This window comes from Panthera tigris, chromosome E2 (assembly GCF_018350195.1).
Source record: "Panthera tigris isolate Pti1 chromosome E2, P.tigris_Pti1_mat1.1, whole genome shotgun sequence".
NCBI lineage: Eukaryota > Metazoa > Chordata > Mammalia > Carnivora > Felidae > Panthera > Panthera tigris.
In genome coordinates, this window is record NC_056674.1 from 60,075,176 (window position 1) to 60,317,169 (window position 241,994).

General features: G+C 62.1%; 7 protein-coding genes and 4 long non-coding RNA genes across 20 annotated transcripts; 7 read left to right on the forward strand and 4 right to left on the reverse strand.

The window, feature by feature from the left end:
- Window positions 1-574: 574 nt before the first annotated feature.
- On the forward strand, window positions 575-11,988 carry ZNF469 (zinc finger protein 469). The gene is given in 2 exon segments (XM_042969324.1): window positions 575-8,776; window positions 8,778-11,988. Coding segments are annotated over 2 exon segments (11,346 nt in total). The 3' UTR covers window positions 11,922-11,988.
- A 9,602-nt stretch (window positions 11,989-21,590) lies between these two features.
- On the forward strand, window positions 21,591-88,112 carry ZFPM1 (zinc finger protein, FOG family member 1). Of its 2 annotated transcripts, none has more exons than XM_042969148.1 (10): window positions 21,591-21,651; window positions 49,235-49,351; window positions 51,676-51,789; window positions 73,432-73,565; window positions 80,383-80,485; window positions 82,095-82,307; window positions 85,152-85,382; window positions 85,676-85,771; window positions 85,846-85,992; window positions 86,189-88,112. In XM_042969148.1, exons 1-10 carry the CDS (start codon window positions 21,612-21,614, stop codon window positions 87,982-87,984), a joined length of 2,991 nt encoding a protein of 996 aa, XP_042825082.1. In that variant the 5' UTR covers window positions 21,591-21,611; the 3' UTR covers window positions 87,985-88,112. The 2 variants fall into 2 exon arrangements, with proteins under 2 accessions (XP_042825082.1, XP_042825083.1); XM_042969149.1 differs by lacking the exon at window positions 21,591-21,651 and adding an exon at window positions 44,693-44,806.
- Window positions 88,113-91,243: 3,131 nt separating this feature from the next.
- LOC122234087 lies at window positions 91,244-99,436 on the forward strand. The gene is made up of 2 exons (XR_006211812.1): window positions 91,244-91,708; window positions 99,068-99,436. It is a non-coding gene; the product is annotated as an uncharacterized LOC122234087 (long non-coding RNA).
- A 16,975-nt stretch (window positions 99,437-116,411) lies between these two features.
- LOC122234019 lies at window positions 116,412-126,359 on the reverse strand. 2 transcript variants are annotated; one of them, XR_006211707.1, is made up of 3 exons: window positions 126,071-126,359; window positions 121,549-121,648; window positions 116,412-116,783 (listed from the first exon to the last, which is right to left on the reverse strand). It is a non-coding gene; the product is annotated as an uncharacterized LOC122234019 (long non-coding RNA). The 2 variants fall into 2 exon arrangements; XR_006211706.1 differs by lacking the exons at window positions 116,412-116,783; window positions 121,549-121,648 and adding an exon at window positions 124,678-125,283.
- LOC122234018 lies at window positions 123,422-124,928 on the forward strand. The gene is made up of 3 exons (XR_006211705.1): window positions 123,422-124,067; window positions 124,233-124,366; window positions 124,842-124,928. It is a non-coding gene; the product is annotated as an uncharacterized LOC122234018 (long non-coding RNA).
- Window positions 126,360-126,479: 120 nt separating the features above from the next.
- On the forward strand, window positions 126,480-186,054 carry ZC3H18 (zinc finger CCCH-type containing 18). 4 transcript variants are annotated; one of them, XM_042968180.1, is made up of 20 exons: window positions 126,480-126,703; window positions 127,743-127,759; window positions 133,721-134,280; window positions 144,639-144,723; window positions 145,410-145,481; window positions 156,062-156,210; window positions 156,533-156,625; window positions 157,352-157,509; window positions 162,380-162,497; window positions 163,402-163,670; window positions 176,253-176,444; window positions 177,059-177,184; window positions 179,635-179,739; window positions 180,739-180,882; window positions 181,235-181,294; window positions 182,270-182,430; window positions 182,662-182,858; window positions 183,420-183,516; window positions 184,462-184,558; window positions 185,115-186,054. In XM_042968180.1, exons 3-20 carry the CDS (start codon window positions 133,735-133,737, stop codon window positions 185,326-185,328), a joined length of 2,883 nt encoding a protein of 960 aa, XP_042824114.1. In that variant the 5' UTR covers window positions 126,480-126,703; window positions 127,743-127,759; window positions 133,721-133,734; the 3' UTR covers window positions 185,329-186,054. The 4 variants fall into 4 exon arrangements, with proteins under 4 accessions (XP_042824114.1, XP_042824113.1, XP_042824112.1 ...); XM_042968179.1 differs by lacking the exon at window positions 127,743-127,759; XM_042968178.1 differs by lacking the exons at window positions 126,480-126,703; window positions 127,743-127,759 and adding an exon at window positions 126,845-127,688.
- Window positions 186,055-190,822: 4,768 nt separating this feature from the next.
- IL17C (interleukin 17C) lies at window positions 190,823-191,777 on the forward strand. Its single transcript, XM_042968094.1, has 2 exons — window positions 190,823-191,166; window positions 191,503-191,777. The coding sequence occupies exons 1-2, from the start codon at window positions 190,823-190,825 to the stop codon at window positions 191,762-191,764; spliced, it is 606 nt and encodes a 201-aa protein (XP_042824028.1). The 3' UTR covers window positions 191,765-191,777.
- Window positions 191,778-193,301: 1,524 nt separating this feature from the next.
- On the reverse strand, window positions 193,302-202,341 carry LOC122234138 (cytochrome b-245 light chain). Of its 4 annotated transcripts, none has more exons than XM_042969446.1 (7): window positions 197,261-197,600; window positions 196,927-196,996; window positions 196,294-196,368; window positions 196,013-196,096; window positions 195,690-195,868; window positions 195,457-195,538; window positions 193,302-193,676 (listed from the first exon to the last, which is right to left on the reverse strand). In XM_042969446.1, the coding sequence occupies exons 1-7, from the start codon at window positions 197,482-197,484 to the stop codon at window positions 193,455-193,457; spliced, it is 936 nt and encodes a 311-aa protein (XP_042825380.1). In that variant the 5' UTR covers window positions 197,485-197,600; the 3' UTR covers window positions 193,302-193,454. The 4 variants fall into 4 exon arrangements, with proteins under 4 accessions (XP_042825380.1, XP_042825381.1, XP_042825382.1 ...); XM_042969447.1 differs by lacking the exon at window positions 197,261-197,600 and adding an exon at window positions 197,098-197,254; XM_042969448.1 differs by lacking the exons at window positions 195,690-195,868; window positions 197,261-197,600 and adding an exon at window positions 202,248-202,341.
- Window positions 202,342-203,351: 1,010 nt separating this feature from the next.
- On the reverse strand, window positions 203,352-211,143 carry MVD (mevalonate diphosphate decarboxylase). Its single transcript, XM_042969379.1, has 10 exons — window positions 210,926-211,143; window positions 208,480-208,550; window positions 208,002-208,116; window positions 207,530-207,676; window positions 206,616-206,815; window positions 206,287-206,361; window positions 205,963-206,181; window positions 205,551-205,666; window positions 204,553-204,661; window positions 203,352-203,985 (listed from the first exon to the last, which is right to left on the reverse strand). Exons 1-10 carry the CDS (start codon window positions 210,996-210,998, stop codon window positions 203,905-203,907), a joined length of 1,206 nt encoding a protein of 401 aa, XP_042825313.1. The 5' UTR covers window positions 210,999-211,143; the 3' UTR covers window positions 203,352-203,904.
- Window positions 211,144-211,248: 105 nt separating this feature from the next.
- On the forward strand, window positions 211,249-222,267 carry LOC122234131. Of its 2 annotated transcripts, XR_006211884.1 has the most exons (4): window positions 211,249-211,371; window positions 219,339-219,424; window positions 219,606-219,737; window positions 221,748-222,267. It is a non-coding gene; the product is annotated as an uncharacterized LOC122234131 (long non-coding RNA). The 2 variants fall into 2 exon arrangements; XR_006211883.1 differs by having other exon boundaries at window positions 219,606-222,267.
- A 9,578-nt stretch (window positions 222,268-231,845) lies between these two features.
- SNAI3 (snail family transcriptional repressor 3) lies at window positions 231,846-237,914 on the reverse strand. Its single transcript, XM_042969697.1, has 3 exons — window positions 237,825-237,914; window positions 234,106-234,663; window positions 231,846-232,092 (listed from the first exon to the last, which is right to left on the reverse strand). The coding sequence occupies exons 1-3, from the start codon at window positions 237,898-237,900 to the stop codon at window positions 231,911-231,913; spliced, it is 816 nt and encodes a 271-aa protein (XP_042825631.1). The 5' UTR covers window positions 237,901-237,914; the 3' UTR covers window positions 231,846-231,910.
- Window positions 237,915-241,994: the final 4,080 nt, after the last annotated feature.

The window sequence follows — 241,994 nt, forward strand, 5'->3', positions numbered from 1 at the left end:
AGACCAGGCAGGCACAACACCCCCTCCTTGGTGGGGTAGTCCCGGGGAGGAGCCTGGACGCGGGCCCCTCCCTCGGGACACAGACCAGCGAGTCCCCAGAGCACGAGGCTTGAGGCTGTCCTGGGCCAGCAGGGCCTCACCTCCTGTCTCCTGCCGCTCTGCTCCTGCTGCGAGGCCCCTCCCCGGGCAGGCGAGGGTGACCCCCCGCTCCTCCCTGGGCTCTCCCCTGGCCCCAGCTGGGTTCATCTCAGGCCTCTGGGTGCTCATCACCCCCGCTGCTGCCAGGGTCTTCACAGACCCTCTCCCCCACAAAGGGGGCCCTCTCTCAGTCTGGCGGGGACCCGTTCCCTCACCTGTGAAGGGGCCGTTGGAGTGGAGCCCCCCCCACCGAGGGCAAGGGTTTCTGTGCAGCTGCCGGGGTCCCCCCACCCAGCTGCCACAGCCTCCACGGAGCCCCCAAGCCCCCCCCTCACCCTGCGCTGTCTTTGCAGGGCCCGTTCAGGACCATGAGAGCAGTCTTCTCCAGGGCCCCCCTCGGACCGCCACGTCCTCCCAGTGCCCAGACGGAGGGGCCATGCCGGGGGAGCAGCCCCGCAGAGCACCGCCCGCAGCCATGACCCGAGACCTGCAGCCCTGCCCGGTGGCCGGTGGCACGGAGGGCCCCTCCCGGCCCCCCGGTGAGGACGGTGTCCCAGCCAGCAGGACCGCCAAGGCCACAGGCTGCGGGGCCCAGGCTGGGGAGCCTCCAGAGACCCAGAAGTGGCAGGCCAGGGAGGTGGAGCCCAAGGCCCCACTCCCGAGAGCCCCGTCCCTGGGCAGCCTCCCGGGGGAGGGCGGCGGCCCCCGGGCCCCTCCAGGGAGGAGCCGCGCACAGGCCAGCAGGGCGGACGGCAGCCCCCAGCAGCTCTACACGGGGACCATCTCCGGCTCACGGGCCAGACCCACCCCGGACCAGACTCCCGAGGGCCCGCTGGGCAAGGACCCCGGGGCCCCAGAGGCGGAGGCCCCAGCTGCTACAAAAGAGCTGAGTTCCCAAAGGTGCTTCCAGGAGACCCCCTCCAGCTTTACCTCCACCAACTATACCTCACCGAACGCCACCTCCGGGCCCCCTCCCCTCAGGGCCCCCCCGGGCAGCGGCACCAGCCCCCACAGGCCAGCCTCCTACTCGGAGCTCCCGGCCGGCGGGGCGGACGCCTGGCCTCCCACTGTCGACAACAGCTTCCCAGGTGCTAGATTCGGGGTCCCTTCTGCCAAGCCAGAGCCTTTTCCTGAAGGGGACGGCCCCGGGGTGGCCTCCTTCCAGTACCCCTTCCCGGCTCTGCGTGGGGCCGGCCCAAAACCCTTCCCCGAGGGCACGTCCGGGCCCGAGTTCGCAGAGAGCGCTCTAGCGTTCGTCTTCCGTCAGCCCCGGGGGGCGTGGCCGGAGGAGGCAGTGGGCACGGGCAAGGCCTACCCCCTGCCCACCCAGCCCGCTCCCCAACCCCCTCCCTGCTACCCGGGCCAGCCCGGCCTCGACGCCCCCGGTGACCTCGGCTGTGCTCCCTCACAACCTGGTGCTGCTCACCCGGCCCCCGGCCCCTTCTCGGAGAGCACAGCCACCTTTCCGGACAGTTTGCACAAGAGCCTGACCAAAGCGCTCCCTGAGAGACCGCCTTCGGCCCACGAGGGGCTGGGGAGCCCCAGGGGGCCACCAAACTCTTTGCCACAGAGGCACTTTCCCGGGCAGGCCTACGGGAGCCCCGGAGCCGGCGGAGTGAGCTCCAGCCCAGGGTCTCTGGACGCGGAGCTGGCCGCCCCGGGGCCACTGCCCACCAGACTGCCCCAGCTGTGGGACCCTGCTGCAGCCCCTTACCCCGCACCTCCCCTGGGTCCCCCGGCCTCGGCCAGGAATGCATTCTTTGAAGGCCAGCCCAGCCTAGGCCAGCGCCTCGGCCTCCCCCAGAGTCCCCCTCTGCCCTGGCCCCAGGTGCTCCCAACCGCCGGGCCCAGCCCCCACCGAGTGGAGGTGCTGAGCCGGCTGCCTTTCCCCCCAGGGGCCCCGGAGTGGCAGGGGGGCGGCCAGGGAGCCCTGGGCGCCGCTGCGGGCAAGACGCCCGGGCCGGGGGAGAACTTGGCAGTCCTGAGAAACAGCCCGAGCCGGCACGGTGGCGGCTCCCCCGGACTGTTCGCCTACAATGGGCTGAAGGAGCCCGGAGCCCAGCCCCTGTTCTTCGGGGTGGCCCAGGCCCAGGCCTCAGCCCGCACGACGCCCGGCCTGCCCCCTCCCAGGGCGGTGGGCGCCTCTCCCTGCCAGTCCCCGCTGCCCTCGCCTGCCACCAACACGGCCAGCAGCAGTTCCTGTTCGTCGCTGTCCCCACTGCCCAGCAGCCCGGCCAACCCCAGCCCGGAGGAGAGCCAGCTCCCGGGCCCGCTCGGGCCCCCCACCTTCTTCCACCCGCCCCCTCGTGCCCAGGAGACCAGCAGCCCCCACACCGTCCCCATTCACTACCAGCCGGAGCCCCTCCGAGCCTTCCCCTTCCCCACAGAGGGGCTGGGGGCCGAGGGCTCCTTCAAATGCCTGGAGGAGGCTCCGTTCCCCGGCGCAGGCCCCGAGGGGGGCGGCGGGGGGCTGGAGGGCTTCCCCCGGGAGCCACCCCCCTACCCCGCCCACCACTTCCCCCTCAGCAGCGCCAGCCTGGACCAGCTGGACGTCCTGCTCACCTGCAGGCAGTGTGACCAGAACTACGGCAGCCTGGCCGCCTTCCTGGGGCACCGGCAGTTCTGCAGCGTGCTGCTGGCCAGGGCCAAGGACGGCCACCAGCAGCCCCCAGGGCCCCCCGCCACCCCCAGAGCCCCAGCCAGCGGGAGCCCCGGCCTGCTCGGCCACACCAAGACGGCCCCCTTCCTAGCCAGCGGGGACGTCCGGGCCGACAGCAAAGATGACCCCCTGAGGACCAGTTTCCTGCCCGGCCTGGCCGCCGCCCCCTTCCCGCTCCCTGCGGTGGGCCTGGACCCAGAGGACGATGCCAAGCTGGACAGCCTCATCACCGAGGCACTCAACGGCCTGGGATACCAGTCGGACAACCCCGAGATCGACAGCAGCTTCATCGACGTCTTTGCTGACGAGGAGCCTTCTGGCCCCAGAGGTCCCGGGGCTGGGCACCCCCCCAGGACCAGGGTGGGGACGACGCCAGAGAGTAAAGCCCAGACCCCGCTCCCAGCCGGGGCCGCCCCACCGGAGCCCCCGGGCCCCCGGCCAGGCAACGGGAGCCACCCGGCCCGCAGCAGGCCCCAAACCCGCTCCCTGGGCCCAGCGCCTTCGGACACAGATGGAGCTGGCCCGGCCGGCCGGCACCGGAGAGGGAAGCGGTTTAAGTTGTTCCAGAAAGAGCTGGACACATCAGGCACCACCAAGAGCCGCAAGGGCCCCAGAGCCACCCGCCCGAGGCCGAGGAGGAGAGGCCACGGGGCCGAACCGTCCCTGCCCCGCCTCCGGGACCTCAGAACCCAGGCCGCGGAGAGCCAGGGCCATCCTGCCAGACAGGCCCTGCCCGTGGAGACCAGGAGCTCCCAGCGCCTCCGGCGCTCCCCGGGGAAGGACTGCAGGAGGAGGCGGCTGCGGGGCGGTACCTGGAGCAAGGAGCTCATCCACAAGATCGTCCTGCAGAAGAACAAGCACCCCAGGGGGCAGGGGCAGGGCGGGCACTGTCCCCCGGCGTCCTCGGGGCCGGCACCCAGCAGCGCCCACGTCGGGCCCCAAGAGCTCGCGTGCGCCTCGGAGTCCGAGGAGGAGGACGGCTCGCGGCCGTCGGGCTCCCGCTTCAGAGGCCGGCCCCGCCACGGCTGTCGGCGGTGGCGCCGAGGCGCCAGGCACAGGGAGGTGGCTGGGACCCCGGGCCCCAAGGAGGATCCAGGGCGGCAGAAACCCAGGAAGGTGGCGAGGCAGGAAGCCGCAAAGGACAGGGGCTGCCGGAGCCCAGGCCCCGAGCAGGGAGGCCCTGGGCACCTACTGCAGTCTCCTGCCGGCACCAAGGCCCCAGAGGAGACCCGTCCAGCGCCGGACATCCCCCAAGACGCCAAGAGCCCTGAAACCGCCGAGAGGCTGCCCCCGGACGCCACGAAAGGTCCCGGGGAGGTTGCAAGCTCGTCTCCAGCCCCCTGTGCGGGAGGAAGCCCCCGCCCCCCAGCCCCAGAGCGGCCGGAACCCGGCAGAGAGGACGCCCGGGCGTGCCGTGGGAGCTCGCCAGCAGCAGGTGCGGGCGGTCTGCCGGGCACTGCCCGGTGCACGGAGCCGCCCGTCTCCCGGGACAGAGAGGACCCCCCTGCCTACCCCCCGGGACCACTGCTGGTGCCTGTCGCTAACACCACCGACCCCACCTACCTTGAACCTGGAGTCCTGTTTTTGAAGACCCCCGATCTTGGCTGCGACTCCGCTCCTTTTAACGGAGACTCCGTGGGGGTTCCATTTGCCAAAAAGAGACCCCAGCCCTACGGCAGCCCCCCCGGCAAATTGTTCCTTGGGCCCAAAGACCTGCCTGGCTGTTTCCAAGAAGACCTGTACTCCAAGCCCTTAGCTTCAGGCGCTCTGCCTGCCGGCGACATGCACCTTCCTCAGGAGGCTGTGGACACCGGTTCCCTCGAGCCAGAACCACCCAGGAATCCAACCTACACGATCCGAGTGGGCCCTGGCAGGGCCGATTCGCCGCCGTTGACCTTGGAGTCCACACCCCTCTTCTCGGGGCTGCCTGTGGACAGATTTGAGCCGCCAATCTACAGCAGCCTGTCCGGAAGCGGACACACACGCCCCTCCCTGGTGTGTGCCACCCCTCCACCAAGGAAACCCCAGTTAGAGCCGCCATACTCCCCGTTTCTGCCCGACAAGGGCTGGTCCCTGCTGGAGGAGACCCCCGTGCTGGCCAGCCATATGGGTCACCTTCCTGACCTCTTGGGGGAGAAGGCATTCAGCAGGAAGTGCCCCGGTGAAGGGACAGAGGCTGCCAGCCCCCCGCCTCTGCCCGGCAAGATCAGCGAATGTGGCGTCACTTTTATGGGCAACCTGTCTGAAGACGAACTTGAAATCAAAAGACTGGTCGCCGAGCTGGAAAGTCAGCTGCAGAGTAAAGGCGCACACGAGACCCCCGAGCTGCTGTGTGCGGCTGGGCACTCGGGCAGGACGCACGCGGGCACCGGGGCCCCTCTGCCCTCCCACCGGGCCGCCTCGCCCTCCAGGGACACCTTCTCCAAGCCCGAGGCCGAGCTCACCGGTCTTGGGGAATCGAGTGCAGGCCCAGAAGGGGCAGGAGCAGCAGCGGCCGCCGCGGAAAGGATGCTAAGGATCGGGCGTGAGGAGTGGCCCTCGTCCCGCACGGGAGAAGCCGCCCTTTCCCCTGCTGCGCGTGCGGACGTGGCATCCGGGGCTCCTGTGAGCCTCAGTGGGGCCGACCACAGCTTCCAAGCAGTGCAGAGAGCCAGAGTCTCCGACACAGGCCCCCCAACGGCAGAAGGGGACTGTGGGCTCCACCCGGAAGTCTCTCTGTCCGGCTCTAGAGGGCCATTCAAACCTCCACTGGACGGGAGGAGCTTAGCAAAGCACAGCCCGAACTGTGAGCCTTTTCTTCCCAAAAATAACGGGGCCACCGGGATGCACCAGAGCGAAACCCTGCTGTGCCTTCCCTGCACACAGGTGCAAGGGCCCTGCCTAGAGCCCCCCAAGCTGGAAGCATTTTGGGGCGCCACCCCATCCTGTGGTGACAGTCACAGAGACGCTCCCAAGGGATACTCTGGAAGCAGAGCAGGCTGGCCAGAAGGAGCAGGCCTCCCCCTCCCTGGGGTGGGGGACCCAGGCCTTAAGGCTAACGAGGAGTTCGTACCCGTGGGGGCCTCCCCAAGTCCTGCCTGTGTGCCCAACACCAGCCCTGGCAGGAGGCCCCAGGACCCAGCCACAAGCCCCCTGCGTCAACTCCAGCTCCTGGTGGCCAGAGCAGCTGGGAAGGAGGAGGATGCCCTGGGCTCACAGGGGCCCCCACCCACTGACACCCAGAGCCCTCAGTGCAGTGACCCCTCAGATCTGGAAGGGGACAGTGTGCAGGGGGGGAACATGGCCTGCAGCCCCACCCAGGACGTCCCAGGGGAGGTACCGACGGCAGCCATCCCTGCGGTGGCCGGATGTCAGTTGGGGCCCGAGGCTGATGGACATCCGGACTCACTCGGCCAGGCTGAGAAGCCCGAGGGCCAAGGCAGAACAAGCGGACTGCAGCCAGATAACCGGGGGAGCCTGGTGGGGCCGGACAACCTCTCCACAGTCAACGCCAATCCTGTAGCTGCCCTGGCCAGGCCGGCCAGGGGCGCAGACCAGCTAGGGGGACAGCTCCAGGGAAATGGGGGGGTCTTGGGCCTTGGAAAAGAGGCATGGGCCACCCCAAGCCCCGCCTCCTCTGATGCAGAGTCTTTGGTAGCAGCCCACGCCCAAACTGGGCCGGGGGCCAGGACCTCAGAGGAGGCAGCCAGCCCAGCACCCCCCGTAGGGGACCAGTTGCCCTTGCCCACTCCCGCAGCCACCCCCATGCCCTCTGGCCCAGAACACCTGCCCCAGAAAGACCCGCCTTCAGGTAAGCAGAGGGGGCTGCTCCTGGCACGTCCATCCTGCAGGGATCCCCCCAGCCTGCGGCCCCCACCAGCCTCTTCTCCTGCCGGGGCACCTCCACGAAGGACAGCCTGCACCCCAGCCGCCACAGATGCTGGGGCCGGGCGAGCACCAGCAGTGCCCCCATCTTTGAGGACAAGCCCCTGTGGCTTCAAGGAAAGGCTGGCTCACCAGCCCCTCCTGGGGGACCAGAGTCCCCCAGAAGACCCTCCCTTGGGCCAGCCTGGCTTCATCGGTATCTTCACTCCCGCCCAGGGGGAGGACCACCCTGAAGGCAGCACGTCAGGACCTCTAGAGGATTCCAGAAAAGAGAAGCCAAGGAGATCTCCTGCCTCGGCCACCCCTCCTCCCCCAGTGAGGGCCATGTCCCCGAGAGTGACCATGAAAGTCACTGCCCTTCCCGACATTCCCGCCCCAGATGACTGGTCGGACTGCCCCTGCAGGCGGGCCACACCCCACACCAGCCCCAATGGGATGCCCACGGGACCCCCCTCCTTGGAACCCCCAGGCAACAGCGAAGGCCAGGGTGTCACCTCTCTGCCCGCTGACCATTCCACATGGGGGGCCACTGGGCCAGATTCCTGTGCCTGCCAGGAAGGCGAGGCGGGGGCCAGCTGCTCTGCTGTGACGGCATCTGGAGCTGGCAGTGGGGGGCCCCCAGCGACCCGCCCCTCCACAGAGCTCCACCAGGACAGAATCCCATCTCCCGGCTGCACAGCCAGTGACTCCAGACCCAGCTCCCCCCAGAGCCTCAAAAATGTTCACCGTACACCCCGGAGGGACCCCCTCAGCCCCCAGGGCACCAGACCGAAGCCTCGTGGCTTTAAAAAGAAGCCTGTGTCCACAGAAAATGGCCACTGGAAGGACCGAGCCCCCGGCAAGCGGCCCGTGACCTGTGAAGTGTGTGCAGCCTCCTTCCGCTCCGGGCCAGGCCTGAGCCGCCACAGAGCCAGGAAGCACGGGCCGCGCAGGGCTGCTGCCTCCCAGCCGGCCCCCCCGGCCCCACCTGCTCCCCAGCCCCAGGCATGCCAGCCCCCCGGGAAGAAAAGCCGCAGGGCACCTGGGAAGGAGAAACTGAGGCAGGCACTGAGCGGCCCCAGCCACGTTCTCGGGCCGCCTCCTGACCAGGGTGCCGAGGCTTATGCAGAGGCATCGGGTCCCCAGATGTCCCAGGGACCTGGCGGGGAGGGGTTCAGCGTTCTGGGAGCACCAGGCTGCACCCCTAGCCGGGAACCACACCCCCCAGGCCTGGACGAACCAGGAGTGCACGTGAGGCCTACAGAGCCCAGGAAACAGGACCGGCCGGTAAAGGACGAACCCTGTCCCAAGCAGACAGAGAAAGGGGGAGGCCAAAGGCGGGGCAGAGTGCCCACGGACGTCCCCAGCAAGCCAGAGAAGACATCACAGGAAAAGGCGAGGAAGCCCAGAGCAAGAAGGTTCCGGGAGGGGAGTGGTCCTTCAGTCTCTCCTGGTGTCATTACAGACAAATTCTGCTGGGACCCATCCGCTGCCGTTGCCAGTTCCCCGGGGCTTCCGGGCAGCCAAGAACCTGACACCGACGCCCCCTGGCCCCGGGTGATGGAGAGCGTGGAGGGCACAGAGGAGGAGACGCCAGCACGGAAGTCACCCCAGGATTGCATGGCCCGCCCAGGGGGGATGGAGGGGGGGCCTCCTGGGAACGGGTCGGGGGGACAGAGGACGGCCTTGGCAAGGGGGTGCTGGGGACCCAGGGAGACCAGGACGTCAGATCTCTACAAAGAGTCATCGTGGGCAGCCACGTCTGAGCCCACAGGGGACAGCAGAGCAGCTGAGGGCGGGGCGAGGCAAGGCGTTGGGGAGGGGCGTGAGCCCCCCTCGGGTCCCCCAGGCCGTCCTGAGACCTGTACCCCTGCCGATGGCACCAGCAGCAGCTGCCCCCAGGGCCCCTTGCTCAACCCGAAAGCGCAGGCCAGGCTCCAGGAACATGAGGGCGCTGCCCCTGCAGCCCCCAGCCCCGGCCTCGGGGACCCTCTGAGCGTGTTTGATGACGAGGCCTCCTTTTCTCGGCTCTTCCCTCTGGGCGGCCGCCTGACTCGGAAGAAGAACCCCCACGTCTACGGGAAGCGTTGTAGACAGCCAAAGACCCCGCCGGCACTGGAGCCCCGCGGCGAGGCGGGGGGGTGGCGTCCCGCTGGCCTCCTCCCACCCGCCCACAGACCTCAGCGACTCGGGCTCGCTCTGCCTGTCACACGAGGACCCGTGGGGTGACGAGGCCACGGGTCTGCCGGAGTCCTTCCTCCTGGAGGGCTTCCTGAGCAGCAAGGTGCCTGGCATTGACCCCTGGGCCCCCAGCCCCAGCCTGTGGGCCCTGGAGCCTGACCCCGAGGCGGACCTGGCGGAGGGCGTGCCCCGCGGCCGCGCCGAGGACCACCCATCCGAGAACATTCCCGAGCTGCACATGGTCCCAGCGGCTTGGCGAGACCTGGAGCTGCGGGGCCCCGCCGAAGAGATGGCCTCTTCTCTAGGCGGCGCGAGCCCGGAGCCCCCGGACCTGGAGCGAGAACACTATGACGGCGAGCTTCCCGGGAACGCCCTGGATCTTGAGATGCTCAGCGCCAAACTGGAGGTGCAAGATCTGTGCTTCCTGGGGCCCCGTGAAGACCCCGCGGGCGACCCCGGCACCAGCTTCTCGGGCTCCCGGGGGCCGCAGAGCAAAAGGGCGGAGGGTGCGGCTGCGGCAGGAGGGGCGCCAGGCAGGGAGCGGCACGCCAAGGCCAGGAGGGCGTCCTACAAGTGCAAGGTGTGTTTCCAGCGCTTCCGCGGCCTGGGCGGGCTGGACCTGCACAAGCTGGCCCACAGCCCCTCGCCGCCGCCCACCTGCTACATGTGCGTGGAGCGCAGGTTCCGCTCGCGGGACCTGCTGCGCCAGCACCTGCAGGAGAAGCACGTGCAGGGCAAGGCGGGGCGCTGGGCCTGCGGCATGTGCCTGAGGGAGGTCGCCGACGTCTGGATGTACAACGAGCACCTGCGGGAGCACGCCCTGCGGTTCGCCCGCAAGGGGCAGGCGCGGAGGTCTCTGGGGGACTGGGAGGGGGACGGCACCGTCACCCGCTTCCCGGGCAGCATCATGGGACAGGCGTCCGGGCCCGGCGGGGGCAAGCGCTCCGTTGGCAAGGCACGGGGCGACCCCGCGGGGGCGTCGGGGCAGCCGACCGGGGCGGGGAAAGAATTCCGGAGGGAGAGGGCGAAACCCAAGGTTCCCGCCAGCCATTCCGACCAAGATGGCACCGCGGCCCCAGCCGGGGCTTTGGCGGACCGCGGCCCTCTGAGCGGCTCCGCCGAGACGTCCCCCAGCCTGTCCCCTGCCCCCTGCCCCCACAGCGAGCCCCTCCTCCGCGCCGTGTCCGTGCACGTGCACGAGGGCTGCAAAGACCCCTCCCGAGACTGCCACCACTGCGGGAAGCGCTTCCCCAAGCCCTTCAAGCTGCAGCGCCACCTGGCGGTGCACAGCCCTCAGCGCGTCTACCTGTGCCCCCAGTGCCCGCGGGTCTACGCCGAGCCCCGCGAGCTGCGCGCGCACCTGGCCGGGGCGCACGGGGCGAGGGAGGAGCCCGAGCTGCAGCACACGCCGCTCTACGCCTGCGAGCTCTGCGCCGACGTCACGCACATCAGCAAGCGGTCCTTCGTCTGCAGCTCCTGCAACTACACCTTCGCCAAGAAGGAGCAGTTCGACCGGCACATGGACAAACACCTACGGAGGGGGCAGCAGCCCTTTACGTTCCGCGGCGTGCGGAGACCCGGCGCCCCCACGCAGAAGGCCCCGGCGCGCGAGGGCGCCCTGCCCAGCAAACGGCGCAAGGTGGCCCCGCCCAGCAGCCCTCCGGGGCCCGGCGGCGCCGACAGGCCTCTGTCCTGGGGCAGCCGCCCCACCCGGAGCGAGGGGTCGCTCCCAGCCCTGCCGCAGCCCTGCCCGGAGGCGGCTCCTGGCACCACCAGGGGGCAGCCCAGGACCCCAGAGAGGCCTGTAGACCCTGTGGGCCACCGGGTCACAGGGGGCGATCTGCCCTCTGACCTCCGGGAGCTCCTGCCCCCGGCCCTGTCCCCTTTCCCGGCCGCCTCCGCAGAGGGCAAAGATGGCCACAAGCCGGACGGAGCCGCGGAGAGCTCCGAGGATGAGGCTTCTCCAGGCGGCCCCGGGCCTCTTCTCCAGCAGGCTCTCCCTCTGGGGGGGTCTTTGCCCCGGCCAGGGGCCAGAGGCCAAGATGGAGAGGAAAAGAGGGCTGCCGGCCCATTCTCAGGGAGAGGCAGGGCCCCCGGGGCCTCCGGCAAATGTGCCCCTGAAGACGGCCCGCAAGCCCCCTCCCTGCTCCCAAAGGAGAAGCAGGTGCCCACAAGCCCCATGCTGCCTGAGGCAGGTCCAGGGAGCCCCTCCCACAAAGGCAGTGCCATCAAGGCTTTGGGCTGCCGGAGTTTGTCAAAGGACAGATCGGTTTTGCCCAACCCCAGCAAAGCTCCCAGGTTCCCGGGGCAACCAAAGAAGGCTGTGGCCAGTCCGACAGCCCGAGAGCTAGCCCATGGCACTGAGGACAGGCCGAAGCCCACCGCCGCCAAAGCCAAGCCGAGCCCCAGCTCCCAGGGAGTGGGGAGCCCACGGCACAGCACCAAGACGGCAGGGGGCAGCCGGCCCCAGCCGGCCAGCGGGCAGCTCCAGAGTGAGACAGCCACCACCCCAGCCAAGCCCAACTGCCCAGGCCAGGGCCCCGCCCCAGACAAGCATCCCCCTCGAGCCCCAGCCAAGGGCTCTCCCAAGGGGCCAAAGGAGGCCGGTGACCAGGGGCCCCGGGGGAGCCTGGGCCCCAGGGAGGATGGGACGGTCAGTGAGAAGAAGAGGAAGGGCCGGGCCCCAGGGCCAGCCAGGAGTGAAAGTGTGAGGAGCCTGGGGAGAGCCCACTTGGTCCCTGACAAGCCCCCCCGGGCCCCCCGGAAGCAGGCGACACCCAGCCGCGTGCTCCCCACCAAGGCCAGGCCCGGTAGCCAGAAGGGCACGATGCCACCCCAGCCCTCAGAGCAACAGCGGCAGGCGGGGCCCGGCCACACCCACGGGGACTGCAGGCGCCCCAAGGAGGGGCAGGGCAAGGCCTGTGCCCAGGGGAGACCCCTGCACAGGCCCCCCAAGAGGGACAGAGCTGTCCACGGTGCTGAACCTGCCAACCCCCGTGCCTGCCGGACCGCTGAGTCCCAGAATGACCTCCTCAGCCAGCTCTTTGGGCAGAGACTAACCAGCTTCAAGATCCCTCTAAAGAAAGACCCTCCAGAGTAATTTATAGACACGAGTGAGTACCTGGCAGCAGGGCTTGGAACAACCCAGCAAGTGGGGGCTCCCGTGTATGCTGACAAGCCTCAGTGCCCGAAGGGTGTTGGGTGGGTGGCCACGTGTTAATCCACCTGACTTATGCAGATGCTCAGAGGGCTGAGAATGTGATGCTCTGAGCAGGGCCTGGGGGTGGGGGGGGGGGTGGGGGGGGGAACAGCAGTCCCTTTCTAGGTAGAAGGTGAGCGTGAGGGCCGGGCCAGCTGCAGCCCCTTTGAGACCACACCGCTCTTTTCTCGGCACCAAGAACTTGAAGAGAAAGCAGTGCCCTGTCCTGTGTGTCCCACTGTCAAGGCACAGCACGCCACAGACGCTTTGTCGGAAGGTGTTCACGGGGTCCTCCCGCATGCCATCCAGCAGGGAAGTGAGCTGAGGCAGCCTCGGTCAGGTGGCTCCCCTCAGTCTCGTTGCTGCTGTTGCTGGAAATGCTTAGAAGCCACATTCCAGGGCAGGGCTCTCCCCCCTGGGAGAGCTGTTCGTGAGCCAGCAGGCTGCCGGAGCACGCCAGGTTTCTCTGACCACAGAGTGGTGCTGGCCACTGTCTCCACTGCGCCTTGACCCCTGGGGACTGGGTTCCCATCTGGAAGGTGGAGAAAGCTGCTCACCAGCCAGTTCCCGCCGGCTCTCCCTCCCCAAACGCCCTGCCTCTGCGCCTGCCCTTTCTAGAGCCTTCCTCCCACAAGGAGCTCTCCGCTGCAAGTATCAGCAATGTTACTCTGAATTTCTGGTGCTATTTCATGTCGTAATGTGAATTCAGGCTTCCTTGGTGTGTTTCACCTGGGGGAATGGGCGGGGACACCGGCTGGCGGGGGGCGGGGGGGGGGGCACAGGGCACTGCACCAAGGCCCACCAGCACCAGCGGCCCCAACAAGTATTTCACTGGCTCCCCAGGCCGCCGGCAGGCTCCAGCCCCACGGTCACGGTCGGAGAGCAGCCGGGTGGGACGCTCAGGGCCGGGGTGTGGTGTCGCTGCCCGGTCAGGGAGGCGTCTCATGCACTGACAGGACCCAGGGGTCGGCGCGCATGTCGTGTTTATGGAATCGTGTCTTCAAAGGGGGCAGGAGGGCAGGAGAGGCCTCCTTCTGTTCTTGGGCATCTCTGAGGTTCGTGGTTTGCGTTCTGTTTTTCCTTTTTTACCTGGGGTGCAATGTGTGTCAAAGTTTTTATTTTGATATTTTGAAAGAGACCAAATTGGGCCCACATTGCCTTTCTAGAAGGTGCTGTGTGCCACTCAGAATGCCTTTAGTGCTGACGAATAACACGGCAACTCTGAGGTTGTACTGTGCAGACCTCTGCACTCATGCTGTTAAATATATCCTCACTGTTTTCACGGAAAGCCTCTGGCTGTGCTGTCTGTCCTCCCGCCAGCCCCTGCCTCGGTGGCTTTAGCTGCCACTTCTGTCCTGTCACCAGGATTGTGTGGCCCTGCAGAGCCGCCCCCCCCCCCCCCCCCCACACACACACACACAGCTCAGCGATCCCACCAGCTTCTCCGGCTTGTTAACATGGCATTTAACAGCATTTCCGAAGCTTCACTGCTGGGGGCCTCGGGGATCAGAGCAGGAGAGATAAAGTGTCGGGAAGTAATTAGCACAGCTCAGTTTAGGGGACCCGGGAAGGTAGCAAAGGTAGTACAAAGGGTCAAAGCCGGAGACACCAGCCCACCGCAGACTCAGACCCCGGGGCCCACCATGTCCCGAGGACAACCGTCAAAGACCCCAGTGTCCAGGACAAGTGCCCGGAGAGCAGGCCGGGCCGTCCAGAGTCAAGCACCCGTCCTCGTCCTGCCCCCGATGGCCGTCTGGGCTGGGGCGCGAGGAGGCACTCAGAGCAGCACCCAACAGTGTGTGCAGGGAGAGGAGGGGGAGCCTCAGGGAGGGAGGCCCACACATGAGGCCGTAAGTGGGGTCTCCGCGCTTCTGCCCAAGCCCACGGGGGCCCCCACCCACCCACGTTCACCTTCCTCGGCCAGGAGCACTCTTCCCAGGGGCTCCCCCTCAGGACAAGCCCCTCCCGTCCGTGCACCCTCAGCCCTGGGCAGGCTGTCTCTAGGGTCTCAGGGAAGGGGCCCCTCACATTTACACGCCTACTGTGTGCTGGGAAATGAGCCACATGCAGCCCCTGCTTTGGGGGCCTCTAGACAGATTCTGTCATGAGTCGGGGGCTTTGGTCTCCTTGGGGATCTCTGTAGCAGGGCCTCAGGTGGGGGACACAAGGGGGCACGGGGTTGGGGTGGAGTGAGTCTGAGTTATGTTTGAGAACGGCCATCTGGTGATTGGGGGATCCAGACCCCTGGGGCCCCTGTTCAACTCCTCACACCTGGGACAGCCGGGGACCAGGAGCGGCCGGCTCGCTGGGAACCCGGAGGGAAATCGTAGGCCCCAGCACAGGCCCCAACCCCGATTCCGAGTCAGATGCGCACGCCGCCGGCTGGCCAGCAGGTGGCAGCATCGGCCCAGCTGGGCCGCTGGCGGCGGCGGGGGGGGGGGGGGGGGGGGGGGGGGAGGGGATGAGCCGCCAGCCCTCCTCCCGCAAAAAAAAGCGCCCTGCAGTCGCTGAGGGGCTCAGAGACACACATTTACTGCACAGCTCCTCCCACCTCACCCCGACCAGCTGCGTCCAGTGTGGGGGGCCTGCCCTTCAAGACGCCTCTGGGCAGGCTCCCCGAAGCGCTGTGGGAGCCCTGGGAGTGGGCCGCACAAGCACAGGAGAGGGTTGGGGCGGGAGCAGCCCCTGCACAGGCCCCGCTCAGGGGCCACAGCTCCCTGAGGCCCCGGGGAAGTGGCCACTTCAGCCCTGGGCCCCGAGGGCCTGGCTCGTCCCTTCTGGGAAACCAGCGTGCCTGCTCACCCCGTGACCTCAGGGTCCCTCCGGGAGCCGCCCCAAGGCAGGCAGGGTGGGCGGTTGGGAGAGCCCGTGTCAGCAGCAAGCTCACATAAGTGGCTGCATTGTTCAGTTGCATTCTGCCCTGGGCCCAAAGCCTGACCCCACCGACCCCTCAGCCCCACCAGCCCAGGGACAGGGCAGGACTGCTGGTTCCTGGGGCCGGGTGAGGGGTGCAGGTGTGGGACGGGGCAGGCAAACACGTGGACGGCCGGAGGGAGGGAAGCAGGAGGTAGGAGCAGGCATGCCGGCCCCGACCCCCGTAAAGGGCCAGGCTTCCCACGGCACATCCGCTCAGGGGAACCCCCAGACAATATTATTTAACGTGGGCTTTCCTAAGCTCCCGGGGCCGCAGATGCTTGAGAGAGTCCCATCCCCCGGGAAAGTATAGACGGCCACGCGCACACAGTGGAAAGACCCCGGGTTAAGAGGGACCCACGGAGACAGTCTCAGAGGAGCAAACAGCCACCAGGGAAGAGTTGAGTCCTCATACCCTGGGGTGCTCACCAGCGCTGGGGCTCCTGAGGCACCCCCATACGGGATGGGACTTGGGGGCCCCTGGGCCCTGCCTTGTCACCCGCGATTGTGCTCGTGTGGGCTGTGGAGGTCCAGCCCCGAGGCCGCATCCCTCCGGCCCCCATCTCCCCACCCAGTGCAGTGTGTAGGCAGTAGGCCCCAGGGCCTGCTGCTGTGGGATGGTAATCCCTCTGGGCTCTCTCTCCTTCCTGGCCACTCTGAGCCTGGGCACCCAAGGCCACGACCCCTTTCCCACAGGGCAGTGCCTCCCTCACTGACCACACAGTGTGGCCTGTGGGCAGCAGCTCAAGGCCACTGGCCTCCTCCCTGGAGCCCCCAGGCAGGAAGGGGGGCAGGACGGGACTTCCCGAGGCCCGGGGTTTGGCCAGGCTTGAACAAGCTGCACCCCGTTTCGGGGCCCCGGGGAAGAGGGCAGTGAGCTCTGCCACGTGGGGTGAGCACCAGGGGGCAGCAGGGCTCTGGCTGGAGCAGGAAACCTCAGGTTTGCCGCCATCCCCTCCAGACCTCGGCTCTCCTGGCCACCAAATGGGCACAATAATCACCAAAAGCTTCTCCGGCCCCAACATTCGGAGGCTCCCTCCGAGGGCTCAGGACTGTGGCCTGCTGGACGCAGCCGGGGCTCCCGGGCTCTGCCTGGACCCTCTCCCCACAGCCATCCTCCGGCTGCCCCCTCCCCTCCCTCAGCCCTTTACCCTGATAACACTTCCTCTTTGTCCACCATCCGTGGACCGTGGTAGCCGACCCTGCGTGGCCACGGTCGCCCTCCTGCCAGACTCCAACCACGCATGTGTTGTTCACACTTAGACCTGCAGTGCCTCAAGTAGGGGCTCCCTACGTGTTTGGGGTGGGAAGGAGGGAGGAAGGGTGCAGGGCAGAAGGGAGGGGAGGAAGAAGTGGAGAAGGAGAAAGGAAGGAAGGAGGCAGATGAGAACATGAGCATTTCCTAGCTGATGATATGACCACGTGACCCCAACTCTCGGAGATTGGGAAATATCCAGATAATGTCTCCTGTCGGCGCCCAGCACTGCCTGGCCGGGTCAGGGGGCCACACTTGGGCAGCCGCGTGAAAGGGGGGCCCTCAGTAGCACTCGAGGACCCTCCGCGGACCAGAGCCTTCGTGTCCCGGGACATCGGAGATGCTGGTTTCACAGACGACCACCAAGGCCGGGAGGAGAACCTCGTCTGGCGTGGACCCCGGCCAGCTCTCTCTCCCCCAGACATCCCAGGGGGTGAGCAGTGCAGATCAGACGGGGTCCCGTTTCCAAGGCCAGAGCCACCCCCCACACTGCCACGATGCGGGCAACAGAGGCAGCGGCCTGCCCCAGGGTGGCCCAGGCAGCGCCGTCCGGCCCTCCCCCGCCCCTCCCCGGGCGGCCTCCCGATTCCTAACTTAATTTATTTTGACATCCTCGAAGCCGTTTGACCTCCTTACAGAGTCACGTGGTGCTTAAAACTCATTATCCCCCCATTGCAACAGGAAGTTAATTAAACCCTTCACAGAGCTGGTGTTGATGAATGTCAACGTGGGCCCCGCCGGCTGCCGGCAGCTCCAGGACCTCTGGCGGACGGGGGGGGGGGGGGGGGGGGGGGGGAGCGAGGCCCGGCCCAGGCAGGGGCCACAAATGGAGCCTGGGTCCCCCTTCCTCCAACGCAGCCACCAGCGGCCACTCTGGAACAGCGTGTGTGGGTTCCCTAGGGAGGAAGCTGGCTCAGCCGCTTACCTGTTGCACGGCCTCGGGCAAGTGGCTTCACTTCTCTGAGCCTCAGTTTACTCTTCTGGCAAATAGGAATTCTAACGGTCCCTCCTTCAGAAAGCTGTCACGAGCAGGCTGTGCGCTGACCCGTGTGTCACTCCTGTCCCTGCTGGTGTCAGACGATGGGGCTCCAGGTGCCACAGAAGAGAGGCCGGGCCCTGCCAGCTGGAACAGAGAGGAGGGCGTCACCTTGTCGGGGAGAGGTTAGGGGCTTCCCTGAGGGAGGGTGCCCCCGGCAGCAGGAACAGCTTGTGCGAGGGCCCCGGGGCCACAGGACACCTGGACCCCTACCAAGGAGGTTCAGAAAAGAAGGTAGAACGGGGAAAGGGCAGAACCTGAGATTATCACAGATGGCTTCTGGGAAGGTCCCGCTGGCTTCAGTCTGCAGGGGGGGCAGCGGTGGCCGTGGGGACCAGCGGGGTAGCGATGGCAGTGGTGACGGGTGGTAGGGGCCCGAAGCAGGGTGGGGTGATGGCACTGTATCGGGGTGCATCTCAGAGCTGTAAGGAGGTGAAATCGCAGACACTGGGAGGCAGTAACACAGAAAGGGGGCCCCCTCTGGCCTGGCCTCCTGACGCACCCCCAGTCTGCTCCAGCCCCAAGCTTGCCGCAACCTCTACACCTGTTCTTTCCTTAGCTGAGGAAGCCCTTTTCCCGTCACTCTTTCCTGAGCATCCTCTTCCTCCTTCAAGGGCCACCTTAAGTTTCTAGAACATTCTGTGGCTCCCTTGGTCATAGCCCGAAAACCAGTGCAGGGCCTGGTACGTGGAAGCTCCTTCCCCACCCCCAGCAGCTGCCCAGCCTGGGGCAGCCCTCCTCGTGGGGAGGCGGCACGGAACATGGCCACAGACAGCCAGCCCACAGTGCGATCAAGGCCAGAGGAGCCCCGAGGGGTCACACCCCCACCCCCACCTACGTAGGAGGAAACCAAGGACCCGACTGATTAAGGACGGGGTCAGGGTCACACCCTCCAAAATGGCAGAGGTGGGACTTGGACCCAGTTCTCCCTGCTCCCAGGCCAGGGTTAAGAACTTGGGCTCTGGAGTACGGCTGCCTGGGGTTACATCATCTGAGCCGCAGGACCGCTCGGAGCCTCAGTGTCTTCCTCACCCCCACGACAGCCCACCGGGTGCTTGAAAGCAGGTCTTATGTATTCCAGGCCCAGCCCTGCCAGTTTCTGCCAGGGCGACTCTGACGTCCTAACCTCCAGAGCACAGCGCCAGTGTGTCGTGAGAGAATACAAACCAGCCAAGAGTAGGGCTCACAAAGGTGGGGCGGACGGTGGTGATGACATTGCCCTTAGAGCAGGCACCCAGGTCAAAGCCATGCCCAGGAGGCCTCCAGGGAGTCTTGGGACCCCAGCAGGCAGCTGCCAGAAAGCTCAGATCCGGTGAGCCGGGACAACCAGGCAGCCCAGCTCCACATCGGGCATCGACAGCCCTGCACTCCGGCTGAACACAGCCCTGTCTTCTCCACCAATGGCGACGTGAGCCCTGGCCATCCGTGCGGACTTGCAGGGGCAGGTGGAGACAGGTGCACAAGGGGCAGTCCGTGGGGAATGGAGGCGGCCGGGTGGGCTTAGCCTGGACACCCTCAGCAACCCCGCACTGCTCCTCCTCTCTCACCTGATCAGGGACCCCTGCAAAGCCACGCGCGTCGATGTCACCTTCTCCAGACAGCCACCCTGGATTCCCCAGGCTCCTACTGTGAACTCACACAGGCCTTCCTCTGACAGCATTTCTGGTTCCTCTTTCCTCAGCATGTGGCCATTATCGACAGACTTCCCCTGAGGGTGTGGGACCTGCGCAGGCGAGGTCCTATGGCATCGCCACTGGTCCCCGCAGGCTGCAGACTGTCTCCCCGTCTCCGTACGGTGGGGTAATGACCTCCCCCTCCCCCCCACAGGACAGCAGGAAGGAGCAAGGTATAGAAGGAAGATGCTGGGGAAACAGCTCTGGCCTGGGGCAGGACTGTCATGGCCTCATGGGCGTGTGCGCTTGGTTTAATGCTCTAATTTGGCTGCCCTGAGATTCCTAACTTTTAAACAAGAAGCTCTACGTGTTCACACATACCCCAAAATGGTAGTCGGTCCTAGTCAGCGGGCTCTGTTTCTGACCCACCTCTGCCTCTAAGTCACTGGGAAATTCGGACGTGTCCTTCCTCTCGGGGGCCTCGGGTTTTTAAACTGTATATGAGGAACAAGTAGCGAAGCACTGCCTGTCTTCCCTGCACCCCAAATCCCACTGACCGGTCCCGCCCTCTTTCTTCCGCTGACCTTCGCAATCTTCCACCGCACACACCTCCAGCCATCGCAGCAGCGCCAGCCCGGGGCTTGGGGCCTCAAGGCCAGCCCTGGTGCCAGCCCGCAGCCCCGCTTCTAGGAAGCCCCCTCCCGCCCCACCCCCAGGCCCCCACCCTGGAAAGAGGCCCTCCTTTGGGGATGATGGCAAGGCCCACGGAAAGCTCGCACCGGTGGGAGCCCTGAGCGAACGAGCCAACCGTGGGCCCCCCCCCCCACAGAGAGGGTCCAAGCACCAGGCCGCTGCAGGAAGGCTGCACCCACTGGCCCAGGGCGGGGAGCGGGAAGAGCTGGTGAGCCGTGTCTCTTGGCCTTCTGGCCTCAGTGTGCCCATCTGTCCAGTGGTGGACATGTGGTCCCGGGGGGGACCTCAGCCTCCTGACTGCGAGGCTGCCCAGCAGCCACTCTCCTGCCCAGAGGCCCCTGGAGAGCAGTGGTGGTGCCAGAGAGAGTGCCCAGGCCCCAGGGGCAGCCCTTCTCTTCCATGGGCCAGGGGCATAGATAACAGGAGTGTCTCACAGGCAGAGCACACGGCGCAAGGCCAGCCTCTGCAGGTGACCGTTGTGATAATCATCTGGACAGGCACCCAGGTGTCTTCTTTGCAAAGGTCTTCTGGTCAGCCCCTGGGCCCTGCTCTCCCCCCTATTTCTTCTGAATGAAGGGCCCAGGGAGCAGGTACCAAATGCAGGCCGAGAATATTAAAAGAACACAATTCAGCTTGGGGACACAGCTCTTAATGCTCTGGGACTTGAGCTGCACCGGAAAAGGGGGTGGGGGGTGGGGGCCTCTGGGATCCCATGAACATATCCCCAAAGACATGAGAGTCGGTCTCCATTTCCAGGGCTAGAACACACAGTACTGACTCTGTCCCAGGCCGGGAGGGGACGCAGGTGCCGGCTCAGCCCACGGAGGGGCCTCCTCCCCGGCCCCTCAGCAGGGGCGCCCTGGGGAGGAGCGGGCTGCTGCAGGGGGAGCAGGGACAGACGGCCGGCTTCCACACCCTCCCGGATTTACAATCAGACCGGAGCCCAGGGGAGGAGGGCCCGGAGGTCCCCACACTTCATCTGGACGGCGGACCCCAGGGATGCTTCTTCCACCGCAGGCTCAGACGGAAGCCCCCACCCGGCCACAGCGGACTCCACACCCCAAATCTGGCTCAAGACACAGTGGGGCGTCGAGGCCTAGGGCTTCCTGACCGGGCCCTTGCTGCCCGCACCCCTCAGGCGGGGGGCGGGGCGAGTCGTCGAGCCCAGGGGTCCTGGGCGGGGCCGGGGGGCTGGGGGCGGAGCCACGGGAAACCTGGGGCGGAGCGAGGGGGCGAGCAGAGCCGGGTCGGGCCGGGCTTGGGGGGAGGAGCTAGGCCCTAGGGGCGTGTCCAGGGAGGCCCGAAGCTCGGCCTGACGCGGAGCCGCGGGGCGGCGGGACCGAAAGGTCGCTGAATCAGAGCCAGGCCTGGGGACAAAGCTGCGGGACTGAAGGAGGAGCTAAGGAAGCCAGAGGTCCACCCGGGGGCGGGGCCAGGTGGGGCGGGGCCGGCGCGGCGGGGGCGGGGCCGGCTGGACCGCAGGGAACCAGGATCCGCCCGGGGGAGGGGCCGGCGCGGCGGGGCGGAGGCGGGGCCGTGGCGGCGGAGGCGGGGCCGTGGCGGCGGGGGCGGGGCCGGGCTGCAGGGAATTTGGATCCGCCCGGGGAAGGGGCTGGCGCGGCGGGGGGCGGAGCCGGCGCGGCGGGGGCGGGGCCGGAGGCGAGGCGCCGGGGACGCGCAGGCCCCGCCCCCGCCGCGCCGGCCCGCCCGCCCGCCGGGAGCGCCCCGGCCGAGGCCGCCCGGTTCGCCGCGCGCTGCCCGCAGGTTCCATTGAGAAAAGCCGAGCGGCGGCGGCGGCGGCGGCGGCGGCGGCGGCGGCGTCTGCGCGGGAGCCGAGGAGCTGGCAACAGTCCGCCGCCCGCCGCCCCCGGCGGTCGGCGCGCCCGCAGCGCAGGGCCTTGCCTCCGGCCTCCGCAGCGGCTCCGGGCCGGGCGCGGCGGGCTGGGGCGCGGGCCGGGACGGCCGCGGAGCCCGGGGGCCGGGGGCATGAGCCGCCCCGCGGCCCCGCCGCGCCCCCGCCGCCCGCCGCCGCCCGCCAGGGGCTAGAGGCGGCCGCCGGGAGGGCGCGCGGCGCCGGAGACATGTCCAGGAGGAAACAGAGCAACCCCCGGCAGATCAAGCGTGAGTCAAACTTTGCCCGCCGGCCCCCGACCCCCGCCGGCCCCCGCCGGCCCGCCCCCACACGCCCGGCCCGGCTCTGCCCGCGACCTTCACCCCGCGCCGCGCCCCCCGCGCTGTGCGCCCCGCGCGCGGTAATCTAACCGCCGGCGGGCCGGGCCCCAGCGTCTCGTTTCAGGGACCGGGGGTCGGGCCGGGAGGAGCGTCCGCCCGGAGGGCCGCGAGCGGGGCGGCTGGGGGCGCGGCCAGCTCGCGTCCTGCCCCTCCCCCGCATCCCTGAGATGGTGCGGCGATAAGGCGGCCCCGATCTGGGCTCAGATAAAGTTTAAAATATTCCATTCTGCAAGTCCCATCCTGATAAGATCGCTCTGTCGGGACGGGCTGAAATTGTGATCTTATCTCGCCGCGCGGTTGACTCTCCCAGGCTTTGTATCTAGAGGGAGAAACAGGGAGACCTGGGAGGGAGAGGGGGCACCCGGGCCGCGTGGAAATGCATGGCTGAGTGGTGGAGACCGGCCCGCTCCCACCACCTCTTCTGCTGGCCCTAGAGCCGCGTGGCTGGGGATGGGGGGCCGGTGCAGCCACCGCAGCCCGTGCGCTCGGTTCCAGCCGCGCAGACCCCCGCGCCCTGTCGCTGGGGTCTCGAACTCGACCCTTCCCTGCCCAGGGACAGCCTCCTGGAGGTCCGACCTTACTCTCTGTCCCGGCCAATGCCGCACGTGCAGCAAGCAGGCAACCCCCCCCCCCCCACACACACACGCACCCCGCTCATCCGAGGGGGCTCTCCTACTACCCCAAGTCAGGAAAGGGGGGCTTCCAGAGACTAGGCCCCAGGTCACCGTCGCCTCCTCTTGCGTCCCATGTTTCTCGCCCATCCTGCCCGCGGTCCGCTCCCCAGGGGCACGGCGCGGTCTAAGTCCTTACTGCCAAAGCCCCGTGGTAAAAGCAGCGCCGCGCGCTCTGGGCCACTCGCAAGGAGCCAGAGCGTGAGCACACAGGAAGCGCCGCTCCCCACCTCACGCCAAGAACTTCGCGCCTTCGCTGCCAGGGCCTGGGCACGAGATTTCCTCCGGGGGTCGCGTCTCCCAGGCCAGATGGGAAGCGAAGAGGGGGGCCCAGCCCTCTGCCCAGCCTCAGGCGCCCAGGCATGCCACTCTGTCCACATGACCACGGCCACCTGGATCCCGTGTGCGCGCGCCTGGGGAAGTGTCCACCCCTCAGGTCCTAGAAAGGGGCCACGCAAGCATAAATCTGGGTTCCCGTAACCCACTCCCCCAGTGTGCAAGCGGGACCTGTTTTCTGAAAGTCGCCTTCTATCAAGTCGACTTAAGTATTAAAACCACCCACGGGTCCCCGATCTGCGCTGATTCTCTGGTTTCTTTTTCCCCTCCTCCCCTGTGCGCCTCTGTTGGGTCTGTTCTCGTGTGTGCGTGTGTGTATGTGTTTCAGCGTGATGAGAAATACAGATAGCGCGGGCAGGAGATCTCAGGCTGGGAACCGATCGACAGCGCCGATAAGGCCTCGAGCAGGGCGAGCGCCGGGGCCCAGCTGGGTCGGCCAAGGGTGCGCCTTGGGGACTGGGACCGCATCGGGCGCGCAGGCGAGCCCCCCTCCCCTCCCCTGGCCTCACCCTCCGCGCGGCCAGGATCCGTGCAGGAGTGCGGGCACAGCAGGCGGGCTGGGCACCCTCCCTGCAGACCCCCCGCAGCCCCCACCCCGGGCGCCTCCTCCCTCTGGCAGATCTTGGCGAGTTAAGATGCGAGCGCTGATTGTCACCAAGCGGCGGCGCCCGCCCGCCCGCTCGCCCTCTGCCCGCGGCTGTGCGTGCGGCCCTCGCAGCTGTGCGCCCGCCGCGCTGGCCTCACCTGAGACCAGGCCGCGGGTGTGGAGGGGGAGGGGACCGGGCGCTGCGCGCCACCGCCCCCCGCGCCCTCACCAAGCCGGGGCGCAGCTGCCCGCGCCTCTGTGCGCCTTTTGTTCCGCGAGGAGATAGATGTGCCGCGCTGATAAGGCGCGCAACCGATGGCGGCGGTGATAGGCGCTTCCAGTTATTAACTTCAAACGTGGGAGCGGGGGGAGGGCGAGGCAGGAGCGCGGCCTTGGCCGGCCAGATGGCCGAGACGATAGGCTGGGGCCGAGCTGGCTGGAAGCGAGGGGCAGAGCCCAGCTCGGGACCCCCGGCCCGCCGAGCTGTCCTCCCGCCCGGGTCGATGTGAGCTCCGATAAGCGCAGGGCCGGCCGGCCGGATGGCGATCGCCAAGAGCGATAAGAGGCCTTATCTATGGCCACCAGGCCCGGCCGGGTTCGAGGCAACCACGGCGCGAGGGGGGGGGGGTGGGTGGGGGGGGGGGGGGTCTCGGCTGGGAGAGCGGCCCGGCCCAGAGCCGGGGCAGGGGGAGAGGGCGTCTGCTGCGGGTCGTCTGGGCGAGTTTTCTTCCCAAACATACTTAATTGCCAAGAAGTCGATCCTCCCCTGCGGGTGGTACAGTCCGTCAAAATGAAAGGAAAATGACTCTCGCTGGCCCGGAGCTCCGGGGCCCGGTGGGGGGGGGGCACCCCGCCCGATTCCTATCAGATGGTGTGAGATAGCCAGAGGTGGGGTTTATCACCTCCAGGAGGGAGCGTGTTTTCCTCTCCACCGCGTTAGGGTTGCTGTGCGTTCCTGGCAAGTTTTAGATGTAGCCTGCTTGGAGTTTTATTGAAAAACACCGAGGTGGTTTCCATGGCCCAGGCTGTTTGCGGTGGGGGCAGGCCAGTGCGCTGGCGGTCTTTCTGAGCAGGCCCCCCTTGATTCAGCAGGTTTATTGAGCACTTGCTGTATGTGTGCACTGGGTCCCAGCCCTGCCTTAGGTGTGGCTGGGGGGTGGGGGATGGGCGTAAAGTAACAGGTACAGTCAGACACGTCCCAGAAGGGGGTACCTTCATCGAGGTCAGGAATAGGCCAGCCACAGAGGTGCCTCCAAGGGACAGTGGGCTGGCCTCAGTTTCTGAGCTCTGAAAAACGGGATGATTCCTGGCTGTTGGGGGGAGGGGGGGGAGAAGGGCTCGGAGGCACAGGACCCCAGGGAAGGGATGCCTGTGTGAGGAGGTGAGAATGAGATAAGAAGGGTGGGGCCAGGCCTCGGTTTCCCCTCTCTTGAAAAATACAGACAGGAACAAGCCCCCAGGTCCGAATGGTGATGTCACTGCAGTGGGAGGGCCCTCAGGGACCACGGTCCTAGATACCAAGTGGAAACCCAGGCCAGCCAGGTGAGGGGCCTCCAGCGGAAGCTGGGGACTTGCCCCGTCTGCCCCGGCCCCAGCGGCCACTCTGCCTCCTGTGAGGGTGTTTTCACACATGCTTGGAGTTTGATTAAAGTTTTATTGGTGGCCACAGGATGACTAATTCACTCCATGCTTCAGACTCACCCTCCGTTCTCTCCAGCAGCTCGACACCCACCTGTGGGGCCGCCAGTGCCTTCTGGTGAGGGCCGGTTCCGGCGGGGCCTGGCTCGGGCCCAGTAGGGGGAGGGGGTGGTCTCCCCTGGAGTTTCCGTCGGCATGGGAGGATGGCACACACACAACATTGCACACCGTCCTCCCAGCTACGGGAGGCCCCTGGGAGCCTGCCTGGCTTGCAGGGGCCACCCTGCAAGGCCGCACCTCACTGGGAGGCACCTGGGAGGCGGGGCACCTGCTGGTCCTGGTGCACGGCCACCGTGGGCAGTTCACTTCCACGGCCTCCATGTCCCCTCTCTGAAAGACAGGTGTGACAGTGCCTGCCCTCCAGTTGTCAACAGGGACGTAAGTCCTGTCCTCCACTGGCCTCGGCCCCCTCCTCAGAGCCCTGGGGGCACGGGGACCCATCTGTGGTGAGCCGAGGGGATGAAGGGCTGAGACGGCCAGGAGGGCTTTGCTCATGGGCCCCCAGCCCCGAACCCAGACTTGAAAGGGCCTGGTGGTCCCTGGGGGCCAGCCATCACCCCTGAGGTTGGGTTCCCCCTGGCTCCAGATGGCTTAGTTTTCCTGCTGTCCTGGGCCTCAGGGAAAACGAGCAGTTCATTCCTGCATTGGACGGTGATAATCATATTGGCTAATACTTAGCTTACTCTGTGCCTGGCCACACGTTACCTTAAAAGAGGTCCTATTCTTGTCAGCTTTACATCTGAGGACACTGAGCACAGATTGCTTAAGTTTCTCGCCCAAAACAATGGCGGAGCCAGAGTTGGGGTGCAGGCAGCCTGGCCCCAAGCTCCAAACCAGCCTGCCTGTGAGCATCACGCTGCTTTCCTCTTGCTGCTGTCCCCAGGCTTGTCTGGGTTCAGTCTCCACACCTGTGAAATGGGCCTTTGGGAGGGGAGGCACGCCGGGGACCCTCGCCAGCCTAGCCCTTGCCACATCTCCCGGGGCTTCCTTCCTGAGACCCTACTGCGCAGGGGTGGCCCCTGAGGAGACTTCAGCCAGCCCTGCCTGGGGGCCTGAGCTCTGGCCGAGTCCTGCCTGCCCAGCCAGCCCCTCCCTGGAGGTCACTGGGAGCCCAGCGTGGCACCAGCCCCGCCAGGGATTTAAATGGGTCAGTTGGGGAAGAAAGGAGGAGGGAATGTGATGCCATTAATTGTACCCCTTATCTCCTGTTTCTATGCCAACCAGACGTTCCTGGGGCTTGACGGACTCGTGAATAATACTCCCAGCCGGCCTATCTGCCATCGACGGGCCTCCTCCTGGAGGCAGCTGGTGCCCACTGATTGGTATCGCCAGGCCCAGAGACCCGGGCCTGGGCTCCTGCCCCCCCCACCCCCCACCCCGGCCAGCCACCGTACCCCTGGAGCTGCCCCAGGGCCTCCGCTCCCATTTCACAGAGGGGGAAACTGAGGCCACAACCAGCTGTGCTCACTGAGCTTTGTCTACCACTCCCCACTCAACAGGAGTCGGGGGTGGGGGGCAGTGCCTGCAGAGGGAGTTGGCCTCCACATGTACCTCCTGGCCGCCTGTGGGCCTCGGTGTCCTCAGCCGTCACAGAGGGAGGCACCCGGCCCATAGGTAAGGGCTTAGCTACCGTCAGGTTGCACTTCGTGTGTTCCTATGAGAAGGAGAGTCTCTGCGTGGGGACTGGGGGTGGCAGCTCCCAAGGCAGCCCCTCACCAGGGCCTGTGTGTCAGCTGAGGGGCTGGCTTCTTTCAGTCGCTTCTGGCCCCGGTGCCTTTGCACGGGCAGCTCAGATCTCTGCTGCCCAGGAGGAGGGACTGGGTCTGTCCTGTCCCCACATAGTGGGCTTTCCAGAACTCTGTCAGATAAATGACCTAACGGAGACATGGCATGAAATGGAGTAGGACTGTAAGCAAGGCCTGCCCGAGTGAGCCTCGGTCTACCCATCTGTAAAACGGGGATGATGACATTGCCGGCCCCCGAGCACAGCCATGAGAATCCGGGGGAGACTCGTGTCGTCTGAGATGGTGCCACTCTCGCGTCACCTCCGCACAGCTCCCCCGCTGAGTGGCCTAGGCGAGTGTCTCTCTCGTTCCCAGTCCTGCGATTCTCATCTGTAGAATGGGTGTGACGCCGTCCCCGCTCTCGTGGCTGTGCCCGGGCTCAAGCAGGGCTGGGCTACCGTGGGTGCTTGATGACAGCGGCACTCGGGGGGCACCTAGGCTGTTTGTTGCTGGATGACCTGTTGCCGTCACCGGCCCCTGGCTGCTCAGGGGCCACTAGGCAGGCTGTGGAGAGGCCCTTCCCTCTGGGACCTCAGGGCTTCCGTCCCCACCGTGTCCCCACACCAGGAGCAGAGGCTTTATGCTCTAGGCCTGGGCTGGCCTCAGGGCACCGGGCAGAAGGCCAGCCCTCATCACCCGAGTGGGAGGCCACTGCTTGGCCTTGAGTCCTGGCCTCACCGTGACCCTGTGGGCAAATGACTTCTCTCAGCCTCAGTTTCCACTTTTGAAGCAAGAGCTCAAGAACGTACCTCCTTCCTCGGGCCTTTACGTGAGGTCTGTGAGGTCTCAAAAGCAAACTGTAAAGTGCTGTCCCAAGGTCATGTCCTCAGTGGATGTGGCAGGCCTGGGAGCTGCTGGTTGCATTACTGAGATTTTGCGAGAAGCCTGGGGGACTGGACGCTTCACACGGAGCCCTGTGTCCGGCCCCCCTTGCGCCTTCGGGTGTTAGTTTTTGAAGGGACTTGTGGGCAGGGGAGGTGGGGGGGGCGAGGGGCCCAGTCACACCCTGGGCTGGGCAGGGCCCGGGCCCTCCTCAGTCCTCCTCTTGCCCAAGCATCTTACCTGCTCTTAGGCTCATTGTCATTATCGATTCACCGATCTTACAGATGAGAAAACTGAGGCCCTGGGAGACTGTGACACCCTCGAGGCCACACGACAGGAGCTGGGTCTTTGGACCCCAGGGGTGGGCAGAGGCTTCTCTGGACAGTGCCTGCTCCGCTCCCCCAGGCCACCTGTTCCAGGACCCTTCCAGCCTAGCTCCCCCCTCCTCCTCCTTCCAAGGCCCCCTGTTTGGGAGAAGGCAGTGTCCCCGCTGGGTCAGGAATGTGACCTTGGGCCAGAGCTGGGTTAGGCCGATAAGCAAGCCCCTCCCCTCCACCCCCTCCTTTCTGCCTCCCCTGGACCGGAGGGTGTGGACGCCCAGAGCCTGGGTTTCTCTGGGTTTCACATGTGATTCTCCTCGATGCCTGCTAAGGTTGGGGTTCTCGACCCATCTGACACACAAAGAAATGCAGGACCAGAAAGGGCGGGTGGCTACAGCAGGGCCGTGCACGGCGCACGAGCAGGAAGGATACAGACGGGGTCGAGAGGGTGGTCTGCTGCAGGCCTGCCATGGCTCCCAGGCGGGGGCGGGGGGGGGGGCTGTGTCCTAGACCCCGGAAGTGGCAGGCACACCGCTTCCTGGAAGGAGGGGATGGCCACAGTGGGGGCTGCCACAGCCAGAATCCTGCAGGGCTAAACTCTGCAGGTGTACAGAAGTTACCCCGCCTTCGCGAGGCTCAGTCCTCACCTTTGCAAGATGGAGATGTCATGGGGATACCAGGCTGGGCTCTGAGAGCGCCCAGGCCCCCTGCAAGCTGTTGAGCCTCGGTTTCCCCCATAAAATGGAACAGTGATGCCTACGGTGCGGGCGGAGTGGGGGCAGGTGGTGTAGCGGGTGCGGCCTGGGCCAGAGCTGGGGTGTCACTGGGGTTGCGTGACAGAATTCAAGTGAAGAGGACAGAGGGTCATCTCTCCCCTCCTCGGTCGCCCTAGGCCTGCTTCCTGCCCATTCCTCTTGGTGTCTGACTCAAGCCCTGAGGCTTTCCTCATCTGCCCTGGGCGCTCGCACCTGTCACATTCTCCTGCCTCAATTTCCCTTTTTTCCATCAAGCCTCTGTGCTGCAAGTAAGACCCAGGAAAGGGGGCCCGGGGCCAGGTGGTCATGCCTCTGTCCTGCGGTGAGCCCTCCACTGGGGACAGGGCCTGGCAGGCAGTGGCAGATTCTTAGTCCCCAGGGAGGGCTCGGTGGGGGGAGTCTGGCATTGGGTGCTTGGACGCTTGAGACCAAAGACAAGGCCTCTGCTCAGAGCTCAGAGCTTTGGGCAGCCACAGGACCTTGAGTGGCCTCCCGCCATCCAAACCCACTTGTCTGCACCACTCCCCCCCCGCCCCCCCCCCCCCCCGCCCCCGCCGGCTCATCCTGCTGTCCTGAGAGCTTAGGAAGCCCCTGCCGAGGGCCCAAAACTTAAAGACACTGGCTCCTGCCTTTCCTCCAGTAACTTCTGAGGGACGCTCAGTGACTAGCCCAGTGCACAGAAGGACACTGAGGCCTAGGGGGTTTACAGGTCAGACCCAGGGCTGCAGCTCGAGCTCCCCACCCTGGGGGAGGAGGAAGAGGATGGTTACAGTGGGGGTTTCCACAAGTTGAGCTCTCTTGGCTTCCCTGCCGGCCTGGCGGCACCCGTGCTCAGGTCCAGGAAACCGAGGCCTTCCTGTGGTTCCGGGCAGTGTCCAGCTGTGGTCACCAGGCTGTTTCTCACCGGCTGTGTGACCTTGGGCGAGTCCCTTCCCCTCTCTGGGCCCAGGCGGTTGCTGCCCTGCACTCCAGCTGTGGGAGAGGGACCAGAGCCCCAACGGACCCAGTCGGTAGGGCAGTTCCCGGGACCCAGGGGGTCAGATGGGGGCCCCATGCGGTGGGCGGTCCTCAGGGAGACTTGCTCCACCCCTCGGACGCTTCTCGTGAAGTGGGATCACTAAATCCTCGCGGGGTGGGAATGAGTGGGTTTGGGGTCCCTTCCTTTGGATGAACAGGGGTGTTCCACGCAGGGGCCAGGGGTGCCCCACCCCCTGGGGTCTGTCCTGCAGGAGGCCCGAGGGCAGCGGGGAGACCCTTTACCATTTGAGGGGTGGATTGAGTATATGCCAGGCCACCGAGGGGCTGTGGAGCCAAGCCTCAGGTCAGGACCTGCAGGGACAGAGCCCAGCAGGATGTCCCCACCTGCTGATTTTGCCGCTGGGGTTAGGGCCTGGAAAAGGCCCCAGGGAGGTCGGGGGACCCTGCAGGCCACAAGGTGGGAGGGCATGGGGTTCACCTCCTACCCCCACCTGCCGTGCCTCCACACCCCCAGCCCTCTTTCACTTCATGGGCCTGGCACAGCTCAGGCGGGCCTGGGACCACTGTGACCCTGAGATGGCTTCCTGCCTCGGTTTCCCCTCCTGTACAGTATGCTCACGCCTGGCTCTTTCAAAACCAGACATTTTCCCAGAGCACAGAGGGAACCCCTACGCTCACTGTGGTGGCCCTGACGGTCAGGGGCAGGGGCACCCAGGCCCCCGGGGGCCCCAGCCAGGCCAGCTGTCCCCCTCTGCCTCTTGGCTGTGCCGGCCGAAGCCCCGTCCGCCCGGAACTGTCTCCCGTCCGGGCCTCTGGCGGGCGCGGGTTTCAGCTCCTGTGATAACTCGGAAAGTTGAACTGGCCCCATTACTGCGCTGAGATGGTTGGCGAGATACGGCCTTGATAATGGGGGAGATACGGCGTCTCCGTGGCCAATAGCCCAGCCTCCCCACCCATTAACATTCCCCACCAGCGATCCGTCCCTGCCGCCTATCTCCTCCGTTTCCACTCCTCCCGCAGATAAGAATGGAAATTCTGACTTCATAGCTCACTGATTAAAGTGTCTGGATTTCTTGATAATACACAGATAAATTATGTTTTTGAAAAAGAAGGTAGGGAGGAGGGTGGGGATGGTGGGGGCCCTGGAGGGGAGCCCTTGGCCGCCTCTCCCAGCCTCTCCCGGCCCCCGGGGCCCGCCTGCTCCTCCCAGGCCTCCCCAGGCCTCTGGACCGACAGTGTCCAGGGGCCCGGCCAGGGAGGGGAAGGCTCTGGCCTCCACTCACAAAAGCAGCAAGAGTCGTCCTGGGGGTAGGAAGGGCACCCCTGGCCTGGGGTGTGAGCCTTTTTAGGGGAGATTTAAGGCACTCCGCCAGAGCAGGGGTCCGGACCTGCTGCCTGGGCTCAACTCTGGACACGCTGGCCTTAGTTTCAGCATCTGACAAATGGGCCTGCACTCCTCGAGAGGACGCAGCACCCGAGGGCAAGAATTTTGCCCGTTTGGGTGTCTGCTGACTCCCGGCACCCAGACCAGTACCTGGTCATACAGCTGGTGCCCAATAAATGTTGAGGGACCAAGTCGAGCTTCTCTTGCAGCTGGGGAGGCAGGGGGCTCCCGGCTCTCTCCCCCCACCATCCTCAGCCACCCTGCCTTCCTCAGCCCTCCAGCCCGCCTGCCACTTGTGACGGTCGGCGCCCAGATGGGACTATGGTGCCATCTCCGCGTCTGTCTGGATAAAGCCGCCTCCTTCAGCTGATCCGAGATCCTTCGATGATGGTAGCGCGATTAGCAGCGATTAGGGCCCGCGTGTGGCTAATCCTCCCGCTGAGGGACAGGTGCGGCGGCCGCGTGGGGGCCAGGCACCCATGGAGCTGTGCGCACCCCCCACTGTGTGAGTGGGGACACCAAGGCCCTGGGGGCATGCCTGGGGCTCCCAGCAGGTGCAGGGCTGCTGGCCACTCCCCTCCCCGCCCCCATCTCTGTATTTGTTTTTTAAGCAACTCCCAAGAAATGAGATTCTCTGTGATCCCAGAGACAGCAGGCGTGAGTGGGCAGTCAGCAACATTTCTGAGTGGTTCTAGGACCCCCCACTTATAACAATCCTCATGGTGGTCTTTGTTAGGTAGCAGCCCCCTTTACTGAGTGCTTTCTGTATGCCAGGCCTGGGCTTGACCTCTGCTACCCTGTAGCATCCCAGCAGCCCTGGAAAGTTTACCTCTGATTTCGTTTCTTCTCTGAAGAGGACTCAAGTCTCAGAGAGGTTGAGCAACTCATCCAAGGTCACACAGCACAGTAGGGAGCAGTAGAGACTGACATAGCGTCCTGGCCAAGGTCTGGATCTCCATCACAGCTGAGGATCTGGGGGGTGTTTGTAGCCATAGTCCCGCCCCCCCTCCCCTAAAGGGTCTGCTCCCTCCATTTAGGGGAGAAAGGCCCAGGCACAGAGAGGGTGAGTGCGTGCTTGGAACCACACAGCCCTGCCTGAGATGAGCAGATGACAAGGTGCCTCTACTCCTGCTTATCTCTGGGGGGTCATATCATCTGCCCCCAGAAAATAGGCTCCTTTGGTGATAAAATTGGTTTGTTTGTGTCTTTTGGGTTTTGGTTTGTTTCAATATTCTAAAGGAAGTCAGCTATTTCCAGTAAAATGGGTGCATATGTGGGGGAGGAGGATGAGCGTAGTGTGCAGTGACCAGGGTTCAAATTCTGCCTCCTGGGTCGGTAGCCTGGGCAAGTGACTTCACGTCCCTGGACCTCAGTTTCCTTGCCTGTGCAATGGGCATAATCATAATTCTGGCCTCCTTAGCCTTTGAGGACAAAGGCAGGAGAGACGTGGGAGAGTGTCCCAGGCCCATGTGTAGCAGGGTCGGGGCGTGCCCTCCAGGGACATGTGCAGGGTTGAGGTCCCTGGGGCTGCCGAGCCCATACACCCTACGGGGAGCCTACCAGAATTCTCCCTGGACTGCTTTTGGTGAATAGCTCTGGGTACAGAGCACGGAGCCCCTGCCACACCGTGCTGTGTGTGGTTAGGTCTTTGGGAGTCTGGCTCCCAGAGCCAGAGGGAATACAGACGGGATGTGGGGGTCCAGGCTGCCCCCCTTTGCTGTGGCTCACAGGCACGGCTCTGTTTTGAGACTCGGTTTCTGCATCTGTAAAATGGGGCTGAAGATGTTCAGGTCCGCCCTGTAGGCCTGGTTGGGGGAGGCCTCCGGGTCCTGCCCAGCCTCGCCCACAGGGGCTCACAGGCCTTCTGGAGAGAGGGCTCGGCACCCAGTCTCCAGACCACTGGCCTCCAGGCCCCACCGCCCCCCGCCCCCCCCCCCCCCGCCCCCTTGTCTGTCCCCTCTCTGGGCCTCCCCGCCCCCATCCGAGGCCCTTCCGTGGAGCAGCAAGGGCAGAGGCACAGCTGCTGCTGGTCCCTGCTGTGACCGCAGTCCCGGGACCCCCCACCCTTCCGGTCCGGGCACAGGCCAGGGCTCCGCGTGCTGGACACAGCGGGAGGGACCTGAGCGAGGGAGGCCCCCACCCCTCAGTTCCCCGGCGTGGGGGGTGGGGGTGGGGGTGGGGTGTGTTCCACCCTGCCCCCCCCCCACCCAAGAAAGAAAGAAAAGGGAACTCTGATAAAGGCGATAGGCGTGTGTGCCGGAGGAACCCTATCACCTTATCTATCTGCCTGCTCTCTCTGAGCCTGGCTGTTGTTCCCTTATCTCACCCACCAAAATGCCAGGAACAAAAGCGCGTGCACATTCACACTCCCACCGCCAGCCCACCGCCCCGCAGTTCCTGGCGCCCCGAAAAAGGATGCCACTAGATCTGCTGGGGGGCTCGGGGCCTCTTAAAATCATCGGGGTCCTCGTCGTTAGTTTGCAGAGGAAGCCAAAACTTAGCCCTCCCTGAGAAGAAGCAGCTGAAAAGAAGAAGTTTCCCCCTATAAGCCCTCCCTGGAGGAAGGGAACCCAGCCTTGGGATGAGGGGCCAGGTCCCAGCTGTGTGGCTGCGTCCTGGCCACGTGACCCTGGGTCGGTCTCTTTCCCCCTCTGAGTCATTCATAATGGGCGGGGTAGGGGGGAGTTTGAGGATTTAACGGAGCTTTAGAGGAAAAGGAAGAGCTGGTACTATATAACCAAAGGCCTCCCCATGTGGCAAGTGGCCATTTTGTGTCCCAGACTTGGGTCTGGGGCGGGTCATCCAGAGCTTGGCACCCCCAGGACCTGCTCCCTCAGAGGCCAGAGCCCGGTCCCCGCCCCCCCAGCGCCCAGCGTCCCGCCCAACCCCCTCCAGCACCCCTAGCCCGAGCCCCCAGAGCCCAGCGTCTTCCAAGCACCCAGGCCAGCCCCCTTCCCCGAGCTCCCCCGGCCCCCTGGCTCCCAGAGCCCAGCGTCCCACCCCCGCACCCCGCTGACCCCCACCCTCCCCCAGCTCCCCCATCCCCCAGCCCAGAGCTCCCCTAGCTCCGCCCCCCCAGCCCAGGGTCCCCCCCCAGGCTCTCCTAGTCCCGCCCCCAGAGCCCAGCGTACCCCTAGGCCATAACCCCACTCAACTCCTCCCCAGGCCCCGCCCCCGCGGCCTGGGAACTAAGGATCTGTGTTCCTGCAGCCAATGGGAGCGAACATGCAAATGAGCGTTTGTGAGGCCTGGGGATTGGCTGAGCTCCACGCGTGAGGCGGGGCCACCTCAGAGGGGGCGTGGCTCCTCGAGGAGGAGCCCTTAATTTATGGAGTAGGGGATACTGTCTTGCCCGGACCTTGACCCCCTGATGGAAATCCCCCCAGCTCTGGAAGGGCCAGCCTTTCCGGGGCCTTGCTAGGGGGGCCATCCGTCTGCCCAGGCGCTTGGGGATAGACAGTTTGGCCCTTGGATGACTTCCTGCTGACCCTCAGGGCCCAGATCCCCACAGCCCCAATTAAGGGACCAGGACTTGGGCGTTCCCAAGATCACTCCGCCAACTCTGACTCCCAGATGGGAACACTGAGTTCAAAAATGGGGCAGGGCAGCTCCAGGCCGGCCAGCTCCGCCTGCCTGTGTCTGGGGCACCACCAGACTCTGTGAATGCTGTCCCCCCCATCTCTGCCTTCCCCTCCGCTATGATTCTTATCCAGGACCTCACACTGCCAGGCTCGCGGCAGCACCAGGCTGCGACGGGGCCGTGGTACCATTTTAATGAGTGACAGTCCCAACCCATTTGCCAAACCTGCTTTCCTATCAGTCGAATGGGAGGGTCTGATCTGCCTGCCTCTCAGGGCAGTCTCTGTGTCCTCTGACAAGGACCATCTGCTTCCTAGGCCTCAGTTTCCCCATCCAGACAATGAGGGCTGAGACAAGACTTTCTCAGGGGGTTCTTTAGCTTATCTGTGGTTGTAGTTTATTCTAGAAACTTGGGGTCTTTCAGATTTTCCATCTTCAGAAATTTACATGACAGGAGACGATGTCTGCAGGAAGTGCTCAAGAAACTTTGGGTGTTCTCACTGTGTTCAGAGTCACTCTGCACCCCATAGTTTGTCTTGTCGGTAAGACGGGGCCTGCATAGGCCCAGCTGGCCTAGAGCCTGGCTGGAGCCGCCTCCCCCCCCCCCCCCCCATTTCCACAGCACCTGCAGGACTCCGTGACCTGAAACCCCAGTCACAGGCGTGGGTGTTTTTCAAAAATGCATAAGTGGAAAATAGCAGAGGGGCAAGGAGGGAACAGGTTTGGGCTGAGATCTAAGGAGAGGAAACAGGGAGGGGGCTGATGGACCAAAACCAGGCTGTTGCCCTGTGACCTCAGCCAAGCCCCTTCACCCCCTTTAAGACAGGTGACACAGCCTCCCAGGGCAGGAGTCAGAGGGACTCAGCACTCAAGGGTGAAAAGGCAGTGCATAGGAACCATCGCCCCAGAGGGGCACCCCGGCACCCACCGCAGACTCTCCACAAGGGGCCCCCATTCTGTAGCAGCTCTGTCTCCCCCAGGACAGTGCAGGGCATACAGCAGGTGCTCAATCAACTCTCTCAATTGATTTCAACCTCCCCGTGCCCTACCCCCCAGCCCCGGCCCAGGAAAGCAAAGCAAAACCAACGGCAAAAGGAAAGGAAGAGGCGTCAGTGCCTCCAAGTGACCACTGTCGTGTACAGAGCCCCAAAGCCCAGGGAGTAGGGGTCATAACCAGCAGACAATGAGGACCCGTCCCTGCAGCAGGGCCGAGGCTTGCTTCGTTGGGGGCTGACTGCGGGGGAACAGGGACAGCAGGCTGACTTCTGGACATCCTTGTGCGTTCAGGCCTCCAAACTTGTCTGAGTCCCTGGTGTTTTGGGGATTTTGTCGGGGATCCCCATGACCCTCACAGGGGCTCGGTCCCTGCCCCAGACTGGTGAGCCCCAGACTGGTGGGGGACTAGAGAAGGAATACCAGGAATGAAGGCTAAGGACGGAGGGTCCCCCTGTAGCTGGGGGACTGGGGTCCTGGCAGGCAAGGTGGCCGTTCTGAAGCCGACTTTAAGGAGGGACAGATGGTGGTAAGTGTTGAAAAGAGCATTCCAGGGAGAGGAATGGCAGAGGCAAAAGTCGCGAGCAGGGAACGAGCTACCGTGGTGGGGAGAAGTGACCGCCCCCACCGTGCGTTGCACAGGGCTCAGTTCAGATGCCAGTGCCGCCCCCAGGACACGCAGCGCCTTCCTGTGTGCCCTTAGCAGCCACATCGCGGGCAGGCCCCGAATGTGGGGTAGGACACGGGAACGCACAGCCCCTCCCCTCCCTTCTCCTCCTCAGGGACCAGACTTTTCCTCTCCACTTACTCTATCCTGACCCTCAGGTCAGCAGCTAGACAGCCATCATCACCATGGTTCACCTTAGAGAGGTCAAGGCCACGGGCTTTGGAGCCACACAGCCTGGGTGCAGATCCCAGCCCCACTACTCACTGGGTCCTTCTGGGCCAGTCACATAAGACCCTCAGGCCTCGGCCCTTCTGTGAGAGACCAACAGGGCCGAGCCCTGACAGGCAGCGAAGGTTGGCCAGGACCATTCATGGGACAGGTCAGTGTGTCTGGCCTCCCTCCTAGCCTCAGCACGGCCCCCAGCACCCCCACCCTGTCCATCGATGCAGGACCAGGCCCCTGCAGGCCCCAGCCTCAGTCTCCACGGCCAGCAAGTGGAGCAGAAAGTCGCGTGTCTGTGGAGGGCTGTGCACACATGCGTCTGTATCCCCTAGGATGATGGGAACAGACACTTATGTGGTGCCTGCTGGATGCCCCACAGCACTGGACAGCAGACTTTTTATTTTTTTGTACTGTAGTGAACGATCCCAATAGAAACTGTACCCATTGAGTACTAACCCCCCATGCTGTCCCCCCATCTCCTTCCTGGGCCCCTGGCAGCCTCCGTTCTACTCTGTCTAGAAATTTGAGGCTGATTTTCAGCCTCCAGTTTTCAGTTGAGGAAAGAAGCTTAGGGTGGGTGGAGGGTTTGAGCTGCAATGTGCCTCACTCCAGCTTCCTGGACTCTTCAGCTCTCTCTGGCCCCCGTGGGGACGAGGTGCCCCCTGGGCGGGGAGGTTCGGGCTCAACCCTGCAGAGCCGCTGACTTCCTGTGGGACCGGGAAGCCCCCTCCACTCTCTTGGTGCCTCGGTTTCCCCATCTGTGCAGTGGGGACAGAGTAGATTTGCTGCTTGGGACCTGGCCACACCCAACAGGGAAAAAGCCTAGCCCAGAGGCCCTGGCTTCTTCCACCCTGCGTGGCATCCCCCAGGGGCAGGAGACACAGCCTGGGGTGCTGGGCTCACAAGTCTGGACGCTAGTCTCCCAGGCCTGGGTGTGCATTCTGCTCCTCACCCAGAAAGAGCATCAGGACAGCCTGGCCCGGAAGAGGGGCCCCGGTGCCACGATGTGAATGAAATCCTGAACCCAGGGCCCCGAGCCGGCTCTGGGGAGTCCCCACCTCTCGGGGATGCAGTGGCCATCCCGCGGGCCGGTGCAGGAGGGCGAGCCAGCCCCCTAGGTGAGGGGGGTGGTGTGGAGCCTAGCAGGCCGTCGCTCCCCCGCTCCCCCCCCCCCCATGGCAGGGCCCTGTCACACTGGAGCCCCGTCCCCTTCCAGGAAGCAATCTGCCTCCATCCATCTGACGCGTGGGCCCGGCGACGGCTCCATTAGCCCGGCCCCCGCTCCCATCCATCAGCCCTTATCGGCCCATCTGCAGAATCACTGCGGAGCCGGCCTGGGCGCCCGTTTTCTCGGGCCCTACTTCCCTGTCTCCGCCCCCGGGGCGGCCTTCCCGCCCGCCGGGGCCGCCGCCTCCCCCGGGTGCGCCGCGGTCTCTGCCCCGGCCACGTGGTGCGCGCCCCGCCCAGCAGTGTCAGTGATCGGCTCTGGCTGCGGCAATCTCGGGTAATCTATCAGCGGCTATCGGGCCCATCGGAGGGCCGGGAGCGGCCAGGCCCAGAGATGGCGCCAACCCCCAGCGTCGATAAAGTCTCCGGGTTCAGCAGTGATGAATGCTGAGTGAGCGCAGGCCGCGGATAGGATGTGGACTTGGCAGCCCGCAGCTCCGGCTGAAACCAATCTGTCCCTATCAGCCGGGCCGGGCTTTCCCAGGCCCGCTCCCCTTCTCTCTGCCTTGCCTGGCCCGGCCCCTGCCCCTGGGGACTCGGGCTGGGGCGGGGGGCCAGCCCACCGGCCCTGAGGAGAGACCGAGACGGGGGAGGGTCCCGAGTGAGGCCCAGGAGATGGCATGGAGCTGGGGGCTGCCCGGAGGCGGTGGCTGGCCCGGTCTCCCGCAGCCCCAGGTCCCCCTTGCTCCCCACGGCGTGAATCAGAGCCGTCTGCCTCTTACCCACCCGTCCTTACCCCACCAAACGCCCCCGATTCTTTACAAGCATAGCTTAAATAGCGCCTCCTCTGGGAAGTCCTCGCCGACCACCCACCCCCAGGCCCGTCGTCCTTGCCCCTCTCCGTCCCGCAGCCGCCCTTGCCCATCGTGGTACCTGAGGTGTGTGTCCCACCCTGGTGCGCCCGCTTGCTCACGGGTGCCCCGCTGGTGGAGGAAATCAGGGCGCTCCTGCGGACGAGCCCCTCCCCGCCCACCCGCAGGGTAGTGCTGCCAGGTTGGTGGATCAGTGCCCATTTGCCGGATGCGAACACCGAGTCCCAGGCAGATGCCCCGGGCCCAGAGCCACATGCCCCCGAGCCCCTGAGGCCTCCCATCTGCCTTGCTCTGAACGGCCACGCGAGCAGCGCCCAGAGGCCGTGATGGGGCTGGGCGGGGGCTGGCGTGGCTGTCCTCTGCCTCAGTTTCCTCATCTGTACAGTGGAGCCGGTTTCTCTACGGGCTGGTGCTGATGAGGGTCCCGGTAGAGCTTCGTAAGCTGCCGAGGGCTGTGAACCCGTGTCTCGCGGATCAGAGCCAGAGAGAGCCATAGCTCCTGAAGGGACAGGGCCCCATTTCACACCCCTGCTGGTGTCCCTTCCCCACGGTGGGGAGGCAGATGGCCACCCCCGGGCAGAGAGGGCCTTCTGGCCGGAGCCCCAGAGTGAAAAGCTGGCGGAGCCTGGGTCCTGGCCTTGGGGAACAGACAGGGGCCAGACAGAGGTCACACAGCAACCAAGGAGCAGACGGGGTAGGAATACAAAGGTCTTCTCTGAGCCGCAGCGCTACAGAGCCAGGAAGAGGAACAGTGGCCTGGTGAGGGGAGAGACAAGGTCTCAGGCCCCAGGGCCACATAGACCTGGCTCGGGACCCCCAAGGGGATGGTGGGTGAGGCGTCCAGGGGAAGCAGGGAACACCGTGTGTAGGGCAGGGCCCAGGAAGGGGGGCAGGTGGGCCACCTGGCCACCCTCCTAGCTGTGAGGCCTTGGGCACGTCGTCACCTCTCTGTGCCTGTTCCCCGTCTGTAATGGGGCAGCCTTGAAGTCCCCTGTGGTCAGGTCCCCACAACCACGCCTGTTTCTCGTGCCCTGAGAGGCCTCTCAGGGCATGTGTTCCAGGGTGCCAGGCTTACCCTGGGCCCCCACTGGGCGTGGCTGTGGGACCGGGGCAGTTAAGCCCCCCAAGTTCCGCCTGTCGGTTATGGGGCTGGCCACGGGAGGAAGTGGCAGTGGCTGGGGCCGGGATATACAGGACCCCTCCGGCGTCAGCACCCTGTCCCCTGCCTGGAGTCCCCACACCCACCCAGGCCCTAGGGACCTGAGGCAGGGCCGGCCCAGCCTATATTCTGCCTGTGGGGACAGGTGGCATGCCCCGGTCCCCCAACCCCAATAAGAGGACTCAGACTCCAAGGCTCCCCTCTGCCCAAGCCCTCCGCCTCCCCCGGCCCACAGTCACCAGTACTCACTGAGCACTTACTCTGTGCCAGGCACTGCCCCAGAGCAGGGGTGCTGCTGGGCACAGCCAGTGAGCCCGCTAATCAAGTGAGCACCCTGTGAGCCCGTGGGCAGGGCTGAGGTCAGCAGGGCCACCGCCAGGAGCCAGACAGGTGCTGGCATGGGTTGTAGCCCCAGTAATGGTTTGGTTTTCACAGAGAGAGAGAGAGAGAGAGAGAGAGAGCCAGCCCGGGAGGCATATGAGCAGAGGAGGGCAGGTGTTGGACGTAAGCGTGACTCGGGAGATGGGTGTGACCTTGGAGTCCACACTGACGGCCCCAAGGAAGGACCCAGGGAAGGATGAGGCCTGGAGGAGAGGGCAGTCACCGGGTAAGGGGCGCGTGAGGCCCCAGAGGTGGTCCTCCTGCCCCTGGGCCTAGGACACTGTTGGTTATGGGGACACAGGGACAGGATGGCCACATGAGCATCCTTGCTGGCCCTGACCCCCTTCTCCCACCTGCCATCTGCCAAGGGGTACCTGACAGTGAGTTCTGGCCATTGCCAGGCCGCCCGTGAGGGAGGAACGGGTGTGGGGAGAAGGGCCCGGGGAGGCTGGGAAGGGAGCACTGAGCCACACGCGGTGGGTTGGCTGGGGATGAGGGCGGAAAGGTGGCGGGTACCATAAAGAGCCCCAGACCCTGACTGCCCCTGGGAGCTTGCGGGGAGAAGCAGGCGAGGATCCCCTTGCTGGCGGCTGCTTTTCTGCACGAGATCTGGCCACGGGGGCCCTGGCTTTTACTTGGGTTACGCAGGACCGTTCCAGCCATCTTTCAGTAAACATTCCTTTGAAAGCTGAATCGCCCTTGAAAGGATGAATCTTGATGTATGTGAATTATTTCTCAGTAAAGTTTCAGGATGTTAAAAGCTCAGATCCCAGTAGCTCTGGTCCGTCAGTCTGGCCTCTGTTCCCAGAGCGTGCAGGGCCCTGCCTGGCACTCTCCTGACACGGCAAGGTTTCTCTTCATGCCGAGGGCGTCTCCTTGCCCTGAGACAGCCCAGGGTGCGTCCGGGCTCCTCCAGCCTGGCCTACCTTGGACAGCACCAGTGTCCCCACCCAGCCCCCATGCGTGACCCCGGTGCTTGCGGGCCGGGCTGGGAGGCGGCATGGGTGGGGGTATGGCTCACCCCCCGGGCAGCAAAGCAGCTGAATTGACAGTCACTTATACACAGGATGACAGGGAGGGCCTGAACCGCCCCCCACCCCCATCCCCCGCTAAGGTGTGTGGGTGGCAAGGCCCAAGAAGCAGACAGTCTAAGACCCAGATGTCTGGAAGAAGAGTAGTGAGCCTCCCGTTGCAGGGTGCATGCAAGCACCATCAGACGGACGCTTGGTGGGGAAGCGGAGTCAGGCTGCGCAGCCCCGTCTCCCCTGCTGCAGGCGGCCCACTCAGGGAGTCGGGGGGCAGAACCAGTGTCGGGGGGGCGGCCACGGGCGCAGAGGGTTCGGATGCCTGTTCTCCCCGCTGTGGGCCAGGGCACCCGCTCGAATAAGCCAAGATTATCTCGCCAACATCCTCTTGTGGTCGCCCCAGCTGTCAGCGGGCTGACCCTGGGTCGAAGAAGCCGCCGGCGGGTCACAGCGGGGGGCCTACGGCCCCTCCCAGCCTGAACCCCTCGTGGCCCCTGGGCCTGCCCGGCCTGCCCGGCCTGCGTGGGAAGAGCTGGGGCTGAGGGCTGAGGAGGCCTTGACCGGGCGGAGGGGCAGCAGGGGCGTGCAGACGTGGGCTGGCGGCGGGTGTGGACTGGGGGCGAGGTGGACCCGCGGGGAGAGCCAGGCTCCACGCAGTGTGTGCGCCGGGCCCCCCCAGAACTCCATGTCCCTCCCGGGGAGCCCCCTCCCCTTCGGGGCTGTGAGCTCCTAGGAGGCAGTGGGCCGGGAACCGCCTCTGTCCTAAACGTCAGAGAAGCTGACGGTCTCCAGTGAATGAACTGCTTCCCCCAAGCCTTGGCAGTGTTCGCTGGGGGCCTAGAGCCTGCCCCTTGACCCCCACTGTGCTCACCCATCTCCCTCTGTGGCCCCGCCACCCATCAGCCGTGCGAGCCCGGCCTCACAGGCCCTGGACTGTCCGGGGCTGCTCTGTGCCGTGGGGACACCCTTGCCCTTCGGCAGCGCCCGTGCGTGGGGCTCCCCTCTGCTCCTCCGGGGCGTGCCCCCCTCCGAGCCCTGTTCAGCACCCCCTCCTTCCAACTTGCTTCTCTCTACCCACCTGGGCCTGGGAATTGGCTCAGCTGCTTGTCAGCATTGTGTGTAAAGGCACGAGTCACTGGGCCCCGAGGGGCTGCAGGTGGGGGGGTGCAGCCAACAGGCCAGAGCAGCCACGGCCCCTGTGTCCTGGGCCTCACTGGCCTCCTCCATCAGTCACCAGCTGGATTAGACACCCTCCTTGCTGGGAGGGGACTGAGAGCATCCAGTCCTGCTTGCCAGGGCCGGGGAGGGAGTACTTCCCCGGCTTCAGACCCAACCCCGGCTGCCTGGGGGACCCGGGCCCCTGGGACCGCCGGCCACGGCCCCCAGTCGCCCAGAGCTCCCACAGCAAGGCCCCCAGAGGGGAACGGCGCTGTTCCCTCCGTGGCCTGAGCCACCCCACTGCTCCCCGGTGGGAAAGTCTGAATCTGTTGCTATTTTCTCTCTGTTATCGGGGCCTTATCTGGCCACCGTGTGCCACCCAGAGGTCAGGGTCCCTCTCCGGGCAGCACCGTGCCCCCGCCCGCCCAGCGCCCCGTGCCTCGGGCCTGCCCACCAGCTGCCCAGGGCTGGCGAGACAGGAGGCCAGGCCTTCTGCCGACCTGGGGGGAGGTCCTTCCCTCCTGCCCGCACTGTCCCCCCGCCAGGCCCCAGCTCTGTCCACCAGTCCCCCTCCCCCCAGAGGGCAGGTGTGGCGCCCCCTGGAGAGTTGAAACAAATAACAAGACTTGTAATAATAACCTGTCTGTGCTCAGCACCCACTGGCACCACCTTGCTGAACCCTGACCCCAGCCGGTGACGTGACATCCCTTCTTTCCATGCGGAAACCAGGCTCGAGGAGGTGTGGCCTGCACCAGGCCACCAGCCTCAGCCTCCTGCTGTGCCTCCTGCCAGGGATGCTTTTCCCTGGCCCAGCCGCAGGCAGTCCCGTCCCCTTCCAGAGCGCCACTCACTGGTCGCCTCCTCCAGGAAGCCTTCCCTGACTGGCACCTGCACCTCTCCTTCGGGGCAATGGCCGCTTGCATTTTTCACTTTGCTTTCTCGGGGGTGGGGTGTCTGGGTTGCCGTGGGGTCTCCAGGGGCCTGGTGTGGAGCCTGGCAGTCGGCGAACCCAGGTTTGACAGGTTAATGACCGAGTCAATGAGTAAGCGAGGCCATGGGAGGCGAGGGCCGCCAGCACTCCAGCTGTGCCTGCTGCCCTCTCTGGGAGGCTGGACACGGGGGCGGGGGAGGGGGAGGGCCACGTGGCCCGGCAGTGTCCACCCCGCCCCCGGGCCCGGAGGCCTGCCTTCAGGCAGGAGGGGCTCCTGGGCAGGTGTCCCACCTCTGTTTTATCCTCTGTAAACGGAATATAAGAAGGACCCACGTAATGGGCAGGCCCACGTGGTGGGGCCTCAGGTAAACACTCGCACCCGTAGTCAGGCCCCGAGTCAGGGGAGGGGCTCGTGGGGACTCCGCCCCTGTTCTTTCACATGTTTCCAGCGGGGTGCAGGCACAATCACCCCCGTTTGATATGGGTGCAGCCTGCAGGGACCAGCAGGGACTTTGCCTAGGACCTCCGGACTCCCCGTCCAGTGCTCCGTGACACCGTCACCCGCACCCCGCCTGGCAGGTCCACCTGGGGGCCAGAGTCCGGGGGGGTTTTGTCCCCTTCACGCACATGAGCTCTGGCTTTCTTAGAGGTGGTCATTCAAAAGGCCCTCTCCCCCCCCCCCCCCCCGCATCAGCTGCCTCGCCATCAAAGCCAGGAGGGGCTGTTAATCGTGCAGCTCGGGGACTCGGAAGGGAGAGGGGGACCATCCCTCTGCACCAAGCCTGTCTCCGTAATTCAGTCTTAAAGCATGAAAAAAGGGAGTTGATGAAATTCTGCTATCAGTGCCGAGCCAATATGCAAAATATCTCACCCCAATCAAATAGCTGTTACGTTTGCACTTCCATTCCGGCGTCCGGCTTAATGAGCAGGAGCCGAATCGGCGCGGGGTGTCTGCTCGCCGTGATAACCGAGGGGCTCCGGGCCGCGGGGGCGGCGCTGGGACCGCCCTCGTCACCCGCGGACGCCCCCGGACAGGTGTGCGGCCTTGGGCGCCTGCCTCCCCGCCCTGCCGGGCCCTGCGGCCAGTGTCACCCTCCATCCTGGTCTCTGGACCCGCGGACAGTGGAGGCAGGTGCGGGGCCGCCCTGGTGCAGGGGAGGCCTGTGCCTGAGCCAGCGTCCGCAAGGGTGGCGTGTTTGGGGAGGGTCCTGTCCTGCCTGTCCCCACCACTGCTTCCTCGGGGCTGGCGGGGCACGGGCAAGTCGGTTCACCTTGCTGGGCCTCAGCTTATTCATCTGCAAAGTGGGCGTGACCTCTGGGCGTGTCAAGAGGGTCCGAGGAGGAGACCCGCCCATCCTGACTGCCCCACACCCCACGCCACCCCCCTCCCCCCGTCCCAGGCCCTGCTGTGCAGCCAGCGATGGTGACCGATGACGGTGACGGCCTACACTTGGTGCGTGCTTACTCCGTGCCAGGCCCCGAGCTGAGCTCAGCGTGGATGAGCACCGCACTTCATGTGGCGTAGGAGCTGTGCCGGTTTCCCCAACCACAGACAGGTACAGCTACTTGCCTGAGGTCCACACAGCACGGACACCTGCCCTGCCTTGCCGTGGACAGGCCTGGCCTGCCTGCTGGGGCCTCCGGCCAGAGAGTGTCCCCCAGGGGCCAGGCGGGGGCCATCCCTAGCGCAGGGCACCCGGGGAGGAAGCCGTGCCTCCCTGAGGTCTGGCCGGTGGAGGAAACTTCCTTCCCAAGCCCCCGGGGCAGCGGGACCCGGGAGCCCCCCGTATGACCCCAGGGCTGACCCCGGGGGCGAGATGGCACGCTCCCGGGGTGCCGAAGCAGGCACACGGCAGCCTTTCCCAAGACGCGTCCCGTCTGCGGGCTCGGAGCGATCTGCTGGCTGGCGGTCGTCGCCCGCATTATCAGAGCGGCTTTAATTGTGCCGGAACTGAATTAGCGGCGTTGGAATAAATTGGCGCAGCCCGGCAGCCTCTTTCTTTACGCTCATCGTCACGCCTTTGTGCGACGGGAGCCTTTGTTCTCCCATAAACGGACCCGCCGCGAGCTTGGAGCCTCCCTGGGTGGCTGAGGCCCACCTGAGCGAGCCAGAGCGTGGGGAGTCGGGGCTGCTGTCCCGGGGTCGGGCAGGTGTGGGGAGGCATGTGCCAGCTCTGCCCTGGCATCGGCCCCAGGGCTCTGGTCCCTGCCATCCTTGAGAGCAGCAGGTGGCTTCATACCCACTCACTGGAGCAGGCAACCGAGGCCCCGAAGTGCGATGGCCATTGAGCAGGAGGGAGCGCAGCTGGGGGGCCTCCCCTGACGGCTCTAGGTGAGCCCAGAGGGCACCTGCGCTTCTCAAAAGGGTCCGGCAAAGGGTGGGCCCCAGAGGCCTTGGCGCTGCCCGCTGAGGCTGGGATGGCCGCGGTGACCGGCAGTACCTGCCCGGGGCCAAGCCCACGGGCAGGGAGGTGGAGGGACTAGAGGCCAGCCTCCACCGCAGCCTCTGTTTTCCTGCCCGGACGCCAAGGGAGCCCACGGCAGGCCAGGCCTCCCACCTGTCCCGGGGCACGTTGGGCCACTCTGGGCTGTGCCCCGTCCACCTCAGAGCCTCCCCTGCCCACGTGGGTGCATTGACACGGGAGTGCAAGGCCTGGCCTGGGGCTGGTTCTGTGTGGTCTGAGCCTGGCCATGGCGTACTGAGCCCCTGCCCGCCTCCTGTAATCACAGCGCTGATGAGTCTGGGCGAGGAGGCTGGGACTCCGATCCCGAGCTGGAATCCAGGGAGCTGCAGGCGGGAAACCCCCTGCCTGGGACTCTCTAAGGCTCCCCAGTGCCTCTGGGATTAGCATCCACTCCTACCCTGGCCTCTCTCCAGCCTCCAAGCTCTTCCTCCTTTCCCACACCCAGCTCTGTCCAGTCCCCAGGCCCTCTGTCCAGTCCCCCAGCTGTCTGTCCAGTCCCCAGTCCCTCTGTCCAGTCCCCCAGCTGTATGTCCAGCCCCCAGGCCCTCTGTCCAGTCCCCCAGGCCCTCTGTCCAGTCTCCAGGCCCTCTATCCAGTCCCCAGGCCCTCTGTCCAGTCCCCCAGCTCTGTCCAGTCCCCGGGCCCTCTGTCCAGCCCCCCAGCTGTTTGTCCAGTCCCCAGGCCCTCTGTCCAGTCCCCCAGCTGTCTGTCCAGTCCCCAGTCCCTCTGTCCAGTCCCCCAGCTGTATGTCCAGCCCCCAGGCCCTCTGTCCAGTCCCCCAGGCCCTCTGTCCAGTCTCCAGGCCCTCTATCCAGTCCCCAGGCCCTCTGTCCAGTCCCCCAGCTCTGTCCAGTCCCCGGGCCCTCTGTCCAGCCCCCCAGCTGTTTGTCCAGTCCCCAGGCCCTCTGTCCAGTCCCCCAGCTGTATGTCTAGCCCCCAGGCCCTCTGTCCAGTCCCCCAGCTCTGTCCAGTCCCCGGGCCCTCTGTCCAGCCCCCCAGCTGTTTGTCCAGTCCCCAGGCCCTCTGTCCAGTCCCCCAGCTGTATGTCTAGCCCCCAGGCCCTCTGTCCAGTCCTCCAGCTCTGTCCAGTCCCCGGGCCCTCTGTCCAGCCCCCCAGCTGTATGTCTAGCCCCCAGGCCCTCTGTCCAGTCCCCAGGCCCTCTGTCCAGTCCCCCAGCTGTATGTCTAGCCTCCAGGCCCTCTGTCCAATCCCCAGGCCCTCTGTCCAGTCCTCCAGCTCTGTCCAGTCCCCAGGCCCTCTGTCCAGCCCTCCAGCTGTCTGTCCAGTCCCCAGGCCCTCTGTTCAGTCCCCAGGCCCTCTGTCCGGTCCCCAGACCCTCTGTCCAGCCCCCCAGCTGTTTGTCCAGTCCCCAGGCCCTCTGTCCAGTCCCCCAGCTGTATGTCTAGCCTCCAGGCCCTCTGTCCAATCCCCAGGCCCTCTGTCCAGTCCTCCAGCTCTGTCCAGTCCCCAGGCCCTCTGTTCAGTCCCCAGGCCCTCTGTCCGGTCCCCAGACCCTCTGTCCAGCCCCCCAGCTGTCTGTCCAGTCCCCAGGCCCTCTGTCCAGCCCCCCAGCTGTCTGTCCCCTCTGAGCCTCCCCTGTTGTCGCTCTCTCTTTCTCTTTCACTTGCCTCCCTCCCTCCCTCACGGCATTTATCATTTGCTGTTGTTTTCTGTTTGGGGCCCAGTGGGGCCGGAAGTCCCCTGCAGAGTCCAGGTGTGCCCGGCACTGAGGCCTCCTAGAGCGGTGTCTGCCCCACCTGTCGCCACACCAGGAACACTTAGCGTTCGTCATTGTGGTGGGCCACCATCTGCCTGTGACCGGGAAGGTGAGCTGAAACGCAGACAGGACACCAGCTTGCCCACCTCCCTGCTCCATGGAAATTGCCAGATCGGGAAAGTCAGCCCGGAACCTCGGTCACAGTGCTGCTCGTTCTATCGTGGCCTCGCGCGTCTCCGCTGCCAGGAGCCAGCTCCTGTGGCCCCTGGTGGACGCTGGTGACAGGTTTCACCCCGGGGATAATATGGCAAAGGCGGGGAGTGAGTGAGGGCAGCAGGAAGAACACTAGGGCTTTGGTGAGAAGCCCCTGAAATGGCAAATTTTGGTCTCTGTTTTTCTGGGGAGAAGGCACTGCCTTTCACCACATCCCCACGGGGGCCATGATGTGCCAAAGGTCAGGCACCACCGGCCACAGAGGCACAAATCCCAGGCGAATCTCCATCTGCTGCTGCTTGCTTGCCTCCAGGGACGGGGAGCTCAGCCTCTGAGAGGTGGACGCTCCGTTCCACATGCCTCAGGTGCCTTCTGCCTCCGATGCCAGCAAAAGCAAGCCCCATTCTGCCCCCATCGTGCGCTCCCATCACATGGATTTGCGGCTGTCTTCGTGGCTTCCAGATGTTTCTTCCTGCTCGGTTTCCTCTTCCTCAGCGGCAAGAGGGCCCAGAAGGGCATCCCCTCCATCCATCCTGAGTAGGAGGAGCAGGGGGTCTGTGAGTCAGGCCCCTCCTCCACGCCACACCCGGAGGACGGGCGTCATCTCTACGGTGACGGTGACGGACGGGGTGGGGGGGCGGGGCAGGAGGCAGCTCAGCCCCAGCACCTGTCTCCAGCCCTCGGGGCCCAGGCTGAGTCAGCCGGAAGGGGCCTGGGGAGACGGGGAGCGGAATGAGGATGGACACCTGTTCCCGATTGTCCCTCCGCCCGCCCCTCTGGACCCACTAGTCTGACCTCAGGGACACGGTTGCTGCCCTGACCGGGGGCACCTTGGCGGCTCTGGCTTCCCCACTCTCCTGGGAGGTCTCTGGGCTGTGGGCCCACCTTGTCGGTTGTAAGGGGGGCTCTGTGGGACCCCCCCTGCAGGAGCCTCCCGGGGAAGGTGGGATTGGAGTCAGGTGCCCCAGGCCTGCGGCTCTCCGCCCCCAGAGGCTGCAGACACCTGTGCCCCCACCTGTGCCCCCTCAACCACTTATTCGCTCAGAAAGGTTTTCTGAGCACTTGCGTGCGCCGGACGCGGGGTCCGCCCTCAAGCTCCCGAGCCTCGGTACCTGAGTGTGGGGGGCTTCTCGCAGGAGCTGTCCTGGGCCCAGGAGAGGGTGACCCTCTCGTCTCAGGGGCCCTGAACCCCCGGAAGAGTGTACCTATGGGTCGGGCGAGGGCTGTGCTTCATGCAACCCCCGGAGGGGCCCCCCCCCGCCCCGGGCCAGAGGGGGCACCGCTGCTGCTCCCACAGCGTGAAACAGAGTGCAGGGGAGAGCACGCCGCCCCCAGTGCTGGGGAGACCAAGGAGGGGCTGGGACCACCGTCCTGGCGAGAGGGGCCCGTGGGCAGGCCGCGGTTGACGGGAGGGCCGGGACGACCCCAGGTGCGGGGTCACTGACGCAAGGGTGAAGTGTGCCAAGTCTTGGGGGCGCCCCCCACGGCCCCCCACGGCCTCTGACCCTGCGGGGCGGCCGAGCCGGTGCCGGGAAGGGGTCGGGACGCCCCACGGAGCCTTACGGATTCCCTTCGGGCTGTTGTGCAGGTTCCCTCGGAGACGTGGAGACCGCAGAAGAGGACGCCGGCCTCCCGGAGCAGGAGGCTGGAGCCGTGGGGCCCGAGGCCGAGGGAGAGCCTGAGCCCCTGAGCCCTGCCAGTGCGGGTGAGTCGCGGTGGGCCCGCCACGGGCCCGAGTCTGACCCCTGTGTCGCACCGCCCCCCCCCCCCCTCGCGTCCTTGCCTGTGACTTCACGGAGCCAAGTCCTTCTGGGACTCGGTTTCCTCACCCATGAAGTGGGTGTTAAGCTTGGCGGTGTCTGTGGGCCGACTGCTCCGCAGTTTCCCACCAGGGCGATGATGCCCCGGGGACACACGCCACTGGGCACGGGTCCAGCCCCTTCTGGTACCGATGGGGAGACGGAGGCCCCGCTGGGGAGGTCTAGCCCAGGTCAGGGGCCACTGAGTGACCTTGAGAAAGCCGTGCCCTCTCCAGCCTCACTTTGCCCTCTGTGGAACGGGGACGGTGAGTCCTTACCTGGCTGTGCCAACGGCCTCAGCACACATGGTCTCAGTACGTAGCAGGCTGTAAGGTAAGGTACGGTACCCCATTTTACACCCGAGGGAATGAGCCCAGAGAGGTTAAGAGGCTTGCCCCTGGACACACAGCCTGTAAGCACCCAGGCAGCGATCTGACCCCAGGTCTGGATTCAGGTTGATTCCCCTTCGTGCCCAATGCCTGCACACACACCACCTCCCACCCCCCCCCCCCCCCCCCCCCAGGCACCTGGAACCTTTCTTTGGACCCTCCTGGTGGCAGTTTCGTGGGCCAGAGGTAGTGCTGAGGGTGAGGTGCCTGGGCATGTGCTAACCACCAGGAGGCCGGCTCTGGCCTCAGGGCGAGGGCGGCTTCCCTAGCGAGCTGTACGCCCCCCCCCTCCAGGGGGAGGGGGCTCACTGAGGCCCTGGGGGCGGCCTGCTTTCCTGAGGAGAACACTCAGGTTGCGAGACTAGTGGGGGTGTGGTCTGGTGCACCTCTTCCCGCCCCCACCCTGCTGCCCGTGGCCCGTGATCTTATCCCCATTCAGCACCTCGATGCCCTTGCACACGGAGGATGCGCAGAGAAGGCCGTCCCCGGGCGGCAGCACCTGCCCGTGCAAAGGCCCTGAGGTGGAATATGGCGAGTGGACAGCGGCCTTCTGCTGGGTGGGGGTGGGGCCGGGGCACAGAGACCCCAGGCAGAGCGCGGGGACCCCCCCCCCCACCCCCAGCATCTCCCAGTCTCAGAGCATCAGAGCATCATCGTCCCCCCTGGGATGGCCACAGGCCAGGAGTCCAACAAGCCTCGTGCTCTGAGACCTGGTGGCCCCTCGGTCCCTCTCCCCAGTGGCAGGCCCCTCAGGAGTGGCCCCTCGGCCCACCCAGACACAGTGGCCGGGGTGCCGGGGTCAGGGGCCCGGCCTCGGTGCTGGTTCGTGTTCACTATTACTATCTCTGCCACCATCGTCCGCATCATGTCTGTCCCCGGGGCCCGTGCTCCTGCCCTGCCTGAGCCTCGGTTGCTGGGTCTGGGCGGCCGAGCCTGTGGCAGTGCGCCCGGGGCCCCCTTATCGCCACCGCCATCACCACCGCTGTGAGGTGCTGTGTGCTAATGGGGGCGCCCCGATCTACCAAAGGCCAAGTGGCTGTTACTGGTGGACTTTGACCCGGTGGCTTTCCAGGGGAGCCGGGCCCCTTATCTGATCTGCTGGCTGGGGCTGCACGGGGTGGGTGGGGGCGGGGCCGGGGAAAGAGCTGGAAAAAACAGCCGGGGTTGCACCTGGCCCAGGCCGCGGTGATAACGCAGCGATGGGCGAGATAAGGCGGCTGGGAGCGAGCTCTGCCTCTCGGGCGGGCCCAGCGCGGCTCCCGCGCGATGGCCGGGGCTCGAATGCCAGCCACGTTGATTTATAGCCAAAAATAATAGGACTTTTATACTGTGTGATTGATTTATTTGATGTTAATCACAGCCCTTATCTTGGGTATTAATAATCTGCCGGGCGTGTGACGTCACCGAGGGGGGGCTTTTATGGGAGCTCATCGATTGGGGGCTGCGTGGTTATCAGGCTCAGCAGGGAAGGCAAATATGCCCTTTGGGCTGGACCCGGGTGCCGGGCCCGGCTGGAGGGGCCCCCAGCTGCCGGCGGAGGAGACCAGGGAGCCTGCACGGCCGCCCGCTGGCCTGGGTGTGCCCGTGAGGCCACCCTGCCCTCTAATTATTAGCGGCCACAGGAAGAGCAATTGTTGCTGCAGTTAATGGGGGGATGAGGGGCTCTGAAGGCCAAGGGGAAAACTGAGGTGTCTGTGCCCCCGTGAGCGCAAGCCCGGTGTGGAGGGACCTCGGGCGCGCGCTCACCGCCTGGGTCTCGGTGTCCCTCCTGGCCACGGGGGGGAGGTGGGCGACACGGTGCCCGGAGATGGCGGGGCCTGACCGTGTTTTCCTGCCCGCAGACGCCAGTCCCCCGCCCCCACCATCGCCGCCACCCGCCACATCCCCAGGAGGCCCCGAGATGGAGCCAGAGGCCGGGCTGGAGGAGGAGTCGGGCAGCTCCTGGAGCGGGCCAGGTAACCACACCCATGCCGGGGGCTGCTGTCCTGCCAGCGGGGGTGGGACGGCCGAGGAGGTTGGCGGCGACCCTCCGGGCCGGGGCCCGTGCCCGTGCCCGTTCCGAAGTCCAGGCAGCCTGTGGGGCCGGCGATAGCGTGGGAGGAGGCCACCAAGCCCTGCCGATGCCCGGAGCTAAAGCCCTTGCCCACGCGCTCTGAGGGCTCCCAGGAGGCAGCGTGCCTGGCTGGGGGAGAGGAGAAGGTGGTGAGGCCAGCGAGAGGCATCGCAGGGACTGGGAGCCACGGAGGTGGATGCCTCTGCGTCCCAGCTGGGCTGGGGGTTCGGGCCCGTGCGGGGTGGGAGAGGGCCCATCCCCCTGCCCGAATTCTGACTTTGGAGGTCCTACCAGATGGTTCTCCCTGTACTCCTAGCAGTGCAGGGAGAGCTGGGCGCGTCTGCCGTTTCTGTTTGTTCCGGGGAACGCAGGGTGGCGGGGGCGGGGTCGTGGGGCCGCGTGTCTGTGCGTCGGCGAGGGTTGGCGGGCACGGTCTCGGTGAGGGGACGCCGTGCACTTGGGCCGGGCGTGCGTGGATGCAGGAAGCATTCATTGAGCGCTTGCTGAGTACCCGTCTTCTAGCTGTGAGCAAACAGTCCTCAGGGAGGGTGCACGAGCAGCCCGAGGAGGCTGTGGCCGGTGGAGAGGAAGCACCCAGGTGGGGTAGGGACAGGCTCTGCCAGGGCAGAAGGGACCCGAATCCCTCCTCTGAGGGCCCTCGGGGGCCAAGATAGGAAGGGTGTCAGAGATGGTCTCCCTCCAGGCTCAGGTTGAAAGTCCATGTGGACCTCTTGGGGGGCAGGGGAGGGGGTGTCCCCAAGCCTCGGGAGAAGAGAGCCGTGATTGACTAGTGATGTCTGCCGCCGGCTCCGGCGTAGATGTGGGGACACGTATGCCCCCCGGTTCCCCTCGTGATTTAACACAGCCCGTCCCACACAGGGACAGTGTGGGCAGTCTGAGGCTGTGGGAAGGACGGGGTGGCCTGGCGGTCGCAGCAAGATGGCAACCCCACGTTTTCCGTGCCCTCTCATTCTCTGCCCTTTCCACCTGGATGGGCCACCGTGTTGCCCAGGAGCGGAGCACCCTGGGTAGGACGGTGCTGGGGGTCCCCTCTGCTGCCCCCAGCTCAGCAACACTGCCGCCCTTCAAAACAGACTTGGCCGCCACCCCCCCTCTTGGGGACCTGTTGACGGCAGAGGAGGGGCCCCGGGTGCCCTGGCAGAAATGTGCCCGCGGTGTGGCCTGTTCCCATCAAGGAGCACCCGGCAAGGGACAGGCCACAGGGCCACGTGTCCTTGAGGTCCTCATGGCCCTCAGAGCTGAGCCGGACGCCTGTCTGCTGGGTGCTGGGGTCCACACGGGGGCCTTTCCGCACACAGGATGGTGCTGCACAGGCTGGGTGGGGACCCCGTGGTCAGACTGCGCTACCTGCCTCAGTTTCCCCAGCTGCAGATGAGGTCACAACAAGGCGCCCACAGCAGCCAGGTCAGCACTGCCCCAGGCCCCATGGACCTCACGTTCCAGTCTTTAGGAGGAAACTTCCTGCTGCAGGGGTGGGGCGGGGGGGGGGGGAGTGGGGACCACCCATGTGCCTGAGGGACCTGGACCGGCCACTGGATAGAGTGGCCCTGGGGAGGAAGAGCCCCAGGCAGCGTCACCCAGGCTCTGAGGCGGGCACGGGGGTAGCCCCCCCCAGTTTATGCAGGAGGCTCGGGCGCAGAGTGACAGAGGGACTTGTCCAGGGTCACCCAGCTGGAAAGTGGCAGAGCAGGGTCCAGACCGATCCCCGGCTCCAGAGCCGGGGCCGCGAGTGTGTGACTGCCCCGGTGGGGCCCCATCCCCCCGTCGGTGCAATCATCATCCGCATTTCATAGACGGAGGAACAGAGCCTCCTGGAGATGGGAAGCTGACCCCGGGGCACCGGCCGGCCCGAGGGTGGCCGTGGTTAGGGCTGGAGCGCCTCGGGGGGCTTCCTGTGCTATGTGCGTCCCTGGGGCCGGGGGCTCCCCCGTCCGTCGCCGCAGATAGCAATTTCTGTGCAGTGGGCAGCGATGGGCCGATAAGCGGCCGCCGGCCAACCGCCGTGGTGCCTGCCCCCTATCAGACCCCGGGCAGGCCGCACTTATCGCCCGCCAGGGAAGCCAGAGAGGCCCAGTGGGCCCTTATCTGAGAGGGGCCGCCCGTGCCAGCGATGGGGCAGCAGGGCTTTGCCAGGGCCTGACCAGGCCGGCGTCCCTGAGGGCAGTGCCCAGGGTGGGGGTGTGCGGCCGTGGCCCCTGCCCACGAGTCCCACGCGCCCCTCCCCCCTCGCCTTGTCTGCCCCCTTCTTGCCACTCTGCCCATCCCGGGTGAGCGTCTACATCTACCCGCCCCTGTGTCTCTGAGTCTGTCCCCAAGCCTGGAAAATAGCCCTGGCTGTACTGCCTGGCTTGGGGACACCAGCTACCTTTGCCCTCTGGATGAAGGTGACCAGCTTGGACCACACGTGCACCTTGCACTGTCTGGCTCTGGGGAAGGGCCTGGCCCCGAGCCTCAGTTTCCCATCTGGCCGGCGCGAGGCACAGAGCTCCGTGCACACCGGTCGCCTTCCTGGCTGCCATCTGCCAGCGAGGGCCAGGGCTCGTGGGTCTCCCAGGCACCTCCCCCCCGGGTCAGACCCGTGATCAGGGAGCCCAGGAGCCGGTGACAACAGCCAACAGCCCGGCGGAGAGACTGGGCCTCGGTGCCTCTCTGCAGCTGCACAGCGGGCACAGGGGGGCCACTCTGCCCCAGGGGCAAGGCCACGAGCCGGCCACGAGCACCCCCGGGCGGCACCCCCGGGCAGCAGGCAGGAGGGCCTCGGTACACACTGCAGACACGAGCGAGGTCGTGGATGTGCGAGGGCTTCGTGGACGCCGGAGTGCGCATCCGGGACCCGTGAGGGGCCCGGTGCCGCCCCCGCCCGACACCCGGTGGCCCCAGAGCTCCACAACCAGGCTGGGGAGGTCCTCAGGGATGCGTTTCCACTGTGAGAAGTTGTGAGCTCCGTCAGCGGCCTCAGCTGTTGCGGGTCAGGCGGGAGCACGGCCAGTGGCGCGGAGGTCAGGGCACAGACCCCCGAGCGTGCCTGCCCCGGAGGGGCTCCAGCTTTGCCGACCTCTCTGGGCCTCAGTTTCCTCGTCTGTACGATAGAGCTAAGGGGCCTGTGAAGGGGCTACGCCCACAGCACACAGAGAGCTGCAGTGTTGTCTCCCCTCGCCGGCGGCCTGGGCTGGGATGTCATGTGGAGAAGCCACTCGCGGGGCAGAGAGGCACTGCCCGCTTCAGCTGCCAAGCAGGGGGCCCGAGGCTGGGAGAGGCCGCCCTCCGCTTCCTGCGTCCCTGCGAGTGGTTTGTGGCCCAGGGTGAGGCCGGCTCCGAGGTGTCCCCGCAGTGCGGTCTCAGGGATAGATGTCCCCTCTCTCCTCTGAGCAGCGGGACCGCAGCTGCCCCCTGGGGCGGGTGAGGGCCCGGGCAGAGCCCCCCCTCCCCCCGGAATTAGATGGATCCTCCCTGCATCCCAAGGAGCCGTGTGCTAGGGTGTCCTCCACGCTGGGAGCCCCGACCACACCAGTGAGGGGACTGTGGAAGTCCCCGAGGGGAAGGTGGCTCCCAGATGGGCCCCATAGGGCAGGGAGGTCCTCGGGTCAGAAGTGCAGAGCCCGTGCAAAGGCCCCGGGGGTGAGACCGAGGCCCAGACAGGAGGCCCTGGAGCCTGGTCCCAGGTCTGTAGGGAGGGCGCGTCAGCCCGTGGTCGGGAAATACCCACTGGGGCTCAGGGACGTGGGGATGCTGGGCTGGGGGCTTTGAGGGGAAAGGCGGTGGGTGGCAGGAAGGGGGAAGGCTCAGTATTTTTATCTTTGAAATGACCTTGTTTGCTGGAGGGGCTGGCTGTTTAAAATTCTGATATGCAAATATCTGAGAGCTGTAATCTGTAATCCCCAAAGCATGTCTGGAGGGCAGCTGGCCACGAGCTTTCTGCCTGAAAGGGGTCGGCCCCTCACTCCACGACCCCCAGCCCTCCTGCCATTCATCCGTCCCCTCTCCCTCCTCTCTGTCTCCCCACTAACATCTAAAAGAAACAGGTCAGGCAGGAAGGCCGGCCTCCGTTCGGACTGAGCCTGGAGGGTCCCGTCCTGAGTGGGGGTCCTGGGCGCATCACCCACCTTCTGGGCCCCATCTGAGCCCCTGTGCAGTGGCCGTCAGCGTGCCCTCGGCCTGCCTGGCCAGGTCATGAGGAACCGGGGTGAAGGGAACGGCTCTGGGGAGTCCCAGGGCGTCCGGGAGCCTCCTCTGCAGCCAGCCTCATGGTGTGGGACCCCCCTCCCGCCTGAGCAGCCCCTCTGCCGGGCCGCCTGGGGCTGGGCCGCCTCCTCCGGCCCTGGTGAGCCTGGCACAGGGCAGGCAAGGCCCGGATGCCCCGGATGGGGGCCAGTGTGCAACCACTGCTGAGTGCAGGTGCCACGCCAGGTGGGGGCCCGCAGGGGGGCATCAAGTAGCCGTGAGGGTGGCCTGGGCTCCGTGGGCCCAGGAAGGGGGGAGGTGGCCAGGGGCACACTTGGTGGTCAGCTTGGCGGGGGAGGGGGGGCGGCCTGTGGCCTGGCTTTGTGATCAGGGCCCCAAGAGTGGGGTTCCTTTCACCCATAGGAGCCTCGGAGCCTGGAACTCTTTCCTGGTGACCACTGTTCACAAAAGAAAATCTAATTGGCCAGGCATCCGGTGTTACCGTTTATGTCCCCATCTCGGGCCCTGGGGGCAGAGGTGGGAAGGCTGGCCATGTCCTCACGGCGCTGCAGGTCAGCAGAGACATCCCTGAGCTGAGGCCAGAGGACCAGCTGGAGTGGGGTGAGGGTGTCCGGGCAGTGCAAAGGCCCTGAGGTTTGAACAGCGTGGGTGGGTGTGGCTGGAGCATGAGACGGAATGGGCGCAGGTGGGTCAGGGTTGGGGCTCCGTGCTGTGGGGTGTAGGGAGACGCCTCCACGGTCTCGACATTAAAGGAAGGGCTGGGGGATTTCAAGCGAGGTGTCTGGTCAGCTGCCACGCAGCAGCTGGGTTGAAGGCGCACCCGCAGGGAGCACGGTGCCGTGAGGGGCCAGAGGCGGAGCTGCCTCCTGCTTGAGCCCTGGAGCCCGATCCCCCCCACCCCGGGGGTCCTGGGGAGCCTGCCGGAATCTTCACCTCTGGAGCGTGAGCAAGGGCGCCGGGCCGGCTATCTGGGCTGTGCTCGGCTGACTAATCTCACTGCCGGAGTTTCTAGGCAAACCTCAAGGTCTGTTATCGGGCGGCGGGCGGTCGGGCTGCCGAGGCAGGACGGCCTGTCCTGATGGACAGCCCGGGAGATGGACCGATACGGCCTGGCCGCACGTCCCCGCCCAGCAGCGCGGCCTGCGTGGGTGGGAAAAAAATCATTTCGGCTATTTTGCGTTATCGTGGGGCCCGGCACTGCCACCCGATAGGCCTATTTGTCTTAGATTAACAGATGGGGGAGGGGCGAAGGAGAGGGTGATGGTAGATGGCAAGGGTCAGCCCGGGGTCAGCGCCAGGGGCCAGAGTCGGCCACCTCTTCTGGGTGTCCCAGGGGGACGTGGGCCCCGAGACCCGCCCGCTGGGCCCCGTGCCTGTCCAGACCCCCTTTCCCGGCCGAGCAGACGGAGATTCCAGGCGGTGGCGGAAGGCCCGGGGTGGGCGGGCTGCGTGCCCCCGTGGTCAGCCAGCCCGCCCGCCTTCCCAGCTGTTTACAGACACCTGCAGGGGGCCAGCCGTGCCGCTGCTCCCGGCAACAAGGGGGGGTGGTCCTGCCCTCCTGGAGCTGTGTCGTGGGGGTGACACAGGCCTCCGGGCCAAAACATCCTGGTCTCTGCGGCCCAGGAGCCGGCAGGAGAAGGTCGTTTATTCACTCCACGAACACTTGTATGTCAAACACCTGCTCGGGGCCCGCAGCGTCCAGGTGGCCAGGGCACTGAGGTTCGAGTTAGGGAGACAGAGACAGAATAACCCGGAAGCGACGACGTCACGCGGCCGAGGGGTGAGGCTCTGGAAAACGAGAGGGAGCGATGCCGAACAGGCCTGGCCGAGCCCACGGGCCAGAAGAGGGGGGGAGCCGCTGGGGACGGTGCACCGGGCACAGGGAAGGCCAGAGGGCGCCCCGCTGGGACTGGGGCGGGCGCAGGGGTGAGGAGGGAGGAGGCAAGCTCAGATCAAGGGGGCGGCATCCCATAGGAAATGGGGTTCAGCTGTCACAGGCTGAGGGTCGCCCGTGGGCTCTTGCCAGGACACGCTCCCCAGACCGCTGGTCCCTGGGCCAGAGAAGGGGCCTGAACCCCTGGCTGGCATCCACCGCCACAGCTCAGGCCCGCCCACCCCTCTGAGCGAGGCCCTGTAGACAGGACCCCCAGGACACGGCTGAGGTAGGGGCCGTGGCCTCCGTGGCCGCCTGTCCCGCACGGATGCCACCTCTTGCGCTGCCCGGGGGGCACCAGGCCACACCCGGCACCCCCGAAAGGCCGTGCGCAGAGAGGGGGGCATCCGCAGCCAGAGCTCACTGCCCGTCTCTGTGGGGAAACTGAGGCACGGAGCTGGCAGCGTGGCGTCCCCCACGGCTGGGCTGCTGACCCCTCGCCCCCGGGGCAGCCCCTCCCCGCGGTTAGTGGCTCCCCACCCGGCACCCAGACGGGCCCTGGCCGGATGGCTCGCTGCCGCGGCTGGCTCCGTCGTCCGCCTCACCCCACCCGGGGGCCGGGGCCTGTGACAGCACCGTGAGGGGCTCGGACACTAACCGAGAGAAACGCAGGGGAGCGCGTGGCAGCTGGCGCTGGGCGAGGAGATGCCCCTGACCCGCGGGGATGTGCACAGACGGCGCCCTGGGCCGGGGAGCAAGCTGCAGACTCCCTGGGTAAGCCGGCCTTTACAGCGCAGCCGAGCAAAGGCCCTGTGGCGGGACCGCAGGGGGTGGACTCGGGAGACAAGCTGACGGAAATTTGGCAGCAGGTGCCGTGCTCCCCGTTTTACAGATGTGGAAACATCTGTAATGTAATTTACACAAATGTAAATGTAAATTACACAAATGTTGTGTAAATGTTTTACAGATGTGGAAAGCCCAGAGAGGTTCAGTGACCGTTTCTGGCCACCACCACCGGGCGCTTGAGTGGACTGAGTTCGCGGCCCTGGTTCCCAGGGAAAGGTCCCCTCACCCAGCCCCTCTTGGCCTTGTCACACGTGGTGCCCAGGGGCTTTCCGACGCCTCCCGGCGTGTAGACTGTGCCTGGCGGAGGGTGAGGGGGCGGCACAGCACCCGGCAGGGAGCATGGCCGGGGCCTGAGTCCTCGGCCGTCCCGGCGGCGGGTGGGGGCCCGGGCCTGGCCGCCTGCCCCGTGCCGCCCGCTGACCTCACCGGCCTTCCGGGAGCGGCTATCTGTGGCCAGGGTGGCCTATCTTGGCCGCGGGCGCTAATCGAGCCTGGCTTCCTCCTCCGCCCTCCCACCGGCTTCCTGCCCCGGCCAGACCGCCCCCTGGCCCCAGGCCGTGTCTGAGCGTCCGTCCGCCTTTGCTCTGCCAGCGCCTCCCAAATGTCAGTGGGCTGCAGGTCTGGGTCCGCCTGCCCGCACCTGGGGGGCCCCTTCCAGAAGGTCCCCTCGCTGTCCTCCTCCGGGGCCCAAACCCAGACTCCGCACAGCCTGGCCGCGTGGCCTGGGGCCTCCACGAGGAGGTGGCGGCAGACGCACCTGGGAGACACCCGGGGGCTGACGGGGTTGGCGTGTGACAGCAGGCCGTTCCCGCCAGCAGGGCCCTCTTCCCAGGACCAGCACTGGCACAGCCCCTTGGCCGACAGAGGGACTCCTGCTGTTGCTCACGTTGTCACCGTCGCTGTCACCGACACGGTCACTGTCCCTGACTCCGGTATCGTCAGCCTCGCTGTCCCCGTCCCGTTACCCCGGGCCTGCGGGGCACCGCTCGCACCGGGGCGGACCTGGCCTCCGGCTGGCCCCCTTCTGTGGGCCGGGGCGTCGGGAGACATGACGGGGGCCGGGCAGGGCGCAGCGGTCCCCGGGCACCGTGCGGGTCCTCCCTGTGGCCGTGCGGCCACGGCCGGGGCCTCCCGTCAGGCTGTTCCTTCTCCAGCCGGCTCCCCCGGCCCCACCTGACAGGCAGGGAAACCGAGGCTTGGCGAGGTGCGGCGGCTCTGTCAGACGCCCCCCCCCCCCCGGGATGGGAGCCAGGCCCCCACCTGCAGCACCCCCGCCCGCCCCTGGGGACCCCTCCCCTGCAGCCAGCACTGGCTCTTTATGTTTATTTATTTATTTATTTGTTTATTTATTATTCGTCTATCTCTGTGCGTAACTTTTGATTTCCTCACCGTGTTTTTCCATTACGGCGGCCGTGGATGCGGCCGATAAGATCGGTCCCCGGAGATGGGACAAAGGGCCCGCCATTGGTTCGAGGGCTGGTCATATCCTGCCCGAAAGGGCCGAGCTGGGCCTGAAACACGGCGTGATGCTATCGCTGGGGCTTTTGTGTGTCGTCGTCGTCGCGGGGAGGCCCCCTCCCCCGCCCAGGACCGCCTTTGCCCCTCTGCAGCCGCCTCTGGGTCAGCCCTCCCTCGGCCAGGCCCGGCCCCCGAGGGCAAGGCCGCCTCGGGCAGGTGGGCCGGATGTGTGGGCATCCGTCGGGTGTCGTGGCCTCCCTGGGGCCCCGGGCCCGTCCCTGCCCTCCTGGCGAGAGCTCACAGACATCCGGGTGCCCCTGGCCGCGCCGCACGCCACAGCCGCGAGCTCTGGCCCCGACTCCGCAGTCCCCTTCTAGGAATTTATCCCGCACGGTCACCTCCGTGCGGACAGGCATAGGGTGGTGAGGACTGTCGTCGTGGCCCTGCCGACCCGCAAAATCTCTACCGGCAGAGGGAGAAACGATTCGAAAGCACATTCCCCGAGGATTCCTAACCGTTCTGTCGGCACGCGTCTCCCTGCGCACACCGTGGGGCTGAACGGACCCCGAAGGCCGCGGCAGTAACAGCCGATCGGGGGTAACGTCAGGGTGGCCCCACCGCCACCCGTCCCCTTGCCACTGCCTGAGGTGGTTCTGTGGGACTTGCCCTGCCCCGCCCCAGGGCCCAGGGGCCTTGCTGGGTCTTGGAGGGTGGGCACATGCCACCCCTGTGCCAGGTGTGGAGCTGGGCGCTAGCACCCCCACGGAGCCCAGCTGCGGGCACGGGCCCCCATCTGGGGCCCGGTCGGCCGCCCCGAGGGCTCCGGGGTAGAGGCGAGGTAGGAAGGAGCTGCCCCTGCTGCGTGCGGGGGGCAGTGCCCTCTGTACTCGGAGCCTCCCGCCCCGCTTCCTGGACCCCTGCCCCAGCCCAGCCCCCTTCTTCCCTGCCTCCCCTTCAAGGGGCCTGAAGGACGGAGGCCTGGATGGGGTCAGACCTCTGGGTTTGAACTCCGTCACCCGCCTCGCTGTGTGGCCGGGTCCGCTCTGACCCTTGGTCTCGTCTGTGAGGAGGAGAGTAACCACGCCTGTGCTGCAGGGGGGCGGGGTTGAGGGCGAGCCGATCAGTGCTGCGAAGGCAGGTGTCAGGGGTTCCGCGCACGCAGGGCGGGCCCAGGCCCTCCTCTTGTGAGTGCCTCCTTTGTGGGCGGGGCGGACAGGAGGCTGCCTTTTCTGGAAGGATCTCTGTAAGCCCTGAGGGCTCTCCGGGCCACGGGTGGTGGCAGCGTCTTATTCTCCATGGTGCCGGCTGACCTCTGACCTCCATGCCTGCTGCTGCCACGCCCCCGGGGTGGAGGTAGGCACCTGCCAGGCTGGGGGCAGCACCCAGGCCGCCAGCAGTGGCAGTGGTAGGAGGGCCGTCCCGTCGGCCTTTACCCCTGCGACCACCCAGGCTCTGCCCAGACCCTCACTTGCCCACCCGCCTACCCTTCAGTTCACAGAGGAGAGGCCGGGCCCGGACCCCTGGCCGCTCCCCAGCCTAGGCAGGGAACGGGGTGCGTGGCCAGGCCAGAGGCCAGGAGGTGGTGAGCTGGAGGCTGGACGGGAAGGAAGGGCCCCCGGTGGCGTCGGCCCCTGGAAAAACAGGGGGCAGGGGCCAGGACACCGATAGGAGCCAGATAAGCTGTTTGCACAGGAGGTATTTTCTTTACCTTATCACACATCCTGCTTCCAGCCCGCTGCCAGGATGAGGCGGGGCAGGGGAGAGCCAGGGACCCCCACCCCAGCGCTCAGGCCTCAGGGTCTCCCAAGGCCAGAGTACCCGGGTCCGGGAGCTGGTGGGACTGGCTCTCCCCACTCCATAACCGGGAAGACTGAGGCCCAGAGACCCAGGCCAGTTGGCTTTTCAAGAAGGCTGGAGGCACCACGAGTTCTCCCACTTCGAGGCTCCTGGAAACCCCCTCGAGATCCCACGGGGCTGAGGGGAGACCTCGTCCATCGGAGGTCGTCTTGGCGGGGTGCGTCGGGCCCAGTGCGCACACTGCTAAGGGGTCTCAGGCCCCACCACCCGCCCTGTCTCCTCCTGCCAGACGAGCTGCTCTTGGCCGTGCCCGAGGGGGAAGTGTCTGACGGCACAACCAGGTCCCCAAGAAGCCCCGGGTTGGGGGTTCAGGTGGGGTGATCAGAGCTCAGGGCAGCCCCCACTGTGACCGCCCCCCCCGGACCTGGCTCTGAGCTGCCCGCGGGGCCCCTACCACCCACGCGGGGACTGGTCCGGATGGCCGCGGACGCTCTGCCCCTCCCAGCCCCCCAGACCCCTCTCCCTGAGCCTGCCGCCCGCCCCCCCCAGTGGTGAAGGGCCCCTGCAGGCCCCACCCTGGGCTGCTGGCCATCCCAGGAGGCCCCAGCTCCGCCATTAGCTGGGGCCAGGGTTCAGCCCGATAAAGATGGGCTGTTGTTCTGTGTCAAAAAATCAATAATTTCCAGCGATGTTTCGGCGATAGGGAGGGAGGTTCACAGGCACCAGCTGGTGGGTGGGGCGGGGGCAGAGCGGGGCTCCAGCATCTGAGGGCTGCCGTCCGTGCCACTGCCCCCCTGCTGGCTGGCGGTGCAGACCCACGGTGGTCCCTGCTTCCAGCCACCGTCTTCCAGACACGGGTGTCCACTGGGTCGCAGGCACTCTCAGGGCCTCCAGGACACAACCGTCAGCACCCCTAGCACTAGAGGTGACGGGAGTCCAGGGTGTGACAAGGCCAAGAGGCAGGGAGGGGCCGGTAGCCGATGGCATCGCCCCCACTGCCTGCATGGGGGACAGGCACACGGAGGTCCCCGGCCAGGCGTCCGGGGTCATGCCCCGTGGTGGGCACCGTGGCCGGCACCCACTGGCCCGCGGCAGAGCTGGCTGTGGTGTGGGCCCGCCAGCCCCCTCTGTGTGGCTCCCAGGGACGCCGCCTGCCCGCCAGCTCCCCCAGGGCTCGGGCCAGCCCCACGTGACCCAGCCGCCGAGCAGTGCTTGGCGGCAGGAGGAGGGTTGGGACAAATGGCGCCACGCCCAGTGGCATAGGCCCACGTCCAGTGGCAAACGCACCTCGGGCAGGTGTGGGCTGGGCAGGCCGCCGTCGCCTCCTGGCAGGTAGGCCCCATGCCAAGGGGAGAGAGAGGCCTCAGGGTCCGAGCTCCGGAACCCACCCCCTCCAGCCTGGCCCCCTGTGACCACCTTAGGAAGGGAGGTTCTGGGCTTGAGACCCTTTGAAAACCTCGGGCTGGGGAGAGAAGGAAGGGCCTCTGCAGGCTGGACACCTGCATCCAGGCCCAGAAGCCGGTGGGGCCACCGTGGGCAGAGAAGCTGGAGACCCTCTCGAGCGGTGGTGGGTCTGGGGTGGGGGCAGCCGGGAGTGGCCCCCGTGTGCAGTGGGTCAGGGAGGTCCCTGGGAACGGGTGCAGGGGTGGGGCGTCGTCCTGAGGAGAGGCGGTCACCCTCTCAGGGGTCATAGCCCTGCGGGAGCCAGAGCCCAGCTGTCCGGCTGTGCCATGGTGCCCCCGTGAGGCCAGAAATCCCAGCTCGTAGATGAAATCTGAAGGATGACAGCTGTTGGTCCCCGTTTTTATACACGTCCTCAGTTCACAGGCCCTGGGCCTCCTGGCTGCCTCTCCCCAGACCCTGGCCCTCCCACAGCGGTCTGCACCTTCCGGGGACGCTCTGTGGGGTCACCGGGGCCGGAGGCAGGGTGGAAACCCTCACCCGGGATCCCCAGGAGCCACTAATCCGTCGAGGCCTCAAGTGATCGCGTGTGTGTCTGTGGCCCCCTCGCCCTGTCGTGCCTGGCAGACAGCAGCACACGTCAGATGATTCCTTCCACCGTGGCCGTACTAAATGCCGTGGGGCCACTGCCTGGACACAGGGATCGTCTTCTGCCCCGCTCAGCCTCGCTGCTCCCACCTGTGAAATGGGGCCACGGCCGTGCTTCCAGATCTGCCGGGGCATCCCAGCATCCCGCGTCAGGGGTGTCCCGGCCACCTGACGTTCCAGATCCACTGTGAGTGAGGACACGCGGCCTAGGTTGAGGTCCGAGGGACCTGGGCTCTGTGACCTCGGACAGTCCCTCAGCTTTTCCAAGTCTTGCTTTTGTCAACTGGCAAGGGGAGATGGACCCCGCCGTTGTTCCCCAACACCGTGTCCCCATAATTCACAGATGGGATCCTGGGGCCTGAGATGGGGTGGGGTCTGGCCAAAGGTGCCATGGCCACTGGTGACGGGGAGGGCTGGAATCAGGCTCTCCCCTTTTTTCCCCGACGTGGCATTCAGGTATGGCTTGGTCCAGGGCACATGCTGGCTGGCTGGCCCCACGGCTCTGGGTCTCCTGGCCCTGGGGCCCCAGTCTCTGTGGGCGTGCGTACGCTTCCCGGGGCCTGCGGGGTGGTATGGCGTGAAGGACAGCAGCCTGGGGGGCGTCTTAGCACTGTCCCAGGGGACAGTGGGCACCTCCGGCTGGTGTCCGGGTTTGGGGAGAGGCAGCATCGGGACAGGCCTCCCGTGGAGCCCCTGGCCGCCCACCGTGTACTTTGACCTCCCCGACCCGCTGGAACACAGCCCCGTGCCTTCCTCGCCTCCGGCTCAGCCTGTCCCGAGTCCCCCTCCTCTGGCCTTGTGGCCCCATGTGTACACAAGAAGCAAAAATGGGCCGACAGGGTGGGTCCCAGCAGGTACAGATGTTCCCAGAAGCCGATGGGGACCTGGTCTCCTCCAGCCGGAGCACAGGAGGATTGCACACGAGCAGGGCCGTCCAGGAGGGGGCCCTCCACGCGGCCCCTGCTTGGTGTTCCCGGGTCACCAGGCTCTGCCCTCCCAACAGGCAGGTACAGGCCCCAGATCTCCCAACGCGCCGGGGGCCGAGGGTGTCCCGGCGAGCCACTGGCGGTGGCTGCCGCTGGGTCCCACTGTCCCACGCGGGCTCGGAGGCAGGGACTGGGGGCCCTGTGGTGCTGCTGGAGGTTCCGTCACCGCTGAGAGCGGGTGCTGGCAGCATGTGTCTTAGGAGTGGCGACCCCCGGAGGGGCAGAGCCCGGCCGGCGTCATGTGGGACTCTGGCGGCCTGGCTGGATGCACCTCGCCTTGTGCTGACCTGTGAGGCGGGGATTCTTCCCCCCACCCCCATTTCGCGTAAGGAATAGCCGAGGGCTGAGAGGGAAGTGACCCGTCCAGCTGGGAGGGGGCCGTGGTGGGATACAAACCAGGCTCTCGAGCCCCCGGGGCTCAGCCGGGTTAATAGGGGTCAGTCTCCTGCCCCCCCCCCCCACCAAGGCAGCTCTGTTCCAGAAGGGCAGGTCCATGGTCAGCTGCTAAAGCTGCAGAGGGGACAGAGCCTGGAGGGCGGTGGCCGTGTGGGGACAGAGCCTGGACGGTGGCAGTGGCCACGTGGGGACACAGCCTGGATGGCGGTGGCCACGTGGGGCAGAGCCTGGAAGGCGGTGGTGGCCGTGTGGGGACAGGGCCTGGAGGGCAGTGGCCGCATGGGGACAGAGCCTGGACGGCAGTAGCCACGTGGGGACAGCCTGGATGGCAGTGGCCATGTTGGGACAGAGCCTGGATGGTGGTGGCCATGTGGGGACAGGGCCTGGAGGGCGGTGGTGGCCGTGTGGGGACAGCCTGGACGGCGGCGGTGGCCGTGTGGGGACAGTCTGGATGGTGGCCGCGTGGGGCAGAGCCTGGAAGGCGGTGGTGGCCGTGTGGGGACAGGGCCTGGAAGGCGGTGGTGGCCGTGTGGGGACAGGGCCTGGAGGGCGGTGGCTGCATGGGGACAGAGCCTGGACAGCAGTAGCCACGTGGGGACAGCCTGGATGGCAGTGGCCATGTTGGGACAGAGCCTGGATGGTGGTGGCCGTGTAGGGACAGCCTGGACGGTGGCGGTGGCCGTATGGGGACAGTCTGGATGGTGGTGGCCGCGTGGGGCAGAGCCTGGAGGGCGGTGGTGGCCGTGTGGAGACAGAGCCTGGAGGGCGGCAGTAGCCACGTGGGGACAGTCTGGATGGCAGTGGCCATGTTGGGACAGGGCCTGGATGGCGGTGGTGGCCGTGTGGGGACAGAGCCTGGAGGGCAGTGGCCGTGTGGGGACAGAGCCTGGATGGCGACGGTGGCCTTGTGGGGACAGAGCCCGGACGGTGGCAGTGGCCATGTTGGGACAGAGCCTGGATGGCGGTGGCCGTGTGGGGACAGTCTGGATGGTGGTGGCCGCGTGGGGCAGAGCCTGGATGGCGGTGGTGGCCGTGTGGGGACAGAGCCTGGAGGGCAGTGGCCGCGTGGGGACAGAGCCTGGATGGCGACGGTGGCCTTGTGGGGACAGAGCCCGGACGGTGGCAGTGGCCATGTTGGGACAGAGCCTGGATGGCGGTGGCCGTGTGGGGACAGTCTGGATGGTGGCCGCGTGGGGCAGAGCCTGGAAGGCGGTGGTGGCCGTGTGGGGACAGGGCCTGGAAGGCGGTGGTGGCCGTGTGGGGACAGGGCCTGGAGGGCGGTGGCCGCATGGGGACAGAGCCTGGACAGCAGTAGCCACGTGGGGACAGCCTGGATGGCAGTGGCCATGTTGGGACAGAGCCTGGATGGTGGTGGCCGTGTAGGGACAGCCTGGACGGTGGCGGTGGCCGTATGGGGACAGTCTGGATGGTGGTGGCCGCGTGGGGCAGAGCCTGGAGGGCGGTGGTGGCCGTGTGGAGACAGAGCCTGGAGGGCGGCAGTAGCCACGTGGGGACAGTCTGGATGGCAGTGGCCATGTTGGGACAGGGCCTGGATGGCGGTGGTGGCCGTGTGGGGACAGAGCCTGGAGGGCAGTGGCCGCGTGGGGACAGAGCCTGGATGGCGACGGTGGCCTTGTGGGGACAGAGCCCGGACGGTGGCAGTGGCCATGTTGGGACAGAGCCTGGATGGCGGTGGCCGTGTGGGGACAGTCTGGATGGTGGTGGCCGCGTGGGGCAGAGCCTGGAAGGCGGTGGTGGCCGCGTGGGGACAGAGCCTGGAGGGCGACAGTGGCCGCGTGGGGACAGCCTAGACGGCGGTGGCCCCGTGAGGCAGGAGGGGAGCCACCCGACCTCTCTGTCTTTCTAGCGCCTCACCGGCCTCCGAGCTCAGGGCCTTCCCAGTCAGGAGGGTTCAGTTGGGGGCAGAGAAGGGACTGGCCTTCACAGCCAGTGACCTTGGCCCAGGCCGCTAGCCCGATGCTCCAGGCCCTGGGCGTCCAGGGAGCACGTCTGTGCGAGCGTGCGAGCAGGAGGCCTGCCTGGCTCCTCACTGGGGGACAGCCCGTGCCAGCCAGGCCCAGGCCCGGGGGGACAGAGGCCGGCTCGCCTCACCCCGCACCGCCCCACTCGCCCCCGTCGGCCCCGGCCTGCCGTGTGACCTTGAGAGAGTCCCTCGCCCTCTCTGGGCCTGGTTTCCATGTCGGTATGGGACGTGTTGGAAGTACACACGGCCTCCCAGCCTGCCCCGCTCTGGGCCCACGCCCGTGGAGACTTCTAGAACCCCACAGGGTGGGGCCAGCCGGCCCCTGGAGCTTTCTTCTGCTCCCTCTCCCTCTTTTTCTCTCCCTTTTTTTTGACTGTTATCAAAGGCAAACAGCGTGATCCCTGAGATAGGGCCGCTCCCGATGAAGCTGGGGCCAGCTGGCCCGTGGGAGCCACAGGGCGGGGCCCGGCGGCGGGCGGGTTAGATCGGTGAGCGCTGGCGGTGACCCCGGGCCCTCGTGCGGCCCCAGAGCCCACCGTGCAGGGCGGGGCCCGCGGGGCCGCTGGACTTTGCGCTCTGGAAGCCACCGGCCGGCAGCACGAGCACAGTTTGGCTCCTGGAAGGAACAGCCAGCCGGTGGGGTGCAGGGGCAGCCCCCAAGCTCGGATACTCCCACGAACCGCAGGGCTGCCCCGAGTCAGAGCCACGAGCCAGCCTCTGGGGGGGGGGCGGGGGGACGGGGGGCTGAGACCTGTAGGCCCTGAAGCCGCACGGTCTGGGCGGGAGCCCTGGCTCTCCCGTCGGAAAGGACGTCGGGTCCGGGCAGGGTGGCTGTGCCCCCGTGGGACCCCGCGCCCTCTGGGCTGCTTCCGCAGGACGGAGAGACCGGGGCCTCCTCGTGCACCGTGCACGCTGTTGAGGCTGACCGCGAGGGCCTGGGGCGTGAGGCAGGGCTGGGGCCCAGACCTCAGTTCTGTCACCCGGCCACCCCCTCCGCCAGGCCCCCAGAAGCGGATCCCGAGCCGGCCCCCTTGGTCCCCTGGGGATGCCGTCAGAGGGCTTTGAGACCTAAGCAGACACTTAAATTATATAAGTATGCAGAGGCTGAATCCTCTCCTCTGGTTCCTCACAGACGCTTGGGGGGCGAAATTGAATCCCCGTGCGGCGTGTTTGTTCTGGAAATAACGTGTGTGGGTTGTTTGCCAGGATGAATTAGTCTTTGTCCTGATGCTGTGTCTGTAGTGACAGCCTGACCCCCACGGGGGGAGACCGTTACAGAAGGGGAAACTGAGGACACAGCGGGAAGAGTCGACCACAGGACAGGACAGGACAGGGAGGGGCTGGCCCGCCACGAGCTCCCGCCGTCTGCATCCCGCCAGAGCAGGGTGTCAAGGCCCTGGCCGTGAGCACGGCTGGGGCTCCGGGTCACATCTCCCCTCCCTGTCCCGTGCCTTGAGCCAGTAGCTTAACCCCTCTGAGCCTCGATTACCCCTCTGTACAAGGGGGGAGGAACTCCAGTGTGGCGGGAAGGACTGCCTGCCAACTGTCCCAAGCCCTTGGCTAAGGCCCGCCGAGCGGGGGCCGGGAACCGTGTTGGGATCACCCTTGTCTCTAGCCGAGGGGATGGAAGCCAAGGCACAGAGAGCCGGAAGGTCATGGCCAGGACCTAGCTGGAGCTGGTGTCTCTGTCCCGCTTAGCCCCGCTGCTCCGGAGCCCGGGAGAAACAGGGATCACAGGAGGCTGCCGGGAAGGAGGACACCTCCACCTGGAAGCCTGCTCCAGCTGGCCCACCCTCACGCGTCTCCCGAGAGACCCAGAGGGCAGAGGCTGTGCCTGCCCCGGGCGTGACTGAGTGCTGAGCCAGGATTCCAGAGACCAGGGTTCTGTGCCCCCTGCAGCCAGAGCCTGCGGTGCGGCTTGGGTGCTCATGGCCCCAGGTCCCTGTGGGTGTGGTTGGGAGCCGCCTCCGTGGCTGCCACGGGTCCTCCCGCTGTCGTAGAGGCTGTTTAAAAATAACCGTGTTTTCCTGCCTGTCCATCTTCCTGCCAGCTCCTCCCCCCCCCCGCCCCCGCCCCCGGCTCAGTGCCTCCCACCCCTGAGGCCCCTTGCCCTCACTCATTTATACTTTTATTCACTCTGGGCCAGGAATAGGTACCCCTCCCCCTGACGTTTTTGTTTTTTTTTTTTAATTTTTTTAAACGTTTTTTTTTTTTTTTTTTTTTAACGTTTATTTATTTTTGAGACAGAGAGAGACAGAGCAGGAACGGGGGAGGGTCAGAGAGAGGGAGACACAGAATCTGAAACAGGCTCCAGGCTCTGAGCTGTCAGCACAGAGCCCGACGCAGGGCTCGAACTCACAGACTGCGAGATCATGACCCGAGCCGAAGTCGGCCACACAACCGACTGAGCCACCCAGGCGCCCCTCCCCCTGATGTTTTCTGATGCAGGTTTACTTCTGCTCAGAGAGGGTCTCTGGCGGATGCTAACTGGGCTCTGATACCGCTTGGCCCTCTGTCAGCTACGCAAGGGGTTGGACAGGAACCGTTTGCTGGAAATAAGTTATCTGAGCACATGGATGTTGAACGTCACCAGGGCCACCGTGTACAGTTGCACAGGTTGTGCACTTCCTCATCACCCTGCAAATGCTCGGCCCCTCAGAACCAGCCTCCCCGAACCAGGGAGGTGGGTTTTTATGGTGACCGTTGCCCTATCCCCAGCCCAGGTTTCCCCATTCCCTGGCCGCCTCACCTCTCCCAGGCCTTGACCAGCCCCCAGCAAGCCCTGAGTGGTGGGTTCTGCCCTCAGGCATGCAGAATGGCACCCTTTATCGGGAGCCAGCCCACCCTCTGGCGGTGCATGATACCCAAAGATGGACCGGCTGCCGTGGGAAACGCCAGCCACGCTGTTATCTGGGAGGCTCGGCCTGCCGGCCCTGAGGCTCCGATTAGGGAGCATGGCTGTTGGCCTGTGGGTGCCCGGTGGGCGGGGTGCGGAGGCACCCTGGCTCTGCTCCTTTCCTCCATCGCCGCCAGGGCTCGGGGCCCCGAGGGAGAAACCTCGGGACTGTGCAGGTGTGACCAGCCAGGGACAGCCCGGGAAGCCAGGTCGCCCCCACGCTTCCTCTGCCCTCGGGGACCCCCAGGCCGGCCACCCACGTGCTGGTTCCCGAGTTCTTCCTCCCACGGGAAGGGGGGCTGTCAGCCTCGGGTGGAAGGCGTCGTCGGGGGGAGGGGGGAGCTCGGTGCCCCACAAGGCCAGGATGTTTCAGATGTTCTAGACACTGACAGGGGCATCCCTGTCTTGTCTGTGGTCCCGGCAGAAGGGAGGTCCAGAGAGGCATGGAGGTTCAGAGCCCACGCGCAGGCCGACCAGCGGTTTCTGGCCGTCTGGATACGGGCAGGCCGCGTCGGGATTCTGGACGATTCCCCCTTGACCCGCTGCCACGAGTAGGGGAGCAGGGGTGCGGGGCACAGGCTCATGCCTCGTGGGCTCTGACCCATCGGACAGCTTGACGGAAGAGTGGATGGAAAAGTGAGTGCCCGGCGAGCTCACCTTTAGGCGGCCTTGTACTCCCCATCCCTCCCTCACACATGCCGTCCCCTGAGGGCTGGCCAGCAGGGGGGACCGGAGATCCAGTATGCCCAGGATACAGGGGCATCCTCCTGCCAGCCATGTGGCCTCTTGGGGCCCCAGCATCCTTGTCCGTGTGGGGGATGTTAGGAGACAACCGACTTCGTAGGAGCGTTTGAGCAGGGGTGGGTGACTTTGTGCTGGCCAGACACAACCCTGCCCCTGAGGACGGGCCCCGCGGGGCCAGGGAGGGGGTGGGCTGTGGGCAGAGCCCTGGGCTGGGACCCAGGTGTCCTGGGCGGGTCTGCAAGGGACACGGCCCCTCGTGGGCGAGCTGCAAAGTGACAGTGCCAGCCTCTGTCCCCCTCTCTGGGGGGCTGGTAAAGGGGTGCCGGCCTCCTCGGCCTCATCCTGGTCCCCTGCCATGTTATCTGCCCCGGGGAAGACAAGAACCCACTTAGAACGTTTTAGCCGGGCCTCCTGGCGTATTTACACGTTATCTCTGCCATTAGGCTGGCAGTTATCTGATAATCGGGCCCATTAAGGCCACAGCCTGCCTGATCGGGGCTCCAGGAAGTGGGGCCGCGGCCGCAGCGCTCGCTTGGGGACCAGGCCAGGCCACGTGAAGCCTCTGTGGGCCCAGGCAGCCCGGACGGCATCCGAGGCACAAGGCAGCCCGGCCTTCCCGGGCAGAGTGTGTGGGATCTGGGAAGGGACGGCACTCCGAGGGCACGCCCACCCCCGGCCCCTTGTCCTGGGAGGACACCGAGGCCCTGGGCGGGCAGGTAATGTGCCAGGCGTGGGTCTCCCAGGGCGGCCCTGACAATTGTGTACAACCTTGGGGCCTTAAAACATCAGACATCTGCTCTCTCCCAGCACTGGGGCCAGAAGCCCCCAGCCAAGGTGTGCCTGGGCCACGCTCCCTCCGGAGGCTCCAGGGGAGGGTCCTTCCTGCCCCTCACAGTTCCCGGGGCCCCAGTGCAGCTTCCTCCCGACCCATCACTCTGGTCCCTGCCTGTCCTCATGGGGCCCTCTTCCCTGTCTCTTGTGTGTCATTTATAAGGACATTTGTCATTGGATTTAGGGTCCCATCAGATAATCCAGGATGGTCTCATCTTGAGCTCCTGACTTGATCACATCTGCACAGACCCTTTTTCCAAATAAGGGCACGTGCACAGGTTCCTGGTGGATGTATCTTCTGGGGGCCGACATTCAGCCGCTACGGAAAGTCATGTGGCCCGTGCAGCGAGGCCGGGCCAAATCGCAGTCCTGCCCGAGTGAGAATGACGGTCTCAGGGGCTCACAACAGAGGCCCATCTGTCTGTATAAATGTAACAGAATCCGGCGGGGGGCCGTGCACCAAGTGCCGCGGGAGCCACCGCCGGGGCCACGGGAGCTCGGAGCGTTTGCACCCCCAGCCCTGTGGCATGGGCGGCATCAGCCCCCGAGCGTCCACACCCTCAGCTCAGGGAGACCATGCAGAGAGGTAGCAAGACTCAGCGCCCAGACCTTTCCAGAAAGCAGGTGGCCCCTTGATGAATGAGTAGAAGTTGGCAGAGGAAGAAACCGGTGTTTGAAGTTGGGGCGCGGGGGCAGCAGCATTTGAGGGTCCCCGCCAGTCCCTGTCCCTGCTGATCTGCCAGGAGTGAGCGGAGCCAACATCAGGGCCACTCAGGTGCAGATTCTGGCTTTGCTGAGCCTTTGGGGGGAGAGCTCGGTGCTTTGACTTGGTTTCCCCGCTGTGGACCCTGTGCTAAGGGTGTCGGTAGACTCACGCGGCCAAGCCTCGCGCAGCCCCAGGAAGAAGGAAGTATTGGGGTCCCCGTCTCAGAGGTGTGGAAATCGAGGCCCCGCATTTCCACAGCTGCCCGCACAGGCTTGCTCTGTGGATCTGGGGGGGCTCAATCCAATGGGGGCGGGGCTGGGAGGACCGTACGGAGGGATGGGGGCAAGCCTCGTGGACGTCACGTCCTCTGCTCTGAACCGTCTCCGGCGGAAGCAGCAGGGATCGCGTCCCTGGCCCGGGAAAAATGGCCGGCAGTGCCCTGGGCTGCGTGAGACACGTGTCCTAACGGAGCAGCCCTGGTCCCCTGCTCCGGTGCGGCTCAGGAACCCCGTCCTGCCCCTAGCTGTCTCCCAGGCAAGGGCCTGCTGCAGAGGCTGGCCGGCCCCCCGGGGGGCTCAGGCCCCCGGCCCCAGGGCCGCCTCCCTCCTCTGCCCTGCAGCCCCTCCTCCCTCCCCCCCACCCACCGCCCCGCCGCCATAGCCGCTCCTCGTGGGGACTGGGGGGCTGCAGAGCGGGACTGCACCTGGCTGGGTGGCGGGGCCGGGTGGTCCCCTCCACTGGGCCCGCCTCACAGCCCCCGTGTTTCTCCCCACAGACGAGCTGGAGCCGGTGCTACAGGACGGGCAGAGGTGCGTGCGGGCTCGACGCAGCCTGGCCGAGGGGCTGTCCTGGGGCCCCTTCCGCGGGAACATCCAGAGCAAAGCCTCGTCCCCTGGGCAGGTGCAACCGGTAAGGAGCCCCGGCCCCAGCAGCCCAGCCACCAGCTGCAGGGCAGAGTCCGGCCCGGGGCACAGACCCCTTCTGCCCCGGGAGCGGAGTCCAGGCTACATTCCAGCCCGGGAACACCTGCCACTCTGTGTGCGGTGCGTCGGAGATGAGGACCTGAGACACTGGGACCAGGAAGGCGGGAAGGAGCGCAGGGGAGGCTTCCTGGAGGAGGGGTTCTTCGCGTGGGCCCTTGATGGATGAGTAGAGGTTGGCAAAACAGAGGGAGAAGCTGGTGTTTGAACTTGGGGAGGCAACAGGAACCGAGTGGGGATCCGGGCCTGGCCTTTGTGGGCGGGGCACATGAGCCGCTTCTGTCGCAGCCGGGGGACCCCTGCGGCAGAGGCCGCGATGCACGTTTTCCCCTGGGTCCTCCCCACGACAGCCGAGGGTGCCTCTGGTGCCCCGGTGTCCTTGCCTCCCTGCGCTTTCTGACCTCCGTCTGTAACCAGGTGGCCCCCCTGGGTCTTGTCGCCTGCGTCTTCCTGCAGGGACACACAGGCTCCCTTTAAATACATTTCAGGGGCGCTGGGTGGCATGGTCAGTTAAGCATCCATCCGACTCTTGATCTCAGCTCAGGTCTATTTTTTTTTTTCAAGTGTATTTATTTATTTTGGGAGACAGAGAGAGTGAGCAGGGGAGGGGCAGAGAGAGGGAGAGAGAAAGAATCCCAAGCAGGCCGCACGCCGACAGCGCAGAGCCCGACGCGGGGCTCGAACTCACAAACCGTGATATGGTGCTCTGAGCCACAATCGAGAGCCAGATGCTTAACAGACTGAACCACCCAGGCGCCCCGTTCTCAGCTCAGGTCTTATTCTCAGGGTCGTGAGTCCGGGCCTGAATTAGGTGTGGAGCCTACTTAAAAATATATATATATATATATACGTTTTGGTTAGGAAAGGGCACGGATGTGCGGGCCGATTAAGTACGTTGGGGGCAGCAGAATGGGCAGCATGGGTGTGACGGGAACCAGGAGGGGCCCGGCCGTGCCACTGCTCAAGAAACACCTCCGAGCCCTATTGCCACTTGTCTAAAAGGCCTGGAGGCGCCCTGGGTCGGTCCCCTCAAGCCCAGGCTCAAGGAACCCAACGTGCGGCCATTGCCCTTTCTGGTTCCCGAAGCCGCATTCGGGTGTGGTCTGATCCAGGCACACCCTGGCTGCCGGGTGCCCCGCGGTGCTGGGCCTCCTGGTCCCCAGGCCCCGAGTGTGGGCCTCTGGCCGGCCTCCGTGTTGTCCGCAGGCAGCGGCACGGCTGGGAGGGGACCCCCATACCGCGAGGTCAAACGCCGCCCTGACTACCCTGTCCGGCTCCAGCCTGGGAGTCAGAGCCCCCGTTTCTCAGCCACAGAAACCCGGGCCCCGGGAACTCGGCCTGCAGCGTGTCCGCCGGGCAGGCGGGGGGCCGCAGGCAGAGCTTCCAGCTGCAGACCCTCAGACCACCGTCCACGGCCCCCACCCCACCCCCGAGCCAGGCTCTTGAGCTGGGGCCTGGCCTCAGGAGGTTGGAGCAGCTCCCCCAAGCTGAGGCCCCCTGGGCCACCCACACCGCCCGGCACAGCCCAGCGGCCGTGCTCAGAGAAACGGATGCTGGCCCAGGACCAAGGGCTCCCGGCTGCGTGGCCAGACCATCCCCGTGGCGTAGGGTCCACATCCCAAGGTCTCCTTCCTCATAGCTATTTCGCTCCCGGGCAGGCTCCTGTCCTCTTTGAGCTTCTGTTTCCTCAGCCTTTGGGACCTCGGTGGGGACACAGGGAGGCCCTGAAGGGTCCTGGAGGCCTGAGTCTGCAGACCCTCCGACCCCCCGCAGAGGAGAGGGTGGGCGGGCGGGCAGAGCCGCGGCTTGTCCGTGAAGCTCCCGGGGCAGCCGTGCAGATTCCACGAGACGATGTGCACGTGGCGCCCAGCACAGGGCATGGCTTGCTTGGCGGGCAGTATGGCCAGCCGCCCCGCGGGACGGATGACCCTCTTGTCCCAGGGCTCAAGCAGAGAGAATGCAGCGGAAGCTCCGAGGTCGATGTTGGCTCCGTAAAAGGCGCCTGGCTGGGGTTCCACTAAGTGGACAGAAGCTACGGTGTTCAGAGCAGTCTCTTGAGGCAGTGAGCTCCCGATCACTGGAGGCATACAAGCAGAAGTTGACTTTTCAGAGCACAGGCTACGGAGGAGCAGTTAAGTTGGAAGGAGGAGTAGGTGGGCTGGGAGCCCCCCCATCCTGGGCTCTGAGTGCTCATAAGCTATGACAAGATAAAGGGGTGTGGCTGAGTGTGGCCTGCTCCTCTGTCCTCTGGTCCCTCCTCTGGGGACAGTCAGTCCCTTCCAGGATGGACGTGTATGCTCCAGACCCCCCCCCCACCCACACACACACATTGAGGTGTGCCCATCCTCACGCACAGACCCTGGTCTTCCTCCCCTACAGCATACGAGGCAGCTCCCCATTTTACAGATGAGGAAACTGAGGCTCCGATAGGTTGAATGACGCTAAAATGACCGGGATCCGATAGCAGAGGGAGCACTGCACCCCACGTCTGCCCAACCCCAGACCCCTGCAGGCTCCGTAGGGACAGGTCCCAGCCACGTCCCCGCCTGGCCCTCCCCTCCCTCCCGCAGCCTCCTCCTCTCGGAGGGTTTTGTCCTCCTTGGGCCCAGGGCGCAGGTCGGCCTGGGGAGACTTGGCACGAGGCTGGAGACTCTCTCCAGGCGGAGAGATAATGTCCGAGGGGAGCGAGGGACCAACGCCAGGGGAGCCAGTGGCCTTTGAGGCTCTTGCTGAGGAGCTGCGGGAGGAAGGAGCCTCGTCTGCTTTTCGCTGGGGCTTTATCTCCTGCAGAATTAAATCCTTGATTAACCCTTATCTCCCCAGCAGGCGCTATCTGCGCCTTGGCGCCGAGTGTCCAGACACACCGTCCGTGATGATTGATTTCTTAAAGATACGCGCGCCTTTCCGATACTCCAGTTATTGTCTAAATATTTTTGCTAACATTTCAGCGGGCCCCTTATCGAGCTCAGCTGATGGGCCCCAGTTCTCTCCCCCACGCACCTCCCGCCCCATATCGTCCTATCAGCCGCCAGGCCGTTTGTCTCCGCTGTTTGGAGAGGAAGGAGGGAGAGGGGCACCAGTGGGGTGCGACGACCCTTCCCGGCTGGTTTTCTTAGGCCCAGGGCTACTGGCAGGTGGGAGGGGGGACCCTGGCAGTTTCCACACTCACAAGACTTTGGGGATGGGACCCCAGGAAGTACACAGAGTGAGTGCACAGAGCTCGGCAGGAGTCGGGTCAAGAGTGGTTCCTGCACTAGTTTGCCGTGTGATCTTGGGCAGGTCCCTCCCTGATCCAGCTGTGGCTGCCACATCCCAGGGCTTAGAAGCCCAGCCAGTGCTAAAATTTGCAGTCAGATACCAAAAAAATGTTCAGAATGGATGGGTGGATGGAAGCAGAGATCATGCAGACCCTGGGTCAGTCCTGTGTGCACACAGCCGCTTCCCATGGCTTTGGGCATCATTCAGCTCTGTGGGCCTCAGTCCTCATCTGTGAAATGGGCTCTTCGCAGGGTATGGGGGAGGCAAAGACAGAAAGGCGGTTGCCTCTGGGAGGGTAAGCAGGATGGAGACAGGACTTGTCAGGATGAGCTGAAGGAAGGAGGTGGGTGGGGGCCTGAGTCAGAGCCCAGCCCAGGCCCGCCCCAGCCCTGACCTCCCATTGACCTGCCCTACAGTGACCGGGGGGACTGGCCAACCCGCTGACCTTGTGCAGAGCGGTCCGGCTCGTTGGGCTGGGCCGCCCCCTCCCCATGCCAGAGCACGGCCCCCACCTCCCCCTGACGGTGCTGCCTGAGATGCGCGGCGAGGTTTGGGAACAGCCTCAGCGGATGCGGCAGAGATAGAGTTTCTGATGGTTATCGGCAGGCACAGAATCCAGACGCTGACCTCTTTGTTGGGGGAGACAAGGAGTGGTCCCAGATGCACCCAGAGAACTTCAAGAGGCTGCCCGTTATCTCAGGGCTGGGTGGGGCCGTCCTGGACCCGGGAGGGAGGGACAGGCAGGACCCCAAGGGGCTGCAGGCAGGGTGGGTGGAGGGGCGTCTTCCTGAACCCGGACACGGCCTGTCCAGGGTGAGCTGGACACAGGGCGCCGAGCCTGGGGGCGTCTGTGCAGGGAAGGCAGCTGGGAGCACAGGCCGATGGTTTTGGCAGAAGGGCCAGGCCGTCCCTCCGGGCTTACACCCCATTTCACTGCCCATGGGCAGGGCAGGGCAGGGTCGGTCAGGAAGAGGGCCCCCCTCAGGCCAGCGCCTTCGGGCACCAGAGAAAGGGGCTTCTGTTCCAAGGCTGCTCGGAGTTGGAGGGGAAAACGGGAGGAGGAAAACCAGTAACTGGGCAGCCGGGTGCTGTGTCCGCCCCTCCACGGGGCGCCGGCGGGGCAGGGTGGGGGCCGGCCCTGCAGCCCCGGGAGGCCAGGGAAGGTCTTGTCCCCAGCCGTCCCCATGTAAGTGCGGAGGAGCACAGGGCCAGGTCGGGCAGCCCCAGACCGTCTTGGGAGTCGGTGCAGGGCAGTGGTGCCCTGTCGTGCGGGGCGGCCGGCAGCACGCAGGCGCTCGGCCCCAGTGGGACCGGGGCACGGCCGCCTCTGTTCCGGGAAGTACACGGAGAGCGAGGGTTTGCAGCGTCAGCAAAGCCGTGCGTGTTTTTATCATGCCGGGAGCACGCTGCTCCTGCGAGCGATAAGCATTAAACCTACCAGGAGGCTGTCAGTCTCAGTTTGAGGGTTAGAAATATTGGGACGAATAATTAGATTTCATATCGTTACCACAGCGCCAATCGGAGGATCAGGCAGATTAATTTTTTTCGCCATCCTCGGCTCATTAATATTCATTAGAGACTCAGGAGGCCCGGCCCCGCCTTGCTGCAAGCCGCTGTCCAGGTCAGGGCAGCTGGGACGCTGCCGGTCACCTGGCCGCTATTCCCGCCCCCCCCCCCCCCACCACCTCTGGCAGAAGCCTCAGAGCCGGCGGGCACCCCCGGCCGGCGTCCTGTCCTGCAGCCGGGGGACCCCGAGTGTCTGCTAAAAGAGGGTGCTGCCAGCCTGCCCGAAGTGGGCTCCCCAGGTGAGATGCTCTAAGTTGACAGGTAGCAATTGGTGGCCTGGGGCCCCCGGTGGACCCCTGCCTTCTGGGCCTAAACGCAAGGCCCCTGCCTACTGTGTCCTGCTGGCCAAAGGGAAGACAAAAGCAGGGCGGGCGGGGGCTCCTGGCTTTTGTACCAGGTGGGCAGTGCCAGAAGGGACGGTTTCGTGCACGTCGCCACCTCCCAGGGCCTGGAGGGGCTGATCTTCAGAGGGTAGACTCGGCCACCCGCCCCCCAACCCCGAGAGCAGGTGGCAGGACCCGGCCGGGTCTGGAGCACACACGTGGTTTGAGTCAGAGCTCCCAGCAGAAGGGACATCGCCCGTTGGCAGAGGGGGCGGGCAAGAGTGCAGGCCAGGTCCGGCTACTAGTCTCCACCGGCCCTTTCCATGGCCAAGCCACAGAGCTACTCCACCGGCCAAGGTGCCTGGCCTCGGGAGGTGTGCTTGGCTCATAGGCCTGATGTCGCCGGGTCCCTGAGCCTGCCACAGGGTGGGGATGAGAGGACAGAGCGGTCAGAGGGACCTCCTCGGGCTCCAGGGTGTTACCGGGCCCACGGTCACAGCGGGGGAGGCCCGGCCTGGACCCCGACACTCGGCTCTGGAGCCTGTGTCGTCCCCGGGCAGGGAGGGGCCCACGGTCTGCCAGAGGATACCTCCGAGGCCATCGCTAGCGCGACACAGAGGCAGCATCTCAGCCGCCCGCTGTGTCTGCCTGGGGTGCACACGGCCACCCTGGTCTAGGTGGCAACATTTCCAGGTGACAGCACGTGATACAGGTTCTTCAGTTAAAGGTCCCGATGCACCCACTTTTGAACGAAAGGCACTTATTCGCGTATAACAAAAATACCCAAACGTCACGCCGTGCTGCTGGCTGAGTGGGGGGGCCCCGGTCAGAGCAGCCCAGAGGCGGGGTGCGGCCCTGGGGCTGAAGCCCTGGGTGTGGCAGCAGCCACCCCAACCTCGCAGGGCAGAACCCGCCCCCCACCGCCCGTGCCCGGCCTCTGCATCCTGGCACCAGGGGCCGCCCCCCTTCCCCCACCCCGCCCCGGGCCGCGTACCTGCTCCAGGGCCGGGACGGTGCGGGGCGGCCCCACAGAGGCGGCCCCCCGGGCTGAGCCCACAGCCCTCATTCCCTCCAGGTGCTGCAGCGGCCCGGCCCGCAGACCGAGCCGGGGAGAGGGCATGGCTGGGCCAGGTGGACTTGTGGGAGCCGTGCCCCATTTTCCTCGCCCCTTGCCCCTCTTCTCGAGGTGGGAGAAGGGAACTGCCTGCTTCCGGGCTGACAGGCCACGTGGGGGCCCGTTCCGGCCCACACACCCCACGGACTGTCCCTGGCCCTCAGCGACCTGCCTCGGTAGGGAGGCAGGGAGAGAACACAGATCTGGGTGTGAGTTCCTATTCTGCAGCTCCCTGGCTGTGTGACCTTGAGCAAGTGGCCTGACCTCTCTGGGCCTCGGTTCCCGAGAACCCAGTGCCCCCTGCATGGAAAGTGCCGGCTCCCTGCTGTGTCTGTTGGCAACACAGTGCTGACCACGGAGCAGCAGGCTGTGGCCTGGCCACCCCGCTGGTCTCAGGCTTTTCCCCCTCCCTGGGCCACACGGGACCCCCACCCAGGCCCTTCCTGTGCTGTCCCTGATGAGCCTCCTCCCCCCCCCCTACTCAGGGCCCTGCCCTGACCCTGCTGCTGGAGGATGAACCCTGCTGGTTGAGGATGCTGCCGCAGGCCCCGACCGAGGCCGAAGCCAACGCAGAGATCTACAGGAAGGGTTGGTATCCTGGCGCTTCCCCGCGGCCTTCCGGTTGGGGCGGGGGCACTTGGCTGGCCCTGGGCTGGCCCTTAAAGGGAAAGGGGCCTCCTTGGGCCGCTCGGGGCCGGGCCTTGGGGCAGACCACCGCTGCCACCTACGCCTCCAGTGCCCTGATGCAAGAGGTCAGCCCTGGGGTCTCGGGGACCGGCCGTTCTTCCTGAGCCCGGGCAGTGACTGCTCTCAGGGCCCCTTGGAGACCGCCGGGGTCAGCAGAGGATCCCAGGCCAGGCAGGCCACGGTGCCAACTAGACCAGGGCCCCGTGTAGTCCAGCTCGCGCTGGGGAAGCCAGGAAGGCCACGTTCAAATCCAGCCACGTGGGGCCTGGGGGTTTCTGCTCTTGCCTCCATGCACCTTCTAGAAGGAGTGGCCCAGGAGGGAGGAGGGGAAGCAGGAAAGGGTCCTTACCACCACCACCACCCCACCCCGCCGTCGATTCAGAGGGCTCAGGCCACTCAGACGTGACACGGGCTTTTCCATCTCCTGCCGCCTGGGTGGTTCGACTCCTAAGCAAAGTGTGATGTGGTCGTCCGCTTGCCAGGGCAGCGAGGACCCCTCTCTCCGTGCTGCGGACGAGGCGGCTCAGGGGGCCGCGGGGGGTGACGGAAGCACAGAGTGGGGAGGGGTGCGTGCCCGACCTTAGGAAACAGCCTCATTCCCCTGCGGGGTCTCCGCTTTGCCGGAACGTTCCAGGGTGCCACCTCCCGTCGCCTCCCTGCACACAGCACATTCTGCTGAATATTCCCAGTGGAGGCCACGCTCCGTCCCCAGGGGCAGCTCTCGTTTCAGGAGGGGGCCAGAGGCCGTCAGGGGCAGGGCAAGGGACACACCCCCAGCCCAGCTGAGCTTGTGGGCAGCCCCTCACTCCCGTCCCCACCTGGGCACCTCCCCGGCCTGAGGGAGGTACAGCGCAGGTGCCGAGGCCGCATCCGGGAACCCGGGCCACGTTTCAGCCCACCTCCCGCCGAGGGATACTCTAAGGCCCCAGACCGCAGCCGGAAGGCACCGGAAGGCCCGGTGTTGGCGGCCAGCTGTCAGCCCCCGGTTTGTATACTCAGCCTGCCCCGCCTGCCTGGTCAGCAGGGCTGCGGCCACTGCCTGCCAGGCAGGACAAGATCCTCACGGTGCTGATGGGAGCGAGGTTGGCCTGGGGGAGTGGGGGGCGGGCTGCGCCTCCCGGAGGTTTCCTGGTGGCCTCAAGCTGGACACAGGTAAGCTGGCTGGTGCCTGTGTCGTTGGCAGAGGCTGCCCCCTGGCGGCTGCCGCGGGAACAGCCGCTCCTGGCTCCTCTGCCGCTAGGCTGCCACCCTGGTGCTCTGCTGCCTGTCCCACAGGCCACCCCCCCCCCCCCGCCCCCCTGGAAAACGGAGTGGGCAGGCCCGGGAAGCCGCCCAGTTGCCCCATCACAGAGAGACTGGCCTCACACAGCCACGCACCCCAACCTTGGATCCATACTCCCCCCTCCCCCGCCGACCTCAAAGCCCTGGTCTCCGGGAGGGGGCAGGAGGGTGGGGCGTCTCAGAGGGGTGGCCAGCGGCTCTCCCGTCACCGATGATTCTGCCCCTGCAGATGAAGCCCTGTGGTGCAGAGTCACCAAGCCGGTGCCGGCGGGCAGACTGCTGGGCGTGCTCCTCACAGCGGCTGAGCCCCGTGGCACCCCCAGCCACCCCGTGAAGGAGGAGCCAGCCGAGCCCGAGTGCCCAGCCCCCTCCCACACCGACATCCAGCTCCTGCCCCAGCAGGCCGGCATGGCGTCCATCCTGGCCACGGCGGTCATCAACAGTGAGTATGCCACCGTGCCACCCCACCCAGCTCCACGGCACTGCGGGGACAACCCCCAGGACCTCAAGACCCGCAAAGATTGGCTTCTGCTGCGATCTGAGCAGAAGGTGTGCCGTGGCGGGCGCACGTGGGGGAGCTCGGATGTGGGTCCCGGGAGGGGGGCGGGGGCGGGCCCGGCCAGCAGTCTCTCAAGCAGAGCGGGCACCTTCGCTGCAGCTGTGCCCACAGCGTGATGCTGGCCAGCGGTCTGGCCCCTGCCCCACAGATGCCAGTGCCAGGGATCCGTGCACCCCCGGACACGGCCAAGTGTCCCCTGGGGGGCTGTTGCTCACCGCCAGCCAGGACGCACCGAGCCCGAGTGTTGTCAGCACCAAGTAGGATTCCCTCCACACCCTTGTCCACGGCCACGTAGAAGCGAGCGGTCCCGGGGAGGCACAGGCGGCGTGGCTGGGTTGGGGGGCAGTCTCGTGACACAAGTGGGGACAGGATCACAGGCTGGCAGCGCGTGCCTTAACTGGGGTGCTTGGGCTGGGCCCAGCACCTCCAGGAGGCAAGCGTCTCCACCAGAGAACTTTTATTTAGCAAAGGGGCTGATCCGACTGCTTTAAAATCACCCTGGCTGCTGGGGTGGGGGAGCCGCAGAGCTGCAAAACCGGGGGGAAAAGTGACCTTGTTGAGGAAGTCAACGTGATGACGGCTGGAAGCAGGGGTGGAAGCGGCCCGGGCCAGATGGGGCGTTGGGGCTGGCGGGGGCCTGCCACGCGGCTTGGGATGCGGTGGGGAGCCACCAAGCGCACGGCCAGCCGCGCACTGCTTGGCGCCGTCCCTGGTGGGGAGTCCCGGAGGAGAGCCCACTCTGAGCGCCCTGACCCTGAGAGGTCTTAAGGACGCTGAAGTGGAGCCTGGGAGGTGGCTGGGGGCCGGGCAGGACGAGGTCCAGCGACAGGCAGCACCTGCGGACACAAGCGGGGAGCAGGAGGCACCAGTCGAGGGCAGGGGGGACCCGCTGCGTCCTTGCCATGGAGATGTGGCCACAGACCAAAACCGCCAGGGCGGAGCCAGCAGGGAGGGAGGAAGTGTGTGGAGGGACGCGGCTCGCGTCGCTGGGACTCAGGCAATCCCGCGGCACATCTGCGCGCTGGTGGAAATGACCCAGGCTGGGGAGGTGGGGGGCGAGCCCCCAGAGCCCTCATGGAGGGAGGACTGGGGGCAGGCGACAGAGAGGGTGGCCACGAGCAAGCAGGACCCCTTCCAGACACCGAGCTTTCGGGGGAGAATGGAGGCTCGAAGGGGCCCTCGGGGGCAGGATGGCCACTTCACCAGGGCATTTGGTGCCCACGGTGGCACAACAGGGTCGGTCGGGTCCTCGGCACTGAGGCGTGAGCCCCCCTCTCCTCTGTCCAGGCTGCTCCAATGGGCTCTGGGGGAGGCCCAGACCCTGGGAGGGCTTCCTCCCCTTGGGTCTGTGGCCTGGGTGTCAGAGCCTCACCCTGAAGCAGCAGGAGCATGGCCACCAGGGGCTAGACCCCTCATCTACACCCCCCAACCCCCGCACAGTGGCCCAGGAAAGCCTTAATGCACAGTCCATGAGACCTGGTTTAATGTTCCACACTCACCCCCTCCGGGCCCCTGTGTTCTCACCTGTGAAACGAGGGTGGTGGAAACACCAGGCATCTGTGCAGGGCAGCCCCCGGGCAGGCAGACTGTGACCATCCCCGCTAAACCAGGGCTGAGCAGGCCTCTGAGGCCCCGGCCCCTCTCCCCAACCCCGGCCCTGCGGGCGCAGGAACAAACCCACCAGCCCAGTGCCTCAGCTAACACAGCTGCCTTGAAGCCCCCAAATCAGAGTGAACTTGGGAGGGAGCAGGAGGACTCCCCCCGCCACCCCCGCCGTTCTGCCCTAATTGTGGGCCCAGGATAAGCCTCAGAGAAGCCGGGGTGAGGGACGTGTGCAGTCCAGCCTGGAACGAGCCCTCCCCACTGCCGTCTTGAGCCAAGGGGTTAGGTGGCCACAGAGCAGAGGCGGCATTCCTGAACATTCTGCCGTAAAGACGCTGAGAACCACCCATCAGGGAAACCCTCCCGAGCCGCAAAACCAGCCTGCGATCCAGACTCCAACACACGGAGAAGCCGCAGGCCCTCTGTCTGGGATAAATGTTGTCAATTAAGCAATTTTGACCAGTAACTGCTGTGAAACCACTTGGGGGGGGGTGCTCTTCCTCTGCAGCCCCCAGGCCACCCTGAGCCACCACTCACCTGTGGCCCTCCTGCCCAAGCGCTTCGAGATTCATGCACGGGGGCTCCCTGTGCCCCTGGCCACTCCTACCTGTTCACGGGAACACACACGAGAACTCCACAGACGCCCAGGTCCACACCACCCCTCGCGCCCCACACACCTGCCTGCCTCCACGTGGCCGCCCCCACCTAGTCCTCCACGGAAGCAATGCCTCACTCCCTCAGGGGTCCACTAGCATATGGCCACGCCCCTTCCGTGGACACCCGATGAGACTCTGGGGTCTCTTAGGGGGCTCACTGTTGGGAGGCAGCATGGGTGCCAGCCTGGGGGGGGGGGGGTTAGAGACCCCGCCCACGAGGTCCACGGCATCCTGGACATCTACAGAAAGACAACCCAGGTTTCCAAAGGGACAGAGGAGAACGGGCAACGGTGACAGGAGGGAAGGTCCAAGGCACAAACCTCACTCCTTGGGATGTCGGGGGGGGGGGGCAGTCGGGGCAAAGCCCTCGTGGTCTGGAGGTGCACTGCCTTGCCTGGACTGCAGGCGGCCCCCTCTGCCGCCGGGGGGGCGGGGGCCCTCAGGCTGCGCCCCCCTCTCACCCCCACAGAAGACGTCTTCCCCTGCAAAGACTGCGGCATCTGGTACCGGAGCGAGAGGAACCTGCAGGCCCACCTACTCTACTACTGCGCCAGCCGCCAGACCACCGGCTCGCCCGCTGCGGCCGCCGACGAGAAGCCCAAGGACACCTACCCCAACGAGCGCGTCTGCCCCTTCCCCCAATGCCGCAAGAGCTGCCCCAGCGCCAGCTCCCTGGAGATCCACATGCGCAGCCACAGCGGTGAGCCCCCACCCCCCCGGCCGGGTCCCCCCGCTCTCCTCTGCTGCCTCTGGCCCGGGTGCCCGCCACGCCACAGGTGTGCAATGCGGTCTTCCTACCGCACCATAGGGCCCTCCCAAAGCACACGGCCCCCCTGCGATCACCTGAACGGTCAGCTCGGGGCTGGGCCCTTGCCAAAGTCCTGGGAGACCAGGGGCAGAGGAGGACGGGCTTCGGCATCCCCTCCCCTACGTCCTAAGCCCTCGGCCAGCTGGGCTCCCGGAGCCCACCCCTCACTCAGCCTCGCGTTCCAGGAGAACGGCCCTTTGTATGTCTCATCTGCCTGTCGGCCTTCACCACCAAAGCCAACTGTGAGCGACACCTCAAGGTGCACACAGACACGCTGAGCGGTAGGTGGGGCTGGGAAGGGGGGGAGGGGAGGGGGGCCCCACCCCAGGGCCCTGATACCACAGCCTGCCTGCAGGTGTCTGCCACAGCTGTGGCTTCATCTCCACCACAAGGGACATCCTCTACAGCCACCTGGTGACCAACCACATGGTCTGCCAGCCGGGCTCCAAGGCGGAGATCTACTCCCCAGGGGCCGGACACCCCGCTGCCAAGCTCCCCCCAGGTGAGGCCCTGGGTTCCCCATGGGGACGGGGAAGGGATGGGTTGGCACTGATGGCAACCGGGGGTCAGTTTCATCCTCGGCCCTCCACCACCTCTACCCAGCCCAGCTCTCCCCTTCCCACCCTACCCCTCCTCAGGTCTGGCCCAGGTAGGTCCTGCTCCAGCCCTGAAGTGTGGCCCATGGGGTCTCCCTGCAGACAGTCTGGCCAGCTTCCAGCAGCACGCGGCCCCCCACGGCCCCCTGGCTTCCACCGACCTGGGCCTGGCGCCCACCCCATCACCAGGACTGGACAGGAAGGCTCTGGCTGAGGCCACCAATGGAGAGGCCAGAGCGGCCCCCCAGAACGGGGGCAGCAGCGAGCCCCCCGCGGCCCCCCGGGCCGTCAAGACAGAGGCTGCGACGGAGGAGCCCGAGGCGGAGCCAGGGCCCCCAGCCGCCGCATCGAGGACACCCTCACCGCCCAGCCCTGCCCCTGCCAGGGTGAAGGCCGAGCTGTCCAGCCCCACACCCGGCTCCAGTCCGGGCCCTGGCGAGCTGGGGCTGGCGGCCGGCACGCTCTTCCTGCCGCAGTTCCCCGCGGCACCCCCGGCCTCCGAGATCCTGGCCAAGATGTCGGAGCTGGTACACAGCCGGCTGCAGGCGGGCGCGGGGGCCCAGGCCGGCCTCTTCGCGGGGGCTCCCAAGGGCGCCACGTGCTTCGAGTGCGACATCACCTTCAACAACGTCAACAACTTCTACGTGCACAAGCGCCTCTACTGCTCCGGCCGCCGCCCGCCTGACGACGCGCCCCCAGCGCGCAGGGCCAAGGCACCCCCGGCCCCGGGCCGCGCACCCCCCGCCGGCCCACCGCCCCCCGAGGCCGACCCGGGGCGCGCCTCGCCGAGCTCCGGGGCGCGCGAGGACGAGGCGGGGGGCGCGGCCACACCCGAGGCCGAGGCCGACGCCGAGGGGGGCGGCCGGGGCAGGGAGGGCAGCCCGGGCAGCCCCAGCCCGGGCAGCGGGGCGGACGAGGACGACGATCCCCGCCGGACGCTGTGCGAGGCCTGCAACATCCGCTTCAGCCGCCACGAGACCTATACCGTGCACAAGCGCTACTACTGTGCTTCGCGCCACGACCCGCCGCCGCGCCGGCCCGCGCCCGCCGGGACCCCCGCGCCCCCCGCGCCCCCCGCGCCCGTCTTGCCCGCCGCGCCGCCGGTGCGCACGCGCCGGCGCCGCAAGCTGTACGAGCTGCACGCGGCCGCCCCGCCCCCCGCCTCTGGCCCCGCCCCCGCGCCCCTCGGCCCCGCCCCCGAGCCGCCTGCGTCGCCGTCGCCCCGGCCCGGAAGCGGAAGCGGGCTCGACGCCGCCGACGGCCCCATCGACCTGAGCAAGAAGCCGCGGCGCCAGGCGCCCGTGCCCGCCCCCGGCCTGCCCGCCCTGGCCGACTACCACGAGTGCACAGCCTGCCGCGTGAGCTTCCACAGCCTCGAGGCCTACCTGGCGCACAAGAAGTTCTCGTGCCCCGCCGCCCCGCGCCTCCTGCGCGTCGCCCCCGAGGACGCGGCCGCCGGCGCCGTCGTGTGTCCCTACTGCCCGCCCAACGGCGTGGTCCGCGGCGACCTCATCGAGCACTTCCGCCTGGCGCACGGCCTGCTGCTGGGCCAGCCGCCCGCCGGCGCCCGGACGCCCTCGCCCGCCGCCCCACGAGACGGCCTCAACGGCCAGGAGCTGCGGGAGCCGGCCCCCGGCGCCCCCGACGGCAGCCCCCGGCCCGGCCCGCCGCCGGCCCCGTCCCCCGAGGCGGTGCCGCCACACCCGCCGCCCCCGCCGACGCCCCCTTCCCACTCGGACAAGGGCGTCCAGACCCCCAGCAAGGGGACGCCGGCGCCCGCGCCCCCCGGCAGCCACAGGTACTGCCGCCTGTGCAACATCAGGTTCAGCAGCCTGTCCACTTTCATCGCCCACAAGAAGTATTACTGCTCCTCGCACGCGGCCGAGCACGTGAAGTGAGCGGCCGCCACACTACAGAGACCGCTTCGCGCCCCGCCGCAGCCCAGGCGCGGGCCAGGCCCGGGGGCTGCAGGGGACCGCGCCTGCCTGGACTATTGGCACTTAATAAAGAAGTTCAGTTTGATGAGCACGGTAGTGGAGCGGCCTAGTTGTCTGAGCACAGGGTCCTTGGGGGTGGGAGGAAACAGGTGGGGCCGACACTGTGGGGGTGGTGAACGCCACCCTGAGCGCACCCAACCCACCGGGACCAGGCCCCCAGCCAGAGTCACGGGGTTCGTGGGCCTCCAAGCTGGACCTGACCCCAGGCCAGTCTATGCCGCAGCACCCCCCCGGTAATCGCTGCCCTCCAGGATGCTAACGGGAAGATGCCCTGTGGTCACCAAGGCTGGTGGGGAGAGAAGGGACAGTGATGCAGCCCACAGGCATGGGGGGGGGGGGCAAATCCTGAAGTGGGGGTCACATGGCACCTGTGGTCGCTACAGGGCTCATTACCGAGGTGCCCCCACCCCAGTGTGCCGTGCCGGCACCGTGAGAACCACACGACTAAGATGGGACCGCGGGATGCTTGGCCAAACCCAAGCAGAGCCCAACCACGTCTTGCCGGTTTGCGGCTGGGTGGCTGCGGGCACCCTGCAGCCCGGTGTCCCTGCTGGAAAACCCGCATCACTCCTTTCCCAACTTTGCTCGAAGCAGCACTGTTTCTTCCAAATACGGTTTTACCCAGCAGCCTGTGGTGGACAGAAGCAAACTGACCTTTGACCTTCCGGTCTCCAAGGTGCTTCCTGCCATCCACCCAGGCTCGCTCTCCCTGCTCAAGGCAAGTTTCTCTCCCAACCAGCCCTTGTCAGGTCCAGGAGCCCGTGTCCGGGCAGCGGCGTGCACAGACCCCTCCCGCCGGCCCAGAGGACCAGGGCTGGACAGGACAGGGCCGCTCAGCCCAGGGCCCTGCAGAGCTCCCGCCCCCGTCCCCCCCCCACGCCCCGCCCAGGGCTGGCACTAGGGAAGTCAGTTGAGGGAGGGTCCCAGGGGAGCCAAGCTGCCTCCCTTGAGGATGCCCCGGCACCTGCCATCCTGGGTCGGGGCGGAGGAAGCCCGAGACCACCCCCCCCAGCCCCGCCCATTTGCACTGTTGCGCACGAACTTGCGCGGAGGGCCGCCGAGGCTTTGCCTCCGAGTCAGACCACCGAGCGAAAGCAGACATCACCCACGTCCGCGCCTACTGTTGTCAAAAAATTAAACCTAATGCAGAACGAATTTTACTGTGCAAGAATTGTAAAATAAAATTTGTAGAGGGGTGCTGGGGAACATCAGGGATGTGGCCTCTGACGAACCACAGATGCTAAAAGGGGAGGAAGGCAGCACGGACGGGACGAGATGGGGAGGCAGGCGTGCAGAAGTCTGAATGGGGGGCCACGCAGAAAGGGCCTCAGTGTCTATTCCTGTAGACGGGTCGGGGGGGGGGGGGGGGGGGAGGTGCGCTCCACCATCCCGAGGCCGGGCTTCGAGCCTCTAGGCAGCACCACACGCACCTCATTCGGGTCCTGCACACGGGTCCGGGGTCACATCACCCCCACTGCGCCCCCAGCACAGGGCCAGTGTGGTTCGGTGTCCCCAGTCCCAGACTCTTCCCCCCACTCCCCCTCAGACCCTGGGTTTCCCACCCCCTACAAACACCACCGGTGGCCATGCCTCCCCTTTGAGCCTCCTCCAGCTCCCCTCCCCCCACACTGTCCCGGCTGCAGCCCAGGGATGGCTCAGACCTTCAGGCCCCTCTCCAGGAAACCTGGCTCTCCCTGCTCCCCAACCACACCCCCTAAACCTGCTGCCTCTCCAACTGGGGGGGTGGGGTTCAAGGCTCTCAGAGACCACCCAGCCCTCTCCGGGAAGCCCTCCCTGCACACGCCCTCCCTGGGCGGGCACACGGACTCGGTGCCCCTAAATCTCCCTAGCCCAGTCTCTTCCGAGCGCCAGACCTACCCGTCCCTCAGGCCCCCACCCCCATCTTCTCCTACTTCCGCCCAGATGCAGCAGCCGTTGCCATCAACCTTGGCTCCTCAAGCCAGTGACGCGCCCCTGCATCTGGCTCCGTGTCTGCAACTTTGCCTCCCTCCTCCCTCACCTACCACCTCCAACGTGTCGGGGAGTCTGACAGGCTCTCCCTCTGGGGACGGCTGCTTCTCCCACGGCCCCAGCCACGCCCTGCCCAATGGACCGGCCCCGGCCCTGGCTGCCACGGCTCTTCCCACCCCGCTCCGGGCCCCCAGGAGCTCCTGCTGCACAGGTGGCCTCCAGGCCCTGGTCCCCCACCACGCCCCACAACGCTACTCTGGCTGCTACCTCGCCTCCAGGGTCTGGTCGCTGGGAAAGGCTGCCCTTCACGTCACGCGCCTCTCAGCTTGGGGACCTGCCCTGACCCTCCGTCCTGACACCCTGTCATCTCCCCCATAGCAGTGGTCACTCTGGGGACCCTGCCCCTTGACCCTTCCCCATGGGCGTGGCCTGCCTTGGCCACTGCCTCCTGGGCACCTGCTATCTAGCCGGAGCTGGCAGGGGCACACAGGTCGCTAATGTCACAAGGGAATGAAAGGCCAGCAGTCAAGTGAGCCAGCCCCAAAGCCCTGTCTGTCCACACCCAGGACGCCACCCAGATCCTGACCCCATATTCTTCCGCCGGTCTCCCGCCTTCGCTGCCCTCCGCATCTCACCAGCTGCGTCTCCCCAGAGCCAGCTCTGACCAGGTGATGCCCCACCACGGCTCCTCGGCACGTGCGGCCCACGGCCCACACTCAAGGTCACCACCAGACCCAGTTCTCCTCCTAACCAGCCATCTACCCAGGCCATCGCTATGCACCATCCTGCGTGGCGCACGGACCATCCCCAGCTGCCCGCACACCCAGTGTGGGGGAGGGGACAGCCCGGCTCTAGGAATTGCGGGCGGACACTCCTGACGCTAGGGGTCAGCAGCGACTGGTTTCCAGGGGCCAGCAGGTCGGGTGACAGGAGCCTGCTGCCGTATCATGTGTTCCAGGCTGACCCGGTGGGCCTACCCTTGGTCTCCCCGAGGAGGGGCGAGGAGGGGCGAGGAGGGGCGAGGAGGGGCGAGGAGGGGCGAGGAGGGGCGAGGAGGGGCAGGGAGGGGCTCCCATGGAGGCAGGTCGGGGCCAGGCAGAGCTGTCCCAGCTGGGATGGAACACGGGAGAAAGGCAGAAGCCACCAGCGTGGGAGGAGCTCAGGTGAGGGGAGCACCGGAGAAGGCGGGCCAGGCAGCAACAAATGCTTCCAGAGCAACCTGGCAGGAGGGGGATGGCATCATTGGCCTCTGATGGGCAGGGGGAGGCTGGGAGACTTTCTGTGACACGAGCAACCACTGTGCACAGTGCACACACACACCCTCTGCCGGCCAGCCTCCCATCTGTCACCAGGGGCGCCTCTGAACCCAAGGCCCCAGCCCTGCTGGTGGGCCTGCCCCTCACTGGAGACAGCGGCCCCGGGGGTTTCCCTGTGTCCCTCCCTGTCCGGCCAGAGCCAGCCTCTCCCTCTTCTGACAGCCACCCCACCGCTCCTGGGGGCCGGAGAGCATCCCTGAGCCTGGAGAATACACACTGCAGGGGCCTCCCCGCCAGGCTGAAGGGGGCCCGGGCCTGGGAGTCTGCGTTTCATCAGCTCCCGGCAGATTCTTCTCTGCAAGTCTGAGAAATGCCCACATGGCAAGTGATCAGACCTGGTTAGCACGTTTCTTATTAGCCTGGTGGGGGTGGGGATGGGGGCCTTCGTCACGCAGGCAGGGAGGTGGCGGGGAGGGGACGGACCCAGGTCTCAGCCCCTCGGAAACTGGGCGGGGTATGAAGACCACCCCGACCCCACAGAACCCACGCCCGATCGCCCACACGTCCCAGCACCCCCCCCACCCGCGACTATTCTGCCACTCGTCCATCCTGCGGCTGAGCCTCCGGAAGCCCGGACAACACGGTGAACAGCATGGGGGGAGCGGGAGGGACGGTGGCTCCACCCACAAACCTGGAAGGAAGGGACACCCGAGGCGGAGCGCTGCGCCCCTCCCCTCCCAGAGTACAATCTCCGCGGAAAAGAGCCTCCCAAGCCTCAAGCATCGCTCTGGGAGCTGTGCCAGGTGCCGGACGGTGCTTCCTGCCCACTAGTGCCCCAGGGGTGAGCCCCCCGCCCCCCGCGGGTGTGAGACCCTGACCCAGCTGCCGGCTGTCAGGGGAGCTAAGACCTTCGCGGGCCCTCACTGTGTCAACGGCTGGGATCTGCCAGGGGCCACGCCGCCCGCCCGCGGGCTCCCGGATCAAGGATCTTGTACAGGGCCGGGGGGGGGGGGGCGTGGGGGGTGCGGACAGGGAGCTTCCCCTCCCTGATGCTGGGTTTGCATGCGGCTCCGGGACTCAGAAGCAGCCAGGGGCTCGCTCTCTCTCGGAGTGGCTCCCGCAAACACAAGTGTGGCCACCGCCCACGTTCTGTCACCGCCCACCTTGGGGCTGTCACACTCGTCCCCCGGCCGTATGGGGCATCGTGACATGGACCCAACGGCCTGAGCACCTGGTGCCGGCACCACCCAGCCTGCCCCGGGGGGGCCACCAAGCTCCTCGGTGCAGACCAGCCACAGAAGCGGCCTGGGCGCCTCCTCTGCGTGTCAGTGCGCCACAGCCCCAGTGGCCCTGCTGCCACCGTGCCACGGGAGGCCGACCCGTACGGTGTGGAGAGTCCGCCACCAGGACGCCCACCGCACACCTTCACGAGGTCAGAAGTCAGATTAGTGGTGGTTACCAGAGAGCTAGAAACCCAAACTCGAAACTTTATGCATCCCGAGACCCAAAATACTTTAAAAGCTTTATGCAGCAGGAGGGACAAGAGAGGGTGTGTGCAACACTCACCCCACAGAAGTGCAACAATGCACCATATTTCCGAGGACTCCAAATACATAACCTTGTACAACCACAGAATCTGAGGACCAAATGTCTCAGAGACACAGGTGACCCCGACGGCCCGTGCCAGAGGCTGCCCGCCCCCCCCAGGACCCACATCGCTAAGCTGACCAGATTCAAAGCAGAGGCTACACGGTCACGGGAGAGCCAAGCCCCCTCGAGGCACAGGGAAAACCCCTTCCCCGGCTTACGTGGACGTGCGTGGCCGATGCCAGACCCACCCCGTCTCAGCGTCGGCCGCACGGGCTCGAAGCCAACGGAAGACACAGGATGAAGCCTGGCCCCTCCCCAGGTCGGTGCGGTCCCACGGGTCTGTCACTTCTTTGACCGTAGCAACCCAGACGCCCCCGACCCCATTCGCCCGTACGGAGGGGCCCCACCAACCCCAACTCCCAGAAATTCTCAGCAGCCCTCGGTCCAACGCTTGGAATCCCATCGTTAGCCGCTCTCCGGTCAGAGCCGCGGCAAGAAAGGCAGCGGACGTCCCCAACCTGTCCACAGTCCGACAGAAGCAAGGCCCACACAGGCGAGGCCCAGGCACTGGCGGAGCGCAGAACACGCTCCTAAGGCAGGACGTGCTCCTTTGAGCGGACCCCTCACCCCAGCAGCAAGCCCGCAAGGCGCCCTCCTTGGGCCGCTGTCCCCACAACGGGCACAGCTCCAGCTGCCCGCTCTCAGCCGACAGAACGCGGAGCACGGCGGGCAAAGAGAGGAGTCAGCCTGGCCCCCGGCCCATGTTACGGTCGGTGGGGAGTCTGCGGCCACAGCCCACTGCCCGCTCTCCGCCCTCGGCCAACACACACCACGTGGTTTCTGAGCCCGTTGGCGGGGACAGAACGCACCCTGCCTGTGACCGCGGTGGGCACAGCCGCCGGGGTTACCTCGTGGAGGGAGAACCATAGCAGGAGCTCCTTGGAGCTGGGGCTGGGGCTGCATATCCCTCCGTGTGTTTTCTGGGCGTCCTGAGTGTCCCCCTCACAGGGGCCCCTGCAGCGACACGGCCTTGCAGGCAGGCTTCTAACACTTAACGAGGAGAAAGTGAAAGTTCCCTGCGGCCCCGCAGCCTCCCCGTGGGCATGACGTGGGTGCCACTTATCACGTGGAGATGTGAGCCAGAGCCAGGCCAGCCACTTCGCTAGGTGGGGCCTGAAACGGAGGCGGCTGTAAGCTCCAGGGAAAACGGGGCTGGCTCTGCGAGCGAGCGCACAGAGATCTCAGCAAGGCCGCCAGCGGGGAGACGCGAGGTGTGGGTTCAAGCACGAGCCGCGGGTATGTGGAGAGCGCGTGAGGGGCAGAGCGCCCACCCCCAAGCTGTCGGCATCCTGACCCGCCCGAGGACGCTGCCTACTCAGAAAGGGGGAATCACGGTTGCTGGTCGGACGGCCCTGAGATGGGGAGACCGGCCCTGAGGGACAAGCACGTGCAGTGGGCAAGGCCCGGGCGGACTGTCCAGGTCAGACTGAGGAGTGAGCCTCCGGGGGACCCAGGCCCTGCCGGGACGGGAAGAAGCCAGCCACACGTTCTACCACCCGTGCGCCGGGGTGCCATATCTGAGCCCAGAAGCACCCAGATTCAATGTTCCCTCCCCGGGGTTCCCTGAGGCAGCAGCGAGCTAGAAGCCATCTGAAACCCTACAGTGGCCAGAGCTGGGTCCTGCCCCCCCTTCCCACCCCCCTGCATAGCAGAGCGTGAGCTCCCCCTGCAAGTGTTTGCAGCCCCAGGGCCGCCATCCAGTCCTCCTCCACCTCAGCTGGGAACACGGAGGGTGCCCCCCCTGCAGAGGTGGGGCGGGGGCGGGGAGGAGAGGCAGACAGAAACAGCCCCCGAGAGGCTCTGTGCTTGGACCGGAGGGGGCCAGCTGACCACCCGGACACTCCGGCTGCCCGACAGAGGACCGGGTGGGAAGGAACAAGGAAACACCATCTCTGCTGTGCATTTACATCGGAGTGTGCTCAGAGTGTGCTCCAGGGAACCCAGGGGAGGCCCCCAAGCCCCTTCAGAGGCTCCGCGAGATTCTGTCTTGACCCACATTTGCACGGAAACAGCGGGCGTAGCGAGCGGACCTCGGCACAGATCAAGGCCGCAGCACGGGCCGTGGGGGTGCCCGTCCGTCTTTCTCCCCCGGCTCGCGCTGAAACGATAGAACCTGGCTTGGGTTGCAAACATCTGCGACGAAGCCGTAAAAATCACAGACCGTATCAAATCCCAACCGTCGCGCACAGGCTTTGTAGCATTCCGTGCCATGAACCTGAAAGTGCACGGCCGCTGGCCTCGGGGAAAAGCCCCGGGAACCGGCGGAGCGCGGAGTCCCTGATGTTTGCAGGGACTGTCACTGCCTGAGCTGGGGGACAGGACAGAGGCCTGCACTTACCCAGACGTGGGGAGCAGGGGGACACTTCCTAGAACGTGAATGGCTAGGCCGCTCCTTCGATGAAAACAGGTGAGGGTGTCTGTCGAGACTGGAGCTTTCCAGGGAGAGCTCCAAGTCGGGGGAGCTTCTAATCACGAACAGCTTCTTCGTGTGTGGAGACTCTTCTGGCAAGATGGGTGGGAACACCAATAAATGCTATTTTTTCTGTCTTTATGTTGTGAGATGGAGACGTTCCTCTCTGGGAGCCCAGGGGGCCCCACACGCAGGACGCTACGGAATTGCACGTGGTAAGAGAGTCACCCGCCCGGAGCAGACAGACGCGGGGGATGGAGGGACAGCAGGGTTTGTGAAGCTGGCCGTGGAAGGGAAGGGAAACCCGTGGGAACAGAAAATCCAATTCTCTCCTGGCCTTAGACTTTCTGAAAGTCAAATCCCGAAATCAAAAGTGACAGTGACACGCCGGGGCGTATAATGTACGTGGGGGGGGGGGGGGAACTGCATGCCCCCCTTGTATGAATCACCCCAATTTTAGAGCAAACGAGCCCACAGTGGGACCCTGCGGTGAACACGGGGACACCGCCTCCCGCAGACGCTGGCTGTGCACCTGCAGTCCGCGGGGCCTCAGAGCAGCCGTCCCCGCCCTTCCCAGGTAACTCCACTCTCACGGACAGGAGACCGGGGCTCAGGGAGGTGAACACGTACCATGTGAGCGTCCGGATGCTGTGACCCTCACCCAGGAAGAAGATAAATGTCCTTCCCACTCGAAGGAAAACGGGTGTGGTGGTACCCAGAGGTGGCTCTGAGGAAGGCTGGATTGGTAGCTGACCACAGGCCACCGGGAGCGAAGGATTCCCACATCACGCGCTCGGCGGATCGCTCGATGAAAGAGAAAAGCAGACAGTCTGGCGTGACCGCCTCAGTCGCCAAATTGTGGGAACCTTAAAGGGCCGACGGGCATTTGAGAAAACCGCCGGCTGCGGGAGGGACCGTCTGGGCGCTCGGCTCCCCTGGGACAGGCGTGCAGGGGAGGGCCACGGGGACTGGAGCCACGGAAGGCCCTAACTCCATACTCTGCACGGTCCCCCGGGGATGCTGGGAGTGGGGACACGGGACCAGAAGTCAGCCCGGACGAGGAACTCTGCGTCACCTGAGGCCGAGCCCCTCCACACGAGGCCCCCTCCTCCCCCGATGCCAGTCGCGGGGCCAAAACCACAGAGGTGTATTTTCTCCCAGTTCTGGGGGCCAGAGCCTGAAATCAAGGTGCGGGCACGGCCGTCTCCCGCCGAAGGCTGCGGGGGAGGGTCTGCTCCAGGCCTCTCCTCCCGATGGCCGATGGCCGTCATGCCTGGTGTCTCCTGGTGTGCAGACACATCACTCGGCTCTCTGCCTGTCTCTTCAGGGCGTTTTCTTTCTTTTTTTTTTTTTAAACTTGTTTTATTTTTTATTTTTTTAATTTACATCCAAATTAGCATCTAGGGCAACAATGATTTCAGGCGTAGATTCCTTAGTGCCCCTCCCCCATTTGACCCATCCCCCCCTCCCACAACCCCTCCCGTAACCCTCCGTTTGTTCTCCGTATTTACGAGTCTCTTCTGCTTTGTCCGCCTCCCTGTTTCTACATCATTCCTGTTTCCCTTCCCTTATGTTCGTCCGTTCTGTCTCTTCAAGTCCTCATATGAGTGAAGTCCTAGGATATGTGTCTTTCTCTGACGAATTTCTTAGCATGATACCCTCCAGTTCCACCCACGCAGTTGCAAATGGCAAGATTTCCTTCCTTTTGACGGCCGAGTGATACTCCATTGTACATGTAAACCGCATCTTCTTTATCCATTCATCCCTCGATGGACACTTGGGCTCTTTCCACACTCTGGCTCTTGTCGATGGTGCCGCTATAAACAGGGGGGTGCACGTGTCTCAGGGGTGTTTCCTTCTGGGCCCCTCCGTGTCTCACCCGTCTCTCACGAGGACGCTCTCACTGGACTTGGGGCCACCCTGATCGGGGACGACCTCACCCACAGCCTTCCCTCAGCCACACCCGTGAAGCTGTATTCCAAATAAGGGCACGTCAGAGGCCACGAACTTGGGGCACGTGCTTCCCCTAAGGACAGGGCCCCGCGGCTAACCAAGGCGGGAACCCGACGGGCCGCTCGCCGGCCGACGTCGGGTGCACGGAACGGCGGTCACTGCCGTCCGTGGGCGCTTCACGGTCTGGACCTCGGCGTGCCGTCCCGGCTGCGCCTCGGTGCGGACTCCACGTGCGGACGGACACACGTCGTCATCCCGGCGGCTGGCACTCAGGCCGCTCTCGCTCTTCAGCTGCTGGAGTAACAGTGGCACAGACATCCACGTGCAAGCGCTGGTGGGCCGCGCGTCGGGTCCCTCCTGGCGGACACGCGGGGTGGGAGGCTGCTGGGCCACGTGGGGATGGGCGTCACCCTCTGGGGAGCCGGCGGACGGCCAGGGCGGCGGCTGCCCCCTTTCACGTCCCCAGCAGCCGCGCCTGACGTTCTCTTTTCTGCACGTCCTCGAACACACTTGCCACCGGCTCTTCCTTCCAGCTGCCCTCGGGGGCGCGAGGCCGGTCTCGCCGCGGGTTTGATTTGTGTTTCCCTGGTGGCTTGTGATGGGACCACCTCCTGCACCTGTCAGTACGTGATCCTCTGCCCGCCCCTACAATTTTACGTTCATCGCGAAGGTGAGAAAACAGACGCTAAAGATGGTCTGCGTCTAAAAGTTCCGGAAATGACCCCCGGCCCCAGGAGCCCTTGGCCTTCCCGTCGCGGCCCCTCCCAGCCGCCCGACCTCAGGCGAACATCTCCAGGACCCTCTGTGCTCCTGCCGGCCCGACAGGTAACGAAGGAGTGACCTTGCCCACGTCTGCGGTCAGAAGGGAAGTCGGGCCCCTGAAGCCGGCAGGTGGAAACCACTCAGCAACAGGGATGAACACCCTTTCCCCAAGGCGACAGGAGCAGAGCTGGGGACACACTTGTTCCCACAGACAGAGGGACAGGAAAGGGAAGTCGTCACGGCAGACAGGTGACCTTGGCGGGGCCTCCGTGGCCCAGGGGAGCAAGCTCCGGTCCAAAGGCTGACTCCCTGAGCCTCCCTTGCCTGGTCTGCAAAGTGGGAGGGTCCCACTGGCCCCACAGGCACTGCCACGAGGGCCGCACTGCCACGCTGGCTCCCACCACACCCTCCCAGACCAGTGGCAGACACACTGTCACCCTCAAAGGCCGCTCTCCCCGGACAGCACCCGTCGCTTCCCACCCCCGCGGCTGCCCCAGGACCTGGCACGTTCCTCCCACACAGCGTCATCTGTGGAACCCGGGACCCTCCTTTACCTCGGCTCAGAGCAGGACTGCTGCTCGGCTGACCCCTGAGCCGGTGTTGGGGCAGAGGGGGTGGGGGGTGCAGGCCCTGCCTGCCCGCTGCCCCGTGGTCGGGCCGCCCAACCCCGGGGCCTCCAGCCTGGCACACGGCCCACCCGCAGGGGTTGGCACTGGGTCTCAGAGTTGGGCGCCGGGAGGGAGGCTCCCAAGGCAGGATCCTCAGACTCCCGGAACTTACAACCCAGAGGACGGTCAGCGGCCACCCCGGGTTTACACGGGCCCTGACCTGTCGCTTTTCTGTTTTTCCAGACCGCTGACTTCCCAAAATCACATTTTAACACTGAAAACGATACGAAGACATAACTCAGAACAGAAGACGGTTTCCCGTAAGAATTCGGCTTCTGAAGTGCCCAACCTTTCTCTTGCCCGTTTCATTGCAGATGAAATGTTCCACGGAAACACAGGTCCGCGGGTCAGAGTTTGGGAACATCTGCCGCATGTGAACGCTTCCGGCCCCCACTTGGTCTTACAGAGGAGGAAACAGAGGGTCCAAGTGGCTAAAGGCGCGGTCAGCGGCAACGCCAGGCGGGGCGCCCTCTGTCTTTCCAGCTGTATCACCACCGGGCAGACAGATCCCGCCGCTCTGAGCTGGAAGCCACAACTGCTCACGCGACAAAGAGCAGACACCGCTTGGGTTTCAAAATACGCTAAAAACGACCTGAGCAGAAAAAGGTCAGTTTCTCCGTCTAAATCCAGGTCCCGTGTCAGAGTCAATTGCACAAAGGAGTCCTCGCGCGGTCTTACTTTAACTGTCGTATCTAAAATGCCTCGGCTGTGATTTGTCAAGCACTCAACCCGTGTTGGGTTGTCATCGACTCGGTTTGGGGGGATACTCGTCAAAAGGGCAGCGGGAACTTCCGGGACAGCCTGGGGGGTGAGGTGCTTCCCACGGTCCAGCTCGGGCGCCCACGGGGGCTGGGGTGCGCCGCCGTGGACGCCCCGTCCCGTCCTCTCCTGAGGCTGCAGCTGGCTCCGGGGCCTGATTGGGACCCCGCCGTCTGAGAAGACAAAGGACTTGTGTACTGAACCCCAACACGTCCTTCCCTGTTCCCAGAAACACTTGTCCATGCGCGACCTTCCCGAACGCCCCCGACACCTGCTCGCTCCTTCAAAGCCAGCTGCGCCCAAACTCTACTCAAAGTCAAGGGACCTCCTTCCATCTCTGCCACGGAGTATGTCCTGGATTGTGGCCTCCCTGCGCCAGCACTGTGCGTGCCTCGGGGGTGACGACCGTTTTATCCCCCTCCCACCGGGGCTGGCGCCCTCCAAACTCCGCTCTGCCCCCGACAGGGCGAGCGCGGCCAGCTCCGATCGACCCCAGCGGGGCACGGGTCACCCAGGGACACCTGGGTAGCATCACCACCCCAGCCTCCCCTTGGAGTGTCTTTTTTTAATTGAGGCAAAGCTGTCCCCCTTCACGTGCACGATTCAGCAGCATTTAGAACATTAGCAGTGACGCACGACGCCACCTCCAATTCCAGAATGTTCCATCGCCCCCAGAGAAACCCCATACCCACTGGCAGCCACTCCCCTTGTTCCCCGAATCCCCCAACCCCCAGCCGCCGTTCATCCACTTCCCGGGCCCACGGGTTTGCCCGCTCTGGACGTTTCAGGAAAGTGAGATCAAGCAGCTGGGGACCTTTGTGCCCGGCTTCCTTCACTCATGTTTCCAGGTTTATCGGCGACACAGCTGCAGGCCAGGCGCTACTCCATCGTGTGGATGGACCCCATCAGTGGACAGGCATCTTTTTTTTTTTTTTTTTTAACATTTATTTATTACTGAGAGAGCATGAGCAGGGGAGGGGCCGAGAGACGGGGAGACGCAGAATCCGAAGCAGGCTCCAGGCTCCCAGCACACAGTCCAACACGGGGCTCAAACTCACAAACCGTGAGGTCGTGACCCGAGCCGAAGTCGGACACTTAATCGACGGAGCCGCCCAGGCGCCCAGGACGGGCATCTGTCTTAAGGGTGCTCATGGGCAGCTGGCAGGGACAGCCCGGAGTCACGCGGTCGGTAGAGCCGAAGCCTGTCACCCCTGGCTGTCACCAGCCTGAACCCTGGCTCTCCTGGCTCCTGTCATCATCCCCGGGGACAGGAGCCGCGGCCGGGCCATCTCCCTAGGAAGCAGCAAACGTGTGCAGGGGCTCTGTTGTGGGACACCCGGCCGACAGCATCCCCCCAGGGTCTAGCTCCTCTCGTGACGCACGACACCTGCTCAGCGTCACCTCCCCGCACCCACCTGCCAGCGAGGTCCTGCTCCCCACCATGCAGCCCCCACGCCTCTCTGTGTGCTGTGCCCTCTGTCCAGGGTGCCCTCCCCGGTCTTCTCCACACCAAATCCTGCCCATTCCTCTGAAACGTCAGAGGGCTTGAACTATGTCCCCCAAAGTGATATGTCTACATCCTAACCCCTGGTACCTGTGATGTGACTGTGTCTGGAAATAGGGTCTTTGCAGAGGTGATCGGGTTAAGATGAGATTATGCAGGACCAGGTAGGCCCTGGTCCCATCACGGGTGTCCTCCTAAGAGGACAGACAGATGCACAGAGCTCCGAGGGACAAGGGAGGCCCAGGTGGCAGCCCCGCCCACAGGCGCTGGGAGAGAACACCTCCTGCCCTGTCACGCGGCCCCATGGAGTGGCCCCGTCTGGACACTCACCCCGGGGCCCTGTCACTGTAGACCGTGCATCATTGCTCCTTATGTGCGGGTTTCACCTCCTGCACCGGACGAAGGTGGCCGCGGGGCAGGGGGCGAGGCTCGCCGTGTTAGGGCACCCCCCCCCCCGCCCCAACACCGGAAGGCTCGTGCTCCCCAGAGCATCGTTTTCCCTCCGCGCTTCCTTACAGCCACACCTGCTACGGAAGGCGAGTTAAACGCCACTCGGAGGCAGCGGTCGCGGCCCCTGGTTAGGCCAGGTCACTGTCCCTGTAGGGGTTTCCGTGGCTGCTGTGCCTCCCGGGGGCCGGCCGCTGCCGCCACCCCACAGGAGCCCCCGCACCCCATCAGGTCAGGCCTCGCCCTAGAGGCTCATCTCGAGCAGGTGACAAGGTGCCCAGTGTCCCCACGCCCGCCACCACACGGGCCCCACCAGGGCAAGCGCGCCTGCCCCCTCACAGACGGCGCTGTCGTGACGAGGGAAGGACCCCCACTTTCCGCTGGGTCTGTCCACCCAAACTGGCTCCGGCTCCCTCCCGAGCGCCTGCCGCCTCTGGCCCCCCTCCCTCCTGGCCCCTGTCTGACCGCCCGCACCCCCTCTGTGAGCCTCACCCCCCAGCTGGTCAGATGCCCCACAGCCTCCCTCCGGGCAGCGGGCAGCATCTCTGCCTCCTCCACTCCTTCTGCAAACACTGACCTTTCCCGTCCTGGGGAACCACGACTGGATGGAGCGCGTAGCCCCTAAGCAGAATTTCGTCCCAATTTCCACCTTTCTGTTCCAGATCGAAATACCTTTCCCCTGTCCTTCTTATTCCAGTGGCTCTCTCCGTCCCTGCCTCCCATCTCCCCGTGCCCTGTGCCCTCGTAGCCCCTTGGCCTCGCCTGCTGGTGGGGGGTCCGGGAGAGCCCCGCACTGTCTTCTGCATCGTGCGGTCTCCCCGGACCCGGGACGAGGGGCACACGGAGCTCAAACCGGAGTTCGTGGACACCTGCTGCATCAGCACAGGGGACCCACGGGGCCACTCGACGCCCGTGGGGGAGCTGGCTCTGGCTCCAGAGCACAGGAGGTGACCCGGTGCCCCGGCACGGCACATCTACCGGGCTCCCCCTTCTTGAAAACACCGTCTAGTGTAGTGAAATGCACGGAACAAAACTGACCGTCTTAACCACTTCGGAGTGCAGTTGAGGAACGTCAGACGCGCCCTCATGTGGTCCCGCTGCCGCCCCCACCATCCGTCCCCTCGACGACCTTCCCCTCTTCCCAAACTTGCCCCATTAAACTCCGTCTGCCCCGCCCCCAGTGCCCCCACCTGTTTGTCTGAACCCGACTCCTCTAGGGACCCCGTGTCAGTGGGACCCCACCGCGGCTGTCCTACATGACGGCCGATTTCACCGAGCACAGAGTCCTCCTGGCTCGTCTACCTTGTAGCAGGTGTGAGGAGTCCCTCCTTTTCCAGGCGGAGGAACATTCCACTGTGTGCATGGCCCACGCTGTCCTTATTGATGGATCCGAAAATGACACTCGCGTTGCTTGCGCCCTTTGGCTGTCGTGAGAAGCGCTGCTGTGCACACGGGCGAGCAAACAGCTCTCCAGGACCCTACTTCCAAATCCCGTGGGCGTGCGGCCAGCAGCGGGACCGCTGGGTCACGGCAATCGTCGTTACTTTATTTTTTAGGAACCACCGCGCCGTTTTCTGCAACAGCCGGTAGGGCGCAGAATTCGCAGCTTCTCCCCGTCCCCGGCACACTGTGTTTTGGACGGCGGCCACCCTAAAGGCCGCGGGTGGGACCCGGAGAACCCGTGGTGTGCTCACTGGCCGTTGTACATCTTCTTCATAAAACCCATATTCAAGTCCGTTGCCCGTTTCTGCCTCAGATGTCTGGTTTTGCTGGTGGGTTTTGCTTCTCCGTGTTCTGAGCCTCGATCTCTGGTCAAGTACGTGGTTTTCTCCCCCTCTGCGGACCGTGTCCCGGGAAGCCTGCCTCGGACCCTGTAGATGCATCTGCCAGGCCTGTGTGCAGCTAAGCACGGGCGGACGGGGGCTCGCTAGGGACGAGCGGGTTTCCCAGTCACTACCGAGGTGCCAGGGGCCCCTGCGGCCCCACCGTGGAGCCCCCAGCCCCACCGACAAGGGCAGCACGTTTTACAAAGTGCTTCACACCAGAATTTTCTCCTCTGACCTCACAAGGAGGCCACACCTTCATTTCCACGGGGATTCTCATCCCCGTTTTAGGTTCAAAGCTCCCCGTTTTTAGGAGCTCACCACAGGCCAGGCTGCTACCGAGCACTGTGTGTGCAGCCTCTGTTTCAAGGGCACCTAGGTCAGCGTCTGCTGTTAGCCCTAGCCACGGGGGAAGGACAGTAGAGCCCACAGGGCTCACGTAGCTTGTCACCAGGCTCGTGGAGATGTGGCACCCAGCCTGGGCTAACCGCTCCGCTGGAGAAGGAGATATGGAGGCACACAGACCCAGCACGGCCACCTGCGCGCGTGGTGAGGGCAACTCGTCTCATCCTTCCTCATAATCTCGCGACGCTGAGCACAGCCCACGGGGTGGCCCCAGATCGGGATCTCCCTGGTCATTTCACACTTGCTGTGGTCAGCGGAATAGCAGCCCCTAAAGTAGATCCTCGCAGGGGCGCCAGGGGGGCTCGGTCGGTAAAGCGTCTGGCTCTTGATTTCGGCTCAGGTCACGATCCGTTTGTGAGACCGAGCCCCACGTCAGGCTCTACACTGACTGACGGTCAGGAGCCTGCTTGGGATTCTCTCTCTCCGTCTGTCCCTCCCCAGCTTGCTTGCTTGCTCACGCTCTCTCTGTCTCTCTCAAAATAAACATTTAAATAAATAGATAGATAGATAGATAGATAGATAGACAGATAGATAAAATACATAAATAAAATAGATTCTCACTCCCAGAATCTGCAGATCTGACGAAATCAGAGGTCTTGAGATGTGGCAATCGTCCTGGATTCTCTGGGTGGACCTCATGTCACCTCATGTCACAGGCGGCAGGGGAGACACGACACACACAGCAGCCAAGAGGCCGTCTGACAATGGCCACATGCCAGGGGACGCCCAGAGCGCCCAGGAGCTGGAAGGGGCAGGACAACCCTCCCCAGCGGGACCTTGGCTCTGTGACACCTGGGTTTCAACCTAGTGACACTGAGGTCAGCTCAGGCCTCCGGAACAGTGAAACTCTCCATTTCGGTTGTTTCAAGGCCCCCAGTTCGTGGGCCTTTGTCCTCGTGGCCCTGGGACCGAGGCACTCACACGGTGCCCTACCACAAAATAAGTTTTCGAGGCCTGGAACCAAGTCGGCGGGAAGTGCTAACAGCTCCGGGGGCCAGTTTGGACTCTGACTGTCGTTAACTAAGCTTGAGCTGGAATCACCCACGGAGACGGGAGCTGGCGCTGGGCCCCCAGACCCCTCCTCTCCCTGGCCTCAAAGCCCAGCTCCAGGGACACTGCAGGGCCAGGCGGGCTGACAGGGGCGGCTGCCCTTTGCTGACGCCAGGGGGACCAGGAGCCCTTATTACACTCAGGGACGACAAAACCCACAGCAGACGCCTCTCAGTTGCTATGGAGACACGGCGCTGACAGCATCCCGGGTTTGGGGGGGCCTTGCTGTGACGGATGCTGTCCCCTGAGCCCCAGGACGGCCAGGGGTCAGCTCCTTCCTCGCCTAGGGCCTCAGTTTCCCTGCTGTGAAACGAGAACTCTGTTCTGCTTAGTGGCCCTCAGCCTCTGGGCAGGGCCCTGGGGGCCTCAGCCGCAGGCTGGGAGCCGTACCTGCATGGTGGCTGCAGGCGCAGGCTGTGTGCAGGGGACACCCCTGAGCTAGGTCCCCACCCCAGCTCTCTGAAAGACAGTCACGGCGTCCCAAGAATTCTCCTCTCCCCCCCCCCCCCGACCCCCGGACCGGCTGAGGCTCCAGAGGCAGCGTGACCTCCCAGCCACTTTGCCCACCCCCCAGCACAGCCCTAACCCCCCACCGCCCCCCGCTTCTCCCCAGCCTCTGTACCCCCCAAGCTCTAACTTGGCCCCCTAGCACAGCTCTAACTTGGGGAGCCACCACTGGGGAGTCAGGAGGGACGGGAGTGGCACCCCAGCTCGAGTCCCTAGCCAGCACATGCCAGCCCCACTCAACCCCAGGACAGGCTCAGGTTGGGGTGAGTCCCCAGAGCCTTCTCCGTGGGTGATGGAGCCGCATCACCTCCCACCTCCGGGACAATTCCTGTGCAGTCACCAAATCTCTCTGCTTAAGCCAGATGGAGTCGGGGGCCCGACACGTGCAGCTGTGTCCTCCCGAATAAACTCTGGGAGCTCTGTGCCCGGACTGGGTGGAGGCCTCTCCGTCCTCCCTTCCCGGATGCTCCCGCCGGCCCACAGGTATGGTCTGGGCCAGTGTCCCCACGCTCCTCAGTGCGGGGGGGGGGGGGGGGGGGCGGGCAGGGGAGGAGCCCGAGTCAGCACCTAGTCCTTGCAGGGGGGAGGAAGGAGATGCCCTCCCGCTCACAAAAGCCAACATGGGCGCAGGGGGACAGGAGCCTTCAGAAAACGCACCACCTCGAACAGACAGCGGCCCGCGCCACGGTTCTGCAGCGACCCTGGCTTGGCTCCATGTAAGACGGAGACAAGGTGTTCTGCCACAGGAGAAGGGGAGGGTGCTGTCACCAAGTGATGTCCTGAGAATGTTCCGGAACCCAGCGAGGCAGCAGGTGGGCTGTCCACCCCAGCCCGCCCCCGAGGCGGTTCCCTGGCTTCTAGGACAACGAGGGATAATCCACAGGTGTGCAAAGCAAGGGGGCTGGGAGCCAATCAGGGGTCATCTGCATATGTTTGCATGTTAATCAGTCTCCTGGTTGAGGGTTCTACCCGGCGTTTTTCCCTGCAATTTCTTTAGTTCATGTGTCCCCAGGCCCTGGTGACCCTCCGGGACCACTCCGTTCACGACGCAGAGCAGTGAGGACACCCTAAGGCCTGTTCAGCCCGGGGTCTCTAGGGCCCCGACCCAGACGAGCTTTGGCTGCTAACACGGCCCCACCTCGAGGACGGAGCCGGCTTCCCCCCACCGCCCTCACCAGGGCCCCGAGGAGAGGGACCTCCTCGAGCCCTCCCGACCTACACACCGCCCAGGGTGAGCCCTGGACCCACAGGTGGGGGACCTTCACGCCACCAGCACTAGCGCCAAGAATTCCAAAGCACAAACCGGTCACTACCCTCCAGCATTTTCAGGCTCCGACAAGAAAGAAGCCACCTAAGTCAACAACCGAGCACAAGGCGGCAAGTGTTAGGGTCTTAGGAGGGGTGGGAACAGAGGTCATGATGCCGGGGGCTGCCCCGGGGGCTTCCTGGAGGAGGTTCCTGGCAGGGGCGACCCCCCCAGTGGCTGCTGGTAAAGCTCCCCAAAGCCAAGAGCAGTGTCCCCTCCGCCACACAGGCCGGCCCTCCTGGGAGCACAGGGAACTGCAGACAGGTGTCTTACCTCCACGAGGGGCCACACGGTGCTCCCGGGGGGACCTCAGGCGGCTCTAACCGCCAGCGGCCCCGCCCGATCCTGTGACATCGAAACGCTGTAGTGAAAACGGCGAAACGGAGGACTCGGAGCCGGCGGGTCACGCGGGGGACTGGGCGGACCCTTACGAGGCACACCTGCCAGCCCCGCCCACCACGGGGCAGGGCCGCAAGAAAGGGCCACGCGGGGAGCCCGCGCCTCGCGTTCCGTGGGCAGACGGGGGGGGGTGGGAGGCGCCGGGCTGTGCGGGACCAGGGGCTGATGGGAAAGACCACAAGGGCTACGCACGGGACGCGGGAGACAGAACCGGAAGCGGAACCTGGGCTCCATTCAGGCCGTTGCGATAGGACGGGCGCCGTTAAGGGTGCTTAATGCGTCGGCACCTGCAGGGGATGAACGCAAGGCCGGGCCCCGGGCTTCCCCGGGCCTCACACTTGCCCCGGGGGGCACCACCAGCGCTCTCTGGGCACAGGTTTCGGGCCTCCCTCCTGCCCGGAGGCACACGGGCACTCTCTGGGCACAGGTTCTGGGCTGGTCCAGGGACGCACACTCGCCCCCCGGGGTGGCGCGGGCCTGGCCGCGGCGCCCACGCCCATGGCCAGTAGCCCCTCTGGCGGTCCTCACCGGGACAGCACGCGTCCGAGCCGTAGCAGAGTGAACTTCGTGCAGAAATCAGAACTCAACACGTCTGTGCGGATTTCACGGCCCAGCTGAGCCCACCAGTTACCCAAAGCTTTTCCGCTTTTAGCCGCTTTGGCTGGGAAACAGATCCAAAGCGTCGTGCATGGTCCCTGTGGCCTTGAACAGGGGGCTTGCCCCCTAGTGGGCGCTGTCCTGTCATCCTCTGGCCTCAGGGGCTTGGCCAGCTGGCGACACTCACACCTCCTCCCAATCAGCTCCTCATAAGTGGAATTTAAGAACCAAAACATAGGGGAAGGGAAAGAAAAAGATGATTAAAACAGGGAGGCAAAACAGAAGAGTGTTGTATGTAAGGGATGAATCTCTGGTTTCTACTCCGAAACCAATACTGCACTGTATATTAAGTAACTTGAATTTAAATAAATTTTAAAAAAGAAAAAGAAAATTTTCTGCTTTTAACGGACACCACAGAGGCCAGGAGGAAAGTGACCTCAGAAGGAACAGGGACAGGGTCGGGGATGCAAGTCCATCTCGGGGGTCAGGAGAGCAAGGGCTCACCTCCAGGAGACAGGCGGCTGCCTGCCTAGAGGGGTCCAGGCCTCATACACACAGGGGTGAGAGTGCCAGGCAAAGCCCGGAGCCCACAGCCCCCCATCATTAAGGATCACCACACAAAGCTGGTCCTGCCTCCTCAGTGGCTCCCCACTCGCCCCAGTCCCTGCCCCCCCAGCTCCTGCTTAGCAGCGGGATCGGGAAGGGGCCAGCCCCGCTGGCCCCTCCGGGGGGCACACTCTTCCGCTGGGGCGGTCTGGGGTGGGGGCTCCCCTACCCCATGAAGCATCTCTGGGTATCAGCGGTGGAAGCTGGGTCCCCTCTCGATGTGGCCCCAGGTAGTCTCTATCCACATTGGAAGACAGTCCCCGGGCAGGCTGCACCCACCACTGAAAGCCATGTTGACAGGGACCGGAAGCAAGGTACCGTGATGCCCTCGGGGCATCCCCCCCGCGAAGAGATGCTCAGCATTACAAGCTGTACAGATCTCCCACCCGGGGGCTAATGGCCCTCCGATTCCCACATGGAATGCAGACTTGAACATCCAGCATTTGGACCCAGGACACCCGACTGTCCTAGTTCATGGGGAGGGAAGCCATCGGCAAAGAGGGTGTCTGCCCCTGTCCTGGCCCGGTGGACAGGTGGGCGGGGCCGACGCCTGCAGGACCCAGTTCACGAGCAGAGAGAGGCAGGGCACTGGGCAGAAGGAGGGCGGCCCTCAGACGCTGCCAGAAGAAGGTTCCTGTGGCCGGGGCGGGGGCCCTGCTGCCTGAGGACCCGAGCCCTCACTCCTGTCGGCCAGCACCTTCTGGGAGGGGTCGCTGGGACCACACTGGAGCTGGTGGCTGTGCGCCGCTGTCCCTCCCCTGCCTTACACCTGCACAGGCGCGGGAAGGCTGACCGGACCTTCCGTGACCTGAGGTTGTCGGCGCTGGGGCTGACCGCACTGTTGGTGTGGACGCAGGGGCGGCACAAGGGAACCACCTGGGGGTCCAGGAAGGGCCGGGCCACAAGGGGCTTGAGCAGCAGCAGCGTGCAGTAGGTCACACGCAGGACGACAGAGAGCGGCATCTTGGTGACCTGTGGGAGACGGGCTCAGGCTGGGGGCCGCTCACACACCACAGGAAGGTGCGGCCACAACTCCCGCCTCGGAGCTGTTTGCGGAGTAGTGATGAGAATATTCCTAAAACAGTGACTCAGGGGCGCCTGGGGGGCTCAGTCGGTTAAGCGTCCGACTTCGACTCAGGTCATGATTCCATGGTGCGTGGGTTCGAGCCCCGCATCGGGCTCTGTGCTGATAGCTCAGAGCCTGGAGCCCGCTTCGGATTCTGGGTCTCCCTCTCTCTCTCTCTGCCCCTCCCCTGATCGCGCTCTGTCTCTTTCTCTGTCTCTCAAAAGTAGATAAACATTAAAAAAGAAAACAGTGACTTAAACTGCTACTGCATATCTGCTGGGCATCATGTGATGTCCGGCTGGCCTGGTGGATAAGATCACGAAACAGTTCCGTCTCGGGGGGCACCCGGTCACTGCCCTGTGTTCCCAGGTGCACCCTGCCCCCAGACCGCTTAGATTCCCAGCTGGCAAAGGCTGATGCCTGGGACGGGGCCTGGGGGCCCCACGCAGCCGGGAGCACTGCACGGGTTCCCTCGAGATGGTGCCGTCACGGTCTCCCCTTTGGGGACCAGGAAGCAGAGCTCGGAGGGCTGAGAGAACTCACGGCACGGCATCGCGAGCCCGCCTCCCCCAAAGCCCATCGCGCTCGTGACCGTCTGGACGGCCCCTTCCAGTGCAGCCGCCCCCCTCTGGGCGGGACCCCCGCCCGCACCCCATCCCACCCCTTCAGTTCAGGAGTGCGCCACCAGACCCAGAGAGACCTAGGGGGTTCGAAGCCCACCCCCATGCAGCCCAGGACAATCTGATAGGACCAGGGTGTCTGAGGGAGTTGGGGTCACCGGAGAGGGGAAGGGGCACATGTCCAGGCCTCTGGGGGACAGCCACCGGCCTGGCCCAGGCAAGGAGCCTCCGGGGGGGGCGGGGCTCAGAGCTGACGGGAGGTCTCCAGGTGGCCCCTCGTCCGTTCTGGGGCCGGCCTCTCCCTGCCACGGTCTCCAGGGCCCAGAGGCGGCGGCGGGTGAGGGTGTAGGTGCTGGGTTTGCAGGACCAAGGGACATCCCAGCTCCCGGGCTCCTGCTGTGTGACCTGGGCCGCCTGCTCGCTGAGCCTCTCTGAGCCTCCCTCTCCAGTCACAGCGTCAGGACAAGCAAACTCGTTCCCGAACTGTGACGAGAAGGGTGCAGTCGGCACTGTCTTTTGCCCCAGAAAGTGTGACCACCTGTGTGACCAGAGCTCTGAGTCCGGGGCCACACTGCGCCCTGTGGACACACGTCTTTGCCACTCTGTGCACCTGGCTCTGTCTCTCCCTGTCTCTGTGTCTCTCTGTATCTATTTTCTATCTCTCTGTCTCTGTCTCTTTCTCTCTATCTCTGTCTCTATTTCTATATCTCTTGGTATCTCTGTCTCTCCCTATCTCTCTCTATCTCTCTATCTCTTACTCTCTGTCTCTGTCTCTCTCTCTATCTCTCTCTGTCTCTCTTTCCTCTCACATCTCTCTCGCTGGGTCACAGGTGTCCCCTCTGCTCAGTCCTCCCCCTGCCTCCGTCTTTCTGAGTACACCTGTCTCGGGCTATCTCCCACGGCCTGTCTCAGAGACCCCCATGGCTTCCTCGCTCCCTGCAGTCGAAGTCACAAGCACCCTCGACCCCGCCATTCACGCCAGGCCAGTGCGCCCGGCCCGCTTCCGCTCCAGGGCCCCCCCCACCCCCCCAGTGCTTTCTGGTACATGCCTCTCCCCTAAGCCCTGTCCTGCATCACCTCCCCCCCCGCCCCCCACAGGCTGTGTGTGTGCGCCTGCCCCGTGCCCTGTGCTCTGTGTCCCGTGCTCCTGTGCCCCATGCTCCATGCCCCGTGCCCTGTGCCCCGTGCTCCCATACTCCCGTGCTCCATGACCCGTGGCCTGTGCCCCGTGCTCCCATGCTCCGTGCTCCCGTGCCCCATGCTCCGTGCCCCATGCTCCATGCCCTGTGGCCTGTGCCCTGTGCCCCGTGCCCTGTGCTCCCATACCCCATGTCCCGTGCCCCATGCTCTTGTGCTCTGTGCCCTGTGCTCCGTGCCCCGTGCTCCATGCCCCATGCCCCATGTTCCGTGCCCCGTGCTCCATGCCCCATGCCCTGTGCCCCTTGCTCTGTGCCCCGTGCCCCGTGCTCTCCAGTGCCAGGGCCCAGAACTGAGTGGGGGCTGAGCAGTCACCCGGTGAGTGAACAGACGCACGCCTGGCTGCATCCTCTCTCTGCCCAGTTCTGCCTCTGCCCCATCTCCCCGCCCCTCTGCCTACCAACCCCTCCTTTCACACTGCCCCCCCCTCTGCCAGCTCCACTGGAGACCTCACGTACCTGCTTCCTGGAAGACCAGAAGTCTTTGGACCCGGCCCCTGGGGCCGCCTCTCCTGGGTCCCCACCTCCTGCCAGGCCTCACCGTCCCCTGTGGTGGGGCAGGTGGGACCATGCGCTCCGGAACAAGGTCCTCCCGATGAGCCCGTACAGGACCGTGGCCGCCAGCAGGGGAGTGAGGGCCAAGACGGGGAGTCCAGCAGGCGGATGGGCAGGGAGAGGCTGCCGGACTCTTTGTAGACGCACTGAAGGCCCCGCCTCTCACGGACGCTGGGGTTCCCCAGGAAGAACCAGAGAGACAGTGGTCACACGTGCTCCCCCCCAGATGCCCATGATGATCCACTTGGCCCGGGGCCACGGTGCACGCAGTCTGCGCCTGCGTTGGGTGGCAGATGGCGACGTACCTGCAGCCACAAGGCGGCCGTGTTGGGCCCTGGGGCCGTGGGATCAGGTGAGCCCTGCGCGTGCACGTGTGTGTGCATGACCAGCTTGGCCCGTCAGGTTCCCCATCTGGTCCTGTCGCAGAAGAAGTCGAGGGCCACGGGGATTAAGGGCGCTAGGTGGCAACCTTGAGGGCTGGCGGAGCAGGGTGCCGGTCCTGAGGGGAGGGTGGGAGGACGTGTGGGAGGGGCTGCCCCGAGGGCCGTGTCCCCTGAGGCCCACTGGGCTCAGCCACGTCTGCCGCAGGCCCAGGGACCCCAGTGTCCTTTCACAGACCTCCGACCTCTGTGAGAGCTCCAGTGAGTTTTTAGTTGCCAGCCCCCAAAGGTCTCCAACTGAGGCAGCCAAAGACATCACACACCCCTCGTCCACCGGCTCAGAGCCTAGACCGGGGTCCCCAGCCTGCCATGCCTAGGCCACGGGATCAACCAGCGTGGGCCGGTGGCGGAAACCCCTGGACCCCAGGCAGCGACAGCCCAGGAAAGTCAGGACCGGGCCAGCATTTGGATGTCAGAGGCCTCAATCGTGTCCCCATTCTGTGTGGCCCTGGACGAGCCACCTAGCCTCTGAGCCAGCCTGCCCAAGACTACGCAGCTAGGAAGGGGCGGAGCCAGTTTTGAACCCAGTCAGCAGGCTTCAGAGCCCACACGCTCAACTCTGGGCTACATTGCCCCTCGGGGCTAACATCAAAGCTGGAAGGAGCCCACGAGAACGTCCAGTGCAAATGCCCACTTCCCAGATGGGGAAACCAAGGCCCAGAGGAATGTAGGATCGCTTGGCGTCTCGTGGCAAGTTAGCAGCGGAGTTGAGGGAAGAGCCCCTCTCACTCCGGGCCTCCCGGGGCCTCACCCCTGCTCCCTTCTCTGGACACGGGGAACAGGCCTTCCCGCTCAGCCAAGGCTCAGCGTCCAAGGATCCCGGGCGGGAAGTGCTGTGTGGGAGGCAGAGGCCTGAGGGCCAGGGAGCGCCTTCTCTCCGCAGCAGATGCCAGGACGGAGCGGGAGGAGACGCCGATGCCCAGGAGCTGCTAGTAGGCGGTGCCCGGGCAGCCCAGAAGACCCACTGCCCAGCCAGGCCGCCAGCGACGTCGGGCAGCCCCCCGACCGCCAGCACGGTGAGGTCCGCCAGGACCGGGCTGACCAGGTAGCAGCCGCTGGGGCTGTGCACGCCCCGGACGGTCACCAGGACCACCACGGCGTTGCCCAACATGCCAGTCACGTACACGAGGACCAACCTGTACTCAGTCGGGCCCGGGTCAGCCTCTCCAAGGGCCGGGGGCGCGTTGAGGGGATTGTCGTGGTGGCCGACCGGGCGCCGGAGCGGGCGAGAAGGGGGAGCTCCGGGAGGCATCCCCGGTCAGCGGGGCCGGGCCCGTGCACGCGCAAGGCCCAGCCGACACCTGCGGTCCTATAAGCCAGGCCCCGAGGGACACCAGGGACCCTATGCTTGTGAGGCTGCTGTTTGGCCAGAAAGGGGACAGAACGGGGAATACACATCCGAGTCTCCGCGGCCAGTCGGTGCCACCCGCGAGCCTGTTTCCTGGTGCACGAAGACAGCTGACAACCATACCTCACGCACAGGACCGTGGGCAGGATCAGCCCGGGTAATCACTCCCTGGGCCTAGCACATCCTGAGCGCTCAGAGGTCAGCTGGCCTGTGTCGCGAGGAAGCCACACAGCACCTCAGCCTCGGTGAGCTCATCTGTGAAGTGGGGAGACTCAGGGACACGGTGAGATTCTGGAGAAACGGCAGGGCACGGAAACTTCTGGACCTGGAGTCTGGTTCGATGTCTGCCACTTAACGTTAGCATTAAGGTTCCAATCTCCCTGAGCCTCGGCAGCCCCATCCGTCAGTGGGGCTGACGGCAGCTCCCTCCTCTCGTGCAGCAGGGAGCAAGCTCGATCAGCACACCGGGGTCGTGTGACGCCCACGCTGGGTCGCCCAGGAGCCGAGCCAGAAGCCAATGACCGGCTCTTGCCCGCAAGCCCCGGGCCGGGGCCGTGGCACACTCTTGCTCCCGAAACAGCCCAGAGTCACTCTGCCCCTCCGCGGGCGGCCCCGCCCTGCTCCCCCGTCAGCCAGGCCGGCCCCCTCTAGGGCCCGGAGTGGGGGCAGGTGAGCAGCAGGGGAAGCTGAGGCAGACCACGCGCTGAGACAGCCAGCAGGCCGGGGCTTGGCCCAGTCCTGCCGGCTCTAAGTGGCCAAGAGCCCCCGCCGCAGCCCCCACGGGGCAGGGACCAGGGCACAGAATTGGGGCAGGGCCGGGTGTGCCCTAGGACGCTGCCCACACACCTGCACACGCACAAAACACGCAGACATGCACACACACACACACACGAGCTCTCACGGACCCTCCTCAGCAGATCCGGCACACACGGCCACACACACAGACACGACACACCCTGACACACCCACATGCAGCACACACGTCTTCCTGCACACACACGTGAATGACCCCCACACACACCCTAACACCCAAAACGCGCAGACCCAAATGCACATGCACGTAGGTGAATCACAGCATAAGCTCACTCACCCCTCCACCGCCGCAAATACACACACACTGCCCACACTCACGTGGCAGGTGCACACGTGCGTGGAACACACACCCACGCCTGTACTCATAGACGCCTGCACACTTGGATCCACAGGGGCCCCCAGGCCCATCGCTCTCCTGAAAACGAGCCCCCATTCTGTTTGGCTGAAGAGATAGTCAGGCCCGGACCCCAACACAGCTGCTGCCACCCCCAGGGCCTCAGCTGCCTTCTACCGTGGAGGCTGGCCGCCCCGGGACTGCACCCACAGTCCTCACAGCTGCCCCTCCAGTGTGCGGACCCCCGCAGTGTGAGCTGGCCCGGTCCCTGCCTCCTCAGGTCTCAGAGGACCTCCCCAGGTCCCACCCCGCCTGCACGCCAGCCTTTCTGCACCAAACGTTCCACCAGATGGGCGACAGCCATCTCCCAGCCCAGCCCTGGAGAAACTTGAAAGCTCAGACAACTCCCCCCAGGAGGAGCCTTCCTCCTCCTTCCAGGGACAGGGAGGGGGAGACAGTCCCGGTGCCCCAGCCATTCCGCGCACGGAGGCGTCTCATCCCGCAGCTGCAGAGCTGTGCGCGGGCGAGCCTCCGGTGTGCGCTCACACACAGACACACGCGGCCCTGCCAACTTCTCCCCGCTCCCCCCCTCTCCCCGCCCTCCCCCTGCAGGGCTGACTGCCAACCCGCAGCAGCTTCCCCAGCAGGAGACCCGAGGCACAGCCCCCACTTCCCCTCCCAGGCCTGGGGCAGGGGGCTGCCCAAATTCATCAGGCTGAGAGGGACCCTGCTTAGCCAGCTGAGCCACTGGTGGCCTAACAGGAGGAGGTACCAATCCAGGGAGGAGGTGGGGAGGGCATGGACGGGCCCCCTTTTCCTGCGCGGCCAGGCTGGGAGTAACTGGGGAACCCTCAGGTGTCTACAATCTGCAGGTGACTCTGGTGTGGGGTCCACCCCCGCCCCAGCCCTCGAGGGCCCTTCACAGGGCTGTGGAGAGGAAGGAACGACACGCTCAGTGTGCGTCGCCTGCAGCTCATTTCAGAACGGGGACTGTGGCTTGGGAGGGGGAATGGCTGGGTCAGGGGCAGGACTAGAGCCCAAGTCTGGGGACTCTGGGAGGCAGGGGTGCTGCCGTGTGCCCCATGGGGGGGCATGGCTGCCACACCTCTTGGCTAGCCCTCAGGAGGAGAGCCCAAAGGGACCCCTCAGCTGGCCCAGGAAGCAGGGCTCCCAGACTGTTTCCCCCACATGGCCAGGGGCCTGGCTTTTCTGAGACATTTAAAATACAGATTTCAGAAGCGCCTGGGTGGCTCAGCTGGTTGATTGTCTGACTCCAGCTCAGGTCATAATCTCAGTTTGTGAGTTCGAGCCCCACGTCGGGCTCCGTGCTGACAGCTCAGAGCCTGGAGCCTGTTTCGGATTCTGTGTCTCCTTCTCTCTCTGCCCCTCCCCTGCTCATTCTCTGTCTCTCCCTCTCTCAAAATTAAATAAACACTTAAAAAACATTTTAAAGGCACCTGGGTGGCTCAGTCGATTTAGCACCAACTTCAGTTCAGGTCACGATCTCACGGGTTTGGGCCCCGCGTCGGGCTCTGTGCTGACAGCTCAGAGCCTGGAGCCTGCTTCAGATTCTGTATCTCTCTCTCTGTCCCTCCTCTGCTCGCACTCTGTCTCTCAAAAATAAATGTTAAATTTTTTTTTTTAATTTTAAATGCAGATTTCAGGGGGCACCTGGCTGGCTTAGTCGGTACAGCATGCGACTCTTGATCTCGGGGTCGTGGGCTGTAGGGGTCACAGGCACACACCTCAGAACCAAGGAGGGACCCTGTTAGTGTGTGTATTCCTGGCCACCAAATTGAATGACCAGCAGCAGTGCCCTTGAATGTGTGTTTTAATAGCCCTCTCCTCCAGAAACTCCGATGACCCCTAGTGACTTTCTCTTCTTTATTTTTTCATTTTGAAACATAACATACACATGAAAAGGTGCACCAAACACAAATTACTGGTTGAATCAATAAAGTGATCGTGTAGGTGACCACTACCCCTGCCCTCCTTATGCAGATGGCCACCACTTCTCTGGCTTACAGCCCCAAATGCCGTCCTTCATCTTGCCTGCCCGTGACCTTTCTATAACCAGAAGTAAACCACGCATAATTATTTGTGTGCTGCCTCTTCCCAGCATCACGTTGAGAGATCCATCCCCGCCGAGCGTGACTATAGCTCGTCCATTTCCACTGCTGTGTAATGTTCTGCCCTAGGATTCTCTGCAATATGTCCGTGCGTGACAGGCTGTCGATGGACTTCTGGCTGGTTTCCTGTTTGGGGGAATCACAGACGACACAGCTAGACGCTTCTGCACACAAGCTCAGGCTGAGTGGCATTTTCATCAACATGGCTCCAAAACTGTGATTTCCAGGACCTGGCTGAACTCGGGACCACAGAGATGAGTGGAGAGGGGAGAGGGCTGACGGGGAGGGGAAAGGGTGGCAGGAGATACCCATACATGGCAGGCCTGGTCCCTCCTGCTTCTAAGCATGGCACCCCAGCTCCCCCCTGGGGCTGCCGGGAACGTCTGGGAAGGCTCTGACCCCGTGAGCCCCGGTCGCATGGCAGGCTCATTGTTCCCAGATGCAGAGCCTGTCTCCCGCCATCCCTGCTGCTGCCTCCTCCAGAGGCGGGCCACACCTCTCCTGCCCTCCTTCAGGGAGACCCACCCGAGATTTCAGCCCATGGACAGCTCCAGGCGCTGTCCTCCCTTGCTGGTGCTGAAACCACCTGCTGCCTTATCCTGCGTCCTTCCAGACGGAACCAGAGGCACGGTGACCTCAGGAGAGAATGGAATCAAATGGCGTGGAAGGCGGCAACACACCCATCTACACCAAGGCCCGTGGAAGTGAAATCGGACATCCAGACAGGGAGAGCGGCTCGCCCAAATCACGCAGTTAACGCTAGTAAATGAAATCGGCACAAACAGCTAAGACTCGTGACCACTCACCACACCCCACGAGCTGTGCTAAGTGTTTGTGTGCAGAGTGTCTCGGTCGGCCCTATGGGGCAGGACACCCTTCACAGCGGAGAAGCAGCAGAGCTGGGACAAGAACCTACATCTTCAGCCTCACGCCGGTCCTTTCCTCTACTCCACTCCCCTTGCCCCTGATCCTGGGGAGTCCTCCCTCTGTCTAGGATAGGAAAGACACCACCAGAGCAGCAACAGCTCCAACACCCAGAACGTGTGCAGAGAGTGCTTTCACTCTGCCTTGAATTCTCCCACGACCGGCTCGCCCGCACTGTAGACAGACCACGTTTGCAGACGTTTGCATCTCCGCCCTCCGTGTGCCCCAGGAAGCCGGCAGCCAGCAGCCTCTCACCACCCGCAGCAAAGAAGCCTCCAGGGGCATCTCCTGGGGTCACGTAGCAGTTACACAGCTTTTGTTTGTAATAAGACAACTCGCTGACAACTTAAATATCCATTCAGACTGGAAAGAACTCGATGCTGTGTTCCCACATGAGACTAACGGGCTGTCAAGACCGATGTCGTAGGAAGTACCAGTTGGCACGGAAAGGCGCTCACAACAGAGTGAGTGGAAGAGCATCTGTAAATAACCGGTGAATATCGTCTCCTATTCTCAAATGTGTTCATACCTAACAGCAGCCATCTGCCGGGGGCATACCAGAGGTCAGGCACTGGGCACAGCCCGTGGCACACTGTAGCTATCACAAGCACCCCCCTATGGTGACAACTGTTATTGTCACCGTTTTTCAGAAGAGAAAGCAGAGCGTCAGAAGGCGAGCTAGTGGAGGGCAGAGTGGACATATGAACCCAAACCCATCCCTCTACAAAGTAGGTGTCCTCAGCCACAGCGCTGGGCGGCCACTCCCACCCCCGAGGCTCTGGACACGCCCGGATCCTGTCACATACCAGGGCCCAAATCACCTTATTTATCTGTATCTATAAAGGTGGGTTTGTTCTGTAATTTAGAAAAAAATGACAAAAAAATGTTTGCCCTTTTCATGACAACCCTCCTACATTTGGTCCCGAGGAGCAGGGCAGGGTGTGGGCAGGAAAGGCCACTTTGCAGGGATTGGAGGTGAGCCACAGTGAGACTTCTAGAATGTCACCTCTAAGTCCTCAGACTTAGGGACTTGGCAATCAGTGAAAACATCCAGCTGGGGGTGGGGACTCAGGGAAGGAGGGGTTCCGAATGTGAGTTGCAGATGGCACATCCCAGGGCATGCCCCATGGGCCCTGAGGAGGGAAGTTGTGTCAGAGTGAGCCCCCAAAGAAACACACAGGTGTTCAGCTGGTATGCATCAGTGCGGCTTCCTCGGCCACTAAATTGCCACGTGACTCCCATACTAATGTCAACATGTCAATAACCAAGGGCCCTCTACCTCAGCCGACTGGACCCTCCTTGGAAACTTCTGGACCTCTTCCATGGCCCAGGAACCAAAGGGTTAATGTCTGGCACCACAGCTGTGACCCTTCTGGCGGTGGAAAGCCATGCTGTCTGGTGCTAATCCTGGGTGTTTGGCAGTGGGTTCTGCTGATGGTAGGAGGTGCTCATAGAAGCTGGGGCAACGTTTGTGCAACGGAAGATGGGACAAGGCTGCTGGCATAGAGACGTAGGCAGGCTGGTGCCAGAAGGAGGGAAAGTCACATTCAGGTGGTACACTCATCAAGGGCTGGGGGCCTCATGGGTGCAGACCCCAGGTCCCAGGTGCGAGGGAGCATCTGTGGCCTTGGCTCTCTGGAACTGGGCTGCGAAGACAGCCGCTTCATTATCGTGCACACTTGAGGGCCCGCCGGGCTCCTCCGGGTGGTTCCTCTGTGCCTGATGACGGTGGGACAGCGGTCGTCTGGTCTCCTGGCTGGTGCCTCGCGAGGAGGACTGGCAGGCTGGGGTTGGCTGGGACAGCAGAGCCCTGCCCTCCGTGCCATCTAGGGGCCTCTGCCTCTGCACGCGGCCACTCCAGCAGCGAAGCCGGACGTCCTACAATAGCTCAGGGCCCCCAAGAGCACAGACGTGGGGCTCCAGGCCTTCCCAGCACACCTTGCCTTTCCCTCCCCCGCCAGCCCAAGCCGTGGTGGGCCAGCCCGGATGGCGGGGCTGCTCCACAGCGCGAGTCCCAGCGGGCAGGGCTCCTTGGGGCCATCTTGGAGACGGGCAACCATAGTCCCCTTGTTTTCCAGAAAGGCTTCACTGACAACTGGGGCGGGGAAAGCCACTGGTTGGCTTGCGGCATGGAACCAGGGTGCCGTGCCCACACTGCCACTGTGGGACTAAGTCCTGGCCCTTGGTAAAGGCTTCGAGATGGGAACCAAACTGACATCCGTTCATGCAATCATTCGGTCATTTCTTCACTCGTTCAGCCACACCAGAGAGGAGCGGGCTGCAGCCACGGCTCAGCTGGGTCTGAGGTTGTCCCAGGATGTCTCAAGGGAGGAAAGGGAAACAGCTGGGTGGGGTCAGTGCCGGGCACCCCTCAGGAGTCTGGGACAAAGCCTGGAGAGGACAGGGGTCCCCCAGGAGTCAGGCCCCCCGGCAGCAGAGACTTGATCTCTCTCGCTCCCACACTGTGTCTGCGTAGGGGCTGTGACAGGAGGGTGGGGTCCCCACCCAGACAGAACCAGCGGCCCTTCCTGCAAGCTGCGTCCATAGTTGTCTCGCAGAAGTGAATTCCAAATACAGAAAAAGGCCCCCCAAAATTTGTGTGCTCCATTAATGTTCCAGGGAAGCCAGAGGAAGAGCTTCTAAACGAAGATGAAAGGGAATGTGTGTGTGGGTGCAAGCGTGCGAGTGCCCCTCCCCATGTGGGAATAGACAGCGTTTGAATATCCAGGAGCCTGAGGCCCATCCTGCCTTCCGGCATCATCCACATGGCAGCCCAAGAATGAGAAGGGCTGAGGGGCTCTGGCAGGGGGAGCCGCACCCCCCCCCCCCACCTCCCTTCCCACATCCCATCCCCAGGCGTGCAGAACACCTGGGTTGGCGTGCCCTCTGGTGGCAGCTTGAGAAAACAGCAGAGGCTCATGCGGGCATTGCCACCTTGAAGTGTGAAAGTCCAGTGTTGCACCTCCCCGCCCCCGCCGCCCGCCAACAACGGTCAAAGCCGGACGTACATATGCACATACTCATATGCGCACACATATACGTTTGGAGGGCAGCCGACGCTGGCAGCCGTAGGGCTATGACCTTGAGCAAAGAGAAACAACGAAGTGAACCCTGCGTGCACCCTGCGGCGGGGTGGGGGGGACAGACGGCAGCAAGCGCGGCCTTACTGAGCTGAGGAGACAGGGTCTAAACCATCTGGAGCTTGAGGGGAAAGCCTGGAGAAGGAGCCCAGAATCCTGAGCACGAACCCCTCAGGCCACGGCTGCCCCCTGGGCTGCCTGGACTGGGGGAGAGTGTGACAACCGGCAGAGAAGGGCAGTGAGTGGGCGTTCAGCAGCAGCGTGGCAGCGGGAGCGACAGGTTGTAGATCAAGCCCATGGACACTGAGTTGGGCAGACGGAGCAGACGGTCCTCTGAGCGCGCAGGGGCTCCACTCAGGAGTACGAGCCACACTCCGGGAAACAAACCAGCCCTTGCGAAACCCAGCAGCAACGCTTAATTAACAGGGCCCGGGGATCCGCTGAACCCGCTCGCCCAGAAGGCCTCACCCTCCCTGGGAGCGCGTAAGGCCGCCCCAGCACCCCACAAAAATTTATCCACCACGTCCAACATCAAATAAAAAGTACAAGGCATGCTATAAAAGGGGACCAGATCACCGAAAATCAAGAGGAAAAGCAACAGAGCCACCCACAGGTGACTAGGGGTAGGAGCCATCAGATGAGGTTTTAAAATCACTGACATGCGGCACCTGCGTGGCTCAGTCGGTTAAGCGTCCAACTTCACCTCGGGTCATGATCTCATGGTTCGTGGGTTCGAGCCCTGCGTCGGGTTCTGTGTGGACAGCTTAGAGCCTGGAGCCTGCTTCGGAGTCTGTGTCTCCCTCTCTCTGCTCCTCCCCTGCTCTCACTATGTCTGTCTCTGTCTGCCTCTCTCTCTCTCTCAAAAATAAATATTTAAAATCACCAACGTGAAGCTCTCTTCGTGTCGCCCCCCTGCTCACGAGGGCACGTGGCTTCCTCCTCCCTCTTCAAAGGGGCAGTCAATGCCCTTTGTGGAAGCAGCTTCACCTGCACAGATATTAGAGGCATACACTTGACGTTCACATACTGCAATGTTTAACAATTACAATATTATACATATTGTACACTATTGCAAATAGCTGTAAACTGTTTTTTCTGTTTCTGTTTCTGTTTTTTTCCCTTGTTTTTTTTTTGGTGATTACTGCGAAATCTTCTGTATCCTTGTTCGTGTCTCCCAGAGGCCACGGGCAAGAGCGCCACAGTCCCGTGGTTCTTGCCCTCCAGGGGCATCGGATCCCCAGGCCTGTGGAAGGGCAGCCTGCCAGCCCCACTGCCAGAGTTCCTGATGCAGCAGCTCGGGGCAGGGCCTGAGAATGTGCATTCCTCTTTTAAAGAGAAAACATAATGATAATGATGATGAAAGTATAATGATACATAATATTAGCCTTGGAGCGGGGAAGGCTTTTTTTCCAAGCTTTTTAATTCCAGCACAGTTAACACACAGCATCATATTAGTTCTAGGTGCACAATACACTGATTCAACAATCCCATACATTACACAGTGCTCATCATAAGTGAACTCTTTAATTCCCGTCACCTGTTTCGCCCATCCCCCCCTTCCGCCCCCCCCCCACCACCCCCGCCCCCCCGCCCCCCCCGGTCTGGTAACTATCAGTTTGTTCTCTATGGTTGAGTCTGTTCCTTGGTTTGTCCCTTTTTTCCCCCTTTGTTCCTTTGCTTTCTTTCTTAAATTCCACATGTAAGTGAAATAATACGGTATTCATCTTTCTCTGACTGGCTCATTTCACTTAGTCTTTTTAAAAAATTTTTTTAATGTTTATTTATTTTGGGGAGAGAGACAGAGCCCGACAGAGCAGGGGAGGGGCAGAGAGAGAGGGAGACACAGAATCTGAAGCAGGCTCCGGGCTCTGAGCTGTCAGCACAGAGCCCGATGCGGGGCTCGAACCCACAGACTGTGAGATCATGACCTGAGCCGAAGTCGGACGCTTAACGGACTGAGCCACCCAGGTGCCCCAAGTGCTTCTCATTTAAAAAATTTTTTAATTTTATTTAAATCCAAGTAAGTTAACATATAACGTGATAATTTCAGGAGTAGAATTTAGTGATTCAATGCTTACATATAACACCCAGTGCTCATCCCAACAAGTGCCCTCCTTAATGCCCATCCCCCATCTAGCCCATCCCCCACCCCCCCCATCAACCCTGTTTGTTCTCTGTATTTAAGAGTCTTCTGTGGTTTGCCTCCTTCTCTCTTTTTATCTTATTTTTGCTACCCTTCCCTTGTGTTCCTGTTTCTTAAATTCCACATGTGTGAAATCGTATTTATCTTTCTCTACTTTGCTTAGCATCATATACTCTAGTTCCATCCACGTTGTTGCAAATGGCAAGATTTCATTCCTTTTGATCACTGAGTAGTTTTCCATTCTATATATACCACATCTTTATTCATCAGTCAGCGGACATTTGGGCTCTGTCCATACTTTGTTGTCGATAGCGCTGCCGTAAACACTGGGGTGCGTGTGCCCCTTCGAAACAGCACACCTGTATCCCTTGGATAAATGCCTAGTCGTGCAATTGCTGGGTCGGAGGGTAGTTCTAGTTTTAACGTTTTGAGGAACGTCCACGCTGTTTCCCAGAGCGGCTGCACCAGTGTGCATTCCCACCAACGGTGCAAGAGAGTTCCCCTTTCTCCACATCCTCGTCATCGTCTGTTGTTTCCCGAGTGGTTGATTTTGGCCGAGACCGTGCGTTCCTAACAGGTCCCGTGTTGCTGAAGCCCGACTCCACTTTGGGCCGCCCGCCTAGGGTCATGTTTTTGGCCACAGAGCACTGCTCCCAATATGCCTGCCGTTCTCCAAAGTGGTTGTAGCCCAATAGAGACCACCACGCTTGAGAGGTTCAGACCCAGTGACCTCAGGGCACCGTCCCAGCTGTCCCAGCTCGGTGGTGGCAGCGCTCTCATGCGGTTAAGTAGTGTTAATGCACGCCCGTTGGCTTTGACTGACCCGATGGCCCCGGCCAGATGGGATCACGTGTGTTGGCGCACTGAACGTGGCGGGAGAATGCCTGCCAGTCAGGGTCAGAGGGGCTGCTAGTGACGCTGACTCCAAACGACCCGGGTGGCTAAGACAGATGTTTATGTTTCTCTTGCAGAACAGTCACACCCAGAGTAACTTCACCTGGAGACACCTCATTTGTGATGTCACAGAACGCCTGGGATCTGCGGTCCACCTGCCGGGGTGAAACCCCAGCTGTGCGCCCCTACGCCTTCTACCTCCTCAACTATAAAAAACAGATCACGGGGGCGGCGGGGGGGGGGTGCCTCCCAAGGATCTCACGACAATGCCCAGCACAAGGCCTGCCGTGAGGGAAGAGCTCTGCGAACCGACGACCGTGTGTGCCTGTCACCGCACTCCCTCTTCCTTCTCTCGGGAGGAGGCGGCAGGTGTGAACAGCCCCACTTTATAGAGCAGGGAAACTGAGGCTCACAGGGACACCGTTCATATGCTGACACCCAGGGCCTCTGGCTCAAAGCACAGAGGTGCCGTGGTGTTTACGTTCAGAGACACCCGGGTTCTGATCCCACCTCGGCCATTTTCTGTCTTTCTAGATGCTGCTCCCCCAACACACACCCCCACCCCAGATGCTGCAAACACTGTGATTAGCGACCCGTGCCTGACCAGGAGCTCATAGCTGTGCTGCGTAGACAGTCAAGGTTCTGGGAGAAGGTCCATCATCAACGAGGTCTGAAGAACGATCAACGTTAGGCGGGGAGATGTAGGAGCAGCGTCCCAGGCAGAAGAATGACACATGTAAACACCTGGTGGCCCAGGAAGTGTGCCGCAAATTGAGGGCAAAGAAGGAACACGTGCTGGAGGGACAGGCTGGGCAGGTCACGGAGCGGGGACAGCACGCCCAAGGGTTCAGGTCTGATCTGGGGACAGGGGGAGCCGCCGGAGGGGCCTCAGTCTGGAGCAGTGAGATTATAGGCAGGTGACTCTTGGTGTCCGGGAGAGGATGGGGGCAGGGCACAGTGACAACAAGGGAACCAGGTCTGGAGCTGCAGCTTTAATCCTGGCAGGTGGTGACGGTGGTTGGAGAAAAGGGAGGGTGGTTGGAGATTCACTGAGGAGGTAGAATCGCGGACAGAGTTCTGGAGGCTGGCAGCCCAAGAACAGGGAGCTGGTGTGGTCAGGTTCTAGTGAAAGCCCTCTTCCAGGGTTGCAGATGGCACCTTCTTGTGCCCTCCCGTGGCGGCTGGAGGAGGAGACAGAGAACTCTTTGCTCTCTCTTCTTAAAAAGGCTACATTCCTTTATGTGGCTCAGTAATATTCTACTGGACGGATAGACCGTATCTACCTATCATCACTTGATGAACACGCAGGTAGTTTCCCCTCGTGGCTGTTGTGAATAAAGTTGTTACCAACATCCATTCGCGTACAGATGTCTGTGTGCACAGGTTTCATTTCTCTTGGTTCAGCAACCTGGGAGTGGCATTGCTGGGTGATACGGTAACTCGTTTCTTCCCTGGCTCATTTGTTCAGACGACATGGGGCAAACATCTATGAGTTCACGCAACTCCACGGCGTGCCAGACTTATTTGCGGCTGAACAGTGGCAGACTGCACCAAGGAGGAGCTGTTAGTATTTATTGCGAATTTTCTGGAGGAGGAAGATGGCTGAATGAAGGCCTGCTCTGCTTAGCACATCCCCAAACCCTTAATTACACCCAGAACCCACTACATAATCTGCAGGACCCAGCGCAAAAGGAAACTTGGTTCCCTTGTTGGCAAACGATTAAAACTCCTAAGGCCAAGACTGCCGGGCATTCAACCAAGCCCAGGACCTTCCTCTCTAAAATGGAAAGTGCCTTCAGAGGGGGGAGCATGGGACTCTTGATCTGGAGGTCCTGAGTTTGAACCCCACCTTGGGGGTAGAGATCACTTAAAAATAAAATCTTAGGGGCGCCTGGGAGGTTCAGTCAGTTGTGCTTCCAACTTCAGCTCAGGTCACGATCTTGTGGTTCGTGGGTTCTAGCCCCTCATCAGGCTCTGTGCTGACAGCACAAGGTCTGGATCCTGCTTTGGATTGTGTCTCCCTCTCCCTCTGCTCCTTCACCGTTCACACCCTTTCAAAAAAAATTAATAAATTAATTTTTTTTTTTAAAGTGCTGTGTTTGGCCCTCCGCAGGATGGCCCCACCCCGAGGGGCTGTGCCCACAGCTGGTGAGCTGCCAAAAATGCTCCAGGTGCCACGTGACGTCCTTCTGATACACTGATCATTCTAGTAATAGGGAGAGCTGTTTATTCCCGCGGAAATGAAGTTGTTAAGCGCTGATATTTAATCTCAGTATCTGAGAAATGATTAATCTCTGCGTTGAGCTGATTATTTTTACGAAACCGGAAACGGTTACAATTTGTAAGCTTTGACATTTAAACTCAATACTCACAAAGGATCAATTCTGTGTTGAGTCGCTTACACTCAGTGAACATAAGCGATGCAATCCGACGGAAGCCGCGAAAACTGTCGGGGGTCTGCCGTTTCAGCTCAGTGCGGGAAACACGAGTAACTTTGCGCTGGGCGCGCACATCCGCGTGGCGGGAGCTCACGGGTCCGCGGGAAGAGGGCGAGGCCGCCGGGCGGGAACCAGCGGCGCGGGGCGTCACGTGACCGCGCGGCGCGGCCAGCTCGCCCCGCCCCTCGCAGGCGTGTTCGGGCGGCCGGCCGCGCGTGGACTCGGAGACACGCCCCAGGGCGGGGGCTTGGGCGGCGCCTGCGCCGTGGCAGGCTCAGGCAGGCGCGCGCCGCGGGGGTGGGGCCGCGCGGAGGCGGCCGCGCGGAGGCCGGAAGGAAGCGGGCGGAGGGCGGGGCGAGGGAGGGAAGCCCGCCGGCCCGCAGGACGACCGTCGCGGCCTGATGACGTCGCACAATGGCCGGCCCCCGCGGGTAGTGGAGCCCGTTTGTTCCGCCCGCGTCGCGCCTCAAGCCGGAGCCTGTGAGGAGCGGAAGGGCCGAGGGACGTCTTCCCCGCGCCGCCCCGACGCCAGCGGAGCCGTGGCCCCCTCCCCGCCCTCGCGCTGAGGTAAGTGTCGGCGGCGGCGGCGGGGAGGCCGGGCCGGCGGGGAGGAGGCCGAGGCGGCCGGGCGGGGAGCGTGGCGGCGGCGCGGAGCAGAGGCCCGGGAGCTCCGGCGCCGCCGCCTCCGGGGAGCGCTCCGGGCTGCGTCCCCGGCCGAGCGTGGCCCTCGGGCCCTGGGAAGGGGTCCCTGAAACACACACGATCCCGCGTTCAGTCCGCTGCGAGCCGGCCCACGGGGCCCTGGAACCCACTCAGACCCCGAACTCCCCGCGGCCGCCTGTGCGCCCAGCGGTGGAGTCGATACTCTCGAAGCTGTCATTTCTCTTCCGGGACATTCGCGTGGCACATGTTTGCCGCCCACAGCAGGAGTAGCGGGGGGAGGCACGCAGGTTCGCCCGGCGGAGGAGGCCAGCCAAGACCGGGGATGGGCTCTTCGGGAACTTTGAGCTCTCTGGAGCCTCCCGGAACTTGCTCCCTCAGCTTCACGGTGCACAGGTTGGATGTTTTGGCTGTGCCCCAACGCGCGCGCCACTAACTTAACTCCTTAAGTTAGGAGCCCGGAGGATGCCGAGTCCTTTGGAAAAACTCACTTCCAGCCTTGCATCTGCTGAAAGTTAAGTTTTGTCGAATACTTTGTGACAGCTAATTTGCCGAGTAGTGTGGCCGATCGTTTTAAGAGAGCGCTGTTCAACAAGGTCTTTGGCAAGAGTGGGGCAGTCTTCTGATCCGTTTGGGGAAAATGGAAGAAGGGAGTGCTTGGCCTCTGTAGTACTGTCTGGGGGCAGAGCAGCGTCTCATCATTTCTTCTTTGAGACTCACCTCCCCTGTTGCCTGTGGATGGGAGTCTGGCCCGAGGATTTTACAGCCTGAGCACACGTGTGGAGCGCAGCCAGCTCTGTGTCCCAAAGGCTGGAACTCCTCCCTGGTTTGGGGTGGGAAATGCTCACATGTTGTAAGAAAGCTCGGTGGAATCCTTTCAGAGAGCAAACAGGTAAGCTGTGGCCTTGCTCGTGTTTAAGAAGGTTTTTTTTTTACTTTTTCACAGCTACAGATCATCTCAAGGTGAGTGCTTCTTTCCTGAGGAGTTTTTGGTGGTCAGGCTTAGTCCGGTTGGGGATGGTGTCTGTCACCAGTCTTGACATCCTTCCTTTAGATGTTGTGAACCTGTGACGTTTTGAATCAGGATGGTAACTGGATGTACCAGAACTTAGACCTTCAAATAGGGATTGCTCTATTAAAAGTTACCTTCCTGAAAGGTTATGCTTGTATTTCACGGGTGCTCCTTTGCCACAGCCTCCTGAGAACTCTTGTTTTGGCCGTAAGTACCTGCGTCGGGTGAGAAGGTTAGTCCCATTCGATAGTCGTACCCTGCATTTAACCAGAAGTCCTCTTACGTGGCTTAGTCGCTCCTCTCCTGGGTTTCCTGAGATCTCTCGAGTGACCTACCTTGAGAGGACGAGCATCTGCGGCCACTAGAGCGGGAGAAGAAAAGGTCCCAAACGTCGCTGAAAAAGAGAAGTTCCCAAAACGTTCTGCACTTTAGCGTTGCTATTGGAATCCGTGCGCAGCCCTCCAGACTCCAGAGTGGCTGCTGGGTGACGAGACTCCACTCACTGCACGTCTGAGTTCTGGTATCGTCTTCTAAAAATGAGCGCTTCTTTCCAGTTTCTGGTATGCAACAGGTAGTTTATCAAGTAACAAGATGTTGTCATTTAGCCAACAAGCATTTATCAAGTGTCACCTGCCCAAAGCAGCCTGCAGTGGAAACACGGTGATGGATGGACACTTGTCATTCGGTTCTCTGGGCAAGTGCACCATCTTGGGAGTCAAAGGTTCTAAACTTTGCCAAGAATCCTCGGTTACAGGGTGATTGTGTGAGAAGAGCCGAGTAAAAACTCCGAGCCCAGGAGTTGGTGAAGACGTGACAAGAGCCCGTGTCACTGTCTGCATCCGTAGGCTGCGTGTTCTTCCTGGCATGTGGCCCGGGGTGTGCACTCACATGGCTGCCACGCCGAGTTCGTCTCCAAACAGGACATAGGTGCCCCGAGAGACGGTGAGCCTGCCCGGCACGGGGCCTGGAAGGCAAGCCTTCTTCTGACCCCCGGTGACACTTCTCTTCCGGGCAGCAGGGTGTGACTCGGGTTGTTTCTAATAGGCAGGTTCTTTGGCGTGTTTTTCTGTGCAGCGTGTTCACCTGTGAGCAGCCTCATACCGTAAAATCCCAAGGGGCTCCCCAGGTAAAGACGAGAGGCGACTCCTCAGGAAATTATCAGGGCCTTCTAAGGGGGATCGTACGTCCCAGTGTGCCTAGGACAGCACCTCCTAATGGCTGTTGTAATTGTTCATAGTGCCCCCCCCCCCCCCCCCGCTTCAGTCTCAACCGTGACCCCGTTTAGACAGTAAAGTACGTGGAGCCGTGCTACTCGGTGCCAGCTGTCTGCTGAGCTTGGGGAGTAGAGAGGTGAGTCTGAACCCTTCGCCTCAGGTACTCCATGTAGGGTGGGGGCGGGGCCCGCCGACAGACTTTGCAGACCAACAGTTGTGGACGGCGTGGTAAGTATGGATTTGGAGTACGGTAACGTACAGTATACTTAAGGGACCAGCTCTTAATCTGGGGACAGCGGATGGACCCCAGGGGGTCTTGAACTCCCTAAAGTGGAAGATACGTTGCACATATTCTCTTTTTTCTAGGGACGCGAGCCCTCCCTGCTCTCCTAAAGGCTAAGCACCACTACCAGAGAACACTGGGCTGCCCCCAAAGAGGCGGACTTTTTACTCCGCTCTTCTCGCACAGTCACCTGTAACTGAGGATTCTTGGCAAAGTTTAGAACCTTTGACTCTCAAGATGGTGCACTTGCCCAGAGTGGCAGGTGCACTGGACTGAACCCATGGTGGCGGGTGCACGGGGCCTTAGGTAGCCCTGCTGCCTTCTGGTCAGCTCTGAAAACTGCCTTTGAGAGTCAGGAAGTTAGCTTTGTGTCCTTGGAATGTTGAATTGATTTCCACAATTTACACCGTGGGGGGTGTGCACTCAATAAGGACTTCTTAAAGTGACTTTCCTGCCACAGTGCTCCAGCATCTCCAGATGGGAATCTGAGTCTGCGTTGCTCACGGGGCCGGTATAACGGTGTGCACCTTTGGGGGTTCTTCTCTTGGATTTCTGTTTAGCTTATGTGCCTAAGATTCAAACTGCAGACGAGCTTAAAATGACTGGTGTCACAAGTTGGGTCTTCATATGTTCATAACTGGTTTTTAACTAATGGACTACGTAAGTGGTATGTTAATTGTTCCACATATATGAAAATGTGGTTTTGTAGAAGGGCTAAGAAGTTATAGATGGATCAGCACAAAGCCTTAAAAGGGAGAAAATAAAAACAGGCAGACTCTACTGGTTCAGTAGCAGTCCCCAGTTTATGTGTAGGTTCTGTTCCCCCAAAAAAGAGTTTACAAAATCAGTTTGGAACTCAGGTCCCATTTCCTATAGAAGCAGTGGCAAAACGTAGGGGTGGGTTCCTCGGCGGGTAGCACGCGCTCACGCAGAGTACGGGGTTCTGTAATTGACCACACACTCCGGGTGCAGTTCTGACTTGCGGTCCCTAGATACCCACTCCGTGGCCATGCGGCCTAGGTCTCCTTATCTGTGACGGGGAACATGGTTTATTTGGAAGGCTGACAGGGATTGGTCAGGTGCCTGACACGGGGGGAAGGGGGGGGGGGTCATCTCTCAGCAGGCGGTGGTGGCTGTCAGCTTCATTGCAGAGTTGTTTCAGTGATCCAGTCTTGAATCGAGTAGACAGCTGTTTGTTGGATGAAACCATGAATGAATTAACTCCTAAGTGCTCGCAGAGACTGGAAGTGTGTCTGACGGGTGATAAGAGTCTGGTTCTTAGAAGTTGGGGAGTACCTTTACTTCTCACCAGTTCAGTTCAGATTCGAATGTGTGGAGCCTCTGTCAGGCACATGATCAGGATTTAGCTCATCTAATTGTTACAATCTTGCAAAATAGATACTCTTGTCCCTATATTTCAGATGAAGAGACGTACCGAGGTGTGGCCCGAGGTGTGCCCAAGGTCCCGACTCTAGGAAGCTGGGGTCCAGGTCTAACACAGAGGCCACACTGTTGCACTGGGTGTCCCATTGAGATGCAGCCCCCCAGCGGGTAAACTGCCCACTTTTTGCATTAGTTTGGGTATTTGAAGTTAGGTACTGTGTTTCTTCCATTTATTACTCTAGGATTTGATTTCAAGTTCCCAAAGTGTAAAAGGCAGTCTGATTGGATCTAATCATGACAGCGAGACCAAAGTGCAAACCGGTTTGCGTATGACCCCCAGAAAAGAGCTGTTACCAGGTTAGGAGAGTTCGTGGCTCTGAACAGGATAGTATGTTGCGAGGCCAGTGGCGGGCTTGGAAGGTGTTTTCTGCAGCCTATCAGTTGTGTGATTTTTAATCTAGTTTGAGGGGACATTTAATTTTAGATAACAGTCGATTGATTTAAGTGGGAAGTCATTTTGTTTTCTGGGGTTGCCATCGCACTGTAAAATGTGAAAATCAGAATTTGTCAGGTTTCCGGTCGGGGCGTCTGAGGCTCAGTAACCAGCTCCGTGTGACCGGCTGCCCACAGGGCACAGGTCTAGATTCAGCAGCTGCCCCGTGTGCAGAGGTGTCTTGTATGTAGCGTAAGAAGATCTGTGCAGAGATGGGCATAGGACTCCTGCACAAAGGAAAAGCTTACTGTCCACCAAGAAAGGGGAAGGGGCCCCGAGTGCTTGTTGCAACCTGGCCCTGTCTGACCGCTGAGCGTGGAAAGTCCTTAGCTCTCAGGCACCTCGCTTATCTCACGGGGGGCAGTAGGCGTGCTGTCTGGGGCAGGGGGGCCTACTTGATATTCAGCAGGGTCCACCATTTGAGGACTGACTTTTAAAAAATTCTCCCCAATAGTCCCCAGTCCTACCTCTGGATAGTACAGTTAGGAAGACCGAAAAGTGAATCATGCTCAAAACTGTGGCTATGAATGGATGATCAGGTTTGTAAATTTCTATTACCAGCGGTCATTTGGTTGATTTATAAAGTGGCAAATTTTAGGTGATTTGTCCTAACGTGTGCTCAATTATAATAATTTCCATTAACTGCAAAAACAGTGTTTCTATCAATTAGGGCACCAGCTCTTGGTATGCATCTTTAAACACAGGTTCTCCTTTCAAAAGTATAAATTTGAAAGATACGTGTTTAATTTTTAGTTACATAAATGCATAAGATAATTTTATATATCTTATTTTTGAGAGAGAGCGCACTAGAGCACGAGCGGAGGAGGGGCCGAGAGAGTGGGGGACAGAGGATCCAAAGCAGGCTCTGTGCTGACAGCCAGCAGGCTGATGCAGGGGCTCAAACCCGTGAACCGTGAGATCACGACCTGAGCCAAAGTCAGACACTTAACTGACTGAGCCACACAGGCGCCCCAATAGTTTTCTGTATGTATTGAAGTATGCAGTCATATGTGTGTGCTTCCAGTACCAAATACCAAGTAGCATGATTGTGACATACATCATCTTAAATAATAACTTTGAAGACTCAGGTGAACGTTGAGCCCTTCGCCATTCCTGCTGTTGCAACAGTGACTCACTCCAGGTTGCGCTGGTGAGTGGTGCTGGTTTCCTGCACATATACTCCGGTCCCACTGTGTGCAGTCTCCAAAATGGAACAGGGACGCCTGAGGGCTCAGTCGGTTGAGCATCCGACTTCGGCTCAGGTCATGATCTCACGGTCTGTGGGTTCGAGCCCCGCGTCGGGCTCTGGAGCTCGGAGCTGGAGCCTGCTTCGGATTCTGTGTCTCCCTCTCTCTCTCTGCCCCTCCCCTGCTCATGCTCTGTCTCTCTCAAAAATAAACAAACAATAAAAACATTTTTTTAAGGAAGAAATGAAACAGTATACTGTCTATGGACATCAAGGTTGGAAAACCAAAAAATATACACTTTATTATTAAATCCAGATTGGTAAAAATAAAAGTGAGATCTTCTGAAATGACAGTCTTTTTACACGTGAAACTACTCAAACATGTAAGATTTTCTGCAAGAGTCCTTTTCCGTGATATACCTGTGTTAGGGTGGTGATTCTCCACTTTGCTGTGAGGAAATCACAGGGTGCATGAGTGAGTGCCACCTTCGGGGCGTCTGGTGGTGGCTCCAACATACAGGTCTCTGAGTAGGCCCCGGGTCTGCATTTTTTTTTTAATTTTTTTTTTTTTTTAATTTATTCATTTTTGAGAGTGAGAGAGACAGAGCGTGAGCAGGGGAGGGGCAGAGAGAGAGAGAGAGGGAAACACAGAATCCGAAGCAGGCTCCAGGCTCCGAGCTGTCAGCACAGAGCCCGACGTGGGGCTCGAACTCACAGACCGTGAGCTCATGACCTGAGCTGAAGCTGGACGCTCAACCGACAGCCACCCAGGCGCCCCCAGGTCTGCATTTTTAAAGCTTGTCCTGAGTGATCCTTTGGGACAGTCAGGGCCGTGCTTACAGAAGCACGTTCGGGAACAGGAGCTAGCCCATGACCTGGGGACTCCCAAGGCCGGCCAAGGTTTCTGCTTCAGACCCTTGAGGGGTGCCTTCGGTTCTGCTGTCTCGTTCAGTCGTGCAACTTTTCTTGAATTTCAGTTCTTACTCTAAGAATTGAAAAAGCTGTCCCTTGCAACAGCTGTCTTACTACTTTGTTTACCGGGTTGCACTTGTGACAAGAACACCAGGTCTCTGCCAGATCGCCGCAGATGTGAGGCGCTCACCTCCCAGCTTAGTACATGCAGCCTGGTGGAGACCCCGTGGGTGGTGCTGGCCTCCCGGCCTCCCTGCCGGCGCAGCCAGCAGCAGTGGTCTGTGATCGGGGGCCTGGGGTCTGGAGGAGCCAAGTGCTGGGCCAAGTGCGGGTCCCGGGCCCTCCTGCCGGTCAGGACCGAGTGTGGGCCCGGGAAAACCAGGGCAGATTTGCTTTCTGTTTTGCTAAGTGCTGTGCACCTGCGTTCTTTTTCTTTTGCAGAATTGTGGGTACCGATGGATGTGGCCGAGAGCCCTGAACGGGACCCTCGCTCTCCAGAGGACGAAGAGGAGGAACAGCAGAGGCTCTCGGATGATGACATTCTGAGGGAGAGCGGGTCTGATCAGGACTTCGGCGGAGCTGGGGGGAGGGGTTCCGATCTGGAGGATGAAGACCACGCCGCCCCGGGACTGAGCCAGGAGGAGGAGGAGAGTCACTCTGACGAGGAGGACCAGGACCCAAGCAGAGGCCCCGCGAGCCCCCCTCGCGGGGAGGAAGAGCGCGCGAGCGACCTGAGGGACGAGGCCTCGTCCGTCACCAGGGACCTGGACGAGCATGAGTTAGACTACGACGAGGAGGTCCCCGAGGAGCCGGCCCCTGCCGGGCAGGAGGACGAGGCTGAGAAGGCTGGCGCTGAGGATGACGAGGAGAAGGGGGACGGGGCTCCTGGGGATGAGGGGGCCGCGGGTGCTCACTGCCTGGAAGACAAGGAGCCCCTGGAGACCTCCAAGGAGAAGAGCAAGGAGGACGATGACGGGGAGCTGGACGACGGGGAGCTGGATGTGAGTGGCCGGGCTGGCGGGGCTGGCGGGCGGAGGGAGGAGGCGGGGTGCGGGGAAGTCATGACCACTCTGGGAGCCGTCACCGTGGTAACCCGGGAATGCCAGACCCGAAGAGGACCAGGCTAGGCCCAGAGAGCTTGGGCCTGCCGGTCAGCAGCTGGCACAAGTCCTGTGGACGCCACCCCCCCGCCACCGTCTGCTGCTTTGGTGGGAGGGCAGACAGACGCCCGGCCCCGATTGTTTCCTTGAGTTCTAGGTTTGTGTGACAAGACGTCGTTTCTCTCTCTGCTATCTTTAAATAATATTTGAGTTCACATTCAACTAAAACCATTGTGGATTTTCAGTTCCTGTTAGGTTCTTGAGACTGGTGGGCTCCAGAAGCTTCCTTCCAGTTTTGTCTGTTCTTTCAGGCCTTTTTATCTTTGCCCCCCAGCCCATCCTCTGAGGGTCCCGGCTGGAAGTGTCCCTGAAGGGGCCCTTAGGAATGGATAACAGGTGCATCCGAACACGCCAGCTTTTGATCAAGCCGTCACACTTGGTTAGAATTTATTTAAATAATTTGACTTTCAGGTTATGGGGAAGGTATTGCTGACATATTATCTCAGACACGGATAGGCTGGGTTTTCATGATGCATAATCCTGCTGAAAGGACTTAAATCGTGATCTATCTCTCTAAGTTTTTTCTTTAAGTTCCAGTTGGTGAACATGCAGCATGGTGTTAGTTTCAGTGTTCAATACAGTCATCCAGCATTTCCCTACATCACCCGGTGCTCGGCACGCCACGCGCCTCCTTGATCCCCACTGCCCGTTTCCCCCATCTCCAGCCCCCCTCCCCCCGGGAACCATCAGCACCCCCGTCCCTTTGCTCTTTTGTTTTGTTTCCTAAATTCCACATACGAGCGAGATCATATGGTGTTTGTCTTTCTCTGACTTATCTCAGCATAATACACTCTAGTTCCATCCACATTGTTGCAAATGGCAAGGTTTCACTCTTTGGTGGCTGAATGGTATTCCGTCGTGTATTACACCCCATCTCCTTTATCCATTCATCAGTCGATGGGCACTAGAGCTGCCTACACAGTTTATCGTAAATATGCCGCGATAAACATGGGGTGCACGTACCCCTTTGAATGAGTGTTTTCGTATTTTGAGGGTAGGTACTTAGTAGTGGGATTACTGGGCTGTAGGGGAGTTAGACCTGGTTTTAACTGTTTGAGGAAACTGCACGCCGTTCTCCAGAGCAGCTGCACCAGTTTACGTTCCCAGCATCTGAGCAAGAGGGTTCCCATTTAGCCACATCCTCGCCCACACCTGTTGTTTCTTGTGTTGTTGATGTTAGCCATCCTGACAGGTGTGAGGTGGTATCTCAGTGTGGTTTTGATTTGTATTTCCTTGACGTGAGTGATGTTGAGCATCTTTTCATGTGTCTGTGAGCCACCTGGATGTCTTCTTTGGAGAAGTGTCTGTTCGTGTCTTCTGCCCATTTCTTCAATGGATTATTTTCTTGGTGTTGAGTTTTTTAAGTTGTTTTGTTTTATTTGTGTTTTGAGAGAGAGAGAGAGAGTGTGTGCGCGTGCCAGCAAGGGAGAATCCCAGGCGGGCACCATGCCTGGTGCGGAGCCCATCTCTGTGACCGTGAGATCACGACCTGAGCCAAAACCAAGAGGTGGGCGCTCAACCGACTGAGCCACCCAGGCGCCCCATAAATTTTATTTATTTAAGGAATCTGCACACCCCATGTGGGGCTTGAGCTCACGGCCCTGAGATCAAGAGTCACACGCCCTCTTCCTACTAGGACAGACATCCCTGTAAGTTCTTTATAGATTTTGGATACCAGCCCTTTATCCAATACGTCATTTGCAGATGTCTTTTCCCATTGCGTAGGGTGCCTTTTAGTTTTGTTGATTGTTCTCTTCGGTGTGCAGAAGCTTTTTATTTTGATGTCGTCCCAATAGTTTATTTTTGCTTTTGTTTCCCTTAGAAGACACATGTAGAAAAATGGTCCTATGGCCAATGTCGCAGAAATTGCTGCCTGTGCTGTCTTCTAGGGTTTCTGTGGGTTCAGGTCTCACATTTAGGTCTTTCATCTGTTTTGAGTTTGTTTGGTCTGTGGTGTAAGAAAGTGGCCCTGTTTCCCTTTGCATGTCACTGTCCAGTTTTCCCATCACCATTTGTTGAAGAGACTGTCTTTTTCCCACAGCATGTTCTTGTGTCTTTTGTAATCATGATCTTTAAAAAGTTGAGTTTTGGGGAGAAAGAGCCTGAAGTCCTACCGAGTAATGCTTTTACTCAAAGGAGTCGAGAGAGGCACAGAGCACATTGAAATAACAGGGGGGGGGGGGGAGGTACCCCAGGGGAGGCGACGCTGCTTGTCTGGGAGTCATTACAGGGGAAGGTGTGTGGGATCTGTCAGAAACGTTCTGGGTTGGAGGAGGGAAAAGGTTGCTGCTTAAATACCTAACCTAGTCCGCAGTAAGCACCACACCTCCTTAGGTGCCCATTCTGTCTTCACCTGTGCCGGTAGGCCGTGGTCGTGCCTGGTTTTAAACATTGCTTATCTAAGGCTCGTAAGAACAGAACTTGGTGGGGACGCGACGTATGTGGTTACAAGCTCCGAATTTTAGCTCATTTCTTGCAGCTCTGCTAATAACCTTGGCTTTACTTAAAGGGTATTGTCAGGGTATGGTTATGCAGGCGTCCTTGGGTTTCCCAGCCATGCTGCCTTTCCGGTTTTGGAAGACGTACCTCTGCCACAGGCCCGTCCAAGGGAAGAGAGGTCTTGACCCTGAGTTAATCCATTTGGGTGAAATTTTAGGCAGAAGATGAAATTCTTGGCCGAGGCGCCTGTGGGCGTGGTTGTCAGTGTTGCAGAGCGAAAAGCCCCGTCTTTGTTCTGTCCTGAGAAGATGACGAGGGAGGGGCTGATTACCAGGCGTGGCCCGGGGGTCCTTGGCGGCCCATTCCCCACTCAGAGAGGGCCAGTTGCGAGTTCTTCCTGCCTCAACTGTTGAACGAGTCTTAGGGGGAGGTTCAGCTCCTTTCCTACCTTTCCATGATCATATGGGCCAAGTGTCTCCCTGCGGGTCCCGGACGGCCGTGGTGTCATCGCACCAGTGGGCTTGCCGGCTGCACTTAGATGTGGTGGTGCGGGACCTTGGGTTGAACCGAGGCAGCCCTGGAAAATGCCCGTCGTCTGGAGGTTGGCTGGTTGCCCTAGAAAAAGCACGTGGAATAAAAGCCCAATTTGGCTTTCTTGCCCCTGGAGATCCTGAGGTTGGCCGGCTGGCTGGCTTGCCCTCCACACACCCTCCCACGAGGGGCCCCAGCCTAGGTGGAAACGGTGCGGCTGAGGAGACCGGGCGATGGCTTTGTTCGGCCACGCGGAAGCCGTCTCCTTCCCACACCACGGATGGTGCCTCTGGGTCACCGCGCCGCGGGGACGTGACGGGGCAGAGCAGGACTCGTGCCCCGCTTGGAGACAGACCTCCGCAAGCGGAGGGCAGGCCCAGTGAATGGTGACAGGAGCACACGTGGCCTCTTCGAGCACCTCTGCTGGGTTCCTGCCCTTGTCCGTGTCCGGCTGCGCCCCGCCCTGTAACTGGCAGCTTAGGTGTCGCTTCCTCTCCGTGGGCTCTGCCTCCTCCCCCGACCGTTATCCCTGGCTGAGGACTTTGTTGTATTTGCACAGTCTGAATTTACGGGGTCATTCCCCCTCCCCCGCCTCCGGAAATACACGTCCCCTGAGTCCAGAAGCTGCCTGGCCGGCTCGTCTGTGTCTCGCCAGAACTGGCCTGTTGTGGGCAGCCCCTAACTGCCTTCTGAGCAGAGAGGTGAAACCCCCGTTACTTTGGGGTACGTGCCATTGAAATGTATAGTGGCAGCGGGCAGAAGGAAGGTCTGCTCCGGAGAGCCATTCGCACGGGGCGGCTCCTGTACTGGGTGTCGGTGACCAGCCCTGCCTGAGCCCAGTTGGTAGGACCCGGTGTGGACGAGCGTCGGCCTGTCTGGGAGCAGCTGCTCCTGGCCTCCTCCTCCTGCTCGTGTCTTGGTCCCAGCCCTCCGTCACTCCCCGCTGGATCCCCGCTGCAGCGTTGTCCCTACCGAGATGCCGCACTGGCGTTCCTGTGCCGTGTCCCCTCCCTCTCCCAGGCCCGGGTCTCTGATGGAGGGGGAAACAGCCTGCCTTCGCTGGTCCTTTGGCTTGGTCCCCTTTAGTCAACCCTTGCAAAGTCGCCTCTGGCCTCACGGAAAGCATCCATCCCAGAGGGGTGTTTTTTTCCCATTGCTTACAAGCCCTCTCATATCACAAGTGAACCACCTGGATGTTTTGTGAGCGGGAGATGCGTGGTTTGGCTTCTACCTCGAGAATCTGCATTCGCCGTCACCCCTAAGGGTCCCCGTACCCTGCAGGCTCCCTGTCCAGAGGCCCCTCCCGCACACCTGCCACCTCCTCCCTGCAGCCCTCCTGGCCTTGAGTTGCCAGAACAGCTGAGTGGGAGAGTCTACAAGCCAAGTGCTTTCTCGTCTTCGTGATGCCTCGTCCTGCCTTTTCTCCTCTCTTAGATGTCCAGTCACTGGGACTCGTGACTTGATATGCGGAGGAGTAAGCCCTTAAACTTCTTTTGCCTAAACCACACAATTTGTGCCCAAGATCTTGAATTACCTTTGTATGTGTTTGGTGTGCTCCCAAAATACCTTTCAGATGCAGATATGTTTCTGGAAATGCTGCTTTGCTCCTGTGGGAGGGGTGGGATTTTGCACACGGGCACCCTGGCTTGTTTGTGGAGTGGAGGCTGAGGGTCCCCGATGGCCAGTCCCTGGGGAGCCTTATTTCGTATTGAATCAGCAGTCTCTCACTTGCTCTGGAAGCCACACTTAACCCCGGCCCTACCTGTGGCTCTGTCTCTGCCTGGGCGTCTCTCGAAAGAGGGGGTGGAGCCCGCAGAAATGGACCCCTCTGTGTGAGGTTCCTCCCTCCTGCACCTGCCGAGTCTGGCCGTGGCCATTCCTTCCATCAGGGTTCGAGGAGCACTCAGATTTGTGGGTCTTCGATTTGCCTTTCCCGGCAAGTCCTCCCCTCTCGGGTGTGTCCGTCCTTCCTTCTGCTCATGTATTTGGTTCTGGGTTTGTATCTTACCTGCCATTTGGTTAATAGAATTTGGTGTCATCCATGTGGAAAAGGGTGGGCTGTGTGTTTTGTTCCAAACCTGCTTTTGTCGATCGCTCTCACGCTGGCAGTGTGGCCCTTCAGACCGCGGGACAGCAGCCACGTCCCGTCCCCAGTGGACAGTCCACGGCGCTCCTCTCGGGCCCCCACACGTACAAAAATCCTTGGAAGTGTTTTCTTGGCAGGTGGTATTTTATATTTTCTCCCGTTTAAATCTACCTGTTCCTTTTATATCTAGATACATAGTATCTCCTACGAAAGGTCTCCCTCTGGTGGCTCAGGATTTTCACTCTGCAGGGGCCCCGCTCTCCTCTGCTGCGTGGCTTCGCGGAAGCCCAGGAAGCAGCTGCCTGCCCCTCATTTGAGGAGAGTCCACACCAGATCAGGCACATAGAGAGTGCAGGCCCCAGTCCTTACCCTGAGCCGGGGAGTCCAGGAGCTCTGAGAGTGGACAGGTTTCCTTGCTCATCTGGTGGCAGACCTTGCCCGACATGATGCGAGGCTGTTTGTGATCCTGTGTTTACCCCTCGTGTGGCTGGTCGTGCACCCCCCCCCCCCAGAAGGATGACCGCATCCGTTCCGGGGTGCTGTTCTGACCCCTGCTATATCGCCTTCTAAAACCAAAACGCTTCTGAATTCCTAGACCACATCTGGCCCCAGGGGTGTTGGGTAAGGGGTCATAGACCAGGATTGTCACCCCCATCTTACAGATGCAGCACCTCTGGCACGGTGTCCGTGCCCGCCCTCCCCCACCCCATGGTGCCGTCACATGGTGCCCACTCACCTGCCTTAGTGCAGGGGCCGCTGTGGCGGAAGTGGCTTCTTGTGTAGATAATATGCAGGCGTTGGTTTGTTGTTCTGTTTTGTTTTTATTAAAGCAAGATAAAGACCTGCACGGAGATGTCAAACTATGCTACCGTTGTCTACACACATGGTCAGGGGTTTTTCTGATGTTTATTCTTTTTCTTAGATGAAAGTCTTTTTTTTTAGTTTTTTTAATGTTTATTTTTGAGAGAGAGACAGAGTACAAGCGGGGGAGGGGCAGAGAGAGAAGGAGACACAGAATCCAAAGCAGGCTCCGGGCTCCCAGCTGTCAGCACAGAGCCCGACGTGGGGCTCGGGCTCATGAACCAGAGATCATGACCTGCACCGAAGTCGCATACTTACCCCCTGAGCCCCCCAGGCGGCCCGTACATGGTCCTATTTGGCATATCGCCTCCGAGGTAGTTTTCCGCTAAAATCATGACCACTCTTGAGCGCTCACTGCTCAGGTTTTCTGTGAGGCACCACACGGAGCACCGTGAGCGCAGCGCCTGGCACGGAGCAGCCTGTTCTGTGGAGGACAGACAGTCCGGCTCGAGTGGGGCCTGTGTCCGTGGTCACACTGCCGGGATTCAAGTCCAGTCTCCCCCCGCAGTCCTATTTTGTAACGCCGGTAAAGTGCAGTGTGCCCTGTGTGTGTGTGTTGCCCTGAGTGGGCACTGGTAAGGAAACACGAGCAGCCTGGTGTCCCTCAGTTCTGAAAACTCCAGAGAACCTGGCCCACCCCCTGAGTTCCACGTGGGGCTGTTAGTCTGTCCCGGGTGGGGGTCGCCGAGAGCCTCACGGGTGGTGTCCCAGGTGTGCACCCAGCAGGTTGTTTCTGGCCGGACCCCTAGGGCCTCTCCTTGTCCTCTGCTCTCCGCTGTGTCAGCTTGTGGCCCTGTGACCAGGAGGTCTGAAAGACACACGTGATGTGACAGCCGCAGACGACTGAGTGGTGTGGATGTGGCTGTAGAGACGTCGTTCTTGACCTGTGTTTGCATGAGACTGCACAGTTGAAGTCATTTTAATTAACCATCACTTGAAAAGCCATCGTACTAAATAAATGAATGGTTAGTTGAAATTTCAGCTGTTGGGGTGCCTGGGTGGCTCCGTTGGTTGAGCGTCTGGCTCTTGATTTCAGCTCAGGTCATGATCTCACAGTTTGTGAGTTCGGGCCCTACGTCAGGCTCTGTGCTGACAGCTTGGAGCCTGCTTGGGATATTCTCTCTCTCTCTCTCTCTCTCTGCCCCTCGCCCACTCTTTCTCTCTCAAAATAAGTAAACTTAAAAAAGAAAAAAATTCACGGTATTATATCGCTGAGTGGTCTATTCATCGTTCTTGTTTGTTTTATAATTAGAGAAGAGACCATACGTCCAGCACATGACAGGGAAGCCCTCTGTCTCCTTCCTAGTGGGTGTGGGGACTAGAGGGCGGCAGCCAGTAGGTAGATGCTGTCTTGTGTTCTCTGGGTCGACGTTGCGTCGCGTGCGCCTTACGTGTGGTTCGAGCGTTCTTAGCACTGAGCCTTCTTGGCAGCCGCACAGAACACGGCTCACGTGACCGCTCGCCAGTCTTAAGATGGGCGGGCCGGTCTCCTCCCTGCTCTGGCAAGTATCGAAAGTAGCAGCTTTGCAGAAATACCTCTTTAAATCTGATCCAGTGCGCTTACTGGGAGCCCTGACCCATGCAGGGCCACCTCCTGGGCTCCTCAGCTCAACCCCTGGGCCTTGATTTCCAAGTAAAGCAGGAGGACTTGAATGGGGTGTAACCTTTCAGAAGAGTTTTGTTTTCCTAATGAGAAAGAAGAATCTGCCCTCGATTTGAGCAAATAGCACCTGAGGTGTTAGTCTAGCAGCCATCGGCGTGAGAGCAGTTGTAAAGAGAAGGTACCCGGGGCACCAGGGGGCTCAGTCGTTGAGCATCTGACTTGATTTCCACTCAGGTGGTGATCTCGAGGTTCGTGCTTCGTGGGATCAAGCCCCGCGTTGGGCTCCGTGCTGACCGTGTGGAGCCCGCTTGGGATACCCTTTCTTTCTCCCCTTCTCTGCCCCGCCTCCTCAAAAATAAATGGGGAATTATCTTAAAAAAAAAAAAAAAGATTCTAGAGGACCAGAGGAGAGAGGTGTTCCGTCATGCCCCAGGAAGCAAACACATCTCTGAGACCTAGGAAATCTTCCTGCGGTTGGACGTGGGGAGGTGGTGCTTAACGGGTATGGACTTCCACTTAGAATGTGAATATGTTCTGGAGATCTAAAAAAAATTCTTGAATAAATTATTTAACCTTTTATTTATCTATTTTTTAAACGTTTATTTTTGAGAGAGAGAGACAGAGAAAGGTCGCAAGCAGGGGAGGGGCAGAGAGAGGGAGACACAGAATCGGAAGCAGGCTCCAGGCTCCGAGCTGTCAGCCCAGAGCCCGACACGGGGCTCCAACTCACGAACTGTGAGATCGTGACCTGAGCCGAAGTCAGCCGCTTAACCGACTGAGCCACCCAGGCACCCCAATTATTTAATCTTTTGAAAGAAAGAAATCATTCTGTTGGCTCTTAAGGGATATAACTTTCAGGCATTTGTTCTTTTCACTATAAAATGCTTTTTTACTTTTATTGTTTTTAACGTTTATTTGTTTTGAGCGAGTAGGGGGGGGGGCAGAGAGAGAGAATCCCAAGCAGGCTCTGCACTGTCAGCACAGAGCCCAACGCAGGGCTTGATCCCATGACCGTGAGATCGCAGCCCGAGCCAACATCAACGGTCAGATGCATAACCCACTGAGCCACCCAGGTGCCCCATAAAATGCTTTTTTAATAAGTAAATATTTCTCAGGCAGAAGTTATACAAATATTTACGCTTTAAAGATAAGCCATCCTAAATCCAGGGTTTGACCTTAGTGTTTTTCATTCAACAAATGTTTGCTGACCATTTGCTATAAGCCCAACACTGTGCTTGGACCAGTGTCACAGTCCTGCCTGGTCTGAACCCCTGTTCAGTCAGGCGGGACCGTGGCGGCCGTGACCCATGCTGTGAGGACCTGTGGTGAAAGGAGCCGGGGTGGGGAGGTCCTGAGGCAGGAAACTAATCCACCCTCTGAAAATGAGGTGAGCCGCGTGTTAGTGGCGGTGGAGAAGGAAGAAGAATGCGGGCTGGCTTCTGAAAGGTCACTGCCAGGAGGGCCCGTGGGGAGTTGGGAGGGAGTGGGGCACCAGTAGGGAAGTGGCTCCCAGACCAGGCGGCACTTTGGATGAGGGGGGAGACGCTTTGGTGATCCCCATACCCTGCCCTGTGTGACCCCTTGGGTTGACTGTCCTAGAGCATCCTGGACAGGGTAGGACGGGCTAGGATGGGCCAGGACAGGGTAGGACGGGCTAGGTCGGTCCCGGACAGGCTAGGACGGGCTAGGACAGGCCAGGACAGGCCAGGACAGGGTAGGACTGGCTAGGTTGGGCCAGGACGGGCCAGGACAGGTTAGGACTGGCTGGGATGCGCCAGGACAGGGTAGAGTGGGCTAAGACAGGCCAGGACAGGTAGGACAGGCTAGGACAGGGTAGGATGGGCCAGGACAGGCAGGACGGGCCCAGCCAGCGTAGGACAGGCTAGGACAGGCCAGGACGGGGGGGGGGGGGGGGGGGGGGGGGCAGTGAGGAGCTCCATCCTGGACCTCCCACCAAAGATGTCAGCAGGGCACCTGCATACCCGCTTTGGGGCTGGGGGTGACCCCTGGGGATGGCGTCTCAACTGAGGGGCACAGGGGAGTGTCTGCAGGTCCGTGGTGACCGAGGCCCTGGGATAGCAGAGGCTGGACAGGGCTCAGAGCAGTAGTCCAGGTCATGGCTGTTCTTTGGAATTCCTGGGGGTGAAACCCACCCAGGCTTTGGTGTTTGTAAAGCTCCCACATTACACCAATGCTTGGCAGCCAAGGTAGGAGCTCTGGCCTGAGAAGGCAAGGTTCTGGGTCTGAGCCTGACCTCCCTCCTCCCCACCCCTAGACTCTTAAATTAGAGGACGTTGGTTTTGAGTTTTAAGAACAAAATATTTTGGCTTATAAGTACCATTTAAATGCACAGAATTCTAAAAGTGTGAAGTGTAACGGTTTTCTGCCCAGCATTGCTGCCGGAGGGAAAACAGAGAAGCCTTCTTTGTACTGAGCATTACGTACTTCACGGAGCGTTTTTACTTGGTGTTTTGTGTCACGCCTCGACCTTGTAGACGAGCTCTGGCGTATCCCCATCGAGGTTTGGAAAACTGACCCGAATTGCCAAGTGGCCAAGACACCAGTCTCGTGAAAATACCCTTTCTGGTCTGGGGAAGCCGTGCCTGTTGGTGGACGCCCTCCACCTCCCCTCTCTCGTTAAGGTGACTGCCTTTTAAGTCCCGTTGTCCTCTGTTTCAGGATGACGATCTGGAGGAGGGCGAAGTAAAGGACCCCAGTGACAGGAAGGTGAGGCCGCGTCCCACCTGCCGATTCTTCATGAAAGGTAATTGTCTGTGGGGCCTTGTGTGGTCTTGGCTTTTCCTGGGACTGTGGTGGTGGCTCAGCCCTGCCCAGTGCCCGGAAGCCTGTGCAGGGCTGTTCTTGGGGCCAGACCGTGACCGTGGCAGGGTGGCACCGTCCTTTGCTGGTCCTTGCCTCCTTTGACTGACTTGGAGGGGCCAGCCTGGCCGTTTCCACTTTGTGGCTCCAGGCCCTCCCTCCGTGACAGCAGAGCTGTGACCATGCCGTTTATGAGTAGTCCTTGTCCTAAGGCAGACGCCCCGGGCACCCGGGGCCCTACCTCTGTACGGAAAGTTGCTGCTTGTTTGCTAAACGTATCCAAGTACATCCTTCATTTGGAATGGATTTCCAAATAGCAAAGAGATAGCCTCTGAGTGCAGCAAGGTCGCTCCCTCCCGGAAGGTGAGTGGTGCAAGCCACGTGGCTGTGACAGGTCACAGACTAACACCATGGGTGACCTGGAACGGCCGCGAGAACCCCAGTCCGTAAGGGTCTCGCGGCCACGCGGCGGTAGTTTGGGCCTATTCCTTGTAACTCCGCCTTCTCCTCGGACAGGTAGGAAGGTGTCTGTCTTCGTCTTAGCCTCGCTGGCCCTGGGCGCCCTGCTCACTGGCCCGGCCCGCGCGTCTGCTCTGAATTTCACAAGAGCTTCCTGTACTTCTTTTCCAGATGTTGGGACAGCGTTGTCCACTCCTCTTCCACCAATATCACATTCCATACCACTCAGAGGCCAGGTTAAAGGTACAGAGTATACGGTCTTCCCTCTCTGCTCCGGAGGCCAGACTTCTTTCTCCTGGATCCAGAATGCTGATGTGCAGCCAGAAGGAAGGGGGAGGCTCTGAGGGGCAGAGAGCGGTTGTGGATCCCAGTTCTTAGTGGCGCTCGATGAGGCTCCCGGGACCTTTGCGGATCGCGGGGGGCAGCGGTGGGGGGTGGGACAGGAGGGGCACGGTGGAGTCCCATCTTGCCGAGAGGACAGGCTCTGCACTTGACTGGTCCTCGGAGGACCCTCTGCCTAGACCCCCCAGGGTGACGTGACGCAGAGGGTGCTTGGGGCCCGGGTCGGCTCACTCCTTGGGGTGTGGGCTCCTAGCCTGTGCCGTTTACCTGCACAGTTTTGTTTTGTTTAAGTTTCTTGATTTTGAGAGAGAGAGAGAGAGAGAGAGAGAGAGCAGGTCGGGGAGGGGCAGAGCGAGGGGCAGAGAGAGAAGCCCAAGCAGTCTCTGAACTGTCAGCACGGAGCCCAGCATGGCACCCGGGGCTCAGACTCACGAACCGCGAGATTATGACCTGAGCCGAAGTCGAGTCAGACGTTTAACCGACTGAGCCCCCCAGGCGCCCCACGTGCGTGCTGCTTCTGCCAAGTGGAGATACTTGGACTCGTGAGTTAGACATGCCCGTGATGGGTCCTTTGCACAGCACGTGCTCTGTCCTCAGGAGGGTGGCTGGCGGTTGTCTCGTGGACAGCATAGTCACCCTAAGGACACAGATGAGTGTGTGGTATGTTTTAGAAAGTAAATTCTTAACAGTTCTTTACAAGCTTTAGTATTTGAAATATCAATATTTCAGAAAATTTTGAGCAGAAGACCTCTTTTCCATAATTACGTGGGAGTAAATGGTGTCAGCCCGCCGAAACTCCTCACGGGGAGATGCACTTACGCACATACGTAGATGCGAACGCAGTCATTTCCGGTTGGCACCGCTGTGGAATCGTTCAGAAGCCTGGCCGGCCCGTCGGGACTAGCTGCGGGCTTCCACGTCAGGAGGCGGCACCGTCCGTCCGCGCCGCGGACGCTCCGGTCCAGGTGCTCCCGGGGGTCACAGCCCTGAGGTCGTTTCCGGAGTTTAGCGACAGAAGCACGCAGACCGACGGAGTGGGTCCCGTGTTGGGACCGCGGATGAGCATCCTCGGAGGTACCTCGTGGCACGCACAGGGCACCGTCTCCGCAGATGACTCCAGGGCCACATGTCAGTGGGAGGGAGGTCCCTCCAGAATGCTCAGCTTGGGTTTCAGAGCCCAAGGCCAGCGGCAGGGCTCTCTGCAGAGAAATCTGAGGCTAGTGGCACCCGGCCTTCTCGGCAACTTGGCTGGGCAGAGTCAGTAACTTGTCTCAGCCTCGGTTTTTGAGTATACATTTACCTTCCCCCTGGATTGTTGAGTGACTCTGCGGAGAAATGGGATACAGCGTAGGAAGAAACGGTTGATTCTTTGGGCGTGCCAAAACACATCTCTCGCTTTTTTTTGAGCAAGTTTTTGGGTAAAAATGTTTTTGCTTACCTGCAATTTTATAAGCTTGGTGTTCCATTGAGACAAATCGTGTAAGTTCCCTTCAGGAGCAGGAGAAGTCACTTTAAAAATAAAACAGCGTTTGTCGCTTTTGACGAAGATGGGGAGAAAGGGGACCTTCACACCCTGCTGGTGGGGACGTGACCTGGGGCACCTGCTGGAAGACAGTCTGGCGCCTCCTGAGGACACGAGCGTGTAGGACCATCCGTGACCCCGTCGATTCTGCTTCTAGATCTCCACCCGAGAGAGATGAAAACGTACGTCCACCCAAAAACTTGTGCGCGAATGGTCGTAATGGCAGTGTTCGAAACGGCCCACGAGCGCACACAGCGCCCGTGTCCGTCAGCTCATAAATGGTCAGACAGCGTGGTCCGTCTGACGGTGGAATAGTACTCGGCCACAGGAAGAGTGGAGTAGTGGGACCAACGGCACGGATGAACCGTGAGGACGTCATGCCGAACGAGAGATGCCAGACACGAAAGGCCTCGTGTGCAAACTGTCCAGGATAATCCACGGAGGCGGGAACTGGATTAGCCGTTGTCTACACTGAGGAGCCTGGAGGGAGGGGGAGTGGCTACGGGCAGTGGGGGTGATGGCTAATGAGCGCAGGGTTTCCTTCTAGGATGATGGTTGGACAACCTTGCACGTATGTGCTGAAACCCGCGAAATTGTTCGCTTTAGATTGGGACATTACACGGCATGCAAGTTATATCTTAATGTGAGGTTTCTTCCTGAAAAGTTTGTTAGTTATAGTTCTCTTAAAAGATACCCCGGATTAATCATTCATTGCCCAAATGGGTACATAGATACCTGTGACCATTGGCAAGAAGACACAGGAATATAGGTTGAAACATCTTTAAGCACCAGTACTTTGTTTACGATAGGTTTCTACCTCTGGTGTGTTTGTGTTAAGTCATCGAGATGGGAAGCTCCCCCTACAGTGATGGAAATAACATTTTCTTGAAACCATGTCCTACGTTGGGTTTCTGACTGGGCCAGCGATCAATAGCGCCCAGCCCATTCTGTGGGACAGACCTCCGGGTCTCTGCTCCTTCCTGTTCTTTCTCCCTCTCCCTTTCTTCCCTGCCCCCCTCCCCCCGCCCCCCACAATTTGAGAAAATGCACCTCATGTGAAATTTATCATTGTAGCTATTTATTTTTATTTTTATTTTTATTCTTCTTTTTATTCTTATTTTTATTTTTATTTTTTTTTTTGAGACAAAGCATGAGCAGGGGAGGGGCAGAGAGGGGGGAGGCACAGAATCTGAAGCGGGCTCCAGGCTGTGAGCTGTCAGCACGGAGCCCGATGCGGAGCTCGAACTCACAGAGTATGAGATCACGACCTGAGCTGAAGTCGGATGCTCAACCGACTGAACCACCCAGACGCCCCTGTAGCTATTTAAACTTTTTAAGTTTTTTTTTTTTGAGAGAGACAGAGACAGAGCCTGAGTGGGGGAGGGGCAGAGAGAGGGAGACACGGCATCGGAAGCAGGCCCCAGGCTCCAAGCTGTCAGCACAGAGCCCGATACGGGGCTCGAACTCATGAACCGTGAGATCATGACCTGAGGCGAAGTCGGACGCTCAGCCGACAGAGCCCCCCAGGTGCCCCCCCATCGTAACTCTTTTTAAGTGTAGGGTTCTGTGGTGTCGAGTACATTCACGTCGGGGCCATCGCCACCATCATCTCTGAAATTCTTCATCTTGTACGAGGGAAGCTCTGTAGCCATTAAACGATAACCTCCCATTCCTCCCTCCCCCAGCCCTGGCGACCACCCGCCTGCCGTCTGTGAACGCGACTCCTCCCGGTGCCCCACATCAGTAGAACGGTGCGATAGTTGTCTTTATGTGACTGTCTCACCTCACGTGGCAGCGTCCTCGAGGCCCCCCTGTGTTTTAGCGCGTGTCAGACTCCCCTTTCTTCCCGCGGTTCGTCCTCCGCTGCGCGTGCACCTACTCGTCCGACAGCGGACCGGGGATCTTTCACCGTCCGGCTGCTGTGAACGATGCAGATGTTTCTTCGAGACCCCGCTCGGAGATTCTGGGGGTGTGTACGGCAGGCTTGCTGGGTCGTGCGGTGGCTTTACTTTCCGTTCCTTGAGGCGCCTCCCCGCTGTGTTTCGGGGCAGCCCCGCCACGTTGTGCCCCCGGCAGCCACGTCCTCCTCCCCTACGCTTGGTGTTTTCTGACTTTTTGAGAGAGAGAGAATCCCAGTGGGTGTGCTTCTGATTTCCATTCCCACGGTCCCGGGTGACGTGAGCATCTCTTCGTGTGCTTATTGGCCGTTCAAGGAGGATCCCCTCCTGGGAGAGGTGTCCGTTGCCCACTTTGGAATCTCTGCATTCTCCTTTATGTTTAAATTTTTTTTTTTTTTAACGTTAGTTATTCTTGAGAGAGTGAGACAGAGCATGAGCCGGGGAGGGGCAGAGAGAGAGGGAGACAGCGAATCCGAAGCAGGCTCCAGGCTCCCAGCTGTCGGCACAGAGCCCGACGTGGGGCTCGAAGCCACGGACTGCGAGATCGTGACCCGGGCCGAAGTCGGACGCCCCACCGACCGAGCCACCCAGGCGCCCCTCTCCGTTCTGTTTAAAGCAGCAGCAGGTCTTAAACTGCGGCCTGCGAACCCCTAGCATTTCTTCAGACTCTCTTCCAGGTCAAAACGACTTTTGTGATGCTGAGATTACGAGCAGGCAGGTGCCGGCCCCGTGGACTCGGAGTGACAATAGCCATTTCATTTAATGGTGTCTGTGATAGAGCAGTGAGAATTCTTTTACGCTCAAGTACAGGTCTTTAAAAAACAAAAGAAAAAAAACACCTTAATTTCCGTGCCAGAAAATTTGCCTGTTCTAAGCATGCAATTCAGTGATTTTTTTTTTTTTTTAATTTACCAAGTTGTGTGGCTGTCACACAGTCCAGTCCGGGAACGTCTCCATCACCCCGGAAGACCCGCGGCCCGCAGCGCCGGTCTTTCGCACATTCGGCGAGACGATCTGGGAAGTACTCACGGAGCCCCTCTGCCGCAGTGAGGCGCGGACGTCATCCCCAGGGAGGGCGCGCGAGGTTCGCGCCGTGGGCTGGGCCAGCCGGCGTCCCCGCGGGGACCGGCCACGGTGGCCCGGAAATGAGCAGAGCCTGCCGCTCCCCGGACAGCGGCTGACAGACAGCGGCTGGCGACGTCCGTCGCTAATGATGAGGTTTGGGCTCCCGGGCTCTCGAGCGGAGATCAGAGTTTGGGAGAGCCCGAACCTCCAGCCGCGGCGTTTAGCGACCGTCGCGTGATGTCACCGACTCCCGTCTGGGCAGAAGGTCCGCTCACGGGTCGAGATAGACCGGTGGGCGCGAGCAGAACAGTTGGAGGTGCTCGGCGAGAGGGTGACGGACCCCCGCACGGCGGCTGGCGGCGAGAAGCCTTCGCCGGACCGGGTCGGTGTAGTGTCGAGGGCGCGAGGGTCTCTTCGAAGCCTGCTGAGTCCCCTCCCTCATCCGGCTGCATCGCCCCCCGGGGCTGCGTTTTCTTCGCCTGCTCCAGCCGCAGCGACACCGCATGGCAGGGTGAACGCAGAAGCCGACGGGGGACAGGCTGCCTTCCGTTTAATGGCAGGATTCAAGCGGTCTGCGAAAAGGAGGGTGCCTGAGAGGCTCCGTCGGTCAGGCTTCCGACTCTCGATTTTGGCTCCCGTTGGGATCTCACGGCTCAGAGTCGGCGCCCCGAGTCGGACTGTATGCTGACGGCATGAAGCCTGTTGGGGATCCTCTGTCTCCCTTCCCTCCACCCCTCTTCCGTCCCTTCCTCCCTCCCTTCCCCTGTCTCTCTCTCTCTCTCTCTCTCTCTCTCTCTCTCTCAAAATAAACAAACATAAAAAAGAGGTTTGCAGAAAGAAAAATAACGCTCATAGCAGTGTTTTTGAAATAGAGTTGTTTTTTTTTTAACTTTTTTAAATTTATTTTTAAGACAGAGACAGAGCATGAGCAGGGGAGGGGCAGAGAGAGGGGGAGACACAGAATCTGAAGCAGGCTCCAAGCTCTGAGCTGTCAGCACAGAGCCTGACGCGGGGCTCAAACTCCCAGAGTATGAGATCATGACCTGAGCTGAAGTCGGACGCTCAACCGACTGAGCCACCCAGGCGCCCCAGAGTTATTTTTTATAACGCATCTCTGTGAACGTATTGTTAACATAGGTGACACTTGCCATATATTAGGTTTTTACATTTTTTTCAGTTTTAATTTCTATAGTAAATGCCAATGGATGAAACCCATCTGTGACTCTCTGAGGCCCTAAGATCCGTAAGTCCAAGAACCACTGGTTTCAAATCTACGTTATTTAAGAAGCAGCAGCCCAGAGAGTAGGTCAGTTACTTCAGTTACCGGAAGGAAAGCATTCCTCAGGAGAGCCAAAATATCCCAGAATACCGCTGGAGGTGACCGGGTGTGTGTGAAATAAGAGGGGAAAGTCCTCCCGAGTTCTTTGTGTTCTGTCATTAAAAGCTTGCACGCAATGGTTTGTTGGACTCCATGCCCGTTAGAATACACGTTTGTAGGCCTTGGGTTTGTCCTTCATGATATTAGATGTTTACATATTTTGTCCTCCTTTCAGTGGTAATTTTTAAAAACTTTTTGTTTAATGTGTATTCTTGAGAGAGAGGGAGCGCAAGCAGGGGAGGGGCAGAGAGAGGGGAAGACACAAACCCGAAGCAGGCTCCAGGCTCCGAGCTGTCAGCACAGAGCCCGACGTGGGGCTCGAACCCGCGAACTGCGAGATCATGACCTGAGCCGAAGTTGGACTCTCAACTGACCGAGCCACCCAGGCACCCCTTTCAGTGGCATTTTTTTAAAACCATGAAGCGCTTTAAACTTCTCTGTCCTTGTGATCCTTGTGTTTATTTTCTATTCTGAGTTATTCAGGCTAACAGGAAATGGGACCAGTGACTAAGGCCGCTGTCTTACTCAGAAATAACAAAGTAGCAGGACACTTTGCAGATACAGTGAGTGCGGCCTCTAGAAATGATACCAGCACTGCCTTGTACTGACACCGGTCAGACTGACAGTCAGAAATTGAAAAATCTGCTTGTGTTTCTGGGCCCACCACACATACACGCTCACACGTGTGCCCACAGACACGATGCTGTCTTCGGACGTTTCACACTGCGGGAGAAGTGGATTCCTCCTTGGTCAGGTGTGTGGTTGTGGCCAGCAGGGCCCTGGCCTGGGAGACGTGCCTCTGGTTTCCTCTCGTCTCGGGGTTTAGTTTCTTTGATTTCTGCAGATTTGTGTCTGTTTCGCCGATCGTGGGTTTGGTGGGATTGAACACGCAGGTTCCTTCTTTGTAGCTCTGTTATTCGGGGGAAAAAAAAGCAAGGCTCAACACCAAGTGTATAAATGACCAGGAAAAAGTGGGGACGGCTACACCGTGGATTGATTGGTTGGTTGGTCCTCCCCCAGTAAACTGGTGACTGGCTCTGGTAGGAGGCCCTGGAGGCCTGGAGGTGGCGCTAACTTTCAGAGCGTTTGCATATGTTTTGTGTATACGTTACTTTGATTTCATACATTTGCTTTTCAGTTAAGAACTAAAACGTCGTCTGTGCCTTCAAAGCCCTGTGTAAACCATCATGAAGAAACTCACGCCCTCGTCCTGACGCCGTCACCCGGCTTCCACTTTCCTTGTTTCCTTCTGGCCAGGGTCCTCCCACAATTGTCAGCCCGTGTATTCGTCCAGTCAGAGTCACAGTCCACACGAATTCTGTTTGTGAAGTTTCTTTTAGAAGTAGAAGGCTGTGGGGTTTTAAAACAAGATTTATTCTTCCAGTTTCTAGAGAATATTTTCGCCTAAACAAAATGCTGGGGGTTTTTTTTAAGTTCATTTCTTTATTTTGAGAGAGCACGAGTGGGAGAAGGGTAGAGAGAGAGTCCCAGGCAGGTGCCACGCCACCCGTGCGGAGTCTCTTGCGGGGCTCGCCCCTACAAAATACTTTCTTAAATTACGAAAGCGTTGTATACTGACAGAGTCAGGACAGTAAAAGATAGAAGTCTTTCTACCATCCGACAATTGGGGGTACTTCGTTCCAGGCTTTCTTCTACACAAAAATTCACTCTTAAAAAGGCTAGTGAGTGGTTGGCTCCGTCGGTGGAGCGTGCGACTCTTGATCTTGGGGTTTTGCGTTCGAGTCCCATGTTGGGTGTAGAGGCGACTTGAAGATAGAATCTTAGAGTACAAAGGCCAGCGGGAGCACACAGCTTCTGCCGCCCTCTTCCGTGGGTGTGCCGACCCACACCACCCTCCGTGGGCACCCGTCCCGGTGGTGCGGGTAGGCCTCCCCTGTCTCCGCCCGGAGCAGCCTTCTCTTCGCCTCTGGTGGCCGGCAAGGGTCTCCGCCCGCCCCGGAGCAGAGGGTCCAGGAGGACGGGCCCCTGTCACCTGCCGGAGACCCGGGGGGCCACCCACTGCTGCTCTTGTCCCTCGTGCTCCCGTCTGATGTCTCCTCCCTCTTTTCTCCCCCTGCCTGTGGCCGTAGTGAAAGGTCTGTTTTGTCAGTAGGCTCAGGGGAGACGTTTTTGATTTTCTTTTGGAAATACTTTAAATACAAAAAAAAAGAAAGAAAGAAAGAAAAAAAAAAAAAACCCCAGATTAACAAACCTATTTCTCCACCACCCAGTTACATATTTTAGGTTTAAAAAGTCATAGAAAAGCTGGCACCTATATCGATACTTTTCTGCGCTCGGAAAGTTTCTGCAGGAAAACCCTGTGTTATCCGCTAGTCTAACTACACGGCGGCGAGGAATGCCGTGTGAGTTCTCACAGGCTTAAAAGGCAGAGAACTTGAGAGCATTTGGAATTCTTTATTTAGATACAGGACTACATAGTCTGTTTTCTTTAAACCTCTCTGAGACTCTGGGATTTTGAGCCCCCTGTAGTATGATATTTCCCAAACTCTGACTTCTGTGTGAATTTTAGGGGTGCCTGGGTGGCTGGCTCAGTCGGTTGAGCGTCCGACTTCGGCTCAGGTCACTATCTCACGGTTCGTGAGTTGAAGCCCCATGTCGGGCTGTGTGCTGACAGCTCAGAGCCTGGAGCCTGCTTCCGATCCTGTGTCTCCCCCTTTCTCTGCCCCTAACCCACTCGCATTCTGTCTCTGTCTCTCTCAAAAATAAAAATAAACATTAAAGAAAAATTAAGAATTTTAAATGGGCAGCCCGGGCGGCTCGGCCGGTTAAACGTCTGACTTCGGCTCATGTCATGGTCTCGAGGTTCGTGAGTTCAAGATCCACCTCGGGCTCTGTGCTCTCAGTGCAGAGCCTGCTTCAGACCCTCTGTCCCCCTCTCTCTGCCCCTCCCCCCACTCATGTTTGCTCACACATGCTCGCTCGTCTCTCTCAAAAATATTTTAAAAAACAATTTTAAAAGTCATTTTCACATTTCTAGAGAAGTAATTTTAAGCATACTTTATTTCGCATTTAACTCAGATCAATACGTTAGTTAAGTTTTAATGTAAGTTAAAATATTCATGATGTTTAAAAGGTAAATTTAGCTTTTTTCTGAATATCAAACAACTAGTTCTCTGTAATTTATACGAGGAAAACTGTTTTGTCAACAGAAACATTTAAATGGAGTATCACATTTAGGAGTGAATATACAGGGGGGGCGCCTGGGCGGCTCAGTCAGTTAAGCATCTGATTCTTGAGTTCCGCTCAGGTCATGATCTCACAGTCTGTGGGATCGAGCCCCATGTCCCGCTCTGTGCTGACAGTGTGGAACCCTGCCTGGGATTCTCTCCCTCTCCCTCTCTCTGTCTCTATCTCTCTCTCTCAAAATAAGTAAACATTTTTTAAAAAGTGAATATATATTAAAAGATGGTTTAAATTTTAACTACGTGTTAAACTGTTGAAAACATTTTTAAATCATTTAGATACTGTATGCTATATTTATTTTTGAGCTTGTGTAGATACTACCTGTTCAAAAAATTACATTTTTATTTTATTTTTTTAATTTTTCAACATCCTCTTTATACCCAACATGGGGCTCGAACTCATGACCCTGAGATCAAGAGTTGCATGCTCCACTGACTGAGCCAGCCAGGCGCCCCCCAAAATTAATATTTTAAAAAGTGATTCACTTACTGGTTAAATTGAAACGTCGGCTTCTTGCCTTCTGCTCTGGAAAATCAGGCAGTTTCCTTGAATGATCTTGGTGTTCTGTCACCAAGTAATTCTAAAAGATATTTTTTATAAGCACCCAGATTATTAGGGTTGTCTGTGTGTTTTCTCTTTAATACATTTTTTAAGTCCAGAAATGTCCTGAAATGGTATGTGGGAGGCTTTGGTGGGAGAAACGCAGACGTCCCGAGCTGGTACAGACACCCGGAGACTGACTGGCAGAATTCTGGAAGCATCCTTCGATGCTTCTCCGTGATGGCTGTTTCAGTATGCGTGGTTTTTTGAGTCAGAATAAATCAGGGTCCTCCTTGCATACCTCTGAGCCTTTCTGGGGGTGCAGTGTCGTCCAAGCAGGAAACCCAGGGCCACCTGTGATTGGGAAGCTCTTGGACTTTCTCTATTTTTAGGGGGAAATGAACTACTCACACAGTCACTTAGGAACAGGGGCCACGTTTCCTCCACCGCATAACCTCAGTCCCTTTCGGGAACACTCAGGAAGTGCTGCTCTCAGGAAGCTCCTTAGCCCGGGGCCCGGTCCAGGCCTGCCTGCCAGGAACCACGCGTGTGCGTGCGTGCGTGCGTGCGTGCGTGTGTGTGTGTGTGAAGGTGGAGGCACGGGGTGGGGGGTCTTTGCCGTGCTCGTTTCAGGCATGAAGGGTGAGCCCAGGCAGCCCAACTCTGAGCCCGACCCCGCCACCACCGCTCCCTGACTCCGGGCCCATTCGGACTCGGGTTCGCACAGCCTGTGGGGTGGCGAGGGCGCCCTTGGCACCGCACGGGCCCCCAGTGAAGCTGCCGCTCCTGGAGCCGCTGTGGGCAAAGCGGGCAGGAAGCTGACCTCGTGTGCTCCGATTGGCTCCCCTTTCTGACCTGGCTTTTGTCTCCACAGGGAACTGCACGTGGGGAATGAACTGTAGGTTTATACACCCCGGAGTCAACGACAAGGGCAACTATTCCTTAATCACCAAAGCCGAACCTTTCCCGCCTAATGGTGCCCCACCTCTTGGACCTCACCCGCTGATGCCTGCCAACCCCTGGGTGCGTGAACGCCTCTCTTTCTTTCATTGCTAACGGACGGGACAGCTAAGCTCTCCGAACCTTCTGCTTACAACCCATCGGTACACCTTGTGTAAAAGGCACTTCTGTGACGTCACGGTCACTGGGTCGCCTTCCAGATGCTTCCGTGTCTCTGTGAGGAGGCAACCCTAGGCTCAGGGCAGCAGGTCAGGGGCCACACTGAGGCCTGGAGTGCCAGGAGCGTGCGGCCGATAACCTTCTAGCTGGTGTTCTTGCTCCCGTCTCTTTATAGATTTTGACTTTGGCTTGCTTTCTCAACTTTTCCCTTCTTGTTTCTTAATAGGGTGGGCCCGTAGTTGATGAAATTTTGCCTCCACCCCCTCCAGAGCCCCCCACGGAGAGTGCCTGGGAACGAGGACTCCGGCACGCGAAGGAGGTAACTAGAGGGCCTGAGGAAAATTCTTGAGCACGAGTAGCATTGCTTTGATTCAGAGACAGTGACTGGAAACTCAGTGAAGTCCTTGAAGTGAGGGAGCGGTTTCCTAAGAGTTAAGAGAGCTCCGTCGGTCTGTCCAAGGCCCAGGCGGGCTGTCTTCCCGTGGCTCGGGTGGCGTCACACCGCACCCCAGCTGGTGCTGCGGCCCCCGGCCTCCTGGAGCCGTGGCCCGTGCGTGTGCAGGCCCGTCCCTTCCCGAGACGGCCACTGTGCCTGCCCGCGCCCTCCCTCCAGGCTGTCCCGTGGCCCTGGCCGTCAGGCTTGTGATCTGTCGCCACCAGACCTGCTTTCCAGGCCCTCACTTCACTTTCTCTCCAGTGAGGTGACAGGATAAAACGAAACCATTCCCCTGCCTGGCTCAGCACGGAGCCCGCCCCCCCCCCCCCCCCCCCCCCCCAGCCCTGGAACCGCTTTCTCTCCATGCTTGGGCCCCGTCACGAGCGAGTATCTGGGGCTCCCTGGCTCAGGAGGTGGCCGGCTCTGTTACTCCTTTCCAGAAGGTGAGCCAGCTCCGTGGCACCGCCTGGCGGGCCCGTCCTGCTGGTGCAGAGATGGTGTGCCTGGGCCTGCAGTCCCTCGGCCGCTCCCGCTGCCCTGGCTGGGGCGCTGTGGGGCCGCCTTTCCTGACAGCGACTAGCGTTGACTTCTTCCTTCTTACGATGGTAGGTTTTAAAAAAAGCAACCATTCGAAAAGAACAGGAGCCCGATTTTGAAGAGAAAAGGTTTACGGTGACTATCGGCGAAGACGAACGGGAGTTTGACAAGGAAAATGAAGTTTTCCGGGATTGGAATTACCGCATCACGAGGGATGTCCGAGAGACAGCGTAAGGACCCATCCCTCCTTCCCTTCTGAGGGACAGTGAAGCTGTCCCCAGCCGTGGGAGCCTCGCGCTCTTCCCTCAGGCCTCGGGGTGCCGTGCCTCCCTCTCCCCGTCCTCGGCTCGGAATGGCCTTCCCGAGATCGTGTCAGAAGCTCTGCAGGGACTTTCCTGGGTTTTCTGCGCCGTGAAGGAAATGCCCCGGCTCTGGCAGGGCCGGGTGCCCGGGGAGGGCTCACCTCTGTGTGGCTTCCTCTGAGCTCTGCATTTCTAGAGCTGTGCTCCGAACCCCTGGAGCCCCAGCGGTCTGCCTCTTCCCACCCTCCTCCCGGTCTCCCAACGGCCAGGAAGACCCATGAAATTGTCACCAGAGTCCAGGAACTCGGCAGGTGTGACGCTTTTCGTCGTAAATGGCCTTGTTCCTTCTCCGACACGTCCTGTTACTGGTCTGGTAGAGAAGTGCGTGCGGTTGAAAGGCTTCGGGGCTCTCACAACATCCCCCCGCACCTCTTCCCGGGGGACGGTCGGCTTTGTCGTGCTCCCCTTGGAGGGGCAGACGCAGGCAGCTCTCTCCTGAGCAGCCACCGCAGCGTGGGCTCGGGTCACCGCGATCGGAGCCGGCTCTGGCGCCCAGGCAGCGTCATAGCAGCGCTCCGCTCGGTCACACCTGCCGTGGGAGAGCGTGCTCGCTGGGGTCTGGCCGCGGTGGCGGTGGGCGCAGAGAAGGGGTTCGCGGACGGGGCTTGCCTTTCAGGGTTCCGCCAGCCAGCCTGCTACTCGAAGCTCGAGGCTCGTGTCCCGCATCGTGCACCGTGCCCCCAGCTCTCTGCCTGCAGAAAAGGACAGGGGGAGGCCCTGTGCTCCACGCTTGTGTCAGGGGACAGCTCAGAGTTTGCAGCGTAGAGATTTAAAGCCGTGGTTCGGACTTGTGTGTTTTCTGACTCTGGGTGTGGAGGCCTGTCAGATCCCAGACGGGAGCATGGCAGTCGGGACTCTGTCTGCCAGCTCCCACGGCTCCCTTCGGGTCCTGAGGCCTCACACTTTTCTTGGGGAAAGCGCAGGTGAGGCTCCCGTCCCGCCGGGCTCAAGGGGCAGGCGGACAGTCCCAGGGGCCGGGGTGACCGGCACAGAGGGTGTGCTCTCTGTGAACGCTGCGCGAAGAGGCTCCGAACCTCGACACTCGGCCTCCCGGCCGCTGCTGGAGCGGGGGCCTGGAGCGTGTGCCCGCAGGGGAGCCGGCCGGCGAGTGAGGCCCTGCAGGGTGCACATGGGCCTCGCCCGAACCGGCGCTGTGCCCTGGGCCTGCCCCGCGTGTGGTGCCGGCAGATGCCGCGCTCCCTCTGCAGAGGGTCCGTGGTGCGGGACCTTGCGCCTCTAAAGCCTCTGAGGACGGGCCTCGGAGCCAAGTTTTCACTCACGTTTGGTTTTTCAACGTCACTGCCCTAGAATTAACTGGGGGCTTCTGTGACACCCCTGTGCCGGGCCCCACCGGACCTCATCAGGCAGGGCCTCTGGGAACAGGGCCCCTGCGGCGAGTATGGGTGAGAAGGCACCTCTGCCCTGTCAGTCAGGGTCCGCTAAACACAGGAGACCCCCTGGCTATTTTCATTTCATGTAAAGACTGTGCAAACAGAAGGCAGTGGCAGCTGTAGGAAGCGGCGGGGGGGGGGGGGGAGGACAGTTGGAAGTTCACATCGAGAAGCTGGAGGCCGGGCTGGGACTCAGGCCGCTGAGGAGGGGAGCGCTGGCCGGCTGTGCCAGCTCCCCTGTGGTGGGCGAGGAGGCCGGGGTGCCAGGGTCCTGCGGGCGGCAACGGGCAGAGGCCAGGACAGAGAGACCCTTCCGCCCCCGGGCCCGGCCAGCCCCTGCGGCACCTGTCGTGGGCCAGCCTCGCGCGGGGCAGTCGGGAGAACAGGGTGCTCTTGGCAGAGGGTGTGGGGGGCTCAGTCAGATACCAAGCAGACAGCTTAAAAGCAGTTCAGGGCCGTTGATGTAAAACTCAGAACGACCAGCCGTGCTGGTGTTCCCTGCCCGGGACCCCGGGGCACAACAAGCTCTGTGCCCAGGTGCTCTCCACCCGGCGACGCGGCAGGCCTGTGCGCCGGGTGAGGGAAGGTGGGGAAGGGCGTGAGGGCGGAGTACCAGGTGCGCCCCTGGACCGGCAGCACCACCAGCGGCCGGCCAGGGTGTCCAGGGAAGGTGGGGCCCCGCTGGCTAACTAACAAGCCTTCTGGGCGATCCTCGTGCCCACCCACTGAGGTTTGAGAGCCGTGGACTTCAGTTCGGGGGCCCGGGCCCCCACCTGACGTCAGGGGCGGTGTGGTCAGGCTCTGGCAGCGTGCAGCTGGGTGCTCTGTTGTGGAACCAGTGGGGAAGGGTGCCCGCTCAGGAGCTCCTGAGGAAGTAGCCTGAGACAGTAGGAAGCACAGGCAAACCAGTGTTTTCTTTATGCCTTTTTGGGAATTAACTCGTTTAGCAGGATCACTTAGTAAAGGTAGTGCTTTTCAGATGCCAACCACCTTGTGGGACCTCATGCACACAAGATATTAAGAAATGTCACCTGGGGGCGTCTGGGTGGCTCAGTCGGTTAAGTGTCCGACTTCGGCTCAGGTCATGATCTCGCGGTCAGTGAGTTCAAGCCCCGCATCGGGCTCTGTGCTGACAGCTCAGAGCCTGGAGCCTGTTTCAGATTCTGTGTCTCCCTCTCTCTCTGCCCCTCCCCTGGTCATACTCTGTCTCCCTCTGTCTCTCAAAAATAAATATTAAAAAAAAAAAAAAGATGTCACACTGGGGGGTGGGGCGGTGGGGGTCTCAGTTGGTTACGTGTCCAACTGCGGCTCAGGTCGTGATCTCACCGTTCCTGGGTTCGAGCCCCACGTCGGGCTCTGTGCTGACAGCTCAGAGCCTGGAGCCTGCTTCAGGGTCTGTGTCTCCCTCTCTCTCTGCCCCTCTTCCCCTCTGAAAAACGAAAAAAATGATTAAAAAAAAGAAAGAAATGTCACCCTGGGGTTCCCAGCCAGCTCAGTCAGTGCGAGTGCGACTCCTGACCTCAGGGCCACGAGTTCAAGTCCCGTGACTTTGATGTCATCTCTGTGCAGGAGGCTGGGGTGCGCTGTATGCAAGAACATGCCCTGAGCCCACAAAGGCGCCCTGACCGTTCCCTCCTTCACGTGGGGACCCTGGTGGTGGTGTCCTAAGACTCCAGGCCGTCCCACGGGAGAGAGGCCGTTACACGTTGTTTACCCGGTTTTCCAGAAACGAATTTGTCGGCACGGCCCTCCTTTGAGAGAGCACGCACCCTCACATCCGTTTGGGAAGGTGTTTCTCCCAGGGCCTGGGTTGGCCGGGAATGGTGCTGGGGCCTGGGGGGGCCACGTTCTCTCTTGCTGTCGAGCAGCGGGCTGGGCCGCGACAGGCCTCCGCAGCTGCTGACTGCTGTCTTACACGCGACCTGAGTGGTGGGCACTTACGCACTTTGGAAGATGTCTGGCCACTTGGAGTGAAAGAGAGCTGTGTCCTCCAGCAGAGCCGGCCTCGGGTGAGTCAGTCGGCCGGGGTCCTGGCCCAGGCGGGGCAGACACCTCCCAGAAGGCAGCCCGCTGGAGGCCATCGGGGGACCCAGAAGCTCGGCCTGGCAGCCTCTTCAGGTTGTGGGCACGTTGGTTTCCCCCACCAGCTCACTCACAGTGGGGAGTCGGTCTGGAGCCAGGTAATCCCTGAAAGAATGCCTGTTGCCGGACTTGCGTCAGGGTCCAGGGCACCCCCAGGGCAGGTCCTCTGGGTCAGTGGCTAAGGTGGGATCTCCTTACCTTCCTCCCCACGGTCAGTGGCTGTCCCTTCCCCATTGAGTACAAGTCTGCCTTGGCCCCTCAGGAGGCTCCTTTATCCTACGTGCGGGGTCTGTCCCTGGACCATTTGTTTCTTCGTGAGAAAGGCAGGCCTGCAGTGTGGTGTTGTCTCAGGGTGTGTCTTTCTTGGCTGGGCTTGCACATCTCTGCCTGCCTGTGCATTCGGGGACCAGTTGTCGAGCTCCATGTGGAAGCCCACCGGTGTTTTTACTGGGATTGCCCTCCATTTGCAAATTGATGGAGAGAGCTGACTTCTGGGCAGCCTCCAGTCCTGGCTGAAGACCAGAAACATGGTCTCGTGTGTTCACATGTCCTCTTTGTCCTTGAGAAGCGCATTAAAGCTTTTGTCAGATAGGTTCTGCTCAGTTCTGGTTAAACGCAGTTTGTTCCTCGGTGTTTCTTCTTTCTTGCTGCTGTAAAAGAGGGTTTCTCTGCTCCTTGTCCGGAGTGGTCATCTGTGTGCGTGGAGGCGTCGGTCTCATGCTTCACTGGGCCCTCTGGCTGCCTGGATCGGCCTTACCGGGACTCAGGTTCCAGGTCTGGTGCCATTTCATTTGCGGGCGTGGGTCCTTTTCCTCCTCGCCCAGCCTCCGCGGCTTCATTCGTCTGATGGCAGCAGCCAGCCTCTGCCACGCCGGTGGATGGCCATGGAGGCCGTGGCCACCTTGCCTTTGCCCGGTCTTACAGAAATGCCCCTGTTCCCATTAGTAAGAGGTTGGCTCGAGTTCCAACGTATGTGTGTGAGTTAAGTCTCGTCAGGAAGTGTTGTCTCCAGCTCCCTGCGGTGTTTGTCATCGTAGGTGCGATCCTCTGTGGTTCTTCTCTTCAGGTCTGCCATTATGTGTGGCGTATTCACGAATTTCCTCCTTCTGACTCATCCTCAGATTCCTGGAATAAATCCCACTGAGTCATAGCGTATTTTATTTTCTTCATGTGGTGTCGGATTCTGTTTGCTAACGTTTTGTGTAATATTTTTGCCTTAATATTCGTAAGTGATAAGATTTGCCTCGTACTCGCTCATTTTGCAGACTGGAGCCTTATGCAGACCCGTACTACGACTATGAAATCGAGCGCTTCTGGCGTGGCGGGCAGTACGAGAACTTCCGGGTGCAGTACACGGAGACAGAGCCGTACCACAATTACCGGGTGAGTGTGACGGTCGTGCACGTCTCCCTGCGCTGGTCCGTTTCTTAAGATTACCCTCGTTTTCATCTGTGGGACTTGATGCGGTTTTAGTAGCATGGGCAGAGCGTACCAGTTTCACGTCCCGACTGCCTGTTCGTGGAGAAGCAGTTCGGATCCACAGGTTAAATTGGTGGTGGTTTCCTTTAGTTGATCTGTGCCCTTGCTCTGGGCTTGTTAAAAACTAGGTTTGCCGACTGGATTATTGATACAGCTCTGCATGGGACTGTGTTCTGCCCTCCTGAGTGTTTACTCCTTCAGGTTCCCTAGCGGTACCATTTATAACTGTGCTGTCCTCACCCATGTCCTCACCCACTTTAGTGACCACCCCCCCCGCCCCCAGCTGTGCCTTGCTGGCCTGGAGGGTGGGCCCGGGCTGTGGGGGTACAGGTGCGGCCTGCCAGGCAGGGTCTCCCTGAAGGTAGAAGTGACTTGTCGGAGCCGCTTTCCACCGCCTCTGTCCCCCACCACGCCCGAGGCTGCGGCCAGTGGCAGGGCAGGGGCGCACTTCGTTCCCTCACAGGCCACTTGAAACCCGAAACCCGTGTCCGTGCTGTGATTTGGGCTTTGTCCCGTTTTAACTTTGAACACTAGAGCAGATGGATGGAGGAGACCTGAGCGATAGTTCCGGAAGGCGCTCGAGGCCTGTGCCTCGGAAAGCAGGGGCCGTGCCCCGCGCTGTCCCCGCCCCTGGAGGGGGGGGCGCGGCCCCGGCGACTGGCGGACCGGGTAGCGGTGCCTGGAGGACCTGGAGGACGACCTGGGGAACAGAGCCTGGGGAACAGAGCCGGCGCGGGAGGTGGCCCCCGCGGCCTCCCCGCCGCCCGCGTTCTGCCGGCCGCCGCCCAGCGCGTGTCTTTGGCTTCAGGACCGGGAGCGCGAGCGCGAGCGCGAGAACCGGCAGCGGGAGCGCGAGCGGGAGCGCGAACGGGACCGCGAGCGGGAGCGCCGGCAGCGGGAGCGCGAGCGCGAGCGGGAGCGGGAGCGCGACAAGGAGCGGCAGCGGAGGAAGGAGGAGTGGGAGAGAGAGCGAGCCAAGCGCGACGAGAAGGACCGCCAGCACCGAGACCGCGACCGCGAGAAGGAGCGAGAGAAGGAGAAGGAGAAGCCGAAGCCCCGCTCCCCGCAGCCGCCCAGGTAGGTCGTGGGCCCCTGGGCTCTGGGCTTTGTCCCCGCCGTGGGGTCCCCGGAGCGGAGGGGGCGCGCCCGCCGGCCACAGCCCCAGAATCCTCGCTGGAGAAAGGTCGGTGTGTCGGGATGAGTGGGTGCCGGCCCGTCCCGGAACGTGCGTGTCCCGGCGGGATCGCACCCCAGCGCACCCCGTCACCACCCTGTGTCGCAAAAGCTCTGAATTCCCGGTCACGCCGCTTTGGCACGGCGCCAGGGAGGTGGCTCTGGCGGCCGGAGCGCCGGTCCTCGAGCCCCCCGCCGTGGAGGGCCGGCCTCCCCCTCGCTCGTCCCCCGTCTTCCGGGTGGTGGCTGTGGTTTTGTGCCGGTCGCGGGAGCTGCCGGGGTGGTGGCCGGGCGGGCAGTGAGGACGTGCCCTTCCGGTTCAGGGTCCGAGCGTGAGTGTTTGAGGACCAGGGCGGACACGTGGTCCTCAGGAGAAGATCCCGGAGCTGGAGGGGACTTTGTCTGTGTCTGTGTTGACAGCCTAACGGGAGGCAATCCACACACCCCGCAGTGCCCGTGTTTAAAGTGTACAGAATATTGTAAGCTTGCAGAATATTCAGAACGGTGGCCCCGCCACAACTTTAAGGCCCTTTTGTGGCCCAAAAAGAAACCTCATGCCCATCAACAGTCACCCCTCGTTATCCCCAAACGCCCCCCGGCTCCTGGCAGACACGGGTGTGCTTATCCTGGACACAGAGCGTGCGGTCTCTTGTGACTGGCTCCTTCCGCCCAGCGTGATCTCTGAAGCACATCCGCAGGGTGGCCGTGTCCGTGCCTCTGCGGCCGAAGACGATGCCGTTGTGGGGAACACCCGTCCTGTCCTGTCAGTGCACCTTTCAGTCGTTTCTCCCTTTGTCTGTCATGAACACGAGCATCGTGTGCAAGCGTTTTTGCAGAAGTGGTTTTCATTTCCCTCGAGTATACGCCTAGGAGTGCAGTTGCTGGGTCACGTGATAGCTGTGTTCAGCCTTCTGGGGAGTTTCTGGAATCTTCCAGAGTGGCTGCACCATGGTACATTCCCATCGGAAACGTGTGAGGGTTCTACTCGTCTCCACATTGTCTGTTTTTGCCCATTTTTTTTTTATCGCAGCCATCCACTGGGTGTGAAACGGTAGCTCATCGCAGCTTGGTTTACGTTTTCTGGTAACTAATGACCTCTTTAGTCATTGAGAGCCATTTTAGTCATGAAAACGCTGGGCCTCTTTTCATGTGCTTCTTGGTATATGCTCTTGGGAGAAATGTCTATCCAGATTTTTCGCCCATCTTTTAATTAGGCCGTCTTATTGAGTTGTAGGAGTTCCTCACGTTCTAGGTACAGACCCCTTGTCAGACACCTGACTTGCACGTGTGCTCCCCCGTTGTGCAGTTGGTGGTTTTGCTTTCTTGATGACATCAGCCTTTTTCTTAATTTATTTTATTTTATTTTTTTAGCGGGAGCCTTGTATTTTATATTTTTTCCAGTTTTACCGAACTATAGTTCAGTATGTAACTATAGTTCAGACATGTAACATTGTATACGCTTAAAGTATACAATGTGATGACCGGTACGTGCACATGTTGCAGAATTGTTGCCACAGTGAAATTGGTTAACAGCAATATTGTTTCACATAATTCCCTCACGTGTGTGGTGAGAACATCCCAGAACTGTCTCGCATCTCAGGTACACGGGTACACGATACGGTATTTCAACCGCGGGCCCACCGCGGTACCCTAGATCCCCGGCACCGACTCGTCTCACGACTGGAAATTTGTACCACGTGACCAACATCTTGCCGTTTCCTCCACGCCCTTCTCCTGTCTGTTTCTAGATGTTTGGCTCTTTTCGATTCTCCGTGTAAGTTAGGAATATACAGTAAGAAGTCTTTTTTTGCCTGACTTCACCGAGCGTAGTTTCTCAGGGTCCGTCCACGTTCTCACAAATGGCAGGATGTCCCTCTTTCTCGCGGCTGAATCACCGTCCATGGTATGGCTCCACCACACCTTCTTCATCTGCCAGTGGACGCTCAGCTGGTTTCCGCGTCCTCCCTTCGAGAAGGAAGCTGCGGTGAACACGGGAGTGTGGACGTCTCTTCTGTTTGCGTTTCGTTTGGATGTTTACCCAGAAGTGGTTGCTGGATCACGTGGTAGTTCTGTGTTCAGTTTTTTGAGGACCCTCCATACTGTTTTCCACAGCGGCCGCGCCCGTTTGCATTCCCACCGACAGTGCACGAGGGGTCCCCTTCCCCACCCTCACTGACGCTTGTTACCAGTTGTGTTTTTGATGACAGCCTTTTAAGAGGTGGGACGTGATCCCTCATTTTGGGTTTGATTTGCAGTCGCCTGGTGATGAGTGATGTTGAGCGCCTTCTCACGTTCCTGTTGGCCATCTGGCTGTCTTCTTTTGGAGAATGTCTAGTCAGGCAATTGCCCATTTTTAAATTGGATTCTTTGGTTTTTGCCATTGAGTTGTAGGAGTTCTTTACGTATTTTGGATATTAATCTCTCACCTGATAAATGGCTTGCGAGTATTTTTTTCGCGCTCTTGTAGGCTGTCCTTTCACTTTGTTGATGATTTACTTTGCTTTGTGGAAGCTTTTTAGCCGGTGTGGTCCCACTGTTTATATTTGGTCTTGTTGCCCGTGGTGTGGGTGAGACTCGCATCGAGGAGCTTTATTGTCGTGTTTCCAACTGGGAGCTTCTGGATTTCGCGTCTTTAATCCATTTGGAATTATTTTTGTGTGCAGTGTAAGACAGGGGTCCACTTCTTTCTGTATGTGGCTGTCCGGTTTTTCCAGCATGGTTTATTGAAGAGACCATCTTTTCTCCTTTGTGTCTTCTTACCTCCTTTGTTGTAATTGACCATATATGCATGGATTGACTTCTGGGCTCTCTGTTCTGTCCCATTGATCTGTGTCTGGTGTTTGTTTGTTTGTCTGCCTTAAGTGGTCTCTGTGCCCATCGTGGGGCTTGAACTCACGACCCCGATTGCACACTCCACCATCTGAGCCAGCCAGGGGCCCTGATACGTGTCTGTTGTTATGCCAATACCATACAGTTTTGGTTACTAAAGCTTTGTGATACAGTTCGAAATCAGGAAGCGAGATTCTTGATCCAGCTGTGTTCTTGTTCGAGATTGCTTTGGCTATTTGGGGTCTTTTGTGGTTCCATACAGTTGTTTTTTCTATTCCTGGTGAACACTGCCCTTGGAGTTTTGATAGGGATTCCAGTCTGTACTTGGCTTTGGGTGGTGTGGACATTTCTTCTGCATCCTTGCGATCCGTGAACGCGGAATAGATTTCCGTTAATTGTGGAGTCTTCGATTTCTTTCGTTGGTTTCATACAGTTGTCAGGATACAGTGCTTTCACGTCCTTGGCTACATTTATTCCTAAGTATTTTATTTTTGATGCAGTTGTAAATGGGATTGTTTTCTTTGTTGTTGTTGTTCACGTTGTTACTGTATAAAAATGCAACAGATTTTTGTATGTTGAATTTGTGTCCTTTGTACCGAATTCATTTACTGGTGACGGTTCCTTGGTGGGGGAAGCTGAGCTCTTCCCGTAGATCTCGTCCCCTGTGTCAGCGCAGCTGTGTTTCTGACAACGAGCATCAGGACCGTAGTCTTTGGTTTCACGGTCAACTCTGGCCGCAGCAGGACAGTCCGTGTGAGCACCAGCCTTGACTGTTCCCATCCTCCAGGTGGTGATGAATTGCCCTCACTAAATTCGCTGTATTTTTTCATACTTTCCTAACATTGGGCAAAGCGATGTTTCGACAGGACGTTCAGAGTGAATCACACGCCCTAGATGCAGAAACAGTTCATTCTCTGGAAGACCGCTGTGACGGATCTTTATGTGGCCGGAACCGCCGTTTACCTCACCGTGAAATTCATCACTTCATTTGAAGCGCAAAGCTTGATTTTGATCTTCCTGCTCTCGGTCCCTGGAAACCCCTCTGCTTGCGCCACCGCTGCGCTCTTCGTCCAGCCTGGGCCCTGGCCACCCTCCGCCCCTGCTGGGCCCCGGCGTCTCTGGGACTCTGCTCCGACATGGCCGCTCAGAGGGGCCTCCCCACCCACCCCTGTCTTCGCTCCCTGCTTGGTAGATCCTCACGGCTGTCGTCGCTCCCCGATGTCACATTGTGCTGTTCGCATCTCTGTTAGCCTGTGCTGCCTTCCAAAGTGGGATCCCCAGGGGGGCACCGTGGCAGCAGGTCCCGTCTCAGAGCCAGGCACGGAGCTGGAGCCCGCAGACCCTCGATGGTGCTGTGGAGTTGTTCTGGATTCGGTAGCAGCCTGCGTTTTGCCCCGTCTGCCGCCGTGAGTGTTGTAAGGTGGACAGAATCATAGGCTGAGTTCTGCAGAGAGGACTAATTCAGTCTGCTTTCCAGATTCGTGAAACGGCTGTTTTCGTGCACATCCACATCCCTGGTCTTAGAAGGAGAAACACAAGAAAGACGGACAGATGATGTCTAGGATGTGTGGACTCCCAGATCACATCAGCAAGTCCGTTCTCGTGGTTTGCTGGTTTATGAGCGAATTCGCTCATATTTACTCTGACGACCAACCGCCTCCCTCCACTCCCTCCATTGACACGTCCTGCTCGTCTCCAGGAGGCCAGGTAGCTCTTCCAAGTTGGAGGTCTGTTCTTCCGGCACAGGGACCCTTTTATACCCGAGGGCGTGTGCTTTTAGAGAGAGTCCGTGGGAGAACAGCTGCGCCGGCGGCTGTGTCTGTCTGTGCTTGTGACTGACTCCTGGGACAGACGCCCGCCTGCCACTCATTCCCGGTCCCAGTGCTGCCCGACCCCTGCAGAGGAGGTGCCCACGCGAGTCCAGCGAGACTGCGCTAACAGCAGTGCTGTGTGTCGGCGTGGCCCCCGGGCGCCAGACGCCTGTGCAGAACGGCCTCACACACAGCCTGCGTTTGCACAGCCCAGGATCGGCAGGTGAGGGCCGGGGTCAGTGAGAACACGGCTGAGCCCGCAGGGCGGGTTCAGGAGGCGCGACTGAGTGGCTTCTTCCTAAAAGGAGGTGCAGCTTCCTCACCGGACCAGGCAGGCGTGCCCTCTACTTGTTTCTGCCCGGTTTGCTCCCGTCTGTTGGGCTCACGGTCCCCCTCTTTTCTTGCCTGGACTCTCACTTTCGCTCCTGCGGACCGTCCCCCACAGGACTTCTGCTGACGGCAGGGACACGTGCACCCTGTCCCTTGGTTAGGATTCAGCCTGTCTCACTGGTGCCGGGGAGTCTTGCACCCCGTCTTTGATCACTCTGGCTGGAACCCTGCTGGCCCTGCGACCGGCCCGAAGGGCTAGGGTTTCACCAGAGCAGAATTTCCAACCCGGCCCTCCTATTTCCTTTTCCTGTGACCAGCCAGAGCCGGTGTGACTGCTTCTTCGGGAGGAAGCTGAATTTCCCTGTGGTAGTATGTTTGTGCGATCTCCCTGTCGTCGAAGAGTTTGTTTACTTAGCCCAGGACGGCTTGGGGATTTTACAGCAGCAGCTGGACAGAAAGGGTTCTCCTCGCCTGAAATAGGAGACAGACACGGTCCCGTTCAGAGAGTCCGGTGGGAAGCTCTCGTCTGTGCCACCAGGGGGGCCATGTGCCGGAGCGGATGCGGCACCGCTCTGGTCCTCGCAGAGCCCGGTGGACGTGACGGGGGTAGGCGATGAACTCCGTGCGCTGGTGGCTCTCCCGTCTTGTCTGCAGCCGGCGCGGGCGCTTTAAACCCAGAGCCCCCGCCACCCAGCAGAGGGCACGGGCACGCAGCGCGGCGGAGCGAGCTGTGGGTGAGGGCTGGCAGTGGCGCTCCGGGCTCCCGGTTTCTTCCCCCCGCCCGTCCCGAGCTGGTCTGCTCTGACACGGCACCTGGTGAGCTGTCGGGGTTTCTTGCCAGCTTTACGCTGGGCCTCGCAGGCTAGACGCGGTGTCACCGTGTGCGCAGATGTGTCCCTCTCCATTTAGCTTGGCCTTCTGTAACTGTGCCTTTTGGGGTCCCTGGCCGCTCCTGCATCTGGGCTATTTAGAGACTAGACTGGAACCTCGTAAGCAGTCGTATGGGACGCGTCTATGTAAATAGAGGGAAACCCCTTTTGTGAAACCTTCTAATCTTTACAGCCGAGCCAGTGGGTGTGCTCTGGGCGGGGCTGAGGCGGGTCATGAGGATGTGCTTTGGCACAGGCAGATTCAGGCCATCCCAGATAAAAATAGCAGCTGACATCTTCCTGGAGGGATTGCCCAGACCGCCTGTTACCGCGAGAGCTGCGCACGGTTGAGGTGTGGTGCCCCTTGGGGTGACATGGCACACTCCTCGTTTCCTGGGAGGGAACCTGCCCGCCTCTCCACGTTCCCCGAAGCCCACGCTCTCCTCAGAGGGGTCCTTGGCGTCTCGGGGTGCGAGAGGCCTGTGCGCGGCCCGTCAGTGTCCGGTCGGAGGCACATCGGGGGGTCTGTGAGCCCCCCACAGAGGCCTGCTCTGGACTCGCCCCGGCCCGGAGCAGCTGGCTTGCGGCTGGGCCCCCGCCCTGCGTGTGTCTGAGCAGCTCAGGTTGCCCCTTTATTCGCAAAAACCACACGTTGGGTTTCCCTCCGCTTTTGGGGACGCTCCGCTCCCGCCCGGCCAGCGCCCGTGCCCATCTGCCCGGCCTCCCGCCGCCCGGCCTCGGCCGCTGCGGTGTCTCCCCACCTTCCATGGCCTCCGTGGCACACTCTGTCGGGTTCGTGAATTTGAACATGACAAGTCGTGGCCTGAGTGTGCCGACGACCACACCCGAACAACCTGGCCTCCCGCTCTGCTCCCAGCGGACGCTGTGACGCTTCATGCTCCGCGACCAGCCCGGCGTCGCAGATACCTCCGAGCTGGTTCCCCGGCACTTAGGCTCAGCTCCGAAACCGTCCTCGGTCTTGTCTCCGGGCAAGGCACTCCCCTGGGGGTTTCCTAACCCTCATGTCCCCGTTCTGATCTCGGCGCTCGTCCGTCCTGGGCACGGCTGAATTGCTCGGCTCTGAGAAAGTCACGTCTGGGGTATCTTTGAGGAAAAGCGCATCCTGGTTTTTAGCTTCTTGACTACCTACCCCCCTGAGTCATCCAGAACTTGCTCAGCTATTTGCTCAGTACAAAAAGGCAGATGATGGCAGTATGTCATGCTCTCAGGTGTGTGTGGATGTCTGGCGTGGGTGGGAGTTGGGGAGGTACGGACGGACGCGGGTGCGGCCATGACATGGGAGAGGCGCTCGGGAGCCTCCTCGGGCATCGCTGTGTGCCCGCTTTGTCCTCTGCTCCCCCCGAAGTTCATGTCGGGGCACACAGGGCTTGTGTGTCCCTGGGTTTACTTGTCCCTGATTAGGTTCGAGTGTGTTTTCAGAGGCGGAGGGTGAACGTGACATCACCGTAGGCCCTTCCGTCTCTCCTCCCCTGGAAGACCGGGAGTGCAGCGGCCTGTGCTGCAGCATCCGGCAGGTCCTGTGCGGGCACCGCGCTGGGGGCATGGGGGGGGGGCGGGGGGGGGGGGGAGTAGGCTCCTTTGCAGGCGGGCGTTCCAGAGGGAGGGAGCCCCTGCCCGGGCCAGCGCCCTCCCAGAAGCACATGGACCGCCGTGGGTGGCTTCTGCCCGGTGTTGAGGAGGGTGATCACGGCGCAGGCTTCCACATAAGGCCCCACAGAGGCTCCGGGAGCACAGGCGTGCTGAACGTCTCCCGCGGAAGGTACCGTGACCTTCCCAGACAGGAGTGTGAACAAGTTAGGTGACTTGCGGTTCCCTTTTCCTGGATCCTTATTAGAGACTTAGCCCTTTGATTTTAGAAGAACACCTTTCTGCTTTCACGTTGTTCCACTTTGGAGCCCACGCTTGGCAGCCGCTCAGCTCGGAGTTTCCAGACACCGTTCCGTCACCCTCTTACGTCACCGCCACCTCACACCCCTGTGGCCCGTGTGAGACACGAGGCGTGTCAGGAGTCGACCCGGGCCCCTGTGTCGTGTTGTGTTCCGACGTGGGCATTTGGCAGTCCTGGTACGGCTGACCTTTGCTCCTTGGAGCGTCTCCCGAGGCCTTGAACAAAGGCTCTGTACCCGGAAGATAAGCTTGTGTTGTAGCTGTGCTGGGAAGGCCACTTCCTCGGCGGAGGGACAGGAGCCTGGCTTCCCCTCTCCCTTGGGAAGGCTTTATGCAAATTCCACGCGCGTTCCTGACTTGGGCCTGGCCTCCCCAGTCACCTGCTGACTTCGCTGTTCCTGTTCCTGGGCTGAGTCGCAAGCCGGGGGGGGGGGGGGGGGGGGGGGGGGGGGGGGGGGGGGCGGGGCAGTTCCGCTGCTTTCTGCTGCTTTCTTTCTCCACGAGGTCCTTTGTCACGTTGTGACTTTGCTTGGTTTTCCGGGCCACGCGCGCTCTCTCTTCCGGGGTGTCGGCACTCTCTGAAAGGGGCTTCATCCTCAGGGGCCTGGCCTCTCTCTGAGAGCACAGGAGCCGCCATGGGCCCCGTGTCAGGGGCGCTGCTGCCCAGGGTTTCAGAGCCGGCCGCCCGGGCTCTGCCCCCTCACTGACTGGGTTGTGTCGGACTCCTCTGCCCGCCCTGTGCTGCCCACCGCAGCCCAGAGCTCGGGGCCCCTTCCTCCTCTGAGGCCCCATGAGAGGTGAGAGCAGGGCACTGATAAAGACTCCGAGAGCGTGTGCGGGTCCGTACAGCAGACCGCTCTCTCTGCAGGAGTGGAAAAATCTTTAGTACTTGGGGTTTCTCTGTAACAAATGTGAAACGTTACGGCGTAGGAACGTTTGGAAAACCTTACAAAGAATAGAGGAAACGGTGAAGAAGGAAAGACAGTGGACCAGGTGGCTGCTGTCACCCCTAGCCACACGTGCCCACCCGCATGGGAGTCTGGGGATGCCTCGTCCGCCCTCTGCCGGCCGTCCCCAGTGTCCTGTGCACGTCTCCCAGTGGGACTTCCCGTGAGCTCTTCGTCGGTCATTTTCCCAAAAACACTTGCCATCAAAACTGATGGTTCCAGGTTTGTGTCCAGGCCTGAGACCCTTTCTTCCCGGTCTGGGTCCCCAAGTCCGCGGCCCCTCTCAGCAGTGTCTGACGTGGGGGGTCTGCAGAAGGGACCCCTGGCTCAACGTGCTCCCCAGACTGCTCCATTCTTGCACCACCTGCACGGCTTTCTGTGTCCAGGTCCCACATGTGCTCCTTACGTTTTTTGAGGTTTTCACTTTTTAAGCTTAAATACGTCTAAAAAGGAAACTTTACATCATTTCCGTAAAGCAGGCCAGATCATTTGTCCTAGTGAGTCACTATGGAAATAAAGTCAGAAGTAAAAATGGTTGTTTGTGTACTAGTTAATTAAAACCAGGACCCCCATTTGCCACAGTTTGGGGATCTCTGGTTTCATGGGGTCACTACCAGGCATCCAGCCCTTCAGAAGCAAGGCCCCCACAGCGCCCCCAGGCCCCGTTCCAGCACTGTTGAAGGGCAGCTCATTGTGAAGCCCATAGTGTCACCCCAGTGTGAGTGAAAGGGTGTCGCTGGCAAGAAACACTGACTCTAAAAGAGGACGGGAGTCTGCTTTGGCCTCCGCTCGGTGACCTCAGTGCTGTGATGGAGACAGATCAGTGTTCTGTCCTTTCTCTGCTCACTGCAGCAGGGGCCCTCGGTGCAGTCACGGCAGCGTCACAGGCCTGTCCCTTTTTCGGCCGCTTTGCTGCCCCTGGTAGACGGGCCGCAAACCGGCCAAGCTGGGCCGTTCGATGACTCATGGAAACCCGGTGACCAAGGTGTTCTGTTTCCTGTTGCATTTTTAGAATGAGAGCAGCACAGGACGTGGAAAGGTGATGGCAGCCTGGGGCAGCTGGGACAGCTGGGACAGGCTGGAATCGACAGGTTTTTGCTTCCTCCCGGGATTACTTTCCTCGGAGGACACGCTTACGAGCTTATGTGGCATTGTCTCTCGGGGTTTGGGGCCGACAAAACAGGGATTTTATGCTTCAATTTAGTGTGTCCTTAGGGCAGTTTTAAATGTTGGTTTTCGCTTCTGCTGCGGGAGCCTTCGCAAGTAGCAGACCTGAAACTCGCTGGTGGTTCTGCAGATGTCGGCAGGTGACGGTTTTTATGTATCGTGATGTGAGATAACTGGATGCTGGTCACGGCAAAGCCAAGTGGAACCGAGAGGCTCAGGTGCTGGTGGTGGAGACTCCGCAGCAGCTGAAAGTCTACCCAGAAAAGGCAGGACGTCTTATGAAGAGAACGGCCCCCACGAGGGAAGGCCTGGGTGAATGGCAAGATGCTCTTAGCTTAGGAACACGCCCGCGGGAGGCCCGGTGGGGGGACAGCGTCTGCAGGCACGAGGGCGGCACGCGCCGAGCACCTTGGGGAACTCGGAGCGTCGGGGCTTCTGGACCGTGCACCTCCCGGGGGGACGATCCTGGAGGGAGGGGAGTAGCCGGGTTACGAGACAGCGGCCCCCGAGAGTGAGACACGCACACCAGAGGTGGCCCCGCATCCCAGAGCCGCTGGCGGAGAAGCCGGCCGGCGCCGTGGGCCCCCTCCCCTCACGCCACCTTGTGCTCTGCCCTACGCGTCGCAGACAGAAACCGCAACTCCGGGCACACCAAAGAGTGGACTGTTAACACAAGAAAGAAAGGAAGGAGCTCGAGATCACCCAGAAGAAAAACACAAGCGAGGGCGGCTCCGAGTGGAGCGGGACCCGTGTGCCGGAAAGAGAAGGAGCCCATTCGATGCCGCCACCAGAGTTGAGAGCCAGTAGCCGGGGACAGACGCGGGACCGTGAAGGGCTCCCTCCCACATAAAGAACTGGCCAGAAAAGTGGCCAAGAGTGAGGCCGACGGCCAGAGTTCAGGGTGGCCAGGAGGCGCGGGGGCCGGCCTTCTGGCCCCAGCTGCCGCCACAGACACCAGGAGCCCTTTCCACGTACGCAGTTGCCACGTTGAGGGTTTATCTTGTGTTTCCCTCGTAACACGGGAACCCGCACGGTGAGAACGAGGTAACGTGGGCGCCTTCACGCTGCCGAGCGAGCGCAGGTTGGTGTCCCTTTGGGGAAGATACTTAGCTTGTAAAACGTTCATTTCCTTTGACCCACCGTTTCGACTTCTCAGGAGTCTGCTCTTAGAAGAAACAAGTTGTCCGTGAACGTAGAAGGGGTCATTTTAGCATTATAGGTTAGAAACAGCCGATGGTGTAGGAATGTTGGAATTCTGTGGCACGTGGCATGTGGCGCGCGTCATCACACGGTCCGGGAAGACCCCACTTGCACAGCAGGTGCCACGGGGAGGCGCCCCGTTGCAGCCGAGCGCTCACCGGGCGGGTCATGGGTACAGTGGGCGTGAGTGCACGCGGGAGTGTTCGTTGCGGCCAACCGAGTGCGGGGGAAGGGAGCACAGAGGCGTAAAGACATGCTGGCCGTCTCTGGAAAATGGGAGGACCGGATTTTTATTTATTTCCTTGTTTGTACTTTCTGTGTTTTTTAAACGAACTTTATAGTATTTAATTAATAAAGGACTATATCCCGGGACCAGCACACAACTGCTACTTGTCTGGGATCCTATACTTTGGCTCCTCATTAAGGGAGGAGGTTTTGGTTTGTGGGGTGTATCTGTGGGCACAGGGCGCCCTGGCCAGTGCTGGGCCTCCTCCCAAGCTGGGCTGCCGAAGTCCCTTCTCCCGCTTTGTCTCTGCCGCGAGCTCCTGGGTGGTGTGGACGGGCTCACCCGTCTAGGACTCAGCCGCCCAGCACCTCCCACCGCCTTTAAGGAGGGCTCCCGGTTCTTCTGCCGGAAGCCCGCCGTCCACCACAGAGTGTGGCTCTCACACTTCAGCCTTGATCCTTTTCCAGGTGACTTCTGTCCACTTGTGGTTACCACGGATGCAGCCCCGCTGAGATTTGGGGGCGATTGCTCATCGGGCCTGGCAGGGTCCCTCATCCTGGCCCGCTAGCCCTCAGTCCTGACGCTTGCGTTAACGGCGGTCACGGAGGAGCACCCCTCTCTGGGCCACTGCCTCCCCCCGCCACCCTCCCTCTCTGGCTTTGATCAGGATATTCTCTGGGTGAATTAAACCAGCCTCTTTAAACCTAACTCAGACGACAAACGAACCGTTTAAGGCTGGAGTTTCATGATTCGTCAAATCTCTAATGCACGTGAAAACAAAAAGTGCTTCGTTACCCTTAAATTAAGCATTTGTTGTGCACCTGCGTGCCAGCTCTAGAGAGCATGTTGGATGGGCCACCTCTGTCCCTGTCCTCCCCAGAGTTTGTAGTGTGGGTGGGGAAGATAGGAGGTCAGGAAGCAGGTACACCCGAAAAGGTAAGTACCAATGTGGTTAGGTGTCCTGAGGGAGAAAGATGGGTGTTTGCCCAGGAAGGACGCGTGTGCGGGGAGACCGTTCACGGAGCGAGCTCTGCTGTCGGTGGACTGTTGCCGCCCCCATAGGCGACCCTTTATTTGTCAGGCTTCCCTTGAATAAGGCACTTCACGCCGTGATCTCACCCCTTATAAGGTTCCCTTCACCAGACAGCGGCGCCTTCATGGAAGGGGTCCCAGCGTTGCTAACATCTCTGTGATTTTAGCCGTCAAACTGAGCCACCAAAGAAGGAGGCCACCGCTGCCGGCCCGCAGGTGAAGCGAGCAGACGAGTGGAAGGACCCCTGGCGTCGGTCCAAGTCTCCCAAGAAGAAACTCGGGGTGTCCGTCTCCCCCAGCCGGGCACGAAGGCGTCGGAAAACATCCGCCTCGTCGGCCTCTGCCTCCAATTCCTCCAGGTAAGGAGGCCGGCTGGTCGGAGTTAAGCTGGTTCATCCGCACCACCGGACGGCCACGCCGCCCCCGCCTGAGGACAGTCAGTGGGACTGCAGGGGCGTCTGTTCCGAGATTATTGAGAAGCTGGGGTGCTAGAGCGTCAGCGGCAAACAGAACCGATGCTCGGAGCCTCAGAAAGGCTTCACGCCCCCCAAAATAGACACTTGAGACCGGCCAGGATGTTGGCGACCCAGCCGGGAGCACGGACCCGGTGAGGGCAGAGGGGTCAGCCCCTCTCTTGCTGTGAGTTGGGGCTTCTGTGTGTCCACCGGGTCTGAACAAACAGACGAGGGTGCAGCCCCTCGTGGGGGGAGCCTGCGGTGTGGACGGAGACCGGAGAGGTCCTGGTGGATTCGGGGTTCCCGTGGCGTGCGCCAGGGGCCGATAAGTACACGTGGGCGTGTGCGCAGGTCAGACGTGCTCTCCCGCACGCGTGGGCCCACCTGCGCTGGCTCCGTCCCCCCGGGGCCCGCGAGCCGTCACCCGGCAACAGCGAGGCCAGCGGGCCGGCACCGGGAGGCGGGCCACGGGCCGAGGCACACGGGCCCCACTCGCATTCCTGTCTTCGGCACTGCAGGTCCTCGTCGCGGTCGTCCTCTTACTCCGGCTCCGGGTCGTCCCGGTCGCGCTCCCGCTCCTCCTCCTACAGCTCCTACTCCAGCCGGTCTTCCAGACACAGCTCGTTCTCAGGCAGCCGCTCCAGGTACGTCCCGGCCGCCACACGCGGCCAGTGCGGGCGCCCGAGGGCGCGGCCTCTGTCCGACGGCGCCCTTCCGGGCTGCTCGGCTGTTCTCGGACGGCGTAGGCCGTGCGTCTCACGCCGTCTTCTGAGGAAGGGCACGGGGCAAGATGACGCGGGGTGGGTGCTGCGGGCTCGGACCTGGTGGGAACTAAGGCCACGGCCGGGCCACGGCCCGACCATCCCCTCTGTCCGCTGGGCCCGCAGCCACGTGCGGCGATCCTCACTCTGATACGGAGTGTTGGGCTGTGCGTGAGCCCCGTCTGGGGATGTTACAACTTTTCCGTCGTCACAGGAAGTTCTGCTGGACGCTTCTGAAAAGATCACACAAGAGGTGTATTTTCCCCATTGAAAATAGACAGGCTCCGGAATCTTAGGGAATTCTTCAGTCATTTGTGTCGGAACAAAGTCGTCGGTCAGCATGACAAACGGGACCGTTCTGGGGCTCTGTTTCGCTGCTGTTGTTTCCCTAACCAGTGCAGGTGGCGTGTGCTCCAGCCGCCCCCCTCCCCTGCCTGTGGGCAGATGCCAGCTGCCTGAGGCCCTTTCTGCCTCATCCCGCCTGCCAGAGACGCTGGCGGGGAAGCCCACCGGCTCCCTTTCTTTCCCTTAGTCCCGTTCGGGGTTCAGTTAGGAGAGGAGGGGTCCAAGACCACAGGACGGTGGGGAGTGGAGGACCACCCGTGCAGCGGCCTGCACAGCACCCGGGGTGTGCCCCGCACCCCTGGACGGCCGCGGCCAGAGACCTCGTCATCCCAGTCCTTGACCAGGACCACACACGGGCCAGACGCATGTACACGCTCATTTGGGAAGTGTATCACCATGCGTTCTTGGAATAGATTGGTCGGTCCCACGGTGGCGCCCCTTCCTGGCAAACGGTTGCTTCGGGGCAGTTACAGAGATGATTAGAGCAGCATTGGGAGATCGCTGGAGCCACCGGACCCGATGGTCGAGATGGTAGTCTGAGTGCAGGACAGATGGGGTGGGTTACGTGGGGCCTGTTTTCTGTGGACGTCGGATCTTGTGCAGCCCAAGAGAAAGAAAGGCAGCCTGTTTCTGAGGGTGTCTAGAGGGTCAGCTGTGGGCACTGAGGCCTCACAACCTTGTGGCCAGGGGTTTTAAGCTGTACTCGAGGGGTACAGAGGAAGGCTGCAGGTCACGGGTCAATCAGGGAGGGCTACCTGTGGGAGGAGAGGTAGAAGACGGAAAGGATACCAACCAGAGCGTCAGTGGCAAGAATCTGTGTGTGTGGCCTCGTTTAGGACACGTGCACGGTGAGCTGTGGGCCTGAGGCCCCGCTGAGAGATTGGGAAGTTTTGGAAGTGCTAGTGGTGCCAGGAGGGCAAGATGTCACCTGCGGTGTCTCCTCTGCGGGGCTTCGAAGGCGCTGAGGGGGATGGGCAGGAGGCCCGCGGTGCAGTGAGGCGTCCTTGTCACCCAGCTCTGCAGAGCCACCCCCCGTGTCCCAGGCCTGTGTCCCAGGCCCAGTTTCCCTCGTCGGCTTCAGGATCTTCTCACATCACGAATGTAGACATCGCAGCCGTTTTCACAAAATCAGCCACACGTCCTTGGCCACCTGACCTTCCTCCTCGGGTTGCCCGGACACCCCTGCTGCCCACTGCCCGCAGACCCCTCCCCCGTGCACACCCGTAGCGGCCAGGGCTCCGTAGCAGTGCCTCTGAGGACTCCCCAGGCGGAGGCGCGGGGCCGTGTGGCCTCGCAAGGCCTTCCTCTGGACTCTCACGGTGGGCGGCCCCAGCCGAGCCAGCGTGAGGACAGGAGAGTGCGGCACGTGTCCGCGCCTCTGTCTGTAAAACCGCCGTGCGGTGACCGCAGGGGCTCAAGGTGTTCAGCTGTTGCCCGTTTGGCCGAAGATGTCGCACGTTTTGCGCCACGGTCTCCAAGTCGGGAGAAATTGGCAAACCCGGAGCCTCTCGGAGGCTCCCTCCTCTGGGAGGGTGTGCTGGGTCCCAGGACGGAGGAGGCAGCCTGGCCGGCCTCAGAGCCTCCCGGCCAGCGCCCCCCGTCCCGCTGCTCACGTCGGAGACTGTCTCAGAGTGTCCTCCGGCAGGAGCCGCCCCCACCCCCTGCCCCCCCCCCCCCCCCCCCCCCCCGGGCCTCCGTGCCTGGCTCCCTCGCACAGCCCTCTGTCCCACCACTGTCACCGGGCCAGGTCGGGCTGTGTGTGTCCTTGCTGTCCCGCCCACACGGCTCCCAGGGCGGCGGGACCCCCGGCCTGGTGACTCCTTTTCCCACTGCTGTTTGAGGAGAGGACCGGGAACACCCGAAAGCCGTTTTAAATCCGAGGCCGAGACTTGCCGTGACCTCTTCTGCGAAGGCAGGCAGCGTCCCCGGCCTTGATCGGGACCAGGGCACCGCAGTGCTCCCTCCTCACGTGTCCGTTTGCTCTCTAGGTCCCGGTCCTTTTCCTCGTCCCCGTCCCCGTCCCCAACGCCTTCCCCACACAGACCTTCCGTCAGAACCAAGGGGGAGCCGGCCCCGCCTCCCGGGAAAGCAGGGTAAGTGCCCCGGGGGTCAGGCCCTCCGCGCTCTCCCTGCCTCCCTCTCTCCCCACCTCCCCCACCCCCCACCCCCCACCCCCCCCCACTGTAAAGAGGCCCCAGTGAGGTCCTAGAAGGTGGGCGGCGGCGCCAGGAGACCGGGCCGTGGGGGAGGCGGTTCCATCGCCCTCCCGGGGCTGTGTCCGGGACACGCGGAAGGGGGCAGCCTGCCACCCCGGGCTCGCCGTTCACTCTCGCTCCTCCCGGCGCGTGGGACTAGCGCGGGAAACGGGAGACACCGCAGAGCGCCCCAGGCACCACGCCACCCGGTGGGTGACGCCTAGGGCCGCTGCCGAACGCAGGGGGCTCCCCTCCGAGCACCGCAGGGCCCGGGAGGCCAGTGGTGGGGTCGGCCCCACGGGCAGGGCGAGGCCGGGGCGCGGCTGAGCATAGGGGCCCCGCCTGCTCGCCGCCCGACCCCTCGGTGCCCGTCGGCCAGCCCACGCCGCGGACGCTCCTGGCGAGCGAGTCCTGAGTAGCCCGCTTTTAAAGCGTTAATGCGAATGGCGTCGAGGGATAACTCACGTCAGCGGCACCACGTCCGTCCAAGTTGTGCCACTAGATGTACTTGACAAACGTGTGAGGCCACCCACCGCAGTCCGGACACGCCGGCCCGCGGGAGGCTGTCCCCGGCCGGGCCCGCACCGAACCTGACTCGCCCCCGACACTGTGCCGAGCGGCATGCTTTTTGCCCGGACTTTGTTTCCTGAACTGAGTGTTCGCCCCACCCAAACGATTGGCAGAGTCTTTCCCCCACACTGACGGGAGCCACCAGCTCTTGGGAGCGTTTCCCCTCCCGCAGTGCGGGCCCCACGCCTGAGCGGGCCGGGCCCGGGGACAGCCCGGAGATGGGCATCCCCAGCAGGCACGGCGCCAGCTGTCATTCTCGAGGGTTCCTCGAGGACCCGTCCCCGCCTGTTAGGCCGGGTCTGACCCTCCCCCCGTCTCCTGTCACAGAGAGAAGTCCATGAAGAAGCCAGCCCCTCCTCCAGCCCCACCGCAGGCCCCTAAGACCACCGCTCCGGCCCCCGAGCCCGCCAAGCCAGGAGACCCTCGGGAAGCCAGGAGGAGAGAGCGGCCAGCTAGGAGCCCCCCCAGGAGGTAAGCGAACGGGCTTCTGGGTACCCTTCTGGAGATTTCTGCGTCTGTGGTGCCAGAGCCGAGGGACTTGCCGGCCCTCGATTTCCCCGCGAGCGCGCTGGGAGGCGCAAGCCCCTGAGAGGGAAGGTGTGGCCGTGCGGGACGCGGGCGCCCCCTCGACACCGAGGAGTCCCCTGGAGAGAGGCTGCTGGGGGGCTCGAGCAGAGGCTGGCGTCCTTGTTTTGTGGAGAAGCCAGCCTTGAAAGAGCAGAGCCCCGCCCACTCAGGGGAGAGCAGCAGCGCCTGGGCCTGTGGGTGGGGGGGTGGGGACCGGAGGGACGGGCGGCCGTGGCACCGCCTCTGTGTGTTGCAGGCGGACCATCAGCGGCAGCGGCAGCGGCAGCAGCTACAGCGGCTCTAGTTCCAGATCCAGGTTATTGTCCGCGCCTCTCCGGCCCCGGCCCCACGCACCCGGCCGCCTCCTCCCCCAGGCCCGGGGGGCCCCCCCCCCCCCCCCCCCCCCCCCCCCCCCCCGAGGTGCTGTGGGGCAGCACGCGGACCAAGAAGACGAGGCACCTTGGCCGGCAGCCCCGAGGCCAGCACGGAGCCCTCCCCGCCACCCCATGCTTGAGGCGCTCGGCGGACGGCCTGTAACCAAATCCGGGAAAAGAATGAGCGGGAAAGAATTCTGCTCTTAAGCTGTTTGGAGGGAAGACCGTGTGAGACCAGCGCTCGGGTTCCTGAATCGAACTTTCTCTTTCGTTTGTAGGCAGCGGGTGGTTTATCCTTTTGCCCACATCTTCCTAAAATAGGTTTCAAGTCCCAGTCTTTAAGCAAAACTGGGTCCTCCCTTTCTCCCCTGATCGTTTCGGGGTCTGAGGACCTAGGAAGTGCTGGTCGGTGTTTTCTGAGAGTGACAGGACTCCGCGGCCTGCCACGTGGGGAGTCCTCGTGGCGGGAGCCGTGGGGGCAGCGGTGGGTGCCTGCGAGACGGGCCAGCGGTCCCGCGCTTCCCTGAGTCCCGTGCTGGGCCGGGGTGGCCCCTGCTCCGGTGTGCGGTGTGACTGCGGGTCAGAGCCCTCCCCTTCCTCGGGCCTCGGTACCCGGGCCCTCGGCTCTGCCGTTGCCAGCCTGGCTCCTGCTTCGACGACCCTGCCCGGCAAACAGGGCGGCTGAGCATTAGCGCGAGGGGGCCCTCGACTCAGGGACGTGGGCGTCCCTCCGCCGTGTGGCGCCTCTAAACCACCCGAGCACCCCCTGAAGTCTCGGGTTTTGTGGGTGCACGTGCCTCAAAACGAGACTGGGGAAGGTGGACGTGGGGATCCGCTGCCGGCCCCCCGTGGCCTCTCGCCCCCGGCCGTCGTGCGGTCACGGCCGCGGGGGTGCAGACGTGCTTGTGTGTGTCCAGGTCCCTGAGCGTGAGCAGCGTCTCCTCGGTGTCCAGCGCCACGTCGAGTAGCAGCTCGGTGCACAGTGTGGACTCAGACGACATGTACGCAGACCTGGCCAGCCCCGTGTCCTCAGCCAGTTCGCGGTCCCCCACCCCAGCCCAGACCAAGAAGGAGAAAGGTACAGGGGGCTCCTCGTGTCCTGGGCATTGTGGCTGCAGAGGCGGGCAGGCCCTGTGTGGAAAGAGGCTGTGCGCCCCGCCTCACTTGGTTCAGCAGGAGAGCACAGGGACCCCCCCCCAGCTCTGACACGCGCGCGTGTTGCCTGGCCGAGAGCACGTCCCTCCTCCGTGGCCCACGGGAGACCGCCGTGCCAGGATGGCGACCGTGACTTCGCGTTTGTCGTTGGCAGGAAAGTCTAAGAAGGAAGACGGGGTTAAAGAGGACAAGCGGAAAAGGGACTCCTCAGCACAGCTGCCCAAATCCTCGAAGCCTTCTGCAGGCGGGAAACCCCCGCAGCCCGCGGCCCCCCAGCAGGCGCCCCCCGGGCAGCCCCAGCAGGGCTCATTCGTCGCCCACAAGGAGATCAAGCTGACGCTGCTGAACAAGGTGAGGCCGTGGGCGCTGCTGGTGGTGCTTCCGGGAGCCCCGCTCTGTGGGGCCGTGCTGTTCGCTGGGGCCGCTTGACGCCTAGGATTAGACCACCGAGGGCCTGGAGTGGTGGCTGCACATAGCTAGCTCGTCGTCCTGCCCCGGCCAACTGCCTCACGGGGACGGGGGGATGCGTGTGGGGAGGAAGCCCGGCGGCACGTCCTGGGAGATCCGAGCGTCCCAGGGCCGGGGGTGCTCCCCCTGGCCCTTCCCCAAACACCCGGGCCCTGCCGCCTCCCACAGTGCAGCCCGGGGGCAGGGAGCAAAGTGGACTCGGGCTGTGTGAGCTGACGTCCCCAAGGCTGCATGGGACTAGAAGGGCGAGAGGCCTTCCCGGGCAGGTGGCCCCCAGGAAACACAGTGTCTGTGCAGGCACCTTCGCTGCAGAGGGTGAAGGCCCGAACCCCTGGGCCTTGCCTCTCTCGGGGTCCTGTGGGCACCCTGCGTCCGCCCGGGCTGCTTCCGCGTGGTGGCCACCAGGTCAGGCCGGGGTCCTCACCGTGCCCTTCTCTGTCTCAGGCGGCTGACAAAGGGAGCCGGAAGCGGTATGAACCCTCGGACAAAGACAGGCAAAGTCCTCCTCCGGCCAAGCGTGCTAACTTGTCCCCAGACCGAGGTGAGCCCCAAGCCCTGCAGGGCCCAGTGAGGCCGAGGGGCCTTGAAAGATACCCCCAGGAACCGATCGTGTGGGTACATCTGTCAGTGTTTGAGGTAGTAGAGGTTAAAGCTAAGAAGGAGATTTCAGCGTGCGTTTATGTTAAAATAAAACCGTAGATTATTGTGTTTTAACATAAATATCACTTTTTATGAAAAAAATAACTAAATTGCCATCAACAGAAGTTAGCAGGTGTATCATTGTTTTCTTTTTCGAAAACGTCTTCACTGTCTGGATGAGAGGCGGGGGCTTGGTTCTCCTCTCTTGCGGTGGCGCGGGACACACGGACTCTGGGAAGCCTGGTCCACGAGCGAGCGCAGGGGGCAGGCGGGCCTCGGGGCTGCCGTAGATACGGTCTGACCCAGCCGCCCGCCCTCAGGCGATCTCTGGAGACCGGTGCAGACTGGAGCTCTGCCAGGGCGTCTCCTCCCTGCTAACCTGGGCAGGGGGGCCGGCGGGATCCCCGGGGCGCCAGGGGCAGGAGGGGGGTGCCCACCGCACGTGCGCGCCCGGACCGAGAACCGACTGGCGTGAGAGCCTGTGTGCTCGGCCCGGCACCGAACCCCCCGCCCGGCGCCCTCTTGCGGGCCCTCCGTTCTCATTGGACAGCAGTGTGACGGACGCCTCCGACTTGGTGGTGTCACTTGTGTTTTCCCCCTGTCCTGCTCTGGCGCTGGCTCTGGAAGCACAGAGCCCACGTGGGTTCCCGGGGTCTCACCTCTGACATCACCCGTGCTGCCCCGTCCCCTTCCTCTGCCCCTTGCCTCTTCCCGTGAGCTGCCACGGCTCTGGAATGGGGCCGCCGGCGTGCGGGAAGCCCACCCGACCCCGTCCGCGTGGGCCACCCCGCGCTGCTGGCTCACGCGTAATCGAGACCGCGGTCTCACCTCATCCCGTGTCGTCCAGGTTCTCGGGACCGCAAGTCAGGTGGGAGACTCGGCTCCCCGAAGCCAGAGCGGCAGAGAGGCCAGAATTCTAAGGCACCCGTGGCCCCCCCTGACAGGTGAGTGCTCCTGCCCGGGTGGAGGCCAGCAGAGCCCTCCCCACGGCAGGTCCTAGAACGAGGGGGCCCGGGGCACCAGGCTTTCTGGTGCCCCAGCTCCTCCCGCCTTCCCCATCGGCCCTGCGAGCAGGAGCAGAGATTGGCTTCCGCCAGGAAACTGGCCGCCTAGCCCCTTCCCGCACCCCACTACACGCTCAGGCCGGAGGTCCGGATGGGTGCACCCTCGGTTATCCGCACAGCCCCCACCCACCCCGGCCCTCGGGGCTCCTCCCGAGTCAGTGTGGGCTTCTCCCCGTCACGAGGAGGCAGCGGTGGGACAGATCAGCAGGTTCCAGGCGAGCCCCGGACGCCGTGTCCCCTCCACCCCACGACCCAGGGCCCCTCCCACCGCGGCCAGGCTGGAGCGAGCACTGCCGGCCGGAAGCCGACCTGTCTCCACGGCCGCCAGTGCCCAGCGGGCCCCATCCACCTTGGGAGGCCCACGGCGTGGGGGGCTGGGGGGACGGCGCTCCGACCCTCTGACGGCCTCTCCCCCCAACCCACCCACCCCCTGCAGGAAGCGCCAGCTGTCACCCCAGTCCAAGAGCTCCAGTAAGGTCACAAGCGTGCCCGGCAAAGCCTCAGACGCCGGCACTGCCACCGCTGTCTCCACCGGCACCAAATCAGGGAAGGCCAGCACGCTGTCGCGGCGCGAGGAGCTCCTGAAACAGCTCAAAGCCGTGGAGGACGCCATCGCTCGCAAGCGGGCCAAGATCCCCGGGAAGGTGTAGGGGCCCCGCGGGCTCGCCCCCTCGCCCCCCGCCAGAGTTAGAGACTCTCGTGTTTTTATAAATAGGGTAAGCACAGCCTTCTCGGATTTTGAAGTTAACGTCTAATTTTGGCTGTGATTCTTTTTAAAAATTAAAAAAGAAAAAAAAAGTTTCTCAGCTGGAAAAGAAGCCACACACACGTAACGAAGATGATGCCGAATCCCGGTCTCCTCCCCAGCAGACCAGACCGAACCAGCCCCAGCCCAGAGCAGAAGTCCCGAGAGACAGGCAGGCAGGCCGGCCGGCGGGGGCAGGAACAAGGACGCGGCATCAGTTTTATGTAAATTATAAGTCCCAGGCGCCCAGTTCCGCCTGCCCGGGTCTTCCCTGCCCTCTGCCAGCCAGCCTGCCCTGGGCCGGTCCTCTGCCCGCGCTCCTTCCTGCCCCGGGGTCCCGGGAGCACCTGCTCCTTACCGGCCTCCTCCCCACCCCGCCGCCCCCAGGGTCAGAAAATAGATATATATTCTTGACTGAAGTCCGATTGGGAAATATTTCCTGTCTTTTATTTTAAGCATCAGATTGTTTTAGTTGATTTAAAAAGGAAAAAAAAATATAGAAAAGACCAAAAAAAAAAAAAAAAAAGACCGAGGGTGTTGTTGGGCGTCTGTCTAATGTGGAGGGTCTTTTTTTGAGGGGTCTCCTAAAATAAAGTATTTTGATAAGCAGCCGTCTCGCCCCGGTGGTGATTACGTGGACCCGGGCCCCCACTGTCGCCCGCCCCACGGCGCCCACTGGGCCCACCTGGCAGGTTAGCGGCCTCCAGCTGCTGGAGGCTGGGGACACGGGGGCCCCCCCCCTGGGTGGGGCACCTCGTGTCCTCGTGGGGGACCTGGCCCCGGCAGGGCTTCGTGGACACTCCAGCCAGCCGGTGGCCGCCTTTCCCCAAGGTGGATCCCGGGGCGGAGAGGCCAGGAGGGACAGTTGTCAGGCTAGGCCGGCCCTGCCCGGAAGCTGTTGTGCAGTCGGGGGAGTGACCGCGCCCCGGGGTGCGCTGAGCTGAGCAGGAGACGTCCCGCCGCAGAGCACAGGTGGACCGTGAGGTCTGAGCGAGGCTGTGCTCACGCTCTCCCCTGGAGAGCCCCATTGGGGCCAGGGCCACGGAGCGGGGACGCCTTCTGGTGTGGATTAAACTCGCAGAGGAGTGCCGTGGCCTCGGGGCGCCCCCACGTCGCGGTGCCCTCCTGCCCCCGGGCTGCTTTGAAACAAGGTCTCAGGTGCTGCACACCCCCTGGAGCCCGTGCTGCCGTCCCCATCCTGGTGCTGGGGGGCGCTTCACGGTGCCCGGTCGGGAGCTGGGTCCAGCACCAGTGCGCTCGGGTGCCCGGCCCCAGGGCTGGCTGGCTGTTAGAGTGAGGGGCCCGGTGGGGGGTGTACTGCCAGACCGGCCACACCACCAAGCGTCCTGAGCAGGTCGCGCTCCGGTTTACGTCCACATCCTGCGGGAATTAGGATTCCTCTCCCGACACGGTGGCCTCGATTACGTGTCGCAGCAACTTTCCAAGGCTTATCTGGTTTGCCATCGGGTCAAAGCCAGGTTCGAAGAGAACTCCCGTCCTCTGAGTAGGTGGCCTTCCGGGACACAAAGCCAGAACCCGGACAGCTTGGGGGCCAGCCTGTCCCGATGTGCGCTGTGCCCCTGGGCCGCCGGGCCCCGCAACCGGCCGGCAGTGATAGCCACTGTAAAGCCGGGAGCCCCCAGGGGAGCCGACCACCCAGCCGTGTGCGCTCCCCTCCTTGCCCTACCACCCTGACCCGGCTCGAGCCACAGCCCCGGGTCCGCTCCACCCCAGCCTGGTCGAAACGGACAGTTTGGAACTTGCCGTCTGGGCTCATGGCTCCTCTTGGCTAGACTTAGCAGGTGCCTGTCCGGGGAAGGGTAAGAGCCGCACCCCAAGCCAACTCTCCCCCGCCCAGTCTGGTGGAAAGAACGTTCTGGGCCGGGCGTCTGGGAAAAGGAAGTCCTCTGTTACGTAATGGGTCCTCGGGCATCCTTGCCTCCGGGGAACACGATGGCTGAGATCCTGGCTCGTGTGGTTAACGTGTGAAACGGGGGATAATTAAGGGTCGTCCCTCCACTTCCGTGTCTGTCCCCTAGGCCGCCCCCCGTGTCCAGGTACAGTCTTCACAGCTAGGGGGGCCCCGCCACGTGACACGTGCTGACCTATCCCCTCCGACGCCTGCTTGCCTTTCCTCCCACCCGAGGGCCTTTGCACATGCTGCTTCGCGTTCTTGGAACCCTGACCTCACTCGCCGCTCACGCTTCCTCTGGCAGCTCAGACCAGGCCTGCCCCGTCCCCTCAGCCACCCCCGCAGCACCCCGGTGGGGCCTCCCACCTTCCTCCCCCAGCCAGCCTGCCCCTGCACCAAGCCCCCCTGCCCTCTCTCCTCCTCTCTCTCAAATGGATTAAAGCAAGACGGAAGGGTTTTACTTTCTAATTTGTATTTTCGTCATTGAAACGTGAAATACAATCTCCAACGTCGTGAGGGAAAACGGGCTAACGTGGCAGCTCGTTCTGGTGAAAATGAAGTTTCCGTGGGTTTCCCGCTGGTCGTTCCCGGCAGCCCCCCTGCAGTCATTACGTCTCGGCTGGACATGCCCTCCTGCACTCTCCTCTGTACCCAGTTCCCCCGGGCCTCCGCCTCCTCCTGCTCCCGCCCCTCCCCTGCTCTCCCCACACCCAGCTCCCCCCCAGTGACCGTTGCCACCAGCCCACAGGCAGCCTCACTCAGCAGGAGGGGCTCAGCCTGTGGTGCTCAGGGGTTTCAGGGCTGAAGGAGGCCTGGGTTCCAAGGGGCATGGTTTGAGGGCGGGGCCTTCTGGGACACCGCCTCCGGGATGCCCTCCGACTTCCTCTGGTGGTGCCTTTCCAGTCTTGCCCAACCCAGGACTTCTGTGCTTGCCTCAGCCACCCGCAGGAATGAGGTGCCACCTGGGCCCCCGCCCTGCATCCTTGCAGCCTTGATGTCAGGCTGGCCAGGACCCCCGGCCCCCCCCGGGCCTTCCCCCTGCCCCTGGTCCCCTTGAGCAGCGTCTACCCCCGGAACTGGCTGTCGGGACCACGGGGAACAGCGCTGGGCGGCCCTGGTGTCACAAAGCGGGGGGAGCGCACAGCCTGGCCCCCGGTTCCTCCACTGGACGCGGTGCCCACCCAGCAGGCTGTTCGGAAAAGACACAGAAGATGCTGACACGCATCTCGTGGGGTGCTGGTGTGGGCAGGGGGCAAGGCTGGGGCCTCGCGGGTGTGGACCCCCCCCCCCCGGCAGCCAGGGCATATTCTTCAGTTCATAAAGGAGACCCGCGCGCGCGTGTGGCCAGACCCCCCCCCCCCCCGGCCAAAGGGCAGCGAGAGTCCCGCACACGTTGAACCTCCCCCCCCGCCGGTCTCCAGGCCGGGGTCGATCTGCCAGTGCCCCGCGACTGGGCCGCCGTCCCCCCACTCTCCTCCCTGGGGACCCGGGCTCAGCCCCCTTCCCCCCATTTTGCGGCACTTACGGGACGCCGAGGCGCCAGGGGCAGCTCTGTGCCGGGGCCGTGGCAGGTGCGCCACCCCACTGTCCCTGCCCTCAAGGGAGGAGACCCCCGAGCACCCCCGCAGGTGCAGGGGGCAGCCGTCAGCTCGGCCCGAGGAGGCTCTTCCTGGAGAGCTGGCCTGGGCTGACACACAGAGCACAGCAGCCAGCACCCGCCCTGCAGAGGCGGTCACGGGCTCAGCGGTGTCCCCCCCCCCCAAAATAGTCCACGTCCTGGCCCCGGTGCCTTTGGAGAACGTGCCCTCATCCAGGAAAAGGGTCCTGGCAGATGCAGCTATGGTCAAGACCTTGAGATGGGATCATTCTGACTGAGGTGAGTGTCCTCACGCAGAAGGCGAGATGGGGGCACAGGGGAGGGGCCGTGTCGTGGCCGCAAGCCAAGGGACCCTGAGAATCAGCAGCCAGGAGAAGCGAGAAGAGGTGGGACGGGTCCTCCCTCGGAGACCCCAGATGCCACTTACCCTGCCGACAATATGACTTCAGACCCCGGCCTCCAAACTGTGGGAACAAATTTCTGCTATCTTAAGCCCTCAGTGTGTGGTACTTTGTCGAAGCCGTTCTAGCAAACTAATTCAGGTGGTGATCTCCCCATTGCAGGAGGTATGCAAGCAGAGGGCTGGGGCGCTGGAGGGAGGACCGACCCTGGGGACTCAATGTATCTATCCCTCCATCGGAAGCAGCATTTCCTCCAGGCCAGCGAGGGACAAGGGTCTCCCTTAACCCTGTCCTGCTCCCCGGGACATAGGCCCAGCAAGCCCACTGACAGGTGCAGACGCCAGGAGAGCCCTCCTCCCTCAAGGGGTCTCCGCATCCCTGGAGTCTCAGGGGTGGCGCCTGCCTGGTGCGGATGCTGGCCACTGCCCGCATGTGGGCAGGCGGGGTCCTGGGACGGCAGATGACGCCCTCCCTCCACCCTCAGACCCTATTCAGCTGGGGGACGCTTCAGATTCTGATGTGAGGGACCAGGACGCACAGGGCCCTGGGTCTTGGTGGGTGACCAGGGGACTCGGGGGGGTGGCGTCCAAACGCCAGCCATTCAAAGCTTCACCAGATCACCTCCCACTGTCCTTTCCAGGGTAACAAAGGCGCCCGGCGCTGTCACCCCACAGCCCCATGGCCCAGCTCCTGGAGCGCCTTCTGGAATGTCTCCCACCTGTGCGGGAGGGGGCGGGCACTGATGCCCCTCCTGGAACATTGGCTACAAACAGGACCGACCTCGCGTCCACAACCTGGGGGACCGGCCCCCGGGGAGCTCCGTGCGGCAGTGTGAGTGACGGAGGCCACCCCGGCTGCCCGGCCCACGGCTCCCCGTGGCCAAAACATCCCGGCCCGTCCGTCCATCGGCAGTGGCCAGCCTGGGGCAGGGTCCCTCCGGGCGGGGGAGGGAGAGGAGGAGGGGGGTGGGCACGGGCCCGCCCTGGGCGGGGAGGAGACAGGGGCACCCACCGGGAGGGGAGGAGGAAGCTCAGCGGGCACTTCCCCGGGAGGAAGCGGCCCGGATTTCCCCCAGGTGTGGCTGGAGGTATAAAGGGCGCCGGGAGCCGGGAGGCTCCAGGACCGCAGCCGGTGCACCTGCCTCTTGCCGCCCAGCGCCGCCGCCGCCGCCGCCGCCGCCACCATGGTGAGCCGCCGCGTCTCCCCACGCCCCCACCTGGGCGGGGCCACCTGGCCCTGAAGGGCTGGTGGCTTGCCGCCCCCACACGGAGGACGTTGGGATGGGGTCCAGGAAGCCCCCCAAGGCTGGGGACAGGAGGCAGCCGGGCCCCAGGAGCTCTGGTGCTCTGGGGAGCTCGGGCTGCAGGGCTAGCCCCAACTTGGGGGAGAGGGCTGTACCCCGTCTTTCCACAGGAAATGGGGCAAGCCGGGGCGGGGTGGGGGGCGGTGAGTGCCCCCTTCCCTGGGCGCCCCCTGACCTGACTCCCCAATGCCTACCCGCCAGCTCCTCCCTGGCCTCCTGCTTCTGTTCTGGACGCCTGCCAGCCTGGCCCGCCACGGCCCCCAGCTCTGGGGGGGCCCCCACGCCCACGGGACCCCACGCTGCTACTCGGCCGAGGAGCTGCCTCTGGGCCGGCCCCCGCCGCATCTGCTGGCTCGAGCTGCCAAGTGGGAGCAGGCTTTGCCCGTAGCCCTGGTGTCCAGCCTGGAGGCGGGGGGCCGCAGGAGGCGGCACGACGCCCCCCCCGCTGGGACCCAGTGCCCGGTGCTGCGTCCTGAGGACGTGCTGGAAGCCGGCATCCACCAGCGTTCCATCTCCCCCTGGAGATACCGGTGAGGGCCGGGGGGCGCCCTGCGTGCTGGGGTCCCCGCTCCATGCTGTTGGGCCATCCCCGCCCCCCTCTGAGCCTCAGCGTCTCCGCCTGTTAGATGGGACGGTCACCCCCGGGCCGGGAGGGTGGGGCCCCATCAGCGGGGCGCCTCCTTGCCGCTGTGGTGGGCGAGAGTCCGGCCCGGCTCGGTGGCCGGGGACGCCCGGGAGAATGCCGAGGTCCGCGCCTGAGCCCCTGCAGGGGTGGGCGGGTGGGGGGCGCTGGGCCGGGGGCGGGGGGGGGGGGGGAGGCGGGGAGGGGGCTCGCTCACCGAGGCCCCGCCCGTCTGTCCCCGCAGCGTGGACACGGACGAGAGCCGCTACCCGCAGAAGCTGGCCTTCGCCCAGTGCCTGTGCAGGGGCTGCGTCAGCGCCAGGACGGGCCGCGAGACGGCGGCGCTCAACTCGGTGCCCCTGATGCAGAGCCTGCTGGTGCTGCGCCGCCAGCCCTGCTCGCGGGAGGCCACGGGGCTGCCCACGCCCGGGGCCTTCTCCTTCCACGCGGAGTTCATCCGCGTGCCCGTCGGCTGCACCTGTGTCCTGCCCAGGTCGGCTCGGTGAGCCCCGGCCTCGGCCGGCGTCGCCTGCGCCCCCCCACCCCGCGCTGGACGGTCGGGGGGCTCTCCCGGGAGGGCCCCCCTATTTATGGGTATTTATTGCTTATTTATTTGCCCCACGGGGTCCCCGGGCAGGTACCGAGGCTCCGGGCCTCGGGGCCTCGGAACGACGGCCGGACGCCACGCCCCGAACGGTTGTGTCCCCCGTGCCTGGAGGGTGACTCTGCTGCTCGGGCCCATCTCGAGACTCGGTTTACCCTTTCTGCAAAAACACTTGGGCTGCAAGGACTCTTTGTCTTCTTCTAGAACTGTCTTAAACGCCACGAACGGTGTTCTGATGACGCCTCCATCTCGGCGTTCCCCCGGGGCTCCCCTCACACCCTCCCTGGCCTCACGCTGCTCCCGGCCCCCCAAGCTTCCCCTCCCCAGCCCCCCAGAGGAAGAGGTACCCCTGTATCTCCAAAACCACTATTTTAAGTGTCAACGCGTCGTTAAATTGACAAACGTCCCCCAGAGCACACTGTGGGAGGGCAGAGGGCGGTGGTTGAAGGCACCCCCTCCCCCTCCCCCCTGCCTGGCCCTCGGCACCCGGCTGGTCCCGCGGGGGCAGCCGCCGGCCCTAGATTCTCGTGTCCTCCCAGGAAGGTCCCAAGGTCATCCACTTGGGAGATGTGCTTTGACACAGGTGTGCCCCGCTGGCCCTGGCAGGGCCTTGGCACCTGAGGGGTTCCCATTCTGGCCGTGCTGTGGCCAGGCCCTCCTCCACCAAGGGGACTCCCCCTCTGCCCCACAGACAGCGTCTTAGGGAACTCCTGGGGGAGTCCGCTCAGGGGGGGACACACCTCCGGCGTCTGAACGTCCCCTCCAGCCCCGCCAGAGACCTAGGCGAATCCAAAGGCCAGAGACCTAGGCGGATCTCGCTGCCCGGACGGCCCTGGGGCTTCGGCCCCCCAGCAGGGACCCGGCAGAGCCCGGCAGCCCTGAGGCCAGGCACCCCAGCCTCCTGCCGAGCGTCCTGGCTCACAGCGTGACTACGCAGGTCACGGCCGGGGGCGCTCGGTGTGTGGCCTCAGCAGGTGTGGAGAGGGGTCCCGGGCAGCTCTGGCTCGGCTACACCCCCCTCAGAGCCTCAGTTTCCCCAGCCTAAGGGGTGACTGCCGTAGGGGCTGCAGGGCTCTTTTCAGAAGCTCCCTGATGGATGGACCGCTTTCACCCCCGATCAAGGTCCACTGTGTTCAAACAAGCCCGCGGGAGGTGTTCGGGGTGATCTTTGTGTGGGGTCTGAAGGACACTCTGCCCGTGGGTGGCCACACCGGTCGTCGGCTGGTGAAGGAGTGAAGGCCCCGGGGAGGGGGGAGGGGCTTCCCAACTGAGGGTCCAGGAGGCCCAGAGGCCACCTGAGCAGGGACCAGCCTCGCAGTAGAGGGAACAGCCAGTGTCTGGGGGGCAAGGGGCATCCCCGTGGCTGGAGTGGCAGGAGGGGGCGGGGGGGGGGGGCGGCATCCGTCCTGGGCTGTGGGTTCAGTGAGGACAGGCGGGGGTGGGGGAGGCAGGGGGGCGGGGAGCGCCCATCCTGGATTTATTTATGCAGAAGGCAGAGCTGGGATTGGGTGTGGCGTGCACACGGGGAGTCGGGGAGCCTGCTCTCCCTGGTTTACTTTGGGAGCCACGTGGGGGACAGCCGGAGACGCCCGTCACACGACCTCGTCGACCACCGGGACCGGGTTCTCCTGAGGGCCGCCGGAGACGCCCGCCGATGCCGCGGCCTCCTCCTCGCTGGACTTCTTTCGGGCCTCGGCCGGGGGCCGGGGTGGGGGGTTGCTGGGCGGCTGCTTGATGGTGCCCCCGACCTGCGGCCGCTCCTTGGGCTTGGGCTGGGGCTCGATGGGGGTCCACTGCTCTCCGTGGAAGGCTGCCTGCAGGACCCAGAGGAGCCGGGTCACAGATGGGCTGACCTGGCCTCCCGGAGGCCGGCTCTGCCCCGCCCCGGGGAACTGGGCAGGACCCGCGTGTGAACCCACTAAGTCCAGAGTGACAGCCAGGACCCCAGACTCCAGCTGCTTCATTATGGGGTGGGGGACCCTGAAAGCGGGGCAGGGCAAGCGGAGGCCACTCCTAGGCACACGCTCCAAGCCGGGGCTGGCCCCAACCAAGGCTGGGGCAGGGCAGGAGGCAGGCCTTTCTATCACACAATGTCTGGCGGGCCGGGCGTCTGCGAGGAGTGAGCGGCCCAGGAGGGCAGCCGAGGGGGGCGGGGAGGGCGGGCCCTTTCTGCCCTGGAGCCTCCCCAGGGGCACCAGCCACGGTGAAGACCCCAGACTCTGGCTGAATGCAGACTCCTGGGCCCCGGGGCCCTACGGCAGGCCGGGACAGCCTGGGAATGTATGCTTTCCATCTGTACCCCACAATCCTCGATGGATAATAAAGTGTGGCATCACATCACTCGTGAAGCAGAAGAACAAATGTCCCACCTCCGGACTTAAAACTAGCACATCCCCCCTGAAAAGTAAAGCACACTGCCGATACGAGAGAGTGCAGACAAATGTGGTTTGCAGGGGAGGGTGGAGGGGGGGAAGCAGGGGCGGGGCGGGGGGGGGGGCGGGGAAAATGCACAAACCAGAAAGCGGACACAGGTGAACCTCTGCTCGTCCGCCCAGGGAAGGATTTCACAAAGTTAACAGACCCTCAAGGGGGGCGGGGGGAGCATTCAGCGTCAGACGCTCCCTCCCAAAGCCTCCACGATTAAAACATACATAAGATTCCCCCCAATTAGTAAGGAACAGACGAAACCGCCAGGGAAAAATGGGCAAATGACACGAACAGGCCAATTCCGAGAGGAAGGAAGGTCAGACGGGAGTCGAAAGCGGCCGTGGCCCGGCGCACCGGCGGTCAGGCGGGGTGGGCGTGTCCTGCGGGTGACCTCTGACCCAGCAGTTCCGCTGCTGCGGGTCCTTGAGGGGCCGGCCGCGTGTGGAGGGTCCGGCGCTGGATGCGGGCGACGCCACGACCGCAGTGGGGAGAGCGGCCGGCCGGCCGGCAGGAAGGGCTCTCTAGCGGGAGCACGGGGCGGGCGGGAAGGGCCCACAACGGTCAGAGCCCAGACGTCACGCCGCCCCGTCCCAAAGAACACGAGCGAACACCGGCGTAGTCATCCAGCAGAGAGATCGGGAGCACCTGCCCCGGAGCCTGTGCGGGAGGACCGTCCACGGCCGCCCGCCGCCCTTCTACAAAGACAGCCTGACCACAGGGCCTTCGCACGCGTCCCAACCAGGCAAACCCGATGGGGCAGCGCTGGAAAATGTCCGCGTGGCGTCGGCACCCCTAACGAGCTCCGAGGAAGCGCTCCTGACGGCGCCCCAAGTCGGACCAAGGATGGTTTGGACGAGAGAAGAGTGACGATGATGCCAATCCGGTTGGGCCCTGGCTGGCCGTGTGACCCGGGCCAGCCACGTCACCTCTCTGAGTTTCTCCTTCCTTATCTGCAAAGCGGGGCCCTCGCCACCCACCTCGGAGGGCCGAGGTGTAGACGAAGGAAGCAGCACGCTTTATCCGTGCCATACGTGGCGGCTACGGTCGTCACGACCCCGCCCCGGCACGAGCAAGGACACGGGCTCGGCCTTGGCTCTGCCTGCACAGCTGGCTTTGGGGACGGGGGTGGCACGTGCCAGGGGGCGAGCCACAGGGGATGCCACTCACCAGCAGATAGATGCTGCTCGCGATGGCCAGGCAGGCTGTCCCCAGGATGGTGGCAAGCAGGAAGCCGGCAGGTACCGAGAGCCTGGGGAGGGGTGGCGGGGAGGTCAGAGGGGGTCTGCGGCCTCGGGACGGGGCCAGCTGGAGGTGTGCGGGCCCCGGGACCCCGCACGGAGGACACACCCAGTCCTGCCCAAGGCTGGGTCCCGTAACCCGCTCTCTGCTTCCGCTTGTACCTTAGCAACTCTTGGGGTGCTGGCGCTCGGCCCCCGCCACCATGCCGGAAGGAAGCCGTGTAACAGCGGGGGCCTGTGTTTGCAGCCTCCCCGGCGGTTAAGCCCCAGACGCTGGCGCGGGGCCGTGAGCGGGGCCGCCCGGGAGAGCCGGTCGGCTCGGACTCTATTCTTGATTCAAGCTACGGAGGGTGGAATGAGTCCTTACGCAGCATGAGATGACACACACAGGTGTGGGGAGCCTCTGGCAGGACCCAGGACCCGGGCTTTGGTCTGGAAAAGTCTCTGACTCGGTGGAAGCCAGGTGGGTGAGGGAGCTTGCTCACCCCAGGTGCAGGACGGCCCGGATGTAGTAGTTCCTGGAGAGAGGTCCCAACACCTTCACCACTTTGGTCAGGTACTTCTGTCCGCTGGGCACACGGGGAGAGAAGACAGACCGTGTCCTGCTCAGCAGCCCCCACCCACCCACCCCCAGCGTACCCCAGCCCCTCCCCCCCCAGGGACCGAGGGGCCGCGGAAGCTGGGCGCGCTCCGGCCTGCCTGCCCAGGAGGAGCGACCTCCCCTGGTGGGTCGGGCCCGGCCCCCAGAGCAGGGCGGTACACTCACCATCTCTCCATGGTGGACCCCTTTCTCCTCTTCCCGCGGGGGTACTCCAGCAGGCAGATAAAGACACCCGCTACGCTGACGTGCCGTTAAGGAACAGCCGAGCTCAGCCCGGGGGCCAGAGTGAGCCCCCTGTGCCGACGAGAAAACAGAGAGGTGCAGCTGCTGCCTGGAGGTCACACAGCTGGGAAACAGCCGGGCGGGGTTTGCACAGGCCTGGCCACTCTGCTGCCCGTCCTGAGCCCTCGGTCCCCTGGCGCCTGCCTCGGCTGGCCGGTCACAGCTGGGCAGACCCCGGGCTGGCCAAGGGGGACAGCTGATAGAAAGGGGGACACAGAGGGGGTCCCCGGGATCCCCGAGGCCTCAGTGCCGGCCCTCACCAGGCCTGGGGCCTCGGGCAAGTTGCCTCCCTGCCCTGAGCCTTGGCCTCCCAACCCCGCGAACCGCGCCTGAGCCGGATCCTGCCGACCCCCCCCCCCCGCCCCCCGCCGCCGCCGCTGAGGGGCTGAGGGCCCCAGGGCTGCGGCAGCATTCTGCAAACCGAGAAGCGCTGTGCCCCCGGGGGCGGCACCGTCCCCACCCCGAGCCCGGCAGCACCGCCCCGGCTGCGTCCCGGCATCTGCGGAGGCAGGATACATGGAGTACGCGCCGAACCACCAACTGGTGAACTGGCCGGCAGTGGCCACGATGCCCCCCGTGATAAGGACTGTGGGCAGAGGAGAGGCAGGTCAGTGGGGCTGGCGGCTGTAGGGGCTCCGGCCGCCTCTCCCTGCGTCCCCTCCCTCGGCGAGGCCACCGGTCCGTCACCCGTGCTCTGCTCCGCGACAACACGTCTGCCCGTGAAGGGGACACAGGCGGGCGCGGACCCCTAGAAGCAACATGTGAGCGGGGGCAGGGGCGACGGAGCAGCGGGAGCGGTGGGTGGGGTCCGGACCATACCAGACCCCAGGGCTCTGCCACCCCTTGCCACCTCCAGCGTCCGCTCCTGCGGACAGCCGTGCCCGGCTGCTCTGCACCTCGATTCCAGCTGTGGGACCCGGGCACCCCGCCCCCACCCCCCACCCCCCAGCCGAATCCGTCAGTCTTCCTCTCTGCGGTCCTGCTTCCCGCCGGCTGCTCTGGGAGGCACGATCTGGATCTTTTCTCCCCCGGAATTACTTCTTGGCACCTTTTCCATTGTGATAACATACACATAACATGCAAGGTTCCATTTCAGCCATTTTAAAGTACACGGCTCGATGGGGCGCCCGGGTGGCTCCGTGGGTTAAGTGTCCGACTTCGGCTGAGGTCACGATCTCGCAGTTTGTGAGTTCGAGCCCCGTGTTGGGCTCTGTGCTGACGGCTCAGAGGCTGCCGGCTGCTCCGGATTCTGTGTCCCTTTCTCTCTGCCCCTCCCCCGCTCACACGCGGTCTCCCTCAAAAATATCTTAAATGAACACTAAAATAAAACAAGGTACACAGCTCGGCGGCCTAAGTCCACGCGCATTATCGTGTCCACCTGCAGAACTCCAGCAGCTTCCGAGGGACGAGTACGACGCAGGACGGTGTGCGGGCGTAATCCTGACGACCTTACGGGCGCTCCCCACGTGCCCTGCACGCACCCACATCGACGTGCCCCCCCCGACCCCAGAAGCCCCCCGTGCCCCGTCCAGTCAGGGCCGGCCTCTGCGTCCGGCTCCTTCCGCTCAACAGCTTGTCAAGGCCGTTCAGGTGGCTTCCTGCCGTAGGTACCGGCCACGATGGGTTTCTCCACTCTTCCGCCTTTGGGACATTTTGGTTGCTGCCAGATTTGTCCCGTTATGAATAAGCTGACACCGCGTTTAATAGTTTTCAATAGTTTGTAAGAGTTTTAACAGTTTCCACTAGTTCAAGCCGACAGCAAACCGACCATCCCGGACTTACCGTGGCCGATTCGAAGTTCCTCTTTCTAACAAGCCCCGTGTCACGTTTCCCTCCTCCAGCTATCTTGCTCAAACTTTAAATTTTACAATTTCTCTTCCTGGGTCACGTGTGCATGCCAGCTTAACCTCAGCCCCACCCACAGACCTCCCGTGGCGATAAATGATAAATCATTCACCCTTCCAACCGGCCACAGCCTGTTCAGCGTTCTGGGCTCAGTGACACCCCCCCACCCCTGCTGACGGGCATCCCTCGGGGGGTCCCCCGGGGGGTCAGGCTTTCTCTGGGCACCTCAGATTTTATTCCACCGCCTTCTGGCAGTGATTCTCGATGATGGGTGCGTACTCGGCCCGACTCGGCCTGTACTTTTCTCCTCTGGTAAATGGCAAGATTTTCTTTAATGGTCTGTATTTTCATTACAGCGTGTCCCAGAAGGGATCTGTTTTCCGCTATTCTGCGTTCTGCTTTCTCCTTCGATCTGAGCCTCTCCGTTTCTGCAGAACGCTCACCCATCACCCTTCGGTGTTGCCTCCCTGTGTCCTTCCTTCAGAGCATGACTGTCTTACCTCGGGACCTGCCACCGCCCACGGGGCGGGGCTCCCCCCATCCACCAGACCCCTCCCCCCAACCTGCTTCCCATGGGGGTCCCCTGCCCCGCCCACCCTGCCCACAGGGCAGGTCTCCCCGCACCACTGCGCACGGCTGGCCTCTATTTAACAACCCATCTGTGTCTCTGGGCTGCGAGCGCGAGGGTCCCCCAGCCCCGTCTTACGGGCCCCTAACCCTCTCGTCCTTAGACAGCGTTCAATTCATCCACTGACCTCTAGCGACTTTATTTCTTGACATTCCGCATTAGCTCACTTTCTGCACTGTCCTGTTTTTGCTGTGTAATCCTCTATTCCTCTCCCTCCTTGAACAGTTGTGCACACAGTCGTGGGCGTAAACACGCGCTCACATTCGCGTGTCTTCCAGAAGGCACCGCAGCCCCAGCCCCTGGAGGTGTGCGTGCTGCCTCTCCCCGGGCCGGTGCTTCCTCCCACGGCGGGCACTTCCTCCCACGGCGGGCGCGTGCGGGCTGCTGGCGGGGCCTGCCTTCCTGCAGCGGTCGGGGACAGACGTCCTTGCAGGGAAGTTACACACTGGCCTCTGCTGGGGGCCTCCGGGTCTCTCTAGTCCTGGATCCGCCTCATCGGAATGTCCCGGTCCAGCACAGGGTAGGGGGCACGCAGCCCTTCCCACACGCAGCGCAGGCCTGGGGTTCCGGGGTTTTGCCTCGTCGGTGACTTGTTCCAGCCCTGGCTGCAGGTGGCAAGCGTCCTCGGAGGGGACCGCTTCCTACGCCGTCTCTTGTGCAGGTGGGCCTCCCCAGCCGGGTCCAGTCACGTAGCCCAGAATCGCCCGTGTCCACGCAGAGGCCCTGAAACCCCACCGAGTGAGAGTCGAAGCCCCTGACGGTGTCGCTGTCCCCCGGGCCCCCCCTCCTTCGGCCCCCGGACACCACCTTGAATGCTCACCCTGCTTGTCCAGCCCGCAGATTTCCTACTCCTGTGCTGAGCTTTGCTACACATTAACCACGTGTGCTTGCCCGGCAGCGTGCGGGGTGGGGGCTGGAACAGGGCACCCAGCACACTTGTCTTGGGTGCCTCGTCCCCCCTCCCGAGCTGCAGTTTCGCTGCCTGCCATCAGCAAGAGGGGGGCAAAGACACCGGTGACTCACCAGGACGGCAGGGCTGCTCTGTCACCCACCAAGGCTGACAGAGCCCTAGTAAGTACAGGACGCACCGGAACAAGGAAAGGTGAGGCCTCGGCTCTTGGGGGCCTTACGGTCTTGTCGGGGGAACAGAAATACACCTCGGAACCGGAACAGGGAACATGACGGAAGGCCTGGGGCTACTTTACGTCTGGTGCTCCCCAAAGACTCCTCCAGGCTCGTGGCAATTTGAGCCGAGAAATGAATGGAAAAGCCAGCTGTCCACAGATGCTTCAGACAGAAGATGCCTCTTCAGCAAGGCTCTTGGATCCGCTCAGGAGATCCGGGAACAGAAAGGAAGCAGGTGCCCTCGGAGCTCCGGAGCAGGGAGGGAGCTGGCGGGGCAGGGAAGGGGGCGGCCAGAAGTGGCTTCCGTTGTGTGTACCCGAAAGGCACCGAGGGCTTTGAGCAGCAGGTGACACGGTCTGGTCAGATGGGGCTTTCCACAATAGAAAAACCTGTGGGGTGTGCCTGCTGGTGGGTCTCGCCAGGCCCGAGGGGCCCCAGGGGGCTGAAGTTTATGCCGAGAAGAGAAGTCAACAAAGGGGGAGCCGGGGGACGGGAGTGCCCTGGGGGACCTTCTGACACACCGTCTTGTTTGATGACGAAGAAGGCTGAGCCCGGGCCTCGACCTCACAGTCGGCACAGTGGACGTGAACAGCCTGGGCCCCGTGGCCCCCGTGGGCAGGTGTTAGCTAAGGCCAGGCCAGGCCAGCCCGCACGCAGTGGGCCTTCAGGGAATGGGGTCCCAGGGCCTAGAACCCTCTACTTCCTGGGAGGGTGGGAGTTGCAGGAAGCGGGTGAGGGTGGTCTGCAGGGGTCTATCTAGGGCGTCCTGCTCCACTGCCTGGGGACAAGGAGAAGCACCATCTAACTGAGCCACCTTGGAGGCCAAAAGCAGGAGTGACCTGCGTGGACGGGGAACAGACTGCTAGGCCCCGGGCCCCCATGTGCTCCTACAGTGTGGGGCTGGGAAGTCTACCTCCGACCCTTCCCTCCCCGGCCGGTCCCAGCTGAATGGTAGTGGGCTGAGACCCTCCTTGCGAGCACGTTCCCCCCGTGGGCACAGGCTCTTCCTGGGAGTGGCAGGTGCCAGGTGGGAGGGGCCAGGCAGGGCCAGAGCATCTGGGCCCACTCTTGCCTCAGACTCCCTCTGGGACTCAGCTTTACCCCACCCAGTGCTGAGAAGTTCCTGCTTTCGGTACAGGGCTGGGGTGCAGACCCCACCGCTCCTTAACCAGAGCTCTTGAGTACAGGGCCGGGCAGGGTGACTGGGGCCCTGACCCCTTCCCCGGTCTCTCTGGGAGTTGAGCTGAAAGGGGGTCACTCTGGGGGTTTCCAGCCACCTTATGAAATCCCAGATGCCCTTCTGTGCACCTGGGGGCTGGGCCCCGGATGGAGAGCGGCTGCCACCCAGGATGCGAAGAGAGGGAGGCCCTCGCCATGGCTGGGCCAAAGCCCCCATCCAGGGCAGCGGCGGGGGGAGGGGGGTTTGGCGGACACCGACGTCCACATGCCGGGTTTTCCCAACCCTTGGGGGACAGTGACTCCCCGGAAACTACCAAGGACGAAAGGCCTCTTCCCCTGGCTGCAACTTCCTCTTTCAGTGTAGAGGTCCAGACGCGGATGGGGGACTGAAGAGGGTACGGCTCGGGGGGTGGGGTGGGCAGGGGGCGGGGGTCTCCGAACCCCCTCCGCAGGCAGAAGTCTCTGACTGCCCGCACCCTACCCCCACCCCTGGCCCGCCCCGCCCCGCCCCGCCGCTGCACGTACCCCACCCCCTTCCCTGCTTCAGTCCCCACTCTCGGAGCCCCCGCGGGGCCGGCCCGCAGCCCGAGGTCCCGGCGCACACTCACTCAGGCCGGACGCCAGCGCCTGCTCGTTGGCCCACATGGCCCACTCGATCTGCCCCATAGCGGCGGAGGCGACGACAGCTCGGCGGACTCCGCGGCAACACTGCGGCCCGCGCTCCCGCCGCCCGCCCCTCCCGAGGGCCGGCCCCGCCCCGCCCCGCCCCCGGCGGCAGACCCCACCCCCGGCGGCTCCAGGCCCCGCCCCTCAGGGCAGAAGGGAGCCGGGTTGGGGCCGGACTCTTCCCCGCCCCCGGCCTCAGGCCCCGCCCCTCCAGGCAGGTGGGAGCTTCGCTCCGGCCCGCCGGCCTCCCACCGCTCGCCCCGACAGCGACAGCCCGACAGCGACAGCCCGGACCGGAGCAAAGGCGGGCCCTGCCTGTCCCGGGCCTTCCCCCTGGGGGGTGTCCCCTGCAGGCCCAGCCAGCCCGCCCTCGGGCCCAGGCCTCCCGGCTCACTTCCTCCTTCCAGCTCCTTCCGGGCGCGCGCGGGCGGGGGAGGCCACCACTTCAACCGGCCAGCTCCACGTCCGAGCATCACGTGGGCTGCTTATGACCAGGGCGATGCCTGGCAGGCTGGGCCAGGGGGAGCAGGCTGCGAGGTGGGTGTACCTGCGGACGAAGGCAGAGGCACCCCAGAATGCTCCGCCTCTCCTTGGAGCTTCCAGACCAGGGGTCACGCAGGTGGCAACAGGGGCCTCTCCGAGAGGTGTGGGCAGGCTGCGTTCCTAGAAGGGTTTAAAGGCCCAGAACCTTCACCACGCCCACACAATGGATGCCCCACGAGGGAGCAAGGCCTTCTGGGACGCCAGTACCTGCTCTAGGGACGGTGGCAGGCCCAGCCCCCACTTCCTCATCCGGCCCAGGCACCCCTGTGCTCACAGCACTGACTGGAGGACAGAAGCCAAGCTTCCGAGAAAATCCGGATTGCAAGAGCCTGCCCCTTTGTCATCCCCTCCACACTGCCCCTTGAGGGTGACTTCGGCAGTGGCGGCCCCGGCCCCGGCCCCGGTCCCTGATGGGAGAGGGGCAGGCGTTCTCCCAGGTGCCCACCCCCTCCCAGAAGCCTGCCTGCACTACACGGACATTTTGGAAGTGGGGAAGGGTGGCATTCCTATGGTTTCATGATCCAGAAACTCCTGGGCTGAGGGGAATCATGTCCCTAACCAGCACTGCGGCCAAAAAACCCACTTCCCGCCTTCTTTTGTGGACGGGAACTTAAAGCAAGACCCGAACCACACCCCCACGCCTGTCAGGGCTTTAAGGATTGTGTCAGCCACCGAAAGTGGGCCACAGTCGTGGCCACGTGCATGGCCAGCAGGTGACAGAGGGCAGCTTCTTCAGGTGCAAGCTGGCTCCAAGCTCTGCCCATCCTGCCCACACCCTCCAGCCTCTCAGAGCAGGGACCCCAGAGCAGTCGAGAAGGCCCCAGTCAGGAGCACTGTCTTTCTTCCCAGCAGCCCACAGGGCTCCGGGCATCGCGCTCCCGCCTCGGTGCCACCCTCCCACCTCCCGCAGGAGACACACCGGTGGTCTTTTTTTTTTTTTTTTTTTAATTTATTTTTAAAGTAAACTCTCCAGCTGCCAACATGGGCTTGAACTCACGACCCTGTGATCAAGACTCCCACGCTCCACCACTGAGCTCGCCAGGCGCCCCCAGTGGTCATTTTACACAGAAACGTTCCATTCACACCTCGTGGCCTGCGTCTGACAGAGGAGCCGCAGGCGGCTCTCAGGCTTCAAGTCTTCCAGAGGGTCCCTGAGGTCTGCAGAGGCGTCCTGTCCTCCGGCTCTGAGGAGGGACGCCACCTCCCCGTCATATCCGGCACGGCTGCCGTCTGGGGCGGTGGCAGCGGCCCCAGAGGGCGAGGCCAGGGAGCCCCCGTGCCATCCAGCCTGCCACCCGCTGGGGGGCGTGCCCCCGACTGCCCGTGTGGCGCCAGTGGTCACTCCAAGTGTCCCAATGTGGCCACAGCAAGTGGCCTGGCCTGGAGCCCGGCGGCTACCCCTCGAGCCCCCACTGAGCACAGACTCGCGGCCGCCACACCCAGCACCCCTGTCCCGGCGAAGCGGCCCTTGTCCCAGCGGTGGCTGGGGCTCGTCTTGGGGAAGGTGGTCAAGCAGCTGGCTTCGGCAGGCCGTCGGGGCCCAGGAGGTGGGCGTGAGGGTCGTCCAGCGTTTGAGGCCCGGGGCCCACCTGTCAGGTCGTGCCAACGGGAGAAGCAGGGAAGTGCAGGTCAGAAACTAACAGAGGCCAACAACCCGCGTGGGCCACTGCGGGCACCCGGTCACTGGGCCTCCGTCACCCAGACCTAGGGTGGATAGCACGTGCAAGGTGGAAGGTGGAGACCGTGGCCTCGGTGCTCAGGTCGCGGGACTCAGACTCGGGCAGATCCGAGCAGAACGCCGGCTCGGGCACTCTGAGCTGTGCCCACGTGGCGAGCCCCAAGGGTCCCCAGCACTTGTGAGTCTCCCTAAGTGTCCCCACTCAGCGCTGGGGACGCCGGTGGTCCCAGCGTGTTCCCAAGTGCTCCCCTCGCTTGGCGGCGGGGGTGAGGGGGGGGTCCTCAAACATCCACTTTGAGAGTAAGCGAGTGGACGGGACAAACCACGCTGTACCAAACGCTCTGAAAACAGAAAGGTGGTGTCACTGTTACCACCAGCAAGCCGGCTTCCTGCCGGGGACAGACCGGGGCCGGGGAGCCCCTTCACCTGCCGGCAGGCTGGCCGTGAGCCCTCAGTGGGCCGGGCCGCTGGGCCTCACCTGCGTGGCGATGATGTACTTGACGCCGCCGGGGGTGGGATCCACATCCAGCGCGGCCCTCAGCTCGTCTGAGAGTGAGGCAGGCCTCACGGGCAGCCCCTTCAGAAACCTGGGGAGAGACGGGCCGCACGTCCTGAGCTCCCGACGGGAGGTGTGCAGTCGGCAGACTCAACACAGGAAGAGCAGCAGTGGCTGCCGGGGGCGGGGGTGGCACTGCCAGAGGGGAGGGGACAGGTCTCCTCTGGGGACGTGCACGGGCTCGGGAACCCAATGAAGTGCATAAAGCCACCGGCCGTGCCCTTCGAGGCTGCTGACGCGGTGAGTAACGCGTGACGTGTATTTGACCTCACACACGCAGCCACGCAGCCGGGCGCGCGTGCGCGAGAACCTGGCCGCGGTGGCCAGGAAGGGGGGACGAAGGTTAAGAGGAAAACACCCCGGTGCAAGTGTGAGCCCGTGGCCGTGTTCCCAGAACAGCAAAAGCCTGCAAACCACCCACGGGGTGACGAGGGCAGTGAGTTCAGAGCCTCCCACGAGGGCACCAGCTGCCTTGGGGATCGTCCTTGGTCGTGCGTTCCGTCCGTCTGGCAAGGAAGTCAGTCTTCCAGCCCCACCCCACTAGAAGTCATCAGTGTTGCCCCAATTACAGTGACAGAGAAACAACCCCGCGTATTCCCCGCAGCCCTAGCAGGGCGATCTCCCTGCATGGGGAACAGGGACCGCTGGGAGAAACGCAAAGGCCCCGTGGCCACCTCGAGGCTGGGGCCCTGCCCCACGGGAGCCATCATGCTGTCCACCCGTGCCCGCGGCCCCAGGGCTGTGAGCTGTGTGAGAAGCGCCTGCGGTCACAGGGAGGTGCCCTCGGTCCCTGTAGAGATCGACGCTTGCCACGGGACCCCCGTTCGGCACCACGGCCTCAGATGCCACTGTCCCCAACCTCAGCAGGAGACCCTGCTCCTCCCCCCACGGCCTCCCAAACGCGGGGGCCCCCAACTCACTTGTCTCCGTTGGACTCGGGGGGAAAGCAGTGCCTCACGGCAGCCACGAACTCAGGCACGGTGTCGTCCAGGGTAAAGACCACGGCGTTGGGGCCCGCGTCAAACGTGTACGCCACCTGGAACCCGCGTGGTCGGCGTGAGTGTCCGCGGAGAGGCCGGCCCGGCTCACACCTGTCACCCGCCACGGACACCCGTGGCCGCCCGCCAACTCAGGACCAGCCGGGGGGCGGCGCAGGCCGCGGCCCCTCGGCAGCCACGCACCCGGCGCAGCGGTCACGAAAGCAAGCGCCCGCGGGCAGCGGCGTCAAGCGGGCGCCGGGAAGCCTGGTGGCGGGCAGGCCCGTGCTGGGCCACGGCCTCGGGAACCCGCCGCAGGACTTCCGCCCCCAGCTGCCCCCCGGCCCCCGCTAGCCTTGGTCTGCCCGTGGTGGGCGTTGAAGCAGTGCACGAGGCGCACGATGCGTCTGGAGATGTCGCTGAGGTAGGAGATGGGCGGGAAGGTGTCCAGGCAGGTGGCGTGGAACTGGTTGCTGTCCTTCATGGTCAGCCGGCCGAAACCCTGGAAGTCCCGCTCCCGGACACAGTGGGTCATCTCCGCCATGCGCCCCGGCACCACCGCCTCGGCCCGGAACTGCGAGGCGCGGGAGATTTCGCTGAGCGGAGCACAGCGGCCCGGCCCCGAGGGACGCAGGACGCGCCCCGGGCGGCCGCCCGCCCCCACCCACCCCAGCCTCACCCTCAGCAGGGGGCTGGTCTCCACACTGGTCCGCATGCCCGCCGTGCTGCCCATCAGCTTGCGGTCCGCGCTCACCTGCACCGAGACAGACGGCCTGGACCCCGGCCTGCGGCCCCCAGCCCGGAACACCCGTCCCGTCCCGTCCCGCCCCCCCCGGCTCGTGTGGGAAGCGGGACAGCGGTGCCCCCGACCACAGAGGTTGCCCGCCCGGGCGGAGACGGCGCGGTCCCGGGAGCGGCAGCCCGGCAGCTGCAGGGAGCCACGGGACCCACGGGAGCCACGGGACGCTTCCACCTCCCGAGGCAGCCGCCCCTCCCAGCCTCACTCACCACAAGTATGAGGACTCGGAGTTCGGGCCAGTGTGACTCGGGGGCCACCTGCCGGGCGACGCTGTCCTTCCCGTCGGCCCGCTCCCCCATCTGCCACTCCACGAAGCCGCCGTACAGGCTCCGACAGGCGCTGCCCGAGCCCCGGCGGGCCACTTCCGAGAGGTCGCTGTCAACCCCGTAGACCCGGGCCAGGGCGTAGGCTGCAGGCACAGGGTACGGGACACAGGGTGCTCAGATGGGCAGGCCGGGGGTGGGGGGGAGCCTTTGAAAACCACGGGGAGCAGAGACCGAGGCAGAGGGACCCGGAGAGGGGCGTCAGCGAGACAGCTGGCAGGGCCGGAGTGGGGCTGGGTCTGGCCGGGGCGGGGGGCCGACGGCAGGACACAGGGCTGGGGGCAAGCTCTCTGCCCCCGGCCCCGGGTGCCCTCCCGGCCCTGCTAGGCACCGAGGGCGGCTCAAGCAGAGCACACGAGCTGGCTGGGCAAGTAAGCGTCACCCCCAGCGTTCCTTCTAGGTCAGAAATCGTGAGCCCACCGCCTGCCGCTGCGGTGCCCGGCTTGGCGCGTGTGGGGAGGGCGTCCCGGAGAGTGAGCCGGCACGGGGGAAGCAGGGCAGGGGTTTGGACGGAAGGAGGCAGACGGGTTCCCAGTGGGCCTGTCGGAGCACCTGGGGCCAGCTACCTCTCTTGGGATTCTGTCGGGTAAGCGGAGATACTGGCCTTCTCTTAGGCTTGAGCCCGTTTGGGATGGGTTTCTGTCAGGTACAACCCGGAAGGGCCTGTACACAGAGCCCTAGGAGGCTGTATCGTTCGGACGTGTGGCAGGGACTCCCCGTAAGCTGCGAGAATGTGACAGCATTCACAGCATGCACAGTACAGCACCCTACAGGCCCTCGGTCTCCCCGCGGGCACCCACCTAGGCAGGCATAACCAGCCGCGGAGGAGGCCAGGCCCGCGGCCGTGGGGAAGTTGTTCACCGATGCGATGTGAACCTTGTAGCTGAGGCTGAGGGGCGGCGGGTCCTCGTCGCCGGTGCTCCTCCGCTTCCGGGCCAGGCGGCGGACTGAAGGCGGAGGGGACACGGCCACTGGGCAGGTGGCCCCGACCTGCTCCTGGCATCTCACCCGCCGTGAGTCAGGAAGAGGGAGCGGCACAGCCGAAAGCCGGCCTCTGCCCCCAGCTTCTCCTGCAGACGCCCTTCTCGGGGAGGGAAGGTCCCGGCCCCCGCCCCGGCCCCGGCCGTGCTCACAGGCAGCCCCCTCCCCCAGGGGGCCTGCGAAGCCAGCAGCACCCTCTGTGCACTCAGACCCTACAGACAGAAGAAGGGGCAGAGGGGAAGGAAGGGCTCGGCCCAGTGTCGCACACGTCCCCCGCGGGATCCCACTCACTCTCCCTGAGGCAGGCCTGGAGGCGTGGCTGCCCCACATCTTCCTCCCGGCCATTCAGCCAAATCCGGTCCTCGGTGAAATCCTTGCTGATGGCGGCCGTGGTGGTGGTTTTTAACTGGGAGAGAAAACACAGGGACCACCGCAGGGACGGGTGAGGGCTCAGGGCGCCTTTCCACTGGGGATGGCCCTTCGGGGTCTCCCGCTCAGGAGCAGGGACGGCCTTGCTGGAGAACTGGGCCGTTGAGGCCAAGGCAGGCCGGGCGGGCAGTGAGGAGGCCCCAAGCCAGGTGGCAGGCTTGGCACCAGGCCTGGACTCCGGAGGAGAGCTGGGAGCAGGGGCCTGTGCGCAAAGAGCAGTCCTAACAAGGGGCCGGGGAACTGTTCAGCGGCCGGGAATTTATTGCTACAGTTGTTAAACAAAAGTTCAACCAAAGCGTGGTAAATGTTTACGTTGCGTTCAGTGCCCATCCGTACTAACCTGGTCTTGGTGCAAGGTGACGCTCAGAGAGGAGTTGATGGGCAGGACCAGGTCCTCATCGCGCTTCCCCCCTGGAACAGACAACCCAAGGCCGGGCCGGTCCATTGCCCAGCCCTGCAAACCATCATGCTGCCCTCGCTCCTCCCCACCAGTGCTCCCCAGTTACCCTCGCTGCCAGCCCGCTCTCTCCCCTCCGCCCAGAGCCTGCTGGCTCACTGCACAGTGTTAAGTCCTCTTCCTCCTGTGCCGTCGCCGTCAGGAAGTCCTCCCGGATTTCTCCCCACTTCACCAGGCTCCCAGTCCCAGAGCAGAGCTGGAGGCCGGTCCATCCCCTGCTTCATTGCTTGTTTTCTCTTCCTTCATTCATTGAGCAAACTACCTCGGAGTGGCCTTCCAGGCCCCGAGCACTCTGGGTAAGGCTCTCGCCTCCCAAACAAGGGGAGCCCTGGTTCCAGTCTCCGCTGTTGCTCCCCGGAGACACTCAGACCGGCCCCCTCCCCCCGCCCCGGCTCGGCAAAGGGAGCTTCCCACGAGTGGACGGCGGCAGGGCTCTCTGTTAAGCACCCACGTCGCGCTGCACTTGTGAGGGGCCTCGGGACAGCGGACGGTTACCGGAGGTGCTAACGACAAGCCCTGGCAGGGGCTCCCGGAGCGCCCAGAAAGCGCCCACTTCAATTCACCCAACGGACTTGACGAAGGCGCGAGAGCCGTTGCCAAGAGAGAAGCGGCCTTTCCAGCAAATGCCGTCGGAACGACTGCACATCCACAGCCCAAAGCGCGGACCCAAGCTTCACATCTTATACCAGAAAGCAACTCAAAACGGAGACTTGAACTTCAAATGGAAAACTATAAAACTTTCAGAAGATCTTCAGGTTGGAGGGCCAAGTAGGTGAGTCTCAGACTTGACCCCAAACGCGTGAGCTTCCCCCAGATTTTGAACGCTACGGCTCTTCGAAAGACCCCGTTAGGACGATCGAAAGATAAGCCACAGATGGCGGAAAACATCTGCAAACATCCGACGAAGGATTAGGACGCAGAGGACACAGCAAACTCCCAAAACTCGACGGTAAAAAAGTACACAATCCAATTAGGACACGGACATAAGACGCGGGCAGGTGTTTCACCAAAGAGGGCGCACAGGTTACAAACAGCACGGGAAACGGTGTCCGGTGTCACTGGCCGGTAGAAAATCATGGAGTAAACCCACAGTCAGAGGTCACCCACCGATCAGAATGGCCGAAGTAAAAGCCAGTGACGACGCCAGCGGCCAGAAAGCTGCGTCGCCCACGCGTCGCGGGTGGGAACAGAAAGTGGCAGCCACACGTCAAGTTCAACAGTTTCCTTACACAACTGAAATACGACTACTCTCCGGCCCAGCAGTGACACTCCTGGACATTCATCCCCAAAGAATGAAAACCTGTGTTCACACGGCTACTGCACGCGAACTTTAGAGCAGCTTTCTCCACAACACGCTGGGACAGCGACCTTTCAAAGGGTGTCTGGCTAAGCAGAGCGTGGGTGTCCCCGCCGGGGGACAGGACTCCGCGCTAAGGGAGCAAGTGACGACCCAAGCCAGCGCCCCGGTGAATCTCCAAATCACGGCGAGTGACGAGAGCCACTCCCAAGGCTCCACATGAAAGGAAGCCGTGGACTGAGCAGTCGAACATGACGGACTTGGAGAGCAGGCTCCAGGTGGCCGGGTTCCAGGACTGTGGGAGCCAAGCCCCAGGGGTGGGTGTCCCAGTGGACACTGGCCCCCGCCCCCGCCGTGGTAAAACCCCCTGTGGACGCTGTTCCTCGTCCCTCCACCTGGGGGGGGGGATGTCCCCAGCGGACCCTGTCCTCCATCCTGCCCCCCGGGGGAGTGGACGCCCCCACTGCCTTGGACCCTGTCTCCCGTCCTGCTCCGGGGGGTGGACGTCCCTCGTGGACCCTGTCCCCTGTTCCTTCACCTGGAGGTGGACCTCCCGCGTGGACCTGTTACCCGTCCGGCCCCCCGGGGAGTGGACATCCCTCGTGGACCCTGTCCCCCTGTCCATCTCGGGGGTGGACATCCCCCGTGGACCCTGCCCCCCCCCCCGTCCAGCCCCGGGGGGCGGATGTCCCCTGTGGACCCTGTCCCCATCCTGTCCCCCGGGGGATGAACCACCCACCCCCCCCACCCCCGTGGACCCTGTCCCCCGTCCCGGAGGTGGGCCTCCCTTGTGCACCCTGTCCCCATCTCGCCCCCCCCGGGGGGTGTGAACCCCCCACGTGGGCCCTGTCCCTCGTCCCTTCTTCACGCGGGGGTGGACGTCCCTCGTGGACCCTATCCCCCATCCCAGAGGTGGACGTCTCCCGTGGATCCTGTCCCCCGTCCCTCCATCCAGGGGTGGACCTCCCGCGTAGACCCTGTCCCCCGTCCGGGCCCCGTAGACCGTGTCCCGCGCCCCGGCCAGGCACTCACAGTACTTGATGACCGCGATGTTGACCGGCGCGGTGCAGGTCACGACCACCAGGGGCTTCTCCTCGGAGGCCATGGCCCAGAAACACTGCGAGCTGAGCCTGCAGCCGGCCAGGCCGGCACCTCACCTGCCCCGCGATTCGCCGGCGGGGAAGCTGTCCTCGCTCCGTCCAATCAGCGGTGGGCCCGGCCACCGCTCCACTTCTCAGCCAATGAGCGGGATCGGACGATGGCCTGCTGACTCTGGGTCCGCCCCCGTGGGCTGGCGGACACGCACCTCCTTTGCGCAGGCGCAAGGATCAACCCAGACGCGGTGAACTCAGACGCCGAGTCTACGTAGGCGCTGGGACTGCGCAGGCGCAGGGGTCTGCGCAGGCGCGTGGCGTCGGACTTCCCTAGAGCGGGCTTGGACTCCAGCTGAACCCGGAAAGTTCCCGCGGGCGGACGCGGTAGGGGACCGCACCCTGAGGGACTGTCCGCCCAGGCTGGGCTCAGGGGGTCCGGGGGCTCAGGCGCCTCAGTAGCTCCAGACGAAAGACGAGGTGACGGCGTCAGGGGTGCCGCCGGGGCTGAAGGGCAAGCCCCGGGGTCCCCCGCGCCCCGGGACAGGTCCTCCCCACGCCCTGCTCCCAGGACAGATCCTCCCCGCCCAGGGTCCCCAGCGCCACGGGACAGGTCCTCCCCACGCCTCGTCCCCCGAGGTCCCCGAGTTCTGGCGTCCCCATGGGACGCACCCCCCACCTCCGGTACTCGCCAGAGCCCCTGGGCTGGGGGGCGCTAAGGGATGAATTGCTTCAGAGCTAGGCTCCTTCAAACCTCTCCTTTTTCTGAGCTCCAGATAAGCAGGGGTCCTTTTTTCACCGTGAAGGCGGATTGTCAGATCTCTGCACAGGGACTTTTCTATTGTAAAATATTCATAACGTAACACTTAGCGTTGTAACCATTCCCAGTTGTGCGGTCCTGTGGCATTAAATACATTCCCGCTTTACAGCCATCACCACCATACAACAGCAGAACTTTATCCTAAACTGAAAGTCCAGCCGTTAAACACTAACTCCCAGTTTCCCTCTTCCCTTTCTAAATGTTTAGTTAAAAAATTTTTTTAATGTTTTATTTATCTTTGAGAGAGAGACAGAGTGCGAGTGGGTTGGGGCAGAGAGAGAGGGAGGCACAGAATCTGAAGCAGGCTCCAGACTCCGAGCTGTCAGCACAGAGCCCGACGCGGGGCTCGGACTCACGGATCGTGCGATCATGACCTGAGCTGAAGTGAGAAGCTTAATGGACTGAGCCACCCAGGCGCCCCCAATAAATGTTCATTTTTACCTTTAAAATGGCCCATTCTTCAGTCGAGTTTGAGTACGTGCTGTGAACTGTCCCACCCCCGGCCAGCCACCCGGCTCTCTTCCCAGAAGGGTTAGTGTGACCCGGTGCTTGAGTGTCTGTCTGGGAACAGTTTCTGTGTGATGATACGCAGGGACCTTTTTCCACTTAGATGCTTCATGGAGATCATTCCAATTCCGAACAAAAGTGCTCCCCGGCTCTGCTGTCCACATGTGCCTTAATCTTCCCAGCCCGCCCCATGTGGGTGCACAATTAGGTTGTTAACCAATTTTTTTTTTTATATAGTATAAGCTGTTTTTTGTGTGAGTGTTACTATTCGTGTAGGAGGAATTTCAGGAATTGTAATCACCCGGCCAAGTAGAGCGTGTCAGGTATAGGTAGCTGTTGGCAAGTTCCCGGGAGGAAGTTGAATCGGTTGTTGAAGGCTGGTCCCCAAAGCGTGGGAGCGTGCACACCCTCTCCACGCAGCCCATGGGTCTTAAGGTGAAAAACCGAATCTTACTGCTGTTTGCATTTGTATTTCAGATGGCTGGTTTTTTTAGTTTTTCTTGCAATCATGTTGCCATTTCATGCAAAACGGCTGAAACTTGTTTTGAAAGATTGGTGGTAGCTTGTTCCTGGCAACCGTCATAGCATATTCTCTGAAGAGAGGGTGCCTGTGAGTCTCGGTGACTTCTGTTCGCCAAGGCAGTGGTGGAGAGGACAGCACCGACATTTGTTAAGTCTACAGAGTGAACCGCCTTCCCCAAATTCATCGGTGGAACCCAGCCCCCAGCGTGATGCTGTGGGGAGGCCATGAGGTCAGGAGGGCGGAGCCTCGTGATGGGATTGGAGCCCTTGCCCCTTGCGCCCCGCGGGGACACAGCAAGAAGACGGCCGTCTGTGCCCTGGTCATGGAGCTCCAGCATCCAGGACTGTGAGAAACCAGGGGGTGTTTGTAAGCCCCCCAGCCTGTGGTGGTTTCGTCCTAGCAGCCTGGATGAACTAAGATAGTACTGTGTATACATGATTTTAAAAGTCAGTTACCAGACCACTTCTCCACTTACCCACCTCCAGGTTTGGCTCATCAAAGGCAACCACTTTCAAATCTTTATTTCCCTCCATATTTCTTTTTTTAATATATAATTTTGTTTATTTATTTTAGAGAGAGCGTGAATCAGGGAGAGGGCCAGAGGGCAAGAGAGAGAATCCCAAGCAGGCCCCACACTCAGCAAGGAGCCCAACGCAGGGCTCAATCTCACCACCCAGGGGTCATGACCTGAGCGGAAATCAAGAGTTGGATGCTCAGGGCGCCTGGATGGCTCAGTCGGTTGAGCGTCCGACTTCAGCTCAGATCATGATCTCATGGTTTGTGGGTTCGAGCCCTGTGTCGGGCTCTGTGCTGACAGCTCAGAGCCTGGAGCCTGCTTTGGATTCTGTGTCTCCCTCTCTCTCTGCCCCTCCCCTGTTTGTGCTCTGTCTCAAAAAAAACATTAAGAAAAAAAAATTGTTTAAGTGAGATGCTCAACTGAGCCACCCAGGCGCCCCTGTTTTCTTCCGTATTTCTAAACAACCTGCTTATATTCTTTCTTTCATGATTTCTTTCTTTTTGTTAAGTTTATTTATTTTGAGACAGAGAGGAGGGGAGGGACAGAGAGAGAGAATCCCAAGCAGTCTCTGCAGTGACAGTGCAGAGCCCAATGAAGGGCTCGATCCCAGGAGCCATGAGATCACAACCTGAGCCAAAATCTAGTGGGATGCTCAACTGACCGAGCCACCCAGGTGCCCATCTTCCTTTTTCTGATTTTTTTTATTCTTTTTTTTTCAGTTTTAGAATCTATTGATTGCCAGTGAGTAGAAATAAGGGATTCTCTTCCCACCACATCCCTTCCTCCCCTGTGCTCCCTGTGTCAAATGGGTCTTCCTGTGCTTTGTTACCGTGATTATGTAACCCATACTCTGTTCAGCCGTGTAGGCACAAACGTCTGACGGCGTGCTCGTGGGCAAAGGCCCCTTTATGTAATGGAGAGCCTTGAATGAACAACGCCCGTACACAGGCTGGATGCACATCCACACCAGCACCTTCAGCCCAGGACCCACCCACATGTATGAAATAAACTCATCGTAGGGCCTCTTGGGCAAATGAATGAAATAAATGCTTTTCTCCTACTCTCAGGTTTTGTCATGTAAGTTGTGGGGTTAATGCCTATTGGGTCGCACAGAGGATGGTAAACCCGAAGTCACATTATTCTGATTTTCTGATTTGTTCCATTCAAGTGTTTCAAAGATGTGTGTGCAGAACAGGGAGCGAAGCTTGACGTCTCAAGGCTCACCAGCAGGGGTGAAGAGTAGGGGTCCCTCCTGCAAGCCGGAAGCATCTTCCACGATGGTCCTCAGGTTTCCTCTTTTGTTTTAAAGCATTGTTTCAAAATTGTGCTAAAATATACATAACAAAAGTTTACCACCTTCACCACTTTTTGGTCAGCGCAGGGATGTTAGGTGCATTCGCTCTGGAAGCGCACGTCACCACCGCCTGCCGTTCACCGAACTCTGCCACCTTCCCCAGCCGGGGCTCTGTCCCCACGAAGCCAACTCCCCGGCCCGGCCCGAGCCCCCGCACTGCCCATCCGGCTTCCGTCTCCACGGATCCCACTCTTCGGGGGACCTCATACGAGTGGGACCCTCGGAGTGTCCTGTTGTCACCGGCTTCCTGCACTTGGCAGGGTGTCCTCCGGGTCCATCCGTGTTGTACCAGCTGCCACTACTTCCTTCCCGTCTTAAGCTTCAATAACACCCCCTCGCGTGGACGGCCCACACGGTTTCGTGGATTCATCCACCGAGGGACACCTCGCTGGCTTCCACCTCTCGGCTGTTGTGAGGGATGCTGCCGTGCGCACAGGTGCACACGTACCTGTTCGTGTCCTTTTAGTTCTTTTGGGCGTCTGCTCCCCGGATGGAGTTGCTGGGTCACGTGGTAAGGCCATTGCTGAGTCTTTGAGGAACCGCCGTGCTGTTTCCCACGGCAGCTGCACCTTTCACACCCCCGCTGACCGTGCACAGGGTCCCCGTTTCTCCACGTCCTCGCCAACACTTACTAACTCATCTTTGTTATTTATTTACGTATTTATATTAAAAGGGAATATTTATTTTTTTATTTAAATCCAAGTTCGTGGGGTGCCTGGGTGGCTCAGTCGGTTGAGTGTCCGACTTCAGGTCGTGATCCCTCGGTTCATGGGTTCGAGCCGTATGTCAGGCTCTGTGCTGACAGCTCAGAGCCTGGAGCCTGCTTCGGATTCTGTGTCTCCGCCTCTCTCTGCCCTCCCCCATTCTCACTCCGTCTGTCTGTCTCTCTCTGTCTCTCTCAGAAATAAACATTAAAAACAAACAACCAAGTTAGTTAACACAGAGTGTAATAGTTTCAGGAGTAGAATTTAGTGATTCATCGCTTATATGCAACACCCGATGCTCACCCCAACAAGTGTCCTCCTTAATGCGTCTCACCCTTTACCCATCCTCCCACCCACAACCCCTCCAGTAGCCCTCATTTCTCTGTATTTAAGAGTCTCCTAGGGTTTGTCTCCCCCTCTGTTTTTATCTTATTTTTGCTTTCCTTACCTTATGTGCCTCTGTTTTGTTTCTTAAATTCCACAGATGAGTGAAATCATACGATATTAGTCTTTCTCTGACTTATTTTGCTTAGCATAATGCCCTCCAGTTCCATCCACGTAGGCGCAAATGGCAAGATGTCATTCTTTTTCATCACCAACTAATAGTCCCTTGTACGTATATACCACATCTTTATCCATTCATCCATCAATGGACACTTGGGCTCTTTCCATACTTTGGCTATTGTTGAAGCTGCTGCTACAAACATGGGGTGCGTGTGTCCCTTCGAAACAGCACACCTGTATCCCGTGGATAAATGCCTAGTAGTGCAATTGCTGGGTCGTAGGGTCGTTCTATTTTTAGTTTTTTGAGGAACCTCCATACTGTTTTCAAGAGCGGCTGCACCAGCTTGCATTCCCACCAACAATGCGAAAGAGTTCCTCTTTCGCCGCATCCTCGCCAACATCCGTTGTTGCCTGAGTTGCTAATGTGAGCCGTTCTGACAGGGGTGAGGGGATATCTCATTGTGGTTTTGATTTGCATTTCCCTGATGATGAGTGAAGTTGAGCATTTTTTCATGTGTCGGTTGGCCATCTGGATGTCTTTCTTGGAAAAGTGTCTATTCATGTCTTTGCCCATTTCTTCACCGGATTATTTGTTTTTTGGGTGTTGAGCTTGATCAGTTCTTTGTAGATTTTGGATACTAACCCTTTATCTGATGTGTCGTTTGCAAATATCTTCTCCCATTCCGTCGGTTGCCTTTTAGTTTTGCTGATTGTTTCCTTCGCAGTGCAGAAGCTTTTTATTTTGATGAGGTCCCAGCAGTTCATTTCTGCTTTTGTTTCCCTTGCCTCCGGAGGCGTGTTGAGTAAGAAGTTGCTTCAGGCAAGGCCAAAGAGGTTTTTGCCTATTTTCTTCTCGAGGATTGTGATGGCTTCCTGTCTTACATTGAGGTCTTTCGTCCATTTTGAGTTTATTTTTGTGTAAGAAAGTGGTCCAGGTTCATTCTTCTGCCTGTCGCCGTCCAGTTTTCCCAGCACCGTTTGCTGAAGAGACTGTCTTTATTCCATGGGTGCTCTTTCCTGCTTCGTCAAAGATTAGTTGGCCATACGTTGGTGGGTCCATTTCTGGGTTCTCTATTCTGCTCCGTTGATCTGAGTGTCTGTGCTTGTGCCAGTACCGTACTGTCTTGCTGATTACAGCTTTGTAATACAGCTTGAAGTCCAGGATTGGGATGCCTCCTGCTTTCGTTTTCTTTTTCAAGTTCGCTTTGGCTATTCGGGGTCTTTTCTGGTTCCATACACGTTTTAGGATTGTCTGTTCCAGCTTCGGGAAGAGTGCTGGTGTTGTTTTGATCGGGATCGCCTTCATCTTTCTCTTAATAACAACCCACCCTGATGGGTGTGAAGTTCCAGGTCTCCCTTTAAGATAAGCTCCCAGTGCTGACGAGAGTGAGTGCAGGGTGGTGTTCCTCTAGTGTTAGTGTGCACGTGATTCCTCCAGGGAAGCGTGTGGGAATTCTGATTCGGGAGATCTGGGGTGGGACCTGATAGTCTGCGTTTCTAGCAGGCACCAGGCATGCCGATGGCGGAAGCTGCTGGCCGAGGGCCATGCCGTGAGTGGCAAAGATGGGTGGGGGGAAGCAGGTGGGCTCGGGGTGAAGCAGACCTGGATGTAGCCGCAGCCACCCCAGCCTCCTCCTCTGTGAACTGAGAGCCCTGCTCTCTACTGGAAGTGCCAAGTGCAGGGCTCAGACGCCAGCACAGAAGAAATGACAGCCTTCCTCAGTAGCTGCTGCTTGGCCTATCCCTGAAGCAGAAGGAGGAGGGGGGTCCCCCTGTGCTGTCATCAGGCACGTAGACGAGATGGGGGCATAGGGACCACGGGTCACCTCCAGGCTGCAGGCTCCGGAGCCCGACCTCCCTCCAGCCATTGGTGCCTCGGAGTTTCGGGAGAGCAAGAAGGGCCTCGCTGCTCGGTCAGTGAACACCGATCACGGGCCCGCCCGGTGTCACGATGGTGTGCAAAGTGCAGGTGCGGGAGTGCGGTGAGCTGAAGCAGGCGACGATGTCCTGGCACGGGAAGGGGGGCCTTGCCTCAGGGCTGTCACACTGCTGCCTCTCCCTCCTGCCCAGTGACCAGAGGGGACCAGAGCTCAGTGTTCCCGGGTCTCCCGCACAGTGATCCTCAGAGCCTTCGGCTGCCCAGCTCGTCCACCTCTGGCCACGTGGCCCCAGCCTGCGTGTCAGGGACTAAGTTCTTCTGTGAATTATTTCACTTATGCTCACGAGAGACCGTTGTCTTAAGCTGCCAAGGCAGCTCAACGGGGCATGCTCGGTGTCCTTCAGTTACCCTGGGAACCGGCCCAGCCTCACCAGGCTTTCCCATCTGGAGAGAATGATCTGAGGCCGATGGCCCAGAGCTGGGGGGTGCTTCCCGGCCCGGGACCTTTGGGAGCTGCCTGCTGAGGGGAGGGAGAGCTGGACCACACCCCGTAATCACTGCTGGGGGATACTGCCCGTCCCCTCCTGATGTCTCTTTCTTCTCCCAGGGCCACTGTTTCTTTGTAAAGTTTTTCCGTTTGTTAAGAAATGTTTGATGCACATAAATTATGAACACAGATCATACAGTCATTTGAAGCATCAAAATATGGCCCCGCAGCCACCACCACTCACTTGACACTAACCAGTCCTCTGACCACCGTCCCTCCTGGGTCTGCTCACCAGAATGCCAGTTGGTGGGTGGGCTGTGCTGTTCCTGTGTCCCTATCGCTGGTGGCCCTGCTGTCCCTGTGTCCCTATCGCTGGTGGCCCTGTCATCGGTGGCCCAGTCCCTGTGGCCCTGCTGTCCTTGTGGCCCTGTCCCTGTGACACTGTCCCTATGGCCCCGCTATCCCTGTGGCCCTGTCTCTGTGGCCCTGCTGTCTCTGTGGCCTGGTCCCTGTGGCCCCCTCCCTGTGGTCCTATCCTGTGACCCGGTCCCTGTGGCCCTGCTGTCCCTGTGGTTCTGTCCCTGTGGCCCTCTCCCTGTAGTCCTGTCCTGTGGCCCAGTCCCTGTGGTCCTGTCCCTGTGGCCCAGTCCCTGTGGACATGCTGTCCCTGTGGCCCTGTCATTTGGCCTGGTCCCTGTGGCCCTGTCCCTGTGATCCTGTCCCTGTGGTCCTCTCCCTGTGGTCCTGTCCTATGGCCTGATCCCTGTGGCCGTGCTGTCCCTGTGGTTCTGTCCCTGTGGCCCTCTCCCTGTAGTCCTGTCCTGTGGCCCTGTCCCTGTGTCCTGGTCCCTGTGGCCCGGTCCCTGTGGCCCTTTTGTCCCTGTGGCCCTGTCATATGGCCCGGTCCCTGTGGCCCTGTCCCAGTGATCCTGTCCCTGTGGCCCTGCTGTCCCTGTGGTCCTGTCCCTGTGGCCCGGTCCCTGTGGTGCTGTGGTCTTCTGAGCCTTGCTGTTCGCACACACGCTTCCGTCTCTAAGGACTGCACTGTCTACTTTGCAGGACAGATTCAGTGTCACGGATCCAGCACCAACTTGGCTGGAGCTGAGCATCTGAAACCGCCAAGTACCTGCTGACATCCCAGGAAGGTGAGAGGGTAGCGGGGTTGGGGGCACAAACGGGAAAAGAAGCGTTTGAAGGGTGGGCGTGCTCCAGACCGGCAGAGAAAGGGGCTTGGGCCACACTTGGCTTAAGGACTGGTACAGGGGTGCCCCGGCCTCCACACTTTCACACCTTCCAAAGTTACCCTTTCATTCCGTCCCCACTCAGGAAGTAGCTGTGTGACCTTCTCATCATCACAAAACAGAGGCTCTACAGCCATTGGATCTTCTTCTAAGTTGTCAGGGGAGGCAGGAGGCGACCCCATCCTCAGGAGATTGACAGCCTACCTGTGGAGATGAGGTAACTCCTAACGAGTAAACAGCGACACAGCAGAGACAGTGGCGTGCTGCTGGAGATCCCGCAGACCTGGAGAGAGGTCTGGCTTTCGGTCTGGAGATGACATGGTTGTAACTGTATCTTGAGCAAAGATATTTGGTGACGTGGATGGATTGGAGCAGGGAGACGCCTCAGGTTATCGTGGTAGTCTGTGACCACTGTTGTCTGTTGAGCCTGCACGGTGGTAGTTTGTGACGTCCGTCGTCCGTAGTCTGTCATAGTCGATACCGTCTGTCGTCTGTACGCTAAGCTAGTCCGTACTGTCTGATGTCCACAGACTATGATACTCCGTACCGTCTGTTGTCTATGGAGTGCGATAGTCTGTACTGTCTGCCATCTACAGATACGATAGTCCATACTGACTGTCATCTGTAGACTATGAGAGTCTGTAGCATCTGTGAAATATAGAGCGTGATGGTCCACGCCATCCGTCACCTATAGAGTATGGTAATCTGTACGTCCGTAGAGTACGATAGTCCATATAATCTGTCATCTACAGAGTACAATGGTCTATATCGTGTGTCATCCATGGAGTTTGATAGTCCATACTGTCTGTCATCTATAGAGTCTCCTAGTCGGTACCATCCGTCATGTATAGAGTAGAATAGTCCGTACCACCTGTCGTCTATAGAGTATCATCGTCTGTACCGTGTGTCATCTATAGACTATGATAGTCTTTACCATCTGTCATCTATAGAGTATGTGAGTCCACACCGTCTGTCATCTCCAGAGTGTGATAGTCCATACAGTCTGTCGTCTGTAGACCATGAGAGTCTCTACTGTCTGTCATCTGTGGACTATGACAATATACACCATCTGTCACGTGTAGAGTCTGACAGTCTATACCACGTTCATCTAGGGAGTATGATATTCCATACCCTCTGTCAGCTACAGACTATGACAGTCCGTACTATCTGTCACGGACTGAACGTGATGGCTCGTATCATCCGTGGACGCGGATAGTCTGCGTCGTCTACTATCTGGAGACGTGATCGTCTGTATCCTCTCTAGACTGATAATCTGTATCATCTGTCATTTATTGGCAAACTGTGATGGTCTGTGTCATCAGATTGTGGACTGTGATATAGCGCGTCATCTGTCCTCTGTCGACTGATGTTGTAGCATCTGTAGACCGCAGCAGTTCGTGTCGTCTGTCTGTATACCGTGTGGTCTGTGACTTCTGTCTTCTCTTGTGACACAGACCATGGTGTCTATAATGGAAGTCCCGGGCCAGTATTGGAGGGTCAGTAAAGGGAATCTGAGGCCTTGAGAAGTGTGTAGGAAGAAAGAGGACACGTGTCGAAGCCTGGAGGTAGAGACTAGGGGACGAGACACGTGAACGATCACGGCAAATTCCGCTCCTGAGCGTTCTAGAAAGTGCCAGTAACCGATCTGACAGAAGGCATCCTGCGGTTGCCTGGGATGGGGCTGAGGGCTGGGTAGGCAGCCTGCGGCATGAGGAAGCTGGGCGGGTCGTATGTCTGCTGCATCGAGTGGGCAATGGTGTCACGGGTGCGCACAGGTGTCCCGGCACATCTCCCCGTGCACTTAACGTTGGACGGTTGGCCGTGTGCCAGTCAGGCCTCAGTCTGGCCGCCTAGTGATACCAACCACTTTCCGTCTGAAGCACCAGGTGGGGGGCTATGAACTGAGGGGTGTGGTCACTGTCTGCTGTAGACTTACTGCCCTGAGTGGGTTCTTGCCGATGTCAGAGGACAGACGGGTGTTGTCTTTGCCAAACTGCTCATCTGAAAATAGTCTCCCTTTGGTTTCCGAACCAAAATGCGCTCTTTGAACCAGGCCTAGACACACTGACCCCCGAGTCAGATGCCGGCGAAGGCGGCACAGGGTGGCAGAGCGAAGGTGACTTTGGGGGAGGGAGGAACACATCACCATGGAAACGGTGGGTGCCGGGCTCCGCCCGTCCGGAGGCTTATGTTTACCTATGTCCTTGTTACCTCTCCTCGGACACAGGACCCGCAGTGACATTGTGGGGCTGCACGCAAGGTGAAAGTGTGGTCTCGTGTTCAAGAAGTAGGCAGAATTTCGAGACGAGCCCAGCAGGGCATCTCCCTGTGCACGTGGCCTTCCACGGGGTCGGCCCCCCCGACAGAGCGCCTGGGAGGGAACGGCTTCTGCCCACGCCTTCGCCTTCGCCGCCCCTGTCTGCGTGGTCCCAGCTCCTCCTCTTGAGATCAGCGGCGTTTTCTCAGAACCGTGGAGTCCCGCTCAGGACACCCGTGTCGGCCGCGATGCAGGAAGAGAGATCAGGCTTGAATCTCCACCCTCCTCTGGCCGCTGGCTCTCCATTCCCACCAGGCCCTTCCTTTGGGGCCTGTTCGAGGCGCCGTGTCTGGCACGGAGCAGGTACCTACTGTCTCCTCCTGTCCGTCAGCAGAGAGAGCACAAAGCAGGACTTTACTTACAGGCTTTTTGAGTTTATGTATTTATTTTGAGAGAGAGAGAGAGAGGCGGGGAGGGCAGAGAGAGGAGAGAGAGAGAATCCCAAGCAGGCTCCACACGGGCAGCACAGAGCCCAACACAGGGCTCGAACTCGCGAACCACGAGATCGTGACCTGAGCCAAAACTGGGAGTCAGATGCTTAACCGACTGAGTCCTCCAGGTGCCCCTATTTACAGGCTTTTAATCCATTTTTTATTTGTTTATGCTTAAGGTTTGTCTTGGGGCCACGTGAGGTGCAGGGTGACGGGGGTGCGGTGATGGGGCTGTGGTGCTGAGGACGAGGAGGGGGCAGACGTGGATTTCTGAGCCCGGTCCAGGGAAGGCCAGCGGCTGCCTGTCCTGATGTCGGGGAGACTGAGGCGCTGCCCCGACCGGTACCCCACCCATCCCCGCAGAGCAGAGCTGTGGTCTCCAGCAAGAAAGGGGCGTGAGGGTTCTGGGGTCCGGGGGAGGCTGCCTGATTCAGGCCCTGGTGCCGCCGTGTTGCAGCCGGGGGCCCCCGAGCGGGTGAGTCCTTCTCCCGTGCCTGTGCTCCCTGCCCTGAACCGGAGCTAGGACAGCGCCAGCCTCAGAGCCCAAAGGTCTGACTCCTGGAAGGCTGCTCACAGCACACGGCACCTAAGGGGCCACATCTGTGTTCCACTGTTGACATCAGATTACACGGTTTTAAAAGGGGGGCTGAGTTGTCCTCTGAAAATTTGCATGTTGACATCTTAACTCCCAGGACCTCGAGATGTGACTTTATTTGGAGACAGGGTCTTTGAAGTGGCGATTAAGTTAAAATGAGGTCAGCAGGATGGACCCTGATCCCAGTGACTGAGGGAGAGAAGGAGATCAGGCACAGATGTGCTCTGAGGGAGGGCCACATGAGGACACAGAGACGATGCCTGTCTGCAGGCCACAGGGGCCTCAGTAGGGACATGTTCATCGCGGGCTTGTAGCCCCAGGACTGGGAGAGAATAAGTGTCTGAGCTCTAAGCCCCCACCTGTGGGGCTTTGTTATGGCGGCCCCAGCAAGTTGTTCAGGAGCTGTGACACATTGTAGTCCCCAAATACTCGGGAAGGGGCGCTCACAGGTATTCACGCATCCTTCACCGCAGACTCTGGCAGGGGCCTCCGTCACGGCTCTCACCAGCTCACACACACCCCTGCACGCACCTGCCGGCATCTGCCTGCCGGTCTTTCCCTGAAAGGTTTATGGTTCCAGCCGGAACAGCGTGAGGTCTCTCAGCGTAAACCAGAAGGCCCAGAGCCGTGAGCCCCAGAGTGTGGAGGGCCGTGGCCTGGGTGCCGCGCTGGGCAGGTTACCTGCTACCCGTTCGGCCCCCAAGTCCAAGTGTCAGTGGCGACGTCACACCTGGCTCCGGAGAAACCCTTTCCCAATCTGCCTTCGGACTCGTCACTTCCCGGCCGCTGCCCTTCGGCTTCCCCCGTCGGTGTTCTTCCTGTGTTTTCCGTCTTGTTTCTCAAAGCCTGGTCAGCCCGCTGAGATTCGGAGCGTCCTGCTGTCCTCACACGGCTTTGCTGCCTCTTCTCTTCCCCTCGGCAGGGGTGAGGAGAACCCGGGGTCCCACACTCTGGTCGCAGAACCCCCAGGCGGATCCCCTTCTTGTACATCCTCCTGGCCCTCTGACCATCTCACCCAGGCCTGTGTCCCAGTGTAAAAGACCCTCTGCCCTCCTAACCTGCCACCCTATTTCTGATTTCCAAGAGAGGAGAGCCCAGAATTTCTTACTGAGTAGCAATATGGTGTAAGATCACAGACCATGAAGCCAGAGCGCCTGGACTTAAATCCCAGCCTTCCACCGACATGCTGTGTGACGTTAGACACACCGCGTAACCTCTCTGGGCTTCTGTTTCCTCGCTTGCAGGAGAGGAGTAAGCTGACTGCTCCCTGGTGGAGGACAAAGCCCTTGGAAGGGCCCTGTCAGTCCACGGTGAGCAGTCGTCATCATTAGTCCCAAACCGCTCACGTGGGTGCCGCCACCGCTCAGAAGAAAGCGTTTGCGTGGTTCAATCAGTGAGTGAGACACACAGCCTCCTCCCTGGCTTCCAGCCTCCCGCACTGTCCTGTGCCTCCGCCAGCCAGCCCGGATGAGCACAGCAGCCTGGGGCCGATCACGGTCGTCAAGTTTGTGCTGAAGACAGCGGGTTCTTTTCCAGGGCCGAGAAAAGGCCACGAGGGTGAAATAAGCCCCAGAAATGGACTGAAGAAAACGGCAAATAAAGCCTGGATTATTGCACTGCTGGAGGTAATGCAAACTGGTGCAGCTGCTCTGGAAAACAGTGTGGAGTTTCCTCAAAAAATTAAAAATAGAACTACCCGACGACCCAGCAATTGCACGACTAGGCAATTTACCCAAGGGATACAGGTGTGCTGTTCCGAAGGGACACATGCACCCCCATGTTTGTAGCAGCAGTTTCAACAACAGCCAAAGTATGGAAAGAGCCCAAATGTCCCTCGATGGATGAATGGATAAAGGACATGTGGTATATATAGACAATGGAGTATTACTTGGCAATCGAAAAGAATGAAATCTTGCCATTTGCAACTACATGGGTGGAACTGAGGGTATTATGTTTTTTTGTTTTGTTTTTGTTTTTTAATTTTTTTTTCCATTTATTTAATTTTGAGAGACAGTGACAGAGTGTGAGCAGGGTAGAGGCAGAGAAACAGGGAGACACAGGATCAGAAGCAGGCTCCAGGCTCCGAGCCGACAGCACAGAGCCTGACGTGGGTCTCGAACCCACGACCTGTGAGATCATGACCTGAGCTGAAGTCAGATGCCCAACCGACTGAGCCACCCAGGCGCCCCTAGAGGGTATTATGTTAAGCGAAATTAGAGAAAGACAGACATCCTATGACTTCGCTCGTGGAATTTAAGATACAGAACAGATGAACATAAGGGAAGGGAAGAAAAAAACAATATAAAAATGGAGGGGGACGAAACATCAGAGACTCTTAAATACAGAGAACAGACAGGGTTGCTGGAGGGGAGGGGGCAGGGCTAAATGGGCAAGGGGCATCGAGGAGGGCGCTCGGGGTGAGCACTGGGCGTCACACGTAGGGGATGAATCACTGGGTCTACTCCTGTATCATTACCGCACTATATGCTAACTAGCTTGGATGTAAATTAAAAATTAATTCATGAAAAGAAGCAAAGCCTGGTTTAGACGAGCCACGCCCTGCTGTCCCCGTCTGTCCCCTCCTCCTTTGAAGATTGTCAGGCACCTGTTGTGATCAGATACAGGCCAGCCATGCGGGGCGCCGAGCCGCCCCCGCAGGGTGGCGCCTGTGGGAGAAGGTGGCCTCCCACGCGCTGCCAAGGGTCGTGGTCTTGAACTTGAGGCTGTGGGAGCCGGCCAGGCTGGAGGAAGGTGTGGCAGGGGAGTGGGGGAGGGGGCCAGGGAGCAGGGACTCCCTCGGGGCGGACCCGGGGCGGTCTCTCACTCTGCACGCGTGGGATGGAGTCACGTGGCCGCAGGGATTTGTTTCCGGAGTCCGTGGGCAAAGGCAGAAAACACAGGTGGTCTCACTTGCCCCAGGTGGCCCCTGAACGTCACCCGTGCAGCAGAGCGGAGGCTCTCACCGCGCCCGGCCCAGGGCGTGTGCGCCACCGGCCGTTTGTGTCTGTCCCGGAAGGCCACGCGGCGCGTGTTCTCCAGCCTCGTGTCCCAGCGCTTCTGCGCTCCAGGCCAGCAAAGCACCCGCGGGCTGTTCGTGTGTGGGGTGCATGTTAGGGATTAAAACTGGCGGTGCGTTAAAGATTTGCTGTGTCCGTTCATTTAAAATCGTCGATAAGCCCGTCACGTGCTAACATATTTGGGTGAAAAACCACTGTCTCCTGAAACAAAGTTGTGGGAGGGTGGCGTCGCTCCGCGTGTTTGCAGATCTGGGTGTCTGGTCTCCCGGCCGTCCCTGTCGCCGCCACGGTGCGTGGCTTGGGGTGTGCGCGTCCCCGCACAGCGCTGCAAACGCGCCCGAACAGCGCCCGTGGCTCGTCTCTGGTGGCACGCCAGACCTCAGCCTGTGGCACTGCCTCCAGCGTGGCTGTGACTGGCACGTGACGGCCGCCGTCGTGCGAACGCTTCCCGCGTCCGTTCCACCGAGACCGTCTCCTGCCCGGGGTCTGCGGCCCAGGCCAGACCGTGTAGCGTCCTCACGGGTCAGGGGGAAGATACCGGTTTGCTGATTTATCCAGAACTTCCACATGTTGGCGTTTCATTGTATAAGTAAAAAAATGATGTTCTCGTCAGAAAAGGCTTCAATCTTGGAAAGCTGCCCAAAGATGAAAGGCTTCCAGAATTGTCGTCGTCTCTTAAAAGTGTTAATATTACCGTGGCCGAGAAGGACCGTCACTCTCACCAGGTTCTGCTTGGCGAAGACGCCTGCAGGTGCCTGGCCTGGGCCCCCGTGGGTGTCCCGTGAGCACGCCCTCCCAGAGGGGACCTTCGCGCCCCAGTGGGAGCGAGGCGCTCTGTGGACACTTCTCATTTCTTCACTGAGAATGTTACAGGGACCCGGACGCTGGCACTTAGTCAGACCCAGGCCGGTGCTCGGCCGTATTGTGAGCGGGTGGAGGTGACGTGCCCGGGCACCGGGGCGGTGACGCCAGCCCCACGTGCGCCTCGCAGAGGGCAGGTCTGCAGGGCACTTATGTACTGTCGGCACAGGGGCGTGTTCTGCGAGAGCAGGAGGGAGACAGCCGTCACCAAGGTAGCGACAGGGAGCCACAGCTCATCCGACGCCCAGCAAAGGGGCTGGCAGCAGGATCCGGCCCGGGACAGTCCTCGATCCCAGACTCTCTTTGGCCGATGTGAGACCCTGGCATTCCCAAGGTCGTGTGCAGACAGAGGGACCTGTGGCTCCAGGACTGCCCTCCTTACAGACTCTCATTTCTTTTTTGTTAATTTTTAAAAATATCTATTTACTTATTTTCGAGAGAGAGAGAGATTATGAGTGGAGGAGAGACAGAGAGAGAGAGACAGAGAGAGAGAGAGAGAGAGAGAGAGAGTCCCAAGTAGGGTCCCAGCTGTCAGCGCAGAGCCTGACGTAGGGCTCAAACCCACGAACTGTGAGATCATGACCTGAGCTGGAGTCAAGAGTCAGATGCTCCACCGACTGAGCCCCCCAGGCGGCCCCCGAGACTCCCATTTCTGAAATCAGTGTGTCACATGTGTCCTGGGCCCAGGCCCACGGCCAGGGAAGGAGAGGGGCTGGCGTGTCTGAGCTCAGCAGGCAAAACAAGTGATTGTGCGTCTTCCTTCAGGACCCGGGGAGGGTGCATCCTTGCAGGAGAACGGAAGAGGGGCCCATGGCGCAGACGTGTGGGGAGGGGGAGGGGACGGATGCCCTCCGGTCAGCCTGGGGGTGGGGGGCGCAGCACTGACGGAGGTCGTGTGGGAAGGCAGCCTCCAGGTTTTGCACATACCAGAGACACCCGCACCCAGCCGCCAAGACGGACCCCGAACCTCTGCCCCCAGCCCTCCCGCCCTCGGCCCCACTGTGTACCTGAGCCCTGCCCAGCGTCTCCTGGGCCCTGAGGACGATCCCAGGGGCTCAGTGGGCTGGGCGGGCAGCTGGGAGGGGAGACTGGAGCCAGAACTCGGTGGTCAGGAAATGCACACAGATTCTAAGAGGAGGTAAAGGTGGGGAGTTTCTCTAAAGTTAGCTATTCTATTTTATTTTAAGCATCCGAAGTGTCTTTTTTTTTTTTTTTAAATGTGTATTTGGCACTCCCCTGAATTCTGAAATAGGTTTAACAGGATTCCTTTTTTTAAAGCAGTGGAAGCCAAGGCTTTCTAGTGGGACTGACTCAGCTGGGATCAGAACCCCTCCTTCGGGACCAGGCCAGGACCCCCGATGGCCGGAGAGTCCCGCACACTCCCCCACTCGGGAGCAAAAAGGTGCGGCCAGCAGCCAGCGTCCTCCCAGCCTCCTCGGAGCCTCTCTGAGTCTTGGCTGAGCTGTGTCCCTGAATGTCAGGCCATCTGCAAGTGATGAAGGCCTGGAAACTTTTGTTCCATTGAACTTTGCCAGGGAGCTATACTTAGCCACCGAGTGGAGGCCAGGAGTGGGTTCTCTGAATAAAGATAGTAACACGCGGGCTATTTTCAAACTTCCAGAGAACCGCCCCCCCCCCCCAGAATATTCTGCGCCAAAATGATATTTATGGAGCCCTCTGGGCTTTTGGAAGGGAGGGTGTAACCTTAGTGTGTCTGTAGCTTTCGGGAGAGAGGTTTCTTTCAGCTGGGAGTGGGGCCAGGGTAGGGCCACCGGAGACCTAGTGTCCCTCTCGCACCTGTTTCTAGGACCTGAGCTCGCAGCGGCTGGGCGCTGGCATCTGAGTCCGAAAACGGTGGTTTTCCTTGCTGGGTATCTGGTGCTGACCCTGCTGTGGCCCTCACACCGCCATCCGGGTGCACCTGTCGTGACAAAAGATGGGGTCCTCAACCTTGGAGGGCTGGTTACATGATTTTCCTCGTGTCCCGCATCCTCACTCGTCTCTTAGGTTTCTGCCTTCACCAGACGTAACCAGGCTGCAGCTGTGGCACCTGCTCCCAGCTCCTCGGGCCCCGGGACCTCTGGTCCCTCCTCCCACCTTGGAGGGAGGACCCAACAATGTGCTGGACCAGGACCGAAAGGCCTTCTTTAGGGTGACGAGTAGAAATGTGGTCAGTAGAGTTTGGATGGAAAAAAGATGGCCTGTAGGTGGGAGGGACCCAAATAGCAGCACCCTAAGAACCAGTCATCCACCTTCACCCAGGGATAGGCCTCCTGCCGACTCCCGTTCTGTAGGTGTTGGGAGAGGGCTCCAGAAAGCCAACTTCTATCTAAATGGGCGTCCCAGGTGAATTCTGATGACCAGGCAAAATAGCATGGAAAAAGGTGAGGGGGGAGCTGGGAACCCTGAGCGGCCAGGCAGCTGGGCAGGTGGCCTCCCTGGGGTCTGACTGCAGCCGCCCCGCCCCTGGTGGACCGTCTCCCCCATTCATTCTCCATCAGCTCCCTGGCAGGTGCTCGGCCTTTCTTCACCCTCTCTGCCAACCTGGCCTCCGACACCCTGCCCTCTGCCAGTCCAGATATAAATATAAGAGCATTTTCCACGGGCCGGCACAGAAGGGCAAGCATTTGACTTTATTTTAGGGCCGTGAAATTCCCTCCCTTCATACCCAACAGGTGCATCGCCTCATTTAGCTATCAGGGCCCAGGAATAGAACACAATTTACAATATAGCTTCCTTTGGGCATCTGGATGCTATTTTAAAAAAAAAAAAAAAAAAAAAAAAAAGCCCTCCTGTGAGATGGCCGGATATGGGCCAGAACGCTGGCTTGACCCACTCAACAGAGGAGCCCAGCTCTTCGGGAGACCGATGGGAGGCAGGACCACCCTGCTAGGGCAGGGCCCCTGGTTGGGATGATGGACAGGAAGCGGGAACAGGCACAGGAGGTGTTTGCCGGTGGGCCCGTCAGTTAAAATTGACCGCCCCCCTTGATCCTTTGGGGACCAAGGGGACAGAGGAGTCCACTCTGCTGTCCTTCATCCTTCAGCCCAAGCACAGGGACCCACTGGGCATCTCTTGGCAAACTGTGTTCACATCAACTGTTGGGAGGGGATGGTGTCCTCCCCTCTGCGGGTTCATATGTTGAAATCCGGACCCTATTTGGAATCAGGGTTTTTTCAGGTAATCGAGTTAAGATGGGGCCATTAAGGGGGGTCCTAACCCCGCAGGACTGGTGTCTGCACAGACTGAGGAAATTTGGACACAGAGACAGACACATACGCAGGGAGAAGCCATGGGAGGTGGAGGCAGAGAAGTGTGATGTGTCCACCAGCCAAGGAACATCAAAGATGCCCACAAACCAGCAGGAGCCAAGACAGAGAGAGAGAGAGAGAGAGAGAGAGAGAGGCCGGCCCCCGAGGGGACCAGCCCTGTGGCAACTGGGGCCCTGACTTCTGGCCCCCAGAGTGTGGGAGTACATCTCTGTGGTTTAAGCCTCATGGTGCGTGGGGCTTTGTTATGGGAGTCACAGCACGCTGACCTATCAGCTAAGCGTCTGGTTCGCACTGTCTGTCCCTTGAGGGATGGCAGGTCCCCGCAGAGGGGAGGCCAGGTGCAGGCCTGGGAATGTGAGCGTGGCTTCCCCAGCAAACGTCTTCACTGCACCCGCTGATCTGTTCTGCTGTATGCCAGAGCCACGGCCCTCCTGGGTGGCCAGTTTCATCGAGGTCACCCTTGGTCCAGAGAAGCCCCACGTCACGGTCAGGTTTCCTCTGGGATGTCCCCAAGGCCCCTCCGATGGCCGTTATCAAACCAGCCACGCAGGCCCTTTCACCCCGAGGAGCCTCGGGCAGGATCTACAGGTGCCGCGTGGCCCAGCAGCAGGCTGGTGAATGTGCTTCAGTGGGTCTGCGAGGCCCAGGGCCGACACGCGGCCTCTGCCGCTTGCCCTGTGGCCCCCACTCAGGGCCAGGAATAGGAGCCTAACTTTGTCCCTCAGCCTGGGCCAGAAGTGGGGCGGCTGTCGCCTCCGGGCATCAGGAACTCAGTCAGTCCCCATTAGACTCAGGCTGCCCTCCAGGGGCAGGCCGAAGACGCTAAGACACGCTGGCAAGATCGAGGCCCAGCCCAGCAGGTGACATCCCGGGGGTCTGGGGGTGGGCAGAGGCCGCACTCGGGGGCAGGATGCTGGGGAGGGGACTCCTGTTGGCAGCTGAGTCGGTTCAGGAGGCATGTGTCTCAGGCGGCACCCACTCCCTCCGCTGTGGACGCCTATGGCCTCGGGAGAGGGCGGGCAGAGAAGGGGCGACGGTGCCACGGGCGGTTGTGGACACAGTCCCCCGGTGACACGGTGGTCTCGGTGGAGACGTGTGCAGACCCAGGACCGGGTTCTCTTGTGAGCACCCTGCCGACGCGGACACACACGGCCCCGGGCTGGCCTCTTCCCTGGGCCTCACTCTCCCCAGCTCTGCCCTCACAGCCTCACCCCCCGCGTATCTACGCCCCACGGCCGCTCTCCCTCCCTGTATAAGGCTGTCCCCATTTCCGGTCTCCTTGTTCCCAAAGAAGGTGGCCCTGCTCACCTGCTTGGAGTGTCGCCACCCACCTCCCCGCTCCCCGTCCCTACACTCTGCCCCCCTTGCTCCGTGGCCAGAGGCCCAAATTACCCAGGAATCTGGGTAATTACTCCGGGCTCGGCCTCTTCCGCAGACCCAGGGCGCCAGGCAGGACTCGGGGTCTCAGAGGACGTGACCGGCAGGGGTGCCAGGCTCCTCGCTGCCCTGTGCTTGGGGACGGGGCCCTGGCTCTGTGTCGGGACACCCGGTGCCGCGCGCGTGCGCGCAGGCAGGCGGAGGTGAGCCTGTGGTAGCCGTGCCCACGAAGGCCGAGTGGCAGGAGCTGGCCCAGCTGGCAGCCACCCCCAGCGGCCTCTTCTCTTGGGAGAAGAGAACCGGAAACCAGCAAGTCAGGGAATGGTGGCTCACGTCGCCGTGACGGTCTTCCCTCAGTCGCCCTGACAGCCCGCGGGCGGCTCTGGCCCTGGACCGAGGTGGGTGGCCGGCGGGGAGAGGAGGCACCCGCCGAGCGAGCGTGGGGCCGGGCTCGCTGGGCATCACGGGTGCCGAGCGGGGTGAGGTCCTGTCCCTCCCGCCGGCACTGAGCCCGCACCCGTCAGGGGCCGCGGCGGCAGCCAGACTCCTCGTGCCGCGCCAGGAGCGACATGCGGGAGAAGGTCCTGGCGCAGCTCTTGCACTGGTATTTCTTGGTGTCCGAGTGTGTCTGCAGGTGGGCCCGGAGATTGGAGCGGTCGGCGAAGGCCCTGCCGCAGTGTGAGCAGGTGTACGGCTTCTCACCTGGGGGCGGGAGGGCGCCGGGTGAGTGTCCGTCTGGTCCGCCCCAGGAGGTGGCCGAGCCCCCCCCCCCCCCCCCCCCCGTCCCCAACCCCCCGCCGTCCCTGCTTATCGACGTATAAGCCCCTCGGCCTCCTCCAAATGCTCACGGCACTTCTGACGCATCGGTCTTCCCTCACCCTTCCCCAGGAGATACGTGACGGGGGGGCCGGCACCTGCCCCGGGAGGAAGGAAACCCTAGGGCCACGAGGTCCACATCCACGGTCAGGCTCAGAGCTGCCTGGGGACAGGGTGGGATGTCACCCCTGGGCAGGACTGCAGCATCTAAAGCCCTCTCCAAGGGGAAAGAGCTAGCGTGGGTCTTTGCTAGATCTTTCTGTTTCTGCCAGAGCCCTTGGGGCCCTTTGCCCAGATCTGGTCCTGAGCAGCACTGGGAGCCCTCAGCTGTCCCTGCCCACGGAAGGCCGCTGGTGGAAAGCAGCTGGGCCCCTGCAGACTCTACCGGGAAGGCGAGCCCCGGCCCTTACGATGGAGGCAGGCATTTCGGAACAGCTTAAGACCCTTGTGTCCTCTGGGCCACCTCCAATCAGGGCGACCAGGGATTTGGACAAAGCCCTTCTGTTGGGAGCTGGGCCCCCAGGACAACCTTAACAAGTGTAAAAAGATCCTTAAAGGTCACCTGTTTTCTTCCGCCCACGTGGAGTGACTTCCAGTCGTACACCCAATAGAATCCTGAGAAGCACCAGCGTGCAGTCCCCCTGGGCCCAGGGCGTCCCTGCTGCCCAACGCCCAGGCACATTCCCTCCCCAGGCCAGCCTCCTGCAGGGCCTCCCACCCTCTGGGCCCCCAGACCAGGAGCACTGAGCCCCTGGCGGTGTGATGTGGGACGCTCAGAGACATCCCTGGGGGGGAGCTGAGGAAAACCGGCTGGAATTTCAGCCCGGAGAAAGGCTCCCGCAAAACCCTTCTTTCCAGCCTCCCCCGGGTGGGACTCAGAACAGTCCTACTTACGGAGCCCTGGCTCAGGGCTGGGGAGGCTCCAGTGACGGGGGCGTGTGTTCAGCCGTGGGCCTCAGCCCGGTGAGCCTTATCCCTGGGCTTCGGTCTCTCTGTGCCCACCTGTCCCTCTCCTGGCGGGCCGGGGCGAGGTGTGGTTCAACCCCCAGCCGCCCTGGGGCAGGCGGCCCCCCTCCGCTCCTTTGGGCAGCGGTGGCTGATGTACGGACAACGTGCTGAGGCCCCCAGGCCTCCTTCAGGTCTGAGCGCAGGGCTCTGGTGCGCTCTCACCAGGGATGGGTTTGCCCCTGGGGTCCCAGCCCCCCGTCAAGACCCAGTCCTCGTCTGTGCCCTTCGTCCGTGTGACCCCCGTGGTTGCCACCAAAGGCCAGGCCTTTCTCCCTGTGCCGCTCCTGCTGCTCCAGAGCTCAGGAAGGGCGCGCAACATGGGAAGTCAGACCGTCTACGGCCCCGAGCAGCCTGCGCTTTGCCAGGTGGTAGGGCTTGAATTGTGTCTCTCAAAAAAGATCCGTCCACGTCCTAATCCCCAGTACCTGTGAGGGTGACCTCACTTGGAAAATAGGGTCTTTGCACATGTCATCGGGTTAAGATGGGGTCACACTGGAGCACGCGGGCCCCGGTCCAGTGGGACTGGTGTCCTTACAACAGAGGGAGGTTGGGACACAAACACACACGGGAGAGGCCGTGTGAGGACGGGGGTAGGGGCGCACGGACGCCTGGAGCCCCCGGGAGGTGGACGGGGCAGGAAGGACCGTCCCCTGCCGCCTCTGGAGGGAGCGCGGCCCTGCGACACCTGGATTTCAGACTCTGGCCTCAGCAGCTGGGACGGAGGGCATTTTTGATGTTTGAGCCTCTGGTTTGTGGGACTTTGGAAACCGGCACGCAGGGAAGCAGGAGCCGTGTGGCCGTCCCTCCTCTTGTTTACAAGGCCTCCCTCCCTGCCTGACCCCCAGGTCCCGCCCTCACCCCTGCCCGGGGCCCTCCTGCCCACAGACCCACCTGTGTGGGTCCGGATGTGGCCCTGCAGCAGCCAGGGCCTGGAGAAGGCCTTGCCGCAGACAGAGCAGAGGCAGGGCAGCGTGTGTGTGCGGATGTGCATCTTGAGGGCGCCCAGGCTGGCGTACTCCTTGTCACAGAACCTGCAGGTGAAGCAGCGGGGCGCCCGCAGGTGGCAGGGCTTGTGGCAGTGCGGGCGCCCGAGGCCCCCCGGGGCCGCCTGGAGTCTGCCTGGAGCCTGGCCCCCGTCCGGGCCCGGGATCGGGGGCCACCGCGTGGGCGGAACCCGCAGCGGGGGCAGGTTGAGGTGGTTCAGGCTGTCTTTGAGGGGCTCGCTGGGGGCCCGGCCGCTCCAGAGGTCCGCCCGGCTGCCTTCCAGGGGGTCTGGCCCGGAGGCCCCCCGAGCTTCCTCAGTACGCGGAAGGGGCAGGGAGATGGGGCAGACGGCAGAGGTGCGGTCCCACGGCAGGGGAGGGTCGCCAGGGGTGGAAGAGGCCGCCTTGTCTGGGAGGAGGAGGGGCACCGCCAGCCCCCTGCAGGCAGAACAGGGGCCATTAATTTCTAGAAGGGAGGAGGGAGAGAGAGAGCGTGAAAGTGGACATGAGCCCCCACACTCTGTCCTCAGACTTGCCCTTCTTGGTGCAGCCGCAAGCCTGTGTTCTAGGTCATCAGCAGTTCTGCACGAAGGGGAAGGGCTGGCGAGGCCAGTGTCAGCGCGGGAAGTGACCACAGGGTCTAGAGGAGGGGCCTCAGTTCTTTATTGTTATGATTTTTCTAAATGTTTATCTTTGAGACAGCGCGAGCGGGGGAGGGGCAGAGGGAGGGGGGCAGAGGATCTGAAGCCGCTCCAAGCTGAGAGCAGAGAGCCAGATGGGGGGCTCGAACTCCGCAACCTGAGTTGCCCTGAGCCGAAATCAAGAGTCAGATGCCCAACGAACTGAGCCACCCAGGCGCCCCCTCAGTTCGTCTTTAAAAGCAAAGGAAATGTCTTACAGGATCCCAGAATAGTTCTCACGGGCTGACGGAGGCCCCCCTACTGGCCCGGCAGGACAGGCCTCCCTGACCCCCGCCCCGCCTCAGGCCCAGCTCACAGCAAAGCCTCACCAGCCTCCCGCAGGCGCGAATTCAGAGTAGACATTTGGCGGTGGGCCACGTGAAGACAACTGATTAGCCTCCAGTCACCCCCATCACCCCCCCGCCCATGGTGACGTGAGTGCCAACGCTCCCGGGTGGCTGGATGGCTGTCCCCGGTGGTGCCACACGGCCCCCAGGGGCAGCCTGTCCCCAGGCCGTGGCTCCCGGATTCGTGGGCCAGCATGCCTGTGCCTGACCAGATGAGCGGCAGGGCCCCAGGGTAAACAGTCTGGCACGTAGGGGTACGCTCTGCCTTTTCCCCGAGCCCCAAATGTCCAAACAGCCCCCAACCCATTTCCTACTCCAGATGTGTTGAAATAAATCTCTGGTCCCATTTCTGCCTTCATGCCAAGGCTTTGGGTAAGAAAGAACCCACAGAATGGGAGAAAATATTTGCACATCATGTATCTGTTAAATCGATGGCATCCAGAATATACAAAGAATTCTTGCAATTCAACGGTATATATATACACATATATGTGTATGTGTATATATATACATATATATGTGTGTGTGTGTGTGTGTGTGTGTGTGTGTGTGTGTGTGTATAATTTTAAAATGGGCAAAGGATCTGAATACACATTTCTCCAAACAAGATATACAAATTACAAATGGCAGGATGCCTGGCTGGCTCAGTCTGTAGATCATGTGACTCTTGATCTCAGGGTTTCAAGTTCAAGCGCACGCTGGGCATAGAGATTACTTAAAAAAAAAAAAAAAAAAAAAAAAAAAAATATATATATATATATATATACACACACACACACACCCTACACAAATGGCCAACAAGCACAGAAAAGATGCTTGCCATCATTAACCATCAAGGAAATGCCAATTAAAGCCACAGCGAGATACTGCTTCGTGCCCACTAGGATGGCTAGAATTACAAATAGCCAATTACAAGTGTTGGTGAGGATATAGAGAAGTGGGGACACTTAAGGAAACTTCCCACCTTTCCGCTGTATCCTGACCTCACCCCTAACCTAATCCCCCCAGTTATAAAACAGCATGCTAACTTTCTGTCCTCCTGGAAAGAGGGACTGGGCAGTGTCAGGCTAAGAGACAAAGTCCAAGGAAGTTCTGGAGAGAGAGGCTTGGGATACGCAGAGAGCCTAGGACCCCACTTCACTGGGGGCTTTCTACTGGGAAAAACAGTCACCTCTCTTAAGTCTCTGAGACTCAGCCACCACCCTGGCTCCAGAGCCAAACCCAGTCTTGGGGGCTGGGGGCCACCCCAGAGGGAGGGCAGGGGAGGGCCGGCTATGCCTGTGGCCCTGATAGAGTGCTTTTGCTGGCCCTTCAGATGCGTCCACACACCCTCTGGGGCTGTTGTAACTCAAATTCCTGGGAGGAGAGACTTTCAAGTCCCCTCCGCTTCAGGGGCTCCCTGGGGGGAGGCCTGAAAAGGCACTTATTTGAAAAGAGAGAGGGAGGGGCCCCAGACCCAGCCCCTCGGTCTATCCTAGGGCAACATCCTGGGAGCCTCAACAAGCGGGAGCCTCGTCCCTCATCCGAAGGGGGGAGGAGAGGAGCGGAGGAAGCGGAGAGTGCTGGAGGGCTGGGCTGCTCTCTGACACTCTCTCATGTTCAAAGAGTAAAGTGGGGGGTGCACTCTGTGACTGGGCTCTAAACAACAGGTGTTAAGCTTTAACAACCAGGCTCACTTAAACTCCATTTCCCATCACGTATATATCTAAAATGCATTCGGATGCCTTCCGTTCTATTTCATTTTGTGAAATTGTTTTCAAAATGCAGAGTTCGGGACCCCAGTCCTAGAAGGCACCCCCTGGAGGCAGCGGCCTCGGAAAGGATCACCGGGGTGCCCTCCACTCCTGGGCCTCCTCCGGGTCCCTTCTCCCCTCTCCCCCTGAGCTACCCAGCAGTTCCTCAGGGGGGGTCTTCACCTCAGGGGCTGTGAGGTGATGGCTCTGATCACTCTCGAGAGGCCTTTGTCCCGGGACCTTCTCGTGCCTCCAGGACACGGGCAGTCCTGAGCCCTGGACCTGCGTCTCCCTGGGCCACCTGGGGGGAGGGGGGAGGATTGCAGCCCCTCAGCCCAGCCTGCCCTGAACAACCTCCACTGGGGTGAGGGGTGACGGGGGGAAGGTGACCGACGGAGCGGTGAGGAGGCACCCGAGGCGCCTGAGGGAAGGCTCATGGGCTGGGCCTTGGCACACACCGCCCGCGGGTCTCTCTTCTGTTTCCCTTTGGATGCTCTGGAGGAGCCGTTGGACAGCAGCCCCAAGCCTCCCTCCGTCTCTCTCCCCACCCATCCCTGGGACCCCTCCCACACCTCCTGCACCAGGAAGATGGCTCCAGGGTTCCCTTAGCTGGGATGGGTGCGCCAGGCCATAGGGGGAGAGCCCCCAGACTGACTGGGGGCCTGGAAACTTCTCTTAAGTGGGAGGGAATCCCGCCTGCTCTTCCCGACGCGAGGCCGAGGCCCCCGACGTGGACAAGGCGCTCGCAGGCCTCCACCCACCCGGGGTCTCGTCCCCGCTCCGCTGGCTGGCGAGGTAACTCCTCTCCCCCGGCCCGGGACGGGAGTCCGAGCCGTGGGCGGGGCTGGGGAGCCGGGCAGTCCCTACCTCTCTGCGTCTCCAGCTGCCTGTAGTTGGAGACCCTGTGGCTGGAGTGCGTTTTCACCAGGAAGGAGCGCGGCATGGTCCCCCTGCGCGTCCGCCGGGCGCCCGCGGGCAGCGCAGCCGGCAGGTGGCCGGAGGGTTGGCTCATTAGCATAGCGCGCCGCCTGGGCCAACCAGCGCGGGGCGCGGCCGGGGCGGGGCTGCGGGGCGGGGCTGCGGGGCCACGCCCAGGACAGGTGCGCGGGCCGCGGGGGAGGGAGCGCGTGGCCGCCGTGTCCTCCCCACGGGACTGCCCTGGCGCGCGCCGCGAGTCACACCGGCCCCTGGGGCCTGGCGCACCCACTCGCCGTGGACTAAAGGGCGGAGGTCAGGGCTGGGTGGAAGCCGCGCCGGGCTCCAGTCCACACGGCGGTGGAGGCGCGCGCAGAGCCCTTGCCGCAGCTGGCTACACTCGCCCCACCTCCTGCTCAAACCCGCAACGGTAGGATTGGTGAGCACGAGCCCTGAACTCCACAGCCGACCCAGCTGACCGGCCATAGTGGTGCCGGGGGCGGGGGTCAGCCGGCCTGGGGGCGAGAGGCCTTTCCCAGGGGAAGAAGGCTGGGGAGGGCTCCTTCCCTCCCGGGACAGCGCTCCAGGAGGTGGCCCAAGCTTCCAGGAGGCTCATTTGGCGGGGAGAAAGGACACAGCCTGGAATTCTGGGATTGCAAGGGGTTCCGACCTGCGGTCATGGGAAGTTTAGTCGAAGAGGGGGAAGTGCGTGTGCTCTGCCCAGTCTGTGACCCTGGGCAGCCATGTCCCTCCTGTGCGGCGAGGACGCGTTCGAGCCACGTCCGAGTGTACGCTCCCTTTCGGTGTGGACGCTTCAGGAGTTCAAGGGTCAGACAGGGCATTCCCTGGGCGAGTGGACGCAGCACCGAGCCTGTCCCCGACAGCTGTGGGGCCTTTCCATGGCTGTGTGCCGGCCGGCCTGCCTGCCTGGCAGTGCCATTGAGGTCCAGGTGCCATGTGACTGTGGGCTTGGGCGAGGTGAAGTTGATGGGGACCTCTGGAGAAGCGGGGGGACGGGGCCGTGTCACACAGTGTCTTAGGTCCCTACAGTTTTGCAGATGAGAAAATGGAGGCTCTGAGAAGTTAGGAAGTGGGGGCATGGGGACCCAGGCTCACATTGCCAGTCACACACGAGACGTGTGCCCCCCTGTCTGCTGCTGGGTGAGAGCACGGGAGGGCAGGTGGTATGCAGACGGAAGGCACGCGTCTCTCCTGTGGGCCACAGCCTGGCACCGTGCTGTTGTGTGTGTGGATTTCAGAGGACACGTGGCTGCGTTCTGCTTATTCACCTGTTCCGTGGCCTCGCAAGCTTTCTATTTATACCTTCTCTTCCTTCTTTCCCCTTCCAGACACAGATAAGGCTTGCAGATACCTGGGCCAGCCCTGCACCCACACTGTCCCTCCTCACCGGGTCACCCACTGTGTGGCCACCAGCCAAGATGCACTCCCTCATCCCCAGAGAGCTACTCACACTATTTAGGGAAGCGGGAGTGTTCCTAATCTCATCCCGGAAATGCCCCTGGGATTCCGAGGGTCCTTGGAACAGCTTTGGGGGAGGGGTTGCAATAGTAAGTGACCCCACCCACTTGTCAGCCCTCCTTGGAGTCATGCACACTCACTGGCTGGGACTCACAGTGTTGTGTCTGGGCTGGACCCCAGGAGGACCCACAGAGGAGGACCTCAGTGTCCACACCTGTGCAGTGCTGGAGAGGGGCGCAGCTGTCCCCACCCATTCTTGCTTCCCGTCCTTCTGTCCTCATCCTGGCCGCCTTACCTCCCGGCGAAGCCTCACATCCGCCCACCCACCCACGCACTCCCCACTGGCCTCCCGGAACTGCCCCTCTTTCAACCAGAGCAGGACTTGCAAGGACCAAAGTCCTCTCTTTCCTGAAGAAATCACTGTGCTCTTCCCTGGACACCTAGGACCTTGGGGATGACAGCTGGCCCAGAGCCAGGCTGTCGGCCCCGCCCCCCTGCCTCTATCAGCGGCCTGAGCAGCAGCTTCCAATTAGGGTAGGCACCTCTAGGCCACAGATTTTATAATCCTACTTAGATAGTCTCCTTGTATGCGTGTGTTCTTTACTCTTTTTGTCTGCCTTACAAAGAATAATTCAGCAGTGCTCGACTCCATGTACGTATCTCCATTGTGAGCTCACATTGTAGCTGATTTGGTTTCGTGACCCAGTTCGGAGGGCCCCGCACCCTGTCAGACCGCACCCCGAGAGGGGGGCCAGGTGGGAGCCAGCCCGTGCTCCTGCACAGTGGCTGCCTGTGGCACGTGCGCGGTGGAGTCCCGCAGTGCTTGTTGGACTAAGTGGAAAAGCACCGAGAACCCCCCAAACAGTGCGGCCCCTGGCATGCCCATCCCTGGGGGTTGGAGGAGGGTTAGCGTCCGCGCCCTCGGGTGCCATCAGGTGCAGGAAGCCCAAGCCCCAGGGACCAAAACTCTCGGAGCACTGCTTGCGGCGGGACCTCACCGCTGGGGCTCAGGACAGATGGCCCCTCGTCGTGGGAGCACCAGCCCCTGCATCAGTACATGGAGCGTTCTTGGGGGGGGGGGGCATGGCTGGGACATCCTGACCTGGGGCAACCTCACAGCCACGCAAGCTCATGGCCTGGTGGAAACTCAGACCAAACACTCAACCTCCCAACGTCTGGTTGGATCGGTGACCAACCGATCGAACCGGCGAAGGGGGACTCACAACTAGTTTTGAGGCCTGATTGTTAAAGCTGGTGGTGGTTCTTAACCTGGGGTCGGTGGACACATCCTCTGTGAGATGAGGGCACTGAGGGGGGATGCTGTCCCTTCCCACACAGCTTATAGGACACGCAGTAGAGTCCTCAACGCCTTGGGGCATGCCAGAGGATTGGGTGCTGGGAGGGGTCCTAGGGGCTGGGGCGGAAGGATGGAAATGAGTGGGGGGCCGAGCAGGGGTGCACGTGCAGGCTGGGCTGTGTCCTCACAGCCCGTGTGTGTGCGTGTGTGTGTGCACACGTGTCTGTGAGGCCGCAGGAGCTGTTTCCGTGTGACACAGGCATCGGCATCAGCAGGGTGCCCAGGGCCTCAAGGGGAGCAGTCCGTGGGGTCCTCAGCAGGGTTCCCAGCTCTGCCCCCCCCCACCTCCTCTTTGAGGTTCTTGTCTGTCCGCAGGCTGGATCCAGCCCCTCGTCCCAGCAGGTTGTTGGGAGACGGGCGGTCCTCTGTCACAGGGAGGGTCTGGACCCCTGCCCCCCACCCCCCAAGCATCCGCATGTCGGCAGGCCGCCAGGGGCAGAGGCCAGTGAGGGTGGCCTGTCCTCGGAGGCCCTCAGGAGGGACGTTGCGGGCAGCTCAAACCCTCACTGCGACTTGCACCGAAGGCACCAAGCCCCACAGGCCGGACGTGCTGGGGGCGCCCGGAGGAGCCTGCCGGGTCCCAGGTCCCAGGCTCCCTGGATCAGGCTTTCTGGAAGCCAACAGCTGCAGGGCCTGGAATCACTTCCAGGCACGGCCCGAAGGAGCCAGCAGTGGGTCTTTGGGGGCCGAAGCGCCTTCTTCTGCTGGTCTGGCACACTGGCCGCTTTGTCCAGCACGACACCTCTCTGGGCGAGGTCAGGGCAGGGAGCCCAGCTCTCCAGGGTGCTCGGCACCCTGGGACCAGGTGGTGGCTACGGCACTTTCTGGAACTCCGGGAGGCCGCCGAGGACAGGCGTGAGAAGAGTGACAGGGCTACAAGTCCCCGCCGTGTGCAGGCGGTGGTCATCCTGTCTGGGCCCGCACTGGAGACCGGCCGACGGACGCCGTGGGCGCAGTGCTTGAGCCATCGGCTCCCGCGAGGCCCGGATGAGAAGCGCGCCAGTTCCCAGGAGTGCCTTCCCGTGGCTGCCTTCCTGACAGAGAAGGTTGTAGGTCCAGAGACGCTTTCTAGGCCACGGGGTGTGCTGGGGAACGTGCACCATGAAGGCGCGGGGGCGCCCCGGGCCTGGGGCTGCCTCCCTCTGTGTGGCAGTGGTGGAGATAGACTCCGGGGGCGGTCTGCCCTTGCGCTGATCAGGGCGGAAGGGAGACCATGACTTCCAGGAACTCTCGGCCTGAAGTGTGTGTGTGGCACGAAAGCCCCGGGGGCCTGGTGGGACAGCCCC

Excerpts from the sequence above, each read along its gene's own strand:
- ZFPM1 (XM_042969148.1), top strand. The coding sequence starts at position 21,612 with ATGTCCAGGAGGAAACAGAGCAACCCCCGGCAGATCAAGC. Across the intron at positions 21,652-49,234 it reads CAACCCCCGGCAGATCAAGC|GTTCCCTCGGAGACGTGGAG; the intron begins GTGAGTCAAACT and ends GCTGTTGTGCAG. Across the intron at positions 49,352-51,675 it reads CCTGAGCCCTGCCAGTGCGG|ACGCCAGTCCCCCGCCCCCA; the intron begins GTGAGTCGCGGT and ends TCCTGCCCGCAG.
- ZC3H18 (XM_042968178.1), top strand. The coding sequence starts at position 127,637 with ATGCTCACATGTTGTAAGAAAGCTCGGTGGAATCCTTTCAGAGAGCAA. Across the intron at positions 156,211-156,532 it reads TGATGCCTGCCAACCCCTGG|GGTGGGCCCGTAGTTGATGA; the intron begins GTGCGTGAACGC and ends GTTTCTTAATAG. Across the intron at positions 179,740-180,738 it reads CCGCCTCCCGGGAAAGCAGG|AGAGAAGTCCATGAAGAAGC; the intron begins GTAAGTGCCCCG and ends CTCCTGTCACAG.
- IL17C (XM_042968094.1), top strand. The coding sequence starts at position 190,823 with ATGCCTACCCGCCAGCTCCTCCCTGGCCTCCTGCTTCTGTTCTGGACG. Across the intron at positions 191,167-191,502 it reads ATCTCCCCCTGGAGATACCG|CGTGGACACGGACGAGAGCC; the intron begins GTGAGGGCCGGG and ends CTGTCCCCGCAG.
- LOC122234138 (XM_042969446.1), bottom strand. The coding sequence starts at position 197,484 with ATGTGTATGTTATCACAATGGAAAAGGTGCCAAGAAGTAATTCCGGGG. Across the intron at positions 195,869-196,012 it reads CGGGCCGTCCTGCACCTGGG|CTTGAATCAAGAATAGAGTC; the intron begins GTGAGCAAGCTC and ends CACCCTCCGTAG. Across the intron at positions 195,539-195,689 it reads GCACCCCAAGAGTTGCTAAG|GCTCTCGGTACCTGCCGGCT; the intron begins GTACAAGCGGAA and ends ACCCCTCCCCAG.
- MVD (XM_042969379.1), bottom strand. The coding sequence starts at position 210,998 with ATGGCCTCCGAGGAGAAGCCCCTGGTGGTCGTGACCTGCACCGCGCCG. Across the intron at positions 207,677-208,001 it reads CCAGGCCTGCCTCAGGGAGA|TCCGCCGCCTGGCCCGGAAG; the intron begins GTGAGTGGGATC and ends CTCCGCCTTCAG. Across the intron at positions 203,986-204,552 it reads AGTACATCATCGCCACGCAG|GTGGGCCCCGGGCCTCAAAC; the intron begins GTGAGGCCCAGC and ends ACGACCTGACAG.
- SNAI3 (XM_042969697.1), bottom strand. The coding sequence starts at position 237,900 with ATGCCGCGCTCCTTCCTGGTGAAAACGCACTCCAGCCACAGGGTCTCC. Across the intron at positions 234,664-237,824 it reads GCAGCTGGAGACGCAGAGAG|AAATTAATGGCCCCTGTTCT; the intron begins GTAGGGACTGCC and ends CCTCCCTTCTAG. Across the intron at positions 232,093-234,105 it reads CCACATCCGGACCCACACAG|GTGAGAAGCCGTACACCTGC; the intron begins GTGGGTCTGTGG and ends TCCCGCCCCCAG.